General features: G+C 39.7%; 9 protein-coding genes and 1 non-coding gene across 10 annotated transcripts; 5 read left to right on the top strand and 5 right to left on the bottom strand.

Annotated features, from left to right (window-relative positions):
* Nucleotides 1-2,046: 2,046 nt before the first annotated feature.
* On the top strand, nt 2,047-2,128 carry Trnas-uga (transfer RNA serine (anticodon UGA)). Its single transcript has one exon. It is a non-coding gene; the product is annotated as a tRNA-Ser (tRNA).
* Nucleotides 2,129-64,521: 62,393 nt separating this feature from the next.
* LOC134648407 (uncharacterized) lies at nt 64,522-65,141 on the top strand. The gene is made up of 2 exons (XM_063502928.1): nt 64,522-64,901; nt 65,009-65,141. Exons 1-2 carry the CDS (start codon nt 64,525-64,527, stop codon nt 65,022-65,024), a joined length of 393 nt encoding a protein of 130 aa, XP_063358998.1. The 5' UTR covers nt 64,522-64,524; the 3' UTR covers nt 65,025-65,141.
* Nucleotides 65,142-102,205: 37,064 nt separating this feature from the next.
* LOC134647795 (uncharacterized) lies at nt 102,206-120,730 on the bottom strand. The gene is made up of 5 exons (XM_063502119.1): nt 120,454-120,730; nt 111,462-111,638; nt 108,545-108,773; nt 106,626-106,844; nt 102,206-102,336 (listed from the first exon to the last, which is right to left on the bottom strand). Exons 1-5 carry the CDS (start codon nt 120,544-120,546, stop codon nt 102,221-102,223), a joined length of 834 nt encoding a protein of 277 aa, XP_063358189.1. The 5' UTR covers nt 120,547-120,730; the 3' UTR covers nt 102,206-102,220.
* A 163-nt stretch (nt 120,731-120,893) lies between these two features.
* LOC134647788 (importin subunit alpha-4) lies at nt 120,894-130,398 on the top strand. Its single transcript, XM_063502109.1, has 6 exons — nt 120,894-121,141; nt 121,236-121,934; nt 124,485-124,727; nt 125,667-125,939; nt 127,860-128,036; nt 130,278-130,398. Exons 1-6 carry the CDS (start codon nt 121,079-121,081, stop codon nt 130,368-130,370), a joined length of 1,548 nt encoding a protein of 515 aa, XP_063358179.1. The 5' UTR covers nt 120,894-121,078; the 3' UTR covers nt 130,371-130,398.
* A 4,977-nt stretch (nt 130,399-135,375) lies between these two features.
* Nucleotides 135,376-137,556, bottom strand: LOC134648406 (uncharacterized). The gene is made up of 4 exons (XM_063502927.1): nt 137,478-137,556; nt 136,639-136,835; nt 136,056-136,191; nt 135,376-135,459 (listed from the first exon to the last, which is right to left on the bottom strand). Exons 1-4 carry the CDS (start codon nt 137,547-137,549, stop codon nt 135,391-135,393), a joined length of 474 nt encoding a protein of 157 aa, XP_063358997.1. The 5' UTR covers nt 137,550-137,556; the 3' UTR covers nt 135,376-135,390.
* A 16,593-nt stretch (nt 137,557-154,149) lies between these two features.
* LOC134648405 (uncharacterized) lies at nt 154,150-156,330 on the bottom strand. The gene is made up of 4 exons (XM_063502926.1): nt 156,252-156,330; nt 155,413-155,609; nt 154,830-154,965; nt 154,150-154,233 (listed from the first exon to the last, which is right to left on the bottom strand). The coding sequence occupies exons 1-4, from the start codon at nt 156,321-156,323 to the stop codon at nt 154,165-154,167; spliced, it is 474 nt and encodes a 157-aa protein (XP_063358996.1). The 5' UTR covers nt 156,324-156,330; the 3' UTR covers nt 154,150-154,164.
* Nucleotides 156,331-165,302: 8,972 nt separating this feature from the next.
* On the bottom strand, nt 165,303-186,220 carry LOC134647820 (SH2/SH3 adapter protein dreadlocks). Its single transcript, XM_063502147.1, has 9 exons — nt 185,664-186,220; nt 182,349-182,542; nt 179,079-179,229; nt 177,397-177,503; nt 175,607-175,694; nt 173,752-173,942; nt 168,126-168,276; nt 166,266-166,421; nt 165,303-165,401 (listed from the first exon to the last, which is right to left on the bottom strand). Exons 1-9 carry the CDS (start codon nt 185,766-185,768, stop codon nt 165,345-165,347), a joined length of 1,200 nt encoding a protein of 399 aa, XP_063358217.1. The 5' UTR covers nt 185,769-186,220; the 3' UTR covers nt 165,303-165,344.
* A 342-nt stretch (nt 186,221-186,562) lies between these two features.
* LOC134647762 (transcription elongation factor SPT5) lies at nt 186,563-195,972 on the top strand. Its single transcript, XM_063502058.1, has 6 exons — nt 186,563-186,916; nt 187,095-187,173; nt 189,692-189,823; nt 190,431-192,929; nt 193,819-194,001; nt 195,809-195,972. The coding sequence occupies exons 1-6, from the start codon at nt 186,687-186,689 to the stop codon at nt 195,941-195,943; spliced, it is 3,258 nt and encodes a 1,085-aa protein (XP_063358128.1). The 5' UTR covers nt 186,563-186,686; the 3' UTR covers nt 195,944-195,972.
* Nucleotides 195,973-202,400: 6,428 nt separating this feature from the next.
* LOC134647815 (long-chain-fatty-acid--CoA ligase 4) lies at nt 202,401-287,498 on the bottom strand. Its single transcript, XM_063502142.1, has 15 exons — nt 287,333-287,498; nt 265,502-265,540; nt 225,569-225,704; nt 223,362-223,577; nt 221,718-221,895; nt 220,571-220,822; nt 218,155-218,299; nt 216,001-216,074; nt 214,901-215,016; nt 213,424-213,567; nt 211,696-211,874; nt 206,241-206,340; nt 204,996-205,149; nt 204,212-204,392; nt 202,401-202,654 (listed from the first exon to the last, which is right to left on the bottom strand). Exons 2-15 carry the CDS (start codon nt 265,522-265,524, stop codon nt 202,405-202,407), a joined length of 2,148 nt encoding a protein of 715 aa, XP_063358212.1. The 5' UTR covers nt 265,525-265,540; nt 287,333-287,498; the 3' UTR covers nt 202,401-202,404.
* LOC134648206 (uncharacterized protein K02A2.6-like) lies at nt 275,604-281,146 on the top strand. Its single transcript, XM_063502689.1, has 2 exons — nt 275,604-279,619; nt 281,088-281,146. Exons 1-2 carry the CDS (start codon nt 275,728-275,730, stop codon nt 281,144-281,146), a joined length of 3,951 nt encoding a protein of 1,316 aa, XP_063358759.1. The 5' UTR covers nt 275,604-275,727.
* Nucleotides 287,499-288,358: the final 860 nt, after the last annotated feature.

The following is a 288,358-nucleotide window of genomic DNA, read 5'->3' as shown; positions in this document are numbered from 1 at the left end:
CGTAAAACATTATACATAAAAACAAGAAACAACTAATTTAAGTAACTAATTATACTATAAACACCACATTAGGACCCACCCAGCATCAGACGTGTCCTAGGCATGCCACTAGTTTTAAGAGCCAACAGGAGCTAAGATTTAAATATTTTAGGTAAATATACCCGTCTCGCTAACGGAAGCGGCTCCTAAAACTAGTGCGATAAGGACAAGGCGAAAAATCCTGCGTAAAAATCTCAAAAATCGAGGTTTCGTACTCGACTGTTTCCTCCTCCAAAACTTAACCAATCGTAACCAAATTTAGAAATCTAAATGATTATGACATTATCTGTGTCGGACCGTTTTGCTTTTTTGACTAATTGATATCAGTTTTGAATAGCACGCCTCTCATTGCGGCATAGTCAATTAGGCCATTTTGGCCATTTTTGAAGTGCTCTAGCGCCTTAAAAAACAAAAATATCAAAAAAAGCAAAACGGTCCGACACAGATATTGACAATATTAATCTGTGTTGAAGAAATCATTGCTCTAGCTTCAAAACCCACGGAGGAAACAGTCGAGTACGTTTGTATGGAGAAATGACCACTCCTGTTGGCTCTTAAGGCACCCAGGAAAACCTAACAGAAAATTAGAACTAATAAAATATGAATTATAGACCTATCAGTCATTTCTTTAGGTTAAAAATAAAAAGAGCCCGGGGTGGATTTGCAGATTTGAAAAAAAAATCAAGCAAAAGCAAGCTAGTAGACGAAATAAAATGGTGTGAATAATAAAACAATAATGACATGTCGTCATTTTCCTTATGTCTCCATCCAAATATTGCATTAAAGTATAATTATATTTCTTTGAGTGTACATTTGATGAAACAATAAGTTTTAATTACCGCTACAGATTACTTACAACTAAAAGGAGCATATAAGCCCGTAATTTAAGGTTGCAATATATTGGAGCTCTCGTACGTACTGAAGGGGCCCTGATGATAAGTCCGCCGAACGATATCGGCCTGTCAGTTGTTAGGAGCTGTCACCTTTTGCATTTAACTGACAGGCCATTTATCGTTGTAAAATATAATGGTTGACAGATAGAGTAAGACATTACAGGCAACGGGACTTTATTAAACAATCCTTGAAAAAAAAGATTTATTTCAGGCCTTAAAAAACCCATCATCATCTTCCTCGCGTTGTCCCGGCATTTTTGCCACGGCTCATGGGAGCCTGGGGTCCGCTTGGCAACTAATCCCAGTAATTGGCGTGGGCACTAGTTTTTACGAAAGCGACTGCCATCTGACCTTCCAACCCAGAGGGTAAACCAGGCCCTTGTTGGGATTAGTCCGGTTTCCTCACGATGTTTTCCTTCACCGAAAAGCGACTGGTAAATATCAAATTATATTTCGTACATAAGTTCCGAAAAACTCATTGGTACGAGCCAGGGTTTGAACCCGCGACCTCCGGATTGCAAGTCGCATGCTCTTACCGCTAGGCCACCAGCGCTTCAGGCCTTAAAAAACCCATAATTTATTTAAAAAAAAAAAACATAAAATAAAATAAAATTAAAATCACAATTAATCTGTCAGCTCCCACGGCTCATATATGAGCCAGAACGCTTATGGTGACGTCATATCGTGGGATTCGACAGGTTAAGACTTAAAATTAAGATTAACCTTAAAATTAAAAATATTAAAATTATATAAAAATGAATAATCATCACTTTGTTTGGCCAGTGATGATTTTTACCCAGTGTTTTGTCATGGGGCAGTCCAGGCGCTCAGCGAACATGCTCAGGATGGTGTTAGAGCTGCCGCGCACTCTATTCAGCAGAGACGCTACTCGTGTCTCATGTCATGTACGAGGAGTTCTAAGGGTAAACATAAGTGGTTTAAAATTTAATTTTGTGGTCGTCCTACTCGTTGCGTCGTAATCTACAAGCAAAGAACACGTAAATGTGACCACGTCTTCGTAACTATTTTATAAAACGGTATCTATTGTTAGTATGTCTGTGATCATGTATCAATAATATTATATAAGGCGGTATATTTCGGCTAGTAGTCCACAGCTGAGGTGTCCGAGTGGTTAAGGAGTTGGACTTGAAATCCAATGGGTTATACCCGCGCAGGTTCGAATCCTGTCCTCAGCGGTATTTTTGCTTTTATAGATATTTATTTTTCAGAAATATAAATTAAATAAATTAATGGTTCCGCCGTTTTGATAGATTTCTAAAAACTAAATCGACTAAAAAAATTGATTCAATCATCGAACCTGGCGGCCGATTTTTGAAATTCGACCGCTCGATTTCGTGTTTTTCGTTCAGTAATATCTCCACTACTAGGCATGTAAATTCTACTGGTATAATTGAAAACGAGTGGTCAATACCACTAGATTCCCTATATATATCGCTCGTATTTCAAAAATCAGCATTTCGCTGTTTTCCACCAATTTTCGGGTGACGAAATCGAGCGATCGAAATTCAAAAATCGGCCCCCTGCTCACAAAATTTCACGAGAACCTGTTGAGAATTTTGACCTGTGGAGAACATTCTGACATAAGAAATCATTTTTGTCCAAGTTGAAAAAAGGGAGTTTCAGTAATCGAGTTTTCAACTATCGTGAGACATACTAACATTAAGCTAATCACTAAAATCACGTAAGTAAAACCGTAAAATTTGCTTAAAAAGCAGTTTTTTTTTAAGGACAACCGAAAAATTGCTCTGAGGTACATATTTTTGCTACGGAACCCTAAAGAAATCTGCATTATAACGACGAAAGAGCAGACAACTGGGACAGAGTAAGGTGTAAATGCATTTGATTTATGTGGCGGAGGTTAATTTAAAGTTATAATGCTGTTTTCATGCTCGACGACATTATAACAGCGACAGAACAGAATGAACTTAATGCACAAACAGACAGGTCTGTGTTGGAATTTACTAAAAAATAGTAAATATGTATAACGTATGCAGATAAGATTAATTCAATATTATATCTACATATGTATAATCTGTCATTTATGTTTAATTTCAGGTAATTAAATTCCGTTCCAAAAACTAATTTGTGTCAGAAAAATTTAGCTGAAAATCTGTATTTTAGAATCTTGTAGTCTATATTTTTTATAGTTTTCATATGATGTCAAGGTACCTAGGTAGGTACCTACTTAATTAGTACTTGAGCACTATATTTATAGATTAAATTTGTGATTTCGGGTTAAATATTTTTTTATTTTCTCAAAAAGAAATTTACCTTTCACTTATATGAGAAACATTTTTCAATAACATTTGATGAATAGGTACATAAAATTCATATTATTTATACATTGCGTAGATTAAAGTCTTTAAATTTTACAATATTTAATGTTTGCTTCGACAAACATGCATTATTATTATTATAATACGATAATTGAAAGCAATAATAATTATAGATCTATTTCTAAGTAATAATACTATTTCTAAGCATGCAGTATCACTAGAATTAAATTTTCAAAATGTTATACAATAACTGTTCATCAGTCAGATAATGCACATTTAAAATTTTACTTTCATGGTACCTACTGTGCTATGCTATAAGTATGTTAATAAATTATATTTAATTTTAAAAAGTTAAATTTGTTATACAGGTTTTCCTATATTGCCCATTACAATCTTTATTACATTTTTGATAAACTTAATATAAAATTACTTTGTTAACAAGATTAATTATAGTTAAGTATATTTCTAAATTCATAAACTATTTCAGCTCAGTAACGGACGAAACTAATGGTTTACAGTTACACTATTACAATTAATGTAGCTAATAAGCATATAAATTAAAGTTACCAACGATGTTTACAAGAAGTGCAGACTTATGCCATCTTAAACAAAACGACCACTAAAATACAACAAACATCAAAAATATGTATACCATCTTTCATCTTATCACGTAGATAATAAGGTTAAAAAAATGTCTAGATATTTCTTACCATTACTACGTCAAGCTTTTTCGTCGTTAAGGCATTCTTCTTTGGGGAGCAATGTGCCTTCGCGAGCACGATTTATGTACAGCGTATTCACAGAGCCGGTAAGTTTTGATTTGTTGCAATAAACTCACCTCTTACAGGGGAAGGGTGACTACGAGTTCATAGAAAGGCGACTAGTTTCACGGGTTTTTAAGTACATTTGGCATACAATATTGTACATAATACAGGCGAAATTTAAACCGGCCAAGTGCGAGTCGGACTTGCATTCCAAGGGTTACATTAAGTCCAACTCACGCTTGACTACACATTTCTAATAGGTTTTCCTGTCATCTATAGGTAAATAACTATTTTGTGTAATTTTTTCAAAATTTTAGACCCAGGAGTTTCGAAGATAAAGGGGGGGAATGGTCGGACAGACAGACAGACGCACGAGTGATCCTATAAGGGTTCCGTTTTTTCCTTTTCAGGTACGTAGCCCTAAAAATGGTATTCCACATGAACGACTTTTAGTATTTTAACTGCTTTGATAGTATTTGTATACATTCAATTGATTGAATTTAACGTTATTTACTCGTACTTTTGTAGGTCCTTAAATGCCCATTAGACAGAACATTTTTTTAAATAATGATAAAGCAATATAATAGTACTAAATAGTATTAAATTTTCTTAAATACGTATATGCATATTATATTTATTTGTCTCGTTTTTTTTGTATATATTGACATCCTTTGTAATTTATCAAGATGCGTCTGATCGGACATATTTAGCAAACCCCTCTTTGACCAAATCGATGCTAGCCAAAGACATTATGTTCGAATTTGGTTCTCATTTATTAAAAAACAAGTTTCAAAATGTCCTACTACATTCTTACGAAAGACTCACCCTAATCGTATAAATCGGAACATTTTTCTAACTCCTGTAAGTTTTAAAGTTGAGCGCTGACACATGGAGCATTAAAGAAGACAGCGCTTTATTTTACCGAAGTACCGTACCTTAGTACCCGTATTGACGGATCTAGTGTGTAGAGTTCAGAACTTTATGCCGATAGGTTATACGGGAAGTTTTATAAGACCAGGCGAATTCGAACGTGAACCTGTCATCAAACTATATTTGAATCGGATCGCTACGGAGCGAACGATAAAACCACTGCCACAGAATAAATAATAGTACTAAGTACAGAAGACTCACTCTCTAAAAAAACGCGTCTGTTACGATCAGCACAGATATGGCCGCTAGGTGGCGACAAGCCACGCGCGGCTTATGGCTTTCCCCAAAATTGGGGCCGAACGTACTTTTAGCTACCTGTAGCAAAGCGACGAAATCGCGGAGTGAGACACGCCTGCCACTGCCATACAACGGAATCAGTGTTAAACAGATATGTTTCCGTACCAATATAATAACGCAATTTATAATTAAAATAAGCCTATGCATCAAGTTTCCGTACCGGTATCTGGAATGTAGCAGGCCGAATGTAGCGAGGGGTTTGAGTAATATCCGCCATCTTTACGAGTACTGATTCATCATCGTTGTAAATTATGTGTTAGGGCAAATACCGGCCACCATACAAACTTTCATAACTAATTTATGTAGAGACTTTCATTATACATACTACATTATACATGTATACTTTAAGTAATTTCGAAACCTCAAATTGGTGCATTGTTACAGTACCTGAAACTCAAAGAAACAATTTGACATTTTTGGACTAAGTTGTTTTGAAATCTAGGCCAAATAAGTACCTAATAAAGACATTGGCATTATGATATTTATATGACATATCATGAATTTTTAAACGCACTGGTGGCCTAGCGGTAAGAGCGTGCGACTTGCAATCCGGAGGTCGCGGGTTCGAACCTCAGCTCGTACCAATGAGTTTTTCGGAACTTATGTACGAAATATCATTTGATATTTACCAGTCGCTTTTCGGTGAAAGAAAACATCGTGAGGAAACCGGACTAATCCCAATACGGGCCTAGTTTACCCTCTGGGTTGGAAGGTCAGATGGCAGTCGCTTTCGTAAAAACTAGTGCCCACGCCAATAACTGGGATTAGTTGCCAAGCGGACCCCAGGCTCCCATGAGCCGTGGCAAAATGCCGGGACAACGCGAGGAAAAGATTAAGATTTACGCTTTTATGCTCATTGTCGTCAAAAATTCTATGAGGCAGCGTTGTTAAAGGCCCGCAGTAACATTAGGGCCTTCGCGAGCGCCCGATAAACCCACTTATTGATGACCGCGTCAAGCGGGCCGCGCCTGACGCTTTATTTTAACACCACTGTCTTCGTAACGAGTAAATATGTGTGCGGCCCTGATATGAAAGCACCCGTTTTTCAACATTTACAATTTATGATTACCAATATTTCTTATAGGGCGGCTCTTACGGCTCAGATTTTGGTTGGGGTTGAATTTATCAGAACATACGTATCCTTAGATTTGCACTAGATTTTTGGGTCAGAGTTAGAACTTAATTATGTATAAATAAAATAAAGGCAACTAAGGCCCATTTATACATACCTTACAAACTAACATACCTACATAACATACAATAATAAAAACCTTACAAGCTAAGAATTATTTCGTCGACACGGCAGTTTTCTATTGTCTCGCATGTTCCGGTGTAGGATATAAAATATGATACGAGTAATTAACCATTATATTCATTTAAAATTGATCGAGTATTAGACTAACTATTCTCTGTCACCAAATACGAGTACCTATAGAAATAAATATACGAGCGATATTCAGTGAGGCGAGTATCAAAGGAATAGAAAATCAAAATCATAGTTTAAATTGAAATGCGCGTTTAGGGGGAAATTACTCTTAGATGACGCAGGCCGTAATCCGCTTTGGATCATTGATCTTGTAGTAAGTAAAGTAATATTTTCCAGCACCCTAGCTTAACATAGCCACTTTAACAGGCCAAATAAATACTAAACTCCAAATTAAACTCGTATCAACTAAGTTGGGTATAATAGTTTTACGAGCCTACATTTGTTATAACTAAATGCGTTAACTTGTAATGCGGCCCTAAATTAAGCCTAAGTTGCAAATAACAAGTTAATCGCGATCACATCGTAAGTTAAGCGTCTTCAGTTCCGTTCGCGTTAATTGCGTGTTTTAGTGTGCACGACGTACGGAGGGGACACGACACGGTAACGACTCGGACACGGCATAAAAGTCTTCGTATTTACGTTCAAACCTTCAAGAAAAGAGCATAAATACTCCCATCTTAAAGACTGACAACGCAACGTAGCCATGGCCAACGGTAATCGCTTACCCATCAGGCGATTCGTTATCATTTTAATTCATCTTTTTTTTTATGCAGCAATATTGAGCCCTCTAAAATACAAGCAGCAAATAGTGCGGTGTGAAGGCATTTGTTACAGGTTAAAGGATAACTCACGCTAAACCGGGCCTACGCTAATGTGCAAAAGCTACTGTACATAGATAGTCCATTAAGGACATATAAGCATACTCGGTCAGATCTTTAGGTTGAAAATAAATGATAATAGTTTGTTATTAAAGTCAACTTACAACAACAGCATCTTCTCCAAACAGTCTAAATCCTATATTTAATATAAATAGGGACTTACGTTAGCACTTCACATCAGTACAGTTTAGAGTAAGAGTAATTAAAGCCGACTCCGAACCCCGCGCTAAGCTCAAGATAATTGCGCAGATTGTCTCCATTGCCGAAGTTTAAAGAATCGACTACAGGCTGTGTTGCTGTGGGTTGTTGTGGGGAGGCGAGTCGAGAATTAGAGCAAACCACTCAAACTGAAATCTCGATCAGACCCAATTTTAAATATATAGTAAAGTTTCGCGCTCTACGTTTTCTTGAAGTTCAAAAACTACAAAGACAAAAGCATCAAGCACAACCCTTCTTCTCTTCTTCCTAATTAAGAGCTGTGCTCCTGTCAGTGGAGCAATCTCCAACTCGTCCGGTCCTCTGACAACTCCTTAACCTTCTGGTAAGACACGACCTGAACCATCTGATATAAAACGCCATCAGTCAATAAACGGCAAATCATAATTATTATAATTCCAAAAAAAAATACTTTTCAAGGATCAATATCGCCTAATCATTTTCTATAAGCAATCGGAATAACAACCGCAGTTATCTCGATTCGAATTTGGCAAGGGTTGGGTAATTAAAGTTGGTTATCCCGTCGATCCCGGATCCCGATTTTTAAATGACTTCTCGGCGGACTAAGCCCGGTCTGGGGAGTTCGGGGATCTGCGGGTGCTGTGTGCGATTTAGGAGGATCAGAGGCTAAAACTGGGGGTCTGGTAATGATTTTAGTATCTATACTTAATTGGCGGATCGGCGGGTAGTTCTTAAGTGGTAGCCGCACACAAGAGGAAACTTTAGCTAGTTACGAAAATAAGTACTAGCGACCCGCCCCGGCTTCGCACGGGTTAACAAATTTTACATTAGCCCTTCCTCTTGAATTACTCTATCTATTAAAAAAACCGCATCAAAATTAGTTGCGAAGTTTTAAAGATCTAAGCATACATAGGGACAGACAGACAGCGGGAAGCGACATTGTTTTATACTATGTACCTAGTGATGATTCGGCCTTGCAGCCAACGCAGTGCATCCTTGCGAGCTGTGGAATCATGAGGCATGTAGTAAGTGTGCGTGAGGTGAGTACTCAGCATGAGAAAAACTACATTTAAATATCAACAGAATTCTGACAAACAAAATTTTTAACTGAATTATGTTTTCAGAGTTATTGAGATAAAAGGTAATAAAAACCACCGCGATGGTCATTGCTTCCGTCGCACGTTTCGCGCCGCGTGCCATAAATTTTATATCATTCTAATTTCCCTCTTAAAATGAAGAAATCCACAAGACAAAATATTATTATTTGCTATCGTTAATGTAAAATATAATGGAAATAGCATTTTTATGATAAACAGCATCATTATCCATAATTTGTTTTCCTTATTACTTTATGATCCCGTCTAATACAATATTATTTTTGCCATTTTGTTTCTAAATCTATGATTATTATGAGAGAAATGAGTTTTGCAACTATAAAGACAAAAAGCTCATTTCTTGGCGGCATTCCTCTAACAGCGAGATTATATTTAATACACGGCGGCCATTTTGAGTCTGCCATTTTCAATTACCCAACGTGACTAAAGATTACATAACATAAACAGATACGTAACTTAAGTAATAAAATACATAAATACCTATTCAGTTTTATTTTGTTATAGAGTTTAATTTATTTAACATTGTGTGCTTTTTGTAAAAATATTCATTCACAATGCTACATACCAACAAATAATACTAACGTGTGATTAAACAAATATGCAGATATTGCTATTTCGGAATTTAGAAACGTCAGTTTCACATGAAATAATCGTTTTTAGGGTTCCGTACCCAAAGGGTAAAAACGGGACCCTATTACTAAGACTCCGCTGTCCGTCCGTCCGTCTGTCACCAGGCTGTATCTCACGAACCGTGATAGCTAGACAGTTGAAATTTTCACAGATGATGTATTTCTGTTGCCGCTATAACAACAAATACTAAAAACAGAATAAAATAAAGATTTAAGTGGGGCTCCCATACAACAAACGTGATTTTTGACCGAAGTTAAGCAACGTCGGGCGGGGTCAGTACTTGGATGGGTGACCGTTTTATTGCTTGTTTTGCTCTATTTTTTGTTGATGGTGCGGAACCCTCCGTGCGCGAGTCAGACTCGCACTTGGCCGGGTTTTTTTTCTGTGGTAGATCTATAATTATCTTTATATTAAGTAATCTGTGACCAACGGTGAACGTAACAAACCTAAACAAAAACTTAACAAATGGATTTTTCAAGAGAGCGTTTTCGATTTTTTTTACTTTAAATAATTAAACGATATTTTTATTTACCCTTAGAGATTGAACCGAGTTTTTTCTTGTACCTACTTACCAAATTTAGTAACACCTGTAAAAACGACTTAATTTAAGTAAACTGCAATGTAAAATGTTGAAATGCCTTACTTGTTAGAGTCTGTGCGGAAAGAGAAGAGTAGAATAGAATAAATTATTTTATCTTTTAAATATAAGTGCGAGTCTGACAAGGTGACAAGCCCACCGTGGGTTCCGTATAAATTTAACTTTTTTTTTTCAGATTATATACCTATAAGACGATATTACTTGCCAAATTTCATAATTCTAGGTCAACAGAAACCCTATTTAACTTACATTTATAGACGACTATCGCGAAATTTATTTGGTGGTGGTTTGAAAACGTGATGTCTACCCCAAACTTTTTCATACACTTCTCGTCGGATAGCTGCACAAATCTGGGGGCACGGCAGTGCCCCCGCCAAGTCGAGCGCGAAGCAAACACTGCCGTACCATCCTTTACTGGAACCATTTCGCCGCATTTTCAGGCCCCTATTTGAGAACCTCTGGATAAGACCAGAACGCAGAAATTTTCGTCATCCAGTAAGCTATAATCACATACTTAAAATCCAAAATTTCAAGTCTGTAGGTCATTTAGTTCCGAAGTTAAGCGAAAGCAAAGTTTCGCATTTATGACACTCACTCACTCACTCATGATCATCAGAATAGAACTAGTACTTCCCATAAACTCAGAGAGCTGAAATTTGGTACAGAGTTAGGGTTTAATGGCCACATAAAGGGAAAACCTAAAAATATTGCAATATCAGTCACGTTTTAAAGATCTAAGAACTGCATAAGTAAGTTTGTAATCCCATATAAATATATGATATTACAAAGTTACTGTTGCAGTTCCTACTAATAGTAGGTAAAGTAAAGGTACACTACGATCACGATGTGTACGATGTGAGTATAAATGAAGATATGTTTAGTTCTGATATGTGTATACATAGTATGGGTATGAGTACCCGAAAAGAAGGACTGCCTACAAAAAGAGATGAGATCCCATCAAAAACGTTACATGTAAAAAGGTGCAAGTCTCGCAACGCTTTTACTACAAAAAAGTTTTGAGATGTAATGTGAAACCAAGTCGGTTATGTTAATCAATGCCAGGGGGTGTTAAAACCGTATCAATAAGATATCTTTAATTTGTAATACATATAATGACTTGGCAATCGCACATAATGCTTTACTCGTACCGTACTCGTAAATATGTGTAATGCTCAAACTGCAATTAGCGCTAGCGTTATGTTCAATTAGAATTATTTTTAATAGGTGACGATGATCCTTTTGTCATTATGTAGCCGTGCGATGGCCATGTCATTATACGTATTACAAATTAAAGATATCATATTGATACGGTTTTAACACCCCCTGGCACTGATTAACATAACCGACTTGGTTTCACATTACATCTCAAAACTTTTTTGTAGTAAAAGCGTTGCGAGACTTGCACCTTTTTACATGTAATGTTTTTGATGGGTACTGTTTTGACATTTTGCTGGGACATCAGTTAGCCGCGACCACATCGACCAGTGAAACCTGTGTCGAAACATCGGTAAATAAAGGTAATAAAATAAATTTCGCCATAGACCCGTCTATAAATGTGAGTTAATATATATGTGTTCAAAACGAGTTACTAATGTGTTGCAGAATTTTTTTTGACATATATTTGTATTGCATAATGTTACTTGGCAGAAATGTTGTTTGGCAGAATTACCTTTCGCATAGTATCATTTAGCATACAATCACTTCGCAGAGTTTTATAATCCAGAACCATATTTTGGCATACTGTTGATGATCATAATAGTATTTTAAACGAATATTGATTTCGCAGATAAATGTATTGCATACTATTTTGGTGGCATAAAGCTATCAAGTTTAATTAAAGGTGATGTTATAAATGGTTTTAATTGACTTACCTACCAATGTGCTGCAGTACCTAGTATGCTCTAACATAATCTGTTTTTATTGGAGTTGATCTTACTTTTCTGGTAGCCGTTCGTTTTTGTAGGAGGTCGCAGCTCTAACCTAACCTAACCTATTTTTCTGGCAGCCATTCGTTTTTGTAGGAGGTCGCAGCTCTTACCTAACCTAACCTATTTTTCTGACAGCCATTCGTTTTTGTAGGAGGTTGCAGCTCTAACCTAACCTAACTATTTTTCTGACAGCCATTCGTTTTTGTAGGAGGTCGCAATTCTAACATAACCTAACCTTCTATTCAGGCACACGTCCAATTATGTTGGGGTCGCAGTTCTTACTTAACCCACTTTTCTGCTAGCAGAAAAAATCATTACTTATGCCATAATAAGAGTATGTTGCAGGATGATTATGGTACATAAAATTATGCTAAATGAAAGTCGGCAACAGTAATCTTCTGCTTAATGATATGCTGTAAAATGTATTGTATGCGTAGTAAATAGTAATGCCAAGTAATAGTTATGCAAAATTATCATTCGACTAAAAGTGTTTCTGCGATACATGTTATGTGAAATGTATTTCGGACAAACAATATTATGCCAGATGAGGGGAACCCGTTCAAAACGCGAGAGTTTCAAATATTATACCCTATAATGTATTTTTTACGTTACCCCTAGTAGTTTGATTTTTCACAGCTTCAAGGGACTGCCTGGTAGACCTGAGTTTATACTAGGTTTTAATTTCAACTGTATTCTTCCATGCGGTCCCGAGAAAGTGTCTTGTATAAGGGTTTCGTTTTTTTCCTTTTTAGTTACGGAACCCTAAACAGGATTCTTTGAAAAAACGATGCATTGTCACAAGTCAAATACAGCAGCAATATGAATCCATGGTGCACGTTCAGTTCATTATTTCGACAGTTAATGAGTCCTTTTGGCGCTCGACGGACATGCCGCCGTAATTAGTACAAGCCGGGCCAATTATGCCCGATTCCGCCCCGTGCTGGCTTCGTTCCTGTCGCTACACGAGCCTATAGTATCGGAACCAGCGAACTTTACATTAAGATAAGATAAGATAATATTTATTCATTTAAAACATATGGTAATTTGATTGATACAATGGTAATTATAAAATTTATCCTAAGTACATTAATATGAAACGCTGGATGGCCTAGTGATGAAGCGCTGGTGGCCTAGCGGTAAGAGCGTGCGACTTGCAATCCGGAGGTCGCGGGTTCGAACCCCGGCTCGTACCAATGAGTTTTTCGGAACTTATGTACGAAATATCATTTGATATTTACCAGTCGCTTTTCGGTGAAGGAAAACATAGTGAGGAAACCGGACTAATCCCAATACGGGCCTAGTTTACCCTCTGGGTTGGAAGGTCAGATGGCAGTCGCTTTCGTAAAAACTAGTGCCCACGCCAATTACCGGGATTAGTTGCCAAGCGGACCCCAGGCTCCCATGAGCCGCGGCAAAATGCCTGGACAACGCGAGGAAGAAAAAAAAATCCTAAGTACATTCATAGATTCAACTTAAAGGTAAAACTCATGTTAAGAACTTTAATACCGAACAAATGTGTATTTTCTGACGCTAATAATGGAAATTTGATAACATACCTATACTAAGTAAACATTTACCTACTTGTATCTTAGGTATGCACTTTTTGTAGGTCAATGTGTAGGTAAGTGACCAACAAAGGGTTATTTACATATAATAACAATAAACATGGCAATGACAAAGTGCGAAAATGTCGTCATTCATGTCAAAGTATGAACGTTACGAAGTACCGTTTCTTTTGTCTCAAAAAATTTATAACAAATGAAAGTCAACCTGATTAAAGTAGGTAATTAAAAATACTACAAGATTCCAACTTTTCTAGCAATAATTTTGTATGGTGGGCGGTACAAGGTTAAAAAACTATGGAATAGGTATTTTAAACACGTCCGTATATTTTTCGTATGAGAAAATAGTCGACTGCTACTCACTTGGCATCATTAAGGATGACTCACGCTAGACCGGGCTGGGGCCAAGCCGGAGCTTCCGGCGCTTCGTTTTCTATGGAAAGCACCACGTGATCACCGATCAGCTGTCATAGAAAATGACATGTCGTACGCCTCGGCCCGGGTACGGCCCGCTCTAGCGTGAGTCATCCTTTATAAGGCCTTAACCTGGCTTGACTTGACTACGTGTAGTAGAAAAAAAAAAACAACGGGTTGCACTCCGGGAGTGCCGGCAGAAGTGAAAACTCAATTTCTACTGCAAAATGTCTGCAGCACTATGTTTAATTGATCTTAACGCCATCTAGCGTTATTTCGTCGCATTACTTGAAACCCCTAAGCACAACACTGTTAGTACTCGAGTTATATTAATACCGGTTAGAGGGAAACTCACTAGATGGCATTTAAATCAATAAAGAGAAACTCAATGACATGTAACAGTTTTTCGAGCAGGTCACGTGTCCGTCTTACGGTCACGTGATGTGTCGCGAGTTTAACATTTTTTCCCCACCTCAAAAAGTGCACAGCGCTGCTAAAGAAGTTTTCACTTCAATAAAATAAATGAGAATATGGCAATAAAAATGTACAATGAATCGTTATAGGCGGGGCCGCTCACTTTTGGTCTGCAGGCAAAAGGAATTACAATTTGGTGTTCGATGAATTACAAGCTGGACATCATTCACATTTCAACACAGACATATATTCTATAGACGTCAAATATAATCAAGCGTACCAATGTAAACATGTTTATGTTATTTTATGTATCAAAAAGTTGTACACAGATACAAAATGAACTGCTAGGTTTAAAAAAACCAGTAAAATCACTATAGTGTCTGGAGTTTTAAAATGCCGCAAATGTACATACCTAGTACCTATACTTACCTACTTGATTTGTCTCAATGATTAAACTAGAACCTTCTCTAGAGTCATGGTTTGCTGTCCTGAGATACATCTTGGACGCTTTTTTAGAACCAAAATAAAAATTGAGTTGTAAGAAAAACCTATTTATAATTTAATTATGAACATATCTGGTTACTCGTAATAGGTACACATATGTCATTTTCACCAAAATCGTTCGAAGCGAATGCGTGAAACTCATTAAAACGTATTTTCCCAGAACAACACCTCGTTCAAAGGATTTCTCATTTTTGTAAGCCTTTGTCGTAAATTTCGTCGAAATTGTTAAGTCCTTACCGAGAACCCGGCCATGTCAATATAAATAATACCTACACAATTTTGAAACCAATTATTTGAATAATAATATTTTTACACAGTGCATATAATGGTGCTATTTTACCGTACTAGTGCGATAATTAGCACATTACGTAGCTATGTCGAAAATTTAAGGGGCCATATGTATGCTGTCCCCTTGGTCGTGTTTTAATTTATCGCCACTCGTTGCGGATTTCCTATTTTCGCACTTGTATCGTAATAAACTATTAAAACACTGTTCCTAATAAAACATCCAATTCATTTCAATAAAAAAGAAAAACAGCTTCCTCTACATTCCCATGATAGTTAAAACGTAAATAACTACACACATTGTTCATTACACATCCGCTGCACAAAACAAATTAATATCGCTATTGACACAAGCGAAAGAAATTACCAGAGCAAACAAACAACTGAGCAGCGAATTGAAAATTGGACCGACCGAGTAAATAACATAGTTGCAATAATTCAATTTGACACCTAACGCACACATATGATTTATCTGTGGTATAACGTGGTAGATGGACTTTTACATTTTATTACACTTGGTCAGCAATAATTTTCTAACAGGCGTAACCCGGCAAAACAACCTCCGAAGGAAGTTACTTAACTGTCATATACCTAAAGGTTTTAATTGCAATATACAATAATATAATATTATATATCAAGCTACTCGGTATTAATTGGGTGATCTTGTCCACGTCCACGAAATAAATGTAGAAACCCTGGACAGGAACAACTCGGTTAGCTAGAAAGCTTAGGCGAAAGATATTTTTCATATTTTCAGCTATAAATAAAGTACTATTTCAAAATCATATGTACAATTAATGTATAAAAGATGTACATATTTATATGATTTTTTATTATAAATAAACCGCTTAGCAATCAGAAGGATGCTAAATTTTGTTAGAATTTTAGTTAACTTTGTGTAGTTTTTTCCATATAAATACCAGTTGTTAAAAGCAAACTGATAAGCTAAAAATAATAGGGACATTATAAATAGATCGCTGAACCATTTTTTATACATTTCGATCACTATATTTTAATGTCATGCTTAGGGTTTGCACGACGGATCCGAAATGTATGGGAATATCCGCGGATCCGGATCCAGATCCGGATAATTCCATACATTTCGGATCCGGATTGCAAACCCTAGTCATGCTTAACAAATAACACGCTACATTCATACATCGATAATATTAAGAATATTCTGTAAATTTTTAACGCGTATGGAAGTTCTTTATGGGCAAAACTTTGTTTGGGCAAACGGGAAAAAGTCGCTAAAACAAAATTTATTCCATCAAAATATCACGTACAACTTTCGAACGGCCACGTCGGCGAACCGCTAAAATGTGTCGCGGACAATCAAGCGGCAAATTCGGCGCCGCGCGGCAAAACAAATGAATGTATGTAAATGAACGGGTGATTAGTGCGACCATCGAGTTACGGCCGCTCTGATTGTGGCCACGGCACTGCTGTTTACATATAGGTAGGCGACACAGTTAAGAGGGGGTTAACTATGAGTGTTAAAAGGGCAAAGGCCGTGACAAAATTCCTTCATAACCTTAATTGGCTCGATAGAAAAAAAAAAACACAAAAAAGTGTCTAATTTTAATTTCAGTTGTATATCGTTGCATATCATAGCATAAAATATTGTTATAGTTGAAGGATCTGGAGTAAAGTTTTAGACAGAAATATTTATTTATACCTGAGTAATTGAGATAAAAGGTAATTTAAACCTTTCGGTTTTGGTGTCGCACCAATTTTTTTTATTGAAGTGAAAACTTCTTTAGCGGCGCTGGGCACTTTTTGAGGTGGGGAAAAAATTATAAACTCGAGACAGCGTAAGGCGATCACGTGACTAGGGCTTGCAATTCGAATATTCGAATATTCGAATTTGTCGAATATTCGACCTGTTTTGATATTCGAATATTCGGCCGCTCAGGTTTCGAATATTCGAATATTTTTTATTACTATAAAAAAATCTATGTCATCCGCTGTAGTTACAGTTTCTGTGTGTTTTACGGGTATTTACAGTGAATGAGGAACGGTAGGTACCCAAATACGAAGGAAATAATATTTTTACTGTATTCCTCTCGATAGACTTCGTGAATACAGTGAAACCTAACAATTTAAAAGAACACGAAATCAAAAAGTATGTTATTTTTACGGTGCGTAAGTTTTAAGTTAAAGGGTCATTCTGTTTATTCAGTACAAGCGTACGTTAAGCGAATTTTTGAAGTCTAAACCATGCCACTTATCGCAATTCTCAAATTTAATCATACCAAACCTGCCCAACTTGGTAATCTAACCATGCACCTTTAGCTGACGAATAATCCACCCAGTACTCAACTAACTTTTTCCCTTAAATATCAATATTATATAATTAGCCGACCATTAGGAATAATAACTTGCCAAAACAAATAAAGTCAATAAAGATTCAAAATACAATGAAATTAAAGGCCTTTTTACAGGCCTCTGAGTGATTACAAGTTAATTTAAATCGGAAAATAATTACCAACTAAAAAAAATATCTTACCTACCTAAGTGTTTGGATGGTTAAAGTTATATTATTTCACGCAACGACGCATTTATAATAAGTTTTATCTAGAAATATTAAATTGGCGTTTTACTTGTTTTTATAAATGTGGGCATCTTATAAATAGTAGGATGCCAAAGTCTAGTCAATTCAGTGGATTTCTGCCAAATATCCTTAGTTTTAGCAATATGTGAAAAAAGCTTTTGGATAAAACGATAATAAACCGATTTCTCGTTCCTTTTCTTATTTTTTATAATATTCGAATAATTATTCGAATATTCGAATACGTCGTCAGAAAAAGTCGAATATTCGAATATCTGAAAGTTTCGAATATTTGCAAGCCCTACACGTGACCGTAAGGGGCGTAAGGCGATCACGTGACCGTAAGCCCCGAAAGGTGGCCACTCATAATTTAATTGGCATTTAAATCAATAAAGAAAAACTCAATGTTATTTGACATTTATTGATAGCTAATGGGGTGGACTGTATTATGGTGAGATGATGGAAACACGTTATATAATAAATTGTTTTAATTAGTAAATAAAGCACAAAGATGTTGATATTATCACGGTGACAGGCAGACTGACCTGACAATTATAAATCAAAAGGTTTTACAAATAATATATGTTCGAAGGAGGTCGCGCGCCAGCCAGTCGCCAACATTTATGTTGCCGACTCCTTTTCTAGACTCTTTACCTGTGTTCAAATAATTTGACGTTGTCATGGCAGTATGTAAATAAACATGTCAATGAAAAAGTGTGATCTTATTTGAGAATGATAATAATATATAATAAATAAATAGAATACCTCCGCTAAACGTATGTATCGTGTTACCAGGCGTCGGTAACATAGTGAGGTGAGTTTTCACTTCTATCGGCACTCCCGGAGTACAACCGTTGTTGCTTGTTGCTATACTTGCCCCTTCTTCGCTGTCAGTAGTAAACCTTATTGGAATGGCATAAAGCCGCTTCTCCAAACAAACGTACTCCTTTCCTCCCTTGGTACTATTACATTTTTATGGAGACTCAGATACAAGATTTTTTTTTTCAAACCATACCCCTGGTTAACTGTAACTAACACGTTGTACCTAGGGCTTGCAAATATTCGAAACTTTCAGATATTCGAATATTCGACTTTTTCTGACGACGTATTCGAATATTCGAATAATTATTCGAATATTATAAAAAATAAGAAAAGGAACGAGAAATCGGTTTATTATCGTTTTATCCAAAAGCTTTTTTCACATATTGCTAAAACTAAGGATATTTGGCAGAAATCCACTGAATTGACTAGACTTTGGCATCCTACTATTTATAAGATGCCCACATTTATAAAAACAAGTAAAACGCCAATTTAATATTTCTAGATAAAACTTATTATAAATGCGTCGTTGCGTGAAATAATATAACTTTAACCATCCAAACACTTAGGTAGGTAAGATATTTTTTTTAGTTGGTAATTATTTTCCGATTTAAATTAACTTGTAATCACTCAGAGGCCTGTAAAAAGGCCTTTAATTTCATTGTATTTTGAATCTTTATTGACTTTATTTGTTTTGGCAAGTTATTATTCCTAATGGTCGGCTAATTATATAATATTGATATTTAAGGGAAAAAGTTAGTTGAGTACTGGGTGGATTATTCGTCAGCTAAAGGTGCATGGTTAGATTACCAAGTTGGGCAGGTTTGGTATGATTAAATTTGAGAATTGCGATAAGTGGCATGGTTTAGACTTCAAAAATTCGCTTAACGTACGCTTGTACTGAATAAACAGAATGACCCTTTAACTTAAAACTTACGCACCGTAAAAATAACATACTTTTTGATTTCGTGTTCTTTTAAATTGTTAGGTTTCACTGTATTCACGAAGTCTATCGAGAGGAATACAGTAAAAATATTATTTCCTTCGTATTTGGGTACCTACCGTTCCTCATTCACTGTAAATACCCGTAAAACACACAGAAACTGTAACTACAGCGGATGACATAGATTTTTTTATAGTAATAAAAAATATTCGAATATTCGAAACCTGAGCGGCCGAATATTCGAATATCAAAACAGGTCGAATATTCGACAAATTCGAATATTCGAATATTCGAATTGCAAGCCCTAGTTGTACCTAATAAAAATACAAATTGATCTTTACCTTCTAAGACTAAAGGTTCCGTCACACAGGTGCGTTTTACGGGCGGGGCGTGAGCGTGGCGTGAGCGTTTTATATATAAAAGCGGCGCACCCGCGACGAACCCTTAAGTCAGTTTTGAAGTTTTGAATTTGAACCTTTTTAGGGTTCCGTAGCCAAATGGCAAAAAACGGAACCCTTATAGATTCGTCATGTCTGTCTGTCTGTCTGTCTGTCTGTCCGTCTGTCCGTATATGTCACAGTCACTTTTCTCCGAAACTATAAGAACTATACTGTTGAAACTTGGTAAGTAGATGTATTCTGTGAACCGCATTAAGATTTTCACACAAAAATAGAAAAAAAAAACAATAAATTTTTGGGGTTCCCTATACTTAGAACTGAAACTCAAATTTTTTTTTTTCATCAAACCTATACGTGTGGGATATCTATGGATAGGTCTTCAAAAATGATATTGAGGTTTCTAATATCATTTTTTTCTAAACTGAAAAATTGGTTTGAACGAGATCTAGTAAGTAGTTTTTTTTAATACGTCATAAATCGCCTAAATACGGAACCCTTCATGGGCGAGTCCGACTCGCACTTGTTTTATTCTATACTATACAAAATTCGATTTAATTTTGTCATTTTACAGGAACTCGAGACTTATGAGGTTAAAACTACTTAAAATTAACACAATACAATATGTAATTAGTATGATGTAGTTATATTCAAATACAATTGTTGAATAAATAAATAATAATAATAATAAATTTAAACCATAGACCAGGACTCTTTACATTTTTCTACAATAGCCTCCAATGCCTGCTGAAACCGGTTTATGGGTATCTATTTATGTACCCATGAATGGGTTCCAGCAGACGTTCTACATGACATCAAAGCTCTCCAAACGGCCTCTACGTGTTGGATCTATATCCCCACGCACGCCTTATAAATGACCGGGCTTAAAAACCCGAGAGTTTGTAACGGAGATACAAATAATAATAATTAAAGAAGTGTTCATACGCTATTTTGAATGGGTACTTTTTATTTGAAACGTCATGCTATTTCGTTAAAAGAAATATAAATTATCGCCGTTAATAATTATTTCACGATACGTTCATTTCGGAACTCGTAACCTCAATTATCTGACTTCCAGTTTTCCGTGAAAGCATTTAGTAAAAGGCGTATTTTTACTGACATTAATAATTCATTTGGAAATAATTCACCGCCGAGAGCGGCCCTAATTGCTCCAAATGGGTTTTTTATCGATTCTGTTAATTATGGGAGAAATCTTCACTTTGGACATGCTTTTCTTAATAAATGGGCCAATTTTCACCCGACTGCTAGTTGTATAGAATAGAAATCATTTATTCAAACAACACATCAATACAAATAAGTCCATATCCCGCAACGAAGCTAGCAAAACCGTAGCATATGACAGTTTTGTGTCAGGGTTGGCGATTATGATGAACCATTTTGCTTTAACTTTATTGTATGTAAGATTAATAAAATTGATCGAGAACCTTGTTGACCCTCTTCCAATATAACCCGCGGTTTAATTTACTGTCAAATAATATAAATTAACAGGTCAATGTCAATATTAGATGCGTTTCAATATATCTGTTATTTTGTTTATAAAATCACGTTTTTTTCGCATTTCTTCAAATATTAACATGGAATTTTCATTGCTTGAAAATATTGGTGTGTTTAAAAACAAAGAAAAAATTGTTTTTATACTTTAGTTTATACGTAGTAGTGATAACCCTGACGTACAACTGCTACAGATTTGCTAGCTCGGTTGCGAGGTATGCAAATAACACATATAGCAAATGGCAAAGATAAACAAAGCAGTGAAAATAGAGATGTGAAGCCGAAATGGTCTCCACTCAGCATTGCTGGCACGGCTAGCGTGGTCAGCGGTGCTGGTTTGGGGCAATCTCCACATTAGTTTAAATACGGTGTGGATATAGTCATACTTGTAGTAGGACCCCTGTTCGATTCGCCATATCGCGGCGTAGCTAACGTAAGTACATCCATTTTACCTTACATTTTACGGAACCCTACCGTACCCGAAGGGTAAAACTAAAAACGGGACCCTATTACTAAGACTCCGCTGTCCGTCCGTCCGTCCGTCCGTCCGTCACCAGGCTGTATCTCACGAACCGTGATAGCTAGACAGTTGAAATTTTTACAGATGATGTATTTCTGTTGCCGCTATAACAACAAATACTAAAAACAGAATAAAATAAAGATTTAAGTGGGGCTCCCATACAACAAACGTGATTTTTGACCGAAGTTAAGCAACGTCGGGCGGGGTCAGTACTTGGATGGGTGACCGTTTTTTTGCTTGTTTTGCTCTATTTTTTGTTGATGGTGCGGAACCCTCCGTGCGCGAAGCCCGACTCGCACTTGGCCGGTTTTTATTTTGTCGTTTATACTAAACTCCACATGTCTGTCGCCTGTTGTTTATCTCTGCTTGTGTTTCTGTTTTCTTTTTGTATTGTTTTCTTTTATTGAGGTGTGTAATAAGGAGTATTAGGGTGAATCAACTTTTTCTTGTCACTCGTTGCCATGGTTACGTTCTCCTGGGTCACTCTTTAAAACCTGATTTTTAGGCATTTAAATTGACAAAACACGCTTTTTTGTGATACTTATAAACCCTTTCCATTGAGGGTCGTCTACCAGGCGTGTCAGAAGAAGGTGGTGTACAATGTCTTCTAACAAACTATGCTACTATTGTCTCTTGGCTGACCGGACAGAATAACAACAAGAAATAGTTGATCCACCCATTAGTATATATTGTATTGTATTGTCCATGTGGTAGCCAAATAACTTGAGGAAATATCTGTTTTCGGTAAAAGATTATAAATTTGTGTTAAAATAACTTATATAATTTGCGATACAACTTTTATCGCCTGCTGTATATTTAATTAAACAGCCTGCCAGCCATCTGATGCTAACTCATTTATTATGACGATTTTATAAGCCTTAACTAAATGAGGTTGCTTTATAATAAACTAGCGACCCGCCCCGGCTTCGCACGGGTTAACAAATTATACATAAACCTTTCTTTTGAATCACTCTATTTAAAAAAACTGCATCAAATCCGTTGCGTACTTTTAAAGATCTAAGCATACATAGGGACAGACAGACAGCGGGAAGCGACTTTGCTTTATACTATGTAGTGATTATTATTAATAATATTATAGAGTTCATTTGACTACGAGACCTTGATCGACATTCTTTAAAAAAACATTGAACCGTCGAAAAAAATAAGCGTCAGTACATAATTATTAAATCAGAAATTGATGAGCAATTAATTAGCTTAGCAGTCTTCGGCGCTCGACCATTGTCTCGCCGACTAATGGACTGACTAATGGACCTTCCGCGCGATTTGTCGGCATGTTCGCTAGGTTTACCGACCAATGCGCTAACAAAACCATTTCAATACAGTTTGACTATTCGATTGCGCTTGTTGATATACTATTATCATCTACTCTAACACTTAGCCGAAACACTTCACGGGGTCAGACTCTACGAGTCATTTTTTATATTTTCAATATCAGAAACCATGGATTCAGAACAGGATTGAGGTCCGTGGGGTTTACTCAATTTGGAAGAATGCCCTATAACATTTATTTAATTATTGATGCCACAATGCACGTTGCCGATGGCATAAAACCTGTACCGTGTTGTTTTTCTGTTCAGAGAGCAAATGAGTCGAACTTGCAGACTATCTAACTTAAACTAAGACAACAGTAAGTACGGTCACGTTACGTAATTGTTGAGCTATTTAGGGCCACATGCACTATTCACTAACCCGGGGTTAACCGGTTAAACCTGGAGTTAACTTGGTCATTGGTACAATTTGACACTGAGTTAACGATTTAACCGGTTAACCTCGGGTTAATTGGTTGGTGGAAGTGACGCTTAGAGTCCTAGCTAAATTGGTCTTTCAATACTTACGCTAAATAGCTCAATAGTAACGGAGTGTGACTGTATCATTAGCCGTAAAAATGCATGGCGAATTTATCAATGAAATCATTCATAATTTCTTCATGCAATATCACAGCTCACTGTACATGTGGATAAAGATAAAAGACAGTTTATTCAAGTAGGCATATTACAATGCGCTTATGAACGTCAAATAAAGCTACACCGGCTCCAACCCTACACTCTGCCTCGAGAAGATTTAAATCCCCTTCAATCGGAGGATAGCAGAAGAGCTCACATATGGTTATCTAGGCAAGTCGACTCCGCTTTTTATCGTCAGTAATACCCCCTCGAGCTGACGTCTTGGAATCGAAGCCATCACTCGTGTCCGGGAGTCCATTTGTCCGCCAGCTCTGTTTATTTCTCAACAAAGAAAATGGGCCATAAGGACTGGAAAAAGGACATTCCCAGTTAGTAAATAGGTTACATTGAAGGGCACTTTGAGAAGGCCGTTTTATTTTATGCCACGCCTTAAATAGTCTAACTTTTCAGTCCGGTTTCGACCCTTTGGTTCTTTCAACTGTTTTATGATTATGTAAAAAATAGGTTTTTACAAAAAATATTGCTTCAACGAAAACGCCGGTAATCATCTGAAAAATTGCCAGCCTTGCCTATTCTTGGCTTTCAGTACGGATATGATGGTCGTTCTTGTCTACGTGACAGCGTGATAAAACGGTGTCCGTCACTTTCTTTCCCACGGTGTTAAACAGTGACAGTTATTTTATCACGTGGATAAAGATGGATAAAGCTATCCATAATAGGCTGGCAGGTAATTTTACCGCAAACTATTTTTTTTAAAGATTGGAGTAGGTTTTGCCAGTCTCGTGCAGTCTAAACAGCCTCGCTTTTTTCGTCCGAACTTGTCACGATCTGCCATAATGTCCTAGTGCGATACTATAGGAATATACCTATCCAGAACATTCTTTGCGTTTTTTACGTTATCTTATACTTAATTAAAATGCATCAAAACAATCCTAAACGCGTAAATAAGTTAATGCAGGCTACCAGCAGCAGTGAATCTGGATTACCATACTTCGCACTACCTGAGAACTATGCGGGAACAGTTAAAGCGGAGGTACACCGGGCTAGAGGACAGATTATGTAGATTATAATTAGATTTTTTAAATGTAAGTAGGCCGCAACGGCTCTTTAACACGTCAGTAAAACATTTACACTGACATCATACATTGAGATGATAAATACATTTAAGCCCAACTATAAACTAAACATTAAAACGAAAATAATATTAAATAAAACTAAAAAAATATAAACTAAATAAATACATAGCAACATTATAAAAACAACAGTAAATATGTAGGTATAGGTATGTGTTTAACAATACATTAAATTTGGAGATGTAAAAGGTCCCCAATGTTAGAGTAGAGTACTAATACTAATGAGATTTGGAGGTGTAAAGGCTCTCACAGTGTGCCCCCGTCAGACCGTGGAGAAATTTTTGGTTTGTAGTAGGAGGCGTGCGTTCAGACAATAGCTCTGTAGAGTCATGGCGCCTTTTATGCACCTCGCGCTTAGTGTATTATATATATCTTCGTCTAGTACCCACAACACAAGTCTTATTAAGCTTATTGTAGGACTAGCTCGGCTTGTGTAATATTGTCCTATAATGTAATATTTATTTGGCATCCCTGTGTGCTCCCGTCAGACCGTGGAGAAACTTTTGATTTGTAGTGGCAGGCGTGCGTTCAGACAACGGCTCTTTAGAGTTATAGCGTCTTTTATGCACCTTGCGCTTAGTTTATATCATACAATACCATTGTCTAGTACCCTCAACACAAGTCTTATTGAGCTTACTGTGGGACTAGCTCGGTTTGTGTAATATTGTCCTATAATATTTATTCTTATTTATTTGGCATCCCTGTGTGCCCCCGTCAGACCGTGGAGAAACTTTTGATTTGTAGTGGCAGGCGTGCGTTCAGACAACGGCTCTTTAGAGTTATAGCGTCTTTTATGCACCTTGCGCTTAGTTTATATCATACAATAACATTGTCTAGTACCCTCAACACAAGTCTTATTGAGCTTACTGTGGGACTAGCTCGGTTTGTGTAATATTGTCCTATAATATTTATTCTTATTTATTTGGCATCCCTGTGTGCCCCCGTCAGACCGTGGAGAAACTTTTGATTTGTAGTGGCAGGCGTGCGTTCAGACAACGGCTCTTTAGAGTTATAGCGTCTTTTATGCACCTTGCGCTTAGTTTATATCATACAATACCATTGTCTAGTACCCTCAACACAAGTCTTATTGAGCTTACTGTAGGACTAGCTCGGTTTGTGTAATATTGTCCTATAATATTTATCTTTATTTATCTGGCATCCCTGTGTGCCCCCGTCAGACCGTGGAGAAACTTTTGATTTGTAGTGGCAGGCGTGCGTTCAGACAACGGCTCTTTAGAATTATAGCGTCTTTTATGCACCTTGCGCTTAGTTTATATCATACAATACCATTGTCTAGTACCCTCAACACAAGTCTTATTGAGCTAGCTCGGTTTGTGTAATATTGTCCTATAATATTTATTCTTATTTATTTGGCATTCCTGTGTGCCCCCGTCAGACCGTGGAGAAACTTTTGATTTGTAGTGGCAGGCGTGCGTTCAGACAATGGCTCTTTAGAGTTATAGCGTCTTTTATGCACCTTGTGCTGAGTTCATGGTTATCTTGCAGATAAAGTAAATAAAGTACAATCTTATAAGTAAATATTTTTTATCAATACAATATTATACGTCTGCATACAATATTATAATAATTAACAAAATATTATACAAAAGCCAAAATGTAGAACAAATATAAAAGCGGTCCAACCGATCCTAATACTTGAATAAATTGATGTTTATCTTTATCTTACCTTTATATGATAATTAGAATTTTATAACTAAATGACGTGTGAGTTTTCAAATCAATTGATATTTTACGTTTTTGAATGACTTAAACTTAAAATGGGCAAAGAACTCGCATCCAAAAATACATTTTCTAAAGAAAACTCGACGTCAAAGTATCGCCAACTAGAAAGGGGTAAAACTAGAGATGCGACGAATATTCGGCAACTATTCGGTATTTGATATATTCGACCTATCACTCTGCTTTGGATCGAATATTACGTATCATTAATAAATATTACATACCTATTTATTTCACTCCATTTTGCATGGACCAATCAGCGTGAGATCTTCAAGGTCATATCAAAATAAGATCAGAAGATAAAGAGGAAGATCCGGCGCTTCGGCCGAAACCGTTGCCAATTTTTTATTTATTAAACTATAGCAGACGTCTCGCCGATGGCAAGCGATTGCCGTTGCCCATAGACAGCCGCAAAACCAGAGGGGTAAGTGCGTTGCTGGTATTTGTGATGGAAGTCCGGTCTTCTCTTGAAGGTTTGGATGTTGTATCAGTCCAGAAATACCGCAGGCGACAATTCATTCTTTCGGCGGTTCGGCCGAAACCGTAGCCGAATATTTGGTATTCAGTAGGTGTAGGTACTAGCTTCTCTAGTAAAAACCCGTCCTTGAACCGGCAATCGCACGAAATCAGTGTAAATTGGTCCACAAAGGATTGAATAATATCGTGACCCCTTGGGCCCGAGATTTAGTAGTAGTAGTAGTAAACACTTTATTGCACAAAACAAGTACATAACACAGAGATAATCCAGTAAATGTGTACAAAGGCGAACTTATCCCGTTAAGGGATCTCTTCCAGCTAACCTTTAAGTAACTGAGAGATACATTATGAAATGGTAGTCAAACTAAGATAAACTGTACATGACGGCGAGACTTAAAAGAAGTAGCTAACCCTAGAAACATAACTAAATACGATGCGATGCATTAGGTGCAAAGGCATATACATGTATAAATATACGAAACAATTATATATCCATAAAAATATTAATACATACATTTAAATAAATATATATATATATTTAAATACCTACAAATATACTAATATATATAACCGCACAATCCTACCTACGTGTCGTTCAATTGACATTAATATTATTGCCATAACCTCTTTAATTTTGCCTTCAGCGACGCTACAGACTGACACTGCCTCAGCGGAGATGGCAACGCGTTCCATAGCCTCACAGAGTGTATCGTGAATGATTTATTGTAGGACCGGTGTTTGTGGGGAGGAATAGCGAGCGAAAGATCCGCACTAGATCGCAGCCGGTGGTCACTTCCATCCGCCAGAAATCTAAACCGTTCTGCAAGGTAAGCTGGAGAAGAGGGGCAGAACAGCACCTTATAAAGTAGAGATAAGGTGTGCAAGTCTCTACGGCGGCGGATAGGTAACCACTCAAGCTGAGAACGGAACGATGAAACATGGTCAAATTTTCGCAGGCCAAATATAAATCTTATGCAGACGTTCTGCAGGCGCTCCATCTTATTAAGAAGTTCCTCATTAAGGTCCAGGGTCGCAATGTCCCCATAGTCCAAAAGAGGAAGCAAGAGAGAGCGGGCAAGGATAACCTTCGTTCGAAGTGGGAGAAAAGTTTGTAATTTATTATAACGCCGCTCGTTTGCCTGAGCAATGGAAAATTTATTTAAGATTTTTCTTTACATTTTGGTCGGGACGTGGAAAAACTTCTAAAATGTTGAGTGAAATAGAGATTTTTTAGACATATCGCGAAACAATACAATTTATTTTTAATGCACACCTTAATTTAAAAAAAAATACATAAAATCACTTAACAACAGGCGGTCATATCGATAAAAAGAGATCTCTCTCGAAATTAATAACTCCATAATACACATTTCAGTAGGTTTTGCTTATGCAATGAAAGAAATGACGTTTTTCTAGAATCTGGATAAGGTCAACTAGAGAAGAACTTCCGGTAATTCACGTTCAACCGTAATTTTTATTAGGTTTCCTACAATCTGATTCGAAATCGATGAAATTAATGTAACTTAAGATTGAAGAAAAATCTCTTTGGACTAGAAAACTTCCGTGGGTCTCCAACATAATTAAAATATTTCAAAAACGGGTTTCTCACATCATTTAAAGATAGTCTGGCAAACTATTTTGTAAGCAGAAAACGCGAATTGTATGAATTGTATTCAGAATTGTATGGGAGTTCGACATTTCACTCTTACGATAGACGATACGCTCGTAAAGGTATATTCCGCATACCTCTTTACATGAGTGACCGGCTGTTTTAAAATAATATCTGGGAGACCGAGCTTTGCTCGAAAAACATATAAAAGCTCAAAAATGCGCGTTTTCCCAGAGATAAGACCTAGCTAGATCGACTTTTCGCCCCCGAAAACCCCCCTATACCAAATTTCATCGAAATCGTTTGTTAATCGTTTCCGAGATCCCCGAAATATATACCTATATCAAGGACCATAAATGACTGAACTGACATTCTCACACAACAAAGTGTAGCTCCGAAAAAGTTCAAAATTCGGTATTAAAACTAGATGGCGTTGCTTCGTAGCCTGGAAGTGGCAAAAATGTTATCTTCAGCTATATTTTTACGTGTTTTTTTATTTATTTAAGAACAAACGTCATATTGCTTCATTTTAAGACCATAATATCAGTTCAATACACATTTTTTCAAGATTATATTTTTTTATCGTCAATAACGTAGTAACACTCGAATTCAATAGATGGCACTACCTCTGGAACCTTTGATTGCTGAAGGTTGCTCGCGCGTTCGCCACTTTTTGTTACACAAAATAACTAGATGGCGTTGGTGAACTGAAGAAACGTTGATAAAATTACGTGTATAGGTGGTATATAGGCAAGTATAGGTACCTACTTGATACCTACATATTGATACGACCGATATTTTCCACGAACAAAACAGTAACGTAATCGCTCGATTTCGTGTATTTTGTTCAGTAATATCTCCACTACTGGGTATTTAAATTCCATTAATGTCGGCGGCAGATCGTAAAATCGGCCATATCGAGATATTCCTAGGCATATCATGAAACGCCGCCATTTCATGATCTGACTAAGATTAACCCAGGCGTATCACGATCTGCCTTATGAAAGAGGCGGCATATCGGTCAGACCAATGTATTCGTTGATATTCCTAGCTTCATACCGGGCGCATCGTAAAATAATTGCTGAGATATTCCTAGGCATATCATGAAACGCCGCCATTTCATGATCTGACTAAAATTAACTCAGGCATATCACGATCTGTCTTATAAAAGATTCGGCAGATCGATGGGAGCAATGAATTCGTCGAATTCCTAGCTTCATTCATACCGATCGCATCGTAAAGTAATTGCATTTTTTGCCACTGGTGGCGCTGCGTCCGAGTCAGTGTTGCCAGATCGTACCTTTTAATACAAGTTTACGTTCCTTTTGAGCCTTGAGGTTTGCTCGATATGGCTGGTGCATGGTCGCTAGGCAGATCATGAAATGCCGGCGTTTCATGATCTGCCTAGGAATATCACCCATTGAGGTTTGCACGATATGGCTGATGGTCGCGCTAGGCAGATCATGAAATGCCGGCGTTTCATGATCTGCGTAGGAATATCACCCCTTGAGGTTTGCACGATATGGCTGGTCGTCGCTAGGCAGATCATGAAATGCCAGCGTGTCATGATCTGCCTAGGAATATCACCCCTTGAGGTTTGCACGATATGGCTGGTCGTCGCTGGGCAGATCATGAAATGCCGGCGTTTCATGATCTGCCTAGGAATATCACCCCTTGAGGTTTGCACGATATGGCTGGTCGTCGCTAGGCAGATCATGAAATGCCGGCGTTTCATGATCTGCCTAGGAATATCACCCCTTGAGGTTTTCACTATATGGTTGGTCGTCGCTAGGCAGATCATGAAATGCCGGCGTTTCATGATCTGCCTAGGAATATCACCCCTTGAGGTTTGCACGATATGGCTGGTCGTCGCTAGGCAGATCATGAAATGCCGGCGTTTCATGATCTGCCTAGGAATATCACCCCTTGAGGTTTGCACGATATGGCTGGTCGTCGCTAGGCAGATCATGAAATGCCGGCGTTTCATGATCTGCCTAGGAATATCACCCCTTGAGTTTACACGATATGGCTGATGGTCGCGCTAGGCAGATCATGAAATGCCGGCGTTTCATGATATGCCTAGGAATATCACACCCTACTTATTTGATATGCCTAAACGTCGCTAGGCAAATCGTCAAACGTTGATGTTTGAACGATATGGCTGGTAGTCGCTAGTCAGATCATGAAATGGCGGCGTATCATGGTATGCCTAGGAATATCTCGATATGGCCGATTTTACGATCTGCCTCCGACATTAATACAATTGAAAACGAGTGGTCAATACCACTCGATTCCCAATTAATATCGCTCGTATTTCGAAACTTAGCATTTCGCCGTTTTCCACCGATTTTCGAGTGACAAAATCGAGCGATCGAAATCGCCCCCTGGTGGGAACGGGACGTCGCTCTACAAATGCATAGCGCTATCTCGCTTGCACATGTCATTTAAATTCGGAAACCGAACGAAAATTCCGTATGTGTGCGCTATGCTTATGGCTCCTCTACACGATGGGCCAACGCCGGCCACTCCAAGGGACGCAGCCATGCGGTAGAATGAGATAGTAATAAATGCGTCCCTTGGAGTGGCCGGCGTTGGCCCATCGTGTAGAAGAGCCATTACGGAATTACGAATCTGGGCTATAACCGCGAAAATCGAAGTTCGCAAATTGCGGGGATCTTTCTCTTTCACTCTCATTGAGACGTAATTAGAGTGACAGAGAAAAATGCCCGCAATTGACGAACTTCGATTTTCAAAGTTCGCAAATTGCGGGCATCTTTCTCTTTCACTCTAGTTACGCCTTCATTGGAGTAAAAGAGAAAGATCCCCGCAACTTTCAAACTTCGATTTTCGCGGTTATAGCCCTAATCAGGAAACCGATCGTCTGTGGCCAACCTTGTTTACATTTTCATTTCAACTTGCGCAGAATCATTTTAAAATATCCTTTTGATCAAACTTTTGAAACTAAACTGTAATTGCGGTCATTATTTTGGTTTTGAAGATAATTTCTTAATAATAAGGTAAACAAACTTGGAAATATATTTTCATTTGTTAGTAATTATGTAAGTACAAATAAAACAGTTTGAAAAAAATAGCGAAGTCAGATGAAATGAAACGTAGTAATGAAACATCGCACCAAACGGCATCTATTGACTTTCTACTGTATCACTTATAATGTAGCTAAACGCTCGGTGGGTGTTACATTACGCTTGCGCGAACGTAGAAGTTGTAAAGTTACGACTTTTGAATTAAATGACACTCTCAGCGACATCTAGCGACGTAGAGTGATACTAACTAACGGGATACGATGCGTAGTATGAAAAATACGGGTCCAGTCATTTATGGTCCTTGCCTATATAAATAAATAAATAAACATGAATTGCTCGTTTATGACCGGCCGTTTTAAAATATTTCTTTTTGCCCCACTTGGAACCTATTCTACCGTTTAGTGCTTGTTCAGCAAACGTGGACTGCGAATATCCCGTAGATCAAGGCATTGAGCTGTTTGCGGCGCGACATAATACGGCCATTGTACGACCTTTGTGGCCACGAGCATACGACTCCTGCAGCATGGAGGAGATATATTATAATATTTATAACCTATACCTTGTCTCACATTATGTACGGATTAAATAAATATATAAATATATAAATATTATTTCCCTACACAAAAATGAAGTACATTGTATATTATAAAAATCAAGTAGAATAAAAAAAGTAGGTACCTATAGTAAAATGGATGAGATTCAGCGAGACCGCCGATTTGCAGCCCTCAACCAAAAAACTAATTTTCAACTATTTGATAAATACACTAAACTACACACCTAGCCAAATATAACAAATAGTATTCCAAGAAAGTCGATGATTTAGGACCTTAAGAGCTATCGATTTGATCCCCATTTAATTACCTAGATGTTCAGCGAAAAATAATGGTTTCGTAGAAATCAAACCTATTTAACGTCCTCCTAGTCTAGTTGGTAGTGTTCCTGCCTACGAAGCAGAAGGTCCCGGGTTATCAGTTTATCACACATATTTGTTCCCGAGTTATGGAACATCTATTTATTTGTTTAAACTTTATTGCACAAAAGAAAGACCTTAGGTATACCTAGTACAAAAGGCGGACTTAAAACCATATTATCTATGTATGTAAATGAGTATTTTTATGTAATACTTAATATCCTCCCGACTGCGGTTAGGTTCGGTTAGGTTAGTTATAAATTTATACATATTTAAGACACATACGTTCGAAAAATATAACTCTCGTGCTAAATAGAATTTCGAATATCCGTCGATTCGTAGCTCCTTGGCCGGTAAGCGATCGCCCCTTAGCCAGAACTCTTTGCACGTGCATGTATTACGATACGGACCACAATCGCTTTGTACATTTATACCTTTGTGAGCGTCCATTCGGCGCAATATCGGCTAATGGTTAGGATTTACAATGGTTTTATAAAATGTCATAGTCGAAACTGTTCCTTTAATTTGTATAATATGTATAGCTGACAGATCACATCAAAAACAACTAGGACCAAATATATATTTTTTAATATTTTTTTATTTGTGTTATGTAAGCAGCAAGTAGCCATAATAGTTACTCTATATAAATTATCAACTGAAATCTTAGATATAATCTACCGGAGAGCTTGGTTAGTTAATCTTTACAAAGTTTACACAACAAATCTAGATCAAATTCATACTAGTAGTATAATTAGAATAAGCCTGCAAGGCACTCTGAAACTAGCTAAGAATATCCAGGCGCTCCGAGATTTAGGAGTTGCAAAAAACCGGGCACTCGACAAAACTATGGCGGAGTTCATCCCTAGTTGCAGCAGACTGCAGCCGAGGGCGCTCCAAATTGCCGGTCCAATCGCGCCTCAGCGACGATTACCTATAGATAAATCTATTCTCCATACATAAGTATGGAGAATAGATTTATCTATAGGTAACATACAAATGACATATAAATGGTAGACATATAAATGTCGGAGCGAGACACCAGAAAGACGTATTGCAGCATTACAGTTCATAGTTAGACGCCTGTAAAAGTCGATTAGCAATGTTTGGCTACATATTATTTGCTTGTAACGGAATCATAAAGTTACTACCCCCACGCGCCCACCGCCATTAGGACCATCCTTCGCCGACATATATAATAAAGCAAACAAAACCCTTAACATAAACAACCTTAGTAATTTTCAAATAAAAAACAAAATTAAGATTTGGTTAGAATCATTAAACTATGTCTGAAGCAGAAGAGCTATTACGAATCGTGTTCTAGTAGAATCTAAAATAACCAGACACACACGTGCGTAAACACACAGAAACACACACATACTTATCCCAAAAATCACACACACATATAATAGTCACACACGCGCGCGTAGGTACATACACATCTTAGTTTCACATAATTGTTTTTTTTTTCTATAATTTAATTTAAATATTGTTTAAATTGTAAGTAGTAAGTATAAAATGTACAAGCATTGTAACCTTAATATGCTCGTAATCGGGAAGGAACTGGCTCTTGAGACACAGGGAAACCTACTTTGAGAGCCAGGTACCAATGTTATGTAATAACTCAATACAGATTTTATTTTCTTTTTTATTCTATTTAATTCGTTGTAAATATTTCCCCAAGAGACTCTGAAACTTGTTATTCTCGGGAGTTGCAAAAAAACGAGCACTCGAAAGAACTATCGTGGAGTTCATTCCGAGTTGCAGTCAAGGGTACTCCAGATTGCCAGGCCAATCGCGCCTCAGCGACGATTGCTGATGAAAGGTAGACTGCTAAGAGCTAGGTCCAAAAAACATTTGCATGTTTTTACTACCTCTTCTTCTTTTTCTTCTTCCTGCCCTTAATCCCAACTTCATTTGGGGTCGGGCCTTCTTGTGCGTTTGCGCCAGGCCGATCTGTCCTGGGTTGTCAACAATGGGTTATGTTTTATTAACTATTAAAACACAAAAATACACATGGAACATTAAATAAGCTTAAAAATAATAATACAAACTATCTATAAATCAACTTAAAATAAACGCCTTATAAATAAAACACGGCCTCCAAGTCACTGCCGATGGACAGTGTGCCTAGAAGGCTGGCCGCATTGCCACGTTGAATGGCATTGCTAATGCGTTGAGCCTGAAATATTGGCCAGCCCTCTGGACTAGGAATCCTCTAGACGGAGTTTAGAGCAATTATTTCATGAAACCGATACTGCCAAAAATACTGGGGTGCGGGGGACGAGGTGAGCGAATCCCGTGCCGTGATTGGTCCGTTCAAAGACACGAACCAATCACAGCACGGGATTCTGACACTTGACTCGAAGATATTTGTGGCAGAGGGTAGCGTTACTATGCTCAATTGCTCAGTCTAGAGGATGTCTTGTCTGTGTTTAAATATGATTGTTTAGTAAAGAATCTAGTGCATTTTAGACTTATGTTCGTGATTTTTTCCTTCGAACGACGTTTGTTTGATCAGGTTTCGAATCAATGAATTAACTAAAGATGGGCATATCATATTGTTTAGCAACCGTTATTATGTTTATTTCCTGGTCTTAGATACCATTGTAGTCAACTACAATCTCACATCTTTAGATGTGGTCGGATCGTATAATATTACTTTATACAAACGCGTAATGGAATTGGTTTAACCAATATTCTGGTAGATGGCGCTGATACTATATCGGAGAATATCTTACATCGCAATAACGGTTGTTCATCGTGGAATCCATAACATTTTAAACTATTTTGTGTTGTTTGATGAGGATGTGTGTGGAGATCGTTTATCTTGAAAAAATATACATACGTCTGTTTGTAATTAATTAAACTAGGGGTTTAATTTTTGCTTTCGCTTCGAAACAAGAGTGCAAAACTGCACTATCTCTTGAACTATACATCTAGATAACTACATTAGCTTGAGCTCGCGCTTGTAAAATCCCGTTTGCTTATTGCGCTCTTGGTTTTATGGATTCTTTCTCCATTTAGTACTTGGAGCACAATTTCAATTAGGTACCAAGATCGATCATACAATTTGATTAAATGATTACTTAGATTTAACAAAGGTATTTCATAATCATTTGATTATTTTTGAAATGGAATTAATAGACTCTTGCATATTAAGCATTCATTCTAGTAATATACAATATCACTGATTGAAACTTTCACGATACAATACCTACTTTATTCCACTGTTTCTAATTTTTTTTTTAAGTTGGAAAATCACACTATACCCAGTCACATGGTTGATATACTTCAGTGGCCTCTAATAATATAATAAAATAAGGGTGCCAGCTGGTAACTACAGTTGCCAAAACCATGTGAGTGGATAACATGTGTAGCTAGCTACAAGTAGAGTGCAAACTGAACCGCCAGAGCCGTCTTGTTCCCGTCCCTTTTTGGGGTGTAGACATTAAATCTCTTAGCTAGGACTTATATCAGCTGAGTTTAAGCAAGGGAACCATGGTGTCAAACGGCATAGATGTAAGTGCATACTCACTGCATATCACGTATTAGAGAGTACCTATTATTTTGACACAAAATAAAACATCCGCTCAACGAGGTGCAATGATGACCTCACCTTGACTGTTATTCGACTATTATACAGCCGTTTTGCAGTAAGTGACGCGACACGGAAACGCTTCAAGTTTATCGCACCCGGCATGGTGGCGTTTACATTTTAAGACGAAAGGGGGCGACCGCCTCTAAACCAGTTTTCCATACAACCGTATTCCCCATTTTCCTCTCTGGATATTTACATTATAGAAAATATTTTTACACAATTTGATGTATTTTAATCGTAGTTATGCCCGACCGATTGATAATTTTAGATTTTTTTATTATGTAGGTATTATAAGAGTTAGGACCGAGGAACAGGTTTCGTACGAATTTTTAAAAGCTCCTTACTCTAATAATAAAGTAAAAATCATAAATAATCAAATGTTCGGGCCACAGAACAAGTAGAATTGCGATGCGAGCAGGGTACGTGTCGCCGCCGGTTATGAGCAAACGCTCGCATGCTAGTACTCGCCCGCGCTGACCGAAAAACGTAAACATGCCTTTTGCGCCACAATAACATTCAAATTAAGAAGCCAGACATCAAATCTGTCTAAAGGAGGCGTATCCATTCACCAGGCACACAAGTTTTTACTACAGTTGCGCGAGAAATGTGGAAATGTGGAGAGGAACGAGCGGCGACACCGGTTCCGATACTAACTGCGCGCGATAGCCGTTCTAACCTCTTTAATATGTTCTGTGGGTCGGGCATTGGTATGAATAAAATATTTTCCATAATGTCAATATCCAGGGAAGAAAATGAGGACTACGTTTGTATGGAAAATTGATCGTCCATCCTCTTAAGGTGCCCTCAAACGAGCCAACATTGTTCAGAGGAAATACATTTTTAAAGAAATTAGTTGTTTCGAACATGAAACCTTAAATCTAACTTTGACTCAGCCTGTTCGTAGTTAGTTACACGTTTAATTAATGTAAACCAATATTTATTGCTCGAGATCTGTATTGAGTATCACAAGTACCTTATATAGGTACCGTAAACCCACTTTTTTTTAACTTTAGCCCAAACTATGGTACAAAATGAACTCTCATATCTTCGTTCGGGTATGAATCACTAATATTTGAATGTAGTTATATGGAAAAATATTGTTAATCACTACATAGTATAAAACAAAGTCGCTTCCCGCTGTCTGTCTGTCCCTGTGTATGCTTAGATCTTAAAAATTACGCAACGGATTTTGATGCGGTTTTTTTAATAGATAGAGTGATTCAAGAGAAAGTTTTATGTATAATTAGTTAACCCGTGCGAAGCCGGGGCGGGTCGCTATGATAAAATAAAAAACTCACAAAAGACCATTGTATTGATAACTAGCGACCCGCCCCGGCTTCGCACGGGTTAATAAATTATACATAAACCTTCCTCTTGAATCACTCTATTAAAAGAAACCGCATCAAAATCCGTTGCGTAGTTTTAAAGATCTAAGCATACAGACAGACAGACAGACAGGGAAGCGACTTTGTTTTATACTATGTAGTGATGATTAATCACGTTTTGAACTCATGGACCGTAGTTGTAGTACAGTGGACTACGGTTATAGTTTTACGGAAAGTACTTAACTGGTAAAAAAAGTAAACTCCAGTGTAAGTACTCTCCGCGTTCTTGCGGTGAAATGTTTCGACAGTTACGACTAAGCCTGAGAAATGGTCTTCGTTATTGTCGGAGCTTTCCTTGGAATAGTTATTTTATTATACAAGCGGCGGACGAAAATGTACTTGATGGGGAGTACCTAGTCAGCGTGCAAGGACTTGTCTAGTTCGTATATTATTTTACAGTACACATGGGGCTACTTTTCCGCACTAGTGCGTAAAATAGCACTTTTCGTGCGATGTTAAAAGTTTAAAGGGCCATATGTACTGTAAAACGTTGTTCGATACACGTGCGAATAGGTAATTCGCAACTCGTGTCGATTTAAAACACTCCCTTCGGTCGTGTTTTAATTTATCGCCACTCATTTCGAATTTCCTCTTTTTCGCACTAGTATCGAAAATAACTATTTCACCACTCTGGTAAAGGCTCTCTTGGTTGTTCAAAAACTACTATAATGGTGATATTATATACTTTGAGGCCAGTTCAAAACGATGTATATCTTATCTTATGTTATGGTATTCGGGGGCCCTTGCGGATACACTTCTACCCGTAGGGACCTTTTGTGCAACCCCCTAGGAAAGATCCGTCAACTACTCAAGAGCTTTTCCCACCATCTCCATGTGCCGGATGATGGAGCTCATAATAGGTAGCGTTTTAAAGTCCTTTGGTTCTAGGTATCCTAACGATGTCTAATTGATAGGTACCAGTTGTCAGCCAGTGTACGTTTTATTGTTAACATGCTTCAATGTACCTACACTAAGAGACCAATAAACCATTTCAAGCTGAAACTCTTGTTCCCACAGATAAATACAGATGCGGCAATGTCCTGAGTTCTTACATGAATATTGCAACCGCGCACTTCTTGCGTTCGAGTCCATGCCAACAGCCGAAAATTCAGAATGAAAATTTAATCCGCAATGATCGCGCGAACAGCGACGCTACGGTGCGGAATATATTCATACGGCCACTGCAGCGTTGTGGTAATAAGTAAAAACTAACAAAGAACGAGAGAAATATGAGTGGAGGACGCCATTGCCATTAAAACAATAAATGTCGCGGGCAAAAAGGCGAGCGCCAGATTCAGCGCCGCAGTCTATGCCTCGAACACTGTAAAGCGCTGCGCCATTTGGGGGCAGAAAGCATGTTTTATTTGCTTTAACTAATTTTACTACTTTGTAAAGGTTTTAATCACGGATAATCCTCGGTACAAAGTTTTTGGAATATTTGTTAAGTCGGCGTATATAGAATGATATAGAGTACCTAAACTAAAAGTCGCGAGCGTACTCGTATCGTATTTCATGAGATTAACGCGTTATTTTATAAACACTATACTTTCCTTGACTTAAAGTTGATATTTTTTGTGGCTCCATGCCTTCTCAATTACGAATTTACATAAATATACCTGCCTAAATCAGAAATGGTTTTTCACAATGTTGTCAGAATAATTATTATTCCTAATCGAATTCAGTTAAATTTCTGAAAAAAAAATCATTATTATATTAACTTACACTGTACTTGTTGAAAAATCTAATTATATTGATTGCACTGTATTGTTAAGAGGTTTGATAATTATTGGATAAAAATAAATATATAAGAGTCAACTACTTAATATTCTAATACCTTTAAACGAGCAATTCTTGTTTATTTATATATGTCGGAGGCAGATCGTAAAATCGGCCATATCGAAATGTCGGAGGCAGATCGTAAAATCGGCCATATCGTATTCCTAGGCATACCATGAAACGCCGCCATTTCATGATCTGACTAGCGACTACCAGCCATATCGTTCAAACATCAACGTTTGACGATTTGCCTAGCGACGTTTAGGCATATCAAATAGTAGGGTGTGATTTCATGATATGCCTAGGAATATCTCATCAATTATTTTACGAAGCGCCCGGTATGAAGCTAGGAATATCAACGAATACATTGGTCTGACCGATCTGCCGACTCTTTTATAAGGCAGATCGTGATACGCCTGGGTTAATCTTAGTCAGATCATGAAATGGCGTCGTTTCATGATATGCCTAGGAATATCTCGATATGCCCGATTTTACGATCTGCCGCCGACAGAAATATTCCTAGGCATACCATGAAACGCCGCCATTTCATGTTCTAACTAGCGACTACCAGCCATATCGTTCAAACATCAACGTTTGACGATCTGCCTAGCGACGTTTAGGCATATCAAATAGTAGGGTGTGATATTCCTAGGCATATCATGAAACGCCGGCATTTCATGATCTGACTAGTGCGACCATCAGCCATATCGTGGAAACTTAAGGGGTGATATTCCTAGGCAGATCATGAAACGCCGGCATTTCATGATCTGCCTAGCGACGACCAGCCATATCGTGCAAACCTCAAGGGGTGATATTCCTAGACAGATCATGAAACGCCGGCATTTCATGATCTGCCTAGCGACGACCAGCCATATCGTGCAAACCTCAAGGGGTGATATTCCTAGGCAGGTCATGAAACGCCGGCATTTCATGATCTGCCTAGCGCGACCACCAGCCATATCGTGCAAACCTCAATGGGTGATATTCCTAGGCAGATCATGAAACGCCGGCATTTCATGATCTGCCTAGCGTGACCATCAGCCATATCGTGCAAACCTCAAGGCTCAAAAGGAACGTAAACTTGTATTAAAAGGTACGATCTGGCAACACTGGACTCGGACGCAGCGTCATATAGAATGCAGCGCCACCAGTCGCAAAAAAATCAATTATTTTACGATGCGATCGGTATGAATGAAGCTAGGAATTCGACGAATTCATTGCTCCCATCGATCTGCCGAATCTTTTATAAGACAGATCGTGATATGCCTGAGTTTATTTTAGTCAGATCATGAAATGGCGGCGTTTCATGATATGCCTAGGAATATCTTATCAATTATTTTACGATGCGCCCGGTATGAAGCTAGGAATATCAACGAATACATTGGTCTGACCGATCTGCCGCCTCTTTTATAAGGCAGATCGTGATACGCCTGGGTTAATCTTAGTCAGATCATGAAATGGCGGCGTTTCATGATATGCCTAGGAATATCTCGATATGCCCGATTTTACGATCTGCCGCCGACATCTGGGGGCACGGTAGTGCCCCCGCCAAGACGAGCAAAGCGAAGCGCAAGGGCACTACCTACCTTTTCTCGAAGCGCTTCGTCGTTTTTTTTAACCCTCATAACTTGGGTTTGGATTATACCAGATAAACAAAATTCTCGGGATATGATGTCAATAGTGGACTTATTAAACATAAAAAATTTCAATTGCATAGCTCTTATACTTTAGATTTTATTCATATCTAAAAAACCCCGATTTCGTCACTGACTCACTCACTCACTGTTGATCATCAAAACCTCTAGGGTACTTCCTGAAGTCCTAGAACGCTGAAATTTGGTATGTAAGATAGTATTAGTACACAAACAACAAAAAAATTCAAAAACTTGAAATTTTTTGCCCCTAAGGGGGGGAAAAGGGGGGTGGACTTTTGTATGGGAAATCAATAACCGCTGAACCGATTTAGTTAAAATTTGGTATGTAGATAGTTTTTGTAATGGGAAATGGCATAGAATAGTTTTCAACCCCAAAATCGTCCCGTAAGGGTGAAAAGGGGGTGGACAAGGGCGTTAGGGGAAAAAGAGGGTTGAAGTTTGTATGGGGAATCAGTAAAAAGCAGATTGTATAAAAGATGCCACCAGGTACGTATTTCAGGTTTTTTAATAGTAGGTATTTAAATCACATGCGCAACCCTTTAAATTAGGGGATGGAAGCAACTTACAAAAAGAAGTGAAATCCCACCAAAAACATTTTCATGTAAAATGTTGCCAAGACGAAACCATAAGGCTCGCACTGACAAAAAGTTATCAGATCTCTTGTAGAGCCAAGCTTCTAACTCTACAAGCCCTAACTTCACAAACTCTACACCTTAGTCAAAATATATGTGGCTTGGCCGTTTGGTTATTGTATTTAAAAAAATAATGAATAATGAATACATTTTTCACCTTACGTCCATGTGACAGTAGCGAAACGGCCAAGCCACATATTTTGACTAAGGTGTAGAGTTTGTGAAGTTAGGGCTTGTAGAGTTAGAAGCTTGGCTCTACAAGAGATCTGATAACTTTTTGTCAGTGCGAGCCTTATGGTTTCGTCTTGTCAACATTTTACATGAAAATGTTTTTGGTGGGATATATATATTTCGGGGATCTCGGAAACGGCTCTAACGATTTCGATGAAATTTGCTATATCGATCTAGCTAGGTCTTATCTCTGGGAAAACGCGCATTTTCGAGTTTTTATATGTTTTCCGAGCGAAGCTCGGTCACCCAGATATTGTATTATAAACGCAAAAGTAACTCTGCCTGCCTGTTCCCTCTTCACGCTTAAGCCGCTGAACTTATTGATATGAAATTTAATACCTAATATAGTTTGAGGCCCGGGGTTAGAACATAGGCTAGTTTTTATCAATCAACACATTCCACGCATACAAAGTCGCGGGCAGAAGCTAGTCTATGCTAATATAATTACGATGCTACCATGATCGCATCCAGAATACTCTCCAATGAAATATTTTCTATTCGGATCTGCAATTCAAAGATGAGATCGGGAAATTTCAGTAATGCTGGTATCTGGATGGAATGTGGGAGCTTCCGTAGATCCATATTTATGGCTATTACATGCTGGTGCAATGAATCATAATGCTAGTCGGCTTCTATGAACTTTATAGATGCCATATTCAGACGCGAGTCGATGGAAAATCAATTGGAATAATAAATACCTATTACACGTACGAATTAAAATAATTATGTGTTAAGCAGATAAGTCTGCAAACGGCACCACAAAGTTATGAAATAATTCACTGTCTTGGGCGAGACTCGAACTTACGACTCTGGATAACTGAGCTACCGAGACTTCACTAGATGGCATTTAATTTGTCCACATTTCATTTATTTCTACGCATTACGTTACAAATTGGGAGGCAATAAGTCAAGATGCATTCTACATAATTACCAAAGAAATGTTTATATTTAAATAAAAACTAATTTTACTTAAACAACAAAAGTAACCGTCACATTAACCTAGATTTGCGTCGTCTAGCCTTTATATTTAAAATAAAAATCTTCATTCAAGAATAGCTTCCTCTTTCTATTTAAAATAAAAATCGGAATTGAGTTCATTTCAAAAACATTTCTTGCAGTAAAATAGGTAAAATATACAAAGAATTCAGCGCCTGAAAGCGAAGTGTCCTCGTAAGAACAATCCAATTTGGTCCAGGAGTAGCATTCGAACTATTTAAATCTGTTATTGATTTGTTACTTCATCTCAATGCCTCTGATTTAACAATTTATTATTCACTAGCGACCCGCCCCGGCTTCCCACGGGTTAACAAATTATACATAAACCTTCCTCTCGAATCACTCTATCTATTAGAAAAAACCGCATCAAAATTGTTGCGTAGTTTTAAAGATCTAAGCATACATACGGACAGACAGACAGCGGGAAGCGACTTTGTTTTATACTATGTAGTGATAGTGATGATGTCATTAGGTATCTCACGTGGGTGCACCAATAAATCCAAACCAGTTCAAACTCATTAAAAATGTTGAGTCGAAATCGGGCTTACAGGCGAGTGGTATCAAAGTGAGATCAAATTGACATTTTTAAAACACTGATTTTAACTTTCACGATTTAACACAATACCTATTTAAGAAAAAGCGGTCAAGTGCGAGTCGGACTCACCCATGAAGGATTCCGTATTTAGGCGATTTATGACGTATTAAAAAAAACTACTTACTAGAACTCGTTCAAACCAATTTTCGGTGGAAGTTTGCATGGTAATGTACATCATATATTTTTTTTAGTATGTATGTATGTATAAACTCTTTATTGTACAAAACACAAAACATACATTTATGGCACAGGATAGGCAGTACAAAGGCGAACTTATCCCTTTAAGGGATTTCTTCCAGTTAACCTTTGAGTAGATGAGAATTGATGAAGAACGGTAGACAAATATAGCACTGAGTACAATAGACTAGAGGAAAGTCAATAAAATTATAAAAGAGGGCGAAAATAATTAATATAAGATAGAAGTAACAATATTTCAAATATAAAGAATACCTACGTTATATATATCGGAGAAGGATGGTCCTAATGGCGGTGGGCGCGTGGGGGTAGTACCTAGATGTATTACTTCACAGCCAAAATAGTAGGTATGCTACCAACGCATGAAATAAACATTCAGACTCGTTACCCATACTAGTGCCTACTATATTTTAGTACTAAATAATCCAAACGACCAATCACTATTTGGATCAAAAAATGATTTGATTTAAAATAAAAAGATCACATGAAATCGTTTAAATCTTTATTTTACAAAAGTAAGCTTCTAATGGCACATAAGAAATCAAAATAACACTTGGAATAAAACACTTGGCTAAACGGTTAAAGAACGTGAGAATCTATAAGCTTTCAGAATAATCCTTCAGGAACGTAGCGAATTAGGCACGAGGTATGGCTAACGATAACGTCCGATCTCTAGCGCGGTCCGATCAAGAAGAAGGAAGCCAGTTCCAGCGGCGGAGCCAACCGCTCCCGCCTCCAATTCAAGTTGGTAAACCTGCCTGACCAGTCTACCAACATAACAACAAAAATGCCCACTCGTGCCTACGTTCACTCAAGATACATCTCTTGACGTTCCAAAGCCGTCTGTCATCTTAGTTCAACAATACGCCAATAGATGGTGGCGTTATTCACTACGAAACTTTATTATTTCGTTACAAGCAAATAATACGTAGCCAAACATTGCTAATCGACTTTATACAGGCGTCTAACTATGAACTGTAACGCTGCAATTCGTCCTTCTGGTGTCTCGCTCCGACATATATAATAAATATAAATATATTTAGTTTTATCATTCTCTTATTTTAGAAGTTACGGGGGGGGGGGACACATTTTACCACTTTGGAAGTGTCTCTCGCGCAAACTATTCAGTTTAGAAAAAAATGATATTAGAAACCTCAATATCATTTTTGAAGATCTATCCATAGATACCCCACACGTATGGGTTTGATGAAAAAAAATTTTTTGAGTTTCAGTTCGAAGTATGGGGAACCCCCAAAACCAACCCAACCAACCAAGTTACCAAGTTTTAACAGTATAGTTCTTATAGTTTCGGAAAAAAGTGGCTGTGACATACACGGACAGACAGACAGACAGACATGACGAATCCATAAGGGTTCCGTTTTTTGGCATTTGGCTACGGAACCCTAAAAAGCAATATCGCCTACCAAATTTCAGTAGGTAGTTTTCGGCTTATTTATACGATACGTGACTAAGTTCCGTTTTAGTTAATAATCATCAATTTTGTAGTTTCGAATCCGCTTCTACTAGAGAAAGGAAGAAATACCGGTTACCCTCGCTGTATATGGCATTTTGAAACTCAACTAATCAATTCAACTTTGGAGGCAATGGGTGGAACCTAGAGGGGTCATATAATTAAATAGTTGTCTGTATCTAAGACCGAGATGGTTAGTATTTACTTTAAAATAGAATTGGATTTCAAAAGTGTTTCGTTTTATTTTATTTTCGCGAATTTTGACTAAGATGAGTGAGTTTGATAAGATGATGAGAGAGACAGGCCAATTCGAACAATACACTACTAACATCAGAATAACATCTAATTTTGTCATACTAAATGACATCATTCTGATAGTGTATGTTCGAATTGGCATGTATTAATCAAATAATAAGTATCTAAATATATCATAATTCCCGTTGAAAAATATTTAACTCCTAATGGCCTCTACGAACGTCACCGATAATCACATGCGATTTGCTATAATTGCAATACATTGCGGCATTTGATCGATTGATAATCATTTATTTACAAACAAGATATATACAGTGGTATTACTAAAAGAAATTAAAAACTAGCTTAAATCTAAAATAGGCCCTTGAGGCATTGTACCAAGGATGCTGGCGACATTTCCTCGCTGTATCGCAATGCGATATCGATTTAAAATTGACCTATAAGCATAGATTTGGCTCAGTCATTTGTTGTGACAGTGTGTTTTGTCTAATTATTATTCAAAATAAATAAAACATCAATTATCAAAAACATTTTTGTATAAAACCGGACAAATTTTAATGTGTAAACTTGAAACTTAATTAACATTCGTAAGTAAAAAACCATAAAAACAGTGGGAGGGGAATCTACCCGCAATATCGATGTGGACAGTCGCAGCTGACAAAGCTAAGGGAAAGCAAAATATTGCTAATTAAAAGTATCTTTTTGCTATAAAATTAATTAAGGCGCTGTCGCAATTTATTAGTCTTTTGTTCACTCTGCCGATAAGATTGCTCCGTCGCTTCGTTTTATGAGTTTTTAGCGTCAGTATACTTATATGTACATAATATTCTTGCTTTATTTTTACAATTACAGAAAATTTTGAAACGTTACTAGTGACCATTTCATCGACACCTATTAAATTATTTTCAACGAGTTACTTACGTTTTAATTAAGTCGAATAATCGCTCGACGTGTTTCGATAAGTTTTTGAGGATCTTCAACTGGAACACCGACTGGTGCGTCTCTACTGAGGGCCTACCGCGAACCACGTTGGACGTGTTGCCTCCCTGTCAGACTTACGTACGAATTTACAAGTGCGATAGAGAGGCAACACTTCGAACGTGGTTCGCGGTAGGCCCTCTGATCAAGCGCGCGACGCGTACTTCGCGTGTGCCCGTGTGTGCTTAAAATAACTTTAATGGTTTACTAATGAATGGGCCAAAAACGTTTCCCAAAATATCACATCCCAAACTATGTTTCCCAAATTATCATTTCCCAAAAAAATGTTTGGCAAAACAACTTATCGCAATTTTTCAGTTAGCAATAGTCTTTTTTGGCAAGTTATTGTTTAGCAAATATTTACTTGGTCAAGTTTCATTTTACCAAGTATTATTTAGTCAAATGTATCATTAAGCATAACTTACATGTCCCCAAAATATTACATGGCATACAATTTACATACCAATAGAGGCCTGCAGTATTTTTAACCGACTTCCAAATCTCAAAGAAGGAGGTTATCAATTCGGTTGTATGTTTTTTTTTATTTTTTTTATTTTTTTTTTATGTTTGTTACTCCATATCTCCGTCATTACTGGACCGATTTTGAAAATTCTTTTTTTGATTGTATGTATATGCATACAGATTGGTCCCGTTTTGGTCAAAACCCAGTTCTGATGATGGGATCCATGAGGAATCGAGGGAACTCCTCAAATCTTAAAGGCATACATATAGTGATTTTTGTGTTTTTATCAACAAATCAAGCATATACATTCAGAAACGTGACATTTGATGAAGTGGAACTGCTGATGATGATCAGAACAGAACTCTTCAACGACGCATAGTTCACGTTTGGCGATTTGTCCTCTTCGTTATGTTTGTTAAGCAAGTTAAGTTTTTAAGCCACATTTTTGTCAAGCTCGAGTTCTGATGATGGGATCCATGAGGAATCGAGGGAACTCCTCAAATCTTAAAGGCGTGCGTATAGAGATTTTTGTATTTTCATCAGAAAATCAAGCATTTTTATTAAAAACTGTCGCATTAGATGAAATGGAACTGCTGATGATGATCAGAACAGAACTCTTCAACGACCCATAGTTCACGTTTGGCGATTTGTCCTCTTCGTTATGTTTGTTAAGCAAGTTTAGTTTTTAAGCCACATTTCTGTCAAGCTCGAGTTCTGATGATGAGATCCATAAGGAATCGAGGGAACTCCTCAAATCTTAAAGGCATACATATAGTGATTGTTGTGTTTTAATCAACAAATTAAGCATATACATTTAAAAAGTAACATTTGAGGAAGTGTAACTGCTGATGATGACCAGAACGAAACTCTTTAACGACGCATAGCTCGCGTTTGGCGATTTTTCCTTTTCGTTATGTTTGTTAAGCAAGTTAGGTTTTTAAGCCATATTTATGTCAAGCTCAAGTTCTGAACATGGGATCCATGAGAAATCGAGGGAACTCCTCAAATCTTAAAGGCACACGTATAGAATTTTCTGTATTTTCATCATAAAATAAAGCATTAACATTAAAAACTGTCGCATTTGATGAACTGGAACTGCTGATGATGATCAGAACAGAACTCTTCAACGACGCATAGTACATGTTTGGTGATTTCGAATTTCGACTTTACTTGGACTGGGACCCGGACTCGGATCCAGATCCGGCCTCGTACCCGGATCCGGTTCGGACCCGGACCCGGACCTGGACTCGGACTCGGACCTGGACTAGACCCGGACTCGGACACAGACCTTGACCCGGAAAACCACTATGATACCTAAACTAAACAAACTACTATGATTACCTACCATAAAATGTAGGTATAAAGTATGATGAGGCCAAACCCCTCCCGCTCAAACCCCCGTACACCGCACCGCATGCGCCGTTAAGTGGGTTAGGTTAGGTTTGAACTGCTATCCTCACAGAACCGAACAAAAGTGGGTTAGGTTAGGTTAGAACTGCGAGCCTTACAGAAACGAAATGCTACTAGAAAAGTGGGTGATTTTACCTCCTTTTCTACATAGCGCACCATCTACAATAATCTTTCACCGGGCCGCATAGAAGTCGGTTTTTTTTTCTTAAAAATTATTATTTTTGCTTTCATTTGAAATAGTGATGGGTAGGACATCAATTTAAAATGAGTTTGTATGAGTACCTCATTTTCTAAAATGAGGTGTTACAATGTCTTACTTCAAATGAGGTGAGGTACTAGCATATTTTCAGCGTCGACTATTCCATTAATTCCAACGGCGACAAAAATATTTAATGTATATACATATTTATGTATCCATCACTTCCTTTATAAATAAATAAATAGTAACATTTAATTGGAGTGCAATTCTGGAGGTTAAGAATAGAACTTTTAGGAGAAAGATAATTTTAGAATGAAGTAAAATGAATAGAGTGAAGTAAGACATTTTTGCGGTACGAAGTACTGCGACAAATTAACAAAATGAGTGGTACAAATGAGGTGCCTCACGAGTGAGCGACTCAACACTAATTTGAAATACTTTATCCCGACCTTGGTTTTTTTATCATTTTGGTTATGTTTTACGGAAACGCATGTAATTTGTTGAACCATGAATTCTATGCATTTCGCTCTTACTGACATATTAGTGCGAGCGAGATGTAGGTACTATAGAAAGTAAATTACATGGTTACGTACCTATATGTCAGTGTTGACACTGTCAGTGACTCATGGTTCGGGGTACTGAATGGTAACCGTAAAGTTCCAATTTTAAAAGGCACGTATTTAACCGGTCAACTAATTAATCGAATTTGGGTAGTTTAAAAAATAGTTTGGCAACAAAAACGGAGCCTTAAAATATATCAATATGAGTTGTATTTTAATGCCGTTACAGCTTTTGATTATTTTTAGGCAGGTACCAAGTATTTATTTGGCAACTGAATTAATATATTGGAGACCATTTATGAAGTACATTTTAAAAAGAAAACGGCTATCTATTAATTAAAAATTAAGTTCTTTTAAAATATTTTGTTTGGTCATTACACGGTCAACCTAACACGCTCCTCCTCGCTTCGCTCGTCGTCGCACCTATCTGTTGACTCTAGCAGAACACAGTGGTAACTATTGAAATTAGTAATTAAAAATTTAAAGATCTGATGGTATAATGGCCATTAGGTGTTTCATTATTCGAAATTTCGACTATAAGTACCTATACTGACCATTGTTGCGTATTGGTAAATTCATTTGAGGTGTTTTGTGTAAAAAGTGACCAATATTCATTAAATTTAACTGCTTTCGTGTTAAAATACTACCTAGCTGAAACGATATGCTTAGTTATGATTAGTTGATTACTTAGGTGTGAACAACTAGATGACAACTAAATATTATGATCGCTTTACAATATTAGTTGCCAATTTATTATTTTAGACGCCAACCTATCACTTTAAGTGCCCTATAACTTTTTGGGGTGGCTTGATTTTGCTGCCAGTTTTTTTAATAATATGTTGCTTATATTTGAGGCTAATATATATTTTTTGGCGCTAAAATATGAACGCACAACCAAATTATATTATTATATGCCCAATGAAAGTTCCTGTTTAATATTTTAGTTGCCCGGTTAATAATAAGCCATTTTAAAACGTATTTATGTGTGGGTTGTTTCACGTTTGCCGAACTAATACGACAATTGATGTAAATAAATATATTATGATTTTGACATTTTGATGATTAAAAATTTAAAAAACATAGTAATTTTTTTGGTACTGCATTGTGTCTACCTACTATAACTTAATTTATGAAGATTACCCCCAATCTGCATTACACAGAACTGTGATTTTTTGTATTATTTCCATACGAGAAAAAAAGTGTCCCCAAAATTTCATACAAATGCAGCAAAAACGAACGAATGAATTTAGGTTCAAATTTAAATAGTGATACCTATTTGCCAAATTTGCGAAATAACAATTTGAGCAAACATCTTTTTGGAATATAATATCAGTCGATAAAAAACGTTTGCTAAATAAGTCTTTGTCCTAATAACATTTGACAAAGTTAAATCATGCCAAATGATAATTTGACCAAATAAGTTATATGCGAAGTGTAAACTTTGCTAAAGGTTCCTTTGGGAAATGAAACTATTGCGATAAGTTTGTTGGGAAGTGAAATTTGGCGAAATGTATTTGGGCCAAACGGAAGTACACCAACTTTAATATGTTCGAATCTCACGGTAGTTTTACGCACAAAATCAACACCTGTGTGCGTAGACGTGCACGTGCGCGTTGTAATACACAGATTTTTATGAGAGACGGCACACCGCGTGCGTGACGTGTGCGTGCACGGCTCCAACATTTTAGCGCACGAGCACGTGAATTCGATAGGTATTTTGGTACATTGAGGCCTATTAAAATAGTAATTTCGTGCTTGCAGCTTCAAAACAGTACGGTAAACAAAAAAGAAAGGGCTAGAGAAAAGTTAATTCAGAGTTTTATTCTGTAAAAAAGAAACGTGCAAACGCTCTTTAACATATAAAGAATGATAGGCGACTTCTATTCTACTTTACCTCCAAATGATAGAAAATACGTTTACAAAATAAAATAGTTTTATTCTAGAACAGTGTCCAAGACTAGACACATAAAATAAATGCATTTCAATATTGCAGTCTGCTTCGAGTGTTATTGTTTTTCTTGCCGCCGCCCCACTTCCGTATTTGCAGAATTATTAAATTCTTGGAAAACATTTGCGTTCATTTGCATTTTACGATTTATTACGGCCGGTTTTTGTCTTCGAGTTTTTTTATGAATACAAAGTGATGTTTTAATAAAATATGTTACATTGCGGTTGGCGAGAAGTGTTTTACTGTTTTTATGTGCGACACATCGACTATGAGTTGTGTTTCTATTATAAAGGTGTAAATTTTTATTACGTTCTTAGAAAATAAGCATCACCTTTATTTATTTCATACTTTTGGCACATTTCTTTTAGCTTCATAGTTAAGAGTATTTGTTAGATCAATGATAGATGAAATATAAAAATAAATACATAAGAAAATCTTTGGGGGATGAATTGATACGAGTAAATAAACTCTACGACTTTAAGAATCACGTCTATCTTAAAATTATCTCGAAAAGCTTTAAATTCAAATAAAAATCAAGTTCTTTTCTGCATAATCCAAACTTTAAATGTGGCCGCGACACCAATTGAAATAATATATTCTTGGCCACATTAAAATTCACAAAGTAAAGGTCATTAAAAACTCGGAGCGCGAATCAATTAACTTCTTAAAACTCCGTCTTAATGCATTTTCCGTATAAAATTAAAATATTTTATGCAAGCGGCGTGCAGTTAATCCTAGTGATGATTAAAACAGATCCTCGGAATCTGCCCTATCAGCTATCTCGGAGGTTGGAATAAAAATTATCAGATTCGAATTAAAACTTAGGGCGGTCTCGGACTTACATTTAATCCGTAGCGGAAGCGCGCTATATTTATATTTAAATAATTTATTACCACATTGGAATAATTTGTTGAGGACTGGGACAACAATGAAAGAAACAATATTTTTCAAGACGCGTCCTTCGCGCGTAAAACAAACTTTATTTTTTTATTTTATTTATTAGGCACAAAGAACAGATAACATTTATTACATGAAATAATTATTTTCAGTACAGGTTTTGGTTGGAAATGCTACCCAAAGCATGTATGCACATCATGAAATACATATTAGAGCGAAAACTACAACTATACTAAGGCTACAACTATACAACTAACTTAATTACACAATAAAGCAATTTTAGACACAAAACATAAACACATAAAGAAAAGAGGGAAAATAAAGTAAAGAACTTTAGTATAAACACACATTACCTAAAGGAAAATTCAAAGGTGATTAACCAAACTTAACGTAAAGGTGATCAATGGCAAACTTCCATAACCTGCTTCCGAAAGATTGCAAATCTTGAATTGAATATATAAATATGGCTATGCTTAGATACTGTAAAATATCTAATAATATTAACTGCTAGAAAGTCATAACATGCCAACGGAGGACGTTTGTGTTTGGTAGAGTAGAGGACAGAAGTAAAAGCATATTAAGTGTGGCCAGAAATCTAGCAATAAAATTTGTTGATCAACCTCAACTAAAAGAAAATCTTAAAGTTTCTTCACATAAATAGGACCCAAAGGTCATATCATTGGTCATATCATTGTTTATGTACAACTCTGTACTAGAAATTCACAAGAAAGCAAGCACTCTACTTAAGCGTTCGGATTGCCACAATTATAATACGAGGAACAATAGCAAACTAATACTTCCATCACTAAGATTAAAAAAGTGTCAAAAACAGGGAATTTTTATAAAAATAAAGCTATTTAATAAACTACCCACAAATGTCACGGATTTACCTTTTAATTTATTCAAAAAGACAGTCAAGACTTTTTTCCAAAACCATGCCTTCTATTCGATTACTGAATATCTGTCTTTACAAAATATTTTAATTGACGCAAATTGTAAGTAGATTATATTATTATTAAACGTATTTACTTTATATAGTAAATTCATACTCTATTAAGTATAATATTGTGAAATGCTGACTTACCATGTAATGATCATGTTACATTATGGTTAATAAATAAACTAAACTAAACTAAACAAATCAATGGCTCACGATTATCGTTTAAACCCTATAATTATATAGCTAGCATATTGTTAGCGAGCGGAGCTTATCTTTCCGCTACATTTGTCAGCGCCGCTGACGCGACAAAAATGGCGACTAACGCGACTAAACGTGTGAGCGGGTTAAATGTTGCTAATTGATAGTTGATGGCTGTTTGTGGCGACAATGATCACATGTGTTAAATGTGTTGAAGAACACATTACAAACTTAAAATATGGAATGTTTGTCAGAGGGGTCCAAAACGTTCGGGAAAACCGGCTTATTTTCTGTGAACAATGCAAAAGTTAACGATTAGGTTATCTACATTTTGCTAAGACTTGTATCAAACAACTTTAAAGAAGTAGAAGATACTAGAAGATATCAACGTGCCTATAAGGATAAAGAAAGAAAATTGGGCTTTAAAGTCCGTTTATCTCGTGATGTCCACCGGAAAGTCGTGATACTTACTTACACTAAAAAAGTTTTTGACCCAGGGGGTTATAATTTTGGTTTATTTAATGATTAGTGGTGAATATTTTGAAGCTGATTCCGAGGTCTCAGATCAGATTGAAAAACAACATTCGTGAATTTTGTACGAGCCATTTCGAAAAACCGACATATTTTACCGGCCAACCAGTTAGGCATTTTCCTCATAAAATAATCAACGAATGTGAATAAGAATAAGAATAAGAATAAGAATAAGAATAAGAATAAGAATAAGAATTGTTTATTGCCACATACATGAACATAAAATAGAGTTAGAATTACTTACATAATAAAATAAAACAGTTGTTATCATATAAAAAACAAAAGTGAGAAGATCTTTGTATTAGGCAAAGGGTTCCAGTCTCAGCGTGTGCCGGGCCTAGATGGCCGGCGCTGGTTTTCAGACCGGTCCCAGACTAAGGACGGTCGGAGAATAACAGGTAACGATATTTTTACCGTACGTATATTTTTACAATTACCGTAGTAGCCGAAGCAAGCGTTGCTCAGTTTACCATTGCCAATGGAATACGGTCAAAGACGCAAGTTTTAATAAGGCGCCGAGAGCCGGCCGTATTTCAGACGGCGGATATCGGGCGGATCGCGGCGCGGAAGCCATCAGCCGCCATTACCTGGTGGCGCCGCGCTCCATGTACGGTCAGCAGATTCAACCTCAGACTTGTATTCAGACAAAACGGTCGCGCTCTGCTTTATCCTGAATGGAATTACCTTGCCCCGCGGCGGAAAATTGTCGGGAGATGTGATGACAGCAAGTTTAAGAATGTATTATTTTGATTCGGGAATATGAAAGCATTGAAAGCACGCAATTAAAAGTAATCTCAAAAAAAAAAACACGCCCTGTCAGTTTTCTCTTTCTAAATGATGACTCAAGTTAGACCGGTCCGGGGGCCACGCCAGGGCGTCCGACACTTTGTTTTCAGGATTCTAGGTAGATTAGTACGGTGTGATTCCATTTCTGACAGCAGGAATAAGCTGCACGTTTCGCCGCACTCTAAAGTCATTCGGATACCAAACTGTAGCAGCGTTATCATAGTACAGTCACCTCCAATAATATGTTACTCTTCGAAGACCGCAAAAATATGTAATATGCTCTTGTGGCTCTACAAATAAAATCGTGTCAGATATTTTTGCGGCCTTCGTTGTGTAACATAATTAATGCAGGTGACTGTACTAGTACCTTACGTTGGCTGTCGCAATTAAAAGGTTCAATCCGTTACTCAATAACGTTATTCTAATATACGGAGTTGCGACTCCGAGATTTTTTACAAGCATCTAATCCATGTGAAGTACAGTGAGTGTGGTGGGCGGAAATAGAAGTGCATCGGTGCAAGCACGCTGCATCTTTGAGAGAAATATTCCGTGTCTATCGCAGAAATATAATAAGTATCGTCGGCCGCTGACGTCTGCCGGGCGCGGGCGGGGCGCCAATACCAGCGTAATGTCACCTTCAAATAATGTTTCCAACATGTAAAACGAATCCTACCAAAAACATTTCATGTAAATTAACGTTTAGAGTCTGTTCGGAAAGAGAAGAGTCATGGAATGTATTGTGCCCCATACATTCCACGACTCTTCTCTTTCCGCACAGACTCTACTTCAAGCTCGTAAAATGCTCGTAAATCGTATGTATGTAATCAGATGCGTGTAAATCGTATGTAATGTATGCTCATAGCATGTAAAATTAGCTGCCATTGGCTTTTACTGTACAAAAGTTATCAGATATCAGCAAAACACAAGCCCTAATATACCCTACACCTTGGCCTATATCGACCGGGATATGAACCGTGATTACCTTTCGTATTAAATTGTTTTCGAGCTTCTGATATTTCGACGCAGTAACATGCATCTTACACGATACACGGGTAACTGAAGATAGCGGGTGGGTGTGGGTGTAGACCGCGCTAGTACACCTTGGTTTAAAAACTAAGGCCTGGCCGTTTTATACATCCCTACAAGGCAAACATGGCTACTAATATATTAAACACACCCAGAGAGAGAGAGAGAGAGAGAGAGAGATGCTCGCTCTAGTCTAGGCGGATTATAGGACACCGTGATACAGAATATCAAGCCGCTCAACCGCGTACCACCGCCGAAGGGCTATGCCACAACCACAATGCCCGTGTGTTTTGCCTTAGTAGTTTTTACCCCAGGGGCCTTACCATGATATCCTTAATGCGATTCTTTTTAGGGCCTAAACTGAATCACTGAGCGGATAACTTATGATCTCCTTATTGCGATTCTGTTTAGGACCCTGTTTTATGTACTTGTGTCGTAAAACTATTACTTTTAAACACTCACCAACTGTTAACCTATGGTAGTCCACATAAGTCATAACTTTTGTTTTTAAATCAGTGTATGAGACCCAATTGTAAACAATCACATCACATCAACAATACACTCATTGGGTTGTAATATTTTACTAGTTAAAACTAGTAGATATGTCTGCGAGCGATACTCCAAATTTTATATTAAAAAAAATTATATTTTAATCGTCTTTCGGTAGATGTCGCTATACGCCACACCACAGGCGTGTATGCATAAGGGAAGGAATGGAAAGATTTGTCAGGTCCTGGTAGGCTTCCGTAGCTCAATTGGTTAAGAGCAACACACGGATTGTGGAGGATGCGGGTTCAAGTCCTGCCGGAAGCGTAACTTTTTCCATTTTTTCCTTTAATATAAAATTTAAACCTTACCTTACCAACTCATTGTACCATATTTTAAGCAAATAAAGAATATTATTATTATTATTATTTATTAAAAAAAGTGTATGACCCATCCGCTATCAGTGAGACCCCATACACGGCACAGACAAACTGAACATTGTTGTATTGTGTGCAGATACTCGGTCTCGCAACAGGCGATGGTTTTATAAGAGGCTTTATTCGCGCCATTCTTGGCCTCCGGCAATGCGGAGATTACCACTAATAATCAGATGTGTATATTTTATATTATTTGAGGCATCCTAATGAACGATATATTATATGCGCCTAAGGGTCTTATTTTCTTAACTCTTTAATAGGTTTATGATTCTTTTCCGCCGATCCACCGCAGCGGGGAAAATTTCATTTATATTTTTGTACTAAAAACATCTTTAGCCATTAGGTACAATTTATGTAACAAAAGAAAAAAACGACATATCTAATTATTAGGTAAGGCCTTAAATGAAGGATATTACATATAATGTAATATACCTAATATAAAAGAATCGTTCGCTATCTAAATTCTTCAAGAAGCGGGTATTTAGGGTTCTTAAGGGTCGGCAACGCTTAACCCTTAAACAGGCCTGACGCATTTTTTACTTTTGATTACTGATTCGGGTAGATATTAGCGTTAAAAGAAAACTAACTTCTGGGTTTTTTTTATTATCATTTATTCAATAAAAAAACCCGAGGTCCCATTCTGGTGTATTTCCTAGTGTATCATAAATTGATCTATTCTTGGAAAGAGGTAACCTGTTTTATAGCTTGGTGTGAAGGCGGAGTGATGCAACAGCAGTGTGATTTATATTTTACGACCACATCTTGTGGACTATCCAAAAAAATATACGTATCTAATATCTAAACAAGTTATAAGAAAAATGTTAAACAAATTGCCACAGTGGGTTCATCATATTAATAACATGGTATGTGATGTCATGACTTCGCCTGCGTAATTATTTCTGTGATAAAAACTATCCTATTTATCCCCATATCTTATCATTGCATCCACATAGCATGTAGTGGAATGTGCTTGTTATTTTCTTCGTAATTTTGTGAACCACATTTATGTATTATTTAAATGGGGGGTTATGACTGGGTTTTCCACTTCACAAATAAGACTCAAGGCCAGAAAAAGTTAGTTCACACGAAAATATCGTGTGGTCAAGACTTTATCGCCGGTGATTCGCGAATGTTATTGACAACTGTTATCTTTTGAGTATATACTTAAAACACTTTAATTACATACCTATGTAGCTAAATTGTCTACTTATAAGACTTAAATAGTTTTATACTTATTCTCAGTAACTCTGAGGTCAAGTCTCAACCAAAGACAGTAAATTTTCCACTTTTAAATTTATTCAGTAACTCTTGCATGAATGTCTTGACCATACCTAATATTTCTAAATACTGCAGTTTTGTTAGCAACCTGGTCCTTCGAGCCGGACTCGCTGCAGTAAAAAGATTGTAATATAAAGAGCTCCCTACTTTTTGGAGCGTTTATAATACACGGTGCTAAAAGGATAATATTCGCAAAAAGTTCGCCGGCGCCGTTATAGCCGCGTAACGGCCGGCTAGGAAAAAGTACAGAATGGAGGCTGGAGGTACACTGGAACATACTCGTACAGGCCAATTCGAACGTATACACTAACATAAGAATGTTATTAGAAACATGTTATTTAGTTATAGTGAGTCTCGCTAGTTCCAATATAATTAATTTATGTACAGTAGACAAATAAGAGCGAAATTTAATGCATGATAATTGAATGATATCAGGATGTCATTCTGATATCAGCGTACGTTATAATTGGCCTGATCGACAGCTGGTGGACATTATCTTGTAGAATTTAGTTACATTTCATGTTGAAATTATCAATTTAATGTTACTTTGTAGTCGCGCACCTTGTGTTGTCTATTTAAGCTATGAAATTGATATAATTCTCTCGCTCAGGCTGGTTGTTCCACGTGAATTCATCGAGAACCGTGTCATTTCGCGGCACGCTCGCACTTATTACACACTTTTTAGGGTTCTACATCAAAAGGAAACCGTTATAGGATCACTCGTGCGTCTGTCTGTCTGTCCGTCCGCCCCCCCATTTATCTCCGAAACTACTAGGTCTACATTTTTTTTATATACTTACACAAAATAGGTCTTTACCTACTAGATGACAGGAAAACCTATTAGAAATGTGCAGTCAGCGTGAGTCGGACTTAATGTACAGAACCCTTGGAACGCGAGTCCGACTCGCACTTTTTTTTTCTGAACATAAATGTATAGAATAACAATACTGCTTCCTGTGTGCCCGGGCTGGTGCGAGCGCCCTAATTACTAGCCATTTATAACCGCGCGGACCGTCCGAGCGATTTTTATATTTTTTACGGCCACACGTAATATTTTCGCAGACAGAGTTCCAACCCCGCTCAAGTTGAAATTTTTAATTGTCATTTGCGTAGAACAAACCTTTTTGGGGAGGTTTTTTTAGTTTGCTGAAAGGATTTTGATATGCTTACAATAAGGTTTATAGCTCTTTGTTGTGTTTTTAGTTTTGCTGGATCTTTCTTTTTTTGTGCTTGTAACAAATGTGTATGCTACAATATATCATATTAAAGAGAATGTTTTAACGTTTAAAATGTGCTACAAAATATTTCTAGTGTAGTTTTTATACTAACATGAATATGTACTTATAGTTAAAAATGCCCAAAATTTGTTAAATCTATCTAAAGAAGCAGATAGGTAAGTATGTAGTGTTTTTTATGATTTTAAATGAATGTTAATTTTAATAACTAAAGGATAATAGTAAATTGTAATTGTACACATTGTAAAGTATGATTGCTTACTAAATGCTTAAAATACCTACAAGTGTTGGTATGCCATTTGACGACTCCGCTCCCCCAAATGTAATTAATTATGTATGGAATAAATTGTATGACAAGTTTTAAAATAAAATAAAAGGAACTATAAACTATTTATTTTGTAGGTATATAACAAACAGTCATGTCCAAATAACAGAGCATGTCTGTATTCAACTCACTGATTTCCACAACTTTGATTTGAATCACGCATGCTCAAGCTCCACTCAATTTTAAAATTAATCTCGAGTATGCTAATCTAAGATAGTATCTGTGCGGAAAGAGAAGAGTCGTAGAATGTATGGCCCAATACATTCCACGACTCTTCTCTTTCCGAACAGACTCTATAGAACTATTTAATTACACGATTTCCAGCTTCCGCACAGTGTCTTAGAACAGTTGAACTGATATAGAGTATTCTTCGAGTTTGGAAAGGACAGCATGAACGAAAAACAAGAAGACAGATAGCGCTTTTACAAAGCATGTTCCTTCAATATTCAGGTTATTGCCAGATGGCAGCAAAAATTACTGTCTTGACCAGAGGCCATGAGTTCTAGTCTCACCTAAGACAGTAATTTTTCCACTTTTAAATTTGTTCTAAGCTTAATCGTTTTGATGTCAGGTGCACGTTCGAATGGGGTTGGCAACTGTCAAAGGTTTGCATAGCTTGCCCCCTTTTTTATGAGATTTGGCTTAAAGGGCTGGCATCCCCCCCCTCACTCCTACCATAAGTACATACCCAGACAGATCCAGAAGGCCGGATGTGATTAACTGCCGGAAGCAGAGCAATGCTCTTCCGGCTCCGTGTCACCGCTACCCGCGATTCGTGGGGTTAATTAAAAGCTTATTTTTCTAAGCTTTTTGAGTGACTTTTCAGTAAAGCAAAGCGCTTTATTTAGAGATTATCTCTATGGCTAATTCTAAATTAATCTCATTTTTTACAGGTATCTTACATAGATATAACTTTTAGTACAGTCAGCATCAAAAGAAGCGTATCAGACTATGTGTCAGAAGTATCTACCATTTTTTTAAGCTTAACGTTGTATAACATCACACATTAAAGAGACAGTACTAGAGTATGTACGGCGGACACTACGTTGCCTATCAACAAAAGGGTGTATTCGTTTGAAAGAACACGACAGATACGCCATTCTGTGTTTAGGTACAAGAAGAAATCCGCATTAGTAATGTACAGTCGACGGCAACTACACGCGAAGGGTTGTTCCTCTTGTGACTCGGGTTTGTTTTAATAGGGCGAGTATTACTGCAATGTTTTGCCGCCAGAGTACAGCACTAGTGACTTAAGTATACCATAGAGTAACTTATAGGTACATACTGTACCTTAAATTGCTTTTTGACAAGTTTTCACAGACAATCAAATATGACATTGATACATCAAGGCGGTTTGTTTACAAAGGGTCTACCGGGAAACGCGAAATCGAAACTCGGCTAGCTGCCTCTTTATCGCTCGAATATGCAAGATGTGATAGAGAGGTTAGATAACAAAATTTCGACTCTCTCGTTTGCAGTAGACCCTTAGATTGTGACTTACTGTGGGAGTGGAGCCGCCTACGCAGAGTTTCGCGTAATATTCCCTATGTATAAGTCTGACAGTTAAGACGTTCTTTTACAATCGTCATCAGATTAATTGGAGGGGATAAGCAGCTCACAAATATCTGAACATGCACTGAACTGCATGCAGGTCGAGATAGGTTATAAAGGCTTTTGCAGATATTTGTGATCACCTTGGCCGCTCGAATATATCTGAAGGCGACTGAAACACAAACACGGATACAGTTTACGAGCGTGCTGATACTATAATAATTATTTACTTTTTAAGTTTTTTTATTCTATTTTAATTATTCTATAATTCACCACCATGGAATACCTAGCTATACTAACATGAAAATTACATCTTTTTGATATCAGCTACACCTGTCCACGGCCGATCCGAAATATTGCAGCGCCGGAGCCGTCACATTTCTGCCCCGGCCGCTAAACAACCGCTTTCTTAAAGAATAACGATAGTTATTCTTTAAGATATTATAAACTTATAAGTAAGTATGAAGTGGTCACAAGAAGTGCAAACCTCTCGACAGCTACACCTGTCCACGGCCGCCCCGAATTATTGCCGGCGCCGTCACATTCCTGCCCCGGCCGCTAAACGACCGCTTTCTTAACGAATAACTAGGTAGCGTAATAAGTATGGACCTCTTGTTTACTTTTTAATATTCCCAGTTTGTTTTCAAAAATGGCTTCCAATATTCTAGACAAAATGGGTGACGTTCGCCGCCGACACGACCATTGAAACTGACAGATACAGCGCCGGCAACAATGATGCCGCAACAGTTATGGTGCTGCAGATGACATCCCAACGTCACCTTAATTAACCCCTCGTATGCTGCCTGTCAAATTTGATCATTAAAAAAGTGACCTTGATATTTACAACAATAGATTAAAATTCCCACGCACAGACCCCTGTCTAAGCATACGAGGGGTTAAGTATACTCGTATTTTATTTTTATATTATTAAAATGGAGTTTAAAATTCGTTTCTTAGCATATTACAAGTCTTTATAGCAAATAGCCTCGGCATACACAATATACAATACAAAAGAACATTCCATTTTAACTTAAATATCAACGTAAATGTCAACATAGCGATAACGACGACTTCAACAAAACTATTTGTACGACCCTTCCCAGAATTCTAAAATAAAAGAACTATTGTTACAACTGAGATGAACGAACAGCCCAATTCGAACGCACACACACATCAGAATGATATATGAACCATGTTATTTAGTTATCGTGCTTCTCGCCCGCGCCAATACATGTACGGCGAAATGCACGATAACTAGATGACATCAGTTAGATGTCAGCGTATGTTCGGATTGGCCCAAGAATCGCTCGCTCCAACTTTGAGTGACAACTCAGCGGTTCCGTTCAAAACTATTACAGCTTTCGAGTCAATAAACTGCGAACCGCTTTTCATTTACATTCGGCCGATGTCCAACGTAGTGCGAACTATAAATCGGTCCTGCGACTCTATCCCAGCATCTCCACCAACTCTCTTAGAACACACATCGCTGCGTACGCTTCACATTACTGCTCCGACTTAAGCTAAAACTTACGTCACTTGAACTAAAAGAGTAATGAATGTGTTCGTAAATTGGCGAGGGAAGTTTTCATGTTAAATTCGCGTTTTAAGGGAACTATAAATTCGACCCTTTGAGTTTATCGCTGATCAGAAAGAAACAATATGAAGAGAGAATCCGCCTCCACAGACCGCCCCGTATAGATTTGTAGAAATTGCCGTTGGATATAAATGCATTGGTAAATAATGTTTATTTGATTTCGAATGAAATGTACTAAAAGGCAATAAAAGTGTAAGCAAAAACATTTTATTAGTTTGTTAGTAATTATTAGTTTGGTTTATAAGTTTTGCGATCCCTATTAGATTATTGACTAAGCGACAACAACGGTTTCCATTTCAGTTTGGACTAAAATATTGTCCTGAACAGGTCACATTTTTTCACAAGAATCAAAATGGCGGAGCGGACGTTTGCGAGGTCTACAGCTCACAGAGCCACTAATTATTAAAACTTAAAACGTTTAGAAGTAAGACACAAAGTTGTCAAATTTTCTGCTTATTTCCCACTAAGCCATTATAAATCGTATTACTGGGTCCTAGAGTTTTGATTTCATTCGCCAGTGCTCGACCCTGATTTAGATATTAATTCCAATGCCTTTTCAGATAAGGAACAATGAATGCGGTCGGATTTTAATTCATGTCTCAAATGCATAGGTATCCTGTTCTTCTATCCTTTGAACCGGGCTAAGGAGCCATTATTATAATAGCACCAGTTTAGTGTGCGTGTGGTCCAATTTTATACCGGTCATGTCACAAGAGATTGTCGAATAGAGGCACACATAAATCTACGTACACACGCAACCGTAAGGGACCCGGTCCTGAATCTCGGTACCGGATGATTTAGGGACAGACTTTCTTTTTACTTTTTATCTTTCTGGCACATTTGCCGCGTCCTCGGCTGACTTTGAAAATAGGTACATAAAGGGCTTATGTGGATGAATAAAGTTTAAGTCTTAAGATCTTTATGTTTTGAGTGGGGACACCATTAAATTATTTTATGAAAACTGTGAGTTTTTTCTGGCCTATTGTGTTTTCTACTGGGCAAAGGTCTTCTGTCATATTTTAAAAAGTATGACTGTATTTTACCCTACTCTCACCAGATATGAGAAATTATGAGAACTTTACATATTCATACCTTGTTTTGAGAGCACTGCACTAAATGACATTTTTATGTAGGTATTAAAAGTTAAATAATTATTAAATATAACGTTCATTCATAGCAGTCACATATATATATACATTCACTTAGAAATGTCTAAGATATGTATCATACCTATATTTCTAAAAGGATGTATTAATGGTCTGCCGCAAAAGATAACGCACTGATAATGATGTGACCCAAGTTCCGTTATAACAAGTAAATTAAGTATTCATACAGTTCATCAGAATATGTACCTATTAAAAATGTACAACACAAAGTAAAGGATTCTGTACCAAAAAGTTAGAATATACCACTTTATTCAGTTTTAAAAATTGATATTTGCAAGTAGTTGGATGGATCTGTGTAAAGAATGTATGAAGTTCTGTGAGGCGATGGATAAGCGTGAATTATTTTATTAGTTTTTCTTTATGACATTTTGTTCTGTTTTTCCTTTCTAGACTGTATCATGTAACTTGTTTGTATAAATACTGTCTATTATAAATTTCACAGCGTATTAGTCCGCTGTAATGTTGTGTAAATTTTATGAATTAATAAAATAAGATAAAATAAAATAAAAATAAAATAATGATGAGGAAAACTGCTTTTTTGGATAATCTACTTGACCGATTATAACCTATTATTATCTACTATACCTTTATAATACTAAATATTTTCTTAGTAGTTATACAAATGAACTACTTTATAGAATTGCATCCTCAAGAACTAACCAGTCGTATGGCATTATTACAAAATTTTGCATGAAAAATATGTTTGTTTCATCGGGGTTCTTCTTGCTACAGAACCCTACCATGTTCACCGCAATCCTTATCACAATATCATGTATAAATAGCTCGATTCCCAGCGTCAGTTGGTGGTGAATGAAAATGACAGCAAATCTAATCCGATCCGTAGGGCACCAGTTCGTTTCTTTGAGTTTTATAAAAAGGGTTAGTAAAACTCATAAAATAAAATTACGAACACTCATTGATCAATATCATTGAAACAAAATAAACAATAAAACTAATTTCAGATTAGATTTATTTTAGATGTTCATATGAAAGAAAAACCTTAAAAAATTATAGCCACGAAGCGCACCTTCCGAGCGTGCCCGCTCGACGCCAACGTCGCCCACCGTACATAAGTTAATGGTGGTCGGCGTCAGATGAGCATCGAGCCTACGTTTCATGACCCTCAGGTAACAACCTCTGATTTTCCAGCCAGCAACATGTTCGCGATGCTGCTGGCGCTGAGCGCGCTGGCATCAGGCGCGCGCGGAGACTGCGACGCCTGCATCTCGGGCCGCTGCCACTCCCGCAGACCCATCCTCGTGGGGTTCCCCGTCACTGGCCAGATGGCCATCGACCCAGTGGATAATGTGCTCTACCTACAGCTTAACTCAAACCAGAACATTGCTATCTTCCTGGACGATCTGCAGCACCGACTGCTTAACATGATGAGCACAGCAGGAATGGACTTCGACCAATCGTCGCAGACTTTGTATATGGGCACAGAAGATGGAACATTCTATGCCTACAATCTAGCTAGAAATACAACAGTGGGTGTGCTACAGATAAACGAAGGTATGCGCCCTAATATTATTAAGTGTTTTACTGACAATAAACTGGTTTATATTGAAGTGTACGCAAATAATACTAGTGCATTTCATTTTGTTACAACGAACATATTTGATTGGCATTTTACTTTTTCAGTAAATTACTCAATTAGTGACTTTATCATTGATGGCAGTCTTATATATTTCATTTCTAATAGTTCCCTGTATGTATGTGATAATCAAGTTTATTCTGGAACTTACCCACCCCAGCCACCCAGAGAAATAATACGTAAGAAGGACATATCAATATCTTCAACATATAACCACGATGGTTATAACCAATGGATATACATTGGATCTGCAACTGAAAAACTTATATATAAGCTGAATAAAAATACGGAAGAACTAACTATACACGCTGGTTATAAATCGGGTGCAATACACGATTTTGTGATCGGGAAGGATGATCTTATAGTTTTCCGCGATGTGGACGGCGGTGTCGTACAATGGGTGCCATCTCAAGGTCGTAGTTGCGTCGTTGAACCACCGCATGAGAATTTCTTCGTCAGAGAGACGACGTGTTTTTTGTGATCGAAATCTCTTAATATATTTACGTTTTTTTATAATACTTAAGTATGTAAAAATGATTAATAAAACGAGTGTAAAAATACGTCTTTCATTTTAATTAAAGTGACCAATTCAAATTTTGATTAAGAAAACACGTTCTCGCGTTCACAATTTGGCACTAGTAGTGCGCCGTACGGCAACATGGAGTCCGCAATCAAAATTACTAAGTAAAACAAAATTATATCTAAGTTAATGATGTTAGTATCCAGTGCGTCTCGCGGCAATACATGTACGAGCGAAATACACGCGCAAATGATAACAAAATGACATCATTCTGATATCGGCATGTAAATACGATTGCTCGACTTGGCGGGGGCACGGCAGTGCCCCCAGATTTGGCCTCATGAACACAATATTATAACAGTACATATTATACCCTTAAGCAAATCACTGAACTAAAATTAAGTTTTCGAACATGAAAGACAAGCGAAGCGAGTCATGTAGAGCTTTTCTTGCTAACTTCAAGATAGTAAATTAGTTTTGGTCCTTCGAGCCGGATCGTTCCGAAATTGGGTATCCACTATGTGAGGTGCATAAAGTTTAAATAATGCATCGACGTTACGACCCCAGTAGCCATAAAGCTAAGTATACTAGTTGCAACAATGTACTGCAACATTGTGCAACTGTTGAACAACATAATCTTGTTAATGTTGCTCCTTGCGCGGGTTGGGATTGAACAGTGGCGTTCTCGAGGGACTACCCTGCGAAGTTTAGGCTGTCAAAAGCCACATTTACCACTTTTTGAAGACTGTTAAACCTACATGCATGGTCATACCTACATGGTTAACCCAGCCTCATCAACTATGAAAAAAACAACGGGTTGCACTCCCCTGAGTGCCGGCAGAAGTGAAAACTCAATGACTAGTGCAAAATGCACTATGTATAATTGAGGTTAACGCCATCTAGCGTTAGCGTTAATTACTTGAAATTCCTAAGCACATCACTGTTAGTACTCGAGTTATATTAATACCAGTTAGAGCGAAACTCACTAGATGGCATTTAAATCAATAAAGAAAAAGTCAATGACATTACATGTAACAGTTTTTCATGTAATGTCATTGAGTTTTTCTTTATTGATTTAAATGCCATCTAAATGAGTGGCCATCTAAATCTTACGGTCACGTGATCGTCTTACGCTGTCTCGAGTTTAACATTTTTTCCCCACCTCAAAAAGTGCACAGCGCCGCTAAAAAAGTTTTCACTTCAATAAATTATTACCACTTCTCAAAACAATAAGAAATTTCGTATATTTACGTAATAACTTTAAAACCCCAAAATTTATACTTTATTAATCGTCAGCAGATAATTCAATGCAGCTACTGAGACCGTAATATTTTAAAATAAGTCAGTTATGATAATGATGCTCAAGCTAAACGCTAACCAGAGCAGGGCTGTGTACCCCGTTAATATACCGCCGGCCAGCCAATGAATTATTTAAACTTGGTGACAACCCTAGCTGCAGAGAACTGTGCGAAAAACGACCTTAGCCAGTCGTGATACGGGTGAGCGTTTCCACACTGCAATGGTTTTGCAAGAAGTGAGGTTGCGCCAAGATATATATCTTTTAGACGCAATAAATGTTAAGCAAAATCTGCAGATTTCGTGTAAGCCTTGTGTGATTATTCAAGGTGGCAGCGAGATGAAAAATGCAAACACATTTTATACAAAGTAAAGATTATGCTTACACTTGAACATTGGTATTTTTTCAAATCCTTATTAGCTTTTTTTTAATATGATATAGGGTTCAAACGAGCAAACGAATCGTCTGACAAGCTATTACCGTCGCCCAACTACAACACCAGAGTTGCTAGTGCGTTGTCGGCGGTTAAGATGGAAGTACGCTTTATTTTTGAAGATATGAAGATCGTATCGACGCAGAAATATCGCGAGCGACAGTTCATTCCACTAGATTTGGAACAACATATTATGGTTTTGATAGGACCTTGACAACCGTCTTGGTGATTGACGCGTATATGATGACTAACGCTAGACCGGACCAGGCCGGGCCGGAGTTTCCGGCGCTTCGTTATCTATAGAAATCAGAAATATTTATTGTGTAAACTGTGTAGGTACAAGAGGTACATTTTTTGATGAGTAGGTACCCATCAACAACAAGCACCACGTCCTAAAAAATGACATGTCGGACGCCTCGGCCCGTGCCCGGCCCGGTCGGTCTAGAGTAGACATCTTTATTACTCTGTCTGTATGATATCTAATTTCAGTTTATAATTTAAACTAGTAGAACCCAAAAAGATCATAATCTGTGAAAATCAGGTATTAAATATTTTTTTTGAAAACGTTGATAAAGTAAGGTTAACAAATTATACATAAACCGTCATCTTGAAACACTCTATCTATTAAAAAAAACCGCATCAAAATCCGTTGCGTAGTTTTAAAGATCTAAGCATACATACAGACAGACAGACAGACAGCGGGAAGCGACTTTGTTTTATACTATGTAGTGATGTATTGATTTGTTTTTTTAACCTTTTCGACGCCGTGTCAAACACAAAAGCTGACACGCTGACGCCACGTCACCGAAGTGTCAAAACTGAAATTGAACTTTATGCATATTCACGTAGGTCTATGTTGCTCTGTGGTCTGTGACCGATTAATCGGTCTTTGGCGTTGAACCTACGGTGGGGATATATCGGGCATTGGCGTCCAAAAGGTTAAGTAGTGTGACTACTTAAAAAACAATATGATTGAAATATCATTCTAATGTCAATGTATGTATTGGCCTGAATATCTGGGAGACCGAGCTTTGCTCGGAAAACATATAAAAACTCTAAAATGCGCATTTTCCCAGAGAGAAGACCTAGCTAGATCGATTTTTCGCCCCCAAAAACCCCCATATAGTAAATTTCATTAAAATCGTTAGAGCCGTTTCCGAGATCCCCGAAATATATAAATAAATAAATAAATATGCAAGAATTGCTCGTTTAAAGGTATAAGATAAGATAAGATAGAAAATCTAGGTACCTAACAAAAACACACATTCCTCCGTTGGAGTCGAAGGAAGCATTGACATTTCCAATATATTGAGTTAGCTGTTTATGCGGACAGTCGGGCGCACAAGTACCTATAATATATCTGGAACTCATAACAACCGTATATCACACTCGAAAACTCATCGAATTGTTTACCGTAATCCTTGCAATTAAATAAAATCTAACTGGTTTGTTACCGTTGTTTGCGTAATGGGCAAATCCCAGTTTGACCCGGGGGCAAAAACACACTAGTGCTAGTGTTTAATTAAATATCGACTTATATGACTAATTAAATATTTTAAAAAATAACGAAACCTGTTGCGGATATCATCATTCCAGTATGATTGGGATGAATGAAGCATTTTCTGATTTGCATTTGTAGCCACCGGACGAAGCCTGCTTTGCGGATTTCTTACATATAAATTAGATTATTTTTTAATTTTTGTAAAAGCTTTTTATTTATTTATTTTTATTTTATTTTTTAAATTTAAAATTATATATGGATATAAAACATATCTAAATCTATTAAATACTGATATGAAGTAATTTTTTATAATAATAACAAATGTAACTCCTCCTTGAACTAAACATTATTTATTAAAAGCGTCAGCACTTTCATCACCCTAAAAAATTAAATGTTGTTGTGCGTATCAGGCACTGTATAGTAATAGTAAACATTAATGTTTTACGATTTTAATCCAATTAAAGTTATTTTATTTCTTACTAAATTGAATAACAACCATAGCCATCAAAAAATTGGTTACTTGAAAATAACTTTGTAAAGCCAAATATAAATAAATTATAACAGCCGATAAATATTTCTAATTTTACGGCTTACACGCGTGGTAGTACATAATGTTATCTAAGTCTAAGATAAGTTATGTCTCTGCGACTGTACTGTACCGGTTTTATTAAAGTTGAGTGCTTGGTTGACGTATTCAATAAATTATACGTAAGATATTTGGATATTCTTATATGAAAGTATTATTGTGTTACCTGCTGGTATTTTTCTAACGCCAGAATTTATAGGTTTTTTTTGTTTAAACGTAAGTATTAATTGTATGTTAGATAGCTACCTATATGATAATCAAATAAAATATTTCAATCGTGAGTATATCTAATAATTGTAAAACGTATTCAAATCAAAACATTTATTAAATTAAAAATTTATTTAAACCGAAAATTTCTACTGAAAACATTGCAAAAGTATGTTCTGCATCCTCTTAGAAACATCGATGATCAGCCGAAATGTATGAAAGAGTATAAATAATTATTTTAAAAAAACTAATAAAACAAAATACATATTTTTTCTGAATCTCGGTATCTCATTCCCATCCCATTGTTTAACATAACCTAGTAGTATTATGGAAAAAAGTAACAACATCCTCCTATATGTGTGTCCTATATGTGTTTTAGTTATCTAATGCACTTTTTACTCACGGCACTAGTACTCATGGTTGAATGCCCCTAAAAAGGAAAATAATCCGAGAACTAAACGGCCGAGTCCCTTGCAGGCGGCATCTCTGCTGTTTGACTACAGTTATTTTATTACTACTACAGATAAGGTTAGTAAGATAATACACTCATAATACTGATTTAAACTTTCACGATTTTTACACATTATTAAATTGTACAACGGGACTTAATCGCGTATCTATCGCGCACTAGTGCGCAAAACGTTCAAGCGGATAAACAAGACCAAGTGCGGGTAGTTCGCAAAACTCGCGCGGTTAGAAGATGCTGATGTCAACTTAAGCCAGTCTTCTCCGAGATCACGGGGACAACGCCGTCCTCGAAACGTCGGAGGTAAATCTTAAAACTTAGATACGCGATTAAGTCCCGTTGTACAATTTAATAATACACTTATATTACAAGACAATATAATAAAGCAATTTAGTACGAGTATGTAGGTACCCAAAATCCTAAAACATACTAATGGGATGTTTCAAATTCATTCACTTTAAAAGACACTGCACCTACTTAATATTTCTGGTTTAAGCCATTGGCTGACTGGTAGAGAATGCCTTAAGGCATTAAGTCCGCCATTTATACCTTCATGTATATTGTGCAATAAAGATTAAAATAAATACATATTTATGATAATGATATTAGAGGTACTTCTAGCTCAGGTCCGGGTTCGGTTAGTCTAAGGTTAGTGTAAGTGAGAGTCTTCTAGATAATATTTTAAAATATGTTGTGGATTTTAAAATCTGACTACTACATCGAGTGAACATTCTGTATTTCTAAGCTAATACACTCGAATGATAAAATTAGCATAGAAACGGTAACCCGTGTTAATTCAGGCTTCCCATGCTGATTGCGTTTGGAATCTTTTCGGGTCTAGTTTATTTGTCAGTGCGTCTCTAAAGATAGTTACACCAGTTTGAACCTTAGTCTCCGGACATATAGTTGCAAAATGTTTGTTTATGGATGCGACTGGTTGGACGATCTTCAATAAAGCGGAGTTACGATTTTGGGTACTAGTTGTCGTTTGTTCTGTTCTTTTTAACAAGCTTTTTGTTTTCGCTTTGTTTATCTATCGTGAGCTTTTACTCGAATTGGTATTTTTAATAAAGAGCTATTGAAATTTAATAAAAAGTGGTATTCGTAACTCGTTTTCAAGTAAATAAATAGTGCCTATCTCGTTAGTTTTTTTGCTTTGTCGACGTGTGTTTGGCATTTTATACAGGTTTTTTCCGCACAAATACTCTATAATTATATACATTCGATTACCGTAGGCTCAAAGGGCGTAAGGGACAAAATGGCGAAAATGAGTTATGAACGCAGTTACGGTAGTCGCAAATAAAATCAATCTATATTATCCGTATAATACATAACTTAATTCAAAATATTAAAAATCGAACACTACTTTTCGAGTAAGTTCAAAAGCAAATAATACTAACAATTTTTTGAGTGATCCTTCGCCTTTGATTTCGAGCACTCAACATTGAAAAAGCCCTTTCCATATCATTTTTTAATCGACCGACAAAATAAGGGTAGAGGGAGAGTGTTTTTGAGTGAATGACTGTTTATTTGGCAGTCGCCGGTCATTTAGCGGTAAGGCGTGCGGAAATTATGAGCTTGGATCACTTATCTAAGCACCATTTCATCTTGATCATTAGATTAAGATGTATTATTAAGTTTATGGTCCCGGGTTCGAATCCCGGTAAGGGCATTTATTTGTGTGATGAGCACAGATATTTGTTCCTGAGTCATGGTTGTTTTCTATGTATTTAAGTATTTGTATATTATATTATATATGTCGTTGTCTGAGTACCCACAAGACAAGCCTTCTTGGGCTTACCGTGGGGCTTAGTCAATTTGTGTGGAAATGTCCTATAATATTTATTTTAGTTATTTATTATTTCCACAAAAACATTTTTTCATACTAGTTTCAGGAATAGGATATTCGCTCACCACCACACCAATATAGATAAAAAAAACCGGCTAAGTGCGAGTCGGACTCGCGCACGGAGGGTTCCGCACCATCAACAAAAAATAGAGCAAAACAAGCAAAAAAACGGTCACCCATCCAAGTACTGACCCCGCCCGACGTTGCTTAACTTCGGTCAAAAATCAGGTTTGTTGTATGGGAGCCCCACTTAAATCTTTATTTTATTCTGTTTTTAGTATTTGTTGTTATAGCGGCAACAGAAATACATCATCAAAATTTCAACTGTCTAGCTATCACGGTTTGTGAGATACAGCCTGGTGACAGACGGACGGACGGACGGACGGACGGACGGACAGCGGAGTCTTAGTAATAGGGTCCCGTTTTTACCCTTTGGGTACGGAACCCTAAAAACACACTAGTTTAACATTTAGTCTATATTTGTAATATTGTTAATAAGTAAAAAACTAGGGTAAATTATACTGACGTCACGCCCAACCCACATCCCCGAACCTAAGATGAATTCAGCCCAAAAGTTCAACGGACAAAAATAGGGGTCTATGACCGAATTTATTTTTACATTTATTGCATTTTTATAATAATAATATATCTGATCACCGAAGAGGAGAATTTTTCGAATGATCCTTCGCATTTGATTACGAGCACTTGAAAGTTAAAAAAACCCATTCAATATTTATTTTTTAGTCGACTGACAAAAGAACTATACAGACAAAATTTTTTTATACAAGATTAAATTCTATTTAATCCTGGTCACGGCACCATTATAAATCAAAACACTTTATCATCATTCAGTATGGAGCATCACCGTTATTTCATGTTTATAATAAGTAACTAGGGTGAATTATACTGACGTCAGGCCCAACCCAAATCCCCAATCCCCTAAGATAGTCCTTCCTCACAACAATTCAAAGTAAGCTGCGGTGACTCAACAAAAATAGGGGCCAATGACTTCAAAACATTAAATAGTTTACCCTAATCGCAACTATTTTAAATCTTGTACAATAGATCTGATCACCAAAGAGGATCTTCCAAATATAAATCGAGCCGTTATTATCCTCTCCGTCCATCTTTCCCAGGAATCAATCAACTTAACGCGGCTACAGATTATATAATGGACAAGGGAATTTGACAAAATATTTCAGGGAATTTTATCGCGTGATTAATGGAGGAAATTATTAATTTGATAATACGGTGATTTGCGTGAAAGTATTTGAAGGACGTTGTCCCAAGAAAATTAGAAAGCCTTATATAAAACGGAGTTTTCGCAGATTCCGATAATATCAAGGACGTTTTACGTTCAATAAAATTACTTTCTTTAAGATAATGGTTTTTTTGTATTAACTGGTGTCAAAACTTTTCTATTTTGGATAAAGTTTAAAGCCTTTTAAAGCCAAAAGGTAATTTGCAATGTATACATTTAATTGTTTAAAGTAACACCTACAGTGCCATAATTCTTAAAGACACAAAAGAAAAACACAACGGCACGAAATGAAAAGCATAATACCTATCTATTCTACTACCCACGAACGCAAACCCAAATCAACAAGAGATACGCCCAAACTAGTTGGGCTCAAACGAACAAAATACTAAATATAGTTTCATTATAGTTCACAATAGTCGTTCAATCATCTCGGAAAAACCGAATGTTCCCGACACAATAATTACGGCGTGGGTTGGTTCTATTGTCCGCGGAACTCTAATTTATTCTCATGAATGGAACCCCTTATAATATGCTCATTAAGCAGGGCTGCCAAAACTGTTTGGTATTTTTTTGCTTTATGCGCGTTTACGTTTGGCATTATATCAACAAATATAGGTTTGGATCGATGATATGTTCTATATTTTGACCAATATACTAAAAGCTGTGCCTGATTAAGTGGTTTCTAAATCGTTATTTATAATTATTGGTTATTAGAATCTTACTAAGAAAAATAGGATTACCAAAACTCAGTCAAAATAAGTACATAATCCTTAAAATTTATCGCAAACGCGTAAATACATAGATTGATTAGAAGTGGTCAGAAGTTTAAGCAAAATCAAAGTATTAAGATAGAGAAGAGAGAGAAAAAATAAAATCATACCCTTGGTCGTTCGGCCAAAATAGGCTTATACATTAAGGTACATTGTTTAGTATATCATCTAATATCTCATAATACACATCCCTAAATCTGGTCGCTTCTCGTGCAAACCGATGCATTACCTGAGATGCCTCTCTAATGTAACCTTTGTTCACTCCATTGTACGGGACACTCAATTTAAATGCGTATTAGGCTTTCAAAGGGTGTAATGGGTACGTATGTAATTGGGTTTGGGTCTTAATGAAATTTTATGGGACAGATAAAAACTAGGGAGCGTGTATGTTTTAGGCGCCATTGTGGAAATGTTCCGGAAACAAATGGGTTCGGTGATTGTTTTTAACGTGCTTATATTATATAGGTAGGTAGTGGAAAAGATTCATTGATTATGTAAGATGTGTAAAGTATAAGGCAAACTCGTGCTTTGAATTTTATAAATGAAGTAAATGGCGCTTTGTGGCTCCGTTTATTATGCGCTAACTCAAAAGTTGACGTTTGACAATTCAGTGATGGGAGTGAGAGTTGGAGAGTCTGCCCAGTGAAGTAAATTAATAATATACCTGTGCTCTTAATACAAATATAGGTAAATGCCCTTACCGGGATTCGAACCCAAGACCATCGGCTTCATAGCCAGCGTCACTACTAACTAAAGGCTAGACCGCTCGCCAAAATTTAAAACTTTAACTTGACAAATATCAGTTTACCTACGCCAATAAGCAGAATGTGTCCTGTGCGTTGTAGAATTTGCCATCTTCTGTCCTAATTAGAAAACTTGAACTCTAACTCCAATAAACACGGGGCTCTTGTGCTGCCCTCTACAGTTCGTGCAGACTGTGCCGTGCCAGGCCGGAATAAGTTATAAAACAGGCGAGTATCGTCCAACAGTCCAGCGCCGCGTATAAATTATCTTTATGTTTCCTGTCGTGATACGTTGTCTAAACAAATAAACTACAGCTTAGGATCGCCAGCGTTTTGATTGTGCAGAACTAGTTTTTGTGTTTTAGGTATGAGTATGAGCATATTTTTCAACTAACTAGGTAATGGAAAAATATAAAATGTTGATGATTTCCGCGCTGAGCTAACTGATATTCGTTTAAAGAGAACGCTAATCGAAACTTAAATAATATATGTAAATAAATGATCGTGTTTATTGTACCTTGTTGTCACCTTGGCTACGGTCCCGGGGATTTTTGTGTGTTTATAACTTGAACTTGATGCACATTTTGAGTTACTACCAGTAATACCACATTATGGCTAGTGGAACTGACTTTTAAGTGATGATTTTGAATGATAAATTTAAATATTTCATAGTGATAACTGGATTTCAATAACAAAACTTCCGTGAGACAAAGACATATTAAATATATTAAAAACGTAGTGAAACATGTCGAGCGTTTTTCGAGTTAAAATACGTGAGTGACCCGTTTTTAATATATTTAATATAACTGGATTTCATTTGAAATGTTTAGTATTTTCTCTCTTGTGTTGATGTGGTGAAAATATTAGTGTTTTACTTGGTAGCTAAGTTTGCGAGCGGTCGCATTGTTCACAAGCTTAATTTTCGAACCATTCGAGGGTGGCAGATAAGTACTTTTGGCGCGTTGTTTCATTCATCCGCCACGACTGATGCCGACTGTACTATTGGCATGTGAAGACATGATTTTAATATCGGGACATAATGTGGGGAAATGGTTGTTAGTCTGACCGCTATACCACGAACACAGTAAAGCTATGCTTGTTAGTTTTGACACACGTTTGATTAGAAATCTGGTGTAGCGGCACTTACAAGTGTGCTGGAGTTCATTCTTTATTCTTTTATTATAAGTATAGTAAGTATAATATCTATGTACTTCTTTTATTTAGTTATTTATTTTATTTATTTATTTAACCAACTTACATTTACAGCATATTATTCTCTTTATTATCGGGCTGTATACACATACGATTATCATAGGCATGTAGTATAAGGTATATCCAGTACAAATTAAGCTCAGTCTATTCTGCCTCTATTCATCGGATGCTGAACACAAGTTTCTATGAAATAGGATATTTTCTTTGTGCTTCCACGAGTATACTCGGTTGAGCTTTAATATAAAATTATACTGTCAGTATAAAATATAGCCAAATTGCAGACTTTGCAATACCAGGTTTGAGAATCTTGCCGATATTTTGAATTTATAATAGAAATGTTACTTGAATGCATATTGAAAACATTTCAAAGGCTATTTAAAAGAAATACAGACAGACAGACTGTATATAGACAGACTTTAACTAGAGTAGGTAATGCATATAAATTTGTTACTGTCATTATTTTGTTCTCTTTTTATTAAAAGTGTCTTAACTAGTCCAACTTTCCTATTTCATACCAATGATGATACTAGCATCTACCCGCGACTTCATTTGCGTAGAATGATGATTGATGATTGATAATCCTATCCTGAAGTCGATTTAGCTGTTTAAGCGTGAAGACTGGAAAGGTACTCAATAAAAATATATTCCATAGTTTTAACATTCAGGGAGGAAAATGGTGACTTGTACGAAGAAGCGGTCGTCCACTATCGACACACACGGGAGATAGTTACTGTTATTAGTGTCCACATTAAAATTCATAAAACTGCTCAAAACTGTGGGATTTAAAAAACATCGCCACCCATAACAAGACCCAACTCCAGCGTCCAAGGAGAGCTGATAGAAATTCATAGTTCACCAAGTGGTTATAAGCGACCGAATATCATACATAGTCCAGTAGGTGGCGTGGAGTTGACATGCGTCCAAAGCATATGGTGTTTCAAAGAGAAGTTGCATTGTTGATACAAATCCCTGAGTACAAAAAAACCTATAGAACAGACCAGGACTCAAACGTGTATTCTTGGCTTAATGAGTTATTAGCGTAGCCGTACCTATAAGTTTTAACCTTTTGATCCCTATTTTTTCATATTCAAAACTTTCATGTACCTACACATTGTACACGCCAACATCATTGACAGTGCACTCTGCATGGATATTGTCATCCAAGATACTAAGGAAAGAACAAATAAGTCCTCTATAAGTTTACGCTTGGCAAATAGAGACTTTGGGTGTGCTCCATAATGCCACAAACGAAAACGCACTTTATTTTATAATCAATTGTAAACCTTAATAACGTCAGGTTAAGGTATATAGTCACGTGTTCGTTGGTACATGTGAAAAAGAACTCAAATGCAGTCAAATGCGAAGGATAGATACGACGTTTCGTAACAGTTTAATAGTAACATTTTAAAAAGGCGTAACACTGGAGAGACTCAATGGCACATAAGACATTCTTCTTATATTGCGGTATAACCATTACGGTCCCCGGGAGGAAAATATGGATAGCCACGACTGGTCTAGAAATTTAGGTTGTAGAAGACGTTCAAAGTAGTTTAAATATTGAGAAGACGACTTCATTATGCACGTATGTCTGCCGCCAACACAATGGACACTGGAATGATAATGGATGGAATCATTTTAACTAATAAGATAAACGTACTAGTGCCGACATGCTAATGCCCAATAGATGACGCCCTGCTGTCACCTCTATTGACAATGACTTAAGTTTCAATATGACATGTACTGGGACTGCGTCGAGCACCAGTAAGTTAACCTTACTCACTTTCAAACAATAAATAATTTTGAACATATTTGTGATGTTCCTTCTATGCGGAACGAAATTTGATCAACGCTTTCACCCTCTAACTAACGCGTAAGTGCGTCCCGTAGACTTCTCGAGAATGGCCCTAAATATCACTTAAAAAAAAAACATTTTAAACAATATGTGCATAGTGCGTACTAAGTGGGACCCAGGGATACCACAGTTGGCCGTTAAGGGGAAGCTGAAGGTAGACGGAAAAGGGGAAAGCGGGATGACTTAGAGGCTGATTCAGATTTAGCTTTTTGTTACATTTTTGGTCTTGTTTTGATACTATCTTGTATCATGTACATGCACACCAAATTATTAAGACGATCGCCAAGATAATATCAAAACAAAATCAAGATCACAAATTGTTAATTACTCCTGAAACTGGAAATATTCATTCATAACCAGGGGTCGGACAAAAAGTGCGGATGACGTCAAACCACTTATAGGATGATTTCAAATAGTATTTTTGATTTTCATAAACAATTATCACTTATCATTTATCAACCTCTTTATTAAACGATATCGCCACTTGAAATGAGTAAGTACGTTTTTGACTGACACATTGTCAATCAGATGAACAATAAATTGACTTCGTTATTGTTTAGCTATTGTATCTTCACGATTATATTTAGCTAAAATTTAGCTATAAAAGTATAATAACATCAAATTATCTTTTTTTATTTTTACTAATCTTACCTACTGTTCTCACTTTTGACTATTAAACCTATTTATCTGAGGATCCCACAGACTTGTTCTAAGTGTTCTAACTAATTTCAAATAATTATACCTTATGGTAACAAGTTTCGTTAAATTTATTTTATTCACTACATCACCCTACCACCTGTATTATTAATTCCATGGATTTATTTACGATTATTTTGTTACTTCATTAATACTACTTTGTTACTACATGTCACACGGAAGTTTAAATACAAACTCAAACATCATCCTGTGTGCAAGATTACGTCATTTTTACGTCATCCGCACTTTTTGTCCGACCCCTGTTCATAACATACCTATTACAACTTATTTGCTATACAGTAATAATATTCTAAATTTGAAGTATTACTATTAAAAAAGACAGAAAAGTTCGATTATCTCGAAAACCACGAAACTTTTACTAGACCTATAAATGCATTTTCTGGACCAGCCTAAGGTGCCCTGTTGGTGGTTAGATGGTTATCGATTAATTACTGGGCACCCTGTATAAGTATTTTATTGTGAAGCAGAAAATGTTAATAAATTTCATTTTCTTTGAGTGTTTAGATAACTTATTTTATTCATGCCACGCTTGTAAGAGCTTTTACTTAATATACCTAATAAAAATGTAAAGAAAATATTTTCTGCAAAGCAATAAAGATTAAGTACGACAAAATCCTTTAAATACACACCTACTCGAACTAAACAAATCTCCACTTGATTTAAATAAATAAATAAAATAAAATAAATATTATAAGGACATTCTTACACAAATTGACTAAAACTTTATGGGAAATAACGGGACCCCGTTTCGGTACCTAAGTACCTACCATGCCAACAAATCAAATTAAGATTTATCAAACCTGAATTGCCACTGCATATCTTTAAATGCCGCAAATTCTCACTCCTTAAACATTACTCAAATTAATGTCTAAATTCTTCTTAGCGTATGCAAATCTCTCCACACATACAATTTCAAAATCCCTAACTATATTAAACTCGGGATGAATATTAGGGAACTCGGATAACCTGCCTCCCTGTGAGGCGATAGGATTTACATATTTTCTCCCCCATCGCGGCATTTTAATATCATCTACATTTCATAACATACCTACATACTTTCTTAGCGTTTTTACTTTCGACGATGGATTACGGGTTAGATGCGTCACTTTAATTATTAAGGAACACATTTTTATTTATTTATGTAGGAGGTAAATGAGCAGACAAATGGCATGATGGTAAGCAATATCCGTCGCTCATGGACACTTCCAACACCAGGGGGATATTTTTTTACGTGGTACCGGTTCCTCGAGAAACTGCCTGCCTTTCACAGATAAGCATATTTATTTAAACTTTATTGCACACAAAATTAAAAGTACAAACGGCGGACTTAAATGGCCCGAAACCACTGGGCCGAAAAGAGACGACATATTTTGGAATGAACTGTCGTCAGCGGTATTTTCGGACTGATACAACCCAAGAAACAGCAAGAAATTGCAAATAGCCTTCAAGAAAAGCTTGCAATCCCTCTAGTGTTGCAGGTGTCCATGGGCAACGGTAATTGCTTACCAGCAGGCGATTTGTATGCTCGTTTACCTCCTATATCATAAATAAATCCGACCAAGAGCATGGTGGCCATGCTCAGTGTAGGGTTCCGTAGTTACCCTTCCGTCACAATATATACCGCATCTATGCTATTAATATCATCTCTGCTCCCAGCGCCATGCAAGTAAAGTAAGTTAATGGCAGAAGGAAAAATAATTCAAGATTTTAAGAAAGTTCCCTCGGCCGTGTGGGGACTTCGTTTACTTTGCGGGACTTTATAGTTACGAAGTTTCTGACTGGCTTTTCAGACGGTTCCGCGACATGTCGGGTGAAATATTTTTTGTCTGTATTGGAATCTGAGTTATTAGGGTTCTATCAACAAGGAAGTTTTATCTGATTTGTCCGTCCGTGATTTAAGTTCAGTATGTAATTACTTAAGGCTAGAAATGATCGATGTTACCAAAGTAAAATCTTAATAATCTTTTTTCTTTTTAGGGCTTTTTCCGACGGTATACAAACGCGAGTAGGTTCCTATGCGAGTTAGTTTCAATGCGGACTATTGAGGTTACATCCAATTCAGCCGACCGATTAAATACCGTAATGTAACTAAACTTGCATTACAAGTTCTCGCACCGTCTAAGTGAGCCCTAACCTCAATACATCATAGTTCAAACTCGAAACAGCAAGTCATAGTTCAAAGTTATCCATTCAGTCACAAGTGTTTGTTCATACTGTTCATTTCATTTAATAAAAAACGCATTTTGTGACATTACAATGAATGTAAGGAAAGCGCAAAAACATTTCGATTTTGTTTTTTTTTTCTGTATATTTCCGTAAATGTGATTTCCATTACCGATGTAAAATATATTGTAAACAACCTCATTTAGATTAACCGTCGGTGTCAAATCACAACAAACCAAGTCTATTATAAAAGATTCACGATTCAGCAAATGCTCGCACAAACGTCCTGTATAAGCAAATAATGACAATATTCTTCCGGAACTATTATCTCAGAATCGGGCATAATGTTTGCGGACGCCCTAAGTAAATATGTTCGGGTTTTGGGTCAATCCAGCGAGAACGGTTTTTGGAATTCAGCAATGAAAGTAAATAAAAATTCAATGTTAGTATAAAGGGCCTAATTCAGAAACAAAATACATCCCTATAAATAATAATGATTATTGTAAATGCGAAAGTTATTCTGTCTCTCTATTGTCTGTTCACGTATCCGCTGGACCGACGTAAATTAAATTCTGTGTATGGAGATAGTTTGAGACCAGTGGAAGGATGTAGGATAATACTGAACAATTTTATAATATATATTTCTGTATTTGATAAATCTGCATAGCAAAAAAAAACTTTTAACCCGACTTTAACTTTTCAAATGATAAGGCGAATTTCGTGCCAAATGACGCTCTCTAACATCTGGTACTGACTTCAAACATGACAACTGCTAGCGCATATAAAAGGGATAATATTTTGTAAAAAAAAAATTAATCTGTTTTTTTTTATTCAAGTTAACATTTACTGTCACGTTGGTTTTTAATTCTTGTAAGTTACAGAAACAAGATAGGTATTCTTTACATCTAAGTAATTCTTCAAAACAAAATCACAAAACAAAGTCTGCATTTTATTATTCAATTCTACTTCAATTGTGTCCTCACGTAATAAAGAATGAAAAACGCGACCAGACATTTATTATAGACCACTATACTCCTCCGCACTGTAATCCGAAAAACCACAAATAAACGTCGACCGCGAAAAATATGGCTTCCGCGGTCTGTAGTGACGCGCGGAGACAATAGATGGAGCTGGCGGGCAAAACTGGCGCAGTCACGGACCTAGGGAAAAAAGTTGCTCCATTCATAGAAAATAATGGTAAATAAATACCGTTTTAAGTAATAGTATTTTATAAATTTTATTTAACAAACTTTCATTCTACAATGAAGCTTATTTTACGCTCATTTCCTAATTGTGTTTTAATCAATATGATATTAATGTGCGCGAAACCACTAGTCATGACTGCTCATATTATACCAATAACAAATCGAGTTCAGATTTTGCACATTACAAAAGCTTTCTCACTGAATTGCTGATGGAATGTCTACTGACTGGTTATGGATTCGAACTGGTCTTGGATTGGCACGCATCTCTCGCACGACTTTTCATTTCGTATGCACCAATCAGCGTACTTCACGGTCGCATCAAAATCAATTAAAAGCCATAACAAATGGTTAATCTGACTTACTCAAGCACATAAAAAATAAATTAAAAAATCTTACTCAAGGTATCTCATCAAAATGTAATTCCCGAAAACGCCAGGTAGCCAAACATTGGACGCGCCAACGTTCATTTCGCTACTTTGTACCAAAGAGCGGGTGACGTGTGTTTTGGACACTAATTAAAGTGTGGTATTGATAGTAGTTTCTCCGAATCCAAGGTTCGGACCGATGTGTGTACAGAAATCAAAGAACGCATTTCAATTTACTTGAATTTACCAAATGAGTAGCTAAAGCCTCTAAAACTTCATACAATTTTTTTTAACCAACGCAATGAAGCGAATAAACCGTTTTTGATTAAATATTAGATAAAATTTTAGAAACAGCGCTAGAAGACCTGCTTTCCAATTTAAGAAAACCCACATTCAAAATTGTTTTTATACGCTTCATTCCCGTATCATTCAATCTGATGGTGATGATTTTCTTTTAGAATTTATTGATATTTTCACTTTTTTTATACTTGTTATAACTTTTTTACAGAATTAATTACGTCTTATAGTATTTTTTTATATAATTTCATCTCATTTTGATGTTTACCGTTCGAAAGGCGAGGTGGATGGAACCAATGCAATAATACATCGCATTTTGTGTATAAGCACCACACATTATACCTATATTATCTTTAAACCTACTCGTAACCTTAGGCAACCTTAGTCACCATCAGCAACACAACTTCACTAAGTATACGGCTCTGGTATACCTACAGTAAGGTGAAGTTATTCCCGTTGAGCTCCTTCCAAATCGAGATGAACCGTAGTCACTGAACCCTCTCTTTAGATCTTAGAGTCATTCGAAGGCGCACTGTACTGATTTGATACGAGAAAGATAGGATAAAGATTGGGTGGTCTTTGATTTTGGCATTTTACAATGCGCTTATGAATGTAAAAAAAAAATTACCAACGGTTCTAACCCTACACCTCTAACCCGAGCAAACCAGGAATTTCTCCAGACTTTTTTGTCAAAACAGGATACATTTTATAATTGAGCAGTAATTGAGCTAATAAAAAAAACATACGTCATACTACTACGGATTCATGACATACGTGAAGTACAGTAGAACCTCGATAACTCGAACTTCGATAAAGCGAAAACACGAAAATAAAATGCCATTTTCTTCCCTTCAAAGATCAAACCTCCATAACTTGAAATATTTGACCGCATTGAAACGAACTAATCGACGATTCACAGTTAGCCAGTATAATTTTTACTTCTATAACTGGACAATATAATAGACGTAGATAAAATATATATAGAATACTCTTTATTAGCACACCTCAGTAAAAAGATACAAAAGAAAAGAACAATTGGAACTCGAAATAAAAAAATAAATTTACTTTAAGCGATTACAAGTAGGTTTATATGTAATTACATCCTAATGTGAATTTTTCATGCGGTTTACTTAAGTAAATCTAAACCTCATTAAAACTAAGAAAAACCTATGAGTATCTCTAAGTCGATGCCCTCTATAAAAACCTCGTTAACAAGAACTTATTGGCGTTTCCCTTAACATTCGTGCTACCGAGGTTCCACTGTACTATACAGTAGAATCATGCTCAGGCTTGTCAAGCGCGTGGAGTAGCACTTTTTGCGATCTTTGGCGAAGTTCGTAAAGTTCCCCGAATACCCGAGTTCGATCAACTTCAGCCGGACTTCGGTCCCCGAGCATAAACGTCTAGGAAGACCTCTCGAGGGTATACCGGAGGAATTGTCCGCAAACTACATGTGTTCCGTTGTTCATAAAATTAGTTTTTATCTATAATTAGAAATATATCTTCACAGTAATAATTCAATTCAATTCAATTCTTTATTTTCATTAACATAATACATATGATACAACAACAATAACAGAAATATTTGCTGGCTATGGATAAGGTCTTGGTGGCTCAGATGGCAGAGCGCTGGAGTATCGATCCAGAGGCCGTGAGTTCAAGTCTCACCCAAGACAGTAATTTTTCCACTTTTAAATTTATTCTAAGGTTAACAACAATATGATGTCTGCAGCGGCTTTCAAGTTACCCGTAGGGGTAGAGTCAAAGACAAAGTAATTAAGTACGACTCACGCTTGACTGCACATTTCTAATAGGTTTTCCTGACATCTATAGGTAAAGAACTATTTTGTGTATATTTTTCAAAATTTTAGACACAGTAGTTTCGGAGATAAGGGGGAATGGTCATTTTTTGCCTATTTTCTTGAATAACTGCTAAACTATTTATCCTAAGATAACTGAAAAAAAAATTTGAGTTACTCACAATGAGCTCTTTCATTTGATATGTAACAAGATATAGTTTGAAAAAGTTTATTTTTTATGTTTCCCATTTACCCCCCAAAAGTGGCTCCCATGTTTAAAATTCATTTGTTTGCGTTACATGTCCGTCTTTGAGTCACAAACTTGCATATGTGTACCAATTTTCACCTTAATTGGTCCAGTAGTTTCGTAGAAAACATTAAAAGAAAAACCGTAGGGGTAGTGTCAAAGACTAAGTAATTAAGTACGACTCGCGCTTGACTGCACATTTCTAATAGGTTTTCCTGTCATCTATAGGTAAAGAACTATTTTGTGTATTTTTTTCAAAATTTTAGACCCAGTCGTTTCGGAGATAAGGGGGGGAATGGTCATTTTTTGTCTATTTTTTTAAATAACCGCTAAACTATTTATCATAAAATTATAAAAAAAATACATTTGAGATTCTTACAATGAGCTCTTTCATTTGATATGTAACACGATATAGTTAGAAAAACTTTATTTTTTAATTTTCTCATTTACAAAAATGGCCTCCATATTTAAAATTCATTTATTTACGTTACACGTCCATCTTTGGGTCACAAACTTACATATGTGTACCAAATTTCAACTTAATTGGTCCAGTAGTTTCGGAGAAAATAGGCTGTGACAGACGGACGGACGGACAGACAGACAGACAGACAGACAGACGAGTGATCCTATTAGGGTTCCGTTTTTTCCTTTTGAGGTACGGAACCCTAAAAAAAACTTGCGTTTCTGTATCAAAGCCGAAAAGGATATTTTGAAGATGTTTTGTTTCAGTTAAACTATTGGCATTGCACGGGTTAACTAATTATACACAAACCTTCATCAAGAATCACTCTATTGATAGGTGAAAACCGCATGAAAATCCGTTCAGAAAATTTTGAGTTTATCGCGAACATACAAACACACAAACAGACGGACGCGGCTGGGGTTTTTATTTTACAAGCTGGTGTACCTACTTATTTTTTTTCGCAAATTTTTCTGCCCTGTACATAAATAATACAACACAGTCTATATTATTAGCTCTATAGTGGTGTGCCGCAAATCATCGTAACCTGCGGCCAACAGTTTTATAGTCGCGATAAACATGGCGGTTCAAGAGCCGCGGGAATCGAACCCCACATATATGGCGCGGTGTCTTGTTAGATTTTACTTATGAGTTGTGGTTGTTGTATATCGACAGTGGACATTTCAAATGTCGTAAGGAACATATTGTCGTAAGTACAATATTATAAATACCTACCATTCCTACCAATATACCATTGGCCTCCGTATTTTTTTTTCTCTTTCGATGTGTCATTAAAGCAGGCGTTTTGTAATAAGTTGAAATAATGAAGTTATAACATGGTAATAGTTAGTCGTACCTTACCAAAGTTTAAAATTTCATGTTGATGCAACCTTGACGATCGCTCATGCTGATTGGTGTATGTGAAATAAACAAAAAGTCTTGCGTAACATGCGCGCCAATCACCAAGATGATCGTCAAGGTCGTATAGCAACCAGTTCAACCTTTTCCACGCCGTGTTAAACACAAAAGCTGTCACTCAGACGCCACATCATTGAAGTGTCAAAACTGAAGTTGAACTTTATGTACATGCACGTAGGTCTATGTTGCTCTGTGGTCTGTGACCGATTAGTCAGTCTTTGGCGTTGAACCTACGGTGCGGATATATCGGTCATTGGCGTCCAAAAGGTTAAAACCATAACAAATTATTATTAAACCAACTTTAATTTTATGGTGGCAGTGCTACGGTTAAGTATGCTGCTACGAAAGGGTACTACGCCGTAGAACTTGTAGAACTCTCGTAGCATCAACATTGTAGTTTTATCATCATGATAAATTATCTGTTGCAATATTTTATTACTCTATTACTTTGTATATGATAAAATCTTGATAAGTATGCTGAAGGCTGCATTAATATGTAAGCCATGAAGTGCAAGACGTTTTACGAGCGGCATTAATTATTCTAAAATCTTGTAAAAGTGGTATCTGGAGGCTTATTCTGATTTTAATAACTAGATGCCAATTAAAACGTTCATTTAGACGTCGTAATTGGCCCGATGACATTACACTCAGTGCATCACGCTCACGCTTAAATATAACAATACAATATTTCATTGATACAATGCGCGTTTCTTTGAGAGTCAAAGCAATATCAGATTTTTAAAATTTGAATGATGTTTTTGTAGCCTATAATTACCATTACATTTATTTCCGTATTTAATTTTTTATTAAGGTTTCTATAGATGATGAAAGTACCTACTTATCTTATCTTATACTATTTAAAACGTAACAAAGATAAGAGCCTTGGTAGGGAGTACCATTTTGTATCATTTGGAGTTGAAACTCTAGGTCCATGGGGTCCCAGCGCGCATAAGTTGTTCGCAGAAATCGCGAAGCGTCTGGTTGACGTAACTGGTGACCGAAGAGCTGGCGGCTACCTCGCACAACGTATCAGCATTGCGATACAGCGAGGAAATGTCGCCAGCATCCTTGGTATTGTTCTAAAATAGACCCTTGAGGCCAATGCCAAGATTTAAGCTATTTTAGATTTAAGCTAGTTTTTAATTTATTTTAATAATACCACTGTATATATTTTGTTTGTAAATAAATGATTATTATCTTATACCTTTAAACGAGAAATTCTTGTATATATATTTCGGCGATCTCGCAAACGGCTCTAATGATTTCGATGTTTCGAAACGAAAAATTGATCTAGCTAGGTTTTATCTTTAACGCGCATTTTTGAGTTTTTATATGTTTTTCGAGCAAATCTCGGTCTTCCAGATATTTAGGTACTTACTAAGTAATATAAGTCATTTAATTAAGTCAAATAAAATAAGTAAAAATCCAAATGCCAGCTTAGATGTTTATCTATCTGTCTAGACAGAAAGAAACAAATAGCGTAGGCTTTATAACTGTAAATAGTAATTTATAAGTTATTATTAGGATAGGACTAGGATAAACTAACATAAATATAAGTAGATATTACTGTACAGTGTGTGGCCTACAATACGGGTGAAAAATTAAAACGTAGATTCTACTCCTCAAACTAGACAATGTTTGTTCAACGACTTTTAAAAATAACTTGTGGTTTGTATTTTAAAACACTTTAAAATTTATTCGAACACGCAATGTATTACGAAATTGATTATGCCTGTACGGTGACAAGACTGACGGGCAATGTCAATTAGACGGAATTTAAAGTACATTGAAAATATTATTTAGTTTATTTGAAAAAGGGACAATTTTAAGACTACATAATTTCAAAAAGTTGTTGAACAAAAGTTTTATTGTTTGAGGAGTAGAATCTACGTTTTAATTATTCACCCGTGTTGTACGCCACACACTGTATACTTATAACTAACAAGTATGGACTGTAATTTTGGTTTGAAATAAATATTGATTGATTGATTGATAACAAATAACCACTCAAAGTTAAAGATGCAATTAGATTTGATACGAATTTGTATAACCCGATTATTTAATTAATATTATCTTACACAAAATTACCTAGTACCAATATAAATTATTTTACACTACCTAATCTATACGAATTAAGGTTTACCTAGTCGCATATTACTCAGACGACAACATAATATATTTTTAGGTAGACAGATATTACCTAAGTAAAAACATCCATAACACAGGAAAAGGTGCATCACACAAATAAATGTCCCGACACGGATTCGAGCCCAGAACTACAGAATAAATAATAGTACTAGGTACAGAACAGTCACTCTCTAACAAAACGCGTCTATACGACTAACATGACCGCTAGGTGGCGTAAGCGCAAGCAGGCGTCCGCTCCTTAGCGGTGCGCGGCAACTACTATGGCTAGACACCAAAATTGGTGTGGGCCGCATGTACTTGTAGGTACTTGTAGCGACGCCACGAAATCGCGGAGTGAGCCACGCCTGCCAGAACCTACAGCCTCGTATCAATTTTATATTTTACTAGCGACCCGCCCCGGCTTCGCACGGGGTAGCATTAATTACATATAAACCTTCCTCTTGAATCACTCTATCTATTAAAAACCGCATCATAATCCGTTGCGTAGTTTTAAAGATCTAAGCATATATAGGGACAGACAGCGGGAAGCGACTTTGTTTTATACTACGTAGTGATGTAATACCTAAATGTATATGACGAGACAAAACTAAGCGTAATAGGCATAACATTCAAATAAAATGTTTCAAATGTATTACGTACTTAGGTGACGTGCGCGTGCAATTTCACGGTCCTGTGACTCCAGTCTTGGAATGGCATATCAAGGTGACGTTGCGCCAAACATTTAATTTAGCGGAGGTTATGCGTGTATATTTACGTTTGTGAGGTTTGGGTTTTTTCTAACGGTCGGCCTTGGTAGTTTAGGTTATGAAAACCCTAACCCACCAGAATTGTAAGAACTCTTTATATATTTTTTGTTAATTTGACGTGGTCTAAGGTCTATTAAATTAATAAATAAATATTAGAGGACATTTTTACACAAATTGACTAAGCCCCACGATAAGCTCTAGGCTCGTGTTTTGGGTACTCAGACAACGATATATATAATATACAAATACTTAAATACATAGAAAACAACCATGACTCAGGAACAAATATCTGTGCTCATCGCACAAATAAATGTCCTTACTGGGATTCGAACCCAGGACAGGATTTCTATTAAATATATTAAACCGGGTCACCAGGACGAAAATACTCCTCGTTATGGAGCGAAATATGTCGAGCAATCATCGACTTTATAAACGTGTTCAACCCGGTTTAATATATTGAATATACATATTGAAATTATAACGTAACTTATAGGGTAAGTTTTAATATTTTATAGGTAAGTAAGTTTTTTTAATTATATTTTTGATATTTTCGTTTTTAGATAAAACTTATTTAAGAGTATAAATAATTAGTAACATTTTCCGTACACCTTTGCCCTACTTTACAAAATTTATCCTCAATATGTAATTTTCCAAAAGCATTTTGCATAATTTTCCATTGTACATTTCCTAGGACCAGCAACAGCATAAAATACTTTATTGGAAACACGGCGGGCTCCATCTTGCCGCTATACCCAGGGGTCCAAAATTTAATTATTATAATCAAGGCCGTTGTACCGAAAGATTAAAAGTAAATCAGTCAAGTCCAGGCACTAATTAGGAAAAATGTTTATTATAATTGGAATTAGGAAGTTTGGGTACTTTGAGGAGGAGGAAGTACGAACTTCAAAAATGTGATCGTCGCTCGTGAAGACCTATTTGAATTTCACTAAACGAACTCATTAGGATCTCATTTTGACATCAGTCCGTACAACTCATATTGAAGTAGTATACTTAGCAAACAGGGAGCCGATTCTTATTTAGCAACTTGTACGGTTTTCATCTTATTTTGATACGACCTTAAATCTTCAAGCTACTTATATTATTTGAATTGTCGCGCATGCTAATTGGTGCATGCGAAATGAAGTGAAAGTCGTTCGTGGGATACTCGCCAATCACCAAGACGATCGTTAATGTCGCATCAAAACCAGTTTAAAACCATAACGGTGTTTAATAAAATGTGTGAAGTTCATTGTCGCATTACTGCCGTGATTAAAACGATTAATCCGTTACTCATTTTATCGAGAAATTTGACGGTAATAGCACCCGCGTCAAATCCGCAGCAGTAATAACGCAACACTACTGTTGCGGCCTTGATGTGGGCAATAGACATCTGTTAGATATCTTTTAGACATCGCCAAGATACGATAACGATATGTTTAAGATCTAACCTGTCAAATTTGACATTTGCGCGATTCTGGAGATACTCTTGAACGATTTCCACAAGATATGGCTTAGAGATCCAATTCACATCTAATAGATATCTAACTCTATCTAACGTAAAAGTGACATTGGTTGCTCGAATTGCGCTGCTAAAGAGAACTAGTTGAAATCTAAACTATAACGTATCTAGAATGGATCTAGTACGTGTCGTCTCTTGTGAATATCTTGAAGTTCGAATACGGCAGTTTATCTGTCAAATTGCTTGATAAAAATGGGTGACGTTCGCCACGAAATTACTGCCGGGATTGTGACATTCAAACCGTCACTAATTTTATCAAAGATATTGACTGAGACCACGGTGGCATCAACGCCGCAACAGTAATGCAGCTCACATCCGAATTTAAGTTCTTTTCGTTCCTGTACTCTTAGATTGGTTGCTCTAACCTGTAACCATAATTTAAATAAAAATAATGCTAATCTTTCTCTTCAATCTACTATACTCCACCCTCTACTATGAACCGCTGAAAACCCACAACATATTATACGAGAAAACAAAAACCTTGAAAAACAACGTCCCACATAATGCGTCATCAGGGGCTCATGATCATAATTATCATTAAAATTAATTATGTAATAAAACCGTATTTTTATGTTACAATTTTGATAAATGCCGCCATTAGTCCGGGTCCGGAAGGCTTGTAAGGGTCCGGTTTTTTCCGGACGGCCGTTACACGGATGTCCGGATGACAGACATTATACTGATGACAAATCTTGAGGTGCTGCAAGCGTCGAGTTTTGACACGGGAAATGGATATAATTACGTACGATTACGTAAAAGGAAGAAATAGAACGGTTTTCATGGATCCAAGATTCAATTCATTAATATATAGTAAGCCGTTTTAATAAGTCTGAAACACAAACACAAATATGGACCGACGTGCAGGCCCCATTACCAATTCTGCAATGCATAAAATTAAATACTTAAGTACATACATAATTTAAATCTGACTCCAAATTAAAAATTCTAAAACCCCTACCGTGAAATAAAACTTTCTTTTTGATGTGAAAGATGTCCAAATGTTGTCATTTTTTAACCGACTTCCAAATCTAAAAGGAGGAGGTTATCAATTCGGTTGTATGTTTTTTTTTTTTTTTTTTTATGTTTGTTACTCCATATCTCCGTCATTACTGGACCGATTTTGAAAATTATTTTTTTGATTGTATGTATATGCATACAGATTGGTCCCGTTTTTGTCAAAACCCAGTTCTGATGATGGGATCCATGAGGAATCGAGGGAACTCCTCAAATCTTAAAGGCACACATATAGTGATTTTTGTATTTTTATCAACAAATCAAGCATATACATTCAAAAAAGTGACATTTGATGAAGTGGAACTGCTGATGATGATCAGAACGGAACTCTTCAACGATCCATAGCACACGTCTGACGATTTGTCCTCTTCGTTATGTTTGTTAAGCAAGTTAAGTTTTAAAGCTACATTTTTGTCAAGCTCGAGTGCTGATGATGGGATCCATGAGGAATCGAGTGAACTCCTCAAATCTTAAAGGCATGCGTATAGAAAGTTTTGTATTTTCATCAACAAATCAAGCATATACATAAAAAAAGTGACATTTGATGAAGTGGAACTGCTGATGATGATCAGAACAGAACTCTTCAACGACGCATAGTTCACGTTAGGCGATTTGTCCTCTTCGTTATGTTTGTTAAGCAAGTTAAGTTTTTAAGCTACATTTTTGTCAAGCTCGAGTGCTGATGATGGGATCCACGAGGAATCGAGGGAACTCCTCCAATCTTAAAGGCATGCGTATAGAGATTTTTGTATTTTCATCAGAAAATCGAGCATTTTCATTAAAAACTGTCGCATTTGATGAAGTGGAACTGCTGATGATGATCATAACGGAACTCTTCAACGACGCATAGCTCGCATTTGGCGATTTGTCCTTTTCGTTATGTTTGTTAAGCAAGTTAGGCTTTTAGGCACATTTATGTCAATCTCAAGTCCTGAACATGGTATCCATGAGGAATCGAGGGAACTTCTCAAATCTTAAAGGCATCCGTATAGAATTTTATATATTTTCATCAGAAAATCAAGCATTTACATTAAAAACTGTGGCATTTGATGAAGTGGAACTGCTGATGATGATCAGAACAGAACTCCTCAACGACTCACATCAACCACTATGATTACCATAAAATGTATACATATTACCAAATAAAGTATAAGCACCGTTAAGTGGGTTAGGCTAGTAGTTAGAGAAGTCGGTTTTTTTCTATTAAAGATTATTTATCATTTGATTCCGGACTCTGTACCGTAGGTAGGTCTCGCTGGCGCCAATAAACGTACTAAAAAGAACGAACGAAATGCACGCTCGAATGACATTATTTCGATATATTTGTATTCATACTTACATTAGAGTAAACGTTTTCTTCGCTGCGTACTAAATTAAGATTTAAGTTATCATACCGAAGACATTTAAGATTATCTTAGCACCAGAAACGATGAAAACGCTATCGATTAGTCGTAAACTGTGAATCGCGTTATAAAACCGTGATGTAATAAAGTACCCTGCGGAAAGATTAGCCTTTCAAAGCAAGTCGTATGGAAATAACATAGCCCTGGACAAAACTAAGTCAGATATTTTGTGCATCAAATCGAGAGGCTATTATTATAGTGTATATTCTATCAGTCTCAAACTGACAACTTTACGGAGGGGGCACTTAATGTATGTATAAGTAATAGGTATCTGACCGGGAGGCCAACTGGAAAGTTATAATACATCAAAACGATATCTAAATGGTAAGTTACGTAAGAATCGAATGTAGTTAAATAGTGCGTTTGAAGTTTAAGTTGCAGTACCCTTACAGGATTCATAGCTGATCAGAATTCCTATGTATCACCATGTACCTATGAAGGCAATAAATGACTAAGTGACTGGATGGCATTCTCCCATGCGTCTCGCTCGCTCCAATACACGTAAGGACAAGTACGAGCGAAATGCATTGCGCAAATAATAAAAAACAATAATAACAATCGCAAGGGGCGTGTTACCGACTGGAAGGAACTTATATTTTGACATCAAAAAGGCCAATAAGACCCTCTTTGCTCTCGAAAAGCAATCGTAATATCACTCCCGAAATGTCCCGAACTATACATAATTACGGAAGGTCAGGTGACCCTAGTATTTGGATGCAGTGATGTCCAAAATCGGACGGGTTGTAGGTAGAGCGTCAAAGGCGGATGGCGCTTTGTCGAAGTGAGTGGGAAATGGGAAGCGAAATTACTGATTTATTTTTATACTAGCTTTTGCCCGCGACTTTGTCTGCGTGGATGATGATGATGATTGATAAAAACTGCCCTATTCTTCGACCCAAACTATTCCCATTTGTAAGTACATATATCAAATCTAATTCTGTTTATAATGCTGAACAATTAATGGTATCAATCGACCGTTATTAGCTATTCCACGTCGCTGAGCTCTAAGCTGCTTAATAGCAATGGTACTAAGGTTTCCTACTAATAGTATTATTACCAGCCGAATTAATTACACATGCAACATCACTACTGTGTTAACGTTATTATGGTTTTAGATACGTATTTTTACCGACTTCATAATTAAAAGCGGCGGTGGGTACGTGGACTGACGTCCGATTGTCTCGAACCAATGAGTTTTTCGGAACTTATACATGTACCTACGAAATATTATTTTGATATTTACCACTAGTGAAAGAAAACATCGTATGATGAATTTGACCCAGGAACAATTGACAGTCACCTAATAATTTTTCTTTTAATCTTCTCGTAGATTGTTCTGTATTTGTAAAATACAGTGCGTACTTGACGAACTTCACGTGTGTTCCCGTTGAAAGGACGGCCATTCAGCAGCTCACAAAGCGACGGCATGAATGCCGCTGCACGCTGGAGATTCAAAAATGGAATTGTGGGACGGAACGGACGTATTTTGGCGGGCACCGGGCGTTTCGTGCGACACAATACCTTACATTTTGTATGGACTTATTTCAGTTTATTGCACAAAGCTTCTATAGAATGTGTTGGTAAAATATGAAGCTTCAATGTTTTTAATTAATAAGACCCTATGTTGTTCTTGCGACGTCGCGACGTTACCTATTGACAACAGGAGTAGCTACACTGCATCAGCTCTATACCATATCTATAGGTACCTACCTAAATATGGTAGAAGCGTAATTGTTAATTGAATATTGCGAAAGCAAGTTTCAAAATTCGATAATTTATTCGGAGCTCAGAGGTCGATTCTAACTTAACATTTGTTATGGTTTTGACACGATCTTGACGATCGACTTGGTGATTGGCGCGCATCTCACACAGAGTTTAAACACATTTCGCATGCACAAATAAGAATGAGCGATCTTCAAGGTTGTATGTATCATAATAAGATCAAAACCATGAGAAATTGTTAAATCTGAATCTGTTTTGGACTGTAACGAAATTGTGACAATTAATAATACACCTACGTTCGATATTAAACTACCTACCTACCTACCTACGTACCTACTATATACTACCTACTACGTTGTTAACTTTTGGGTACAGAAAAGATAAATCTGCACTTAAATCTGTGTCAGACCATTCTAGCTTTTTGCCTCAAATCCGGGAAAACTACTTTTTCTAACAATGAAATCTAGCTAGAGCTAGACCCATTTTTAGGGTTCCGTAGCCAAATGGCAAAAAACGGAACCCTTATAGATTCGTCATGTCTGTCTGTCTGTCCGTCTGTCTGTCCGTCCGTATGTCACAGCCACTTTTCTCCGAAACTATAAGAACTATACTATTGAAACTTGGTAAGTAGATGTATTCTGTGAACCGCATTAAGATTTTCACATAAAAGTAGAAAAAAAATCAATAATTTTTTGGGGTTCCCCATACTTCGAACTGAAACTCAAAAATTTTTTTTTCATCAAACCCATACGTGTGGGGTATCTATGGATAGGTCTTCAAAAATGATATTGAGGTTTCTAATATCATTTTTTTCTAAACTGAATAGTTTGCGCGAGAGACACTTCCAAAGTGGTAAAATGTGTGTGTGTGTCCCCCTGTAACTTCTAAAATAAGAGAATGATAAAATTAAAAAAAATATATGATGTACATTACCATGTAAACTTCCACCGAAAATTGGTTTGAACGAGATCTAGTAAGTAGTTTTTTTTTAATACGTCATAAATCGCCTAAATACGGAACCCTTCATGGGCGAGTCCGACTCGCACTTGGCCGCTTTTTATACTTTTACCACCCACTTCGACCAAATTTTAACAAGCGAACTATATAACTAGAAAAGTCAATAGTTCATAGTTATAACTAATAGTCATAACTATGTAGTTATGACTATGCAGTTCCATAGTCATAACTAGCCAAACTATTGTATAGCTATGGTTTAAGAGGGGGTGTAAAGCCAGGAAATTAGAAGGGGACGAAAGATATGGAACGGGGCGCGAAACAGGCGGCGGAAGAAATCGCCATCGCGCACATTTATATTTCAATTACATATTCTGAAAATATAGGTACTTCTGTTTAAAATTTATCTTAGCACCAGAACCGACCTTAACCTATCACTAGCTTACATACTTTACACTATAAAATGATTGTGAAAATTAGACATGTTTTCATGATTTATTTGTTTTAGTAAAGGTTTTCTTGGAGTCTGCCCTTCCAAATATAATTTAGTTTCCGTGTGAATTTTTCATGGCATTTAATTGCCCTTGTTGAAATTATGTAAAAATTCAATATACATTTGCTCAATCAGAATCAGGTCCCGAAAACACCAGCAATAATTACTCGTCTTAAGCCTCATATCAGCGAAGAATGTGTACTTAAACTGGGTAAACACTAGTTAATCCGCTCCAATTTCCATATTTCAACAATTAAGTAACGTATCCATTATTATTAATCCATAATTACGATTCGCCGGTGCTCTTCGCTTTGTTTGCGTTCCATGTTCCTTGTTTATTGTCAATATTAGCTGATATCGGCGGCGCGGCGCGTTCCTATATATCGCGTCGGCGGCATTAAGATATGCAAATGTTATTAGGAGAGTACGCCAGCATTATCTTTTAACTTGTATTGCGATAGCATTTCCCTTTATACCCGCCATTGTATCCGACTCGTGATAGTACTAAGAGCTAATTGAGTTTGATTGTTGTTTTATCCTGGCTCGTTTAAACTTGGCGTGACATAGCATTACATTTAATTACGTCTTACTTTTATCGCGATCTCGTTTAGTGGGTAACTTTAGGGGTGCGAAATCTAATCAAACTTTAGATTATTATATTTATTCTCGTCAATACCTTGCAGTCGGACGTTGAATATTAAGAAGTGATTTAGATTCCTCGATCGAGATGCGATCGTCGTCAAAGAAGCTGGCCCGAATCTGATTAGATATGGTAATCCATACGCATCCGCGCCCGACTCCGATTTGATATCTGCGTGAATTATGTAAATGTCGACACCTAAACTAAATGATTTTCTGCTGGAATTGAGACTTAAGGAAAAGGAATGCATTATATCTGAAAATTGTGCAGCTGTGTCTGTAAGCGTATTCAATTAAGTGACATTTGATGATGTGGAACTGCTGATGATGATCAGAAAGGAACTCTTCAACGACGCAAAGCCTGCCTTTGGCGATTTGTCCTTTTCGTTATGTTTGTTAGGCAAGTTAGGTTTTTAGGCACATTTATGTCAATCTCAAGTTCTGAATATAGGATCCATGAGGAATCGAGGGAATTCCTCAAATCTTAAAGTATACATTTTTTTGTATTTTCATCGTAAAATCAACCATTTACATTAAAAACTGTCGCATTTGATGAAGTTGAACTGGTGATGATGATCAGAACAGAACTCTTCAACGACGCATAGTACACGTTTTGAGATTTTGAATTTCCCAATAAAGTATAAGCGCCGTTACTTTGGGTTAGGTTAGTAGGTAGAGATGTCGGTTTTTTCTATTAAAGATTATTCCTAAGTTGAACTTCTCTTCGCTTTTGCTCGGTCAATTATAATAATGTATTTATCTCCAGCCTCCGTCTGCTACTGGATTTTTCTTATTTTTCTGGACCCAAAAGTTAAGATCACTGGCGATACAAGTGCCCATCATTTTGATACTGCGGAAAACTAGGTTTAGACCGTTTTGGGCGATGTATCTTACCTTATCTTATTATCATCATCTTCCTCGTGTTGTCCCGGCATTTTTCCACGGCTCATGGGAGCCTGGGGTCCGCTTGGCAACTAATCCCAGTAATTGGCGTGGGCACTAGTTTTTACGAAAGCGACTGCCATCTGACCTTCCAACCCAGAGGGTAAACTAGGCCCGTATTGGGATTAGTCCAGTTTCCTCACGATGTTTTCCTTCACCGAAAAGCGACTGGTAAATATCAAATGATATTTCGTACATAAGTTCCGAAAAACTCATTGGTACGAGCCGGGGTTCGAACCCGCGACCTCCGGATTGCAAGTCGCACCTTATCTTATTATATTAAGGAGTTTCGAGGGCCCTTGCAGATCCACTTTAACCCATAGACATTTTTTGTGCAATCGCCCCCTCAATAGCAACCTTTTGCTCAGGAGCTTTTTCGACCACCCCCATAATATTTGTCGGCTGATGGAGCTCATCAAGGATTATTCCCACCACTAGTTTTAACTAGTGGGAATAACCCGAGCTCAAGGGCAGCGCTATGTATTCCTTCGGTGCCAGATAGCCGGCTCCAAAGTCCATCATTCTTCATTACAGCAATGACGAATTTATAAGTATACGGTAGGATCATTGACCCGGCGCCGAATAGGATAATTTCAATAATGTTACCTATACTTATTTTCATTTCATACACCTGTTTATACATTTTTATTCCCGCAATGACATAATGTTTTATGTAAACGTACTTTTATACCTAGACTAGACTTTTTATACCGAGTTGTGGATACGGGGAGGAGTTAAAATAAAACACACGGCTATTTTTATTTATTTTATTAGTAAGAATGCACATTGCACAGCTTATGACCTAAAAATAACACCACTGACATTTGCAATATTTATTCAGGCAAAATTCAGTTCAGAACGAAATATCCGACATGAGAACCAAAATCTAATACAGGGTGCCCGAGTAGGTCAACGTGGTATGGTACGATGAACGGAAGTCTATCACAAATAACTATACTCTAATAAAAATAGGCGAGTGGAAACATCCCTAGTTATATAATGTACGTCAATAATTATGCTATTGTTGGTATACCTATAATAATTATTAATAATTGAGTCGTTAGCGTGAAAGGGGCTAAATCCGGTTCGCTTGCAGCGCCACCTATCGTTGCCCTCAGGAACTACAACGGCTGAAAGCTTCACATCAAGCAACATACGCAAAACTCACGCCTCTAGGTGGCGGTAGTAGCCAACGATTTAGACCGTGTCCACACTAACCAATACGCTTTCAAATCCAACCAGTATCTCGCTTCTTAAGTTACGCGCTTAAAATAAAAATGAACACCGCAAAATGGATTTAGAATTTAAAAATTCATTGTTTCTCGACCTTAAATACTTCATTTACTATGACTACATAATGAGGTGTTTAAGGTCAACGGGAACATTTTTTGTTAAATATTTCGCCCCTGCTTTTGAACTTACAAATCGAAATATGTAAACGCATGTTCCATCGTAAATCCGAACACGTTGTAAAATACCCAGCAGTGGCCAAGTACTGGTGGGTATTGAAATGATGTTCAGACAAAGAAATAAAAACAAAAAAAGGAACCCTCACATAGAACACTTGGTGGTCGAGAACTATCACTAACTACTTTATGTTCTTATTTATTTAAAAAAAATTAATTATGACATATTAATATCAAGCGACGTCCAATTTGACGCTCTTAAACATAGATATATTATATTAAACGGAAGACTAATTCGCAAAAGCAATAACATCAAATTAACTCACGAAACTCCAAAGATCTTTGGAATCAGCAATGAAAAGAAAAGAAAAACTAGTGCTTTTGTACATGCACATGAAAATAAGAACACTAAAGTTGTGAAGTTCAAATGGACCACTAAATATTTAATGTCGTTCCAAATAATAGTTCCCGTACAAGAACACAAAGTTAATATCCCATGGCCCGAGACAAGAACCACGAAATATCAAGTCCGTGTTCCGAACACTGGACGCGATTGGTATATTTCTACACGAAAACTGCGAAGGCTTGAAACCATGTCCTCCTGATGAACAATCTAAAAGACCTCGTAGTTCATTGAAATATCGCTAATGGCGCCCAGTTTCGGGTAAGCGGACGTAATTCAACCGTTCAAATTTGATGTTATGCATAGTACTTGCCTTCAAACGTATGAACCACGGGCGCGAACTAATATACCGAAGCTAAACGATCATGCATACAATAGAAATCCTTGCCTTTAGAAATTTCTCACTGCCGTGTGATCTTGTATCCTAGATGGTTTAAACTCCGCTCTGAATTTTTGTCAAATCTGAACCCACTTTGTCGTCCAAGCTCCTTAAAAGCCCATGATTTTAGAAGCGATTATACTCATTGCGTTTAAAAGTCAAATACATTTAGCGTGCTCGTAACACTATGGCACATTTACCATTGAACTTAACTAATCTTACAACTATTGCATTATATATTGTTTATCTTTATATCTCGACTATACCGTGAGCTATGAGATGTATATCTATCACACAGTTAATATGAATCTTTGGCTATATTCCGTGATGTGTTCTTAAAACTAAAGTCGTGTCGAAGTACTTTGGAAATATAAGTGCTTATCGATTTTATAATTTAAATTGGACTATTTCTAAATAATTCATTTATTTCGTCAGAATATGGTTTGAAGATGAAAATGGAATGTTGATCCTCAAAAGAGGAGAAATACTTTCTTTCGATCTTCAATCCATCTTCTAAGGTAGACTTACATAGCTAGAATCGGAATGTGACGTCAGTGGAATCCAACACGACTCATACCGATTAGAGTACCCCATCAAATACAACCATCTTAATGTTAAGTTTACATTATTGATCAGAATCTGTGATCATCCTCTAACTAAACCGTTACTACGCAATGCTGCATATTTAATAAACATGCCAGTTTGTGACCGAATTCATTGGGTCTTTCTAAGATGATAACATTTAGAACATCTTACGTTATACATATTTGTTTGCCCTATCCTAATTCCCGAGAGATTTTGTGCTTCGTTCCTAAACTTGTCATTTCCACCCAGATTTAAACTTTGTTTCAGCATAGTCAAATTTCAATAACTGATAACTAATCTTAATTTCACAAATCCGTAGTATCCTTTCTGTGTGTTAAATGGACCAGTGTGCGATGTTGTTAAACCACACAAAAAGGACACACTGAATGTGAATGTTTTTCTTCAAAAATATTTTTATGTCGCAACCTTCCCTTTTAATTTTACAACAGGAAATATTGGAATTACTTAATTGGAAGACGGAGATTTTAAAACTTGTATCTTCTTTTAAACCTTTTTCTCAATTGAAAACATCTTGTGTATTTTCCCGATATTGTTAAGCGCTTCTCAAATACAACCTTGTAGATACCAAGTAAGTAGCATTTGCTATTTGCAGTAAGTTCATCAATTTCTGGTGAAGATGACGGAGATTAGACGTGTCATTCGACGCTAGATATTTGCCAAGTCTGATTTAGGAGTCACACGTCTAATTTCCCACAGCAACAGACAGAATACTGATTTGAACTACAATTAACTGACCATCTGTAGATCTTATGTCTTTGTAATAAGATTAACGATTCGTCAGCCAACTGTGTAGACGATGGAACTTTATATTTCATAGATAAACAGAATAAGTGGATTGGAAAAGCTGCTGTATATTTGACACCTTTGTCATCTAACTGATTCATAATGTTCATTCAACAATTACCTATTTATTATTAAAAATATAAGTTGACCGTCATACTTCTGAGATACTTGTTTACTTTAAATCTCCTTTCCTCTCTCGAAATTCTGAACAGAAAGTTTATGATTTCTCTAAGTCCATTGTTATCTCCGTCTCGGACACAGTTATAGTTTTTTAATGAGAAACCAAACCAAATTTTTGCTTAATTTTCCAACTTTGCTCACCTTCTTTTCTAAATCAAATCTCTTTTATACCCCGACAGGAAAACTGGGTGTTTCATACAATGCCAAGACCCCTTTTAATGTATTTGAATTTCTTAAATCTTACAGGATGAACTGGTTTGGAAATGGGAATGAGTAACAAACCAGCAACATCCTTAACTGACTATATCTTTCACTACTGAAATCTGATCATAATTAGTAAACTTCTATCTGTATACATACTGTTAAGATTCATCAAGCCTTAAAGATTCTAGTTGTGTAGTTAAGAGCTTGGCTCTGTTGTTAACTTTAATCCTAGCAGCTAGATCCTTTAGGTTTAGATTAATACTCAAATGTAACTTGCCAGAATCGACTTTTGTAAACACCTCGCCACTGATTTCTGTAACCAACCCTACTTTTTGCTATTTCAGTATTTCTCTCCCATCTAAAATGACAATTCAATTGTTTAATGACTACCCAATCATTATGCGTACCTTTATTGATAGATCTGTTGGAAAAGTTGTCACCATCAAATTGTAATTCTAGAATAGTATAGTCGGACCAAGCTAACTCTGCACCCATATTTTCATTTGAAAGTGTATAATTGTTTAAACCTTCTTCTTCTTCAGGCCTTATTTCCATCTTTATTTGGGGCCAGCTCTTCTAATCTTTAGTCTCCAGACTGGTCTTTTCTGGGTCGTCTCTGGGTCCGTATTGGAGTTTTTGAGATCTTTCTTTATGACGGACGTAGGACGTCCATCTAAATCTAGATCTCCCTAAACCGAATATTTTCCTAGAAATACGCATTTGCTGATACTTGCTAAGTTTTAGTGGAGTAAGCTCAGTCCGACTCTGAGCATGAAAAATGAACTGATAAACTGTTTCGATTCGTGTGAACTTACATTCCTGTCGGACTCCGCTGACGCCGCAGGGGAGTTTAGTTCTCCTTCTCGTTCTGGATGAGGTGGTTGAGGTTCTCGATCTTGATTTCGTGGATGTGGCGGCCCGAGAACTGGACGTAGTCGGCCGGTGGCTCCACGGAGCGTTTGCGGACTGGAATCACAAAACAGATACAGTACAGAAATCAATCTACATACAAAGTGCGCTCGAGCAACGCACACATAGACACTGCTCACGGACACGATATCTCGGACCGGTTGGGACCAGTGCGAGCGCGAGTGCCGTCCGCTTGAGAGACGCGTCTGTTAACTTTTTTGTGCAATAATGGAGAAACAAAAATAAAGTTATTACAACTGTTCAGTGGACGGTTGTTTAAATTCAACATTAAACGGTGAATTGTCGTTTTTTAAGCTACCAGTGGTTTACGAGAGGTAAGTTGGTATCTGCTTGTATTTCGATGGTTCGTTTTAACGTTAAACAGACAGTTAGGTAGGTAGGTAAGCACCCCGCCCGGCCACTACTAGATACGAGTGCCACTACCACGATAGTTTTTTGTGCATAAGTCATAGTTGACAACCCTAGAGCGACCGCCGAGCGTAGGTATGAAAAGTGAAGTACATACATGTGATTGACTTCTGTACTGTATCTGTTTTGTGCTGGAATGTTACAATGATTGGTTTAGAACTTGAACTTTTGACTGTATTCATTTTAAGACATTTCTATACATATGTAAATAGATACACCTAGTTTTCCGTCTGGGCTCGCCCTGCGGGAGTTCAGCCCTTAAACTTAAGACGATTGGAAGGCCCAATGCCCTTGAGCGTCAGGGCGGAGCTAAGCGCTCTGTACCCGCACCACCCGCTTACCCCGCTCGCTGCGATCGTACGTGAATTTTGTATCGCTGCACCGCCACGAGGTTCAAAGAATAAGATACAGCCCAGAGGCGTGCAGTTGGCGCTATACTCGTATACCTTTTGTTTGCAGCCGTGCGATTGCCAAGTCATTATATGTATTACAAATTAAAGATAAATATTTTATAGTTTTAACACCCCCTGGCACTGATTAAAATAACCGACTTGGTTTCACATTACATCTCAAAACATTTTTGTAGTAGAAGCGTTGCGAGACTTGCACCTTTTTACATGTAATGTTTTTGATGGGATCTCATCTCTTTTTGTAGACAGTCCTTCTTTTCGGGTACTCATACTATGTATACACATATCATAAAGAAACACATCTTTATTCATACTCACATCGTACATCGTAGTGTACCTTTACTTTACTACCTACTATTTGTAGGAACTGCAACAGTAACTTTGTAATAGCAAATATTTATATGGGATTACAAACTTACTTATGCAGTTCTTAGATCTTTAAAACGTGACTGATATTGCAATATTTTTAGGTTTTAAAATTAAATTTAAAAACTACTTATATTTAAAATTTGAAGCTTGTGGATATACTAGAAGTACCTTAGAATTATGATGATCGTAGATGAGTGAGTGAGTGAGTGAGTGTGTCAGTGTCGAAAATAAGGAACTTTGACGTACAATAATTCTTAAACTACTAGTTCAAATTGAATGTTTTTTAAGAATATATCTTAAGCATGTTTAGCCCTATATATTACTGAAAATTCAGGGTTTTAGCTTCAGCCAGCACAAAATTACAGGACGTCGAAAATGGCCTGAATCGCTTCGAGAAAAGGATGGTACGGCCTCTTTTTTTGCTCGACTTGGCGGGGGCACTGCCGTGCCCCCAGATTTACTTAATAAACTAACATCATTTTAATGGGTAACAATCCTAAAAATGTAATGGTTTCTGAATCAAACTATATAGTATATACCTACAACATAAATTGCCAATGTTGATAAATTTTTTTTAGAAATTGAACTTTATTAATAACGTTAAATTTTAATGGCAATATGTCGGCGCATGTTCGAAAACATTTTTTATATATTTCAAATGAAGCTTTCTCAAACATAAGTGGAAATATTGTCATTACGTTCGTAATAATAGGCTGCGAAACACCGTGTTGCGCGCGCTAAAGCGCGTCACAAGCAAATCAACATTCTGCAGTTATTTAATCTTTGGCCACAATTACTCCAATTTTATTGCACCTCTGCTCAGAACAAGCATGCAGAATACAAGGAAGGCACGGAGCGACGAGCGACACAGCCTCCTCGTCTCAAAGCTAGCACACGACTGCCGGCCACGCCTTTTTCGAGCTACATACGCACAAAATGTTGAAAAATATTCGATTTCTTAAAAAAAAATATATTTATTAACATTATTCTACGTTGCATTTGTAGTATCTGTTAAAACAATTATTCTAGTTTAAAAATAACTTTAATAGAATAAACCGTTTACTAGAAATAGGCAAAGTTAGACGCAAAACGGCCTGTCGTAATGTTCCTTTTTTGGAAAAACTATAAGTCATAGGGAACAAGTCAAACGTTAGAAATGTTGTACATAAAACGTAAAATCATATATATTTTTTTCATATTTTTTTGTTGAACCGTTAAGAAGATATAGACTCTATAATGTTAAGAGTTTTCGGCCAAAAACGGCGTCTAGCGCCAGCGAACCTCGCAAGTATCGGCCCTATACGAGAAGTTCAGCCTTCAGCCTGACCCATTGGTCTTGACCAAATACTAACTCCTTCATTCATAAACGTACTACAAGCCTCAATTAGCTAATAATTGTTATCTTAATCTGTCATTCTGACTTGTATTTGTAAGGAAAGGATAAAACATAATCCCATCAAAAACATTACATGTAAAAAGGTGCGCTTTTACTACAAAAAAGTTTTGAGATGTAATGTGAAACCAAGTCGGTTATTTTAATCAGTGCCAGGGGGGTGTTAAAACCGTATCAATAAGATATCTTTAATTTGTAATGCGTATAATGACTTGGCAATTTAACTAGGCTTGTAGCGAGTTTATGAATAATGGGGAGGAACTCGTCTTTGATAGGTAAAGTGAGGCGGTGGTGTTATTTGAGCAGGGGAGCGTGGTACGTACTGGTGGTCTCGGAGCTCTGCAGACGGTAGACGGGCTTGGCGCGAGGCTTGTAGCGAGTTTATGAATAATGGGGAGGAACTCGTCTTTGATAGGTAAAGTGAGGCGGTGGTGTTATTTGAGCAGGGGAGCGTGGTACGTACTGGTGGTCTCGGAGCTCTGCAGACGGTAGACGGGCTTGGCGCGAGGCTTGTAGCGAGTTTATGAATAATGGGGAGGAACTCGTCTTTGATAGGTAAAGTGAGGCGGTGGTGTTATTTGAGCAGGGGAGCGTGGTACGTACTGGTGGTCTCGGAGCTCTGCCAGACGGTAGACGGGCTTGGCGCGAGGCTTGTAGCGAGTTTATGAATAATGGGGAGGAACTCGTCTTTGATAGGTAAAGTGAGGCGGTGGTGTTATTTGAGCAGGGGAGCGTGGTACGTACCAGGGATGTTGCGGATGCCGATTTTTTGACATTCGCGGATGCGGATGCGGATGCGGATTTTTAAAGGCTCACATCCGCGGATGCGGATGCGGATGTCAAGATAGGTACATAAAAAACGTCAAATATTACATTTTAGTAATTTATATTTAAAAAACCGACCAAGTGCGAGTTGGACTCGCATTCCAAGGGTTCCGTACATTAAGTCCCACTCACGCTTGACTGCTAATTTCTAATAGGTTTTTTTGGCTAATTACCAAATTACCTAGCAGTCTAGCACTTACGCCGATGCTAAGACGTTCCTGTACCGAACTGTTCCACATCCGCATCCGCATTAAATCCGCATCGATTTTATGCGGATGCGGATGCGGATGCGGATGTTGAAAATAATGCGGAAGTTCCGCGGTTGCGGATGCGGATATTCGCAACATCCCTGGTACGTACTGGTGGTCTCGGAGCTCTGCAGACGGTAGACGGGCTTGGCGCGAGGCTTGTAGCGAGTTTATGAATAATGGGGAGGAACTCGTCTTTGATAGGTAAAGTGAGGCGGTGGTGTTATTTGAGCAGGGGAGCGTGGTACGTACTGGTGGTCTCGGAGCTCTGCAGACGGTAGACGGGCTTGGCGCGAGGCTTGTAGCGAGTTTATGAATAATGGGGAGGAACTCGTCTTTGATAGGTAAAGTGAGGCGGTGGTGTTATTTGAGCAGGGGAGCGTGGTACGTACTGGTGGTCTCGGAGCTCTGCAGACGGTAGACGGGCTTGGCGCGAGGCTTGTAGCGAGTTTATGAATAATGGGGAGGAACTCGTCTTTGATAGGTAAAGTGAGGCGGTGGTGTTATTTGAGCAGGGGAGCGTGGTACGTACTGGTGGTCTCGGAGCTCTGCAGACGGTAGACGGGCTTGGCGCGAGGCTTGTAGCGAGTTTATGAATAATGGGGAGGAACTCGTCTTTGATAGGTAAAGTGAGGCGGTGGTGTTATTTGAGCAGGGGAGCGTGGTACGTACTGGTGGTCTCGGAGCTCTGCAGACGGTAGACGGGCTTGCCGCGGCACAGCTCGGGCAGGGCGCGGCGCGGCAGCGCGGGCAGCAGCGCGCGCAGCGTGGAGCGCACGCGCGTCACGTCGAAGTCGCCGCCCTGCTGGATGCTCAGCACGAAGGCCTCCGGAGCGAGCACCAGCTGGGGGTCCAGCTCCATCGTGAAACAGCGGTCGGTGTCCACTATGCCTGGAAAATATTACTTTTCTTAGATTAATTAAGCGGTGGTGGCCGAGTGGATATGACGCCTGACTTTCTTGACTGTTAGATTTTTTGACTATTCCGCTTATAATTTTGTTTTTGACGATGCAAAATGCTGATTCAGCCATTAACTAGGTAGGTATAATTTATAATTTGTATATATTTTGATGATGCATGAAATTAAAAATTATTGTAAATATACAATGACATAACTACCATTAGGTAATCGCACTTTTGCATGTTCTAATTTAATTTTTATTTTATTTTATTCTCTTTATTTATTTATCATCTTAAGTTAGGTTAATTTATAATATGGATATAAAAATAAAATACAAAAACACTTACAAAAACAATACAAAATACTTATAAACATATTATAAAAAAAACCTTATTTTATTATTATTATCTTTTTTTTTTTAGTTCAGTATTAAGTAGTAATGTATTAATTTTCCAAATTGTAATGTATTAATTCTTATTTAGACATTGACGATGCAAAAGCGATCCAATGGATCCTACTTGAATAAAGTTATTTTTATCTTTATCTTTCAATCCGGAGGTCGCGGGTTCAAATCCTGGCTCGTACCAATGAGTTTTTCGGAACTTATGTACGAAATATCATTTGATATTTACCACTAGCTTTTCGGTGAAGGAAAACATCGTGAGGAAACCTGCATACATCTGCGAAGAAATTCAAAGGTGTATGTGAAGTCCCCAATCCGCATTGGGCTAGCGTGGGGACTATAGCCCGAGCCCTCTCGCGCATGAGAGGAGGCCTGTGCCCAGCAGTGGGACGTATAAAGGCTGAATTATTTTAGATTTGCTTCAGAGTCCGATCAATTATACAAGCGATAGAACACACTTAAGCATATGAAAAGCTCTCCTGATATGAGGCCTCTCGGTAGACCTTTATTAGGAGCTTCCGAAGGTCTTGGGCCCGCTGCATCGGTTCGCTTATTAAGACACCTTTACCTTTGGGTATTAAAGCTCTATCCTCTCGCTTCTCGGCCTTTGGACTCGCGAACAAGCGGACCTTGCTCGATCGCTTCGAGATTTGGACCTTCGGCGTTCACAGGATTTCAAAGGTCACCACACCACTGGGCGCTTTTTAAAAAACTTTTACCAACTTTACCAAGAGGAAATATTAGTGGTAATTTTTCCATACTAAACTTCTCGAAATTTTTCCCAAAGAAGGAAGAATGGATAGAAATACAGAGAAATGAAGGAAGAACAGAAAGACAGATTATAAAAAAAAAAATATATATATATTATTAGTGTCAAAAAACAAGTTACTAAGTGGGTTTTGAAGTCCCTGACTTCTGACCTAGATAAAGACCTGTGTTACAGAAGTCAGTGTCCTCTCCTAGACAATAGAAACTATATAAGGAACATCGAACCTAGTATGACTTATTTACTACATTTCCCATTTTGTTTTTGATTTTATATTTAAAGCAATTAATTATAGGGCTTGTTTTGATGCCAGAAAACAATGCCATTCTAATATGAGTGCACAGCAATTACATTATATATATATATATATATATATATATATATATATATTATACATATATATATATATATATATATATAGATATATTGTGTGTGTGTGTGTGTGTGTGTGTGTGTGTATGTGTGTGTGAGTATTCTAATGTAGGATGCTTTCAGTTTATGATCATAAAGTTAGGAGCTACCAGTGAAGTTAGCGCCAAAGTCGTGAATGAAGCTGGTCTGCCGTCCATTATCGAACACGGTGATCTTCTCCACCTCGTCGCCGATGTCCAGCTCCTCGCGCAGGAAGTTGGCGACCTCGTTGGCGGTTGAGTCGTCGGGCGCGAATACTTGCACGTCCGGGTCCGGGGAGGACGACCAGCGGATCGGGAGCATGCGGTAGTTCTGCTCGATCAGGGCCGACTCCGGCAACTGGAAATTTATTTTTCACCTCAGCAGCTCGAACAAGGGTACTTTGCTACTTAAAAACAGTGAGCAAAATCGCATTTTGCTCACTGAGTGAGACAAAATGAGCGAAATGCGATTTTGCTCACTGTTTTTAAGTAGCAAAGTACCCTTGTTCGAGATGCTGAGGTGAAAATTTAATTGTTGGTATATCTTAAGAAAACATGAGTGAATAGAGGTAAGTGATGAAGAAGGAATACATTTTTCGGGTTCTCTAATATGTTCTCACTGCTGAGGTGAAAAGTTTTGTGAACTACACGAGATCAAAGTTATTTACATCTCGTGCGCTTTTGAGTCCCTTACTACGCTCAAGATTCTAAATTAGATTCACTCGCTACGCTCGTGAATCTATTATAGAATCTTTCGCTTGCACGGGACTCAAAATAAGCACTCGAAGAAATATCAAACTTTGATCTCTTGTTGTACAAATAACTATACTTTTACCAAAATTGTTGTTTCATCCGATCCGTAAATTTATTTATCCGATCGCTCTCTAAACTTGTGTCACATATATTGTAACTAGCCCTAGCACAGGCCCCGGTCTTTTTGGGCTGTTACTGCACACTATGTCTTTAAACGCTGGCTTCAATTAAAATGTATAATTAGATATAGTGAAAAGTTTGCTGTACATATTTAATGAATAAACGAAATACTATACTATTACTATTATCAATTCCAGTCAGTGTGCATCAACATCATTACCATGGTCGTTCCGATAATCTTTTAAATATTTGCTCCTATTATATATGTACATACCTACAATCCAATATTTTTCCTATAAGTAGTGGTTTCTAATATGTGGTTTGTCATTTTGTATTATAATATTTGATTTCGAACCGTAATCCTATCTGTGTAAAAGCGTTTTTATTACATGAATGCCGGCAAATAAGTATATTATCACTCGTAAAGGGATACAATTAAGTATTTTACTATTTTTCAATTATTACGACTATTTATTAATATTCTTTACGACTGTTTGTATTTTACCTCGTTTATAAACAGCTTGCGATACTGTCGATATATTTCACATGCACGATTTCCTGTTTATATTACCTACTATTCTTGGTTTGTAGATAGGTACTAAACTGTTCGACTTTGGTATGACCTCGTCTGGCTGTCTGGATACGACGGATTGCAGATTTTATTATGTACAAGGTACTACAGGTACATTTAGAAGGAATCTTAAAGCATGTTCTCAAATGCTATTTCAATGTTAGTAATAACTATATACGAAATGTTTACTTTAGATAATTAAGGTACACACTAATATAGATACAATATGTAATTATGTGCATTTTGATTATACTTAGAACACATAAAATTGGACAATACTTTAAATAACAAGAACAATAATCAAGGTTCGTTAATTAGAAATATCCATTATGTTATATATGTAGTAGTAAGCAGCTTATTGTACCTACACTATGCGATCTCTTTCAGCTTTCTCGAAATTGATAAGCCAGTATGAAAGGTCGTTGCTACCTCTATCGGCATCTGTATTGTTGTTTAAACGTACCTGCTTGGTATCAATAGGGATGGAGCAGAAGCCCTGGTAGCGCGGCTGCGCCTGCAGGTAGCGCCTGAACAGGTACATCCCTGAGTAGATCCCACCACGGAGTAATCACCATCAGCCCCACACTCACGGTGTCCCAGCGCGTGTTCAATACTACCTCTATCTGTATCTATAGTGTTGTTTACACGTAGGTACGTGCTTAGTAGCAATAAGGATGGAGCAGAAGCCCTGGTAGCACGGCTGCGGCTGCAGGCAGCACCGGAACAGGTACATCCCCGAGTATACCCCACCACGGAGTTATTACCATCAGCCCCACGCTCACGTTGTCCCAGCGCGAGTTCAATACTACCTCTATCTGTATCTATAGTGTTGTTTACACGTAGGTACGTGCTTAGTAGCAATAAGGATGGAGCAGAAGCCCTGGTAGCACGGCTGCGGCTGCAGGCAGCACCGGAACAGGTACATCCCCGAGTATACCCCACCACGGAGTTATTACCATCAGCCCCACGCTCACGTTGTCCCAGCGCGAGTTCAATACTACCTCTATCTGTATCTATAGTGTTGTTTACACGTAGGTACGTGCTTAGTAGCAATAAGGATGGAGCAGAAGCCCTGGTAGCACGGCTGCGGCTGCAGGCAGCACCGGAACAGGTACATCCCCGAGTATACCCCACCACGGAGTTATTACCATCAGCCCCACACTCACGGTGTCCCAGCGCGTGTTCAATACTACCTCTATCTGTATCTATAGTGTTGTTTACACGTACCTGCTTGGTATCAATAGGGATGGAGCAGAAGCCCTGGTAGCGCGGCTGCGGCTGCAGGCAGCGCCTGAACCGGTACATCCCCGAGTATACCCCACCACGGAGTTATTACCATCAGCCCCACGCTCACGTTGTCCCAGCGCGAGTTCAATACTACCTCTATCTGGATCTATAGTGTTGTTTACACGTACCTGCTTGGTATCAATAGGGATGGAGTAGAAGCCCTGGTAGCGCGGCTGCGGCTGCAGGCAGCGCCGGAACAGGTACATTCCCGAGTAGATCCCACCACGGAGCTATTACCATCAGCCCCACGCTCACGGTGTCCCAGCGCGAGTTGTATACTACCTCTATCTGTATCTATAGTGATGTTAAACGTACCTGCTTGGTATCAATAGGGATGGAGCAGAAGCCCTGGTAGCGCGGCTGCGGCTGCAGGCAGCGCCGGAACAGGTACATCCCCGAGTAGATCCCCACCACGGACAGGAGGATCACCAGCAGCCCCACGCTCACGCCGCCGCATGGCGTCGGCTTAGGGGTGTAGGTCTCCACCTTCTCCTGTAAAATATAAATAAATTCATTTATTTGCGACCAACTAGGATCAACTAACTAGGATTATATAACATTTAATTAAAACTATTTTTTAGCGTTTTGAACACACGTTAAATCATATTTATAGCGGGTCTATCATAGAATCTAATACATTTAAACGAGCAATTCTTGTTTATTTATTTATTTATTTATATATATATTTCGGGGATCTCGGAAATGGCTCTAACGATTTCGATGAAATTTGCTATAAGGGTTTTCGGGGGCGAAAAATCGATCTAGCTAGGTCTTATCTCTGGGAAAACGCGCATTTTCGAGTTTTTATATGTTTTCCGAGCGAAGCTCGGTCACCCAGATATTAGTATATTATGTTATATTACTGGGGTGTATCGCCATGTCGACGTTTAGTGCCTAATTACCTATTTTATATGAGGTCCATTTTAAATTGGCTAATAATAATGAATAAATTTAATTCCCTACACACCCAAGTCAAAGAAGGAGTCCAAGACTAAATTAAACAGAACTCTGTCGTTTTAATGTCATCGTGTTTAACCTTTGTTTAACTGTTTACTCGACGGTGTTTATTTATAAGTCATAATTTTTTAGAAGCTTCAGTTAACAAACAACCAGAACATGCAATAACAAAAGGGCACACACTATGATTCCCAATTGATTAATAGTTTGGTAAACAAATACAAATCAAAGCATCCTGCGTAGTCCCTAGGTAAACGAAATGTAAAAGGTCATGGCATGACCTATATTTCGCGCAACGCCCCGGCCGGGGCCTTTGCTAGACCTAACTGCAGGTACAAAATTACTGGTTACCCCAGGGTACCATTATAGGACCATTTCTATTTCTTTTTTATTGTAAATGAAAAATGATTAATAGAAGTTTTAATTCGGAACTATTTTTAGCTTATTTACGTCTGAAATTTTTATAGGCGAATAATTCCCCTCAGCAATTTAATTTACCTACATATCAATTGAGTAGGACCATTATGCCTATATTAACTGCAATCACCAGTGGCCGGAATTGGTAGTGCCATTTCACGGGACTTCGGTGCGTAAGTTTAGTATGGATATACCTTTTCACCCCGGGATTTCATATTACCTACTTCAATTAGCTTCATGCATGTTTTTTTTATAATTATTTAAATCGTTTTAACACCGGAAAAAATTAAAATACTTTTATAAACCTTCCCATTATTTTATTAAACAATATTTAAAATGTTGAACATTTTTGAGCGGTTGAAATGCTCATAATTTTTGGCGTGAATTCGACGCGCGTGATGACGTCACGCGGCTCTTTTGCATGCAACTGACTTGGTTGGTCTTAAGCCCTTGCTACACGGTCGCCGACAAGCCCCCAGACCGCGTGGCCTTGGTCCGTCCCGGACCGTGTAGACAGTTGTTTCCAACAAAATTTCGTTTGACCTCCGGACGCCCTTGGCATGCGAGCGCGCGCCAGCGACCGCGGTCTGAGCGGTCGGTCCGGAACCGTGTAGCCGCCCGTCGCCAACCGCACTAGGCCATTTCGCTTGGAGGACGCGCCGAGTGCGCTCGTGTGGTTAATAGCCATGCCATGGGTACTCAGTAGCAATAATTCATCAAATACTTTCCTCTTCATTCTTAGAAAGTTATGTATGTCCCAGTAGCGTAGTCCAGCAAATTCATTAAGTTGAAATGACTCAACAAATGCCGTTTTCTGAGCCAGCGTTTCATTCATATACCCTTTTCTTTTTTTACAAGCTTTTTATTAACTTGCAATATACCTAATGTAAGTATGTAAATATGTTTGTACGGGTCAAATCTTGCAAGTTAAATTAGACCCACTTTCTAGTTTCCGATGGAGCTGAAAATTTGCATACATATGTCGGGTGACAATGCATTATTATGGTACCATAGAGCTGATCTGATGATGGAGACAGGAGGTGGCCATAGCAACCCTGTGATAGAACAACGCGACCTAATTGTGTTTGGGGTTTTTAGAATTGTCTCGACGAGTATTAGTTGCCTGTGGAAAGAAAAGTACAGTCAGCGATAAAAGCTTGTACCAAAAATGAAATTTTTGACAAAAACTTATTTTTTTGTCATTGCACTAGTATGAGTAGGTTATGAAATTTGGCGCACCGGCCAATAAGTTTTGCCGCCCCAGAAGTCAAGGAAGAAAAAACCTTAGGGCCATACACCACTGAGTAAGTGAGTAGGTACTAATGCCACGCCAACTTTCTGAAAGGTTACGGGCCATTTTGTGCGCTTGCAATACGTGTTGTCCGTCCGCGAGTTGAACACACTATGGTCTGCCACCGTCTAGCCAGACAACTCAGACGGACCCACATACCAAGGACAGACCAAGGTCAGACGGTTAGTAGGCTTGTCGGCGACCGTGTAGCAAGGGCTTTAACAATTTGTTGAAACGAGTGACGTCACGTGACGTTTCGACCAATGGCGTTGCGTTTCGCTCACTAGCTTCACGCGGGCAAAGTTTTGTACTTTTTATTTATTATTTTAGGCAATTAAATGATAATTTAATAACGTAAATGCATTTGTAACATGATATAACGGTAACAAACATCGTAATAAAAAATATTTCGTTTAAATATAAACTTCATGCATGAGGCCTATTAAAGACATGCCAAGAAATATTTTTGAAATCCCGAGTCTTATCCATGTTAAGTACAATGTTTGAGGTCATTCACCCCAAATGGCACTACCTATTCCGATCATTGGCAATCACCAATCAGTTAAATGAATCCAATTCATCCATGAACAATTCAAAAAAGTATCATTAAAGCAGTCAAACTCAAGTTGAATTTGACCTATGTCAATAGTTGAACGCAACAGTCAGAACTTTTGATAATTCAATTAATTTATTTAGTTACATTAAAAGGCTTATAGGGCCAGTTGCACCGACCACAATTGAGGAACTGATCAACATCATTCAGCAGTGGACTATGAAATTTCCCATACGATACAATTTTGCGATCGGTTTAACGATGACAGACGGTTTGGTGCAACCGACCCTTACAGACCTTACAGTAGGTCTTAGAGGATATAACCAAGTTATATTCTCCAAGCAGTAGGTACAATACAATACAACGCTTACACTAATCAAGTAAATAATAATAACGATTAATTGTAATGTAAGGAAACAAAGCAGCGGTAGTTAGTTTAGTGGGCATTTTCCGCAAATCGATAACCACGCATTGTGTGTATAAGTGCTAATTAAATAGATTACAATAAGGCGATTAATTATATATTGATGTAAGATTTTCTATGCTTTTGATGTTTGTTTGATTAATTACAAACGGTCGTAGGTATAGTTAGCAATGTACAAGTTGCAGAAAAATCTCTAAAATGCAGGAACATTCACAGAAGTTTCTGGAAATCTACACGAGAATTTAAAGCAATAACTTTCCATTTAGAAAGATTGTCGTGGGAATTTTTCAAAACAATATTAATTAGACAGGCAGAAGGAATATATAATAAAGCCTAGGTCTTGACATGTTTACATTTTTGAGAAATTTTCCAAAATTTGGGACTATTGGAAACTTCTCCTTGGTACAATGTTACGTATAGTGGAATATACCACTTAATAATTATAATTATGGACCCTCTTGGTAGCAAAAATTCAAGGGTCCTCAAACTAAACTAACTGTAGGTATACTACTTGTACTTAGACACTTAATTTAGAAAGTAAACAATGTCCGCGAATGGGAATACGTCGTCGTGGGCGCCCTGTGTCAACACGCATTGGTTTAATGGCAGTGACGGATCGTTCATAGAACTTGATTCCCACCGGCTTGACTAACTTTCAGCTAGTTAAGTACTTATAGTTAAAGGAAAGCAAAATTACTCCGGTTTCCCTACCGGTAATTTAAGAAAAGAGGGGACGACCGTTTCTAAAAACGTCCCCATTTTCCTCCCTGGATTAACATTATGGAAAATATATTTACGCGATTTGATGTAGGTATATGATTCTAACTTTTATAATAAAAAAAAATCGAAAAAAGTCAAAATGAAGCGGCATATTATCTATGGTCATACAATAAATTACATGTGTAGAAATATTTTTCACGATGTCAATATCCAGGAAGGAAGATGGGCACTACGTTTGTATGAAGAAGCGGTCCTCCACTAATTCCACTATCCTCTTAACGCTCCGCTAGTTCCGCTATTGTTGCGTAGCGTCGTTTGTAAACACAATTAAGTTAAGTAGGTAAAGTGTCAGTTTTTAACACGAGTAAGTTGAGGTGGAGTAGCATTATTATACTTAGGTGAGGGTGGGGAGGGTCGATCCCTAGGGGACACTTGGTAAACTTCATTTTTAATCAAACCAAACGAGATACATTTTTTTGCACTGGTAACACTCATTCATTCGTTTCTAACTTCACGTTCTGTCATGGCACTGTATCGGAAAAGTCAGTGGTTCAAAAATGGCGGACGGTGAAAGATTTTCTGCGTACTATATTCAATTTTCGGTAAGCTTTAACTGGATTTATTTTATAATATGAGATGGAAATGATGTTAGTGAGTGTGCTTATTTTATTTGTTGTTTATTGAACTGATGATTAACTTGGATTACATTGATATACGCGAACACACGTTTCGAGTACGGCACGTTTTATAATCTTACTATGTATGGGGAGACTTTGTCTTTTTCTTCAGGGGAGATATGATTCCGGAATCATGTCACCCCCAAAGCGATCAAGTATACATTGTAATAAATTTACTTACAAAATGATTCATAGAGCTATCATAAATATTTTCTTTTCTTTAGTAAATCATGCCGCAAAAGTACGACCAGAGAAACACTGATTTAAACTTTCAAGATTTTTGACTCATTATTGTTTATTAAAACGGGATTTAATGGCGTATAATTCAGTTTTTAATTATATAACCGACTCCGAACTCCGAAAACGGAATTATCCCCGTGGCCTTTGAAAAGACTAACTAAAGTTGACATCAACATTTTACGAACTACCCGCACATGGTCTTGTTTATCAAGTTAAACGTTTTACACACAGGGGATGTTACTCGGTCGACAAACAACACTTATAACGATATTTGGTTTTCAACCGGCGATATTTGTTTTTATGGATGAAATGCTATTTCAATGGCTTTCCGACCTTATGTACTATAGAACCGACGGTCCATAGAAAGGATTTTAGGATTATGCAGCTCAAACACCGTCCTCGAAACGTGAGCAGTAAATTTCTAAACTTATTTATTATAGTAAACAATAACGACCAGAGATGGGTAAAAAATTTAAAATTGTTGTAGGTATCTGACGCTAAAAATACCTTCATAATAACTTTAAAAAATTTAGCTTGTTACAAGAAATTTTATGTTAATAACATAGATTTTTGTTTTTTTTTAACTTTTTTTTTGGTTCAAAAATTGATTCCCTATTTTATGTTGTTTTGTGGATAATACGATTACGTTGTTTTTTAAAAGTACAAGATTATGGATTAATATGTGTTTGATATCTTCATATATTAATTTTCTGTAGATAAAGTGAATAAATTAATGTAGATACTACCCTCGAAATATGACATTGCCGCTTAAAATCTTTTTACCAAGTGTCCCCAAATCTGGAAGACTTGATCCCTTCGGCTTAGACATCTGATTACCGGAAATACAACTTCAAAGCATGGAAGATGCAATATATATATGTTTGCTGTGTATTTTACAAATTATAGATGCATTGCTAATAGCGATCAGAGTTATATAATCAATGAGAATCTGGTATGGGGAGACATGGTAAAAATCTGTTTACCATGTGTCCCAAGAACCAGGGTCACTTGATCCCCCTAGGATCAAGGCTCCCGACCAGGGGTAAACAAGTCTCCCTTACATAGGGGACACATAGTAAAAGTCAACAGTATGGGTTTTCATTAAATAATGGTCTAATTTATCGCACAAATCTGTTCTTATTCAAACTATTAATGAAGAGATAAATTCTGAATCGTATGGTCTATAAAGTTTTTCAATACTACAAATAGTTAAGAAAATGTATGCTAAAAACAAAAGGGGTGATCAACCCTCCCCAGTTTCCCCTACTTATACTTTTTGAGTAGCATAGAGTAATTATAGTCTGAATTAATATTAAGCAGACACGTCTGCAAACGATGCCATAAAGCTTAAAAATTAATTACAAATTGAAAAACAAAAATACATAATAATAATTTTGTTAATAGTTTTCTAAACAGCTCAGAAAAAAGATACCTATGTATTATTTTTTTATTAATTCATAAAATTTACACAGCATTACAGCGGACTAATACGCTATGAAATTTATAATAGACAGTATTATACAAACAAGGTACATGATACAGTCTAGAAAGGAAAAACAGAACAAAATGTCAGAAATCAAAACTAATAAAAGACAGAAGATTCACGTTTATCCATCGCCTCACAGAACTTCATACATTCTTTACACAGATCCATCCAACTACTTGCAAATACATCACATTCCGGTGCTGATGCGAGGAGCGCGTTAATATATTGTAGGGCGCGGACAAGTGGTGATTTGCCATGGGACGTAGTGCGTGTTTTAGGCACAGCTAATAGGTGACGACTACGTGGTCGAAAATTAAATTGGGCCTTAGCCATAGATGGAACGAACAGGCGTACGAGCTGTGCAACCAGTTCAGGGCAGTCCGAGTTCCCCCGTAAGACATTACATGCAGTAGTCAAAAGCGCGTAGTTACGCCTTACCTCTAAGGAATTAAATCCTAAAACGCCAAGCAGGAACTTTGATGGGTACAAATATGGATAATAACCGTGAATCTTTTTACATAAGAACCGCAGAAAGGCTTTCTGGATTTTTTCCAGAAGCAAGACGTACTTGTCCTCATGCGGGTTCCAAATGACCGATGCGGCTTCAAGTTTACTCCGGACTAACGCAGTATACACTAATTTAATAGCCCTGACGTCATCGAAGTCTTGCGTATTCCGAACTACAAACCCTAACCTCCGATAGCAATTCTTAGCCAACGCTTTCATATGCTCATGAAAGTTGAGCTGCGTGTCGAGGATGACACCCAAGTCGCGTATAGACTCGACACGACTTATGGGATCAGGACCTAGCAGATATTGAGCGAATATGGGACTATTGGCACGGCTAAAAGTCATCACGGAGCACTTTGATTTGTTGAAAAGGAGCTTGTTGTTAATGCTCCACTGATGAAGGCGATCAATATCCTCCTGCAAAGACGCGCAGTCGGATAACTGCTGCACCCCATAAATGAGCTTTAGGTCGTCAGCATATAATAAACATTTGGCATGCTTAGGGACTGCAGCCAGGTCAGTTATCATTAACCCAAAGAGAAACGGACCTAAAATCGAACCCTGACTGACTCCGGAACGTGTGTGGTAGGGTTTCGATACGAAGCATCCGTGCTGCACGTACTGCTGTCGATCGCGCAGATAACTGGCGAATAACCGGAGCAGCTTCGGTGAGAAGCCAACGCTACATAGCTTGCTCAACAGTATATCGTTATCCACGCGATCAAAAGCCTTCTTATAGTCAAAGTACAGCACGTCAACTTGTATTCCCTTATCTAAATGCTCAGAGACGGAGTCAACCAGAGTTAATAGATTCGTTTCGACAGATCGCTTAGGCCTGAAACCGTGCTGAGAATCGCAAAGGTAAGGTTTTACTTGAGAAGCGAGGAGTCTATTTACGATTGACTCAAACACTTTTGCAATTGAAGATAGAATGGCTATAGGGCGGTAATTCTCGACCTCGGACGTTTCACTCGATTTTGGGATGGGACGTACTCGTGTAATCTTCCATTGACACGGATACTCTCCAGAACTAAGAACCAAGTTGAAAATGTGAAGTAATGGCCCAGTTAGCCATTCCATACACCCCTTAATAACAAATGCAGGGATGCCATCAGGGCCAGGGGAACTACGAGGTTTTAAATGAGCTATACCAATTTTTAGATCAGCAAGGGATATCCCATATAAATTTATATAGTTTGAATTACGTGTTGGGTCGTTACGGATGATGTTTTCATAGTCGAGGAGAGGTTCAGACGGAAGAAAAACGCCTGAAAAAAAGTTTGAGAAGGCCTGGGCTGCTTCAACCCCTTCGTGCATCTTTCCCTCATGATTCACCTGCGGTTCAAATCCTCCTTTGGATTTTAGGCTGCTCACGTGTTGCCAAAATGCCCTAGGTTCAGAAGTTATCTTGCTTTGGATATGACGGACATAATTCTCATAGGCTACTGTGGTTATGTATGTATTATGTAGGTATAACCAGATAAACAACATCTCTCTTAAGTATTATTAATTTATGCATACAGCTGGTGTAGCCTTTCCCTGTCCATAAATCTTCTTATCATACCTATTACCTACAATCCAATTTGTTTTTATAGCCGACTCAGAGTTAGCAACTCAATATCATTATTTATTAGCATTTCATCGCATCGAACGAGGGTCCGACCGGCGCAAATCATATTAAGTTGATATGTGAGTATGACCCACTTGATTCCAATTAAGAGATCAGCAATAAAACTACGAGCAATCCGCAACTATACGCAAAAGGTATAGGTAACGATTCGATTTACATATATCTGCAAAAAGAAAGTACAGTATGCGCCAGCCCGGGATCGCTTTCAATCGATTTTGGCCCCTATTGTTGTCTCTCATGGTCCACGAGATCGCATAGGTACACCTATCACGCAGTACATATGCTGCTCTTTACGTCCTTAATTGTATTATTATTCCTTCCTAGCAGGTCTACAAAGAATGTCCATAATATAGGAATATAAAGAAAGGGGCAAAAATCTAAAATATTAATCAAAATACTCACCTCCTCCACTAAAATAGTTTCGTCGGGCACGGGACATTTTGTCATGTCCTTCTTTATTTGGATGAAAGCATTCGGCTTCGTTAATATAGTCATGATGAATGGCGTATATTTCCCGTTTTATAGATTTAAATAAATTCAGCAAATATTTTCTATTTGTAACTACGTATATTTCAAACCCGTCGCGCACCCAAACTGCGCGGGGGAAAAAGGAGGAAAATTCGCCCTCCCGCCCACTGCATACATCAATAACTATAATGTTGCCACAAGTAAAAATAGTCACCTAAAATCCCTTGCACACACGCGCACTGCCGCAAACACAACAAGGCAACCGAACGTAAACCGGTAAACGCTGTACATCCCTATGTAAAAAAAACTACTAATCCGTTGCGTCTATGACATTAGTCTATCTTGTCTACGCGTTCACAAAGAAAGAAAAAAAGGATAGAGATCCGAGGGGCGACGGAGTTGTACATTTTTCCGTGTTAAATAGGTTAATGAATCAGCAACGTATAAAGTGCCGTTAAAACATGTTTGTTTAGTTCCCTGTAGCTTTATTTTAAGTTAGTTCTTTATTTCATTGTGTAATAACCACGTTCTAAGCGCTCTGTGCACGAGCACAATTAAAATGGCGGCTGACCCAACGAAAAACCGCATGCAAGTTTTTAAGAACACAGGCAAAGATGTCGACGTAAGTATTTACCAATTTCTTTATCGCATAAAACCCTTCAAACAAATAAAGGAATCGTTAATAACAGTTGCTAATTTAATTTGTACGTTTGCAGGAAATGCGCAGGCGGAGAAACGAAGTGACAGTCGAGCTTAGGAAGAATAAAAGAGAGGAAACCCTTCAAAAGCGGCGAAATGTGCCCATCGGTGACTCGACGGACGAGGACGAGATCGAGAGGACGTTGGCGTCGACAGACTTGAAGGAGCTGGTGATGAACGCGGCAAATGGCGAAAACCCCGAAGTACAGCTGGCGGCCGTGCAGCAGTGCCGCAAGCTGCTCTCGTCAGACAAGAACCCGCCGATCGACGAGCTCATCGCCACCGGCATCCTGCCCGTGCTCGTGCTGTGCCTGTCGCGCGCCGACAACCCGACGCTGCAGTTCGAGGCGGCCTGGGCGCTCACCAACATCGCCTCCGGCACCTCCGCGCAGACTAACAAAGTCGTCCACGCGGGCGCCGTGCCCTGCTTCCTCCAACTCCTGATGTCCCCACACGAGAATGTCTGTGAACAAGCTGTATGGGCGCTGGGAAACATCATTGGTGATGGTCCAGTACTCCGAGACTTTGTTATCGACTTAGGAATGGTGCAGCCTCTCCTGAGCTTTATCAAGCCTGATATCCCTATTTCGTTCCTGCGCAACGTCACCTGGGTGATTGTGAACCTGTGTAGGAGTAAGGACCCACCGCCACCAGTCAAGACCATCCAAGAAATCCTCCCCGCGCTCAACATACTTATCATGCACAGTGACATTAATGTAAGTATTATAAACAAAATTATTATTATTCATTATTCAGAGCCCACTGTGTCCCACTGCTGGGCAAAGGCCTCCCCCCTTTTCCTCCACTCGTCTCTAATAGAGGGGGGGGTTTAGACAATTAACCTGCTGCGCTTGTCCAATGCGTGTTGGCAGGTAAGCAGTGAGCCTACTAACTCGGCTCGTGGACGCCGCCGTTGATGGACTAAATCCATTCTTCCGCCGCCGCCCTAAGTCAATATCCTGCTTTAATATTGACTGCCCAACTAGGCCCTTGCATGCCCTAGTTGGCGTTACACACCATGTCAAAAAGGTGTGCGACAGTTTAACGTCGTATCGAGGATGCACAAAAACTATTGTTTTGCAAATAGACAACAAAACATTGGATTTTGCATTGACATGTTAAGTTTAAATACAAGCAATTTTGTAAACACTGAAAGGGAAAAATTGCGAGGAATTGGCACATGTTGCACCATTGTTTTATTTTCATACAAAGGTGCTAAGTATTTTGCAAGAGGTGATTACATTCTTGATTGATTTAATTGTGGGATGAGTCACTATCTCAAATGACACTCATTCATTTGTTTACCAGTTTTACTAATCCTTGGTTCTTAGAATAGATTTAGTTCGGATAATTAGTTGTCAAACCTTGATTCCTAAAATATAATTAGTTGAGACACTTATTTGTACATTTTTAAAGGCATAATTTTGATTCTTTAATGTACATATGATGATTGTTGTTAATAGTGATTTAGTTCATAACCATAATAGTCATATTACAAAATCAAATAATTTCATATAGGTAGGTTGTTGTTGTCACGGATACCCAGCATTTTTTTTTTTGTAGAAAATGTGGAAGTTAAAAAACTTGTTTTGATGCAATTCCGGGACAAAATAAAATGACTGTTTTTTATCGAAGTTTTAAATAAATGTAGGTGGAGGGTAGAGTCTGGCTAATGAAAGTTGAGCCTGAGGTTTATTTAAAACTTTTTATATAGCAACTTTTTTTCCTATCAAATAAGCTGTCAGTTTCAAGCTGTCATTTAATTTCACAGTAATTTTATTGCCAGATGCGGTTTTTATTGAAATTCCCGCGTTATCTCAGGCTCAACTTTCATTAGCCAGACTCTAGTTTCACATTATTGACAATGTTAGTTTAAAAGAATACATATTAAGTACAAAGGTCAATCGTGCAACAATATTTTTGTAACAGAAGTAAAAAGTATAAGGAAGGCTGATTACCTTAAACTACTGATGAAAGTTGTTATTATAACTGCCAACCTAGGACCTAGCTATAGCATAACATGTTTTAAAATATAATTAACCCCAATGAAATAAGGAATTTATAAGTTTGTCTGGCAACAGATTTGATTTTCCTACTTTTAGAAGGTATTTTACAAACAAACTCCAGAGGTTGTCTAAAGCACATCCCATACATATTACAAGTTGTTATGCAATGGGTTTCACTTGAATGACCTTGGTTCGGCCAACTAGTTGGCCTGACTTGACCTTAGTTAATCATAACAATAATTTAAAAGGAACTGCCATTTTCACTACTAATTTAAAATTATCGCATTTTTTTTAATTCTCCTAAATTCCAAATCCATTTAATTAAATTATTGATAAAGAATTGGGGTCAATGAAAATGAATGTTTTGAACTGTTTCATGAAGTTAGTCATTTTCTTTGAATACTGACTTGCTTTGATATTGTTACAAATTGTGTAATAGATCCTGTAACCATCTTACAACCACTTTAGAAGTCATTGATTCAAATAGCTAAATGTTAATATTCCATTAGTGTAATTTAGTGTGTTATTATTATTTAGAACACAATGAATATTTCAACAAACTGGATTGAACCAGTACTTGTTTCTATGCCATAATCAGCCAGGTTCGCACAGAGCGAGCATACGCGCGAAGACATTGCCTCGCGCGTGTGCTCGCCCTGTGTGGACCCGGCTAATGACAGTTAAATGACACTCTTTATTTTATTTTAATTGAATTAAAACCAAATTAGCAAGTTTGAGTGCAATTTGTGGTTTTGGAACACGTTTTAGGACATTTGAGAGTGATCTCAAATGAGCAAAAGCTCTCTGAAGTGACTATTTGTACAATAGAGACAAATTGCTTGCACCAAAGAAAATAAAACATTGTTGTGGCTGTGCATTTCTGCACCCATCAACATAACATGATGATTGCTTGTATACTAGGGTAGCCAACATGCTTGTCTCACTGTTTAGCGAGAGTTGCAAGTGCCCTTAGCTGTGCCATCCTCTTACTACATATTCATATTTGTCATTGCAGGTATAAAAAATAAAATCCTCCTGAGTACAGTTGTGCTGTTCTCGAAATTTACTATTGTTGGAAATATTCTCTGTACAGTCGCCATCAAATAAATCTGAGCGGCCGAGGTGCTCAAAAATAACTGAATGCGCCTCTATTGTCAAGGCGTTACAGTGCTTGTTCAGTTATTTTGGAGCATCTCGGGCGCTCGAATATTTCTGATGTCTGTATAAAATGTTTATAATTTGTACGATCCCTTGTTCCAGGTTCTAGTAGACACAGTATGGGCAATCAGCTACCTAACAGACGGCGGTAACGAGCAGATCCAGATGGTGATCGAGTCTGGCATCGTGCCCAAGCTGATCCCGCTCCTGTCCCACAAGGAGGTGAAAGTGCAGACCGCTGCGCTGCGGGCTGTGGGCAACATTGTGACGGGCACGGACGAGCAGACGCAGGTGGTGCTGAACTGTGACGCGCTGTCACACTTCCCTGCTCTACTCTCACACCAGGTAACATTCTAGGTTCTGTTTTAGTGAATACAATATACGCCTTATTGCACACCTCATTACAGAAAACAATACAAACACAAAAAAAATAACACATTACACACATTTTCAAGTTCAACTATAAAAAATAAAATAAAACAGCCCTTTATTCGTTGTAAAATTTTTACAAAAAAAAATTTGAAAATAAACTAAAACTTATAATATGTGTTTTACTCTAATATCTAATATGCACTTTTTCACCGAGTCTGTGTTTTATCACTGATTTCTTTTTATTTCAAGTTCAACTATTTACATTTAAGACACAAAAAAAACAAGAGTTGATTTTAGACACAATTTATTCCATTCTGTTACATCTGCAGATATATTACAAGAAATAGTTGTAGAAGACACAAGCCTGTTGCTATCTCTATTACACGTGCCTAATTATATTCCTATCCCACCCATAAATCTAAGAAATAAATGCCTACTATAAAATAAATAAAAAATAAAATAAATAAATATTATAGGACATTATTACACAAATTGACTAAGCCCCACGGTAAGCTCAAGAAAGCTTGTGTTGTGGGTACTCAGAAAACGATATATATAATATACAAATACTTAAATACATAGAAAACAACCATGACTCAGGAACAAATATCTGTGCTCATCACACAAATAAATGCCCTTACTGGGATTCGAACCCAGGACCGCGGCTTCACAGGCAGGGTCACTACCGACTAGGCCAGACCGGTCGTCAAACCCTACTATGACCTTGTAACTTATTATTCCGGAAGCTACTTGAAGGTCTATCCATTCATTATTGTTTTCCACCATCTTGAAATGATTAGGACTTGTCCTACCTATACTGACAATTTTTATTTATTTGCAACTGCACTCTCACCTCGTATTTCACGAAACCCAACAGTAAAATAAAAATAAAACAAACTTCTTTGTCCGCAGAAAGAAAAGATTTGCAAAGAGGCAGTATGGTTCCTGTCTAACATCACAGCGGGGAACAAGAAACAAGTCCAAGCGGTGATCGACGCTGGTCTCCTGCCCAAGATCATCGAGAACCTGAGCAAGGGAGAGTTTCAGACGCAGAAGGAGGCGGCCTGGGCCGTGTCCAACCTGAGCATCAGCGGGACCAAGGAGCAGGTGGCTACGCTGATACAGTGCGGGGTCATACCGCCTTTCTGCAATCTGCTCAGTTGCAAGGACACGCAAGTTATTAATGTAAGTTTTTCTACTCCCGTACTTTTATTTGTCATTTAAAGGGTCGTGCACACACCTTTAAACCCCTACCTTATAGTTGTCAATACAAGTCTTTAGTCTATTCCCCAAAAAAGAATTTGTGCATACACGCAGTATCTTTTTGGCGATTTTACAATACTTCGTGTAATGACCACTTAAAAAATATTGAATGAAATACAGTGTTGCCAACCTTATTTTAAATGTCATCTCTGACAAATAAGTGAACCATAGACATGTTTTTTTTTTTTAATTTCATTCATTCATTGATTCTTTTCCCGCCCGTACCCCCCATTTTTGCTACCTCTTGAATTAAAAATATTTGTTAATGTACAATTTTATTTCAAAGTAAGTGCTTGGTCGTAGAAAAAGTATTGTATGCAACGTTGTTTAACTGAGTCAAAAAATACTCGTGGCGTCTATATTAACAATTTTCGGCTTCGCCTCAAATTGTTACTCACGCCACTCGCCTTTTTTGACCTTTCTTAAACAACGGTTGCATAAAATACTATTACGTGTTACAGCAAAATTTAAACCAATATTACGCTTTAACTTACGTAAAGCCTGATCAGGAATATAATGATCACGCGCCATGTTGACTGGAACGAATTTTTTCATACTATACTGAACTGTCACCCTATACATGAGAATAACAGCACCCTCATGATAATGATCTTGACGGCTTGGAGTTTCTATGAAGAATACTTACATATCGTCGGGTGACAAGTAAAAGTCACTAAATACTATCAAAAAATTAAAGTAACAATGCACTTTATTACACTTGTAACACGGTTTATTGTCCAATAATTTCAATGATGTTAGTTAGTGACTTTTACTTGTCACCCGACGATATACATTACTATACTACACTCGTATTGACAAAAGACAAGCTAAAATTAGTAAAACATGTTTATTCTAAGAACTTGTTTAAACAGACGTCAGATATATTCTCAAACAAGAGTATGACTCATTGTTTGAAAACATTACTTACGCTATAATTTTAAATAAAAACCACTGTCAATACATTCACCTTGTTAAAAGCAAACATGCTTTTATTGTTGTTCTGATATATTTTTAACCCCTGACGCATTTAAAGTGGTTTCTTTGTTATCAATAAACCTTATTAAATTATACAACGGGACTTAATCGCATATCTAAGTTTTAAGATTTACCTCCGACGTTTCGAGGACGGCGTTGTCCCCGTGGTCTCGGAGAATGTGTAAAAATCGTGAAAGTTTAAATCAGTGTTATCAATAAACCTGTCTGACAAGATAACTTTAACCGGCACCGGTCAAAGGGCTCGATACAAGATATGCTTAAATACGAGTTACACTAAACGCTCTAACAGACGGGCGTACCGGACCTCCACATTGGTCCGGTCCGAGGCCTGTTCGGTCGTGTGGAAGGTGGTCCGCCGCACGTCCGTCAAGGACGCAGCTATAAGTGAGAGCGAGAAATACTTGCTGACCGGACCGAGTTCACGGTCCGGTACGCCCGTCTGTAACAGCTTTAATTGCCACAGCGAGGGTGTTAATGTTAATGAAAATTGTGTTTAGTGGAAATATGTCTGTGTATGTCGCCGCTATACTTACTCAACCTCGTATCTGCAACACTCATTTGATGGCAAAAACACCCGTATTCCGAATGTAAGAAAAGCGACATTTCCATCAAATGATTATTGCAGATGAGGTTGAGTAAGTAAAGCGACGATATGTGTGTGCTAAAAGCTAAACTAAGCTACCTATCTATACAATAGAGTTGCTATATGCATGCGTCGTGAGGGACAGAATACGCAATGGGTTATCCCACATCTGTTTGTCCATATTAATTTATCATTTGACTTAACATGTTAGAAAGAGAATAGTTAGGTATGTCTTAGTTTAAATGTAATTTTTTTCTCCATAGGTGGTGCTTGACGGGCTCAGCAACATGCTGAAGATGGCTGGCGAGGGCGCTGTGGAAGTGGCCAACCTTATCGAGGAGTGCGGAGGCCTGGACCGCATCGAAGCCCTACAGAGTCACGAGAAAAACGAGATCTACAAGATGGCCTATGATATCATTGAGCAATACTTTGCTGACGAGGTAAGTTATTCCATTATTTGTAATATCGTCTCTGGTGAGCAGTGGAAGGGGTCAACCCACTGACAATCCAACCTCTAGACTGAGCTTAGGCCAATTCTTTCATGAAACCGATGCTGCCAAAAATACGGGGGTGCGAGGTGAGCGAATCCCGTGCCGTGATTAGTCCGTTCAAAGACACGGACCAATCACGGCACGGGATTGACTCGAAGATGGAGTAACGCTACCGTATGTGTGGCAGAGGGGGTAGCGCGACTATGTTATGTCTAGAGGTTGGATTGTCTGTGGGTCAACCTCATTGAGGAGTGTGGAGGCCTGGACCGCATCGAAGCCCTATAGAGCCACGAGAAGAATGAGATCAAGATGGTCTATGATATCGTCAAGTAATACTTTGCTGACCAGGTAAGTAACTTTAAATCGGTAAATCCTAAATTACGATATATGGATGTTATGAATATTCGAAATTAGGCAGAAGTTTTATGTATGTGTGTTTATATAGTTGTTATGATAACGTGATCGTTGAAAGTATAGTTAGTGATAAAAAAAAATTGTCATGAAAGTTATTTTTCTCAAAAATGGACGGCAAAGTCGACGTTGCCGGTTAAAAATAGGTCGTGAAGTGCGTAGTTTATAGTCAGTTGAAATGGCCATATCAAATGAAGGCATAGGTCCATTAAACAGCCAAACAGATGATCAGTGCTTATTATTATAATGTTGGTACCGCGACTATTTAGGTGTCTCGAATAGGTTGGCGTATTTACAGCAGAAAAATACACTTCTATTTTTTTAAAGGCGGCAAAGCAAATCTTTTTAATGATTTTACTTTTATCTGTGAAAATTAGAACGTCGCTTCTGTAAAATATTTCTATTTCCTGCACCATTTTTGAGAAAAGCACTATATATGACTCGGCTGGCAGGCTACTTGCCGGCTTCGGATTCAATTAAACGGACTCCCAAGGTCGTCCGTTAACGAATCCTCAGCCAGCGGGTAGCTACTTCCGAACCGAGTAGCGGAAACAGGGCGGCCAACTTTTGCGCTACAAAGATGTGCTGAAGCGTCACATGTGGAGATGTGACATTGAACCTGGGAGACTTCGGCACAAGATCGGCCGAAGTGGCGGCATATAGTGAGTACAAAAGTGCGAGCCTTTGAAGAACAGAGGCGAGTGGAACTCGACGCGAAGCGTGACGAGTTAAAGGCCCGACTAGACATGGGCGAAATGTGTCAGTAGAGGGAAAAGATTGATATATATCTTTTTATCATTGGGATATGTATCACTCTTTTATATCTTTATATCCGTGTGTAACAGTCGTCCCGCTCGCAACATCGGCACTTGCTGACTTTGAGTCATGAGAGAGAGAGAGTAGTTAATTATAATGACGCGTCCGAATCCGTCCGAACGACCGCTGTCGCTCGTTCGTGTTACTTCGGTCGATGCGCGACCGAGACTTCGCTTATCGCTTTCATAAATCGTCGCCGAGGGAGTGAGAGGTACGGATATACTGATACATTCGGATTCGTAAAGACAAGAAGAGTGATTCATGAAACGAGAAAGATATATATCTTTTTTATCTATCACTCCGGAGTTACCCATGTCTAGGCCCGACCACCTGCGGTCATAAACTACAATTTTGTCGGAGGGGTGCTGACCTGCGGTGAGTGTGGACGTACATTCGCCGCAAAAATAGGCTACGTCGGCCACCTGAGAGCTCACGATCGTCGCTCTCAATAGCCAGTGAATATCCAGTCGCCGAGGCCGAAATCGGCTAGGACAGGATGGTGATGATGACTTCCGAACCTCGACAATAATGTAGTATTGTTTAAAATACTTAAAACTAGTAGAAGAATCATATATGTAGGTAAAAAAACCAAAAGTGTACAGCTAAGATGTGCGAGCAGCCGCGATACCTTCATACTCGTACGCGCCCCGGCCCCGCGCCCCGCGCTTCCGGCCGGTTGGTAACGACACTTTCTTGTAACTCATAAGGCCCTGGTACTTGCTCTGCGCTTTCGATTGGTCAATTTCATTATAGTTGACTAAACTGTATCGAAATGAATATTATAGTTGACTCAACGGTATCGAAATGAATATTATAGTTGACTAAGCTGTATCGAATAAATATTATAGTTGAGTTGGGGTCCCATAGTAAAAACAGTATGCGATTTCACTTTGTTATACGAAGTCTTAATTCAAGCATTGCAGTCGACGAGTAGTAAAATAACAGTTTTATTTGTGATTCCAGGAGGAGGACGCGACGCTGGTGCCGGCGGCGGCGGACGGCGGGTTCACGTTCGACCCGGCGCAGGCCGGCGCGCACGACGGCTTCCACTTCTAGGCGTCCCCGCCCCGCGCCTCCCCGACGCGGCGGCCACGCCCGCCCGCTCACACGCGTAAAGCTTTGGATTCCTCCGAAAACGGTGCCGTCATATTACGGCCGCTATATAGCGTTGACTGACGTCACTAGAACGTTGTCTATGTAAACAAGATGGCGCGGTTTCCTAGGCGGCGTTACGTTACGTTGATTGTCAACGTGACGTAAGATGACGGTGTCGATAGTTTCGTGAACGTTTTATTAGATAGCGGTGACGCCATTTTGAATAAATCACACGAGATTTGAATAAATGATTCCGTACTACGATTATTTTCCTATTCTGATGATATTGCATCCTCCAAGTCAATTATAGATGATCGAGCAAATCTTGTCAGTAGGAAAAGGCGCGAAATTAAAATTTTCTATGGGACGTTATCCCATCGCGCCTACATTTTTCAAATTTGCCGCTTTGACCTTGGTGGATGACGGTGTGTTATGACGCCGTGGTACTTTCCACATGTCGCCACCGTAAAGACGGCCGTCTTTTGCTGCCGCTATATGACGGCCGTCATATGACGGCACCGTTTTCGGAGGAATCCAAAGCTTCAGTGCGAGTGACTCACATGTGATACCAGACACAGAACATTATTAGAGGTTAGAATGGCTATCGCGCGCAGTTAGTATCGGAACCGGTGTCGCCGCTCGTTCAGACACATTTACTAACACTCGCGCAACGGTAGTAAAAACTTGTGTGCCTGGTGAATGGATACGCCTCCTTTAGATAGGGTTGCCAGATGGTCGGGATTCGGCGGGATTCTCCCGATTTTTAGCATGTGTTCCCGATTCCCGACAAAGTGAAAATTGTCCCGAAAAACAGCATCACGTTATAAAACAATAATTTCAAGTTCTGAACTGTCGTCGAGCGAACCAGCGACCCGCGTCAAACCCGCAAAATTGGGCAGAGCAGCTGAGAAGTAGTGCCAATAATGTAAAATATCGTTGTTTTTAATTCAATTAATTAAATTTGAATGGTTTTTTTCCCGACTTAAGGCCCAAAATCCCGAAAAATTTATATTTTTTCCCGATAATAGCGCCTTTCGATCTGGCAACCCTACCTTTAGACAGATTTGATGTCTGGCTTCTTAATCTGAAGGTTATTGTGGCGCAAAAAGGCATGTTTACTTCATTTTCGGTCAGCGCGGGCGAGTAGCATGCGAGCGTTTGCTCAAAACCGGCGGCGACACGTACCCTGCTCGCATCGCCATTCTAACTTGTTCTGTGATACCAGATGTAGCTTGGTCAGAGATTCATGCAGGCATACTGCTGTGATGTAAATAACCGGCATCAAAAAGTGACGACATCCTTATTTCTATGGTAACAAAGGTTACAATATATTTGGCCACTTTGGCTGTCATTATCTATTTGATGATGTCTTTGGATTAAAACTGTTTTTTAAATTATTTTGACGCCGTCACGTAACAATCACAACAGCGTATTTATTTTAATCCCGAAGCGTCATTAGATTTCAGTTTACGAGCTCCGTACTCGACTAAAATCCATGAATCTCATGTGATACAAGCTACACCTTGACGCGCATGTGACTCACAAACGGTTGTGACTTTTTTTTGTAATCGTAACTTGAATCTTATAATAACGTTTTATGAAATGGGGGCCGAAGTCAAACGGTTACAAAAAAGTCATACACGAGTCGTAATAAGACTAAATGCTTGTATATAAGTCTAGGAATGACGTTTTGATTTAATCCCTAAGCCTTTGCTTTATGGCACGATTGAAGAATGAAAGTAATGCTCTCTCAGTCCCACATATAGCGGCGTCCCTTTCGGTAACAATCGTGTTATTTAGCACGCTTAAACAACTAAAAACCCTAAGTAATCGTGAACGTATCATTAGTTCGAATTTTAAAACAACTTCCCTGTTGATATTAAATATTTGTGATTTGTATAGGTTATGAATATGTATAAATTTTCATCATGACTCCAACTTAGCTCAGTAAGTCTAGTTTTCCTTTTGGGTTGGAAGGTCAAATGACAGTCGCTTCCTTAAAAACTAGTTCCTACGCCAAAAACTTAAAATTAGGTACCTAATCCTGATTAGAACGGAATAAGCCTTAAAGGCCGGCAACGCACATACAACCCCTCTGGTGTTGCGGGTGTCCATCGGCGACGTTAATCGCTTACCATCAAACTTCATCCGCTCGTTTGCCTCTTGTATAAAAATAGCATAGGATGGTAAGAGTTTAGTAAAAAAAATGTATACATAGTTATAACTTATACACATGTGATTCAAAAGTAAATTATTTTTTGTAGTTTATGTATTTAGCAGGGAGGTTGTTTAGGTGGTTGTGCCTTCGTCCATTGTCGCAGGCAGCCATTATAGCGTTTCATGGACGGTGGTAGCAGTTTGATGCCCTAATATTTTATATAAATAACGTTTAGTACAGTCAGCCATAACTATTTAATGTGGCTAAAATTTGATATGGAATTTCGATGTTTTTGTTGTTTGGATGTATATTTTGTGGTGGCTAACTGTACAATAAAAGAAAATTCAAAATAGAATATTTCCAGTTTACTAGTTAACGAAGTATCCGTTACTTTTTGAAACATTATGTTTCCAATATTTTTTTATGTTTATAACATAATATTTTTTTAGGTAAAATATATTATCAATATTTTTTGTGATTTGAAAAAAGGGTGTCAGACAAACTATCACAGCATCTTATGCCAAAATGACCCAACGATATACTTGCATAATATTATATGTCGGACCACAGACAATAATAAAAGTCGGAAAGATGCTTTTTCTACTATATGACGCTTAAGACGTCATGAATTATTTTTTAAATTTCGTTTTATTGTCTGTGGTCAATGGTGTAAGTATATCTTGAACTATTGCACTCGTTCGTATTTATTTCGCCTTTCGGGCGGCGGGGCTAGCTGTAAGTAAACTAAGCGACTTCACGACCGCTCGGCGGCGCAAAAAGGCCCTAGCACCGACATTGTATAAACTAGGTAAACTAGTGTTGTACCTATGCACACCATAGATATCTTGTAAAATAGAGTTAAACCCAGATAAGTCTTCACCTTCAGCGATTTTGATAACCCAGACTGCAAGTGTTATAGACGTCAAACTTCTATGAAACTATGGCGTATAAATAACACTCGCACAGTCTGTGCTGTCGTTGCAGAATTATCTTGGTCTAACATTAATGAAATCTCGCAGCAAGTAGGTGTTGCCACACATAAAAATAAGGATACGTTTCAGTAGACGTTCAGGATTTTATTTTACACACGGACAAGACATCCTCTAGACTGAGCATAGTGTCGCTACCCCCTCTGCCACTTATACGGTAGTTTTACTCCATCTACGAGTCAATCCCGTGCCGTGATTGGTCCGTGTCTTTGAACGGACCAATCACGGCACGGGATTCGCTCACCTCGTCCCCCCGCACCCCCGTATTTTTGGCAGCGTCGGTTTCATGAAATAATTGCTCTAAACTCCGTCTAGAGGATTCCTAGTCTATGATTTTACAAGATATAAATGGTGTTTACATGTACAACGCTTGCTATAATTGATGTAAAGTTGAATCGGCTGCCCGCGGTGCTGCGGCTTCGTTGTGATAACTCTAATGTGATGATCTATTGTTTTTTTGTCAACTTGTTTTTATCGATTTCGTAATTTGATGGACAAACACGAAAACGGGTCGTACAGAGTCTATTCTGTGACTGAAAATTAACTGAAAAAAAAGACGCTCTTATGGCTCTAATAAAAATAAGATTGTGTTAAATATTTTTGGGCGCTATGTTGCGGCAAAAAAAAATTCAGTGCACTTAATTTTCGGTAACGGAAGAGACATTTCGGTTTTCTACGTCTGTATGACTCAAATAGCTTTAATGGAAGCGTCGTGAGTTACTAGCGTATGCATCGACAGCTTTTGATATAACATAGTATTTATGTTTCATTTTAACTCAGAACGTAAGAGCGTAGGCTCTATGAAATTATGTTCAGTATGACATTGAGCCCATTTGTATCTATATCAATAAATTCTGTCCAATTTAATGCTTGTTTTATTTTTATTTCAATAGTGTCACATTAATCAGCACGACAGAAACTATTTTTTTGAGTTGAGGCTCATTAGAGATAAATACTTAGCGGCGTGCCAAAAATTCTCACTAGGCAAGCCGAAGTTTATGTGGCTCGCTGCTTCTTTGGAATTTCTAGAATAAAGGCTCAGATGTCTCTAAATAGGCAAGCCGATGGGAATCGAGTTCTATGGACGCTCCACCACTGGTCATTTCCTAAGAAAAGTATTCAGCACAATAAAAGCGTCCAGGAACAGAAAGTTGAATTCCTAAAATGTTGAAATCCTGAAATGTTGACTTTCCCAGAATGTAGATTTTTTTTAGTTTCGCAAAATGTTGAATTCTTATAATGTTGAAATATTAAAAAGTTGAATTCTCAAAATGTATACTTTTCCGCAAGGTTTTCCAAGAACCATTTCCTCCTGAACTTAACTAGACGGAGATAGATTGATTTAGTCTGATATCCGTGAAAACATTATACTTTGGGGAAAAAAGCGTAGGTAGGTTAGGTTAGGTTTGTTAGGTAGCTTCAGGTGCCCGAAGGGCAAACCGCCTAAAAATAGGAACATTTTGAGATTTAGCATTTTAAGAATTCAACATTTTGGGAATCCAACATTTCGATAATTCAACATTATGAGAATTCAACTTTCTGTTCCTGGAGGAATAAAGGGTATGTATCACGAAAATATTTTTAGACAGTATATCAGTTTATTGTTTTGTTTATGATACAAAATTTGATTCACACGTGATACACACATCACAAATAGGTATAAACAGCAACACTACATCGGTGGACCTTATTACAAAAGGCATAAAGTTCACCAATGTACAGTTAACAGTGTGGCCGATACAATGTCACGCAGGTACAAACCTTGCTATATAAATGGTGTACCAAAAAAGTTACATTATATTGAATAATTCTATTATTTATATTAATAAATCAGTCAGATAGAAGGCAGGGTAGAGGAAGAGGAGCGTGTGCCGTACACTTTATTCAGCTGGAGCACGGTTTTCTGTAACAAATAGATTATATTACTTGTATGAGAAATGAATTTAATCACATATGATGTCGTTTTTTTCGGTATGAAAAATAATTAACATGCCGCGACAGTCGACTGGCTACTCTTAAACCTTAATGTTATTGTTTAAAGCACGCTTAGGAATAGGTATATTAACTGAAGGCGAAGTAGTGGCCTCAAATTTTGCAACTGATAGCACTGTCCATTCTAGCAGTGTTAGGAAAGGGACACATTTTTTTTTGATGACATGATACTGTTATTTAGACTCATAAAACATACTTGAAACCATAGAGAAAAAAATACATAGAGTGCTCACTCCATACATCAGTTTTACTACCAAAAAGACTTAGCATCTAGCATCGAGTAGCGGAACTATCAGTACTGCTACTTGACAATAGATGTAGCACCGACCGGAAAGTCTTATGCCGTTGAGATTGAGATAAGACTTTCCGGTCGGTGCTACATCTATTGTCAAGTGGCATTACTGATAGTTCCGCTACTCGATGCTAGATGTAGACACTGAAATTAATAGTCTGAACTGATGTATGGAGTGAGCACTCTTGGCTTACTATATTTCTCTATGAACGTACCCTCTTCTGGTAGCAGGCGAAGCATTTAACATGCCCCGTATATGAACAATCTTCGGACACCTGCGAGCAGGCCCGCGCCGCCACGCGCCCGCTCAGCGCATCTTCTTCGTAGAATATGCCCACTTTGTGACGAAAACTGGCGATAAATTGATGATTATGAGAATTTTTAAATAATTTAGTAATCAAGTCGGGAACTCATACTGAAAAGTATGCGATTGTAGTTTGGTAGGTATACGAAGTCTTAATCAAGCCAAGTTGGCTGCGATTTTAATAGCACAGACTGTGTAAGCTCTTAGGAATTGGCTTAAGCCTATAATGCATGTTATCTCATAAGTTAGTGTTAAGCATATTGCTATACCCTTACAGGGTTCATGTGGAACTACTAAATAGTTTTAAGATCTGTATACTAATATGAGTGCAATAAACAATTCTGATTCTGTGTAAGTGTAATTTTAACACTTGCAGTCTGTGCTATCAAAATCGCTGCAGACTTAACTTGGTCTAACTCTAGTCGTAGTACTAGTCGATGAGTAGAAAATAAGTATACCACTAGCTTTCATAGGTAATAAGTAGGTACACCTACTTGGGCAGTGGCGTCTCCCAGCAGTTGTCGAGCCGCTTAGTCCTCATGATGGAAGAGAGCCGCTGCAGCAGGCTATAGTTGTCTCGCTCTATCTTGCGGGCTCGGTCGGCCTCTCGTTGGTACTTCTTCAGCTTGACGGCGACGTGGGCGCGCGGGGGCGGGGGGCGGTCGTCTATAGCGGGAAGCGCTGAGCGGACCTTGGCAATACAAGAATTTTTGACCTAGGACATCTAGGTTTATTGTCTATTATACTCTCGCACCAGGGTATTAACAGTTGTAGGTAGCACACGAGACCAAAGTTATTGGCTTTTTGAACCTCTCGCTACGCTCAAAACTCTAATTTAGAATTACTTAGTCGATGATGATTCAACTATGGATATTTACGCTCTAAAGCAAAAAATTAAAACTCTTAATTCAAAGTCCAATTTTACTACGACTAATGTAATCATTCGGAGCAAATCCACCGATAAGAGTAACTTCGCCTATTCTGACCGTAAATAAAGAGTTGGAAGTCCTACCATGATCAACATTTCCCTCTTCTTACTGGGGAAGTGCGGTCATGGTGAAAGTGCTTCTAAAAATGTTTACGGTTTACTCGTATGGTTATTTAGGTGATTACGATATAGGTATTCCGACTACATTAAATTTACAACGGTTGTATCTAGGGCTAGGATAAGCGTAAAATCTATGATATCTGCTCTAGAAAGATTTCATACTCGTGTAAATGGGTTCACGATGGGTCTTCATTGGTTCAGGTACCTTAACAGGTTCGAATTCTTAGGTACTAACTTACCTTAATAAAAGTAAAATCTATAGGTATCTGCGAATGAGTAACTTACCTTTGATCTATGGTCCTGGAACCTTCTTTCCTCCCAAGGCTGAACGTACAGTTTTTCCCGACGTGACAACATAGCGAACTTGTAGAATTGAACTTGTGTGTTGTGAACTGTTTTCAAATGAAAGTAGGCGTTGTTGAATCAATTATAGTTGCTAAGTTAACAGTGACCTATTTTATTTGTGTGTGTACCTCATGTACAGTCATCTAACTCATCTACGTTAAATAAGTTAATATCTTGCAAAATGGGATATCATTATTTGTAGTGTTAAAAGAACACGTAATTATTGAACAGTAATACTATCGCCTACACCCTACACTGTTAACTGTACATCGGTGGACCTTATGCCTTTTGTAATAAGGTCCACCAATGTATGTTCTTGATGTAAGTTCTTTCTAATTTCAGAATTGAAATTGTTTGGCTAGGTGATTGCCGTTAAAAAACAACTTTATTACGCCGGAATGATACAATTTTCTACATTTTATGTTAGTCGACTGTACATTCCTCCTTCACAACTCCTTGTTGCCACAACAAACAGTATCAGTAAGTGTAATAGTGCCAACTTGTACTCACTAAAATGATCAAAATGGTCTATAACTAAATTGGCCAGGAAATATTTTTATATTATAGTCTAGTCTAGACGTTAGAGCAGCCGTACTCTAAGTGTGTTCCGCGGAACCCTAGGGTTCCGCGACACCCCTGCAGGGGTTCCGCAAGAATTTAGAACACTATGCTTTAGTCGCCTCGAAAAATTTTACTATGCCGCCACCGTATTGTAGGGTTCCATCAAGTATTTCGCTTTCCAAAAGGGTTCCGTCAAAAAAAAGATTGAGAACCGCTGCGTTAGAGTGACACCTCGGCAAAAAAACGGGGCCGTTACTTCAGTGCCCAGAGGGTAAGGGCTCATTTAGACGGTGCGAGAACTCGCATGCGAGTTTCATTACATTGCGTCATTTGATCGGTCGGCTGAATTGTTGCAACCTCAATTGGTCCGCAATGTAACTAAAATCGTATACGAGTTCGCGCGCCGTCTAAATGAGCCCTAGCGATACGACCGGTGGCCGACGTTAGGACAGGATACCTAATTTTCAACCCTACGCTTATATGCATAGGTCGCATTTTCGTCTGAGGGAGGGTCATGAAATAAAAACCATTTTGCAAATTAATAAATAAATTATATAGTTAAATATTATACACTGCACTTACAATGGTATCATATCATCGTTACGGGAATATACACGAAAACGTACAAACACATGGTTACAAATTAAATTACACTTTGAGCAATACAAAAATAAAAAAAACTCAATCACTCTAAAACTCTAACCTTATTTTAATACAGTTAGCTTCATTCCGGTGGAGGTACTTTGGTACCAAAACGACCATAATCTTTACAATTTTCAAAACAAAAATGCGCCTTATTACATTATTATTAAGGTACAAATTTGTTTTGAAATGTACGTCGAATATGTCAGTTTATTTTAGTGTAAGCTTAGGAATGTAAGTTTGCGTAATTCCTCTACTATTGGCAATGTTCAAGTAAAGCTTCCTTTTTTAAACCGTGCCACACCAGATATTAAACCGTCGGTATTTTGATCTACGAACCGCGCGGTTTAAAGTCGAGTGTGAAACTAAGGATACGTTAGTGCTATCTAATGTCAAATGTATTTTAGTAAATATGACTGACACTCGTTTCTGTGACCCGTAAGTGTTTGTGCCGAACGATATCGAAATAGGAAGACTAATGCAGTTTAGAATTTTTTTGCAACCATCCTTTTATACACGCATTTGTCAATTCTATCATGATGATGATGATGGTACGGCCGATTTCGGCCATGGCGACCACTTCGACTCCTAGATAGTTGAGGGCACGTGAGGACCAGCCACCTTCTATCATATGTTTATATTGTTTATACGCCATAGCCACATGATAAGCTCCATATAATTATGATGCATGAAGGAAAAGGCGTAGCCATCTGTTAAAATTACCAGATCGAAGTCAAACTAAATTTTGTTAATCATTAATACGTTAATAGGTTTTGAACCTTTATTAAATTTTAAGCGTTACTTTAAGTAGATAATTTCTTGCCAAAGTTTACAGCTTTTTAAATGCGTCTTTCGGAATTGATGATCCGTTTAGTGGTTTGACATTCCTATAAAAACATTTAGATTTCAAACCAATTCTGTCGATATATGTTTTCGTTTGACGTATAGCGGTATACGGTTAACGTAAGACTTGGGGTGTTTATTAAATATCCTGGTCAATAATAGGGTATCATATAAAATATGTACAACACTACATTTGTCATTCTACGTTACCGAGTACAAAAGTACAATACATCAAAAAGATCTAGTCAGACATTTGGCATATAATTTGAGTTTTGGACAAAATCAATATCGCCACCATAAAAACTGCAATTAAATGAGTAATATACATACATGTCGTTAACACACATAACCATGAATGACATCTAAATATGTATTGGTTCCTAAATCATTATTATATCAATCTTAAAAATGGGTAATACAAGTTAATTGCCGTACTTTAACTCAAGTAATATGCCAAACTCACAATCGTAATCAAAAATCGGAAGGATGTTTTCCAACACAAAAGCTGTCTTTATTCTAACTCATAGAATTCATGAAGGTACATGTTACTGTGGAGTCTCACATAAATACTGTTGATATTCAAATCAGCATCGGCATCATGGTTGCATTTTTATCACCTGTCATGCCATGCGTCACTTTCGCACTTACATATCTGTTAGAACGTGACAGGCATGGTGACAAATGATAAAGAGCCGACCATCTTAACCATACTGGACATGTAGAAAATAAATGCTTGTATAAAATACTGGAAGCGAACGGAAAACACCCTCTCAGCACATTCAGTGCGTGTCGCATAGAGATCGTTCTATACAGGCCGCGTAGCCAACATGCCAATCGCTTGCGCTCCGTAGCGATCGAAACGCAACTGTCACTGTCGCACTAATATGGAAGAGTGATAGAGACACAAAGCGATTCGATGGAGAAGCGCAAGCGATTCGATGGCGAAGCGCAAGCGATCGTCACCTTGGCTAGGCCGCCAGTTCTAGCTTAGTCTACATACAAAACCCTACTATTGTTGCACTTCGCTAAGAAAAATGTTGTATAAAAATAATCTATTTCAGTTGAAAGTAAAGTGTCAGTACAAAATGTAATCGCTGCCAATATGAAGACAGGGGGTGTAAAACGAATACTGGAGCATGATTAAAATAAGGTGGGAACCAGTTTGGTTTTACTTTTTCTTATTATTTATATATATTTTTTAGGTTCATCGCGCTTAGAATTTCTAGTATTTTCAAAAGCCTGATGCTATAAAATCAGTAAAAAATGGCCAACATTTTGGAAACATATCATATTTCTCACCCCGTGCAAAATAAACTATGTTCCTTTTACACCACCTTTTTTTTTCTTTAAGGGTACATTTGGATACCAATGAAGTAATTTTCATTCGCAACTACCGAATAAGATGTTTCTTAATATTTTTAACGATAGAACTATCCGAATGTACCCTAAAGATGTACATTTTATTAGAGCTTTTTCTTGGACGATACACATTACTGTAGGTAGTTGCTAGAAATAGTTAGAATTTAAATAAAACTGCACATGCCCACAATACGAACATAAAATTGAAACAAAGAATGTGAAATATTTTCAAAATTGTACACTTGACACACGGGCACACGATATTACAGATTTTTCCGAGGTACCATCGTCCACTGTTATAGGTGAACCAGGATCTATTGAGGGTGCGCCATATTGCGGAATTTCACTGGAACTAATTTTTTCATACTACACTGAATTGTCACCCTATACATGAGAATAACAGCGCCCTCTTGACAATTATCATATATTACTGGTCAGGCTATAACTCGCAATTCGTAAACCTTATCGAAAAGAGACAAGGTTTATAATGGACAGTCAAGAGTGTTTCTAGTACAAATGTAGAGAATAATCCTTTGCCATCGTATTTTCACGGAAACGCACGAACGTGTTATGCTATTTCAGTCAGTCTCAGTTCAAAAAATACTGAGGTTAACTGAAATAGCATGACATATACGAACCGAGGAAATACGATGGCAAAGGATTGTTTACTACTACTGTACGGTCAATATCCAAAACTGTATACAAACTACATCCACACTATAAGTACTCATAAAATCAGTTCAAAATACATGTCGATGTGATATATTGCGTTAAAATTAAAATATCTACAAAATTAACATAAATATATTTAAAAGAACAACACAACAGCTGCCGTCGTTCATTTCACACATAAATATACGGGAATCGTATACAACTGTTTTTATTTTTAGGGGAATTCATGGGGGCAAATGCATATACATAATAGAAATACAACTAATAAGTAAAGGTTAGATACACTCCCACCGTTTCTGGTCTAATCCTGAGAGGCAAAATTCGCCATAAATATCTATAATTAAAGTTATTTTTCTAGAGTAGTTACATTTGCCCTAATGTTTACAAAATTGCTTAAGTATTACTTTTTATCCCTAGGATTTTTAAGTCTTAAATTATATTTTTTGTTCTTTTTCCCGACTATAATATTTTCATTTAGTATTTTATTTTAAACCTTAAAGCAATGAGATTAGGTCTACTATTAATTAACAACATAGACATATACGATTCCCGCATGATCGTATACTAAGGAGGTCTACACATTGCTCCGATGTGAGCGAGACACCACCGTATACGTGGTGCTGTCTCGCTCACACGCCGTGTGATAACCGAGTAAATAAAAGGTAATGTATAATCTGATAATTATAAATGTTATAATGTAAAGCGAAGCGCTGATTGTGATGCCGGCGTTATGACTAGTGAGAGTCACATCAGCGGAAATCTGAGATTCCAATCCAACAGACGCAGTTCAAACGACATCCTTTATTTTTTCTATAAGAAGACAGTGGCAAAAACCCGTGATGCTCAGCGGAGCTCTCAATTAAAAAAAAACTTTTGTAAAAAAAAAGATTGGTTCCTCAGGGCATCAATGGAAATGCTGTCTAGTTTTGTTCTAAGTGCTTTACGTTTATCTGAGTTATGAAGAAGTTAATCATATTGCATACGTGTCGTCGTGTATTAATTTTGTCCGTTTATGGTGTTATGAATAACTATTTTTTTTTTATAAGACCGATACCTACCTACTAAAAATTATAGTTCGCTGGAGCCAATTTGTCCAACCGATCCGTCATTTTAGTACAAAATTGGCACAAAACCAGGATGATTGGGTAAATTGTCAATGAACTATTATTTTAGTATCTGGGCTGGGATATAAAATCAGAACTTACACTAATGCTGCATTTCAAATAAATAACTATAGCTATTCTGAGACAATCTCACATAAATCGACCACAGTAACCTCAATAAGGCTATGTTGTGGGCACTAGACGATTTTAATAAAAAAAATATAAATGTCTGTTTGAACTGCGGCCGTCTCCCTCGCACTGGGACCTAATTCGTTGTCAAAAGACTATATATTTGCGGAAACAATCTACGCGTTCCTAATCAGACTTTATTCTACGCAAAACAAATTTCAATGAGACGAAATAATATAGTGATTTCTCTAGCCACTAGCCAGCGCCATGTACGCATCACAAAATAATATATCGTCTCATTGTCTTTCGTTTTAACAGAGACTTAATATTTGTGAAATTAAAGAAAAACGCGACCATGTGTATTGAACGAATGTCGTAGCCCCTTGTTTATCTAATATAATGTAGATTCGAAATAAATTAGTATTTACTCATCATTAGGTTGTTCTTTCATTTTGGAACCTTACATGGCGACCGCGACAGGATATGTCACTCCGTTATACGTGAGTATGGCAAATTAGCCATTAACATGTCATTCTCAGGTTTATCTTACCATCGAAGCATAGATACTTAATTGTTTTACTACACAAAACCATATACTATCAGCTGATTTGTATATAACCCTCCTCACACGCCCAGCCCGTCAATATGCGTCTAGATTTCAAAAGAACTAAGAAAATCGTTGTAAAATTATTCACGTCATGTTTTTCTTTAACTTTGCAACTGTCTAGTCTCCGGTATTAGGTATTACTCGGGCACTATGCCCTTTTATAAAAAAGTACAAAATTCCCCGACCCGCGACCTCCCTGAATGACTTACATATAACTTACGTGGCCAAACATCACAACGTATATGCGTACTGGTGTGTATAAAATGTGTTTGGATCGACAATTGCAAAAAGGGAAGTTTTTATCAACCATTTATAGACCAAAAAGTTTACAAATGGTCATAAGTTATGATAAAGTACCTACTTAAAATCTCTATTAGTCAACTACAAATTATTGTTTGACTACTGTATATAAGTAGATCTAAATAATAATTATACACACTCAGAATCCAGTCATTTTATAAAAAAAGAATCTACGGCGTTTTGGCAGATCCTACCTATATTATTTACGAATATATATATAATCTATTTAATATTGATCTTAAAAACATGTAAACTAAAAAACAACATGACCATGTACCATTTTATCTATGAAATCATTTGCTTAACGACTAAGTCACGTGATTTTTCATTTACATTCTTCTAAGATCTTGGAAGTCAAAATATAATTAAATTATTTACACATCAAAACTTGACCAAACCGCCCTTTTTGCAATCACTCATATATTAATTTGTATGAAGCATTTAAACTATGACGCACACACGTCTCACGTATCTACACATGAACTATAAAAACATTTTACATTACTCTACTCGTAACTTACCTAAACAATATGATATAGAAAATGCTTTTATGCTAGTAGAGATGCAATAAAGAAGCCAATTTTTGGTTTATTATTAATATTTTGGCGTTGCATCAACGCCGTATTAAACTAGACAAGTGGCCGGTTTCGTTCTCCTACAATGAACTTCATTTACAGAACAAGAGATCTAAGTTTTTTTTTTTACCTAAATTCCGAGCCTAAGTAACACAGAACAAGTTAGAATGGCGATGCGAGCAGGGTACGTGTCGCCGCGGGGTTTTGAGCAAACGCTCGCATGCTACTCGCCCGCGCTCACCGAAAATGAAGTAAACATGCCTTTTTGCGCCACAATAACGTTCAGATTAAGAAGCCAGACATCAAATCTGTCTAAAGGAGGCGTATCCATTCACCACGCACACAAGGCGCTAGCTAGTTTTTACTACCGTTGCGCGAGTGTTAGTAAATGTGGAGAGGAACGAGCGGCGGCACCGGTTCCGATACTAACCGCGCGCGATAGCCATTCTAACCTCTTTAATATGTTCTGTGCTAAGTAACATAACACACCATATAATGGCACGAAGTCTGGTCGACTCATATGAACCCTGTGACTCATATGACGCACGCGGACGCAATATCGCGTCCAAATTACAGTCAAATCTATATTTTAAATTAAATAAGTAAGTTCGTTTTTGGCTGGCAAATGATTAGATGAGGGAATAAAACGAGACAACGATTGACATATGAAATAGTTTTTAGACGAGTCTAGTCGATAGAGAACTATTTTCGAGAGTCGAGTTAAAGTAACTCTGAAGGCTTTCCAGTGACAGAATGAGGAAGTGCCAACATAAGAGTGAAATTCCTATGAACAAATCATACCTATAGTGGCAACGCCACACTTTGTGACTTCAGTCTTGAGTTAGCACAGACAGACTGTAGTTGTTTAAAAAAATATATTTTTATTATAGGACACTATACAATTTTAGGCCTTAAAAGGTTTAGAGACAGTAATAATATGTTTTTCTTGTAGGATTCGAAATCGGCACTTCGAGTATATTTACTTAAGGGGTTCGATATTTCATTAGTATAAAAACCCTATAAACTTGTACTATATGAAACAAAGATAAGTTACTAATGAAACATTGGCCCTGTTTCGACTAACTTTATAAGGCCAAAGGCCGAATAATAATTGCATCTCTTGTTTTCGTATGCCAAAGAAAAGAGATGCAACGTTGTGGTTGGCAAAAATGAAATGCGTTTTAAAGCTTGGCGCGGGCAACATGGCGCCCACATTTAGTGCGTTTTTTTTGTCCTAAATGTTTCATTGAAAACAATGAAATACTATTCGCAATTTGACGTCATGTTAACCGTTCAAGGTAGGTATATTTAAACTTAACAGGGCCTTATTATTCAACATTTATATCTGTTACTTGGTCAGATTTAATTTTAATGGAATTTTTATGGCCTTTGACTATCAAACTGAATGTTTTTGATTGGTAGACATTTTGTAGCAAGTATAAGTATAAATACTAAAGTCATATTTTTAAAACCAAGTCAGAATGACTAATAATATTTGGTACAAGGCCCTGTCAAGGTTAATTTTTAAGTACAGTATACTGGAATGAATATTGTTTACAAATTGACTTTAAATGAAATGAGGAATATTAATAAAGAAAGCGTTGAAAGTCAGTAATTTCATTACGGTATCTAAAGTTAATTATAGTATTCGCCTCGCTAGGTTCCGCCATTTTAGTTTATTGTTTCGCTTTTTGATTAGGGCTGTTTTAAAGCGTTGTTTTATTTAGATTTACTAATATCATAAGATATGAATAAATAAATACTCTCGGATTAGTTGTACGCGACACATACAAGTATAGCTATCAATAAACACAAAAGTTTTAAATTAGTTTATTGTATCTTATTGTTTTTATTGGTAATCGTATAAAACAGTCGTTTACTTGTAATTTAAATACGGATACGATATTCGTAACATTTCCATTACAAAGATGGATTTATTAGTCGAATGATTTCGATCGCTCATAATAAGAAAACGCAGAATTTGGTGTTCGCTTTATGGGTATTAAAATGATATCATTCTATCTGATCAAGTGATCACTATTAGTGATTAAGATATCAAGCTTGATTATTGTTAAGTGTAAAGTAATCTAACAGAACGGTAAGTAATAGATTATTTCTACGGGACTGAAAGTCGCGTAAATAAATAAAATGGCGGCTACCAGTGTAGAGTGGCGTGCGTCACGGTGGTGACGGTGGTGACGGTGGTGACGGTGGTGGCGGTGACGGTGGTGGCGGTGACCACTCAGCAGGGCGGGTCGGCGCGGGGCAGCGGGCGCACCAGGTACAACTTCTCGCCCGCCTGCAACCACAACCGATATCATTCCGGACCGACTTACCTTTCCACGCAATGTCTAAATGACGACAACGCAACTATATAATATGTAGTGCATATATTATATGCAACTCGCGTGTCTGTGCTATCGTAAACCTTACCGAAAAATACGAACATTAATATTACACTGTATCCTGCGCCTGTAGCCATTGTAAAGTGGTAATTTACCACTTTCCATGTTGTGTAATAACACAATAGTTTACTGCGGTCGGACACCGTTATCCTCTCAACCTTCATTGTAACATAACACCGATTTAAACTTTCACGATTTTTACACATTATTAAATTGTACACCGGGACTTAATCGCGTATCTAAGTATCGGGACGAGGGTTTCAAGATCTCATCCACATGGAATCCAGTCATTAGTAAATGTAAATCGACAGTCGATAAATCAAACATCGTTAGTGTTGTGTGTCGACAGAGTGACATCCCTAGTGCGCAAAACGTTCAAGCTGATAAACAAGACCAAGTGCGGGTAGTTCGAAAAACTCGCGCGGTTAAACGATGCTGATGTCAACTTAAGCCGGTCTTCTCCGAGACCACGGGGACAACGCCGTCCTCGAAACGTCGGAGGTAAATCTTAAAACTTAGATACGCGATTAAGTCCCGGTGTATAATTCATCATAACATTATACCATCTTTAACAGTCAAAGAGTTAAAGCTGCATACGCGCTTGCGACACAAACCATCTTAACACGTTCACTGTCCCGTGCCCCACATATGAGTCACGGCAAGCCTCTATTAAAAGGCCATAAGGTTGACAGTTAACAGTTAGGACAGTGAACGTGTTAACAATGGGTGAAAATGATGAATTAAAATAATGAATGTACCTTGTTGGTGTAGATGGGCGCCCGCTGGTAATGCGCGACCAGCTGGTCGAGCGTGGGGAACTTGCGCTGCCCGATGCAGTACAGCGAGCCGGACACGTGCACGCGGAAGTGCTTGTTGCGGCCCGGCGCTTTTAGGGACACGGAGAAATCGCCCACCTGGAAACATTTTACATTGGATAATCTAATGACGCTATATTTGGCTATATTCAGGCTTTTTAAAATTGAAGGGCCAAAGTTTTAGCCCATAAATGTTTGGACCTAAAGCAGATATAAGACTAACGTTAGTCTCGGAGTCCCGGATGAGGAAGTCGCCGTCGTGGCCGTGCTGGTTGAGCAGCGTGTCGCACTGCGTGCGCGTGATGGCGCCGTAGTACCAGGCGCGGCCCTGTGCGACCGGCCTCCGTCGCTTCACTGCTAATGTTAACAATATTGACTAACGTTAGTCTCGGAGTCCCGGATGAGGAAGTCGCCGTCGTGGCCGTGCTGGTTGAGCAGCGTGTCGCACTGCGTGCGCGTGATGGCGCCGTAGTACCAGGCGCGGCCCTGTGCGACCGGCCTCCGTCGCTTCACTGCTAATGTTAACAATATTGACTAACGTTAGTCTCGGAGTCCCGGATGAGGAAGTCGCCGTCGTGGCCGTGCTGGTTGAGCAGCGTGTCGCACTGCGTGCGCGTGATGGCGCCGTAGTACCAGGCGCGGCCCTGTGCGACCGGCCTCCGTCGCTTCACTGCTAATGTTAACAATATTGACTAACGTTAGTCTCGGAGTCCCGGATGAGGAAGTCGCCGTCGTGGCCGTGCTGGTTGAGCAGCGTGTCGCACTGCGTGCGCGTGATGGCGCCGTAGTACCAGGCGCGGCCCTGTGCGACCGGCCTCCGTCGCTTCACTGCTAATGTTAACAATATTGACTAACGTTAGTCTCGGAGTCCCGGATGAGGAAGTCGCCGTCGTGGCCGTGCTGGTTGAGCAGCGTGTCGCACTGCGTGCGCGTGATGGCGCCGTAGTACCAGGCGCGGCCCTGTGCGACCGGCCTCCGTCGCTTCACTGCTAATGTTAACAATATTGACTAACGTTAGTCTCGGAGTCCCGGATGAGGAAGTCGCCGTCGTGGCCGTGCTGGTTGAGCAGCGTGTCGCACTGCGTGCGCGTGATGGCGCCGTAGTACCAGGCGCGGCCCTGTGCGACCGGCCTCCGTCGCTTCACTGCTAATGTTAACAATATTGACTAACGTTAGTCTCGGAGTCCCGGATGAGGAAGTCGCCGTCGTGGCCGTGCTGGTTGAGCAGCGTGTCGCACTGCGTGCGCGTGATGGCGCCGTAGTACCAGGCGCGGCCCTGTGCGACCGGCCTCCGTCGCTTCACTGCTAATGTTAACAATATTGACTAACGTTAGTCTCGGAGTCCCGGATGAGGAAGTCGCCGTCGTGGCCGTGCTGGTTGAGCAGCGTGTCGCACTGCGTGCGCGTGATGGCGCCGTAGTACCAGGCGCGGCCCTGGGCGCCCGTCCCGGCTGCCGCTCGACCGCCTTCCGTCGCTTCACTGAAAATGACAATTTTCATTCAATTACCGTGAAATTTTACAGAATCTTTACAAATCCTGTCACCTGACAATATCACAATGAGAAAGTACCTCGGTCTGTGGTATGGAGATAGATCGAGCCCCGGGAAGACATGGATAGTTTTTATCCCGGAAATCAGCTCTAGAGGGGGGCTTACCTACTATGGAAATACCTATTCCACACAAAAGGCGCGCCCTTCCTTCCTTCATTTGGGCTTTAGAGATCCCTTTTAGGGATAAGTTCGCCTCTGTAGGTACATACAATTTTTATTTTTGTTTTGTCCGTTTTATGTACACCTGTTTATGTGCATTAAACTGTCATACATACATATAATTTTAATTTTTAACAAGCAGAAATGTTTGCGAACGATGCTATTAAGCTTAGAATAAATTTAAAAGTGAAAAAATTACTGTCTCGGGTGAGACTCGAACTCACGGCTTTTGGATCTCGAGTTCAAGTCTCACCCGAAACAGTCATTTTTCCATTTTTGAATGTATTGCAATCTCTCCAGCAATTAAACAGGCTTCAAGCTATAATTCATTTGTACGAAAGATAAAAGCAAAACTTGAAATATACGCTTTGTATTCGATTGATGAGTTTTTTGGTTGTATCAAATTCAATGAATAAAGACATATATGATAAGTGAATAAGAAATCTATTATAAAAAAATATGTAATATGAATTATTTATAACAGAATGTACCTAGATTTAATAATGTTTAAAAATTTGACGTGTAAAATGTATATTTTATGAATAAAACATTGAATTGAATTGAATATTCTAAGCTACATTATACAGTCGGTTAATATACAGTGTATATATAGTGACCTGTAGGGCATGGCGAGGTAGTCCGCGAGCTCCTGCAGGTAGTTGCGCGGCACGAGCCCCTGGCGGCCGCGCGAGTCGCGCGCGCGGAACCACTCCGGGTCGGAGGGGGGTCTCTCCACGATCTCCAGCCGGTCGCCCTTCTCGAACGACAGCTCCTGCTCGTTGTATATATAGTGACCTGTAGGGCATGGCGAGGTAGTCCGAGAGCTCCTGCAGGTAGTTGCGCGGCACGAGCCCCTGGCGGCCGCGCGAGTCGCGCGCGCGGAACCACTCCGGGTCGGAGGGGGGTCTCTCCACGATCTCCAGCCGGTCGCCCTTCTCGAACGACAGCTCCTGCTCGTTGTATATATAGTGACCTGTAGGGCATGGCGAGGTAGTCCGAGAGCTCCTGCAGGTAGTTGCGCGGCACGAGCCCCTGGCGGCCGCGCGAGTCGCGCGCGCGGAACCACTCCGGGTCGGAGGGGGGTCTCTCCACGATCTCCAGCCGGTCGCCCTTCTCGAACGACAGCTCCTGCTCGTTGTATATATAGTGACCTGTAGGGCATGGCGAGGTAGTCCGAGAGCTCCTGCAGGTAGTTGCGCGGCACGAGCCCCTGGCGGCCGCGCGAGTCGCGCGCGCGGAACCACTCCGGGTCGGAGGGGGGTCTCTCCACGATCTCCAGCCGGTCGCCCTTCTCGAACGACAGCTCCTGCTCGTTGTATATATAGTGACCTGTAGGGCATGGCGAGGTAGTCCGAGAGCTCCTGCAGGTAGTTGCGCGGCACGAGCCCCTGGCGGCCGCGCGAGTCGCGCGCGCGGAACCACTCCGGGTCGGAGGGGGGTCTCTCCACGATCTCCAGCCGGTCGCCCTTCTCGAACGACAGCTCCTGCTCGTTGTATATATAGTGACCTGTAGGGCATGGCGAGGTAGTCCGAGAGCTCCTGCAGGTAGTTGCGCGGCACGAGCCCCTGGCGGCCGCGCGAGTCGCGCGCGCGGAACCACTCCGGGTCGGAGGGGGGTCTCTCCACGATCTCCAGCCGGTCGCCCTTCTCGAACGACAGCTCCTGCTCGTTGTATATATAGTGACCTGTAGGGCATGGCGAGGTAGTCCGAGAGCTCCTGCAGGTAGTTGCGCGGCACGAGCCCCTGGCGGCCGCGCGAGTCGCGCGCGCGGAACCACTCCGGGTCGGAGGGGGGTCTCTCCACGATCTCCAGCCGGTCGCCCTTCTCGAACGACAGCTCCTGCTCGTTGTATATATAGTGACCTGTAGGGCATGGCGAGGTAGTCCGAGAGCTCCTGCAGGTAGTTGCGCGGCACGAGCCCCTGGCGGCCGCGCGAGTCGCGCGCGCGGAACCACTCCGGGTCGGAGGGGGGTCTCTCCACGATCTCCAGCCGGTCGCCCTTCTCGAACGACAACCCCTCTGGTGTTGCGGGTGTCCATCGGCGACGTTAATCGCTTACCATCAAACTTCATCCGCTCGTTTGCCTCTTGTATAAAAATAGCATAGGATGGTAAGAGTTTAGTAAAAAAAATGTATACATAGTTATAACTTATACACATGTGATTCAAAAGTAAATTATTTTTTGTAGTTTATGTATTTAGCAGGGAGGTTGTTTAGGTGGTTGTGCCTTCGTCCATTGTCGCAGGCAGCCATTATAGCGTTTCATGGACGGTGGTAGCAGTTTGATGCCCTAATATTTTATATAAATAACGTTTAGTACAGTCAGCCATAACTATTTAATGTGGCTAAAATTTGATATGGAATTTCGATGTTTTTGTTGTTTGGATGTATATTTTGTGGTGGCTAACTGTACAATAAAAGAAAATTCAAAATAGAATATTTCCAGTTTACTAGTTAACGAAGTATCCGTTACTTTTTGAAACATTATGTTTCCAATATTTTTTTATGTTTAGAACATAATATTTTTTTAGGTAAAATATATTATCAATATTTTTTGTGATTTGAAAAAAGGGTGTCAGACAAACTATCACAGCATCTTATGCCAAAATGACCCAACGATATACTTGCATAATATTATATGTCGGACCACAGACAATAATAAAAGTCGGAAAGATGCTTTTTCTACTATATGACGCTTAAGACGTCATGAATTATTTTTTAAATTTCGTTTTATTGTCTGTGGTCAATGGTGTAAGTATATCTTGAACTATTGCACTCGTTCGTATTTATTTCGCCTTTCGGGCGGCGGGGCTAGCTGTAAGTAAACTAAGCGACTTCACGACCGCTCGGCGGCGCAAAAAGGCCCTAGCACCGACATTGTATAAACTAGGTAAACTAGTGTTGTACCTATGCACACCATAGATATCTTGTAAAATAGAGTTAAACCCAGATAAGTCTTCACCTTCAGCGATTTTGATAACCCAGACTGCAAGTGTTATAGACGTCAAACTTCTATGAAACTATGGCGTATAAATAACACTCGCACAGTCTGTGCTGTCGTTGCAGAATTATCTTGGTCTAACATTAATGAAATCTCGCAGCAAGTAGGTGTTGCCACACATAAAAATAAGGATACGTTTCAGTAGACGTTCAGGATTTTATTTTACACACGGACAAGACATCCTCTAGACTGAGCATAGTGTCGCTACCCCCTCTGCCACTTATACGGTAGTTTTACTCCATCTACGAGTCAATCCCGTGCCGTGATTGGTCCGTGTCTTTGAACGGACCAATCACGGCACGGGATTCGCTCACCTCGTCCCCCCGCACCCCCGTATTTTTGGCAGCGTCGGTTTCATGAAATAATTGCTCTAAACTCCGTCTAGAGGATTCCTAGTCTATGATTTTACAAGATATAAATGGTGTTTACATGTACAACGCTTGCTATAATTGATGTAAAGTTGAATCGGCTGCCCGCGGTGCTGCGGCTTCGTTGTGATAACTCTAATGTGATGATCTATTGTTTTTTTGTCAACTTGTTTTTATCGATTTCGTAATTTGATGGACAAACACGAAAACGGGTCGTACAGAGTCTTTTCTGTGACTGAAAATTAACTGAAAAAAAAGACGCTCTTATGGCTCTAATAAAAATAAGATTGTGTTAAATATTTTTGGGCGCTATGTTGCGGCAAAAAAAAATTCAGTGCACTTAATTTTCGGTAACGGAAGAGACATTTCGGTTTTCTACGTCTGTATGACTCAAATAGCTTTAATGGAAGCGTCGTGAGTTACTAGCGTATGCATCGACAGCTTTTGATATAACATAGTATTTATGTTTCATTTTAACTCAGAACGTAAGAGCGTAGGCTCTATGAAATTATGTTCAGTATGACATTGAGCCCATTTGTATCTATATCAATAAATTCTGTCCAATTTAATGCTTGTTTTATTTTTATTTCAATAGTGTCACATTAATCAGCACGACAGAAACTATTTTTTTGAGTTGAGGCTCATTAGAGATAAATACTTAGCGGCGTGCCAAAAATTCTCACTAGGCAAGCCGAAGTTTATGTGGCTCGCTGCTTCTTTGGAATTTCTAGAATAAAGGCTCAGATGTCTCTAAATAGGCAAGCCGATGGGAATCGAGTTCTATGGACGCTCCACCACTGGTCATTTCCTAAGAAAAGTATTCAGCACAATAAAAGCGTCCAGGAACAGAAAGTTGAATTCCTAAAATGTTGAAATCCTGAAATGTTGACTTTCCCAGAATGTAGATTTTTTTTAGTTTCGCAAAATGTTGAATTCTTATAATGTTGAAATATTAAAAAGTTGAATTCTCAAAATGTATACTTTTCCGCAAGGTTTTCCAAGAACCATTTCCTCCTGAACTTAACTAGACGGAGATAGATTGATTTAGTCTGATATCCGTGAAAACATTATACTTTGGGGAAAAAAGCGTAGGTAGGTTAGGTTAGGTTTGTTAGGTAGCTTCAGGTGCCCGAAGGGCAAACCGCCTAAAAATAGGAACATTTTGAGATTTAGCATTTTAAGAATTCAACATTTTGGGAATCCAACATTTCGATAATTCAACATTATGAGAATTCAACTTTCTGTTCCTGGAGGAATAAAGGGTATGTATCACGAAAATATTTTTAGACAGTATATCAGTTTATTGTTTTGTTTATGATACAAAATTTGATTCACACGTGATACACACATCACAAATAGGTATAAACAGCAACACTACATCGGTGGACCTTATTACAAAAGGCATAAAGTTCACCAATGTACAGTTAACAGTGTGGCCGATACAATGTCACGCAGGTACAAACCTTGCTATATAAATGGTGTACCAAAAAAGTTACATTATATTGAATAATTCTATTATTTATATTAATAAATCAGTCAGATAGAAGGCAGGGTAGAGGAAGAGGAGCGTGTGCCGTACACTTTATTCAGCTGGAGCACGGTTTTCTGTAACAAATAGATTATATTACTTGTATGAGAAATGAATTTAATCACATATGATGTCGTTTTTTTCGGTATGAAAAATAATTAACATGCCGCGACAGTCGACTGGCTACTCTTAAACCTTAATGTTATTGTTTAAAGCACGCTTAGGAATAGGTATATTAACTGAAGGCGAAGTAGTGGCCTCAAATTTTGCAACTGATAGCACTGTCCATTCTAGCAGTGTTAGGAAAGGGACACATTTTTTTTTGATGACATGATACTGTTATTTAGACTCATAAAACATACTTGAAACCATAGATAAAAAAATACATAGAGTGCTCACTCCATACATCAGTTTTACTACCAAAAAGACTTAGCATCTAGCATCGAGTAGCGGAACTATCAGTACTGCTACTTGACAATAGATGTAGCACCGACCGGAAAGTCTTATGCCGTTGAGATTGAGATAAGACTTTCCGGTCGGTGCTACATCTATTGTCAAGTGGCATTACTGATAGTTCCGCTACTCGATGCTAGATGTAGACACTGAAATTAATAGTCTGAACTGATGTATGGAGTGAGCACTCTTGGCTTACTATATTTCTCTATGAACGTACCCTCTTCTGGTAGCAGGCGAAGCATTTAACATGCCCCGTATATGAACAATCTTCGGACACCTGCGAGCAGGCCCGCGCCGCCACGCGCCCGCTCAGCGCATCTTCTTCGTAGAATATGCCCACTTTGTGACGAAAACTGGCGATAAATTGATGATTATGAGAATTTTTAAATAATTTAGTAATCAAGTCGGGAACTCATACTGAAAAGTATGCGATTGTAGTTTGGTAGGTATACGAAGTCTTAATCAAGCCAAGTTGGCTGCGATTTTAATAGCACAGACTGTGTAAGCTCTTAGGAATTGGCTTAAGCCTATAATGCATGTTATCTCATAAGTTAGTGTTAAGCATATTGCTATACCCTTACAGGGTTCATGTGGAACTACTAAATAGTTTTAAGATCTGTATACTAATATGAGTGCAATAAACAATTCTGATTCTGTGTAAGTGTAATTTTAACACTTGCAGTCTGTGCTATCAAAATCGCTGCAGACTTAACTTGGTCTAACTCTAGTCGTAGTACTAGTCGATGAGTAGAAAATAAGTATACCACTAGCTTTCATAGGTAATAAGTAGGTACACCTACTTGGGCAGTGGCGTCTCCCAGCAGTTGTCGAGCCGCTTAGTCCTCATGATGGAAGAGAGCCGCTGCAGCAGGCTATAGTTGTCTCGCTCTATCTTGCGGGCTCGGTCGGCCTCTCGTTGGTACTTCTTCAGCTTGACGGCGACGTGGGCGCGCGGGGGCGGGGGGCGGTCGTCTATAGCGGGAAGCGCTGAGCGGACCTTGGCAATACAAGAATTTTTGACCTAGGACATCTAGGTTTATTGTCTATTATACTCTCGCACCAGGGTATTAACAGTTGTAGGTAGCACACGAGACCAAAGTTATTGGCTTTTTGAACCTCTCGCTACGCTCAAAACTCTAATTTAGAATTACTTAGTCGATGATGATTCAACTATGGATATTTACGCTCTAAAGCAAAAAATTAAAACTCTTAATTCAAAGTCCAATTTTACTACGACTAATGTAATCATTCGGAGCAAATCCACCGATAAGAGTAACTTCGCCTATTCTGACCGTAAATAAAGAGTTGGAAGTCCTACCATGATCAACATTTCCCTCTTCTTACTGGGGAAGTGCGGTCATGGTGAAAGTGCTTCTAAAAATGTTTACGGTTTACTCGTATGGTTATTTAGGTGATTACGATATAGGTATTCCGACTACATTAAATTTACAACGGTTGTATCTAGGGCTAGGATAAGCGTAAAATCTATGATATCTGCTCTAGAAAGATTTCATACTCGTGTAAATGGGTTCACGATGGGTCTTCATTGGTTCAGGTACCTTAACAGGTTCGAATTCTTAGGTACTAACTTACCTTAATAAAAGTAAAATCTATAGGTATCTGCGAATGAGTAACTTACCTTTGATCTATGGTCCTGGAACCTTCTTTCCTCCCAAGGCTGAACGTACAGTTTTTCCCGACGTGACAACATAGCGAACTTGTAGAATTGAACTTGTGTGTTGTGAACTGTTTTCAAATGAAAGTAGGCGTTGTTGAATCAATTATAGTTGCTAAGTTAACAGTGACCTATTTTATTTGTGTGTGTACCTCATGTACAGTCATCTAACTCATCTACGTTAAATAAGTTAATATCTTGCAAAATGGGATATCATTATTTGTAGTGTTAAAAGAACACGTAATTATTGAACAGTAATACTATCGCCTACACCCTACACTGTTAACTGTACATCGGTGGACCTTATGCCTTTTGTAATAAGGTCCACCAATGTATGTTCTTGATGTAAGTTCTTTCTAATTTCAGAATTGAAATTGTTTGGCTAGGTGATTGCCGTTAAAAAACAACTTTATTACGCCGGAATGATACAATTTTCTACATTTTATGTTAGTCGACTGTACATTCCTCCTTCACAACTCCTTGTTGCCACAACAAACAGTATCAGTAAGTGTAATAGTGCCAACTTGTACTCACTAAAATGATCAAAATGGTCTATAACTAAATTGGCCAGGAAATATTTTTATATTATAGTCTAGTCTAGACGTTAGAGCAGCCGTACTCTAAGTGTGTTCCGCGGAACCCTAGGGTTCCGCGACACCCCTGCAGGGGTTCCGCAAGAATTTAGAACACTATGCTTTAGTCGCCTCGAAAAATTTTACTATGCCGCCACCGTATTGTAGGGTTCCATCAAGTATTTCGCTTTCCAAAAGGGTTCCGTCAAAAAAAAGATTGAGAACCGCTGCGTTAGAGTGACACCTCGGCAAAAAAACGGGGCCGTTACTTCAGTGCCCAGAGGGTAAGGGCTCATTTAGACGGTGCGAGAACTCGCATGCGAGTTTCATTACATTGCGTCATTTGATCGGTCGGCTGAATTGTTGCAACCTCAATTGGTCCGCAATGTAACTAAAATCGTATACGAGTTCGCGCGCCGTCTAAATGAGCCCTAGCGATACGACCGGTGGCCGACGTTAGGACAGGATACCTAATTTTCAACCCTACGCTTATATGCATAGGTCGCATTTTCGTCTGAGGGAGGGTCATGAAATAAAAACCATTTTGCAAATTAATAAATAAATTATATAGTTAAATATTATACACTGCACTTACAATGGTATCATATCATCGTTACGGGAATATACACGAAAACGTACAAACACATGGTTACAAATTAAATTACACTTTGAGCAATACAAAAATAAAAAAAACTCAATCACTCTAAAACTCTAACCTTATTTTAATACAGTTAGCTTCATTCCGGTGGAGGTACTTTGGTACCAAAACGACCATAATCTTTACAATTTTCAAAACAAAAATGCGCCTTATTACATTATTATTAAGGTACAAATTTGTTTTGAAATGTACGTCGAATATGTCAGTTTATTTTAGTGTAAGCTTAGGAATGTAAGTTTGCGTAATTCCTCTACTATTGGCAATGTTCAAGTAAAGCTTCCTTTTTTAAACCGTGCCACACCAGATATTAAACCGTCGGTATTTTGATCTACGAACCGCGCGGTTTAAAGTCGAGTGTGAAACTAAGGATACGTTAGTGCTATCTAATGTCAAATGTATTTTAGTAAATATGACTGACACTCGTTTCTGTGACCCGTAAGTGTTTGTGCCGAACGATATCGAAATAGGAAGACTAATGCAGTTTAGAATTTTTTTGCAACCATCCTTTTATACACGCATTTGTCAATTCTATCATGATGATGATGATGGTACGGCCGATTTCGGCCATGGCGACCACTTCGACTCCTAGATAGTTGAGGGCACGTGAGGACCAGCCACCTTCTATCATATGTTTATATTGTTTATACGCCATAGCCACATGATAAGCTCCATATAATTATGATGCATGAAGGAAAAGGCGTAGCCATCTGTTAAAATTACCAGATCGAAGTCAAACTAAATTTTGTTAATCATTAATACGTTAATAGGTTTTGAACCTTTATTAAATTTTAAGCGTTACTTTAAGTAGATAATTTCTTGCCAAAGTTTACAGCTTTTTAAATGCGTCTTTCGGAATTGATGATCCGTTTAGTGGTTTGACATTCCTATAAAAACATTTAGATTTCAAACCAATTCTGTCGATATATGTTTTCGTTTGACGTATAGCGGTATACGGTTAACGTAAGACTTGGGGTGTTTATTAAATATCCTGGTCAATAATAGGGTATCATATAAAATATGTACAACACTACATTTGTCATTCTACGTTACCGAGTACAAAAGTACAATACATCAAAAAGATCTAGTCAGACATTTGGCATATAATTTGAGTTTTGGACAAAATCAATATCGCCACCATAAAAACTGCAATTAAATGAGTAATATACATACATGTCGTTAACACACATAACCATGAATGACATCTAAATATGTATTGGTTCCTAAATCATTATTATATCAATCTTAAAAATGGGTAATACAAGTTAATTGCCGTACTTTAACTCAAGTAATATGCCAAACTCACAATCGTAATCAAAAATCGGAAGGATGTTTTCCAACACAAAAGCTGTCTTTATTCTAACTCATAGAATTCATGAAGGTACATGTTACTGTGGAGTCTCACATAAATACTGTTGATATTCAAATCAGCATCGGCATCATGGTTGCATTTTTATCACCTGTCATGCCATGCGTCACTTTCGCACTTACATATCTGTTAGAACGTGACAGGCATGGTGACAAATGATAAAGAGCCGACCATCTTAACCATACTGGACATGTAGAAAATAAATGCTTGTATAAAATACTGGAAGCGAACGGAAAACACCCTCTCAGCACATTCAGTGCGTGTCGCATAGAGATCGTTCTATACAGGCCGCGTAGCCAACATGCCAATCGCTTGCGCTCCGTAGCGATCGAAACGCAACTGTCACTGTCGCACTAATATGGAAGAGTGATAGAGACACAAAGCGATTCGATGGAGAAGCGCAAGCGATTCGATGGCGAAGCGCAAGCGATCGTCACCTTGGCTAGGCCGCCAGTTCTAGCTTAGTCTACATACAAAACCCTACTATTGTTGCACTTCGCTAAGAAAAATGTTGTATAAAAATAATCTATTTCAGTTGAAAGTAAAGTGTCAGTACAAAATGTAATCGCTGCCAATATGAAGACAGGGGGTGTAAAACGAATACTGGAGCATGATTAAAATAAGGTGGGAACCAGTTTGGTTTTACTTTTTCTTATTATTTATATATATTTTTTAGGTTCATCGCGCTTAGAATTTCTAGTATTTTCAAAAGCCTGATGCTATAAAATCAGTAAAAAATGGCCAACATTTTGGAAACATATCATATTTCTCACCCCGTGCAAAATAAACTATGTTCCTTTTACACCACCTTTTTTTTTCTTTAAGGGTACATTTGGATACCAATGAAGTAATTTTCATTCGCAACTACCGAATAAGATGTTTCTTAATATTTTTAACGATAGAACTATCCGAATGTACCCTAAAGATGTACATTTTATTAGAGCTTTTTCTTGGACGATACACATTACTGTAGGTAGTTGCTAGAAATAGTTAGAATTTAAATAAAACTGCACATGCCCACAATACGAACATAAAATTGAAACAAAGAATGTGAAATATTTTCAAAATTGTACACTTGACACACGGGCACACGATATTACAGATTTTTCCGAGGTACCATCGTCCACTGTTATAGGTGAACCAGGATCTATTGAGGGTGCGCCATATTGCGGAATTTCACTGGAACTAATTTTTTCATACTACACTGAATTGTCACCCTATACATGAGAATAACAGCGCCCTCTTGACAATTATCATATATTACTGGTCAGGCTATAACTCGCAATTCGTAAACCTTATCGAAAAGAGACAAGGTTTATAATGGACAGTCAAGAGTGTTTCTAGTACAAATGTAGAGAATAATCCTTTGCCATCGTATTTTCACGGAAACGCACGAACGTGTTATGCTATTTCAGTCAGTCTCAGTTCAAAAAATACTGAGGTTAACTGAAATAGCATGACATATACGAACCGAGGAAATACGATGGCAAAGGATTGTTTACTACTACTGTACGGTCAATATCCAAAACTGTATACAAACTACATCCACACTATAAGTACTCATAAAATCAGTTCAAAATACATGTCGATGTGATATATTGCGTTAAAATTAAAATATCTACAAAATTAACATAAATATATTTAAAAGAACAACACAACAGCTGCCGTCGTTCATTTCACACATAAATATACGGGAATCGTATACAACTGTTTTTATTTTTAGGGGAATTCATGGGGGCAAATGCATATACATAATAGAAATACAACTAATAAGTAAAGGTTAGATACACTCCCACCGTTTCTGGTCTAATCCTGAGAGGCAAAATTCGCCATAAATATCTATAATTAAAGTTATTTTTCTAGAGTAGTTACATTTGCCCTAATGTTTACAAAATTGCTTAAGTATTACTTTTTATCCCTAGGATTTTTAAGTCTTAAATTATATTTTTTGTTCTTTTTCCCGACTATAATATTTTCATTTAGTATTTTATTTTAAACCTTAAAGCAATGAGATTAGGTCTACTATTAATTAACAACATAGACATATACGATTCCCGCATGATCGTATACTAAGGAGGTCTACACATTGCTCCGATGTGAGCGAGACACCACCGTATACGTGGTGCTGTCTCGCTCACACGCCGTGTGATAACCGAGTAAATAAAAGGTAATGTATAATCTGATAATTATAAATGTTATAATGTAAAGCGAAGCGCTGATTGTGATGCCGGCGTTATGACTAGTGAGAGTCACATCAGCGGAAATCTGAGATTCCAATCCAACAGACGCAGTTCAAACGACATCCTTTATTTTTTCTATAAGAAGACAGTGGCAAAAACCCGTGATGCTCAGCGGAGCTCTCAATTAAAAAAAAACTTTTGTAAAAAAAAAGATTGGTTCCTCAGGGCATCAATGGAAATGCTGTCTAGTTTTGTTCTAAGTGCTTTACGTTTATCTGAGTTATGAAGAAGTTAATCATATTGCATACGTGTCGTCGTGTATTAATTTTGTCCGTTTATGGTGTTATGAATAACTATTTTTTTTTTATAAGACCGATACCTACCTACTAAAAATTATAGTTCGCTGGAGCCAATTTGTCCAACCGATCCGTCATTTTAGTACAAAATTGGCACAAAACCAGGATGATTGGGTAAATTGTCAATGAACTATTATTTTAGTATCTGGGCTGGGATATAAAATCAGAACTTACACTAATGCTGCATTTCAAATAAATAACTATAGCTATTCTGAGACAATCTCACATAAATCGACCACAGTAACCTCAATAAGGCTATGTTGTGGGCACTAGACGATTTTAATAAAAAAAATATAAATGTCTGTTTGAACTGCGGCCGTCTCCCTCGCACTGGGACCTAATTCGTTGTCAAAAGACTATATATTTGCGGAAACAATCTACGCGTTCCTAATCAGACTTTATTCTACGCAAAACAAATTTCAATGAGACGAAATAATATAGTGATTTCTCTAGCCACTAGCCAGCGCCATGTACGCATCACAAAATAATATATCGTCTCATTGTCTTTCGTTTTAACAGAGACTTAATATTTGTGAAATTAAAGAAAAACGCGACCATGTGTATTGAACGAATGTCGTAGCCCCTTGTTTATCTAATATAATGTAGATTCGAAATAAATTAGTATTTACTCATCATTAGGTTGTTCTTTCATTTTGGAACCTTACATGGCGACCGCGACAGGATATGTCACTCCGTTATACGTGAGTATGGCAAATTAGCCATTAACATGTCATTCTCAGGTTTATCTTACCATCGAAGCATAGATACTTAATTGTTTTACTACACAAAACCATATACTATCAGCTGATTTGTATATAACCCTCCTCACACGCCCAGCCCGTCAATATGCGTCTAGATTTCAAAAGAACTAAGAAAATCGTTGTAAAATTATTCACGTCATGTTTTTCTTTAACTTTGCAACTGTCTAGTCTCCGGTATTAGGTATTACTCGGGCACTATGCCCTTTTATAAAAAAGTACAAAATTCCCCGACCCGCGACCTCCCTGAATGACTTACATATAACTTACGTGGCCAAACATCACAACGTATATGCGTACTGGTGTGTATAAAATGTGTTTGGATCGACAATTGCAAAAAGGGAAGTTTTTATCAACCATTTATAGACCAAAAAGTTTACAAATGGTCATAAGTTATGATAAAGTACCTACTTAAAATCTCTATTAGTCAACTACAAATTATTGTTTGACTACTGTATATAAGTAGATCTAAATAATAATTATACACACTCAGAATCCAGTCATTTTATAAAAAAAGAATCTACGGCGTTTTGGCAGATCCTACCTATATTATTTACGAATATATATATAATCTATTTAATATTGATCTTAAAAACATGTAAACTAAAAAACAACATGACCATGTACCATTTTATCTATGAAATCATTTGCTTAACGACTAAGTCACGTGATTTTTCATTTACATTCTTCTAAGATCTTGGAAGTCAAAATATAATTAAATTATTTACACATCAAAACTTGACCAAACCGCCCTTTTTGCAATCACTCATATATTAATTTGTATGAAGCATTTAAACTATGACGCACACACGTCTCACGTATCTACACATGAACTATAAAAACATTTTACATTACTCTACTCGTAACTTACCTAAACAATATGATATAGAAAATGCTTTTATGCTAGTAGAGATGCAATAAAGAAGCCAATTTTTGGTTTATTATTAATATTTTGGCGTTGCATCAACGCCGTATTAAACTAGACAAGTGGCCGGTTTCGTTCTCCTACAATGAACTTCATTTACAGAACAAGAGATCTAAGTTTTTTTTTTTACCTAAATTCCGAGCCTAAGTAACACAGAACAAGTTAGAATGGCGATGCGAGCAGGGTACGTGTCGCCGCGGGGTTTTGAGCAAACGCTCGCATGCTACTCGCCCGCGCTCACCGAAAATGAAGTAAACATGCCTTTTTGCGCCACAATAACGTTCAGATTAAGAAGCCAGACATCAAATCTGTCTAAAGGAGGCGTATCCATTCACCACGCACACAAGGCGCTAGCTAGTTTTTACTACCGTTGCGCGAGTGTTAGTAAATGTGGAGAGGAACGAGCGGCGGCACCGGTTCCGATACTAACCGCGCGCGATAGCCATTCTAACCTCTTTAATATGTTCTGTGCTAAGTAACATAACACACCATATAATGGCACGAAGTCTGGTCGACTCATATGAACCCTGTGACTCATATGACGCACGCGGACGCAATATCGCGTCCAAATTACAGTCAAATCTATATTTTAAATTAAATAAGTAAGTTCGTTTTTGGCTGGCAAATGATTAGATGAGGGAATAAAACGAGACAACGATTGACATATGAAATAGTTTTTAGACGAGTCTAGTCGATAGAGAACTATTTTCGAGAGTCGAGTTAAAGTAACTCTGAAGGCTTTCCAGTGACAGAATGAGGAAGTGCCAACATAAGAGTGAAATTCCTATGAACAAATCATACCTATAGTGGCAACGCCACACTTTGTGACTTCAGTCTTGAGTTAGCACAGACAGACTGTAGTTGTTTAAAAAAATATATTTTTATTATAGGACACTATACAATTTTAGGCCTTAAAAGGTTTAGAGACAGTAATAATATGTTTTTCTTGTAGGATTCGAAATCGGCACTTCGAGTATATTTACTTAAGGGGTTCGATATTTCATTAGTATAAAAACCCTATAAACTTGTACTATATGAAACAAAGATAAGTTACTAATGAAACATTGGCCCTGTTTCGACTAACTTTATAAGGCCAAAGGCCGAATAATAATTGCATCTCTTGTTTTCGTATGCCAAAGAAAAGAGATGCAACGTTGTGGTTGGCAAAAATGAAATGCGTTTTAAAGCTTGGCGCGGGCAACATGGCGCCCACATTTAGTGCGTTTTTTTTGTCCTAAATGTTTCATTGAAAACAATGAAATACTATTCGCAATTTGACGTCATGTTAACCGTTCAAGGTAGGTATATTTAAACTTAACAGGGCCTTATTATTCAACATTTATATCTGTTACTTGGTCAGATTTAATTTTAATGGAATTTTTATGGCCTTTGACTATCAAACTGAATGTTTTTGATTGGTAGACATTTTGTAGCAAGTATAAGTATAAATACTAAAGTCATATTTTTAAAACCAAGTCAGAATGACTAATAATATTTGGTACAAGGCCCTGTCAAGGTTAATTTTTAAGTACAGTATACTGGAATGAATATTGTTTACAAATTGACTTTAAATGAAATGAGGAATATTAATAAAGAAAGCGTTGAAAGTCAGTAATTTCATTACGGTATCTAAAGTTAATTATAGTATTCGCCTCGCTAGGTTCCGCCATTTTAGTTTATTGTTTCGCTTTTTGATTAGGGCTGTTTTAAAGCGTTGTTTTATTTAGATTTACTAATATCATAAGATATGAATAAATAAATACTCTCGGATTAGTTGTACGCGACACATACAAGTATAGCTATCAATAAACACAAAAGTTTTAAATTAGTTTATTGTATCTTATTGTTTTTATTGGTAATCGTATAAAACAGTCGTTTACTTGTAATTTAAATACGGATACGATATTCGTAACATTTCCATTACAAAGATGGATTTATTAGTCGAATGATTTCGATCGCTCATAATAAGAAAACGCAGAATTTGGTGTTCGCTTTATGGGTATTAAAATGATATCATTCTATCTGATCAAGTGATCACTATTAGTGATTAAGATATCAAGCTTGATTATTGTTAAGTGTAAAGTAATCTAACAGAACGGTAAGTAATAGATTATTTCTACGGGACTGAAAGTCGCGTAAATAAATAAAATGGCGGCTACCAGTGTAGAGTGGCGTGCGTCACGGTGGTGACGGTGGTGACGGTGGTGACGGTGGTGGCGGTGACGGTGGTGGCGGTGACCACTCAGCAGGGCGGGTCGGCGCGGGGCAGCGGGCGCACCAGGTACAACTTCTCGCCCGCCTGCAACCACAACCGATATCATTCCGGACCGACTTACCTTTCCACGCAATGTCTAAATGACGACAACGCAACTATATAATATGTAGTGCATATATTATATGCAACTCGCGTGTCTGTGCTATCGTAAACCTTACCGAAAAATACGAACATTAATATTACACTGTATCCTGCGCCTGTAGCCATTGTAAAGTGGTAATTTACCACTTTCCATGTTGTGTAATAACACAATAGTTTACTGCGGTCGGACACCGTTATCCTCTCAACCTTCATTGTAACATAACACCGATTTAAACTTTCACGATTTTTACACATTATTAAATTGTACACCGGGACTTAATCGCGTATCTAAGTATCGGGACGAGGGTTTCAAGATCTCATCCACATGGAATCCAGTCATTAGTAAATGTAAATCGACAGTCGATAAATCAAACATCGTTAGTGTTGTGTGTCGACAGAGTGACATCCCTAGTGCGCAAAACGTTCAAGCTGATAAACAAGACCAAGTGCGGGTAGTTCGAAAAACTCGCGCGGTTAAACGATGCTGATGTCAACTTAAGCCGGTCTTCTCCGAGACCACGGGGACAACGCCGTCCTCGAAACGTCGGAGGTAAATCTTAAAACTTAGATACGCGATTAAGTCCCGGTGTATAATTCATCATAACATTATACCATCTTTAACAGTCAAAGAGTTAAAGCTGCATACGCGCTTGCGACACAAACCATCTTAACACGTTCACTGTCCCGTGCCCCACATATGAGTCACGGCAAGCCTCTATTAAAAGGCCATAAGGTTGACAGTTAACAGTTAGGACAGTGAACGTGTTAACAATGGGTGAAAATGATGAATTAAAATAATGAATGTACCTTGTTGGTGTAGATGGGCGCCCGCTGGTAATGCGCGACCAGCTGGTCGAGCGTGGGGAACTTGCGCTGCCCGATGCAGTACAGCGAGCCGGACACGTGCACGCGGAAGTGCTTGTTGCGGCCCGGCGCTTTTAGGGACACGGAGAAATCGCCCACCTGGAAACATTTTACATTGGATAATCTAATGACGCTATATTTGGCTATATTCAGGCTTTTTAAAATTGAAGGGCCAAAGTTTTAGCCCATAAATGTTTGGACCTAAAGCAGATATAAGACTAACGTTAGTCTCGGAGTCCCGGATGAGGAAGTCGCCGTCGTGGCCGTGCTGGTTGAGCAGCGTGTCGCACTGCGTGCGCGTGATGGCGCCGTAGTACCAGGCGCGGCCCTGTGCGACCGGCCTCCGTCGCTTCACTGCTAATGTTAACAATATTGACTAACGTTAGTCTCGGAGTCCCGGATGAGGAAGTCGCCGTCGTGGCCGTGCTGGTTGAGCAGCGTGTCGCACTGCGTGCGCGTGATGGCGCCGTAGTACCAGGCGCGGCCCTGTGCGACCGGCCTCCGTCGCTTCACTGCTAATGTTAACAATATTGACTAACGTTAGTCTCGGAGTCCCGGATGAGGAAGTCGCCGTCGTGGCCGTGCTGGTTGAGCAGCGTGTCGCACTGCGTGCGCGTGATGGCGCCGTAGTACCAGGCGCGGCCCTGTGCGACCGGCCTCCGTCGCTTCACTGCTAATGTTAACAATATTGACTAACGTTAGTCTCGGAGTCCCGGATGAGGAAGTCGCCGTCGTGGCCGTGCTGGTTGAGCAGCGTGTCGCACTGCGTGCGCGTGATGGCGCCGTAGTACCAGGCGCGGCCCTGTGCGACCGGCCTCCGTCGCTTCACTGCTAATGTTAACAATATTGACTAACGTTAGTCTCGGAGTCCCGGATGAGGAAGTCGCCGTCGTGGCCGTGCTGGTTGAGCAGCGTGTCGCACTGCGTGCGCGTGATGGCGCCGTAGTACCAGGCGCGGCCCTGTGCGACCGGCCTCCGTCGCTTCACTGCTAATGTTAACAATATTGACTAACGTTAGTCTCGGAGTCCCGGATGAGGAAGTCGCCGTCGTGGCCGTGCTGGTTGAGCAGCGTGTCGCACTGCGTGCGCGTGATGGCGCCGTAGTACCAGGCGCGGCCCTGTGCGACCGGCCTCCGTCGCTTCACTGCTAATGTTAACAATATTGACTAACGTTAGTCTCGGAGTCCCGGATGAGGAAGTCGCCGTCGTGGCCGTGCTGGTTGAGCAGCGTGTCGCACTGCGTGCGCGTGATGGCGCCGTAGTACCAGGCGCGGCCCTGTGCGACCGGCCTCCGTCGCTTCACTGCTAATGTTAACAATATTGACTAACGTTAGTCTCGGAGTCCCGGATGAGGAAGTCGCCGTCGTGGCCGTGCTGGTTGAGCAGCGTGTCGCACTGCGTGCGCGTGATGGCGCCGTAGTACCAGGCGCGGCCCTGTGCGACCGGCCTCCGTCGCTTCACTGCTAATGTTAACAATATTGACTAACGTTAGTCTCGGAGTCCCGGATGAGGAAGTCGCCGTCGTGGCCGTGCTGGTTGAGCAGCGTGTCGCACTGCGTGCGCGTGATGGCGCCGTAGTACCAGGCGCGGCCCTGTGCGACCGGCCTCCGTCGCTTCACTGCTAATGTTAACAATATTGACTAACGTTAGTCTCGGAGTCCCGGATGAGGAAGTCGCCGTCGTGGCCGTGCTGGTTGAGCAGCGTGTCGCACTGCGTGCGCGTGATGGCGCCGTAGTACCAGGCGCGGCCCTGTGCGACCGGCCTCCGTCGCTTCACTGCTAATGTTAACAATATTGACTAACGTTAGTCTCGGAGTCCCGGATGAGGAAGTCGCCGTCGTGGCCGTGCTGGTTGAGCAGCGTGTCGCACTGCGTGCGCGTGATGGCGCCGTAGTACCAGGCGCGGCCCTGGGCGCCCGTCCCGGCTGCCGCTCGACCGCCTTCCGTCGCTTCACTGAAAATGACAATTTTCATTCAATTACCGTGAAATTTTACAGAATCTTTACAAATCCTGTCACCTGACAATATCACAATGAGAAAGTACCTCGGTCTGTGGTATGGAGATAGATCGAGCCCCGGGAAGACATGGATAGTTTTTATCCCGGAAATCAGCTCTAGAGGGGGGCTTACCTACTATGGAAATACCTATTCCACACAAAAGGCGCGCCCTTCCTTCCTTCATTTGGGCTTTAGAGATCCCTTTTAGGGATAAGTTCGCCTCTGTAGGTACATACAATTTTTATTTTTGTTTTGTCCGTTTTATGTACACCTGTTTATGTGCATTAAACTGTCATACATACATATAATTTTAATTTTTAACAAGCAGAAATGTTTGCGAACGATGCTATTAAGCTTAGAATAAATTTAAAAGTGAAAAAATTACTGTCTCGGGTGAGACTCGAACTCACGGCTTTTGGATCTCGAGTTCAAGTCTCACCCGAAACAGTCATTTTTCCATTTTTGAATGTATTGCAATCTCTCCAGCAATTAAACAGGCTTCAAGCTATAATTCATTTGTACGAAAGATAAAAGCAAAACTTGAAATATACGCTTTGTATTCGATTGATGAGTTTTTTGGTTGTATCAAATTCAATGAATAAAGACATATATGATAAGTGAATAAGAAATCTATTATAAAAAAATATGTAATATGAATTATTTATAACAGAATGTACCTAGATTTAATAATGTTTAAAAATTTGACGTGTAAAATGTATATTTTATGAATAAAACATTGAATTGAATTGAATATTCTAAGCTACATTATACAGTCGGTTAATATACAGTGTATATATAGTGACCTGTAGGGCATGGCGAGGTAGTCCGCGAGCTCCTGCAGGTAGTTGCGCGGCACGAGCCCCTGGCGGCCGCGCGAGTCGCGCGCGCGGAACCACTCCGGGTCGGAGGGGGGTCTCTCCACGATCTCCAGCCGGTCGCCCTTCTCGAACGACAGCTCCTGCTCGTTGTATATATAGTGACCTGTAGGGCATGGCGAGGTAGTCCGAGAGCTCCTGCAGGTAGTTGCGCGGCACGAGCCCCTGGCGGCCGCGCGAGTCGCGCGCGCGGAACCACTCCGGGTCGGAGGGGGGTCTCTCCACGATCTCCAGCCGGTCGCCCTTCTCGAACGACAGCTCCTGCTCGTTGTATATATAGTGACCTGTAGGGCATGGCGAGGTAGTCCGAGAGCTCCTGCAGGTAGTTGCGCGGCACGAGCCCCTGGCGGCCGCGCGAGTCGCGCGCGCGGAACCACTCCGGGTCGGAGGGGGGTCTCTCCACGATCTCCAGCCGGTCGCCCTTCTCGAACGACAGCTCCTGCTCGTTGTATATATAGTGACCTGTAGGGCATGGCGAGGTAGTCCGAGAGCTCCTGCAGGTAGTTGCGCGGCACGAGCCCCTGGCGGCCGCGCGAGTCGCGCGCGCGGAACCACTCCGGGTCGGAGGGGGGTCTCTCCACGATCTCCAGCCGGTCGCCCTTCTCGAACGACAGCTCCTGCTCGTTGTATATATAGTGACCTGTAGGGCATGGCGAGGTAGTCCGAGAGCTCCTGCAGGTAGTTGCGCGGCACGAGCCCCTGGCGGCCGCGCGAGTCGCGCGCGCGGAACCACTCCGGGTCGGAGGGGGGTCTCTCCACGATCTCCAGCCGGTCGCCCTTCTCGAACGACAGCTCCTGCTCGTTGTATATATAGTGACCTGTAGGGCATGGCGAGGTAGTCCGAGAGCTCCTGCAGGTAGTTGCGCGGCACGAGCCCCTGGCGGCCGCGCGAGTCGCGCGCGCGGAACCACTCCGGGTCGGAGGGGGGTCTCTCCACGATCTCCAGCCGGTCGCCCTTCTCGAACGACAGCTCCTGCTCGTTGTATATATAGTGACCTGTAGGGCATGGCGAGGTAGTCCGAGAGCTCCTGCAGGTAGTTGCGCGGCACGAGCCCCTGGCGGCCGCGCGAGTCGCGCGCGCGGAACCACTCCGGGTCGGAGGGGGGTCTCTCCACGATCTCCAGCCGGTCGCCCTTCTCGAACGACAGCTCCTGCTCGTTGTATATATAGTGACCTGTAGGGCATGGCGAGGTAGTCCGAGAGCTCCTGCAGGTAGTTGCGCGGCACGAGCCCCTGGCGGCCGCGCGAGTCGCGCGCGCGGAACCACTCCGGGTCGGAGGGGGGTCTCTCCACGATCTCCAGCCGGTCGCCCTTCTCGAACGACAGCTCCTGCTCGTTGTATATATAGTGACCTGTAGGGCATGGCGAGGTAGTCCGAGAGCTCCTGCAGGTAGTTGCGCGGCACGAGCCCCTGGCGGCCGCGCGAGTCGCGCGCGCGGAACCACTCCGGGTCGGAGGGGGGTCTCTCCACGATCTCCAGCCGGTCGCCCTTCTCGAACGACAGCTCCTGCTCGTTGTATATATAGTGACCTGTAGGGCATGGCGAGGTAGTCCGAGAGCTCCTGCAGGTAGTTGCGCGGCACGAGCCCCTGGCGGCCGCGCGAGTCGCGCGCGCGGAACCACTCCGGGTCGGAGGGGGGTCTCTCCACGATCTCCAGCCGGTCGCCCTTCTCGAACGACAGCTCCTGCTCGTTGTATATATAGTGACCTGTAGGGCATGGCGAGGTAGTCCGAGAGCTCCTGCAGGTAGTTGCGCGGCACGAGCCCCTGGCGGCCGCGCGAGTCGCGCGCGCGGAACCACTCCGGGTCGGAGGGGGGTCTCTCCACGATCTCCAGCCGGTCGCCCTTCTCGAACGACAGCTCCTGCTCGTTGTATATATAGTGACCTGTAGGGCATGGCGAGGTAGTCCGAGAGCTCCTGCAGGTAGTTGCGCGGCACGAGCCCCTGGCGGCCGCGCGAGTCGCGCGCGCGGAACCACTCCGGGTCGGAGGGGGGTCTCTCCACGATCTCCAGCCGGTCGCCCTTCTCGAACGACAGCTCCTGCTCGTTGTATATATAGTGACCTGTAGGGCATGGCGAGGTAGTCCGAGAGCTCCTGCAGGTAGTTGCGCGGCACGAGCCCCTGGCGGCCGCGCGAGTCGCGCGCGCGGAACCACTCCGGGTCGGAGGGGGGTCTCTCCACGATCTCCAGCCGGTCGCCCTTCTCGAACGACAGCTCCTGCTCGTTGTATATATAGTGACCTGTAGGGCATGGCGAGGTAGTCCGAGAGCTCCTGCAGGTAGTTGCGCGGCACGAGCCCCTGGCGGCCGCGCGAGTCGCGCGCGCGGAACCACTCCGGGTCGGAGGGGGGTCTCTCCACGATCTCCAGCCGGTCGCCCTTCTCGAACGACAGCTCCTGCTCGTTGTATATATAGTGACCTGTAGGGCATGGCGAGGTAGTCCGAGAGCTCCTGCAGGTAGTTGCGCGGCACGAGCCCCTGGCGGCCGCGCGAGTCGCGCGCGCGGAACCACTCCGGGTCGGAGGGGGGTCTCTCCACGATCTCCAGCCGGTCGCCCTTCTCGAACGACAGCTCCTGCTCGTTGTATATATAGTGACCTGTAGGGCATGGCGAGGTAGTCCGAGAGCTCCTGCAGGTAGTTGCGCGGCACGAGCCCCTGGCGGCCGCGCGAGTCGCGCGCGCGGAACCACTCCGGGTCGGAGGGGGGTCTCTCCACGATCTCCAGCCGGTCGCCCTTCTCGAACGACAGCTCCTGCTCGTTGTATATATAGTGACCTGTAGGGCATGGCGAGGTAGTCCGAGAGCTCCTGCAGGTAGTTGCGCGGCACGAGCCCCTGGCGGCCGCGCGAGTCGCGCGCGCGGAACCACTCCGGGTCGGAGGGGGGTCTCTCCACGATCTCCAGCCGGTCGCCCTTCTCGAACGACAGCTCCTGCTCGTTGTATATATAGTGACCTGTAGGGCATGGCGAGGTAGTCCGAGAGCTCCTGCAGGTAGTTGCGCGGCACGAGCCCCTGGCGGCCGCGCGAGTCGCGCGCGCGGAACCACTCCGGGTCGGAGGGGGGTCTCTCCACGATCTCCAGCCGGTCGCCCTTCTCGAACGACAGCTCCTGCTCGTTGTATATATAGTGACCTGTAGGGCATGGCGAGGTAGTCCGAGAGCTCCTGCAGGTAGTTGCGCGGCACGAGCCCCTGGCGGCCGCGCGAGTCGCGCGCGCGGAACCACTCCGGGTCGGAGGGGGGTCTCTCCACGATCTCCAGCCGGTCGCCCTTCTCGAACGACAGCTCCTGCTCGTTGTATATATAGTGACCTGTAGGGCATGGCGAGGTAGTCCGAGAGCTCCTGCAGGTAGTTGCGCGGCACGAGCCCCTGGCGGCCGCGCGAGTCGCGCGCGCGGAACCACTCCGGGTCGGAGGGGGGTCTCTCCACGATCTCCAGCCGGTCGCCCTTCTCGAACGACAGCTCCTGCTCGTTGTATATATAGTGACCTGTAGGGCATGGCGAGGTAGTCCGAGAGCTCCTGCAGGTAGTTGCGCGGCACGAGCCCCTGGCGGCCGCGCGAGTCGCGCGCGCGGAACCACTCCGGGTCGGAGGGGGGTCTCTCCACGATCTCCAGCCGGTCGCCCTTCTCGAACGACAGCTCCTGCTCGTTGTATATATAGTGACCTGTAGGGCATGGCGAGGTAGTCCGAGAGCTCCTGCAGGTAGTTGCGCGGCACGAGCCCCTGGCGGCCGCGCGAGTCGCGCGCGCGGAACCACTCCGGGTCGGAGGGGGGTCTCTCCACGATCTCCAGCCGGTCGCCCTTCTCGAACGACAGCTCCTGCTCGTTGTATATATAGTGACCTGTAGGGCATGGCGAGGTAGTCCGAGAGCTCCTGCAGGTAGTTGCGCGGCACGAGCCCCTGGCGGCCGCGCGAGTCGCGCGCGCGGAACCACTCCGGGTCGGAGGGGGGTCTCTCCACGATCTCCAGCCGGTCGCCCTTCTCGAACGACAGCTCCTGCTCGTTGTATATATAGTGACCTGTAGGGCATGGCGAGGTAGTCCGAGAGCTCCTGCAGGTAGTTGCGCGGCACGAGCCCCTGGCGGCCGCGCGAGTCGCGCGCGCGGAACCACTCCGGGTCGGAGGGGGGTCTCTCCACGATCTCCAGCCGGTCGCCCTTCTCGAACGACAGCTCCTGCTCGTTGTATATATAGTGACCTGTAGGGCATGGCGAGGTAGTCCGAGAGCTCCTGCAGGTAGTTGCGCGGCACGAGCCCCTGGCGGCCGCGCGAGTCGCGCGCGCGGAACCACTCCGGGTCGGAGGGGGGTCTCTCCACGATCTCCAGCCGGTCGCCCTTCTCGAACGACAGCTCCTGCTCGTTGTATATATAGTGACCTGTAGGGCATGGCGAGGTAGTCCGAGAGCTCCTGCAGGTAGTTGCGCGGCACGAGCCCCTGGCGGCCGCGCGAGTCGCGCGCGCGGAACCACTCCGGGTCGGAGGGGGGTCTCTCCACGATCTCCAGCCGGTCGCCCTTCTCGAACGACAGCTCCTGCTCGTTGTATATATAGTGACCTGTAGGGCATGGCGAGGTAGTCCGAGAGCTCCTGCAGGTAGTTGCGCGGCACGAGCCCCTGGCGGCCGCGCGAGTCGCGCGCGCGGAACCACTCCGGGTCGGAGGGGGGTCTCTCCACGATCTCCAGCCGGTCGCCCTTCTCGAACGACAGCTCCTGCTCGTTGCTCGACGTGAACGAGTACAGCGCCACCTGGGGAACGAACACATTTTATTTACTTTAGGTTATTCTTGTGTGGATTGACGAGAAAGGATCGGATTAAGAATGAGTATACAGTGTGGAAAGATAAGTCGAGCCCTGGAGGCAAACTACCTTAAATCCTTAAGCTGGCTCATTTTACTTAAAGGAGACATTCCTTTATTTTTAAAAAGAAACAAAACTGCATTCAAATATTTTCTAAAATTCGCTTGCCTCGCCCGGGGATCGAACCGACTAAAAATTCCAAAAAATAAAAACTCGCAATTTTATTCTACTAGTCGATACAGTTAATGTTAATGATATCATTTCTCCAAGAAACATTAGGTCTTAAACTCGTCTGTCGTACAAAATATCCATAAAATAATATTTAGTGCTCAAGATTTTTTTAGACAAGCCAAATTGAAGAAAAAAAGAAAAATACTTTGAATGCAGTTTTGTTTCTTTTAAAAAATAAAGGAATGTCTCCATTAAGTAAAATGAGCCAGCTTAAGGATTTAAGGTAGTTTCCCTCCAGGGCCCGACTTATCTTTCCACACTGTATAAGAGGAAGTTTGAAAGTAGCACCGGTAACGGAAAAGATGAGAAGTAGTAGGTTAGCACGGTATGAGCATGTAATGAGGAGGGATGAATGTCATATACGCAAAAGAATGTTAGGGATGAACGTTGATGGACAGAAAGCGGATGCAAGACCCAAAAAACGATGGATGAATTGTGTGAAAGAGGATATGAGAAAGAAAGGAGCGAGTGCTGAAGTGACGCAAGACAGAGGAGAATGGAAGAAAAACCGGCCAAGTGCGAGTCGGACTCGCGCACGGAGGGTTCCGCACCATCAACAAAAAATAGAGCAAAACAAGCAAAAAAACTGTCACCCATCCAAGTACTGACCCCGCCCGACGTTGCTTAACTTCGGTCAAAAATCACGTTTGTTGTATGGGAGCCCCACTTAAATCTTTATTTTATTCTGTTTTTAGTATTTGTTGTTATAGCGGCAACAGAAATACATCATCTGTGAAAATTTCAACTGTCTAGCTATCACGGTTCGTGAGATACAGCCTGGTGACAGACGGACGGACGGACGGACGGACAGCGGAGTCTTAGTAATAGGGTCCCGTTTTTACCCTTTGGGTACGGAACCCTAAAAAACATGTATTGCCGACCCCACATAACGTGGGATAAGGGCAGGAGAAAGCAGAAGAGGTCATTCTTGGAAAAATGGAACCTGGAGTTGTGATGCATTATGCGTATCACCAAAATCAGAAATTCTTCAAAGTTTATGTTTATGTTTAACACTTTAGATCCCAAACATTTGTTACTTTAGCCAGCGGTCGGCAACCTTTTAGCAGCCAAGGGCCACATAGTAGTTAACGAAGGTGACGCGGGCCGCACTTTGTTAATATTTATGACTTTATCAGACATTGTCGTTTGTCAATATTACATACAAAATAGCCAGGGAGGCTCGCGAGCCGCTTATTGCCGACCGCTGCTTTAGACCCATATATGGCAGAAATATTTTCGCTCTATAAATTGATTTAAAACAAACAAAATAGATTCGCTTTATTGGTATTGGTACTACAGCAATTAAGCAAACCTTTATCTTGCACTAAAAAGTAATTAAAAAGTTATGTATAAATGGAAATGATCTAAAAGTGTGTACTTACAACAATATCTAGAACGTTCTCCGCCATAGCGTACGTGTGGACCGGATCTTCCGCGTCACCCTCTTCGCTCGTGTAGTTCGAAGGAAACCTATGGTATGTAATAATAAAGGAGCTGTAATTAAAATACACAGGAAATTTATCAGGATAATGGTGATAAAACTGATAAAACTGATAAATGACATTAGTTAGTGTGGCTATTTCCTTGTAGGAATGTGCTAATCAAACAACACTTTTTTACATATTTCCGACAAAATAAAGTCAATGAGGGGTCAAAAAAGGCGAGCGGCGTGGGTAACAATTTGAGGCGAAGCCGAAAATTGTTAATAAAGACGCCACGAGTATTTTTTGACTCAGTTAAACAACGTTGCATACAATACTTTTTCTTCGACCAAGCACTTACTTTGAAAAAAAAAATTGTAAATTTAACAAATATTTTTCATTCAACAAAAATAATACTTTAAACAAGTGGATAGTATAGGACATATATGTAGGTAAACAAACCAAACCCGGCCACCGCGCCCCGCGCCCCACGGCCGGTTGGTCAGCGACACCTTCTTGTAACTCATGAGGCCCTGGTACTTGCTCTTAGTTATAGTGTGTCAAAGGACTGTCTTATTTCAAACATAGACAGAGATAATCATACTCTTCATCATCTTCATCTTTGTCTTACACTAGTACTAGCACCCAAAAGGAAAGGATAAATATAGTTTTTTTTGTTCCTATTTACTGACAAATTGGTTTGACCAACTATAAATTACAATTTTGGATAGTTTTTTTTTCTCGATTTTTGCCAACCGCGCCCCGCGCCCCACGGCCGGTTGGTCAGCGACACCTTCTTGTAACTCATGAGGCCCTGGTACTTGCTCTTAGTTAAATTACAATTTTGGATAGTTTTTTTCTCGATTTTGGCCACAGTAGCCTATGGAGACTAACAAGCAACGCTAAGCGGTGTTCGTAGTCTATGGATCTTGCTATATTACGGGTGTCACATGAGCGTTTCTGACTTCTGAAGCAATTTTATTGTTTCTACTATAGAACCTAATGAATATTTTGTAAATTGGGAGCAATGCACTTAGTACTCATCTGTCAGAGATCTTCTTCTTTATTGGCAGGTTGGCAACAATGTATTTCATACAATATTTTTTAAGTGGTAAAAAGATACTGCGTGTATGCACAAATGCTTTTTTGGGGAATAGACTAAAGACTTGTCTTGACAACTATAACATAGGGGTTTAAAGGTGTGTGTACCTTTTAAATGACAAATAAAGGTACGGGAGTAGAAAAAATGATTAAATAATAAATAAAGCTAGAGTACCTTTCTAATCCTTTCACACACGAACTGAAATACAACTAGGAAACAAATCAAATTGATAACTGTTGTTTACAGTTTATTTAAATTTATCACATTGGTATTGGAGCCCCATGTTATTCAGCAAGAAGTGTCAATATCAAGTTTAAGTTTTCGATTTAAACCACCAGACACTTAATTACTTCACCAACTTGACAATTTCATTCTCACCCGATACCGACTTTTTTCTCTAAGTTCTGGTTTGATAACTACAATGTCCACAAAACATTCATACTAATATTAATGAACTGTCACTGTCAGAGTGGTGACACAGGGGGTAAATGGCAGACTCGTGTGCACGGTCCCTTTTTTTATACCACATAGGTGGCAAACAAGCATACGGGCCGCCTGATGGTAAGCAGTCACCGTAGCCTATGGACGCCTGCAACTCCAGAGGTGTTACATGCGCGTTGCCGACCCTAAGATTAAAATGATCACTGACCATCCAGTGTGCCCCTGGTACTGCCCCCGCCACCAGCCATCGTTGCTTTTCTCCAGAATCAGGATCCTGGTGCCTTTGGTGAGCGACAGCTCATCAGGTTGTTGCGCCTGAAAAAAAGAGTAGAATATTAAGTAAGTAGTAGTTATAGTTTGTAGCTTTCTAATAGACCCCGAAGGCTAATCCTATTGTCTATTGTTAAGAAAAACCGCTCGTGCCACGTGCCACAACCACCTGCATAAAAAATCGGTACTTCGGTTACTGAGTGCCGGCGAGTCGGACGCTACAGAACCAGTCTAAAATGTGTCATCGAGATGCGTAACAAAGGCGCGTTATCGGAGAGCGCACCTACACTGGTTTTTTGAGCGTTGGACTAGCTCGCGCTCAGGTGCCAAATAGAATAATGAAGACCCTTTTTTGCAGGTAAGTAGCACGTGCGGTTTTACTGAACAATAGAAAATAAGATAAGCCTTCGGGCTCTACTAGAAAGCTACAAACTATAGTTAAATAGAGTATTTAGTAAGGAGTTTTGGCCGGTGGATGTCAAGTTCCGGCGGTTCCGCAGCTGGGTCCCTGACACTGGTTGCGAAATATGTATATCGCAGCCATATCGTGATTTGGTGTTTTTAGATATATTATTTTTATAACATGTATGCTATTTTTCAAGTTTGAAGTTCGGCAGACGAAAGGTAAGCCTGTAGCATAACAGCGTGTTGAGGCGAGTCAAGGGGCTTCCACGAAAAGTTTATGAATGGGCACTTTAAATCAGCGCTGCGGCTTAATATCGTAGCATTACGCTGATTGGGGGAGTCCTTTTTTAACTTTATCTCCTATGTATTCTATGTAATTAACTGGTTTGGTTTCACGGAAATAATAGTAGATTGTACAACAAGGGCATAAAGTGACCCATTTTTAGCCGAGGCAATTTTTTGGTCTGAGCGAAGCGAAGACCAAAATAGTAGACGAGGGTAAAAATGAACATTTATGCCCTTGTTGTACACTCTGCTTTTCACTTCGATTGCGGGGAAAATATACATACAAAAATATCCAATATTTTAGGTTCATCTCCATCTTCCTCGCGTTGTCCCGGCATTTTGCCACGGCTCATGGGAGCCTGGGGTCCGCTTGGCAACTAATCCCAGTAATTGGCGTGGGCACTAGTTTTTACGAAAGCGACTACCATCTGACCTTCCAACCAAGAGGGTAAACTAGGCCCGTATTGGGATTAGTCCGGTTTCCTCACGATGTTTTCCTTCACCGAAAAGCGACTGGTAAATATCAAATGATATTTCGTACATAAGTTCCGAAAAACTCATTGGTACGAGCCAGGGTTCGAACCTGCGACCTCCGGATTGCAAGTCGCACGCTGTTACCGCTAGGCCACCAGCGCTTTTTTTTTATCCAATATTTTAGGTTATTTTCCCGTATTTATTCAAGACTAAAGAAAATTTTATTCGGACCGGTCGGGGGCGCGAGGCACGCCGGGCGGGGGCGCGCCGGCAAGGCTGGCAGTTTGTATGGCAGATTTTGGACTTTATTGCTAGGTCAATAAGGGTCGCAATAGATGATTTTACTTTACGCTCTAGAACATAATAAGCAACTTTATGTCGTCTACGCACGACATAAAGGTGCACTTTTTGAGCATGAGAAGTGAAAATGTACTTTCTTTTCTTTCTTTGACTTACTTGATAGTTGTACTTGACGACGGCGGTCCCTAATGCCTCCGTGGGTTCTGCGACGCGCCTCGCCCCGGGCGACTCGGTGCCGCCGCGGACTGGGGAGTTGTTAGAGGGAAGCGTCTTGGAACCAGAGCCTTTTTTCACTTTCTTCTTAATACTGAAACAAAAATTATACAAATAAATACATATTATGGGACAGTCTTACATAATATAGTAGTATACCCGCCGAGTTTCTTGCGCAGATAGTTTTGACATACACAAACGTGTTATAATATACCTTAATTTGATGCATACACCATAATATTTATCTTTATTTTTTACATCCATAATTCAGGAAAAAAAACGTGTTATCCGTGCTCATCACTACATAGTATAAAACAAAGTCGCTTCCCGCTGTCTGTCTGTCCCTATGTGTGCTTAGATGTTTAAAACTACGCAACGTATTTTGATGCGGTTTTAATAGATAGAGTGATTCAAGAGGAAGGATTATGTATAATTTGTTAACCCGTGCGAAGCCGGGGCGGGTCGCTAGTCATACTTATAAATCCCCTTACCAGGATCGAATGCATAAGTTAGTTGGTTTTCCAAGTACTTAACATATTGGTAATTAAGTTATTTGGTTGAATATTTTTTCCTTATAGTTGTACCACATCTGATTCATGTCATAAACAGCTGATGACGCCAGATTTTTGTTATTGTCTGTTATGACACTTATGACAGATGAGCAACCACATGAGCAACTATTAGACTTCCCAAAGCGTAGTAAAATTGTACCTACGAGGGGCGTTCAAAATATTCTCGGTATTGATATCTTACGACCTCTTCTAAAATTTCTTTCGTTACTGGCCGCTAAGGTTTATTCATTGACATTAAAAAAAAGTATAATTCGAACCGAGATAGTCTTTTGTTTTTCTGCAATTGCTGAACAAACATGAACATCCTGTGCGAATTGACAATGTTAACTAAATTAGAACATCGATGCGTGATAAAATTCTTGACAAAACAGGGTAAAAATCAAAAAACCATAAAAGAGGAAATGGATTGTGTTTACCGTGAGTCTGCTCCTTCTTTATCTACCATTCAAAAGTGGTCAAGCGAGTTTAAACGCGGAAGGGAGAGTATTGAAGATGACCCTAGACCTGGCCGGCCTGTAGTAGCTACTTCACAAGAAAATATTGATAAAGTGGAAAAACTTATATTGGAAGATGGTCGAGTGAAGGTAAAATCTATAGCACAAGTAACCAATCTCTCTATTGGTACCGTACATGATATTATACATGACCATCTTAATATGTCAAAAGTAAGTGCAAGATGGGTTCCGCGAATGCTGACTCGGCTTCAAAAAGACATGCGTGTAGCTTGTTGTTCCGATTTTATTGACCTGTGCGGTGAAAATCCTGATGAGGTGCTGCAAAGAATAGTTACTGGAGATGAAACCTGGGTTCATCATTATGACCCAGAGAGTAAACAAGAGTCCATGCAGTGGCACATTAAGGGTTCAGCTCATCCCAAGAAGTTCAAGGTCATCCCTTCAGCTGGCAAGGTCATGGCCACGATATTTTGGGATTGTGAAGGAGTATTACTAATCGATTATAAAGAAAAAGGTGTAAATATCACAGGACAGTACTACGCTAACATTCTACGTCAATTAAAGGATGTAATTAAAGAAAAGAGGCGAGGAAAGTTAACCAAAGGTATTCTGCTTCTGCATGACAACGCCCCCGTCCATACTGCTCATATTGCCAAGGCAGCTATTGTTGAATGTGGGTTTAAAACTGTTACTCACCCACCGTATAGTCCGGACTTAGCCCCCAGCGACTTCTTTTTGCTCCCCAATCTTAAAAAGGATCTGCGTGGAAATAAATTTTCTGACGATGAAGCATTGAAGGCGGCAGTGGAGGAGCATTTTTACACGAAAGATAAAAAATATTTTTACGAGGGAATAAAAAAATAATTGATCGATCTTTTAAGTGTATGAACATAGGGGGGGAGTATATTGAAAAATAAAAATATCAAACTTTTCGTACTTGTTTGTTTTCATTCTCATACCGAGAATATTTTGAACACCCCTCGTACATGGTATCAAAAAGTGTATGAACCACTTGAATAATTACCGTGTTATTAGTTATGCTAATTATGCTACAAAATGATGATTTTTAGGGTTCCGTAGCCAAATGGCAAAAAACGGAACCCTTATAGATTCGTCATGTCTGTCTGTCTGTCTGTCTGTCCGTCTGTCCGTCTGTCCGTCTGTCTGTCCGTCCGTATGTCACAGCCACTTTTCTCCGAAACTATAAGAACTATACTGTTGAAACTTGGTAAGTAGATGTATTCTGTGAACCGCATTAAGATTTTCACACAAAAATAGAAAAAAAAACAATAAATTTTTGGGGTTCCCCATACTTCGAACTGAAACTCAAAAATTTTTTTTTTCATCAAACTCATACGTGTGGGGTATCTATGGATAGGTCTTCAAAAATGATATTGAGGTTTCTAATATCATTTTTTTCTAAACTGAATAGTTTGCGCGAGAGACACTTCCAAAGTGGTAAAATGTGTGTGTGTCCCCCCCTGTAACTTCTAAAATAAGAGAATGATAAAACTAAAAAAAATATATGATGTACATTACCATGTAAACTTCCACCGAAAATTGGTTTGAACGAGATCTAGCAAGTAGTTTTTTTTTAATACGTCATAAATCGCCTAAATACGGAACCCTTCATGGGCGAGTCCGACTCGCACTTGGCCGCTTTTTTTGTATTGTTATATTTGGGTATCATGCTGCCCTAACTACTTGAACTGCCCTAACTAATTAAACAAATTGCGAGCGTTCATGATGAGCTATTAGCATTTGAGCGGTATTTAAATATTTTATCTCATACTGACCGAATCCTTCGGCTTATATTGTGCTACTATAAAATGAGATCAAATGTAAAGTTTGAGTTCGACAGCCACCACTCTAGTGTCGAGTGTAGTGTAGTGTCTAGTGTCGATCTCGAACATGTATTTGTTACCATTTGCGAAAAAATGTTCCTCTACAAATATAAGCAATATTTAACAATAACAATTTATTTAACAATACATAACAAGGCAGAACATAAAAAAATATACAGGTTATTTTAAGGTGATGCTCACTGGCCACTTAAATCGCTCTACGTGTCTCTGGTAGGCGTGTCTCATTAACTCTGAACGAAACTCCTGATGAAGACGCTGATAGTTCTTTATTTAACCAAAAGGCGGACTTAATACTTAATGCCATGAGGATTTGTCAGTTACCTGTCAAAGAGCGAAGGCTTCTCCTTCTTGACATAGTTGCTAGGTACGTAGCCCGACTGGGAGCGCGCATTCTGTACACGCCACCAGTGTTTCGAGTCGTCGAGCAGAAGGTAGCGCTCGTTCTTGCGGAGATCGAGCTCTTGGGCGCCCTGCGCTGCGTAGTCGTATTTCGCGACCACGTAGCACACGTCCTCCTGAAAGAATATCACTATTTAGCAGTTTTGTATAAATAATGTTTAGATCTAAACTCATAAAAATACAGAACAACGAAGTTTCCCCACGGCCCTAAGTATCTACTCCAAAAATCCAGCATTATTTGTAAGGTTTAGGCACCGCTTATTAACAGAATCAGCACTAATCATGACCCATTATCGTTACACTTCTACAAAGTATTTTCGCTTCATATCGAGAAAACAATGCTATCGTTTACGAAGGAGCGCTAGGAGCGTAGTTTAGCAGTGAAGGAACTGACAGGCGACGTACCGGCGTGGTATAAAACCGTATGGTTTTCAGGAAATAGCATATTAAGATTTAACAAAACCGTAACATACCAAATAACAGTTTCCTCTGCCTAGATTATTACATGAACAACAACACTGAAACACCATTTTTATAATTGATCAGATTATAAAATAGTTTTTAACACTATCCATAGCTTCCCGTACGGCAAATCAACTATATTTTAACACTTCAGGACAGATACTGCGTCACATTTCCTCTGGCTCTGTTAATTAGTAACATTAGTTAACATGCCAGTGCGGTGTCTATGTGCGCAACCAATTATGTAGGGATGTTTATAAAGACAACATAATATGGTGTTGTAAACGACTTTGTAAACATTGCCATTGCGTTGTGAGGTTTTAATAAAGTGTTATAAAATTGATGTTTGTTGTTGGCTTTGCCAAATATTGAATGCAAAGTCTGATCACACTATGTCATAAAAAAATTACACCACATTAACAAAAATCAGGAAGGTTCATTACAATGATTGATTACCGAAAATGTTTTTGAATTACATCTTACTTTTGACACCAGGTTGACCTGATTATAACTTATTTATTGCTGTTAATTTTTTTTTTGCAGTTTATTGCTCTTTACTTTTATTCCAACTCACTTCGTAGTTCATTGGTGCAACGTTTCACTTAATTACTGTAGCAACTATATCAACTCGATACCAAATAACGAAGTGAATTGCGCCTTTAGATGAACAGACGCTAGTGTATGTTAAGCGCGTAACTTGATCAAACTACGATATTTAATTTACGTAAAAGTTGTTATGCAGCTTTATCGAATTTAATTAACTTTAAGAAGTCACAAGACCTAGATTTCAGTATTTTGCTTAAAAACTTATTAATATTCATGTGTATCGAACCTTACCAATTACATGCTAGTACTAAGCTTGGCTACTGTCAAAGGTTTTTATATGTAAATGGCGCCAGCATAGTTTTTACCTGTCTCTAGTTTTGTTTATTATTTTTAATAACACTATAACAATAATTTGACATTTATAGGATTGGCTGGTAAAACCTATGTGCTATGGCGCCATCTGTAAAATACTTCAGCTGAACAACTCATTGTTAGATATATCACCAGCCCCAGCATATTACCTATAATTATAATGTAAATGGGCTTTGCCAGTTTCAGTGTGTGACGTTTTATAGCCAGAATGCTAGCATGCTGGTGATGGCCTTCCTTTAAGCCAAATACCATAGAGCAAAACTAGAAACCGGGGAGACTTATGCTGGCACCATCTATAAAAACCATTGACAGTTGCCAATCCCATTAGAAGTTCTCACTATTCAGATTTAAAATTGTGCAGAATTAAAATTGGTAGACTACAAACATATTTGTATGTCCTTGAATGTCCCTCTCAGCTAGAATGGCAATAAAACACTACCTAGTCCTTCTAATTTACTATTTTAATTAACTGACTGACTCATATAATTACAAAATGTCTACATTCTTGCCACATTTGTAATGTAATGTGGTCCCATCACAATTAAAAGTAAACTAGTCAATCAGACATAGGTAGTATGATCACTAAAGGATTATTTACCTAATTAGTTTTAGTTTAGAAATAATTTATTGTAAGTACTGCATAAATAAATGTTTACTTGCATGTTTAATTATGACTTGCAAGGTTAGATATTATCACGTAATTCAGACTTGAAACAAATCCTTATACAAACAAATGTGTAAATGGCAATGTAATATAAGATTTGCAATAGGATACAATCAGCAGCAGAGCAGAAGGCCAAGAGTTCTAAATGATCCACCTAGTTTTATTCCTTATAGTATTGCTACTATAGCGGTACAACCTTGCGGTTGTGATCATACATTTTTCCTCAAATGGCCTGCTTCGCTATTTATCAGCTCTTTCTTTCTTCTTCCCCACATTATCCCGCCATTTGCCACGGCTCATGGGAGCCTGGGGTCCTCTTGACAAATAAGCTTAGCTATTTATCAGGAAACAAACATTTCATATATATATATTTTTTTTAATAAATAAATATTATAGGACATTCTTACACAGATTGACTAAGTCCCACAATAAGCTCAAGAAGGCTTGTGTTGTGGGTACTCAGACAACAATATATATAATATACAAATACATAAATACATAGAAAACACCCAAGACTCAGGAACAAATATCTGTGCTCATCGCACAATAAATGCCCTTACTGGGATTCAAACCCAGGACCGCGGCTTCACAGGCAGGGTCACTACACACTAGGCCAGACCAGTCGTCAAATATGTTCAAAGCAAAGGAAATCTCAGCAAATCTCATCTAAAAAGAAGGGCAGAGGTATAAAGTCCTACCTTTAGGACTACATCTGAACCCTATTAGTCCATGGGAAGAAGACTGTGCCCAGTGAAAAGACCATTTCCTTTGTCATGGAATAGAACAGGGGTATGATTCTTATAAGAATGCATAAATGCTTCAGTATATTTTATCCTTGGTTTTACCAGCTATTATAGCTTCAATATAATATGACTTTCAATAGATTTATATGAGTCAAAGAAATACTGTAGGGATTCCCAGATTCAGATTTTATGATTCAACCTTGTTGATTTAGACTTCAGAATCAAGAATCTATAAAGCAGTCTAGAATCAATTTGATCTATTCTTTCAAAGCCAAACTATTTTTAGGATAATCTGGTTCCATGACCATCAACTTCCTGATTGTCAAGGGAACTGGTACAGACTTGTTGCTGGCTACAAAGATACCTTCGACTTAAGTATTTATGTGGTGCAGTGACACACTGAGGTCAGTGACTACTGCAGGGTGATGTTCAGCAAAGAGTGGTAGTTACCTGAGCGTTTTTCCCATGTCTCGGGTTGGCCATGGCGTGCGGCGCCGGCAGCGGCTTGCTCGCCCACACCGAGTCTGCGGCGCGCGCGGTTCGCGTCTCCAACATCTGAGTCCCTGGCGAGCCCTGCTGCTAGCGCTCCTTCCCTTCACTGATGCATCTCCGCCTCCGCCGCCACTACACCGACCATTACCACTGCACAACACCGCACGCGATCGATCGTCCGCTTGAATACGCCGCAAAAACAAACTATTGTTTATTGTAGGACGTGCGAAACCGATCGAAAGCTGTCGGCCGATGAACGCACAGGTGACATACACCAAGAGGGTTTAAGCTGTTTTGCGACACGAGTTTATATTTAGGTTGAATTTAATGATTGCCCCGTTAGTCTATACTTTAATTCTAAGTAGAATTTTCTTATAAAACGATAAATTAAAGAATTTATCGTGAAAATTCCACATCAGTCGGTGGGGCAACGATGGATGAATCAATAGACAAGAAAAGTTTTTTATCGCAATTTTTCTCAAGAACCATTGACAAAATGCAGCACTTGTGTTTTATTTTAGAAAGTTGATTGACTCGTGTAATTTAAAGAGTAGCGCACACGAGCAACTTTGTCTCCGCAACTTTATGTTTTGTCTCTGTCGCACTCAAGTGTCGAAGTCAAGTGCGACAGAGACAAAACACAAGGTTGCGGAGACAAAGTTGCTCGTGCTTGTATACCCTAATTTAATTTAATTATATTTTGAGATAACGTTTGATTGTGAGTCCTATTAGTTATTTTATTGTTTTTCTTTATCTTATTTTCAGCTAATCTTATTTTTCATGGAAGAACAAGAATTTCATAACAAGGCGGTTTTGTTGTAGACCTGAACGATCTAAGACCGCTGTCATTAACTTCAACCATTTTACATTTTATTTGGCTGTGTTGTGTCGTGAGGTATAGACGCGTAACATTGTGGTGCAGTGAAGTGAATTTTCCCAAATAATTACATGGCTTCAAGTCAGTGATAGTTTGAAATCGTCATGTCTGATTCGGAGGGCAGTAATTACTCCGGGAGCGGTTCGGAGGCGGGTAGCGTGGTGTCGAACCGTTCCAGGCGGAGTGCCGCGTCGAATAGGTCTGCGAAGTCTCGCTCGGTGTCCCGTTCTCGGTCCCGCTCGGGGAGCCGCACACCGAGCCGGAGCCCTAGCCGCTCGCGCTCTCGCTCCCGCTCCCGGTCGCCTTCGCGTTCACGATCGCGCTCACGATCAAGGTAAAGCCATAATTTTAGTAGCCGTGTATCTTCCTAATACGTCCCACATTTGTAAATGTAATTCTGTCCTCTTTTTATTTGTGCTGCAACGCTACTTGCCACGCAGTGACGTAAATTTACAATCTGTTACACACCAAAGTTTATATTAAATTACCTAATTATAATGTTTATGCTACAGGAGTAGGTCTGCCGGGTCTGGAGGCAGCCGTAACCGAGACAACGAGGCCAAGGAGGCTTCCGGTGATGAAGAAGTTGAGGTCAGTTTTAGAAACTCTTCTATAAGAATGTTTGCATAAAGTTTGTCACTCAGTTCAGGTATCTGGGGCACTAGGTCACCGAGGACCTATCTGACGACCTTGATGTGGAGCGGGAGCATAGGGCATTGGCGGTGAGAAGCAACATGGCTCGCAGAGGTGGCTCGCAGGTTTGCACGTTGCACGAGGACCGTCAAAATAACTCTTTTTAGAGCATTTTGTCAGTCTTTTTATACGTGCAGCCTGTGGGTCAAGTGTACGCAGAGATCTCTCAATGCCTTACGCAGGGTGTTGTTGGGGTTGCCTTGATCTTGCAGCTCGTCGGGGATGTTTGCTGAAGCTCGCGTGGATGGCTTCCAAGCCATAATGCGCAAGAGAGTGGCATCCCTGATGTGCCGTGTTAGGGACAGCCCCAGCAGCCTTCTGAACACTGTTATTGACAATTTACAGTGTCCAATAGTGCTCAAATGGAACGATATGCACATGGACCATAATAGAGGTGCTGTTAGGCTAATTTAGTTATTTCAGTTATTTAAGAAATAGTTTTAGTTTAATTTAATTTGATTTATGGATCTTGTTATCTGAATTTAATATATATAAATAAAAAAATAAAAAATACAGTGGTGGCACTGTTGATAAATATTAAGGTATGAAGGGAGCCATTTTATCAATGGCTCTTGTATACAGTGCACTTGTGTGGGTTATGTCGTTATGTGCATAGTGTAAAGTTGTAAACAATTGTATAAAGAAGCTAAAGTTCTAGTAGGATCCAATTCATTAACATGCCCTTGATGCTTGCACAAGTGGCTTATCCCAATTACGTGTACCTATGATGTAGTTACAAGCATGCACAAATAACTGACATTACATATGCTAGCTTTGCTAACTATGGCAGGGGAAGATAGCTAAGAAGGATACACTCTGAAATCATGATTGTTTGGTTAAAACAATAAAATAAAAATAAACCATTTTTTGGTGGTTTACTAAGCCTTTTGTACTTTGATACTTTATGATTATTATAAAACAAATCTAACGTAACTTGACAAGATTTTAAGCCAACTAAGAGAATAGTTTCTCTATATTGTATATTTTCAACAACTAATACCTTGTAATTTCGACAACTGGTCTGGCCTAGTCGTGTTAAGCCGCGGTCCTGGGTTCGAATCCTAGTAAGGGCATTTATTTGTGTGATTAACACACCGAGTTCCAGATACCGCTTTATATAGGATTTGTCGACTTTAAAAAAGCTTTCGACTCGATTACCCATACATCTATATGGCAGGCACTAGAGAATCAAGACATACCAGAAGTCTACATACAGGTCATAAAAAAGATCTATGAAAAAAGTACAGCCAGAGTAAAACCAGATAAAATAGGAAGACAGATCCAGATCAACAGAGGGGTAAGACAGGGAGACCCAATGTCACCAAAGCTGTTCATAGCGGTCTTAGAAGAAATATTCAAAAATCTAAACTGGGAAGAAAGACAAAAAGGCATCAAGATAAACAACAAATATTTATCAAATCTCCGATCCTGGTAATATTAGCATACAGTGCAACTGAGCTCAGTATATTACTACAAGAATTAAATACACAAAGTCAACAAGTAGGTTTAGAAATGAATGAAGAAAAAACTAAAGTTATGACCAACTCAAAAAAAGTGACTATACAGATAGAGAATACATCACTGGAATATGTTGACGAGTATATATACCTTGGAAAACAGGTATCTTTCACAGACTGCACAAACAAAGAAATAACAAGAAGAATTGGACAGACATGGAAGAAGTACTGGTCCATGAAGGATATATTTAAGAAGAAACTACCAATGAAACTTAAAAAACTAGCCTTCGACTCATGCATTCTACCCTGTCTTACATATGGCAGTCAAACATGGTCACTCACAGGAGATATCATCAAACGAATTCAAGTATGTCAACGGTCAATAGAGAGAAGTGTCCTTAACATAAAATTATCAAACAGAGTTAGAAACACAGAGATAAGAAGAAGAACAAGATTTATAGACGCGGCAATACATATACTGAAACAAAAATACAATTGGGCAGGGCACATCGCCAGGATGAAAAACAACAGATGGACAAAAGTAGCAACAAATTGGAATCCAAAAATTGGTAAAAGAAAAAAGGGCAAACCAAAAACAAGATGGGAAAAAGACCTAATAGAAACAATAGGAAAAGACTGGAAAGAAAGGGCAATAGATAGACAAGAATGGAAGAAAATGTTGGACAAATACTTAAATATATTAGAAAAAGGCGATTCGGAAGAGGCCTAGGTCAAAAAGACCTTACGAACATGCATGTAGAAATATATATACACATATAATGGTTAAATGAAATGTTAACAGTTCGTATAAGAAAGGCTTTAATAATTAATAAAAAAAAAACAGATATTTGTTTCTGAGTCTTGGTCTGAGTACCCACAACATAAGCCTTCTTGAGCTTACTGTGGGACTTAGTTAATCTGTGTAAGAATGTCCTATAATATTTATTTATTTATTCTAGGATGAGGAAGAGCCAGAAGGCGAGGACCTGGTGGACTCGGAAGAGTATGACGAAGATGAAGAGGAGGCGCGGCACAGGAAGAAACGGAAGAAGGACAGCCGATATGGAGGATTCATCATTGATGAGGCTGAGGTAACTTTCTGCTGTTCTTGCTGTAACCAATCTCTAATATAAGGGTTGGCTGCATTTGGGCAACTTATATAGTACATCATCATCATCATAATTACTTAGATCCATCATGATACTTAGATACTTGAAAAGTGGTCGAATGATTCATCCGCAGATGAATTATTCGCGAATGAATCATCCGCGGATGAATTATTCGCGAATGAATCATCCGCGAATAAAAAAATCGTGAATTATTGTTTATTCGAATGATTATTCCGATAAAAGTTTATTCGAATGATGGCCATCTCTGCTAAGGAACAGCTGTGCCTCTTAACACAGGTATTTGTTACTTAAAAAGAGGCACCAACACTTACAACTGTATAAGTAATTCTTAAAACGAATAAACATTTTTTCATTTTTCATTTTTTTCATCATATCCACCATCTTAGTCCCATCATCTTATCACAACAAAATAAATAATTGCCATTTAGTTGTGCCAATGAAGTTATTCGCAAATATATTTATTGCAATAAACACTAGAGTCTACAAACTTTAAAAATCATACTAAGGAATTTCAATTGATTGCCGAGTGGCCAAGCAAGACAATCCATAAACCTTTCTCTCTTTGTAGGTAGATGACGAAGTTGAAGAAGATGATGAATGGGAGGAAGGGGCCCAGGAGATGGGCATCGTCGGCAACGAGGTGGACGAGATGGGGCCCACGGCCCGGGAGATAGAAGGCCGGCGCCGCGGCACCAACCTCTGGGACACGCAGAAGGCCGAGAAAATAGAGGAGTACTTCCGCAACAAGTATGCTGATGAATCCGTTGCGTTGAGACACTTCGGGGAAGGCGGCGAGGAAATGTCCGATGAAATCACACAGCAAACTCTCTTGCCAGGCATTAAAGACCCCAATCTGTGGATGGTCAAATGCAGAATCGGTGAGGAAAAGGCTACAGTGCTGCTTTTAATGAGAAAGTTCATCGCATATCAGTTTTCTGAAGAACCGTTCCAAATCAAATCCGTTGTTGCTCCAGAAGGCGTGAAAGGGTATATTTATATTGAGGCGTATAAGCAAACTCATGTGAAAGCGCTTATTAATAATGTGGGGACGCTTAGGATGGGTATTTGGAAGCAGGACATGGTTCCCATTAAGGAAATGACAGATGTTTTGAGAGTAGTGAAAGAACAGTCCGGATTGAAATCCAAGCAATGGGTGAGGTTGAAGAGAGGTTTATACAAAGATGACATAGCGCAGGTGGACTATGTGGATCTGGCTCAGAACCAAGTGCATCTGAAACTGCTCCCTAGAATAGACTACACTAGATTAAGAGGTGCTTTAAGAACAGTTCAGAGCGAGAGTGAAGCAGCAAAACGTAAAAAGAAGAAACGCCCCGCTGCTAAACCATTCGACCCAGAGGCCATTAGAGCTATCGGCGGCGAAGTCACGTCTGACGGTGATTTCTTACTCTTTGAAGGCAACAGATACTCAAGAAAAGGCTTCCTGTATAAAAACTTTACGATGTCAGCCATATTGGCTGAAGGTGTTAAGCCGACTTTGATGGAATTGGAAAGGTTTGAGGAGCAGCCCGAAGGAATAGACATCGAGCTTGCAGCGCCAGCCAAAGATGATCCGACAAGTCTGCACTCTTTCTCAATGGGTGACAATGTCGAAGTGTGCTCCGGTGATCTGGCTAACCTGCAGGCCAGGATTATAGCTATAGATGGCTCTATGATCACCGTCATGCCTAAACACGACGCTTTAAAAGACCCGCTCGTCTTCAAACCTAATGAGTTAAGGAAGTACTTCAAGCAGGGTGACCATGTAAAGGTTTTAGCTGGTCGATACGAAGGCGACACTGGTCTTATCGTCAGAGTCGAGCCTCATAGAGTTGTATTAGTCTCGGATTTGACCATGCATGAGCTGGAAGTGTTACCGAGAGATCTCCAGCTTTGCTCCGATATGGCGACCGGTGTAGATTCCCTTGGACAGTTCCAATGGGGTGATATGGTCCAGTTAGATCCACAGACTGTCGGTGTTATAGTTAGACTCGAAAAGGAGAATTTCCATGTCCTAGGCATGCAAGGAAAAGTGATCGAATGTAAGCCTCAGGCTTTGCAGAAACGCCGCGAGAATCGCTTCACAAAAGCGTTAGATTCCGAGCAGAATACGATACAGAAGAAAGATATAGTGAAAGTTATCGACGGACCACACGCAGGTCGCAACGGAGAGATAAAACATTTGTACAGAAACTTCGCCTTTCTGCAGTCGAGAATGTACTTAGATAACGGCGGTATATTCGTGTGTAAGACTCGACATCTTCAGCTAGCGGGCGGTAACAAAAATCCATCGGCGACCAACCAATTATCGCTCGGCTTTATGTCTCCTCGTATTCAATCTCCGATGCACCCGTCGGGCCGAGGCGGGGCTACGCCTAGAGGCCGAGGTCGCGGCGCGGGCCGAGGCGGAGGCGTCACTAGAGACAGAGAACTCATCGGACAGACTATCAAAATCACCGGAGGACCTTACAAAGGCAACGTCGGTATCGTTAAGGATGCCACAGGCAGCACGGCCCGAGTCGAACTCCACTCCGCTTGTCAAACCATCTCCGTCGACCGGAGTCACATCGCGAACGTCGGAGCACCCTCCAAAGACGGATCCTCGTCCTTCTACAGCCGTACGCCCGGGCGCACGCCGACGGCCGCCGGCGCAGCCACGCCCACGTACCGCGACACCGGCCTCAAAACCCCCATGCACGGCTCCCAAACCCCTATATACGACGTCGGCAACCGTACGCCTCACTACGGCTCGGCCACGCCGTCCCACGACGGGTCCCGGACGCCCGCTCACGGCGCGTGGGACCCCGCGGCGGCCGCGACCCCGGCCCGGACCGACTTCGACTACGGCCTCGACGAGTCTCCGGCCTCGTACCCCGCCCCGTACGCGGGGCCGTTCACGCCGCAGACGCCGGGCACGATGTACGGCTCGGACCACAGCTACAGCCCGTACCAGCCGTCGCCGTCGCCGGCGGGGTACGCGGCCGGGTACTTGGGTACGCCGTCGCCGGCCGGGTACTCGCCGAGGAGCCCGTTCGCCGGGGAGGCGGCGGGAGACTGGCATACTACGGAGGTGAGTTAGATCTAAAATTTTGGTACGACGAAGATGTATTATCTCATTAAGATTTTCTGCGTGTTAAAAATCCTCCCTCCTGATCTTGTTGACCTGGATTAGTTTCGCCGTGAAGATTATTTATTCAATGATCGAATTTGACTTTTCCCCATAAGAGTCACAGGCTATATCTATATAGCTGGTCAACCTTGTCAGTAAATAGGAACCAAAGAAACTATACTCATCCTTTTCTTTTGGGTGCTAGTACTAGTGTAAGACAAAGATAGTATGAATCTCTCTGTCTATGTTTGAAATGGAACAGTCCTTTGACACACTATAGCAGCAGAATATGCATATGCCATTTAAAAAGTGCATTTATTGTCTATGTCTAATGATGGTAATGGTGATTCTTCACTGACACTTTTTTACCGGTTTTCAACCCAGAAAGAACCGGTAATCCTTGTCCTCTTTGCTCGTCACTATTAAAAAGTAAAAATTAATAATAAAAATGGCGGGAGATGCAAGACAAAACTTTATTAATTTTTTAATTATATTCAATTTTTTTATTTACTAAAACGGGACATAATTAATTGTTTAGTTGTTTACTAAGTTCTAATAATTAAATTCCTTTTTCTCCTTGCGCCAATTTTACATGTCTCTGTTTGGCCCGATGGTTGACTGGTAGAGAATGCCATTAGGCATTAAGTCCGCCATTTGTACATTATTTTTGTGTATTGTGCAATAAAGTTTAAATAAATAAATAATCGCATATTTATATAGTTTTAAAATTTAAAGTTTTTGTGGATAATAATGTGTAAAAACAGTGAAAGTTTTAATTAATGTGGTTCAATATCAATTCCCTGTTCTATAAAAAAGAGACTTGCATGTTTAACCAACCTTTTATTCGCAGGTGGAAGTCCGAATCCGCGGCTCGGAAGACGACGGTCTGGCCGGTCTCGCGGGACAGACCGGCGTGGTCCGCGGTCTCTCCGGGGCTATGTGCGCGGTCTACTTGCCAAGGGAAGACCGCGTTGTCAACGTGCCCGGGGCTTTGCTAGAGCCAGTTGTACCCGCATCAGGAGAAAGAGTCAAGGTAGGCTGACACGACATGTAAATGTCATGACGACATGAAATGACATGTAAAATACTAAATTTAATTATTTCATTTCATTTTCATTTATTTGTTGTAAAATCATGTACATAAAATTAGAAAGGTGTTAAATAATAAAAATAATGTCGGTCCATGACACCCTGCTAGGTCTCATTAATTAATATCTGAATGGGTTGGTCTCGGACTGTCTAGAAGACAAAATGACTAGTGTAATATTTTGCCTATATCCCTTTTAGTCTACATCGCAAACGGTCTAGAACACAAAATGACTACAATTATTTAGACCTTTATTTACCTACATTTCGTCGGTCTATCTTTACGTTAGCGATGTCGACGAAGCCCCGCTGCCGCGGGGCTCCTATTTCTGTGCGGTTTGGCCTTCGGCCATTTGAAGATACCTAACGAACCTAACCTACCTATATGTGGTCATTTTGTGTTCTAGACCGTTTGCGATGTAGACTAAAAGAGATATAGGCAAAATATTACACTAGTCATTTTGTATTCTAGACAGTCCGAGATCAAAGCATCATGCTTAGGCTATGAAGGCTAAAAATATTTCACCACTTCGAAAATTCCATGCGATCGCATATTTTTGAAAAAAGGGCAAAATGATTTTGACACTTTTATTTTACCAACCCACAAAGTTCGTAGCACCCCTCCAGGAAACAGGCGTGATTATATGTATGTATGTACAAAATTCGTCATAATATTGCATACCTTATCGCCCTTAAGCTTTGGATTCCTCCGAAAACGGTGCCGTCATATAGCGGTCGCAAAAGACGGCCGTCTTTACGGTGGCGACATGTGGAAAGTACCACGGCGTCATAACACACCGTCATCCACCAAGGTCAAAGCGGCAAATTTGAAAAGTGTAGGCGCGAAGGGATAACGTCCCATAGAAAATTTGAATTTCGCGCCTTTTTCTACTGACAAGATTTGCTTGACCATCTATAATTTACTTGGAGGATGAAATATCATCAGAAGAGGAAAATAATCGTAGTACGGAATCATTTATTCAAATCTCGTGTCATTTATTCAAAATGGCGTCACCGCTATCTAATAAAACGTTCACGAAACTATCGACACCGTCATGGCGGCTGTCTTCCAAATGCCGGCACCGCTTTTTTACGTTACGTTGACAATCAACGCCGTCTAGGAAACCGCGCCATCTTATTTACATAAACAACGTTCTAGTGACGTCATTCACCTCTATATCTTGACGACCGGTCTGGCCTAGTGGGTAGTGACCCTGCCTGCTAAGCCGATGGTCCTGGGTTCGAATCCCGGTAAGGGCATTTATTTGTGTGATGAACACTAATATTTGTTCCGGAGTCATGGATGTTTTCTATGTATATAAGTATGTATTTATCTATATATGTATGTATATCGTCGCCTAGTACCCATAGTACAAGCTTTGCTTAGTTTGGGGCTAGGTTGATCTGTGTAAGATGTCCCCCAATATTTATTTATTTATTATTTATTTATATAGCGGCCGTCATATGACGGCACCGTTTTCGGAGGAATCCAAAGCTTTACTGGCCAACAAGCCTCCAACACTCGGGTAGCAATCTAGATGTCAACTCTATCTAGGGCTATAACATAGGTGTATCTTATAACACTATGGTGTACATTTTCTCAAAGGTTAGCTGGAAGAGATCCCTTTTAGGGATAAGTTCGCCTTTGTACATAACATTCTTATTTTTGTTTTGTTTTTGTCCGTTTTATGTAAACCTGTTTATGTGCAATAAAGTGACATACATACATACATACATACTATGTAACATCACAGGTGGTGGCCGGCGAAGAGCGCGAAGCCGTCGGACAGCTCATCAGTATCGAGAACCAGGAAGGGGTCGTCAAGTTCGGCACCGACGACATCAAGATCATGCAGCTCCGCCATCTCTGCAAGATGAGCACCGCGTAAACACCCTGTATAACGTCAGAGTGACACCCTGTATACTCTGTCGACGACATCAAGATCATGCAGCTCCGCCATCTCTGCAAGATGAGCACCGCGTAAACACCCTGTATAACGTCAGAGTGACACCCTGTATACTCTGTCGACGACATCAAGATCATGCAGCTCCGCCATCTCTGCAAGATGAGCACCGCGTAAACACCCTGTATAACGTCAGAGTGACACCCTGTATCACAGACAAGACATCCTCTAGACTGAGCATAGTAACGCTACCCCCTCTGCCACTCATACGGTAGTTTTACTCCATCTTCGAGTCAATCCCGTGCCGTGATTGGTCCGTGTCTGTGAACGGACCAATCACGGCACGGGATTCGCTCACCTCGTCCCCCCGCACCCCCGTATTTTTGGCAGCATCGGTTTCATGAAATAATTGCTCTAAACTCAGTCTAGAGGATTCCTAGTCTATGCCCTGTATACTCTGTCGAGGACTCACATAGGTACTGTATCCCGATTCCCAACATACGCCCTGTATGAATGATCGAATGCAGCCTATATAATATTAGCGACTTGATACAATTGAGAAGACACCTTGTATGATTACTCCAGGGGATTTAACCCTTCGAACGTTTGATATTGCCGCAATTAGGGAATGCAAATCGGTTATTTTTTGTATGGAAATAACCGCGGTTTCGGTTAATAACCGATTATTTCCATACAAAAAATAACCGAAATTAACCGATTTGCATTCCCTAGCCGCAATGCACGAAGGTTGACAGTTGACGTCTATGTCGGTCAACGGGTTAATAGGTCACCTTATATTAAATATGCCGATGAAGAAGTAGATAGCACTAACTGGGGCCCGTTTATCAAAAGCTTGTAACTTGTAATACAAGTGGAAGTCCCTTTCTAACAAAAGCTGTGAAAAATTGACATCCGCTTGTATTACAAGTTACAAGCTTTTGAGAAACGGGCCTCTGGTGTGAAAACACCCTGTATACTATGTTGATTGAACTATTGCAGACATGAATATGCTTTTGAAAGTTCTTTATACTCTCGTGTAAGGATTTTGTTTTGTTACGAGCTGTCTTAATTTGTTAGTTACAGTACAGAAGGTATCCAGCTATAGAAAGTGCTGATTATGTCTAATGAACTTTTATGAAATAAGTAATTATACAATAGTACATTACGATACAAGTGCGATAAATAGGAAATTCGCAACGAGTGGCGAAAAATTCGACACTATTTGCGAATTAGGTACCTATTCGCACATGTATCGTACAACGTTTTACAGTACATGATGGCCCTTTAAATTTTCGACATAGTTGCGTAATGTGCTAATTATCGCGGTAAACGATAAAGTAGCACCATATGTACTGTAATTTATTATTATTTCATTTCCATTATTCTTCTCATCTTTAGTAGTTAATCTATTGATAGACCGTTCCAATGGGTATAATTTTTGCTGACGTCAAATCAGTTTACACATATTGTTAAATACGAATACTTCTTGAACCAAGATGTCATTCGGCACAAGGTAAATTATCTGTACGTGGTGTTTTTCGAAACCCATATTTTGCGAGGTGAATAATATACAGGTCATACTGAGTAACTTTTACTATAAAAGGACCAATCCCTAAATCGCAAAAAAAATCGTTTGTTTCATTAATTTTATCTGCAGATGTTGATGTGTTATGGGAGAGCCGATTTTTTTTTATTTCGGGATTGGTCCCATAACAAAAGTTGCTCAGTATGACATATATATGTCACCGTAAAATTGTAAACACCCGTCAGTTCATAATCTCGCTAGTTAAATTATAAACTGACGGTAGGGAGATTATAAACTAACCTAACCTACGTTAGATTGTAAACTAAAGCTTTGGATTCCTCCGAAAACGGTGCCGTCATATTACGGCCGCTATATAACGTTGACTGACGTCACTAGAACGTTGTCTATGTAAACAAGATGGCGCGGTTTCCTAGACGGCGTTACGTTACGTTGATTGTCAACGTAACGTAAGATGACGGCCGTCATGACGGTGTCGATAGTTTCGTGAACGTTTTATTAGATAGCGGTGACGCCATTTTGAATAAATGACACGAGATTTGAATAAATGATTCCGTACTACGATTATTTTCATCCTCCAAGTAAATTATAGATGATCGAGCAAATCTTGTCAGTAGGAAAAGGCGCGAAATTCAAATTTTCTATGGGACGTTATCCCATCGCGCCTACATTTTTCAAATTTGCCGCTTTGACCTTGGTGGATGATGGTGTGTTATGACGCCGTGGTACTTTCCACATGTCGCCACCGTAAAGAGGGCCGTCTTTTGCGGCCGCTATATGACGGCACCGTTTTCGGAGGAATCCAAAGCTTTACGGGTTCACAATCTTACGGTATCATATATACCTCACAAGTTTGAGTTGAAAACATCCCGTTTACATACATATAGTAATGCGCCGGAATTATGAGATGAGACCATACCAGTGTTAGACAAAGACCTTCCATAGTCCGATTATAATTTATCATCGTGGGACATGACATCGTTATTGTTCTATAGTTCGTTTTTTTAGCATTAGAAAGAAGGTACCTAAGCGATCTTGACATGTCTTTTAATTGAAAAACGCTTTTTAAAAATTAGTAACTATTACTTATATAAAGAAGAAGAATATAAATGATCGTATTGGGTTCATAATTGTTACATATTAGCCATTATTTATTTTTAAAACGTGTGTTTCAATAAAAAGACACATCAAGATTGTTTACGTTATTTCTAATGCTAAAAAAACGAACTATAAGCTTAAACTTCTGCGTAGAAGTTATGAAATTAAGATGTTATTTATTTACTAAATAAATGATAGACATCAATCGTTGTTTTAAATCAAGCCATCCTTTCTGTTACCTACATTGGCTATATCTCAGCATTTACTATCAATGTTAAGCCGGACCAGGAATATAATTATGATCCCTCGCCATGTTGCGGAATTTCACTGGAACTAATTTTTTCATACTATACTGAACTGTCACGCTATACGTGAGAATAACGGCGCCCTCTTGACAATGATCATTATTACTGGTCAGGCTTAAGTAGGGACCTCAATTTCAAAAAATTACACTAGTATTGGATCTGTTTCATTTGGGAAAGACTAAAAGGGAGAAAAAAAAACCAGAAAGTAATGATTTTATTAACATTTATTGTTTTCAATTGTATTTTAAGAATTTCAAACAAAATGCAGTCACATAAACTGAGCAATAACTTGCTAATACCATTTTGTTATTCAAAACGATTACATACATCGAAAAATATGATGCTACCTATTATAGTAACAATCATGTTCACATTAAATACATCGATGGAATATGCGTACACTAGGCAACATGTACCTATTCTATGCACGGGTATACATTGATTTTTAAATTCCATTATACGAAATACCAAACTGGGGTGAGTAAATGCTCAGCAAAATGCGCTCGGAAATAAAATGCATAATAGCCATGATAAATATAAAACTAAGTAACAATTTTAAGGGCGGACGCCCACGATCCTAAGTCATAAAACAATTTGGCTAAAATAACGCAACTGAGCTACACTAATGCATTACATGCTACATCCCAACTAATCGAAACTATTATTGCAAAATTATTATTAAAGTTTTCAACAGCAGCAAAACATTCCCGCCCCTAGTACTATAACAATTAACTTACTCTAATTTCAGTATTTATTAAGAGTCGATTCGGAGCGCAGTCTAATCATGTTCTTATATGCACTCTTTTGCGTTCAAAATTGTTCGTGGCAATTGTACAATTGGGCTTATAAACTATTTCTTGTTTTTCTGTCCCATCTGCCATGGCAGTAGCAATTTGTTAGCTCTTGTACCAATCTTAGCGTGCTTGGTAGAGAAGGCTTATAAATTATAATATATAAGATACCACAAAAATGCATGTTTGGTTAATTTAAATTCCATAAAACCAGGATTTAAAGAGTGAACCGTAACCATGGTAACAAGTGACACGCAGAAAGTTGATTTATCCAATTACAAAAGCCAATTATATAATTGCCACGACTACATAACTTGTTGAATACGTATTAGACCGAATGACCGAACTCCAAACATTCACACACACTCAACATGATTCAGATCTGAATATGACATGAGGGTCTTAAATATACATAAATCTCATGAAATCTCTGAACATGGTTGCGATGTACTATACAATATATCGAGACCATTCACGCATGTTGCATTGCTACCGTTAAAACTATTTCGACATAAATATGTACAACACTTATATCAAAATTATTATTATATAGAAACTTAGAGCCGAAGGAAGATTCCTGCGAATGTTTGTTACAGTTTGGTGCTGTGGGTTCAAATGCGCGATTCCTATTTTAAAACAAAATCGCATCGTTGGTAAATCTATCTGTCTATATGGGGACCAAATTGACATAAAAATGCTAGGACTTTTACTGGAAAATATCTATAATTATCAAAGAAATATCTAATATAAAATAGATCCCCGATTATAAACAGTATTTACTACGATGCTATTTCGTTATTTACACACTGTATTTGGCATAAAATATTTAAAACGTTTACATATGTAAAAACAGATAATGTGATGTGCACGATATACAAATAATTCTATAAAAATTGAGGCCTAGTCGGTCCGCTAAGCTACCTATTTTCATAAATAATTTACAAAATACAAAACTACATTGAAGAAATCTGTACAGTTCCTAACGGTCCCGAGGGCCGTTTACCACGTGAGTAATTTAACGTTCCCGATTGAAATAAATAAATACAACAGCGGTCGCCTCACAGAGGCGCTTCCGTATCCTTTATAATCTTTATTATAACATCTATGTACAGAAATCGCCGACTATGGGCACGAAACCTCGTACGGCTACTGATCTCTACGATAGGCAAGCTTTGTTTCAAAAACTCTGTAGAATTGACATTTTAAAAGTTCTTGAGTTTACCTAACACTGGAATGGCTGGTGTCATATCGTAATATATTAGATGGTTCGGTTCAGGTTTACGGTATTTTGACGCTGTAAGCTCATGGTTATGACATGAGAATCAATAAGGTCTTCTATCGTTCATAAAATTGTCTTCAACAATAGAATCAGTATGATACATATGGATTTTATGAAACAAGCCATTTTTGCCTAATAGATATCAGTAGCGATACATTTGTTATGACAAAGAAGTTGTTAAATGATGGTTTCGAATTGCCAAAATAGCGCGGACCTGCCGCGTGGCTACTTGTAGATATCCGGTACTGCAGAAAATTACCGGTAATTTATCGGTACCGGTACCAAACCGGTACATTGCTGCGAGTACCGTGTTCTCGCAAGGAATTAATTAGTTTGACACGAAACTAGTTTTATAAGCAAATCATCTACTTACACGTCTTTATATTGCAATATTTCATATTGAAATGTGAGCAGATGACCCGATTCAATATCTAAGTAACATACAGCTACGTCTAGTGTTCTTTAGACAGTATTAATTAGAGAATAAACTATTGATTTCAAAGACCTAGGATGTCAGCGGAACACTAGATTTAGCATCAAAACGGCGATCGTGAAGTTAAACCTAGTTTAAGTATTTTTCTCACAAATTTAAGTTAAATAGTAGAATTGGCCGTTTACCTACTGACGTATATGTAGTGTGTGCTAAGCCACGCACACTCTTACGTAGCCTTATTATATATACGCTAGCACTTAGGAACATTATCCAGAATAAAGACATACTTATAACCGATTGGTTGTCTTAATTAACGTCCCACACCACATGGCGATCCTGGCAGGGTCGCCATGTGATGTGGGACGTTGAATGAAACAACTTGCTTGGAGTATCGATCTATAATGTCTTCAATAACGTCATGTAAAAGCTTATATAGGGCTAAACTAAGGGAGTGTGAGTGTACGCGTAGCGCACCCACTACATATATAAAATATGAAAAGATTATACCAATGAATCGAGGATGATATTAAATTATATGGATATTACGGTACAATCATCCACATCATTAACTATCATTGATACCAAAATACCAAGTATGAAACGTCCCGATCAATGTCACGGCGACGACTAATTTCTCCAGCAACAACACGTAATTCACCATCGGCAGGGTGTTCATCCACACACCCTAGAACCTAAATGGTCGCGTACTGTGCGGTTTAAGAGGAATTTCCTCCCGCGGACGCTCCGGCTGTGGAATGAGCTCCCTTCCGAGGTTTTCCCGAGGGTCTACCATATGGGGTTCTTCAAAAAAGGAGTGTACAGGTTTTTAAAAAAAGGTCGGCAACGCGCATGTAACACCTCTGGAGTTGCAGGCGTCCATAGGGTACGGTGACTGCTTACCATCAGGCGGCCCGTAACCGCGTATGCTTGTTTGCCAAAAAAAAAAAAACGTAAACTAGGTTTAGCCCCGGCGCCTCTAGGGTTCCTCTAGCGTCGCTCACGAGGCGTACATGCGCTTGATGTCCTCCTTGTACCTGTCCTGGATGTCCTTCCGCTTGATCTTGAAGGCGGCGGTGACCAGCCCCATGTCTGGCGACCACACCTCGCTGCAGAGCTTGACGGCGGTGGGCACCTCGAAGCGCTCGAGGCCGCACTTCTTGGCGTGCTCAGTAAGCTCCTTCACCACCAGCTTCTCCACGAGGGGGTTCTTGCACAGTTTGTCGAACTCCGTCTCTGGGACGCCGGCCCTGGGATAAATGTTTTAGCGTTAGAAGTGTTTTAGATGGATACGAATATTAAAGTTTAAAAATATAAGTTCCTAGCTACAGTGAAACCTGGTTAATTGGCACCTGGATAAATGCAAAACCTCAATAATTGCAACCAAAGATCCGGTCCCGGTCCCTTGAGACCAAAAGGCCTCTATAATTGAAATTTTTGAACCTCTATAATTGCAATTTAGATTTTAGTGCTTTTCGTAATTTTACCTCTGTAATTGACCACATCACAACTAAGACCTCTATTATTGGAACGAATCTATAAGTAAGACCTCTGTAATTGATATAATGTAGACTTGTAGAGAGCAGAAACAATATTTTAATAGCAATGATAATTTTATTTTAAATGTTACCCATAATTTAATTTATTTATTGGGTAGGTATCTATCACAGACTGTAGTTGGTGAAATAGTTTTGATTAAATCAAAAACATAATATGCTTTTTACATTCCAATAAAACTTTCTTCTACAATTCAAGAGATTCTTTAAAAAACCCAAATGGTTATAAGCAGTAATTAATGTAGTGTAAAAGTGCAAGTTATTTAATATACAGACAAGAAACCCAGAATCAACTTTCAATGGTTATTTGCACCTCCATAAAAGCAATTTGTCAGAACGCAACCTCTATTAATGAAAACATCTATAATTGACACAACGATTTTTTGAACGTCATTAATTGGCACGACCTGCTTAAATGAAAAACCTGGTTAATTGACAAAAAATTGCCGGTCCCTTGAGATTGCAATTATCCAGGTTTCACTGTATAAACCTTTCCGGTTCTAAAAACTAACAAAGGAAATAACATTCTTTGCAATTCATTTTAAATACATGATCATACTAAAATTCGTCAATTATGTGTAGATGCACTTAATTAGGGGAAAAACACCCTCCGACTGGTTATCGAACAAAATGTATATTGGGATAAGGTTTAGAGTCTGTTCGGAAAGAGAAGAGTCGTGGAATGTATTGGGCCCCATACATTCCACGACTCTTCTCTTTCCGCACAGACTATCCAATATAACTTTATGAAAGTAAAAATTGTCTGATTGACTGAACGGACAAGTAGTCTCCGTTTCAACTCAAGAAAAACCGCCTTAGTATATCCGGCTGTTCTCCTCTACATCGCATTTCTCATTCGATTGTAGTAAAATTTTAGGAATAGGTCCAATATTCATATAAATTATTTTTTCGTTTCCGGCATAGAGAAAAAAATACATAGAGTGCTCACTCCATACATCAGTTCAGACTATTAATTTCAGTGTCTACATCTAGCATCGAGTAGCGGAACTATCAGTACTGCTACTTGACAATAGATGTAGCCACCGACCGGAAAGTCTTATGCTGTTGAGATAAGACTTTCCGGTCGGTGCTACATCTATTGTCAAGTAGCAGTACTGATAGTTCCGCTACTCGATGCTAGATGTAGACACTGAAATTAATAGTCTGAACTGATGTATGGAGTGAGCACTCTATGTATTTTTTTCTCTATGTTTCCGGTTCTGGATGTTTTTTGGAAATGACGAAACCTACCTGGCGGCCAGTTCGGCAAGGTGCTGAGGATGAGGCACCAATAGCGCCACAGTGTGATTCTTAGAGCTGTCCCCGTACACGCATATGTTCTCGACGATGGGGCAGGTCTTGAGCTCGGCCTCCACTTTGCCTAGAGACACGTATTCGCCGGCTTGAAGCTTCACCAGGTCTTTCTTACGATCTGGAGGTAATAGACAGATAATATTAGGTATTAGGTTATATATTAAACTTATGCAAAAAGAATAGAATAGAAATATAATTAAGTAACTTTGCAGGTATTTAGTTATTGAATAATAACTTCACTTCCACATGTAAGCTCTATGATTAGATCAGCTCAAGTAATACCAAATGAGTATACTTTCTTACATAGTTTTTTATCGGTGATCGGTTTTATGACGGTGAAATGATCGGAAAAATATAATAACACTGTTAACACAAACTATTATTTCTGCCAGCATACATTTTAGCTTGGAACATCCGTTGATTGAAGTACCTACGAATTGCAAAAGTAATTGTTCACTTTTGAATGGAAAATGTCAAGTGAAGTGAAGTGGCGCTCTCTTGTGTCAGAGGCCAAGATCCTTTTTGGGTCACTGAGCCAATGAAGTAAGTATTGTTCACTTTTGATAAAAGATGACAATAACCTTTTGACCGGCAAAGACGTCATCAGAACCTTCGTGCATTCCGACGAGGTTCAAAATGACGCGCCGCACAAGATAGGTTTGGAGTTCAAAGTGGGTTAAAGAAAGGGTGAAGGGGTAGTTTAAAATATCAAAAAACTAACCGATGATCTTAATGCAGCCATCGTGGTGCAGTTCCCCAATGTCCCCGGAGCGGAACCAGCGGCGGCCATCGACCTCAAAGAATTCTTCCCGAGTCTTTTCCGGATTACGGTAGTAGCCTTCAGCAACGCTGCCCCCACCAATGACAATCTCACCCTGAAAAAACAAACATTCAATTTTTAGGAAACGAGTTTGAATATTTGTAACCAGCTTTTGCCCGCAACTTTGTCTGCGTGGAATAAGTAATTAGGGTAGGTAATATTTTTTTATATTTTTTAACCAATCTGCCTTTTATTGATTTCTTATACAAACTTCCTTAGTTTAGAGAACTATATAACGTGTAGTTAAAAAATAATTGCAATAATTAAATTTGAGCATATGCTTACATCAATCATCAGGCTATTATTTCACTTCCACCATCCACCCCGCTTTTCACCCAGGGTCCCGTTGTTTACCATAAAGTTTTAAGTCATAATGTATTGTTTGTCATATTATCATTAGTCATAAAACTGAAACCGTTAACATTTCAGGATTTTCGTTAGGTTATCCTATAGATAGGTTAGGTTAGGTTTGTTTTATGGCAATCCTGAAAAGTGACGCGTTTCTGAACCAAATTAATTATGACTAACGAAAATGCGGGCAAACAATACATTATGGCTTAAAACTATTTGGGAAACAATAGAGACCCTTTTCACCCTCTCAAGGGATAATGTCCGGGATAAAAACTATCCTATCTCCTTCCCCGGTACTCTAACGATCTCTTTACCAAAATTTCAACTAAATCGGATCAGCGGTTTAAGCGTGAAGGGTAACAGACGGATAGATACATATTCGCATTTATAGTATGGATGGATTGGAAGCGCTGGTGGCCTAGCGGTAAGAGCGTGCGACTTGCAATCCGGAGGTCGCGGGTTCGAACCCCGGCTCGTACCAATGAGTTTTTCGGAACTTATGTACGAAATATCATTTGATATTTACCAGTCGCTTTTCGGTGAAGGAAAACATCGTGAGGAAACCGGACTAATCCTAATACGGGCCTAGTTTACCCTCTGGGTTGGAAGGTCAGATGGCAGTCGCTTTCGTAAAACTAGTGCCCACGCCAATTACTGGGATTAGTTGCCAAGCGGACCCCAGGCTCCCATGAGCCGTGGCAAAATGCCGGGACAACGCGAGGAAGATGAGTATGGAAGGATTGTAAGTCAGGGAAGCTATTGTGATGGACATAATGTGATGGTAACTTGATATACCTGCGGGAAAGGCTTGTTGGTGACGCGGTAGTTTCCCTCTTCCCAGTTGACGAGCCGGATGTCCGTGCCGGTGGTAGGCGCGCCCACGCGGCCCGAGGATCTGAATTAAAAAAAAATGTTATAGATAAAACCTTGCGTTTTACAAATAAAATACGTGTGATATGGAGTACTAACCTCTTAATGGATGTAATAAAAAATATTTGTTTGTAAATGAACTTTAATAGCTGTCAATAGAATAGGGATGATGACACATGTTGAATTTTATAACAAAATCTAGTAAGATAGATAGCAAACGAGCAATTTATCACAATAATGTGGATATTAAAATAAAATATTGAAAAATTACAAAAATACAAGACCTGAAAGTTTCAAAATTTAAGTTTTTTTTTACTTCCAAAAACGATAAAAGTAAGGGTACCATTCGATTCCTTACATTGTACTGTACAGCAAGTATATACATAAACGCAATATTTCACCGACAAAAACGCAATTTTCTTGTTTTGTCCATACTACAAGATGGGCTCCCAGAGACCTTGACGTCACGTTCCCTTGCCGTTTTGTATAGGGCGATTCGCGAGTGAAGTGCAACTGTCGGCCTTTGACTACAATTTCTGACTTTTGTGTTACTTTAATGCAATGGGTCCCATATAGACATTTGATCCTAAAAACAAACCCGATCGATTGATACCATAAATGAAAATTAGTCATGTAGCCTATTGGATATCATATCAGTCATAATTTTTTTTGTTTATTTTTGAACTCTAATAGCTGATAATGGAGTTGAATATTATATTCGCCATAAAAAATATTTCTTTAAATTTGAACGTTAATAGTTTTCAATAGAGTTGAATATCATATCCGCTATATATGGCATTGTATTGGTAAAGGGTTAAAATGGTCAGAAAATATAGCACAGTAAGAATAATGCGCCTTTCAGTTTAATAACAATTCAAAAATGTCATCAAGAAACGGTCTAGCAGTCCAAAAGTTCAGCGGACGCGATATCGCGTCAGCAGAAACGTTACTTGTAAGCGAAATCATAGAGAATGAGACGTTAAATGCTCCTTGGACTTACGAAGTTTTTGATAGGTCATGGCCGGGACTCAAGTGAACCTAAATCATTCAAAAACAAACTAATGATTTAGTAATATTTTAGTTGAGTAAACTGTCGCATAATGAATATAAGAGTCTAGCATGGTATAATAATATACTCCGCCTGGTACTCTCTTCCGAGATTCGCGAATGACCTAACTGTCATTTGCCTACGTCATCATGCTGTTTACAGGTTCTCAAACTTTAAAATGTGGGAGAATTTTAACTAACGGTTAAAACTATTTTAACGGCATTAATTTTAAGTTATTCATGTAGAAACATAGTAAAATAAAACAAATCTATACTGCACTTTTCACTCCTACTCTTACAGTTCCGAATAGAGCAGCCAACCATTTTCGTAACAAAACATTAATTACCAAGCTTACGACGTGAAAAGTTTGGAAAACACTGCGATTGCTGACACTGAGCGAGAAGGAAATAACAATTAACACGCGTTCGACAAGGATGACGGTCAGGGACAAAATGGCGGATTGTCAAATGTGACAGCGCTATCCTGTGTTGCCAGTAGTGTAAACAGAATTACCCGAACGTCTGAAATTTCTTTCGTGAATCGGAAGACATTGCTAACGAATAATTAATAATTACGTGTTATTGTAAAATTTAAGATAAAATACATATAAATGAAAATTATAAAGAAATATTTTAACTTATTAACCATAGATATAATGTACCCATGTAATATGTTATGTTGAAATAAAGTGGCAATGTTATTGTGACGTAGGCAAGTGACACTCTGGGAAGAGAAGACCATGTTTTATTAGACCATGGAGTCTAGTAAGCAGTAGTTATGTAGGTGTCTCGGTTACCGGTCGTGCGCGTCGGCGACGGTGGCGCACGAGGTGGTCTCGGTGAGGCCGTAGCCGGTGACCACGTCGCAGCACACGCACACGCGCACCTGCGCGTGCGTGTGAACAGTAGCTAGTATGTAGGTGTCTCGGTTACCGGTCGTGCGCGTCGGCGACGGTGGCGCACGAGGTGGTCTCGGTGAGGCCGTAGCCGGTGACCACGTCGCAGCACACGCACACGCGCACCTGCGCGTGCGTGTGAACAGTAGCTAGTATGTAGGTGTCTCGGTTACCGGTCGTGCGCGTCGGCGACGGTGGCGCACGAGGTGGTCTCGGTGAGGCCGTAGCCGGTGACCACGTCGCAGCACACGCACACGCGCACCTGCGCGTGCGTGTGAACAGTAGCTAGTATGTAGGTGTCTCGGTTACCGGTCGTGCGCGTCGGCGACGGTGGCGCACGAGGTGGTCTCGGTGAGGCCGTAGCCGGTGACCACGTCGCAGCACACGCACACGCGCACCTGCGCGTGCGTGTGAACAGTAGCTAGTATGTAGGTGTCTCGGTTACCGGTCGTGCGCGTCGGCGACGGTGGCGCACGAGGTGGTCTCGGTGAGGCCGTAGCCGGTGACCACGTCGCAGCACACGCACACGCGCACCTGCGCGTGCGTGTGAACAGTAGCTAGTATGTAGGTGTCTCGGTTACCGGTCGTGCGCGTCGGCGACGGTGGCGCACGAGGTGGTCTCGGTGAGGCCGTAGCCGGTGACCACGTCGCAGCACACGCACACGCGCACCTGCGCGTGCGTGTGAACAGTAGCTAGTATGTAGGTGTCTCGGTTACCGGTCGTGCGCGTCGGCGACGGTGGCGCACGAGGTGGTCTCGGTGAGGCCGTAGCCGGTGACCACGTCGCAGCACACGCACACGCGCACCTGCGCGTGCGTGTGAACAGTAGCTAGTATGTAGGTGTCTCGGTTACCGGTCGTGCGCGTCGGCGACGGTGGCGCACGAGGTGGTCTCGGTGAGGCCGTAGCCGGTGACCACGTCGCAGCACACGCACACGCGCACCTGCGCGTGCGTGTGAACAGTAGCTAGTATGTAGGTGTCTCGGTTACCGGTCGTGCGCGTCGGCGACGGTGGCGCACGAGGTGGTCTCGGTGAGGCCGTAGCCGGTGACCACGTCGCAGCACACGCACACGCGCACCTGCGCGTGCGTGTGAACAGTAGCTAGTATGTAGGTGTCTCGGTTACCGGTCGTGCGCGTCGGCGACGGTGGCGCACGAGGTGGTCTCGGTGAGGCCGTAGCCGGTGACCACGTCGCAGCACACGCACACGCGCACCTGCGCGTGCGTGTGAACAGTAGCTAGTATGTAGGTGTCTCGGTTACCGGTCGTGCGCGTCGGCGACGGTGGCGCACGAGGTGGTCTCGGTGAGGCCGTAGCCGGTGACCACGTCGCAGCACACGCACACGCGCACCTGCGCGTGCGTGTGAACAGTAGCTAGTATGTAGGTGTCTCGGTTACCGGTCGTGCGCGTCGGCGACGGTGGCGCACGAGGTGGTCTCGGTGAGGCCGTAGCCGGTGACCACGTCGCAGCACACGCACACGCGCACCTGCGCGTGCGTGTGAACAGTAGCTAGTATGTAGGTGTCTCGGTTACCGGTCGTGCGCGTCGGCGACGGTGGCGCACGAGGTGGTCTCGGTGAGGCCGTAGCCGGTGACCACGTCGCAGCACACGCACACGCGCACCTGCGCGTGCGTGTGAACAGTAGCTAGTATGTAGGTGTCTCGGTTACCGGTCGTGCGCGTCGGCGACGGTGGCGCACGAGGTGGTCTCGGTGAGGCCGTAGCCGGTGACCACGTCGCAGCACACGCACACGCGCACCTGCGCGTGCGTGTGAACAGTAGCTAGTATGTAGGTGTCTCGGTTACCGGTCGTGCGCGTCGGCGACGGTGGCGCACGAGGTGGTCTCGGTGAGGCCGTAGCCGGTGACCACGTCGCAGCACACGCACACGCGCACCTGCGCGTGCGTGTGAACAGTAGCTAGTATGTAGGTGTCTCGGTTACCGGTCGTGCGCGTCGGCGACGGTGGCGCACGAGGTGGTCTCGGTGAGGCCGTAGCCGGTGACCACGTCGCAGCACACGCACACGCGCACCTGCGCGTGCGTGTGAACAGTAGCTAGTATGTAGGTGTCTCGGTTACCGGTCGTGCGCGTCGGCGACGGTGGCGCACGAGGTGGTCTCGGTGAGGCCGTAGCCGGTGACCACGTCGCAGCACACGCACACGCGCACCTGCGCGTGCGTGTGAACAGTAGCTAGTATGTAGGTGTCTCGGTTACCGGTCGTGCGCGTCGGCGACGGTGGCGCACGAGGTGGTCTCGGTGAGGCCGTAGCCGGTGACCACGTCGCAGCACACGCACACGCGCACCTGCGCGTGCGTGTGAACAGTAGCTAGTATGTAGGTGTCTCGGTTACCGGTCGTGCGCGTCGGCGACGGTGGCGCACGAGGTGGTCTCGGTGAGGCCGTAGCCGGTGACCACGTCGCAGCACACGCACACGCGCACCTGCGCGTGCGTGTGAACAGTAGCTAGTATGTAGGTGTCTCGGTTACCGGTCGTGCGCGTCGGCGACGGTGGCGCACGAGGTGGTCTCGGTGAGGCCGTAGCCGGTGACCACGTCGCAGCACACGCACACGCGCACCTGCGCGTGCGTGTGAACAGTAGCTAGTATGTAGGTGTCTCGGTTACCGGTCGTGCGCGTCGGCGACGGTGGCGCACGAGGTGGTCTCGGTGAGGCCGTAGCCGGTGACCACGTCGCAGCACACGCACACGCGCACCTGCGCGTGCGTGTGAACAGTAGCTAGTATGTAGGTGTCTCGGTTACCGGTCGTGCGCGTCGGCGACGGTGGCGCACGAGGTGGTCTCGGTGAGGCCGTAGCCGGTGACCACGTCGCAGCACACGCACACGCGCACCTGCGCGTGCGTGTGAACAGTAGCTAGTATGTAGGTGTCTCGGTTACCGGTCGTGCGCGTCGGCGACGGTGGCGCACGAGGTGGTCTCGGTGAGGCCGTAGCCGGTGACCACGTCGCAGCACACGCACACGCGCACCTGCGCGTGCGTGTGAACAGTAGCTAGTATGTAGGTGTCTCGGTTACCGGTCGTGCGCGTCGGCGACGGTGGCGCACGAGGTGGTCTCGGTGAGGCCGTAGCCGGTGACCACGTCGCAGCACACGCACACGCGCACCTGCGCGTGCGTGTGAACAGTAGCTAGTATGTAGGTGTCTCGGTTACCGGTCGTGCGCGTCGGCGACGGTGGCGCACGAGGTGGTCTCGGTGAGGCCGTAGCCGGTGACCACGTCGCAGCACACGCACACGCGCACCTGCGCGTGCGTGTGAACAGTAGCTAGTATGTAGGTGTCTCGGTTACCGGTCGTGCGCGTCGGCGACGGTGGCGCACGAGGTGGTCTCGGTGAGGCCGTAGCCGGTGACCACGTCGCAGCACACGCACACGCGCACCTGCGCGTGCGTGTGAACAGTAGCTAGTATGTAGGTGTCTCGGTTACCGGTCGTGCGCGTCGGCGACGGTGGCGCACGAGGTGGTCTCGGTGAGGCCGTAGCCGGTGACCACGTCGCAGCACACGCACACGCGCACCTGCGCGTGCGTGTCGGGCGACAGCGGCGCGCCGCCCGAGATCATCACGCGCATGCGCCCGCCCAGCAGCGCCGACACCCGGGAGAACATCTGCAACCACAGGGAACGTTCAGAGCGCCTACCGCGAACCACGTTCGACGTGTTGCCTCTCTGTCGCACTTGTAAACTCGTACGTAAGTGTGACAGGGAGGCAACACGTCGAGCGTGGTTCGCGGTAGGCCCTCTGACACGGCGCAATCTGTAACGTTTCACCGCTGAACGCGTCACCCGACACGCGTGGCTCCGGCTAGTGTCAGTAGGAACTCGAGTCCTTCGAGTCTTTTGAAGAACTCGGCTCGTTTTTACGCTTTTAAACTTCCGAGTCGAGTCCTTTGTTGAGTCTTTATTAACCCGTGGAGCGCCCTAACAAGACACGTGTGCTAGTAACTAGTGTAGGAGTTCCATACTACGGTAATTTTGGGGCGCTCCAGGGGTTAAGAGCGACTCAAAAGCACTCGAACCACCAAACTTCTTCAACAATTTTAAAGGTTTTTCTTAAATAACAGTATGGAAATTAGGCATTACCTATATATTGTATATTTTGTGTACCTAACCCGCGGAATTTTACATAAACACGATGCATTTCGAAATTATTTGTAAAAAAAATCGAGATTTCTCTCAAAAGGACTCAAGTCTCTACAAAAGACTCGAATCTCTAAAAAGTTGAAAAGAACTCGATTTTAAACTTAATTATAAGAGTCTAAAAAACCGAGTAGACTCTTTAAGCAGAAGACTCAAACTACTCGAATACCAACACTAGCTCCAGCCCAATATCAACCTTCGTGCATTCCAACAAGGTTCACGATGACGCGCCGCGCACTATAGAAGACGAGAGATGCAAACCGTTAAATGTTCGAAGAGGTGCAGTAAGTATATTAGTTGTACGCAATGAAAATCGAAGGAGTATATGTGTGCTTAAATGAACGTCTCTCGGCTGACATGGTTGGAGATATAGTATTCTTTATATGTACCAGTTTATTAAATTATACAACGGGACTTAATCGCGTATCTAAGTTTGATGATGATGATGATGAATTAAAAAAAAGAAGTCATTTATTGTCGCAAAACACAGTAACAAAATAAAACAAACAAGGAAAAAGAAAAAAAAAAAAAAAAAGGTATTTTAAGGTGTTTGGTGATGAGTTGTTAAACGTTCAAGCGGATAAACAAGACCAAGTGCGGGTAGTTCGAAAAACTCGCGCGGTTAGACGATGCTGATGTCAACTTAAGCCAGTCTTCTCCGAGACCACGGGGACAACGCCGTCCTCGAAACGTCGGAGGTAAATCTTAAAACTTAGATACGCGATTAAGTCCCGTTGTATAATTTAATAATGTGTAAAAATCGCTTGGAGGATATAATCAAACGGAGACGCCATGTCTGTAATTTTCTGTACAAAACAGTCTGCCGATTTTTGCGGGGGAGGGGAACGTCAAATGTATGCGTAACGTAAAAATAGCCATGACAGATAAACGTCAGTCCATACATTGTGTATGACCGTTGGCCGCCTATTTTCGACAGAGGGGAAAGCCTGTTAATGGCTACTCCGTTTAGTTGTATCCTCCAAGAAAAATCGTGAAAGTTTAAATGAGTGTTATGTACCAGTTTGTTAAGCAGAGGCGTGTCGTATCCGCGCCGCATCCACGTGAGCTTGTAGGCGTAGGCCCACTTGAAGGCGGCCGCCGCCATGGCTCCGGAGCGGGTCACTTTGTCCGTGATGCCTTTGCTGATGCGGTCCATGATTAGCTGCAACAACACGTATGTCAATCAAATAAACGTTTGAAAATGTTGATCACGTTTACGGTTTTATTATTTCGTTGAAAACTCTTTTTACAAGCTTTTATTTAGTTTCACCTGCAATGTCCCGTTGTCTGTCGGTCTGTAATCAAATCTTGCAAGTTAAATTTGACTTCCCGGTTTCCGATGAAGCTGAAAATTTGCATACGTGTGTAAGTCGGGTGACCATGCAATATTATGGTACCATGGAGCTGATCTGATGATGGAGACAGGAGGTAGTCATAGGAACTCTGTGATAAAACAACGGAACCTAATTGTGTTTGGGGTTTTTAGAATTGTCTCGATGAGTATTAGTTGTCTGTGGAAAAAAAGTACAGTCAGCGATAAAAGCTTGTACCAAAAATGAAATATTTGCCAAAAACTTATTCGTTTTTCAGTTAAAACTTTATAACGTATCCTGTGTAAAAATTATCATAAAAACTAATCGTTTGACATTTTATTTACGGTGGAACATGCGATATAAACATAACCACATACATAGACTGCTAAAACCATATGCGTTCTCGTTGTCGAGTCAAAATGTCACGGCGATTTTAAGTGGAAACCCATTTTACCCACCACCGGCCTTACTTTTATCGTATGTTACCGCCGAGGCTATCCCATGTTCTAAAAGCGGCCAAGTGCGAGTCGGACTCGCCCATGAAGGGTTCCGTATTTAGGCGATTTATGACGTATAAAAAAAAAACTACTTACTAGATCTCGTTCAAACCAATTTTCGGTGGAAGTTTACATGGTAATGTACATCATATATTTTTTTTAGTTTTATCATTCTCTTATTTTAGAAGTTACAGGGGGGGGGGACACACATTTTACCACTTTGGAAGTGTCTCTCGCGCAAACTATTCAGTTTAGAAAAAAATGATATTAGAAACCTCAATATCATTTTTGAAGACCTATCCATAGATACCCCACACGTATGGGTTTGATGAAAAAAAAAAATTTGAGTTTCAGTTCGAAGTATGGGGAACCCCAAAAATTTATTGTTTTTTTTCTATTTTTGTGTGAAAATCTTAATGCGGTTCACAGAATACATCTACTTACCAAGTTTCAACAGTATAGTTCTTATAGTTTCGGAGAAAAGTGGCTGTGACATACGGACGGACAGACAGACGGACAGACAGAGAGACAGACATGACGAATCTATAAGGGTTCCGTTTTTTGCCATTTGACTACGGAACCCTAAAAAGTGTGTAGGTGCGAGAGTGATGTACACTAGACGATAAAAACGCAAGCATATTATGTCTTAAATAGATAGTTATTAGTAAAAAAATTATTTACTCACAGGAACAGTGGTCATGCAGGTAGGCTGGAGCACAGTGGCATCTCCCTTCGTGCCCTTCATGATCTTGCTCGACGAGTCCAACATGGTCAGAGGAGTCGAGTAACCGATCGGGACGCCTGAAAATAACGAAGCATTAAATAAAAGCATCACTGATTTGACATGTTGCAGTACCGGCGTATGCAGAACCGGCGCCATGCTAAAGATATGGAATATGTTCCGAATTACGCTCACAGCGCTCACGATCGGACCGCTTCACGCTCATAGCGCTTAAACTTTGGATTCCTCCGAAAACGGTGCCGTCATATGACGGCCGTCATTACGCAACAGAGGGCCGTCTTTACGGTGGCGACATGTGGAAAGTACCACGGCGTCATAACACACCGTCATCCACCAAGGTCAAAGCGGCAAATTTGAAAAATGTAGGCGCGATGGGATAACGTCCCATAGAAAATTTTAATTTCGCGCCTTTTCCTACTGACAAGATTTGCTTGATCATCTATAGTTTACTTGGAGGATGAAATATCATCAGAAGAGGAAAATAATCGTAGTACGGAATCATTTATTCAAATCTCGTGTCATTTATTCAAAATGGCGTCACCGCTATCTAATAAAACGTTCACGAAACTATCGACACCGTCATGACGGCCGTCATCTTACGTTGCGTTGACAATCAACGTAACGTAACGCCGTCTAGGAAACCGCGCCATCTTGTTTACATAGACAACGTTCTAGTGACGTCAGTCAACGCTATATAGCGGCCGTAATATGACGGCACCGTTTTGGAGGAATCCAAAGCTTTAAGCACCTTGAGCGCAAACGTCAAGGTGACGTTTGACAATAACAGGATAGGCGCGAAAATAAATTCAGTTATGCTTTGGTTTCCTCCGATAGCGGTGCCGTCATATAGCGGCCGTCTCCATACAAATACTACGACACCCATATTTAGCCGTATTATTTAGTATGGAGACGGCCGCTATATGACGGCACCGCTATCGGAGGAAACCAAAGCTTTAGCTAACTGATTCGGAGCGGCAGCCAGCACTGTAAACGTTGTGAGCGTGGTTCGGAACATAGCCATGGTAAGGCAAAACTCCACTCACCGGCGATGATGCAAAGACTCTCGGCGAGCAGTTCGAACACGTGCGCGAGCGGCAGGAAACCCATCAGCACGTCACTATAAAACAATACAAATATTTATAAAAAATACAAACCACATTTTATTAAAGTATACCTACATAGAAAGGCAAAGTGTCTTTCGTGGTCGTCGTTTTACACGAATTACATATACAGGATGTAACAAAAATAGTGGGGATCCGTTTAAGGGCATATTCGATATCGTGTTCTAAATAAATAAGTAATAAATAAATATTATAGGACATTTTTACACAAATTGACTAAGCCCCACGGTAAGCTCAAGAAGGCTTGTGTTGTGGGTACTCAGACAACGATAGATATAATATACAAATACTTAAATACATAGAAAACAACCATGACTCAGGAACAAATATCTGTGCTCATCACACAAATAAATGCCCTTACTGGGATTCGAACCCAGGACCGCGGCTCCACAGGCAGGGTCACTACCCACTAGGCCAGAACGGTCGTCAAAAAAAAACCCTCTAATTTTACTAATTATTTTATTTTTTGACTAGTTTGAGGTGGTATGTTGTACGCCAATTCGAGTTGCGTAAACATCGTTCAAGAATTTTTGTGATGTTATTTTCATATAATCTGTCTAGCATCGGATTTTTCTATGAATCTATAATCATTTCGGAATGCTAGCCAGGGGGCCGATTTTTGAATTTCGATCGCTCGATTTCGTCACTCGAAAATCGGTGGAAAACGGCGAAATGCTAATTTTTGAAATACGAGCGATCGAAATTTGGAATCTATTGGTATTGACCACTCGATTTCAATTCTATTACTAGAATTTAAATGCTTAGTAGTGGATATATTAATTAACTAAATACACGAAATCGAGTGGTCGAAATTCAAAAATCGGCCCCCAGTAGCTGTCATAAATGGGTACGGCATCAACAAAAGCCTTGCAACAGATGACGCCTTTAGGCACCACTGTGACAGAGCAAGCAATACCTGTCGTAGATCAAACAACACCCAATAGATGAAGCCTTTAGGCACCACTGTGACAGAGCAAGCAATACCTGTCGTAGATAGGCACGGCGTCGACGAAGGACTTGAGAGTGGAAAGCATGTTGCGGTGCGACAGGATGACGCCTTTAGGCACCACTGTGACAGAGCAAGCAATACCTGTCGTAGATCAAACAACACCCAATAGATGAAGCCTTTAGGCACCACTGTGACAGAGCAAGCAATACCTGTCGTAGATAGGCACGGCGTCGACGAAGGACTTGAGAGTGGAAAGCATGTTGCGGTGCGACAGGATGACGCCTTTAGGCACCACTGTGACAGAGCAAGCAATACCTGTCGTAGATAGGCACGGCGTCGACGAAGGACTTGAGAGTGGACAGCATGTTGCGGTGCGACAGGATGACGCCTTTAGGCACCACTGTGACAGAGCAAGCAATACCTGTCGTAGATCAAACAACACCCAACAGATGACGCCTTTAGGCACCACTGTGACAGAGCAAGCAATACCTGTCGTAGATAGGCACGGCGTCGACGAAGGACTTGAAAGTGGACAGCATGTTGCGGTGCGACAGGATGACGCCCTTAAGCTTTGGATTCCTCCGAAAACGGTGCCGTCATATTACGGCCGCTATATAGCGTTGACTGACGTCACTAGAACGTTGTCTATGTAAACAAGATGGCGCGGTTTCCTAGACGGCGTTACGTTACGTTGATTGTCAACGTAACGTAAGATGACGGCCGTCATGACCTTGTCGATAGTTTCGTGAACGTTTTATTAGATAGCGGTGACGCCATTTTGAATAAATGACACGAGATTTGAATAAATGATTCCGTACTACGATTATTTTCCTCTTCTGATGATATTTCATCCTCCAAGTAAATTATAGATGATCAATCTTGTCAGTAGGAAAAGGCGCGAAATTCAAATTTTCTATGGGACGTTATCCCATCGCGCCTACATTTTTCAAATTTGCCGCTTTGACCTTGGTAGATGACGGTGTGTTATGACGCCGTGGTACTTTCCACATGTCGCCACCGTAAAGACGGCCGTCTTTTGCTGCCGCTATATGACGGCCGTCATATGACGGCACCGTTTTCGGAGGAATCCAAAGCTTTAGGCACCACTGTGACAGAGCAAGCAATACCTGTCGTAGATAGGCACGGCGTCGACGAAGGACTTGAGAGTGGACAGCATGTTGCGGTGCGACAGGATGACGCCTTTAGGCACCCCGGTCGAACCCGACGTGTACATGATGATGGCCGTGTCCGCGGCCGACGGCGGGACCGACTCTGTCGACAAAATTACAGTGTTATCAATGCAACTAGCGATGTGACGAGTCCACTTTTTTTCAATTCGAATCATTCGAATTGATACGGCCGCTGATTCGAATTCAAAATCAAGTTAACTCGACTCGACGATTCGCGTGGTTCGCGACAAGGTCACAGGCACAGGCGCGGAACGAGTTGAGACGGCGAGTTACGCGGCAGTTGTTGTAAAAAGAACCTTCAGAGCACGGAATTAAGGTTTATTTTTGAATGGCCATACTAGTAGTGAACTCGAGTTGGTATACTTGGAATAGCGAATCAAGCGGCAGTTGTTGTAAAAAGAAACTTCGGGTTACGGAATTAAGGTTTATTTTTGAATGATCATAGTACCAACTCGAGTTGAGATGGCGAATCGAGCGGCAGTTGTTGTAAAAAGAGCCTTCGGGCTACGATATTAAGGTTTATTTTTGAATGGCCTTAGTAGCAGTGTGATAGCGTTGGCTCGGCGAGTTGGCGATTTCGCCGAGTTAGCTAGTGGTCGAGTTGATTCGAATTGCCAATAGTCTTGATTCGAATTAACTCATCTGTAGACTGATTCGAATTATTCGAATCAGATAACTCGACTCGCCCATCGCTAAATGCAACGAGCAACATACACTTCATTCTATAATCCAATTACAAGAATGTGCCGCCAATATAACGATTTAACAGCCGGTGATCATCGCGGTAGGGGCATTGATATTTTTGACTCTCACATCGCTAGGTTTAGGAAGTGCTTGGCTAGCGTCCTCTTCTCCCACTAAACTGATGACATCTGCCTTAATCCTCTAAGTTTGTTTCATTTGTGATGTTTAATAGTCTTTATATGTAAAGTTCGTTACTCGTTATATTGTAATGTTTAGATAGTTTTTTCTTCTCTGATATTTTTCACTGTAGCTAATATCACATAATATGGTGTTAATTAGTTTGTAATATTTCCGCTAAATTGTAAAACATGCTGTGTACACTTGTTTTGGATCTCGTGCTAGATTTAAGCCATAATGTACAATTGTATTACCCATGATATTGTACGATGTCTGTTTAGTGTACCTAATAAAGTAAAATAATAAATAATACGGCTACAAACACCATGGATTCAGTACAGCAAGGCCTATATATAAATAGTATTTGGTAGGTATCCTTGAGATTGACTATTAGTGAAAATGACCAGATCTGAAACCAGTAGAATTTAGCCTTGGTTTCATGAACATTAACGCCATTAACGCCAAAACCGTTAATTAGCCTGTAACGTCGATGGTAGACGATTCGCTGCAATTAACAGTGTGAACAGTACACAGTTAAACCACTTTATCTTTCAGCATTTTCTGAATATAGGTACATTGAGAACCTCAAAAGAAAATAATTAAATTGTTTGTGGAATTTTCCTTTCTCCAGCACATTTTTGTATCCAACAATCCTGGTTCCCACCTTGTATCCCTTAATATCAGTTCATCTGAGCTGATCTTCCATGTAGATTATTGTAGATAATTGTGTCAACCAGGGGTGCCTTAGCCAGCATCTATTAGAAACCTTTATAAAAAAGAAATTGCCATAGATAAGAGAAAAAGAATAGATATATTTAGAATTTAGATAGTTTTTTCTTCTCTGATATTTTTCACTGTAGCTATAATATGGTGTTAATTAGTTTGTAATATTTCCGCTAAATTGTAAAACATGCTGTGTACACTTGTTTTGGATCTCGTGCTACATTTAAGCCATAATGTACAATTGTATTACCCATGATATTGTACGATGTCTGTTTAGTGTACCTAATAAAGTAAAATAATAAATAATACGGCTACAAACACCATGGATTCAGTACAGCAAGGCCTATATATAAATAGTATTTGGTAAGTATCCTTGAGGATGGGATTGACTATTAGTGAAAATTACCAAATCTGAAACCAGTAGAATTTAGCCTTGGTTTCATGAACATTGGCCTGTAACGTCGATGGTAGACGATTCGCTGCAATTAACAGTGTGAACAGAACACAGTTCAACCGCTTTATCTTTCAGCATTTTCTGAATATACATTGAGAACCTCAAAAGCAAATAATTAAATTATTTGGAGAAATTTTCCTTTCTCCAGCACATTTTTGTATCCAACAATCCTGGTTCCCACCTTGTTCCCCTTAATATCAGTTCGTCTAAGCTGATCTTCCATGTAGATAATGGTGTCAACCAGGGGTGCCTTAGCCAGCATCTTTTAAAAACCTTTTCAAAGGAAAAACTGCCATAGATAAGAGAAAAACTCACCAATCTTGGAGAATTTTCCCTTTTCCAGAACATCCTTATATGCCACGATCCTAATGCCTTCTTTGTATCCCTTAGTATCCGTAGACTTGAGCTGGTCTTCCATGTAGATGATGGTGTCAACCAGGGGTGTTTTAGCCAGAATTTTCTTGAACTTGGGGAGCAGTTCGTGTGTGGTGATGACGGTGGAGACTTCTGTCTCGTTGATGCCGTGCGCAATGGCGTCATCACCAAGGGTCGCGTAGATGGTTACAACTGTAGAAAAAAATGAAATAAACATCATTGGATTATGAAGCATTTTGCCAGAAAACTGGTCAGAGCGTTCATCAGGCTCAATTGTGAATTAATCTACGTTTTATTGTCGACCTTAGGACGTTGATTATAATATTCACGCCTGAAACAAAGTTTTTAACGTATTATTTTCTGAACAACGCAATAGAATAATATTTATTTATTATCCTTAATGTGACAGAGATTCGCACAGCGGAACAACTTTTCATGGGTTTTTAAAGCAATTTCTAATTATAAACACGGTACGAGTACATGTCGTTCGGACATCTACAGCCTCATTTGCGGATCTGGAGAAATAAGCGCTTAACCCAGCTGTCCGAGTCCAGCCGCGAATAAATTCTGTTTCCTAAAGTTTATATATGTCACCGTAAAATTGTAAACACTCGTCATATTATAATCTCGCTAGTTACATTATAAACTGACGGTAGGGAGATTATAATCTAACCTAACCTAACCTACGTTAGATTATAAACTAACGGGTTCACAATCTTACGTTGTCATACAGGGTGCTTCCTGTAACAGGAGCAATAAATTAAACTAAAGGCTGTACTCCTCAAACTGACCAACATTTGTTCAGCAACTTTTGAAAATAACTCATGTTTTGATTTTTATTACACTTTAAAGTTTATTCTAAGACGCAATGTATTGCAAATTTTGTTATGTTTAAAGCATGACAAGCAACGTCAAACACACTGATGTCAGCGTACATTGAAGGCAATATTTATTTTGTATGAAAAACAGGAAGTCTAAAGGATTCATAATTTTTAAAAGTTGCTGAACAAATATTGGTCAGTTTGAGGAGTACAAGCCTTTAGTTTAATTTATTGCTCCTGTTACAGGAAGCATCCTGTATACATACCGGGAATGCTCTGTTTGAAGCAGCCGTGTGCAGCGACCATCCACTCGGCGCGGGTCTCGGCGAACATGACGACGTTGCGGCGCGGCGCGCAGCCGAGCTCGCGCAGCCCGGCCGCGAACAAGCCCGCCTCGGCCTCCACGTCGGCGTACGACCGCCACGTGTAGATGCCCATCTTGAACTGAAAATATATACATACGTGATTAGTAAATGAAAAGCTATGTCTGCCAATGTTGTTCTATCTTGATTGCCCAAGAAATTAATAGTTTTTGTTTTAATCCATTGGATAATAATTAGAAAAAGATAAAGAGTTTTGCGATGTTACCGGACAATTCCTAAAATAATACGATTACAATTCTTCTCTACTTATAAGTACATATATGTAGCAGCTTACCACGGATATGTATCATCTACCCTTAATTACGGCCTGCTACTGTGGGGTAATTCTGTTGACGTCCATAGGGCATTTGTGATCCAGAAATATTGTATACGAGCATTGGGTGGCGTTAAATTTGATGACACGTGCAGACCCCTTTTCCAAAAGTTTCATATTCTCCCCCTAGCCTGTATGTATATTTTGAAAGTATGTCTTTTCACAATAAAGCACCCGGAGTACTTTATAAAGCGCGAGGAAATGTTCGCAAGAGAACTCCGGGCTCAGTACCAACATCTACTATACCAGCCAGCCTGTACGTCTGATATTTGTAGGAGAAATGCATTTAATATGTGTGTTGTAATATTCAACAACCTCCCTAAAAAGCTCAGAAAGTTAAATGGGAAAGTATTTAAAGTAAAATTGACTGAATGGCTACATGAACATTGTTTTTATAGTGTTAAGGATTATTTAAAATTTAAATTATAATGTTTAAAATGACTATTGCCGATTTGTATTTGATATATGTAATTAACTTTTACTTTTGACTAATTCTACCATAATACTTTTATACTTTAATTTTATTTTCAATGACATTGATTTATTATTATTTTGTTTTAATGATTGCATGTCATAAATTAGTGATTTAGTACCTTAATGTACAATTTTGTAAATATTTTGCATGTTGATGTAGTGTCGACTGAATACTGTGTCTAACTATTTTAGTATAAGATCTGATTGTTACGTATTCAAGCAAATAAATATATTCTATTTTATTCTATTCTATTCACGTGTGATCGATCCGTCGGAGCGTGGGAATTCTCTCCCGAGTCTCTTGCGGGGCTTCGCATCTCGCAATCCGCTTTGTCGGTTACTGTACTCTAATCCCGAGTGGAGAGCACTGGTTGATTGGTTTACTGTGTAACATAACACTGTAAAGCCTGAGCAATGTGAGAGGGTTGAAAATTAGGACACGTTTTTAATGTTAATCTATCCATAGTGTGATATGTGACACTTAGACATGAGTCAAAATGTCACGGCGCCCTCCATGCCCTCCATGGTGAGCACATTGTCGCGCACCATGCGGAGGTGGAGCTCGGTGACTCACCTTCTTGAAGACCCGTCCGTTAGGCTGTGGTTCGTCCTCTTCGCCCAGCACCGTCCTGGTCCCTAGTGCGGGTTTCTCCGCCCAGCGCGAGGCGGCGGCGCGCAGCATGCCCTCCATGGTGAGCACATTGTCGCGCACCATGCGGAGGTGGAGCTCGGTGACTCACCTTCTTGAAGACCCGTCCGTTAGGCTGTGGTTCGTCCTCTTCGCCCAGCACCGTCCTGGTCCCTAGTGCGGGTTTGTCCGCCCAGCGCGAGGCGGCGGCGCGGAGCATGCCCTCCATGGTGAGCACATTGTCGCGCACCATGCGGAGGTGGAGCTCGGTGGGCTCAGCGACGGAGCGGACGGTCACGCTGTCGTTGCTGCTTTGGATTATGCGGGCCTAGAAGGTAAATATAAATCGTTAAAATCATTAATGACAACAGTTTATGAGAACGATCGATGTTCGATGCGACGATCGGTCTTGTATATAAAGTCTTCAGAATGGGTTCTATACCTCAGTATCTCTAACTCGCTCAAAACAAGCTGGAGGGGGACAAGATCATCTTAGTACAAGTTGTACTGTTTCTAAACATACTAACTATTAATCAAAAGATTAAACTAACAAAGACATCAGCCCGAATCATCTAGCGTTGCGAAATTTGCAACTTTAGTCACGCCATAATTTTTACTAATCCTTTTCTATTTACTACATGACCGCGAAAAATGGATCCGATCCATGAATTTATTTGTAAATGCATCGAGAACGAGAGTCCCTGAATCCGTAATCTGAACCGCTGAAAAGGTCAAAGGGCAAAATGCAGGATAACTGCGCCACGTGTACACCCACAGATGCAAAATACTCAAGTTATAAGCTACAGGACCAGTATCCTATAGAACGCGACACAATAAAGGATCTGTGACAAAGGGCTTCGGAGAAATGAGTGCAGGACGGATTACATTTTCTCTTTGAAAATAGACGTGCAATATTGAAAGGCTCTGAACAGTCTTACGTTTAAATTTTATTGTTTTGAATGGATAATCCAAGCTTAGATAACCTAGTTTGCTAGAGTGGTGGGAAATACAGCACATGTGGTTTAGTATCGGATGTAGGCGGTTTACGCTTGGGCACACTTAATTAATGCTGATACGGTTAAGTGACAGTTTTAATTGGTCATCTGATTACAATGAACAGTGCGAATGATCGTTTAGTTTATCTTGGTGTAGGGGAAGTTTATTTTCAATGAAATAAATTAAATCATTTTACTTCAAAGAACAATATGATCTTATTAACTAAAAGAATATATTTTGGGTTTGATTGAAATTGATCACTGACGTGAAATTTTTGAAAAACGTTGCTGATAATCGAAGAACTTTCTATGCTTCCGGTTCACAATCACAATAATACTGCTTAATCGGCTTGATAAATATGGCATGCCAGATCACATTTATACAGAAATTAGGTGCGGATTCGAGATTAGATTACTATTGTGTGCAACGCGGGCCAAATCCAAGTCTAGACAGTTCGGCTTTCAATAGAGCAACGCAATATCAAGGATTGTGTGCGAGGGCTTTGAGACTAAATACCTAATCCTTGAGGAGAATTGGCACATAGTGACTACTGTTAGTGTACCTAATATTATAATATACCTACTAAATGCGAGTTATAAAAGTCAATATGTATTAACGTTTTTATCGTCAGCATTAGGTATACTTGTTATCTACATTCTTTCGCATTTCGAATTATCGAATTTTTAATTACCTAATTAAGATAACCGATTTTGGCATTAAGGTGTATTTATTATATTATAAACTAGCTTTAAGGCTCAGTTTCATTGGTCGATATGGCCCTCAGGCGGGCTACGGAAGATTTCCGTATTTAAAGCATACCGTAGGGCCCACTTTCGGGGGACTGTTTTCATTGGTCGATGGGGCCCGTAAGCGGTGTGCAGGAGATTTCCAAAACTCATGCCATTATGAGTTTCACTAGGCTTAAAGCTGCTTCCCGCCGGCGGAAAGTTATCCGCATGCATACTGCATTGACTAAGCTATCGACTTATGAGCTTCACTAGTCGCTAAACCGCCTGCGACAGCATGAGTCCCCACATGCTATCTATCGACTGAGTTATTGACCAATACTCCTGAGCCTTTAATTCCATAAGGGCTCATTTAGACGATGCGAGAACTCACATGCTAGTTTCATTACATTGCGGATTTTGATCGGTCGGTTAAATTGGACGTAACCAACAGTCCGCAATGTAACTAAAATCGCATGCGAGTTCGCGCGCCATCTTAATCAGCTCTAACTCAGCTACATAACCACCGCATGAGATACTGGTAAAGCTACTAAAAGCTACTAGCTACATAACTAATAAAAGTGTGGACAAAGTTTACCTTGATCCGGCGGGACAGCGCCCTCTTGCGCCAGGGCCGCTGCAGCACGAGGTGCACGGGGAACGTGAGTACGTCGAACACGAGCGCCACCGCTCGGATCGCCTTCAGCGCCGCGGAGACCCACCATGACTCCGGCCTGCAACAAATATTAACTATTAGTGTAGGCGTCAATAGAATAGAATTTATAGAATATACATATTATTATTCGTAAACACTAAAACAAAATAAAAGTAAGAAGAACAAGAAGAAAGTGCCACGAAATTAGTCTCATCTCAGCATGTTGCTGGCGACTTCCAGCACTGATCTTCCGATGAGACCACCGAGTGAGAAAAATCACGGCAGCAGCAATAGTCGTTAAATCAAGTTAGAGGGTCAACAAGAGGCTTGAGAACTTCTACCTAAAATTGTCAAGTTATCCACTCGCTCGTCAAAATCGAATGCCAATAAGAGTTAGTTTCTTATACTCGTATCGGTTAGAGGGTTTGAAAAGGTTTGAAACATTTAAACAAATTTTGAATATGATATTCAAACGTCATTGATATCGACATCTTAAATCTAACCAAAACTACCAAGCATTTTGTTATGAATTACGACTTTATGTCGTCATATCATCCTCCATGATAAGCACAAACCAACTAGGTAGGTATTGCAATTTGCAACACAAATGGCAATTTCGCTTGCCATTTCCTATCATCGGAGCCACATCAAACATTAACTGAACTACCTATAATGAAACCAAATACAGTGAAACCATCAAAGCAAATAGGTAGGTCAAACAGTGATTTAGGTTTGAATTTGTCACCTATTCCCAATTGATGTTAGTATGCAAATCATTTTGATGGAATAGCGTTAAATGAAAGATTATTTTTTGTCAAGTAAACAGATGTTGTTTTGAAATGGGTAAATGAGGACTAAATTCCCTTCGAGCCGCTTTCTTCGATATGCCTATTGTTTGTAAATTGGGAGTTGCGAAATGAACGCAGCAAGCAACAAACAACAACAGCTAAATTTGCTAACAGGGGAGACAATGTCGCGCGTTACATAACTGTACTTGTAACAACATACTTAACGGATCGTAGTTAGAGTATCTAATACCTTTAAACGAGCAATTCTTGTTATATATATATATTTCGGGGATCTCGGAAACGGCTCTAACGATTTCGATGAAATTTGCTATATGGGGGTTTTTGGGGGCGAAAAATCGATCTAGCTAGGTCTTATCTCTGGGAAAACGCGCATTTTCGAGTTTTTTTATGTTTTCCGAGCGAAGCTCGGTCACCCAGATATTAATATATAAATAAGGATATCATTGCGATAAGATTTACGAATAGACAGTTAACAGGTATGACGACGATAAAGCACGGACACGTGTATTAATAGTTCCAGACAAAATAAATATCATATGTTCAGTTTTCTTGCTTGAGTTCCTGCTGAGATTTAATACTTTAAATGGACACAAAACATTTTGTGAAGTTATCACAAGTTTATGAAGTTTTTGTCGAATTTTACATGTGTGTCACACTCACATTAAGCTAATTTTACGGCTATCGTTAACGCTACCCATGCACTGTTATAGTTCGTTTTTTTAGTATTAGAAAAAGACTACGCGATCTCGACGTGTCTTTTAATTGAAAAACGCTTTTTTTATCAGTAACTTTTACTTATGAAAGCAAAAAATGTAAATAATCGTATATGATTCATTATTGTTACATATTTGCAGTGACATGTTTTTTAAAAGTGTTTTTTAATAAAAAGACACGTCATGATTGTTTACGTTTTTTCTAATGCTAAAAAAACGAACAATAGTGCTCGAAAATAGAGCTCTTCGAAAAATATGTCGCGCGAGTGACTAAAAATGCGTGGTTTGAACTTTTTTTGCTTTCAAATAAGACTTTTGGCGTGACAAAGTGCTTGTCCATCGAAACCTGTCATACTACCTAAGGCAGATTTGGTTCATAGAATTTTAACGCTTCAATCTCAGAGCTGCATACAAATATGCTCAGAATGCTCTAGTGGCGCATAGATAACATATCCCGGAGCTCATGTCGAACGTACCAAATCCGCAATACAGTTAGAATTATTTTTGGGTGAATTAAATTTTTAGTGTCATTCGTTAATCGTTGCCATGGTTTTTTTCCCATCGACAACTCTTAACCTCTTGTCTGCGGATGGATAGGTGATCATGACCGAATTTTTAGAATTTTGAGAATTAGTTAATGTAGTGAATATGTTTTCCTCCCCTCATAGACGTATAATATCTACAACTAGTTAAAGTTAGCATGGTCATTTACATTAATAACTACAAGGAACCACGCGATAATTACTATTTTATTTGTATGATTTAGCGGGTTCCTGATATTTCGGCACTAAAATGATCATGTTCACAAAGTTAACTATAGCTATGAAGTATCTACACTACGTCGCATTCCTAACGTAGCTTCCTAGGGGAATCTAAAGGCTATCCATATCATTAAGTTAATTGTAAAAGCCTTAAACGCCAATCTAGTGCCATAGAAGGGCCTAATCGCAGTTGCGGAAAAACAGCATTCAATGAAAGGGATCAAGGCACACAGGTAGTTTTATACTTATTTCCAACTCAAGTGAACGTCATTTTAATTTCCTACGTTATGGAACCTGTTCTGGTCAATTTCGGCACTTAGGAGGAAAATTGATATTAAATTGTGTTTATACACTAGACTAGTTAACCCGGCCGTAGTAGGTATATAGGTATGTTAAAAACGGGTTTAAAAAACATAAGATTGATTGATTGCGAGTGATTCTGTTTTTATCAATAGAAGTAAAACCAAACATACCAGTTTCAGAATAATGGTGGTTAGACTAGTTACTTATACGCGTTAAAATAGTAATTTAGAATCAATTTAAAAGTGGAATAATTACTGTCTTGGGTGAGACTTGAACCCACGGCCTCTGGATCAGTTCAAGTCTCACCCAAGACAGTAATTTTTCCACTTTTAAATTTATTCTAAGCTTAATAGCATCGGTCACAGACGAAACGCTTGTAAAAAAATAAAATAGTAATTTGCTCGTAAATCCTTGAACAAAAAACCCAACGAATTGCTAACAACTTTTAGTGTTCCAGCGTTCCAACATTCTAAATCACGCACGCAATCGCCGACAACTTTTAATTCCTGACTAAAATGACCACCCTAGGCACCATATAACGTCATCTTTTTGTATTTTATCCTTAATTAGAATTTTTTGGACTGGGACTGAAATTGAGGATTTCTTATAATCTGGTCAGGGAACATTCGCGTGGATTTTGCAGACAATTGGCCGCGATTCGCACGGGGTCATTGCCACGCCGAGGCCGCGGGGCCGGAAACCGTAGCTTCCTTGGGTTCGCCGCGAATTTAGAGGCCGCCTGATGTAAGATAAGTCGAATACTTTGTTTTTCAAGTGTACCTTGCAGCGTACAAATCAGTATAAACCGTCAGGTGTTTCTGAGTCATCTGTTTAGTGCGTTTTATTGGTTTCTCATTTGTGACCTTAATAATTACGGAAAATAAATACCTACCGATATACCGATTTGCCGCGAATTTATAGGTCGCGCCTGGTGTAAGATTAAGTCGAATAGTTTGTTTTTAAGTGTACCTTGCAGTGTAAACATACACGGTCAGGATGTTTGTGGGTCATTTTTTGCATCATTCACAGCTCCTTTTGTTTTTTTACTACGGACTTAATAAATGGCGATAACGCGACAACAATGCGATGAACCAAACGAACCTGATGTTTTATGATAAAAATAAAATACTTGATACTTTATGATAAATGTGTTTTGTATTTATTTGTATGTTTGTTGTATTTTAACGAATAAATGAATGTCAAAAAAGACGCAAACGCAACTTTTAATCACGGTAACTTCATAATAAGAAATACCTAACAGCCGACTTAAGCCCATCTTTGCATATTAAACATGGTTGGTTCCATTTTATTTGGAGCCTGGAGCGCTCACTATTGAGTGAAAAACATTGTACTAAAATAATTAAGACCCCATGCATTCTCTTACCTTCACCTATAGAATGTGTATGCGTAATCAGAAGATACTCCCACATAACCTACCTGATGAATAGGTACTCCATAAATAGCTTGGTCGTCGATCAGAATATACATGTTGCAAAATGGCGCGGTTTTGGAATGAGATGCAATGCCAATTCACAACATTCAGGATCGAGCATAAATATCTATACTCGCCGGTAATAAACGGTACAACACGATAAAATAACCAAAGGATATCACGCACTGGACTGACCTTATGCTGCAGCAATGGCGGAATCCTCTCGATGCGACTGGTTCTTCTTTTACGTTCAGCACCTTTTCTTCTTTCACACGCCGGCCGGCGGTACGTTAAACAGTCTTAGGCCTTTTGTCACGCACGATATATCACTAAAACACTTAGTTTTGGAGGCTTAAAACATATAAAGCGATTTTAAATCGATAGCGGTCGATACGCATGCCGCGGCGTCTCGCTAGTTCTCTTTTTCGCCAACAGAGGCGCTGCTGAGGCGTTGTCCTTAGCGTGTCGTCCGAGCAGTTTCGGACGATCCTATTGGCTAAAATGTCAATATTGTATCGTTGTGAAGTGCGTTTTGACTTTGCATCGATAAACGGTAGAAGCGCGCGGAATTTTGATTAATTACTTAAAAACTAAACGTTAAGAACGGAACATTCCGCCCACCAAAATACCAATGGGATTTTCCCGAAAGAAAAAGAAAACGTTACTTAACTATTGGTAAAACTACGATTTACGAAACTAATCTTAAAACTAGGGAATGCTGATAATGGGAGCGATTATTCGGATGGAAGAGGACATAGTTTGACCAGGGGCCTTTTAACTAAGTTATCCTTCGCGGTTCGCACGGTAGCCACCCGAACTACTCCGTCAGGTCCGTTATGGAGAGAGACAACTCGTCCCAACGGCCAATGAAGAGGAGGTCGGTTCTCGTCTTTGATAAGTACGATTGAATTTACGGTTAACGGTGTTGAGTCTTTGGTCCATTTTGCCCGCAGAGTTAAGGCGTGTAGGTACTCATTTTACCAGCGTTTCCAGAACTGCTGTTGGAACGCTTGGATGAGCTGCCATCGGTTTAGTCGATTAAGTTTAACGTCCGTATAGTCAGCGTCTGGGACTGCTGTCAGGGGTTCTAATGTCAGGAAGTGACCGGGTGTGAGGACGTTCAGATCGTTAGGGTCGGAACTTAAAGGACACAAAGGCCTCGAGTTCATAATCGATTCAATTTGGGTGAAACATGTCGATAATTGTTCGAAGGTTAAGACCTGGTCGCCAACGATGCGATATAAATGTGTCTTGGCGGCCTTAATCTGGATCTCCCATATCCCTCCAAAGTGTGGAGCGGACGGGGGGTTGCGTTTGAAAGTGATACGTTCTGCGTGCGAGGCTCGTTCGATACATTCCGCTAGTTGTGAGCTCGCGCCGACAAAGTTAGTACCACAATCCGAATGTATGACGTTACAACGGCCACGGCGGGAAACGAAACGACGTAAGGCTGCGATGAAGCCGTCGGTTGATAGCGTTGACACTACCTCCAAGTGCACGGCCTTTGTGCTTAGGCACACAAACAGGCATAAGTAAGCCTTGTCGATTTTCGCACCGCGATGGGATCCGAGTTTGATGCGAAATGGACCACCGAAATCAACGCCGACTACAGAGAACGGCTTAGCCTGATTGACTCGAAAGTCAGGAAGGTCGCTCATGAACGGTTGCAGAGGCTGCGGATGAAGACGATAGCAACGGATGCATTTCGAAAGCTGGTGTCGTATCGCTCGCCTAGCCGCGAGGATCCAGAATTGTTGCAGGACTAAATAATGAGTCGTATTTAGACCAGGGTGAAAGGTTTTCCGATGGACGGATTCGATTACGCGTGTCGTAAGTACACACTTTCTAGGCAATAACGCAGGGTGCTTATGTTCGAATTCTAAGCCGGAGCGCGCAAGTCGTCCGCCCACCCTGAGAATGCCTTGGTCGTCTAGGAACGGATTTAGTTTGCGAAGACTACGAGGTAGCTGTTTTCGCAACCTAAGTTTCGATATGACATCGGAAAAATGACGATCTTGGAAATGCTTGACGATTTCTAGTAGCGCGCGATGGCGCTCGATGTCCGTTATGAGCAAGCTTTCAGATCGTGAAGCGGTGCTACGCGCGTTGGTACAAAACCTACGCACGTAAGCTAGAATGCGACAGACTTTGTCCAACGACGAATATCTCTCTAACAGCTGATCGATTATTGACGTTTGCTTGATAGGTTCGGTTTGGCTTGTTACGAGAGTTACACGACGCTGTTCGGAAAGTACGACGTTATCGGTGTTGCGATCTTTCGATAGATCTGTTGGCCATTCAGACGGTGAGTGAGAGAGCCACTCTGGGCCCGCCCACCATAGCGTATTGGTGAGAAGTTCCCGAGGCATCTGCCCTCGTGAACAGATATCTGCGGGATTCGTTCCAGAGGGAACGTGTCTCCAGCAAGCGGTAGGAACGATGTCCTGCACGTGGCTAACACGATTTGCGACGAATGTCACCCAACGAGAGGACGGAGCGCGTAACCAAGCCAATGTAACGGTTGAGTCGCACCAAAGGTAAGTTTCTTCGACAGGCAGCCGCAGCGTGTCCTTGACGAACTTGATGAGATCTGCAAGCAGCACTGCTGCGCACAATTCTAATCTGGGCAAAGATTGTTTCCGGAGAGGACAAACTCTCGCCTTTGCGCAAACGAGGTGGACGCGAACGGAGCCATCAGACTCGGTGACACGTAGATATACGACGGCGCCATACGCTACCTCAGAACTGTCACAAAATCCGTGCAACTGATACGATTGAACACCTTCGATGGTGAATTTGCGAGGGATTTCAGATCTCTAACTTGAGGAAGTTGCTGAGAGAAATTGCTCCATTGGGACACAATTTCCGGAGGAGGAGTTTCATCCCACGAAGAGCCGAGAATCCAAAGTTTTTGGATCAAGGCTTTGGCTTGGATTGTCAATGGGGACAAGAAACCCAAAGGGTCGAAGATTCTGGCGACCTCACTTAGAATCGTTCGTTTGGTACACGGTTGATTCGAAGGTTGGACGTTAAAAACGAACGAGTCTGAAGCGGGTTCCCATTTAAGGCCAAGGACCTTAACGGTGGTGTCTTCGGCTTCGGTAAATGCGATGGCGTCCGAGAGACACATTTCCGAAGGCAAATCCCTTAGAAGTTCGGGTCGGTTGCTTACCCATTTTCGTAGCTCGAAAGCGCCGAGCTTGAAGAGTGCGATAACCTGTGACTTGATGTCACAAGCGTCATCCAGCGAAGAACTTCCGGTAACGACGTCATCGACGTAAATAGCAGAAGTTAGAACGGTTTTGGCCTTCGGGTGCTTATGACCTTCATCGTTGGCCAATTGCTGGATCGTTCGGCAAGCAAGAAACGGAGCCGAGGAGACCCCGTACGTTACGGTGTTCAACACGTATTCCTGAAGAGGCTCATCTGGGTGAGCTCGCCAGAGAATACGCTGGTAATCCCGGTGATGCGGAGCAACGGTAATTTGACGGTACATTTGGCGCACGTCGGCCATAAAGACCACTTCGTGCTCCCGGTAATGAAGAAGAATCTCCGCAATGTTGGATTGTAACTTTGGGCCTGTTAATAGCGAGTCGTTAAGCGATTTGGAATGCGCATCTCTAGCTGAAGCGTCAAAAACAACGCGAAGCTTCGTTGTGGCGCTCTCAGGGCGCAGAATGCAGTGATGCGGCACATAAAACTTGCCTTGACCCATGTGCTTAGCAGGCACCAAAGTCATGTGACCACTTTCGATGTAGTCGGTCATGAAATCAACATATTGTTGTTTCAAGTCTGGATCACGAGAAAGGCGCTTTTCGATAGCATGGAAGCGTCGTAACGCTATCTCCCGAGAGCCTTCAAACACAGGCTCAGCGTTATCTTTGAAGGGGAGACAGACGATGTACCTACCAGTCTCGTCACGGTAATGCTCGTTTGTGAAACTATTTTCACAGAGCTGTTCATCTGGGGTTAATCGGGAAGAATGTGGAACGGTATCGATTTCCCAGAAGCGTTGAACGATATTGTTTAAGCTGTCATCCATATTAGGTGTAGGTACACTTAATAAAGACGACGATGCTAGTCGGATTCTTCCGACAATCAGCCATCCGAAGACAGAGTTGAGAGCACGCGGTTTATTGACGCAGCGTTTCAAACGTTGGTCGAGAAGTGACTCAGCAAAGACATCGGCAGCGAGCAAGACATCAATTGGACCAGGAATATCAAAACCAGGATCAGCTAACGGTAATGTTTTGAGTTCTTCCCATCCACTCGTATTGAGTCTTCCGATTGGTTGTTCATCACAAATGTGCGGTGAAACAAACATTTCCAGGCGAAAATGTACGGTATCCTTGGCACCTATATCGCATGTGACCTTGCCAGTCACTGTTGCGGGTGCACCTCCTAGGCCGCAGGGCCCCTCACTAGTCGGTGTAGGCTCCAACTTTAGCCGTTGAGCCGCTTGTGTAGTGAGAAGATTGTTTTGACTTCCGGCGTCCAATAACGCCCGGAATGTCTGAAACTCGCCTGAAGCATCACGAATTTGGACGAGCGCGGTTGCCAGTAGCACGGTCGTATTCGAAGGTGAATTGGACGGAGTCAACGATTCTTTAGCCAGTAAGACGACTGAGCTTGATTTTTCACCAGAAGGTTCAGGATTGCTGGCAGCTTGCTCTCGGTGCAACAGAGTGTGGTGCTTCCGCTTGCATTTCTGACAAGAGAATATCGATGTGCATCGTCGCACTGAATGAGACGCGTTAAGACAGTTGTAGCACCATTTCCTCTCCGTGGTAATAGCCATTCGTTCATCCACCGATTTAGCTATAAAGTCCTTGCAGGCTGATATGTTGTGCTCTTCTCTTCACCACAGAAGGAACATTTTCGGACAACTTTCGGAGTTCCCGAAACTTTCGGTTTCACCTCTTGTTTGTCACCACCCTTTGGAAGAGGGTTCACGGTAGGAGAGAGGAGTGTATGCGTGACGCTATGTCGCTTCGGTTTCTGTAAAGTTCCCGTTGCCTCTTTAGAAGTATTCGCGTTTTTAGAAGTAACGGCGGTAAAGTGCGTATCGCGCAATAAAGCTTCGCTTTTCGCGTGTAAAAATGCCCTAATTTGCTTGTACTGCGGCATCTCCACGTTAGTGTGTTTCTCCTCAAACTCGCGTCGCAGCTTTGTATCTAACTTGGCTAGAATATTATAACACAGGACAAAGTCCCAATGTTCGGTCGGTAACTTCAACTGTTTTAAAATAGTTAGATTTTCATCGATTGTATCTAGCGCATGTCGAAAATCTTGAGCGCTAGTCGTTTTAAAACTGACATCTAAAATGTCACGCCAACACGTAAAAGCTAAGTCGCGTTTGTCCTCGTAACGGGACTTGAGAGCCTCGTATGCACTTGAATAATGTTCACTTGCCACAGGAAACGTTCTGATTAACGATAAAGCGTCACCGCGTAAAACGGACACTAAATAATGAAATTTCTCAATTTCACTCAAAAGGGTCGATTCGTGAATAAGCGCATTGTAAGTCGCGATGAACTCGGGCCATTCCTTAATAGTACCCGAAAAGGTCGGTAGCGAAATTTTTGGAAGTCGCATATTACTACTATGCGAACCCGGTGTTATGTCCTGTCTCGAAATACCCGGTTGTTGAGACGAACACGGTGAAAATTTACGCTGTAAGGCCACTACGTTAAAATACGCTTCGTCGAATCGTTCCTGAATCTCGTTCTCACTGTCGTCGACCTCATCATCCCCTAATAAATCCGAAATGATAAGATGAGACTCTTGAAAACTATCAGCGATGTTTTTTATCTCCTGACAATATGAAAGAAATAATTCAACTTGTGAATCATCGGTATTGGCTAAGGTCCCTATTTCCAAAGCCTTCGCTATACGGTTATACGCTATAGTTCGTTTACGTCGTAAACTCGGTAAGTTGTTGACAGTGTAAGTTGTATCGTATAAGCATTTTTATATTCTGTGATACTTTTATATTATATAGTATTATTCCAAGCTTATCAACGTAACGGTTTAATAAAACAATATGGCCATACAGTGAACCAACATAAAGTGCTTGTAATATTAGTTCTAATGACAGTTATTGAAAGCCCGCCAAATCTATACTTTGAGCGATATATGTTATCTGTGACTCTTAGCTTTTGCCTGTAAACTTGTAGAGAATTACGGCAAGATGAGAAACCAGCTTTGTACAACGAATATTAATTATAAACCTGTCAAGAAGAACATCGTCTTTACATTTTTAAGCAGTATACGAATCCCCAGAGCGAGGCCCACAGGGTGAGCTAACAATTCAGAAGCAGGGATAAGCTGCTCCAGCTTGCTTTAAAACCGACGCCCGCCAGTTGGAAAAGACGCTATTTCTATAAATTGGGAGCCAATGGTCAGAGAATTCCACTTATTTTCATCTGTTTTGGCAGTCAGAAGAGTGATTGATTAGCTACTAACAATCTGAGAGTTGGAGAAAGTGATATCCGAATAAGGAAAACTAACCTATTTGAACAAACTTTACACTAAGATAACATTGCGAGATTTGTTTTTGTGTCGTGAATTAACACCAATAGCTGTTATACTCAAGTGATTAATAATATGTGTTTGGCTTTTCGTGAGCATATTGATTGTTAATGGGAATAATTTTCAAGGAAAATCTGGTTCATAATTGTTACCTATGAATTTCACACTGAATTACTGGCTGTAAATATCATGCTATATGTGTAGGTACTTGATTTGTTTTTATATTGTCCGTTTTAACAGTAAAAGTGAAGTATGGAAAGATTCCATGGTTGTAGTATGTACAAGGTGTGATAGAAGTAAGAAAGTGAATTGCTAGTACCTACTGGTACACCATAAAGAGAAGTGAGTAAGTAGGTCTCTTGATAAGGCGCACACATAAAAATAAGTGGAGGGATTGTTGTAACATTCATCTCATTCACATAGATATATAGGATAAGCCAGCCATCAGTTATTTTCACTTGGCCGGAATGGACATTTAAATTAAAAATAGCTCTTCTCATTAATTAATAAATGATTGCGACAAAGAATAAATGATTGCGATGAATAAGTGATTATTATGATTATAATGATTATGGAGAACTTTTGACAAACATGTTGAAACTGGGATAGGACAGCTCTTAGAGAATTATTATTATGATATAATGGCATTAGGTAATAAGTGTGAGATATCCAGTAATAAAGCTGTTTCAGGTAACAGGTAGGAAAAAAAAATAGATACCTAACCATTTTGAGTCAGTTTATATCACCAGAGTACAATACTAGGCACAGGTTGATTTTGATAGCCTGAGCACATGAGAGAAACTGATGCTTGAAATTTATACATGGAGCCAGTTAGGGTCTTATGGAAGTAAAGTATACGCTACAAATTATTAAAATACTGACCGTTGACTAGTATCTTAGGATGATTTGAGAATATATAAACTTTGTTTGACATTTAAAGTAGTAACTGGTTGTATTGCCATATGCAGCATAGTCATCAAACATTCATACCTAGAGATGCGCAATGACATAATCTTATGTTCGGTACTAGCTAAGGTAGAATTTAGAGAGGAAGATACTCCTATTATTCAACAAGCTGTTAAGACATACAAGAAAACTTCTGTGTGAGAGAAGTATACTAGTATGCATACATAGTGATTCAGAGTGAAAGTAAAGGGTAAACATGTTTACTATCAAAGCAAGATATATATTTTTAAGATGTTATTAAATGGAAAAATAATAATGATGATACTTGTGAAAAGTTGTGATCAATTTGAGGTTTATTAATTATAAAGTGGTATTCATAGTTGTTGTAAAATGAAATGCTAAGCAAGTTAATACTAGTGATAATAATTTGAAATACAAGAGAGTCAAGAGAATGAAAAACTTAAATTTTGCATGTTACTGTTTAAGATGATAAAGATGTTGTTTTATCTTTCTGTTGAAATTGTGATGAGATCACTACAAGAGTAACAGTATGAGTAATATGAATATATTGAAATTGTGAAAGATATATTCAATACAACTTGTTGGAGTGAAACAGAGAAATTTGTGATATTATTAAGAGATATGTAGGTACTTATCCATGATCATTTTCTGAAAGCGAGTCAGATAATTTTGTGACCAAGAAAAATATTTTATAATAATTTGTAAGAGTGAATTTATAAATATATTTGTCTAAAAATAATAGAGTGATTTAGTACAAAAGACATGCAATTATTAAAGTTGAGTGAGCTATATTATATGGTACATACATTAACAGTGAGGCATTGCAGATGAAGAGCTGCAATGATGTAATAAATGAATAACAGTGAGTCAATAATATGTAAATCCATGTATTTTTGTATTAAGTGAGCAACAGTGAGTCAATGACATGTTAGTCATGTATTGATGTAACAAGTAATAGTGAGCCAATGATATATTTAAATCCATGTATTTTTGTATTAAGTGAGCAACAGTGAGTCAATGACATGTTAGTCCATGTACTGATGTAACAAGTAATAGTGAGTCAATTATATATGTGAATTCATGTATTTTAATAAGAAATGAGTAGCTGACGTGAGTCCATATATTGATATAGTAAATGAGTAACAGTGAATCACTGACATGTAAATCCATGTATTGATGTATTGAGTCAATGACATGTTGGTCCATGTATTGATGTAACAAGTAATAGTGAGCCAATGATATATGTGAATCCATGTATTTTAGTATGAAATGAGTAACAGTGAGTAACTGACGTGAGTCCATATATTGATATATATTGATATAGTAAATGAGTAACAGTGAATCGCTGACATGTAAATCCATGTATTGATGTATTGAGTCAATGACATGTAAGTCCATGTATTGATGTATTAAGTGAGTAACAGTGAGTCAATGTAATGATGTATTAAGTGATTAACAGTGAGTCAATGATATATGTGAAGCCATGTATTTTTGTATTAAATGAGTAACAGTGAGTAACTGACATGAGTCCATGTATTGATAAGTATAGTTAATGAGTACCAGTGAATCACTGACATGTAAGTCCATGTATTGATGTATTAAGTGAGTCAATGACGTGAATCCATGTATTGATGTATTAAGTGATTAACAGTGAATCAATGATGTAAATCCATGTATTAAATGAGTAATAGTGAGTCTATGTAATGATGTATTAAGTGATTAACAGCGAGTCAATGACATGTAAATCCATGTATTGAAGTATTAAGTGAGTCAATGACATGTGAATCCATGTATTGATGTATTAAGTGAGTAACAGTGAATCAATGATGTATTGATGTATTAAATGAGTAACAGTGAGTCCATGTCATGATGCATTAAGTGATTAACAGTGAGTCAATGACATGTGAATCCATGTATTGATGTATTAAGTATCAGTGAGTCAATGACATGAGAACCCATATATTGATGTATTAAGAGAATACCAGTGAGTTAATGATGTAAATCCATGTATTAAATAAGTAACAGTGAGTCAATAACATGTGAATGCGTGTATTGATGTAACAGTGAGTCAATAACATGTGAAAGCGTTATTGATGTAACAGTGAGTCAATGACATGTAAATGCATGCATTGATGTAGTTTGTAAGAAACAGTGAGTCAATAACATGTGAAGGCATGTATTGATGTAGTTAATAAGAGTGAGTCGTTGCAGGCATTGGAGGAATGCCTGTAATGATGCAGTTCATAAGTTGAGTAATATTGATTATTTTGTCTATTGTTCTGTTGTGCATTATGTGTAATGTGGATTATTTATGTTTAACTCTTTAAAACGCAGAGACGCGTTGTACCCAGGATTGGCCGAATATAAGCATTTCTATATTCTGTGATACTTTTATATTATATAGTATTATTCCAAGCTTATCAACGTAACGGTTTAATAAAACAATATGGCCATACAGTGAACCAACATAAAGTGCTTGTAATATTAGTTCTAATGACAGTTATTGAAAGCCCGCCAAATCTATACTTTGAGCGATATATGTTATCTGTGACTCTTAGCTTTTGCCTGTAAACTTGTAGAGAATTACGGCAAGATGAGAAACCAGCTTTGTACAACGAATATTAATTATAAACCTGTCAAGAAGAACATCGTCTTTACATTTTTAAGCAGTATACGAATCCCCAGAGCGAGGCCCACAGGGTGAGCTAACAATCGGTACCTTTTTTACCTACACTGGATTTAGATTTACGCCTTTTTAGGTAAGACATTGTTTAAGGTTAGAAAACAATGTTTACTAAATACGCAATAATATACGCTAAAACAACAAGCTCGTATTTAAAAACACTATACGTTATCAGTGATAGCATAATAAAAAACAGCGTCGATGTTTGTATAACGCGGCAACTATTAAAACCGGCACCCCGAGTTCGCGGAATTAATGTAGTAAAATTAATCAATTTAGTCAATTTATACGAAAATGAACTCAAAAGGCACTCGGTACGGTTATCGATAATCGGTAAAGTCGATAGAAAATAAAATGAAAGAAAGTCCAGTATAAAAATGTTATAACACGAAATTAATTTGAGAAATCCGGAACTACTAAAGTGAATACCTAATTAAACGTTTACAATACCTATCTTCCTTCAACGTTATTAATACGATAAGTTGGATTTCCAAAATATAATGACAATTTCCAATACGGTAAGTCAAGCGGTAAGAAATAAGAAAATTAGTCGAGTTATAAGAATTCCGAACACCTGTGTACTAAACACGCTCAAGACCCGAGTCGCCGTATGCTACGCCTCGGACGAGGGGTCAAGTTATGTGGTTCTTTGAACAAAGGGAGAAGACCAACGAAACGCGTGATTGAACTACGTACAAAACTCCGTAAGACGGAGGTCTCGTTACACTGGGAAGTTAATTCTCAGAATACCCGTAGGTAGGAAATATTGTACCTAAGTTGTAGTTTTCGTTACAAAATTATAGGATTAGGTACTTAACAATTCGGTTATAAATGATTCGGTATATTTCGATAGTTTTAGTGAAATGATTAAGCAGTTTTAAATTCGGTAGACGCTGGAGTAAGCGAGACAACATGAACCAAAGACTATGATTTTAACTTCGTAATTACGCGATAGATTGACGTTGCAATTCGTTTACACGGTAGGAAAGGATATTAAACGAGTATTAACGACAATGTTAGAAGGTTACGAAGTGAAATTGGTACTTGGTAGGCCGAGTGTGAATAGAGGTCAAAAGGTCGTTCCCTGGTTTCGGCACCAACATATGTTGCAAAATGGCGCGGTTTTGGAATGAGATGCAATGCCAATTCACAACATTCAGGATCGAGCATAAATATCTATACTCGCCGGTAATAAACGGTACAACACGATAAAATAACCAAAGGATATCACGCACTGGACTGACCTTATGCTGCAGCAATGGCGGAATCCTCTCGATGCGACTGGTTCTTCTTTTACGTTCAGCACCTTTTCTTCTTTCACACGCCGGCCGGCGGTACGTTAAACAGTCTTAGGCCTTTTGTCACGCACGATATATCACTAAAACACTTAGTTTTGGAGGCTTAAAACATAAAGCGATTTTAAATCGATAGCGGTCGATACGCATCCCGCGGCGTCTCGCTAGTTCTCTTTTTCGCCAACAGAGGCGCTGCTGAGGCGTTGTCCTTAGCGTGTCGTCCGAGCAGTTTCGGACGATCCTATTGGCTAAAATGTCAATATTGTATCGTTGTGAAGTGCGTTTTGGCTTTGCATCGATAAACGGTAGAAGCGCGCGGAATTTTGATTAATTTGTAATGTGGTGAATGTCCACTTTTAGTGTTTAGCAGTAACGCTTTGGTTTACTGCGACATAAACGCATATTGCTTGTGTCAGCGCAACCTAACGTGTATAAAACAATAGGCATTTAGAGAATAAACGTTCAGAATGTTCTTATACTAGCACGCATAAGGTGTTTGACTTCCACTAACTCCTCACCCGACTCTGCTCGTCAATATACTTGCCATAGAAGGAACCTATAATATCTGATGGCGACCCAGACCAGTGAACCAACAAGGAACTAACACTCAAGAAAGAAGGAAAAATCAAGCAAGAAAAAAAAAGAAGAACCACTTTTTCAACACCAATCCACGCAGTCAGAACCAACCAGCTTATCAAGAATCAAGAAACATCCTGAGAAGAACCAACCAACATCAAAAAGCGGAAACCGCGTTAAGAAAAGGAATTAAGAAGAGCGAAGAGCGCTGTCCAGGGTATCCCGGCTCGCAAATCAAGAGGTGTCCAGGTAACCCTGACTGATAACTCCCGGCCCATTTCAAGAGGAGTCCAGGGTTATCCCGGCCCACTAACATCGTCGTAAGCAGAGCCAGCCATACGAAGCGTCAAGCGAGCGCCACATGCAGGTGCCAGCTCGCCAGGCCACGCCAGCAGCAGCAAGAATGCCGGTCGCGAACTCGCACCGGACCGGACGAAGACGAAGCCGAGGACGGCCAGCCACGCAGCAATAGGATGTAAATCCTACATGTAATTTATCATTTTAATTACTTTTCTCTAAAAGCCAGCATTTATTTTTCCAATTCAGTAGCAGTCATATTTAAATCATTCATAATTATTAAAGGTTGTCGCTAAACTCAATTTCGTTTCGAGCATAAATAATTTTCATAAGAAGTCATAATATAATATTAAATATTAACGGTGTCGAATAGTGTCCTCAATCATGTATGTTGCAATTTGCAGCGCGTGCCACGCGTTGTGCGCACGTCGACAGAAAACTTAACTAGGCCGCGAGACTTTGCCGCGAGTTAGAATATTTTAATAAGCGATGAATGAAATTTGATACATCGCATAACGATTAAATAATTAACAACTCAATTCAATAAAATTATTTAATTGTTTCTTAGTAATGATTGATACTTTAGCTACGTGTCGGACTGATCACCTGATATACAGCGAAAGTTTGATTTATTACATCATTTTTTTTAATTTTCGAAGTAAATAATAATGTTTATTTTATAGAAAGCTTACAGTACGGTACAAGTTTGAGAAGTTTTAAGGAGTTTTTAGGCACATTTATTTATAAAATGTGACCTCATAGCTAGAGAGCACTAGTCCTTCGTACTTGATCATAGTGTGATATACAGTATCCTCCGTGAAAGTTGTAGGAGACTTATTGTCTTAATGTATTTGTGTCTCTAGGTACAGGCAGAGCCGTACAGCCTGGCCTGATATGCCATTTTATAGAGTTGATAAAGGGTGACCATGCCCTAGGTGTTTATTGAAGAATTGCTATGGATAGCATTGATAGGTGAAGGGTGCGCACAGAGGCGCAACCCAGTTATGTCCTTGATCATAGTCGACCTTATAGGTGTCCGTGAAAGGCTTAACATTTAATACGGCATTAGTTTATTTTATTATCAGAATTATGGGAGATACCGTAACTATAAACAGCGAGAGTGAATATTTTAAAGTTGAATACTAATTGTTTCTAAATGTTTTAAAGTTGAATAGTAAATGTTTTAAAGATGAAGAGTAGGTAAATGTTTTTAAAGAAGGAGATTTATATTTTAGGAGAAAAGGAAGTAAATTAATATTTTAACGTTTGAGAGATGACAACATTTTAAGTGATGATATTTTCTTATTAGCACAACGATTTTTTTTCTTTTCCTTAATAGGACTACGACACTTACGACACATAAGAACCTAGCCAAATAAAAATTGTTTGCATTATACCTATATAATTTGTTAATATTTTTTTGTATTGATTTCAGAAAAAATTGTAAACAAGTAACACGCGTTTAAATTTTTTCTTCTGCCACCCCGGCGGTGAGAGGAACTTTCGGGGGAGGTGTAATGTGGTGAATGTCCACTTTTAGTGTTTAGCAGTAACGCTTTGGTTTACTGCGACATAAACGCATATTGCTTGTGTCAGCGCAACCTAACGTGTATAAAACAATAGGCATTTAGAGAATAAACGTTCAGAATGTTCTTATACTAGCACGCATAAGGTGTTTGACTTCCACTAACTCCTCACCCGACTCTGCTCGTCAATATACTTGCCATAGAAGGAACCTATAATATCTGAAATTACTTAAAAACTAAACGTTAAGAACGGAACAATACACCTACGGTGCCTACGAGTGATAACCAGCAAGTATAAACGTAGGGCTACAAGTATTTTAAATATAGTTATAATATGTCCATCGCGTCCGAGATAGGTCAGTGTCACAGCGGCGGGGAGTCCGGATGCATCCTGCCGCGACCGTGACCCACAAGCGGCCGCATCGCGCTTGCGTACTGAACAACACTGACAACGCTCTGATCAGTTGTAAATCTTATGTATTTGCAATAAGGTTTACATATGTCAGTGTGTGGATGTAAACGAACAGTGTACGTGAGCGCTAAGGTTGGGAGTATTTGTTGAGGGTTGGGGGTTCAGGTTAGAATAGCTGCAGAGCCTGCAGATGGGTAGAGAATGGGTTGTGAACGGATAAGCTGCAGGGCTCAAAATCAGGGGCACCATGATAGATGCACCAGTGACATTAACCATGTTTCTTAAATATGAGAGAACGATCAAAGACGTAGAAAAACCAAAGAATCTTCAGTTGCTAAGGAAGCCCGGGAGGACTAAAATCAAACATTTGTAAGAGTCTCAAGAAACACAACAACACAGTTTATAAGTCAGAGATAAATTGGGAAAACTTCCATGAACCTTATCTCAATTAAAGTTGGCTTTTCTTATCAAGGCCCATAACATAAATCATCAGGACAATAAGAGAGGAACTGAAAGAATTCCAGAGTAGGTACATTTGTCGGCTTCAGCCAGCCCTGCAGCTTTGTTATGCGTATACACGAACTTTTTGTATGTTCTCCATTTAGATGTTCGCATGCATACCTATGCAGCTTGCGGGAGCGTTGCCAACTCGCTTTGTCATATCAATAAAAGCTTACCCTGTATGGTGACACATTGGACAATAAGGCTTGTATATTGCAGGTTCCAGATTCTTAAATAATGACAAAGACACTATGATGGCGACTAACGTCGTTCATGCTTGTATTAAATTGAAAGTATGGGACAGAATTACCATAAATTAAACAAGCATTTATTAAACAAGCAATATTGAGTCCAAAATCTAAATCTAAACGATACTATTAAGAGAACAGCATCGGGCGCTAAGTTCTGCTACTGCCATGGGGTTAGGACAAGAGTAGAAGTGGCAAAATAAACAAGAATGATTATTTTACCATCATCATTCATCATCATCATTTTTTTTTATTGTTTAGATTTTGTGTCCAAAATTTTAAGAGTTAAATAAATAAATAAATATTATAGGACATTCTTACACAAATTGACTAAGTCCCACGGTAAGCTCAAGAAGGCTTGTGTTGTGGGTACTCAGACAACGATATATATAACATACAAATACATAAATACATAGAAAACACCCAAGACTCAGGAACAAATATCTGTGTTAATCACACAAATAAATGCCCTTACTAGGATTCGAACCCAGGACCGCGGCTTAACAGGCAGGGTCACTACCCACTAGGCCAGACCGGTCGTCACAACCCATTCAGTTATATGTTTTTAGGGTTCCGTAGCCAAATGGCAAAAAACGGAACCCTTATAGATTCGTCATGTCTGTCTGTCTGTCTGTCTGTCTGTCTGTCCGTCTGTCTGTCCGTCCGTATGTCACAGCCACTTTTCTCCGAAACTATAAGAACTATACTGTTGAAACTTGGTAAGTAGATGTATTCTGTGAACCGCATTAAGATTTTCACACAAAAATAGAAAAAAAACAATACATTTTTGGGGTTTCCCATACTTCGAACTGAAACTCAAATAATTTTTTTTTCATCAAACCCATACGTGTGGGGTATCTATGGATAGGTCTTCAAAAATGATATTGAGGTTTCTAATATCATTTTTTTCTAAACTGAATAGTTTGCGCGAGAGACACTTCCAAAGTGGTAAAATGTGTGTGTCCCCCCCCCTGTAACTTCTAAAATAAGAGAATGATAAAACTAAAAAAAACATATGATGTACATTACCATGTAAACTTCCACCGAAAATTGGTTTGAACGAGATCTAGTAAGTAGTTTTTTTTTATACGTCATAAATCGCCTAAATACGGAACCCTTCATGGGCGAGTCCGACTCGCACTTGGCCGCTTTTTTAGTTGTCTTTCACCTTTTAGTGTTTGTTCCTCTCTCATTTTCTCAAAGGTTAGCTGGTAGAGATCTCTATTAGGGATAAGTTCATATACTTACATCTTTTACTCTGTTGTTAATGTTTCGTGTAAACTTGTTTATGTGCAATAAAGTAACATACATACATACATACATTATCATTTACCCTTTAAAGCATCGATCAAGCTAGGGTCTATGATAGTATTAACACGTTGCTGCTGGAAATGGGTCGTTTTGGCCCGATGCACTATAACAAATTGCCACATTGGAAGTGTTGATGAAGTAAATTATGATGATTTGGTTTAACGGCTCCACTAATCTCATCGAGAGTCCAACGAGAATTGCATCTGGCTTAGATCCAAGTAGCTCAAGTCACGGTCAAAAAAGTTGTCGCAAATGGAAATGCAATTTCGTTCAGCGCCTCCATTTAACGTTGCGATCCCATAAATAACAATTCAAATTTTGCAAAATGTTACTCAGCTACTAACAGATAAATCAAGTATTCTTTATATAATTTTGTTACTGTCTCTCGTATTTGTTTCTTATACTAAGAACAGTAGTAACTCGATTAGCTATTTCTACGTTCTGAGCATTCGTTTTCATGATCCATCAAATTTGATGAATTATCATGCTGCTTTGAGCCGTGTCGTATAAAATTTCTTAGTGAAAGACGAATAACAAATCACATTTACCGCCTAACGTAACAAGGTAAAACCCGAGTCCCGTGCGACAACATCAAGCTCGATTTACTCTATTACATGACAGCAAGCGTAATTCCGAAAGGTCAAATGGTCTCATTATCACCATTAATTTGCGCAAATGGACATCGCCGGAGCAATTTCACCGGAACGTAATAAACGCTGCCCAAACTCTTGTAAATCTCCACACTTCAACCAGAAAACGAGTAGATTTTCCTAATAGTCCGTGATTTAGTTACATTCTGTCTTCAGATTTTGGATGGGAATAAGTAAAACTAATTACATTTGGCTAGACTGGCTCGTCATGATACTTATGAATTTAATTAAATTCTTTAGCAGGTGTTAAAGTTAAGTTATGGAGCCACGGCACCTGCTGGCGTTATGAGAATTTTTCTTTTGTATTTTTAGAAAATGTAGAGTACCTGGAGCTAGGATATTAACATGCTCAGGTGCAGGTACCCCACAGGCAAATTTAAATGGTATACGAGTATCTGATTCGTATTACGTTCCGCAATGCTCATAACATAATTATTACTTTGCGTGTGTATAGTATATCGAACGATATTTCGTTCATTTTCGGACTGACTCGCACAACATAATTAATTGATTAGGTACTGTTATCATACATATTTCATTAGCAGGTGTCTAGTTGCTATCCGAGGTTATCATTGACATAGGTATTGTCAATATCACACTAATAATCAATTTCTCAAGTAAAAGTTCTTACTTAAAAATAAGGACGTTTACTGACTGCATGCCCTTGCTATATCTATTCTTAGCTAGTAGAGCCTTATTAATTATTATACTTTTTATTATTTTTGCTGCGCGTCAAAAATATAATAATATGCGATATGTATACGCCATTTACAACACATTATTCATATGCATGACAACGTTGTCCACATCATTATTTCTGACCTTCCCCGTCAACTATATTGCAAAATAAAGTAGCGGTCGCAAAACAACATAGTTTCGTCCATAGGAATGGCGTGTACTGCAATCACAATTATTTACAATGATATCGTGTCGCCATTACACGGTCGGATGTTGCGATGTAGATGCGAGACTGTTATTGTATAGTTTTGACATGTTAACCTGCGCTATTGTCATGACTACCTAGTCAACATAAAACGTTATATTTTAAGGATGCGCTGACTAAAATAACCATTGAGGATTTATTTTTCTGCTAATTATTTCATAATCGTGCTCGTGCTTGATACTAGGGAGGTTCTGGAATGGGCCACGTGTATATGCGTACTGCCATGATGTGCGGACGAAAAACCGACACCGTGGCCATCCCATAGCCATCCCGCCGCGCCATAAGCCATCCGACACCACTGCGCTCTCCACACGCTGGCCCATCTTAGTAGGCCGGTATGGTGGGCCACCATGGTGGCCCATAGTGTAGAGGAGCCATTAGAAAACGAGTACAGATATGTTAAAAGTTCTGTTCAGCAAGAAACTGCGTATACACCTGCAATTTACCAGTTATGGCGATAACATGCGACTATAATGGGCAGATGTCGTCATAATGGCATAGCACGCAAAAAAGCCGGTTGGGGAAACATGGCGGAAACATAGGCAAGGCAAGGTGGATAGTGGCATAAGAAAAAACGGGCATACGCCATGGATGTGTATTACAGTTGTCACTTGATTAACTGGTGTTAAAGGTAATTTTAGTAAGGTATGTTACTCTACACACATATACTAAGATCCAGACCGAAAGTACTGAACATTGAGCTGTACACCAATTCAGATATTTAAAGCAAAATAAGACCAGACAAGATCGAACACACTGACGACAAGGAATGATTCAACTAAGTCAGACATACGTGTAAAACATTTACCGACCCATCAGGTCCTTATATCGTATCACGCAATCTGAATGAATGAATCGTATGATTTTCAATGATAACGCACAATAAGTTATAAAAATCATGAAGTAAGTTAAGTAAGTAATTAGCTGAAACGATAAACTCACCTACTCTGTTAAGAGCGACATTACCTACAAGGAAGTCTTACTTATAGATTTATCCTAAGATCCTAACACGAGGAAGCTTAATCCACTCAACCTTCCTAGGAATAGGAATCGATTTGAAAAGCTGAGAACTTATTGAAAGCTGCACTAGAGAGCCGCCCACTCAACACTATGGACATCTACGTCACAAACTGAAAAGGCCTGTTAAAATTCTGCTGAATTACTGGTAGTATTTATTTATAGAAAGCTTTTTAGCTGAATCGGTTTATTGCTCTTTTTTTAATTTGATCAAGGCCTCTTATTAGCCTGGAGAGTTATATTAATAAGCTACTTATAGAGTCAAGACTGCTTTTTGAGGTCCTTTTTTTGGTGTTATTTTAAAAAAACTTTTGGATCACTGTTCAAAATACGGTTTTATACGATTTATCTTCACGAACATATATCATCTACTGAAAGGTTACAATTAGGTATTTTTTCTAATAACTGAGCCAACCACTATACCGTGTCTGTTTCTTGAATATTGTGATTTGCTAATTCAAAGAATTCCAGAAATGAACATGATGATGATTCTCTTGTGCCTGAGAATTTCTCGAATTTCATCCGGACCCTGTTTTCTCTTGAGAAATTATAAATAAGGTGTTTTATTTATAATTTATCAAGAGAGAACAGCACAGAACAAGTAGAATGGCGATGCGAGCGACAGCACAGAACAAGTAGAATGGCGATGCGAGCGGGGTACGTGTCGCCGCCGGTTATGAGCAAACGCTCGCATGCTAGTACTCGCCCGCGCTGACCGAATAACGTAAACATGCCTTTTGCGCCACAATAACGTTCAGATTAAGAAGCCAGACATCAAATCTGTCTAAAGGAGGCGTATCCATTCACCAGGAACACAAGTTTCTACTACCGTTGCGCGAGAAATGTGGAAATGTGGAGAGGAACGAGCGGCGACACCGGTTCCGATACTAACTGCGCGCGATAGCCGTTCTAACCTCTTTAATAATGTTCTGTGGAGAACAGAATCTGAACAATAAGGATGTTACCTATTTTAGTTACCTATGCGGAAGTGTAAAGGCGTCAGTCATGCCATATCAGCAGATGCGTTTACGTAATAGAAGTAATAGACCATTAACGCAAGAGACCTTATCCTTTTGTACATCTGTACAGAAACTCTAGCTATGAGCAATTCGTTACGCCTCTTGCACAATCACGTACGCTCGTAGGCCCTACGTTAGTCAAGAAGGCAATCCTGACAACGTAGTATCATTTATACAAAATTTTAGTATTTATATTGAATTTTTACACGTTGTAAACGGATTTTTTTTATAGTGATATAGCCGAGGCCAAATAGGAACAAAACTTTAAACCGAAATATATTTTAAGAGTACCTAATTGAGATAAAAAGTAAAAACCCGAACGACGACCATAACTATCGGAAGTTTTACGTATCCATTCCACATCTTTTGATACCGTCTAGATTCCTGGATTTACCTAACCAGAAACGGTCGGTGTGTGTCTGGCTGTCTGGTACCGAGTCTTTGTTACCTATTAGTCCTATTACCTTATGGCTTAAGTAATAAGATCCCGTATCTAATAATCAGTCAATTAGCACGTCAAGTGGCACAAACAAGCGGGTCGCATGAAATCTTATACCATTATCAGAAACCTTGAGCGGCGCCTTGGCGGGCGGACTTCGGACCGATTTATCTATTCACTATTTCTATACGCATGTAAATATAAAACTTGCGAAAAAATATGTCCGCAATTTTTGGGTGTCAAACCCGCAATATTCTTGAAAATTTTAGCAACAGATCGCGTTGCAGTAAAACAGAAAACAGCGAAAATTTCAGGACTGAAAGATATTTACACATTTAATGCCAAATAATTTTTAAACTGGACTTAATTCTTGTTTTTATCGTGTCACAATTAAGCCGAACGAGGAAATTACACTATCGGTCGAGTAAACTGGTACATCATTATTCATTACCATTAAACCAGTGAGGTGAATCGAAAATAACCTTGAAACAGACAGATAAACATGATTGACATAGGTGAGTAGGTATACTATAAACATCAAACAGGTAAAAAAGAGGTTTACTCGAAATTGACCGCAGATTATTTATATGAATGATTTGTCCTTTTCATATATAAATCTGTTTCATATCTGCTGACGTTTTCACTGCTTTCAGGTCTTAAATATGCCAAAGATAACAAGCCATAGCCAATATCATTATTGACGCTTTCATGATCTAAGTATTATATTATTACCAATAGGTACATAGTCGGTGTTAACCCTTTAAATTTTCGTAATGTGCTAATTATCGCACTAGTGCGGTAAAATAGCACCATTATGTACTGTAAAAAGTGTTATTGTCCAATTAATAAAGTGAACGAGAGTCACGCTTTCGTTTAATGAAAGATAAGGAATAGTTTACGATCATTGAGCTGCTGTAAAATATTACAGTGTATGAGTGTAGTGTTTCGGATTAAGATTGTCATTAGGGTTCCGTAAATAGACATTGTAGGGCACGAGATGCAGACTTTTAGTACTTATTAATTTCGATCAAATTTATGTCATTTTCAATTGAAGCAGAGTTGCATCTAGCTGTTTGTTTTCGTGTAATATTTAAACAAAGTAAAATCAAAGTTGTTTGCTTACAGTTACACTATAAGATTTTCAGTAAAATGAATCCCAGTTTTTTGGCTCCTCTCGGCGATGGGCCATCGCCGGCCGCAGCATGCGGTAGAATGAGATAGCAATATCACTTGCTCCCTCTAACGCATAAATGCGTCCCTTGGAGTGGCCGGCGCTGGCCCATCGTGTAGAGGAGCCATTTGAAGTGAGAACTTCTGTCGCTGGGCACTTTTTGAGGTGGGGAAAAAATGATAAACTCGAGACAGCGTAAGGCGATCACGTGACCGTAAGGTTTAGATGGCATTTAAATCAATAAAGAAAAACTCAATGACATTACATGAAAAAGGTTCTAATCCTTTACGGGCTGAAATACGAGGATCTCACAGTTACATTCTAACATTTCTAACTTTATATCACTCAAATATAATTCAATAAAGCTACATCTTGATGAAATCGCTAATAATAGTGAACTCTACTGGTGATTAAAACTCAAAATATAATGACCAAATATATTTAGATGCGAGGTCTGCAAGGTAACTTTACAATTTATATTCGAATTTTAAACAATTAACGCTACAAGTTTGAATTTCGAATTTTAAACAAGCTCACTGACCAGCAATTTCGGAACTAAAGTTTTTCAATAGAAAGGAGGATGGAGCAATTATACATAGTGCTGCAGACATTCTGGACTAGTCATTGAGTTTTCACTTCTGTCGGCACTCCCGGAGTGCAACCCGTTGTTTTTTTAATTTACATTTTGTCCTGCGAGTAAAATATTGGTGGAATCTATAATTATATTTTTCTTTAAACAACGCATATTATATTATATCAGTCACGAAATCCGCGTCGGTATCTAAGATACCGCTATCAAAATGGGGTAAAAAAAGTCATTAGCCTTTGTATGTACCATAAATCATAAATCACATTTTAAATATTGTGGAGTGCAAATTCCACCTTGTTTTGATATAATAAATAGGTAGGTATTTCAGTTACTGTTAACAAATGTAGAGGCGGGATTTCGCTTTTGTTTTCTTTTTCCGAGAAAAAGCACCGGGGAATATCGCTTGGAAACATTTTTAAATCAGACGTCGCCGGCAGACTCGCTCGTGTCCGTGGTTAAATCCCTCCTTTTTAGGGTTCCGTACCCAAAGGGTAAAAACGGGACCCTATTACTAAGACTCCGCTGTCCGTCCGTCCGTCCGTCCGTCCGTCCGTCCGTCTGTCACCAGGCTGTATCTCACGAACCGTGATAGCTAGACAGTTGAAATTTTCACAGATGGTGTATTTCTGTTGCCGCTATAACAACAAATACTAAAAACAGAATAAAATAAAGATTTAAGTGAGGCTCCCATACAACAAACGTGATTTTTGACCGAAGTTAAGCAACGTCGGGCGGGGTCAGTACTTGGATGGGTGACCGTTTTTTTGCTTGTTTTGCTCAATTTTTTGTTGATGGTGCGGAACCCTCCGTGCGCGAGTCCGACTCGCACTTGGCCGGTTTTCCTAACGATATGTATGGTCAAGGAATTTAATTTCCACACCATTTCGTACCTTGTCACAGTGACAATGGCATGAGGTCCCAAGCTACTTTTGTATTGATTGTCACTGTGACAAGGTACGAAATGGTGCGGAAATTAAAATCTTTGACGTAATGGTACAGTTGACGATGGCGTCAACACTGACAATTGACGGATTGTAAACCTTATTGAATTGAAATAAGGTGTACCAATGATCAGTTGTATTGCTGTTAGTACCGTAGTAGCAGACTATATTTATAATTTACAGATAACTAATACCTAGTTCATTTTGATTGCAAGTTAGATGAGGGCAGAGCCCATACCATGAGTCACTGACAGTGTCAAAACTGACATTTACGCTATCGAGAACGTAATTTACTTTCTATACATCTCGTTTGCACAAATATGCGAGTACGAGCGAGATGTATAGAAAGTAAATGTGAAAGTAAATTACGTTCTCGACGGCGTTTATGTCAGTGCCAAACTGTTGGTAGCCGTACAGTACATATAGTTGCGAATACCCTTAGAAAACATCTCTGTCCAGCAACACCTTAATAAGTTTTGTTTTATTTCCATTAATCGGAATGACTTGTCAATGTTTACAAGCGACTACTAATATTAATCACTATTAGGCGAAAGGATTAGTTTCTCATACAATTTATGTCACTGTGTCAATTTAGTTCAGTATTAATTGTACATATTATCATTAAGAGCAATGAAACAATTTCTGGTTTAATCGTTTTGACATTCTTTGTTATTTATTTAGGTTGAAATCTTGTTTATTTTGGTGGAACAAGTGTTTTGATTTGATCCTCTGTCATAATTTGTTATTTAAGTTAAGTATTTTAGTACAAAATTGGCGAATATAACCGTCTACTTAATCATAAAAACACAACTTAGCCGGCCTCGTTTTAACTTAGAGCTGACTTCTACAAGAAGTTTCTAGACTAAAGTAATTGAGTCAAAGGTTAAAACATATTAATCGAATTTAAACTGTGACTGCGCGAGTGACTTAAAACAAGTGAGTCTAAACCGTAAAATTATTCAATGTTAAAACATATTGTAGAAACTACTAGAAATTTTCTCCTAAAGGGCAATAACCAACTTTGAGTGTAATCAAAAAGCCCTTACGACGTTGGCTGAAAGTGCACTATTCCCTAAATCGTCGGCATTAGGCTAGTTTCTGGTCCATCGGCCCAGCGGTGAAAGTAGGCAAACGCTTCGCATGACAGCTTCTGTTACATCATGTGAGTAACAATTGGTATAATAGTAATGAAATGTAATGAGGATAAGTTTTTTTACACGTTCCTAGTCTACTGGCATAGTAACAGCAAAACATACTAGTTAAGTTAACGTACTGAAGCGATCGCTTGAACCTTGGAGGATACAACTAAACGGAGTAGCCATTAACAGGCTTTCCCCTCTGTCGAAAATAGGCGGCCAACGGTCATACATAATGTATGGACTGACGTTTATCTGACATGGCTATTTTTACGTTACGCATACATTTGACGTTCCCCTCCCCCGCAAAAATCGGCAGACTGTTTTGTACAGAAAATTACAGACATGGCGTCTCCGTTTGATTATATCCTCCAAGGCTTGAACAGGTCTCTACAGAAGACTAAGGTCAAAATATCCGAAATGTAACTTGGCATTTTGAAAAACTTCCATAAACTGAATCGACAAAAAAAACTATTTAAACATCCAACCTACTTACAAAATTTTACGAGAATCGGTTGAGGATTGCGACCTGTAGAGGAGTAAGTATCTACATCCGGACATACGAAAGTATTTTTGGCCAAGCTGATGAAAGGAGTAAGTGCGATGATAACACACGACACGATAGATGTTAAAAGAACAACCATCAGATGCGTAGTTCATGTAATAAGTAAGTACTTAGGAGTAGATAATACCATTACCGAAACCAAAATTAAGGCTTGCATTATTAAACACATTCGGCAGAAGGTAATCCCTATTTTTGGTGATTGCCTGTGGCTTCATAAAGAATGTAAAATATTTATTACTTTAAAATATATGCACTAACTGCACCGTTCGGCACACTAAATAATCAATTTTTCGAACAAAAATGTTCCAAAGTGCAAAAGAGAATAATTCATAATTTACGGCAGTCTCATTACGATGCAATTAAAAGTGCATAAAAAGTAACCTCTCAAGGTGAATCGGTAGTGTCAGTTACACTCATAAATGAACATTGATAGACATTATACCCTTGATATAAGATATACGAATAGTCAACTGTGTCCACTTAGTAAGGCAAATAGGCAATATCGTATCAGGATGTGATAGACGATACATAGTTAACCTTTATTGATAGTGGGTCGAAGAAAATAAGACGGGCAAAGTCTGAAGCGGTAATCGGAAGTAAAGTGACTATGAAAACTTTATCTACATTCAAATTACCTAGATGTTAGTAAGCAACTACTTGCCCCATGCACCTTTACCGCTAACACCAGTTTTGACATTGACATATTCGCTCACGTCTACGTAACTTTCCTTTTATGCAACTGCGTACTCGCGTATTAGTGCAAGCGAGATGTATAGAAAGTAATTTACGTAGTCGTGAGCGAATATGTCAATGTCAAAACTGTACGGTTACCATCAGTTTGTCACTGACATAAACGCCGTCGAGAACGTAATTTACTTTCTATATATCTCGCTCGCACTCGCATATTAGTGCAAACGGGATGTATAGAAAGTAAATTACGTTCTCGACGGCGTTTATGTCAGTGACAAACTGATGGTAATAGTACTGGTGGTAGCCATACTACCATACCCGCCAAACCTATACATACCTACTTATGTATCTTCTAGCTAGTCTATAAGGTTACTTACCTTTTTTAGACTCTGTGCGGAAAGAGAAGTCGTGGAATGTATGGGGCCCAATACATTACACGACTCTTCTCTTTCCGCACAGACTCTACTATAGTTCGTTTTTTTAGCATTAGAAATAAGGTAAACAATCTTGATGTGTCTTTTAATTGAAAAACACATTTTAAAAATAAGTTACGGTAAATATGTAACAATTATGAATCTAATACGATCTTTTATAGTCTGTCTGCTTTCATAAGTAATAGTTATTGATTTTTAAAAGGTGTTTTTCAATTAAAAGACATGTCATAATCGCTTACCATCTTTCAAGTTCTTTCTAATGCTAAAAAAACGAACTATAATATTGTAATCACAATTACCTATGACTATTTCGCGTTGTTTCGCGTTGTTGTGTAGCCTATTTATCCATTAATGGCGTTATTCATAAACGGCCGCTAACTTAATCAGTTGACGATCGTCGTTTGTCCCTATATGTCGTTATGCCATAGAGAGGGACAAACGACGATCATCAGCTGATTAACTTAGCAGACGTTTATGAATAAGGCCGTAAATGTACGTGTGTCATAAAATGCTGGACCGCCCTAGGGATAAACTGACGCCAAGAGTAATTTGTCCAAAAACCGTAAATAAATGGGCTAGCATTTAGAAAACGTCTCTAGAGAACTTTTCTGTTTATATTAGGACGACTCTATGCATACATACATACATAATAAATCAGTGATTCTACATCGTTTGAGTTACTTCCTTTTAATATAAACATAAAAAGCCAGATACCACATCAATATGATTAGGAAGGCGTTAGGTCTTTAATGTTTCCAGTAGGGTATCTATTGATAAAGATGGTAAAGAAGTCGAAACTTTAAGTTGAAAATTAAAAGCTGCACACTAAGGATTGTTGGCACAATAACTACATAGATATCGACTATCGTAGAAAAATCTATCTCTAAAACTTTCATTTTATTATATCCTCCTAAGGCCCGCCGTAACACTTTTACTTCGATGTAATCTAAACAATTTTTATTTAGAACAAAAGTGTTATTGACATTGTACTTATTGTATACTAAATTGGTAAAAAATCAGGATGATTGTGTAGTAAAATGGCATTTCAAACTGATATTATATGATCTAGCAATTAATTCAGTGATATACTCAATCATAATCACTCACCCGTATCGTTTAACAGAAATCATCCTATGCGCACAAAGTATGAAACACGACTGACTATGATTATTATAACGTAGGGCTAGTGTATTTATCTAATACGCGATACGTTATCAGATAAGTTGTGAGACGGATTTCAAGACGGACCCGGCTAGATGTTACGAAATGTGGTATTGATATGGTAGATTACAGTAAATCCGTGTTAGTTATTTACATATCGGTCAAACACCTGACGGCTACGGATCAACTCGTAAAAGAAAATAATAGCAAGTCACACAAAAAAATACATTTTATTTACTATTATACTCCGAATGTACCATTAATTTTATATTTTGTATTGGTTAAATAATTGAATAAGATAATACTATATATTTTATAAGATAGTTTTGGTTTTACATGCTTTACAAGAATACGATTCCCACCGATCGGCTGGAATCGGGCTGCGCCGCGCCGGAGCGCATTTTCAATGTGCACTGTGCCTATACATCATGTATTGGCACTGGCAGAAGCGATGGAGTGGAGTGAGTGGAGCTTGCGGCCGTACAAAATTACAAATGTGAAATGCGCTGCGACTCCGCCCGTTCGGTGGGTGGCTATGACTACAATGTTATTGGTTCGTTAAGTACCTAAAATCCAAAGTCGAATCAAACCGCAAGAAATTTTGCGGTGAGGACTTTTGTAACTATTTCCTTATAACATGTCAAAACAGACTACAGACTATTACAGAATTAAGGATAGAAAATAGTTAAACTGAAGATTTTCCGCAGCAAGGCCAACATTAAGACGAGGCTTCATGGAAAATATCGGAAAATTGCTATTAGGAGAGCTGTTTCCCACTGACGTCCAGTTTTTTGCGGGTACAGTTTTCGGCAGGATCCCGTTTTAGTAGTATACGTGCTAATATAGTAACGTTCACACGAGCGTTCTGTTTGCGGGATACTGCACGCATACTACAGAAAACTGGATCCTGCAGAAAACCGTACCCGCAAAAAACTGTACGTCAGTGTACGTCAGAGCTAGCTCTTTCCCACTGACGTACAGTTTTTTGCGGGTACGGTTTTCTGCACTCTTACATACAATTTCTCGTTCCAGTAAGTGTCCTAACTACTCTAATAATCCGGGTAACGGAGTTTTTGTATATCTTACCCCACACAAGGCTAGGCTTAGATATAGGCTAATCAGTCTATTATTAAAGATTGTAAACGGGCTGTCTGTATGTAAAGAGTTAATGACCTATTCTGAATAAAATTGTCTGAATATCGCTTATTGCCTGTGCGAGGTTTATCTGTATATTATTTATTGTGTGCCTGTGTCCTTATTATATTTCCACTGTATGATAGGTTCTATGATAGGTAAATTCGAATAAAAATAAAAATGGGTCACATCCCATTACTAACTACCCGTTCTAATTGCTCTTCGATGTGGTACAACATTCACAAGGACTTAAAAAAAACCTGGATAAGATAATTCAAGATAGTATTGAGTTAGTAACCAATCAAATCATGACACTCACTCTGTTGGCAACATGCAATGTGCGTCAACTGCAATCAATTATGCACAAACTTTAACCTTCACTATCGCGAATTTAATTTTTAAAGTAAAAATAATGCAAAATATCAATTATATGATTATGTTCCGTCGAGGAACAGATTAGTATTAATTAATTTCTATGCATATTTAGATAGGTATTTTTTCTTACATACAAAGCAACACAATTAGGATAGAATATATTTTCATGTATGTTAGCGAGATGTTTTTGAGTTGGCAACTACATTTATCTCAAAGCCCTTACTTCCGGCGCGACCTATGACCGCGCCACCTAGCGAAGATAAAAAAAAAACTTCTCTTGCCGTTGAATCGAAATGGCTGCGATCGCTCCGCGCTCCGGTTAAAATAATTTATATCTCGAGTTCTGTCGCTGCAATTTAAGTGAAAATCAACCAGAAAGTACTCAGTGACCCAGTGCCCCTCATGGATATATGCAGCTGTCGATAAAAGCAGAGGATTTCCAAATCACCATACATAGACCACCACGCGGTCCGCCAAGGCGCTTCTGGATTTATGTAAGTTTGACCTCTCAATATATATCGCCGCTACATAGTTTTTTGATCCGTTCGATCCGGATCTTTCTTTCTCTGGTTGTGTTGCTTTTGTAATTTGCGGTATTTCGTACCCAGTTTTTCATTTAGACACGTTTGTAGTTCAATTTAGTATTGTCATTTCCGCCATCTTTGTCTCGCAAAATGGTCCCAAACCCTACAGACGGCAATGCTGAAGCCGACACATCGTGTATTACACAAGACATATTCGAACGAGATCTAATTCTCGACGAATTAAAGAGAACATTACAGTTCGCAGCGACAAATACAGATCAATTCCGTTCACGAACTACAGATTTAACAGTGCATCAGCGAAAGTTTACTAAGATTCAAACTAAAATCGAAAAAGCGTTAATTAAATTGCAAAGCTTCAACAAAGAAGCCAATATTAAGATTCGTAACGATTTTAACGACTTGTATTACGCGATAGTTACGCATTTAAATAATCTAAAGGAGGTAGACGTAGAAAGGCGTCGCGCCAGCCGCGTACTTACCCCCAACGATACGCTTAGCAACGATCGTCGAAATTTACCCAAATTATCGCTTCCCGAATATCACGGTGAACCGACTGGTTGGCCTGCCTTTTTCGATTTATTTCAATCGCTGGTACACAATAACAATGCCTACACGGATGCGGAGAAGTTTAGGTATTTGCTCCTTTCCGTTAAAAACGAGCCACATAATTTAATTAAATCAATTCCCATAACGGAAAGTAATTATGCAATTGCGCTCGATATTCTAAAGTCTCGTTATGACAATAAACGCATTATCGCATCACAACATCTGGATAAGTTGTTCGATATAGATATTTGTTCCGCGCGATCAGCTGTTGCTATGAGAAATTTACTAAATGTTTATCATGAAAACATAAAGGCTCTGGAAGTAATGGACTTTCCAGTTAAGGAATGGGACTTCGTTCTGTTAAATTTATTGTTACGTAAGATTCCCGTTAATACCCGAAAAGAATATGAACGTTCCTTAACCAACCCGGGCGAAATACCTAAAGTTCAAGGCCTAATTGCTTTCCTCGAACGCGAACTTTCCGCGGAACAGATGATTTCAGTTTCCAATACACAGTCCACTCGAAACAATTCCTTAAGTAGTAAAAATAACCCAAATTTAAATTCAAATCAAATAACACCCAAGCGTGTTTTTGCAACAAGTACGGCGTCAGCCCAAAGTCGACCTTACAACGATACAAATAAGGTTCGATCTTGCTTGAAGTGTAAAGGAATGCACTCACTTAATAAATGTTTGGAGTTTCTAGACTTATCAATCAAAGATAGATTTGCATTTGTTCAAACAAATAATGTATGTTACAATTGTTTATGCCCCGGGCACGACTTAAGGAATTGTAAATCAAGTTTTAAGTGTCGTAAGTGCAATAAAAGACACCATACGTTAATTCATTTAGAATCAAACATTCCGCGACCGGCTATCAATGAAGCTGCGGAATCAGTTGCCGTCTCGCTCGCTCTTACGGAGCAGCCCGGCCCTAGCAGCCCGTCTGCAGTTCACGGCGTAAACGAACAGAGTTTAGGTAATGTAGGTAAACGGCCTAGCACGGTTCTATTGTCAACAGCGTTGGTTGACCTTTATTACGAAGGCAATAAAATTGCTACTATTCGCTGTATGATAGATGGGGGTTCACAAGCAGCTCTAATTACAGAATCGTGTATGCAACGACTTAATTTACCGCGACATCACGATAGCGAGCCTTTGGTCGGTGTCGGCGACTTGCCGCTGGAACCTAGGGGTACCTTCGTGTGCTCAATTTCGCCTAAGGGCAAACAAAGTCCGATTATTCCGTTAGAGGCTTCTATTCTGGCGAAGTTAACCCGCCAAATGCCTAGTGTACCACTAGCACCTCTCGCTGATTGGCCTCATTTGCAGGGCCTCGCTTTGGCCGACCCTGAATTTCATAAACCTCAGCCGGTTGATATGATACTAGGCGAGGATATCTTCATGGATATTGTTCGCGATGGCATTGTCAGGGGTAAACCTGGAACGCCCACCGCAATTAATAGTGTGTTTGGTTATTTGCTAGGAGGTAAAGTGAACTTTACTTCCAATGTTTCGATTCCACGCCATACTTGTTTTACGTCGTTCGACAACGACAATCTTCAGAAGTTTTGGGAGCTGGAGTCAGTACCAGAGTTGCGGAGTTACACTCCCGAAGAAAAGCTATGCGAATCCTTTTTTCAAAAGACGCATAAGCGCGACGACACAGGGCGATACGTAGTCGCTCTGCCATTCAAGCCCGACGCACCGCCGCTCGGCGAGTCTCGGCAAATTGCTCTAGCACGATTCCATAAATTGGAATACCGTCTAGAACGTAACCCCCAGTTGAAGGCGGATTATCACGCGTGCCTCCAGGAGTACGTGGATCTCAACCACATGGAGCTCGCGGACGATAACCCCCCCACTGGCGCGAGTTATTACCTACCCCACCATTCTGTGTCAAAAATTTCCGAAACTACACGCACACGCGTAGTATATGATGCTGGGTGTCGCACGACAAGTGGACACTCCTTGAACGACACTTTGTTAACGGGTCCTAAGTTACACTTAGACATCGTTGACGTTCTTCTAAAGTTCAGAGTGCATAACATTGCATTTTGTTCCGACATCAAACAGATGTATCGCAATATTCTTGTGCGTGAAAGTGATAGGGACTTTCAGCGCATCCTTTGGCGTCAATCGCCCGAGGAGCCTCTGCGCGACTATAGGCTTCGTACCGTCACATTCGGTGTAAGTAGTTCCCCCTATCTCGCATTACGCACAATCAAACAGCTAGCTCATGATGAAGCTGAGCGTTTCCCACTCGCCTCACCAGTCTTACTAAATGACGTCTTTGTCGACGATGTGGTGACCGGTGCAGATACCATAGCCGAGGCCCTCGCTCTGCAGCAGGAGCTGATAGGTATTTGTGCCACGGCCGGGTTCGAATTACGTAAATGGCAAAGTAACTCGCCCGCTATTCTCGCTGGTACGCGATCCCCAGATTCTCATGGTGAGCGGCGCGATAATGTTCATTTTGCCGAAATGGAAAATGACAAAGGGGTCAAAGTCCTTGGACTTCAATGGAATCCGGGATCAGACTCATTTAGTTTCAAAGTACAAAGTACTTCTAAGGCCTGTACGAAGCGGGCAATTCTCTCGGAAATTGCAAAAATTTACGACCCACTCGGGTTATTATCTCCGGTAACATTGTTTGCCAAACATCTAATTCAATTGCTATGGTTAGCAAAGGTTCCCTGGGACGCCGAAGTCCCTATCGATATAGTTAACTCATGGACGAGTTTTGTTAGCGAGCTCCCGCTCTTATCTCAAATTTCATTTCCTCGTCATATTTTTAATATTGACGACTTCGATTCAATCGAAATTCACGGATTTGCAGACGCAAGCCAAATTGCATATGCCGCATGTGTTTATATACGTCTTACGGACAATACCGGTAAGGTTCAAACTTATTTAGTCATAGCTCGAACCCGCGTAGCACCTCTTCGGATTTGCCTTACTATCCCGAAAATGGAATTAATGGGATGCGTGATCCTGTCAAAATTGATAGAACGAGTAATGCGTATTTACGGTGATCGCATTCGCCCCGATCAAGTGTACGCGTGGTCAGATAGTTCCGTCGCGCTCGCGTGGCTTAAGTCACCCCCGCACGAATGGAAAACGTTTGTCTCTAACCGCACCAGTGAGATTTTGTCCCGTGTTCCGGCGAGCTGCTGGCGTCACGTCCCGTCAGCTGACAACAGCGCTGACCCGGCGTCGCGCGGTCTGCTGCCCGCCGCGCTCGTACAAAATGACTTGTGGCTCCATGGTCCTACATGGCTCCAACAAAGTCACGACTCCTGGCCTATACAAAAACCGGTAGTAAACACAACTGAGGAAAAACGCAATAAAAATGAATCGACAAATGTTAATTGTGCATGTGTGTCCGCACTACCTACTTCCCCGGACGATGATACTCTTATTACGCGATTTTCGTCGCTAGGTAAATTAGTTCGCGTCACGGCATTGATATTTCGTTTCTATAATAAATGTAGAAAACATAAGCAAACGCTCCCGGAGTACATCACCGTACCAGAGTACTACTTTGCATTAAAGCGACTCATATTGATTACGCAACAACAAGTGTTCGACGACGACATTAAAAATATTTCGTCAAATAAATCCCCTTCCTTACGTTTGCGGCGTCTCGCGCCTATTATAGATAGTGAGGGATTATTACGCGTCGGCGGACGCATTCATAAATCGTTTTTACCTTATGAATCAAAACATCAATTAATTTTACCGAAACGACATCCTCTTACAAATCTTATCATTGACGATGTTCATATACACGAATTGCATGCCGGTCCGCAGTGCGTGCAAAACTCGCTCTTACAGCGATATTGGATCATTTCGGGTCGCGATATTGTGCGTCTGCGCGTGCATCGGTGTATTCCATGTTTCCGCGCACGACCTACTCGCGTGCAACCTCGCATGGGCATGCTTCCCTCGGTTCGCTTGCGCCCCGCGCGCGTATTTAGTAAAACTTCGTGCGATTTTTGTGGGCCATTCTACGTTCGCGCTAATAAAGTTCGTAATGCAAAAATAATAAAATGTTATGTTGCGGTTTTCGTATGTATGAGTGTTAAAGCTGTACATCTTGAGTTAGTTTCCGAACTTTCTACGGAAGGTTTTTTAGCCGCGTTGCGTCGTTTCACGTCCCGCCGAGGATATTGTACAGACATATATACCGATTGCGGACGTAACTTTGTTGGTTGTAATAATTACCTTAAAGAATTATACGCGTTCTTACGTAACGATTCGGTCATGAGCGCTCTCAACCAACAAACCTTAGAACAAGGATTAACTTGGCATTTTCAGCCACCGTATGCTAGCCATTTCGGTGGACTATTCGAAGCGGCTGTGAAGAGTTTCAAAACCCATTTATACCGCGTAATTGGTACACAAACGCAAACATATGATTCTATGCACACGCTGACCTGTCAAATTGAAGCGGTACTGAACAGTCGGCCGCTGTGCGTGCTAAGTTCGGACTCTTCTGATCCGTTGCCCCTTACGCCGGCTCATTTCTTAATCGGAGAGCCCTTAACGGCCCTACCGGACGTTTCCTTGATTGACGAAAACCCTAGTCGTCTTACGCGTTGGCGCTGGGTACAGCAAGCTGTCCAGCATTTCTGGCATCGATGGAGTCGCGAATATCTCCATCAACTGCAACAGAGTACAAAGTGGCTTCAAGATCGCGGTCCCGCCATCCGTGAAGGCACTGTTGTTGTAGTATGCGATGACCACTTGCCGCCGTTACAGTGGAAACTCGCACGCGTTCATGCTGTCCATCCGGGCACTGATCAAGTTATTCGCGTCGTAACTTTAAAAAGTGGGAACACGTTGTTCAAACGACCCGTAGTTAAGGTCTGTCCTTTACCTTTAGAATAATTCCTACTATCGTTACGACTCTTAATGTTAGCATTTAAGTTAGGTATAGGTTTCTTATCTTTCTAAACTTTCGTAACGTTACTTTTAAAAGTCACTACGTGCTTTTAAGGTGAGCGGCATGTTCCGTCGAGGAACAGATTAGTATTAATTAATTTCTATGCATATTTAGATAGGTATTTTTTCTTACATACAAAGCAACACAATTAGGATAGAATATATTTTCATGTATGTTAGCGAGATGTTTTTGAGTTGGCAACTACATTTATCTCAAAGCCCTTACTTCCGGCGCGACCTATGACCGCGCCACCTAGCGAAGATAAAAAAAAAACTTCTCTTGCCGTTGAATCGAAATGGCTGCGATCGCTCCGCGCTCCGGTTAAAATAATTTATATCTCGAGTTCTGTCGCTGCAATTTAAGTGAAAATCAATCAGAAAGTACTCAGTGACCCAGTGCCCCTCATGGATATATGCAGCTGTCGATAAAAGCAGAGGATTTCCAAATCACCATACATAGACCACCACGCGGTCCGCCAAGGCGCTTCTGGATTTATGTAAGTTTGACCTCTCAATATATATCGCCGCTACAGATTATTACAATGAATGGCACTACACTTATATGATAGTGTCCAGTCATCCCGTTCGTCGCCACAGGTATCCATTTCCACGAGTAGGTAGATATCTGTGGGGAGTGTGGGAGAGGTGACGTATAACGTCCCCATTAAGAGCCAACAGGAGCTGAGATTTAAATATTTTAGGTAAATATACCCGTCTCGCTAACGGAAGCGGCTCCTGAAACTAGTGCGATAAGGACAAGGCGAAAAATCCTGCGTAAAAATCTCAAAAATCGAGGTTTCGTACTCGACTGTTTCCTCCTCCAAAACTTAACCAATCGTAACCAAATTTGGAAATCTAAATGATTATAAAATTATCTGTGTCGGACCGTTTTGCTTTTTTGGTTAATTGATATCAGTTTTTAATACCACGCCTCTCATTGCGGCATAGTCGATTAGGCCATTTTGGCCATTTTTGAAGGGCTCTAGCGCCATAAAAAACAAAAATATCAAAAAAAGCAAAACGGTCCGACACAGATATTGACAATATTAATCTGTGTTAAAAAAATCATTGCTCTAGCTTCAAAACCCACGGAGGAAACAGTCGAGTACGTTTGTATGGAGAAATGACCACTCCTGTTGGCTCTTAAAAAGCTTTCAAGCGGCGGAACCCGGCAGAGCTTGTTGTTGTTGTTGACCTATCTCATAAACAGTTGATGTAAACATGTATAGTGACTGATGTAGGTACTTACACTTCGTTTTCGTCTATAAACATTTCTGTCTGCTTTGACCTGTAACAAAAGAAAATCGTTAAGTTAATAAATAACATTGATAAGATAAGATACTTATTCTTCAGCCCTAGTAGCACGCTCGCTTTTATCGTTTGTCACCATGCCTGTCACGTTCTAACAAGTATGTAAGTGCAAAAGTGACGGGCATAGTGATAGTGGATAAAAATGGAACCGTGCTTAGCCCGCAGGAAAAGATTGTTAAACACTGACATATCTTATGTACACAGTTTACAATTAATAAATACTTTACTTTTGTCCCCTGAATTATTTCGTTTATTTTTATGGATTTTTGTGTATTTTGATATTCTAAATTTTTTGTACTTAAACCTGGAGTTACCATGGTTACCAGAACTTTTTGGCACTGGGTTAACGGTTTAAGCGCTCAACCGCGGGTTATTGGGATGGTGCAAATCATCATTTCATCTGACGAGTAAAAGATTTGACACACTTTATCAAGCGACATTCGCATGCGATGTTTACTATCACCTATCGACCTTGACTGACCCGACCGAACCCGAACCAAAGATTAACAAGCTGGTTCTATTTGTATTCAATTACGTAACGGCAACATCATGGCATAAAAACTGATAGCGAACAGGAAGCTTGTTATTGGAAAACTCTAATTGGAACATCGGGTTTTATTTTTTGAGAAATAACAGATGTAACTTTATTCATGTTGACTTATTCATGTGAAAGTGTTGTGAAAACAAAACACTAAATTCGGTTAGGTATAACACAGACTGAAATAGAATAAACGAATGATATAATTTTGTCATTTGAGCTACTTCAGTGACTGACAGGACGGGAAAGACAAATTCTGCCAGTTTACTTTTCAAGTAGACTCTTAAACCCAAAAGGAAAGACCAATAGATATGCGATATGCCAGTAAGTATAACTTAAAAAAAAACCGGTTGGTCTGATAAAAGCAATACCAGCAGCAGCAGCAGCAGTAAGCAGTTCCGTCAGTTGCACTCGTTAGTCATATCTCCAGATGTTGTTTTAAATGCATTAGTCATCATTTATATTCTACGTTGACTGACTAAACTGAAAACGTGCTGAAATTGCAAACGCAAATTCGGTCATTGCCTCAGTGAAACCGGTTAGCTAAATATTCGGTCTAAAAAAGTTTCTATGAAAAACAGTGAACCACACCTGCGACGCGCCTCCCACTATATTTAACTGGCGGAGTGGACAGCTAACTCGAACGTTATTCTGCCTACGACAGTTACCTATGCTAAACACAATGCATTTGTAGAATTGCAGTTGCATATTTTAATGACGTTGCTTAATAAATGGATCATACAGATATTACAGATAGATATTTTGGACATTGTCTGCTTTTTTGGTATATATATATACTATCAAGTATAAAGTTAAGGCCGCCTGGCGGCCTTACACCTGTAAGTTTTACTTACGTAAATAGGGACAAAGCTGTTTGTTAGAATGAGATAACGATATTCATCTCTCATTCTGTGGTATAGCTGTGTCCATGGTATAATAATATACTCCGCCTGGTACTCTCTTCCGAGATTCGCGAATGACCTAACTGTCACTTGCCTACGTCATCATGCTGTTTACAGGTTCTCAAACTTTAAAATGTGGGAGAATTTTAACCAACGGTGAAAATTATTTTAACGGCATTAATTTTAAGTTATTCATGTAGAAACATAGTAAAATAAAACAAATCTATACTGCCCTTTTCACCCCTACTCTTACAGTTCCGAATAGAACAGCCAACCATTTTCGTAACAAAACATTAATTACCAAGCTTACGACGTGAAAAGTTTGGAAAACACTGCGACTGCTGACACTGAGCGAGAAGGAAATAACAATTAACACGCGTTCGACAAGGAAGACGGTCAGGGACAAAATGGCGGATTGTCAACTGTGACAGCGCTATCCTGTGTTGCCAGTAGTGTAAACAGAATTATCCGAACGTCTGAAATTTCTTTCGTGAATCGGAAGATATTGCTAACGAATAATGAAAAATGACGTGTTATTGTAAAATTTAAGATAAAATACAAATAAATGAAAAATATAAAATTATAAAGAAATATTTTAACTTATTAACCATAGATATAATGTACCCATGTAACATGTTATGTTGAAATAAAGTGGCAATGTTATTGTGACGTAGGCAAGTGACACTCTGGGAAGAGAAGACCATGTTTTATTAGACCATGGCTGTGTCCCTACTTACGTAAGTCAAACTTACAGGTGTAAAGGCGACCTAACTCACTAGAGTAGGTACACAACGAAGGCAGCAAAAATATCACACGATCTTATTTGTAGAGCCATAAGAGGGTTTCTCATATTTTTGCGGACTTCTAGGAGTAACATATTATTGCAGGTAAATGTACGATAGAAAAACTGCTTTGGGAGTTGGGAGTGAATCTTAAAAAGCTTAAAGGTAGAAAATCTATTTCTTACACTTAAGCCAAAACGGAGGAATGACACGGATAGATATATATTCTTTGCATATGCACCATTATAAGTATGCTAACAAATAAGCAAACTAAATAACATATACTAAACCGTGGATTTAGCATTTTTAGTAATATGCCTGTTACACATAATACATTAAATTAAATTAATTATATTGTTTTCGATAAACACGATCATGGAGTTGGTAACATTAAAGATAGGATGTTTCAATGTCAAGAGAACCGGGTCAACATCAGACCTGACATTGCCTGATAAAGTATGGTACCACACTGTTAATTGACAATACATCAACCTTAATTCAAAGACATTAAGGTCCAACTATTAGTAGTATGTATATTTACATTTAACGAATGTATGTAGGATCTGTCGCGCAAACATTATCGCGCTATGAATGAGTTAAGTCATTAATATTAATGAAGGAAAACTCACTTCATTCTGGTTATTACTTTTCACTAACAATGTAGCCTTACTACGCAGTAAAGAGACGATTTGTGATACTTCGGTAGAACAAATGCGAATTCTATAGTAGTATAACAATGTGCAATTTTCCATGGGTATTAGAACAATGCAAGTAAAAGATGATTAAAGATATTTATCAAGAAGATCTACTGGAGATCTATTTGAACTGATCTCATCATATTGAGAACAAAAGAAACACTTCCAAGTTCCATAGATAAAATAAAACGAAAATCGTTGTTTTCCTTCAACAAGTAATCACCAAGCACCTGGTAAATATCGAGGATTTCCGAGGTTCGAACTTTGGTTTGGGAGGACAGGAACTGATCGGCATTAAGTTGGTAAGACAAATTTAGAATCCAAAATTATTTATGAATTAACTACAAGTGATCAAGGCAACTAATTGAGACACAACATTAAGACGGAATTGAGACAACCTCCGCACGGTCGTGGTGTTAATTCCATTAAAACTGGGAAGACGGACCTCAATTATGCTTGGAATGCTTCGTGTAAATTAAAAGATTCGTATGAATTTCAAGTACTAACAGAAACATCCTTAACTGACCATCTGATCGTTGCAATATTTGCAACAAGGCATACGCATTGACGGTTAAGTGTCGGGCAAAAAAAGAACCATAAAAACATGTCACTTTTAAATGCCCCATGTAAAAATGTATGACGGGACATCGATATTTGAAATGAAAATTGTCTGTGTCCCTGACGTTGCTGTTAAGAGAGCTATAAAATATAAATGGCAATGATGGTATAGACATCTTCCAATATAGATTTTAGCGGTTGACGTCACGGGATCGGTGTCTGTTTGTCTTTCACATTCGTTTAAATTATCATGGCTGCTTCTGCAACTGAGAAATCGAGGTTGTACGAGTACCTTAACAGAAGACAGTAAGGTACATTCTTCATTTGGTAGCCCGGACGGCCTGCGATTAGGTACCGATCCAGTTTTGAATTCTTGTCAGGTAAACCTGATCGACAAGTATCGGGCACTTGAAGGTTTCTGGCACTGACAGTTCAAACCCGACATCGTATGACTAATTATGTTTTATCTGTATCAAAACTGTTGTGTTATATAAACAACACATTTTAATAGACGGAAGTAGTAAAAGATTAGGTTTTCCTAGTACATCTTCGAATGATCGGTCAACAGATGAGTAAGCAAGGGGTCAGTAGGTCAACGTGTGAATTTAATACAGCGTTCCGAACAGGAATAATTACTGGTAGATAGGTAAAATAGTTGAAATCTATGAAGATATTAAATACAGAAGAAGTGACGATTTTAAGAATTAGGGCGGTTTTAGACTAGCGTATTTTTCGATCGTTTCGGCGCGCTCCTATAAAACGCTTTCAGACAGAGCACCCACATCATATCATGGTTCATAGTGTGAAGCGAGCGTTATGGGTCCTGTCGGATCCGGATGGATCCTTTATTGTCTAAAACAATAAATTGCATCCCCGAGAAAAATACCCAAGTGGAATTTCTATGAGATGAGTTTTAAATTAAAACTTTTAATCTCGCCGGTTATTTTACTGTGCTGAGTTAGAAAATACTTAACCCCCAGGATTTACCTTATGAACGATTTAAAATCAGGATTTCAAGGTTTAACTTAAGCGACAAAAAACCAAACTAAAATTCCAAAAAAGACTTACTTCATCGTTTACGCCACTGACACTAAGATTGTGTTTATTCGCTGGAGGTACAGACGATCTGCCGTGCGCACGCGCTGCCAGCACAATACTGGGGAATGATGCCGCACGTGATCGTGAAGGTCCCATCTTAGTGCGAGGTGCAGACGAGAGGAAATCAAGAGATGATTAGCTTTGAGACGTAAGCAACGAATCAGGACAAGATGGATCTCAAAAACGGGCACCGGAAGAGATAGTAAAGGTCCCATATAGTGCGAGGTGGTTCATGTAAGTTATAGTTGAGGAACTGGGTGACCAACAGCGTCACGTCACATTAACCTTAGCGTGAAAAACGAGTTACTCAATATAAGTTAAGTACAAAAGGTATGCACTAAGCGACAAGCGGAATAATTCAACTTCAGTTAGAAATGTTTGCAATTCGAACAGAACGGAGTTTGAACTGAGAGCGTTCCGAACGAAACGACGGAACGTTCAGTTTCTTTTGTTCATTTCAACTTTAGCAATTCGTTTTTGCAAACACAAAGCTCTTTGTTGAGTTGTTAGAATGATGATCAAAATGGTTTACCAGTGTTCCTTAAGTATTTTCTCAAACATGTTCGGAAATGCCCGCATTTTTATTTTTTCGTTAATCGAACACGTAAGGTGTTAAAATTTTATCTTTTCATGTTGAAGTTATCGCCGCCTCCTAAGCGTGACGCAGTGAACCATAATGGAAGAATCAAGGATTATGCATGAAAACAACTATGACGAATACAACATACGCTGAATAAAAGCGCAACAGTAAATATGTATAATCATTCATGTTTCCAAACATGTCGGTTGTCAGGATTCCAAAACAATGTTACTTATTCCTAAAGACAACAGCTCGCATTCGTATACTATGCCTATCAATTCACAACAAGCCCACAATGGCGGCTCAAAGTTCAGCAGGCAATTGTAGTGAGGACGCGGACAAGAATGGCCTCAGGCACGAAAACATGGACTTTGACCATCACGGGACGGTGTGACACTGGAACCATTCATGGAAAGCGACTCGGGCTTTTTATTAGTTAGACCAGTGTACGTCTGACCTACGATTTTGTATAAATAGTCTTGTTTCTCCTCATGAGATTTAGGCCACACGGGGAACAGTTTTATAAGCCAAACGGTAGGATCCAAAGTAACATTTTGAAAGTGAGACAAAGGGGTAATATCTTTGTTTTGTTTAGTGATAATAATTGTAACTCAGTTAAATTTAAGGGCTCAAAGTACCTATACTATACCTACCTATACCTTTTCAGCGGAAGGATAACGACTGGTCAAAAGGCCTAGCCAATATGATAAGAAGACAAACGACGATCGATTAGAAAAAAAATATCGGGGTAACAGGTGCAACGAAGTCACGTATTAATCATTCTCAAACATATAATTTCACTTCCCATTAGAATTTTCTATTAACGATTTTAACTTGATTAGGCCCCCTGAAATGGTCGAAATAAGAAACAAGTGCAAGTCACTGATTTAAACTTTCACGATTTTTACACATTATTGAATTGCCCACCGGATCTTCTCCGACACCACGGGGACAACGCCGTCCTCGAAACGTCGGAGGTAAATCTTAAAACTAAGATACGCGATGAGGTCCCGTTGTGCAATTTAATAAAGTGCAAGTCGTTTTGTGAATGAAGATCGAGCGCTGTTGACAACGGTGGTATTACTGGCGTTTAGGTCAGGTTGGGATTACTTTGGACTTTGTTGACGGCCCATTCATCGTTTGTACCGCCGCTCGTGTTGATTTTGATTGATGAGACAGCATTACGTCAACATTTTATAGGAGTAGGTGTTTGTGCTAACCGAATGTTGTATAGTACCTACCTAAAGTGAATGGACTTGTTTTTAGATTCCAAATATCAATTCGATGCGGTAGATGATTTACCGGAACAGAATATATTATAATCTGGAATTCTTGACGACTTGATTACTACACATGGCACGTAAATGTTCACGATAGGTGTGAGTTAATTAAGTTTTAATATTCTATTCTATAAGTTATGTGGCCAGAGTTGAGTTGAGGTCGAGCTCAACCATACGATGAGGATGATCTCGGGCTGCATCATGCCAACGCCTACTTACTGGTTACCAGCTCTAAGCAGCACTACACCACCAGGAATTCGCAGACAAAAATGCCTATCAAGGGAGATCACCAAAATGTCTGGAAACTTATTGCTGCCTATCCATCAAGACCTGGACAACCTCAAAAATAGCCGACTCAATTCCCGAAATCCACCAGCCAAAACTTTCCATACACATAACCTGGCATGGAATGATAGTCAAGCGTGGGAAAAAGAATGGGAATCCCAGCAGCATAATGTAGACAACTCCATCTTTGAGTTTACCACACAGGAACGGCCCAAAGGATTTAACGAAAGCCGACAAATATGGTGTGCACTGAACCGTCTAAGGACTGGTATCGGCAACTGTGCTTACCTCTGGCACAAATGGGGGTTGGAGCGAGTCGGCGGCGTGCGAGTGTGGAGACCCAGAACAGACCATACATCATATGGTATTTCAGTGCCCTGTTACCAGATATAATGGTCCAGTTGAGGATTTTAGAAACCTGACAGTAAACGCGAGTTTGTACCTACGGAATTGTACATTTTGATGTTAAGTGTTGTTTTAATAACTGTGTGTACCTATTGCAATACGATAAATAAATAAGTAGGTACTTTATTTATTACAAATTATTTTGATTATACCGCCGAGATTGTTTTAGTTAGGATGCAGGGCGTGCCGAAGAAATAAGTGTACATTTGCTCAATAATAGACAAGATGCGTTCATCTCATGACTCTCATGAGACTATGGACATGGACTTTGCTATGTTTGGATCCAAAACAAACACACATCGACGCTATCGTAAATTTGCTCACCGCTTCAGTGAGGAACAATAAAATAACCAAAAGGATTACAACACTAGTTCACCCACCGGTGACTAACAGAGTCAATACACTCCTTTGTCTCCTGAACTTGCAGTACTAAATACAACTAATACATAGTGCTGTAACAATGTGAGGAACTGTGTCACAGGCATACACAAATGCACTGAGCGGGAAAACATTGTAATGAATGATAGAGCGTGTACATAGTCACCAAATATATTGGAACAGGGAAGGTGCTCTCAAATATATAAACACTATATAGTCACAGATACAAATATCTTTATCTCTAGTAAGTCAGTAATACTTGGTGCCGTAACAATGCGTGGAACTGAGTCACGGGCGGGTGATCTTTATAATGATATTGTACGTGTACAGTCACAATCAAATATATTGAACCGGACCAGGGGCGGCTGGTAGCTATGTATTATGGGTGTTCACTCACAATAAAAAACAAAAACTAAACCTACACATTCAATTAACCGTCGCAAAGTACCTAGATGTCGGTTTCCGTCCACCCGGTCATTGAACTCTCTCATAGATTTTCGGTATTACGAATATCAGGACGACCGATAGACGCCAACTGCAGTTCATTTTACAAATGGATATGTTTTTATTTCAATTTTATGAAAAGATGTGCTAAATTGTTAATAACACACCTATTTCGCTCCAAACAAACTCACCGCACAGCCGTCGCTCGCGCCCGCGCCAAACACAAAACATATACTTAGATAACACGAAAAACAAAATAAGCTAGTTACTTTTATCACATTCACACAACACAACCACGGTGTTTTTGCATATTGATCTGATTTATAAAATATATAAGTTTTTGTTTTTGACTAACATTGCTACGAAAGTTCAAGGTCGTCCATAATTTAACTCGAGTCGATTTTGTAAACTTTTTCACATTCTCACGTTAAATTCATTAATTTTTAAACACCTCACAACAAACAGATTATGTGCTTTAACTGTTTAAACTCTTGTTTCATTATTTAGAATGAAAAAAAGCCAAAATTGCATTCCCGCACATAATTTAAAATTGACTAAGGTCTGTCAACTGTCAACTGTATACAAACTTTTTACATCAATAATATTAAGCCGCATATCACATAAAATTGAAGATAGTCAACCAATAGAGCAAGCCGGATTCCGTGTAGGATATTCAACCATGGACCATGTCCATACATTGGAACAAATATACGAGAAATACAAAGAGTTTAAAAGGCCCCTGTACGTAGCCTTTGTAGACTACACAAAAGCTTTCGACAGTATAACACATAGCTCGATCTGGAGTGCGCTGAAAGACTGTGGAGTGAACAAAACATACATAAACATCATAAAAAATGTCTACAAACAAAGTATCAGCAGAGTAAGACTGGAAACGACAGGAGAAGAAATACCTATAAGGAAAGGAGTGAGGCAAGGGGACCCACTATCACCAAAGATCTTTATAGCTGTATTAGAAGGCATTTTTAAAAGAATAAACTGGAAAGACGAAGGACTCTGGATACATGGCAAGAGCCTCAGTCATCTCAGATTCGCAGATGATATTGTTATCTTTGCGGAATCAGCCACAAAACTAGAACAAATGATGCAGACTCTTGCAGATGAAAGTAAGAGAGTCGGTTTGTACATGAACACAGGGAAAACCAAAGTGATGACCAACAGCCAAACCAAGCCAATTGAGATTACGGGAAACCAAGTAGAATATGTAAACGACTATGTCTACCTCGGCAAACAAGTTTCGTTCAACACAAACAACAATGAAAATGAAGTAGAAAGAAGGATAAACTGTGCGTGGCGGAAATACTGGGCACAGAAAGAGGTATTAAAAGGAGACTATCCCCCAAACCTAAAAAAGGTCATTATGGACACTTGCATATTGCCCAGTTTGACATATGGTTGCCAAACATGGACCTTCACAGGCAAAATTCGAAACAAAATCACAACATGTCAACATGCAATGGAGAGGAGCATGCTAAAACTCAGAAAGATACAAAAAGTCAGAAACGAGGAAATAAGAAAGAGAACGAAAATTATAGATGCGCTAAAACAAGCCCTACAACTTAAGTGGAAATGGGCTGGCCATTTGTCCCGATACTTGGACGGAAGGTGGACCTTAAGAGTAACAAAATGGCCAGGACCAAGGGGAAAAAGAGGCCGAGGAAAACCACAAAAACGATGGGCAGACGACATCATACAGATAGCTGGAAAGAACTGGATGGAAACAGCAAAAAATAGAGAGAAATGGAAGGGTACTGAGGAGGCTTTTACCCAGCAGGGATCAGTGCAATCAAAAGTGCAACCAATTTAAAAAAAAAAAAAAAAAAAAAAAAAAAAAAAAAAAAAAACCAAATGATATTCAAAGCACTGAGAAATAAAGCTATAATAAAAAATAAAAAAGGTCTGTTTAGTTAGAAACACGTGACAACATCAACATGGCGCGCGGGATGCGCGCGCAAGGTCAACCGGGCTCGGAGCGCCGCACCGATTTTGCCTCTTCCCTCATAGAAAATCTTTCGTTTCACGTGCGGACCTGTGGTGAAACTTCTTGTTGCATATGTGTGCGTGAGGCTGCGTCCTCACGCTGTTACTTGTTTTAAATATATGTGAGTGCGCTAACGGCCGTCTGTGGTTTTACTCGCCCTTCCCGTATTTATCAGTGGCAACTCGCGTGCGCAATCTACCCGTCTCGCAAAAAATAAAACATGGCAAATGCTAATATCGGTATTTTAACTATTTTTGATCACGCTGGCCAAAGTTGGAAGAGCTACAAAGGCAGGATTCAACAATTTTTTTTGGCTAATGATCTGGACGAGACGACAGATGCTACGGGGAAGAAGAGAAAAGCCATTCTTTTAAGCGCACTCAGCGAAGGCACGTATAAATTAATTGAGGATTTAGCGTTGCCGAAGCAATTGGAAAGCGTGCCATTCGAGGACATTTTGACACTCTTGGACGGACATTTTACACCGACACGGGTGGGCTTCGGGGAGCGTCATAAGTTCTACTCCGCGTCACAGCAGGTAGGCGAGTCTCACACGCAATGGGCGGCGAGGCTCCGTGGTCTAACTGCACACTGTGACTTCGTGAATGTGGAAGAGGCACTGCGTGACCGGTTCCTGATAGGCATGTTGCCAGGTCGGGAGAAGGAAAAGCTTTATGCCCAAAACTTAAAAGATTTGACGCTCGCTAAAGCAGTCCAGTTGGCAGAAACTATTCGGTGTGCCAGCGCGGGGGCTGTGGCGTCGGGTTCCGAACCCGGTGCTGATCAGCTGTTGAAGATATCGAAGAACCCGAAGAAAACCGAAGGTGTCGCGAAGGTTCCGTGCACGGTTTGCGGTTACACAAATCATAAGACTGCAGAGTGTCGTTTTACAAATTTCGTGTGCAAAAAGTGTCATGTAAAGGGACATTTGCGTAGAATGTGTAAAGTGAAATACGTTAATATGGGACCAGAGGATGAGGGCGATGACGACGACGGTAAGATTTATTTTATTCGTTCATTTCGCGGAGAGCCTATGGTCGAAACCGTTACTATTCGTAAAAAAGAATTTAAATTTGAAATTGACACTGGCAGTGCCGTCACGGTTGTACCGCAAAATACATACAATAAGAGTTTTAGTGACATTCCCTTAAGATCCACGAACAAAAGGTTGCACGGTTATTCTGGGGAACGTATTCGGTGTATAGGAATGATTCCGTTACCCATTTCATATGCGGGGAGCACGCATTCGATAAATGCATATGTAGTCTGTGATGAGGGCCCCGCACTACTAGGAAGAGATTTCACTTCTACATTTAATTTACAATTAACCCCTGTGCATTATTGTAGTGACGAAACTATAGTTAAAAGGTTGCAAAAAGAGTATCCTCAACTTTTCTCGGATGAACTTGGGTGTTACAATAAAACTAAAATTAAATTAACCTTAAAGGAAAACTCCAAACCGGTTTTTATTAAAGCGCGGCCGATCGCGTTCGCGTTGCGAGATAAGATCGATAAGGAGATAGATAGGCTAGTCAATCTAGGCGTTCTCGTTCCGGTCGAACACTCCGAATATGCCTCCCCAATTGTTCCCGTATTAAAACGAAACGGAACCGTTAGACTATGTGTAGATTACTCGGTGAGTATAAATAAACAGCTAGTCGTTGAGCAATACCCGCTACCTACCGCAAATGAGTTATTTTCCAAACTTTGTGGTGGCAAACAATTTTCTAAACTCGATTTATCGATGGCATATAATCAGTTTATGCTCGACGAGCCCTCACAAAAAATAACGTGTATAAATACACACCGAGGCCTTTATAAATATACAAGGTTAGTGTTCGGTCTGTCCTCGGCACCAGCGATTTTCCAGCGTGCTATGGAGGGGCTACTAGCGGGCATGGATGGCGTGTTGTGTTTATTGGACGACGTGCTCATCACGGGCAGTGATGAAAAACAGCACCTAGAACGGTTGCACGCAGTTCTTAAGCGGTTGCAATCAGCAGGGTTAACCCTACAAAGGGAAAAGTGCGTGTTTTTTCAGAACGAAGTTTCATACTTAGGGTATGTCATAAATAAAAACGGGTTAAAAAAATCATCGGACAAAGTAGAAGCGATGGTAAATGCACCAAAACCTAAAAATGTTAATGAGTTACAGTCTTTCTTAGGGCTCGTGAACTATTACCGGAATTTCGTACCGGAAGCATCAACAATCCTGAGTCCGTTGTACGACTTATTAAAAAAAGGTATAAAGTGGCATTGGGCTAGCGAGCATGACAACGCGTTTGAAACAATTAAAAGTGTCTTAGCGTCAGATCAGGTACTTGCGCATTTCAATCCTAATGCGAAGGTCATCTTAACAGTTGATGCATCCCCTACCGGGCTATCTGCCATTTTATCACAAATCGAATCAGATGGCACCGAAAGACCGGTTTCGTTTGCCTCGCGCAGCCTTAACGCGGCCGAAAAACGTTACTCGCAGTTACAGAAGGAAGCCACTAGTATCGTGTTTGGTATACGTCGATATCACCAGTACCTGTACGGAAGGTCGGTACCCTTCGTTTTACGTACAGACCACAAGCCCTTAACCAGCATTTTTCATCCCGAGCGTGGCATTCCCGAAGTATCTGCGAATAGATTGCAGAGATACGCAATGTTTCTAAGTGGCTATAATTACGTCATAGAATACGTACGCAGCGCTGATAACAGCGCGGACTACTTGTCGCGGGCTTGCCTGCCGCCGCCGCGGGGGGGCGGGGAAGATGCAACTCGGGTCAACCCGCGCGATGATTGGGATCGAGCTGCATACATTTGTTTTGTCACGGATGGTAATTTGCCTATTTCTGTTAATGAGCTCCGTAATGAAACTAGTAAAGACATTGTGCTCCAACAGGTAATTAAGTATACCGTAAATGGCTGGCCTCATAAAATTAACGATAATAAAATAAAACCATTTTTTTTATGTCGCACACAACTATCAATTGAGAACGGGTGTGTTATGAGGGGCCATAAAGTAGTTATACCGGAAAGGTTGCGGGGGAAAGTGTTGTCTGAATTACATACCTCTCACTTAGGTATCGTTAAAACTAAAGCGGAGGCACGTTCAAGGTTATGGTTTCCCGGTATAGATGAGACGATAGAAAAAATGATAGGTTCGTGCGACGTTTGCATTCAATTACGCCCATCTCCGGCGCGGGTGCCATTAGCACATTGGGACCTACCCCCCACGGTATTTTTTAGGCTCCACATTGATTTTCTGGGTCCCATAAATAACCACACATATTTAATCGTTGTGGATGCATATTCCAAATGGGTGGAGGTCTATGATATGGGAAGCTCGACATCATCAATTTCGGTCATATATAAATTATGTGATTTTTTTTCAAGGTTCGGATTACCTGCGGTAATCGTAAGTGATAACGGTGCATCTTTTTGTTCGCACGAATTTACCGCCTTTTGTAACTTAAACGGTATACAACACATGACGTCACCGGCATACCACCCGGCCAGTAATGGCCAGGCGGAAAGTATGGTCAAAGTTATTAAAAAAGGAATCAAATCGAGTTTACTAACAGGTCGTAATGTACGGGATAGTAAGGTTAAACTATTACAGTACTTGTTCAATTACAGGAACTCCGTTCATTCTACCACCGGCTCTTCACCAACTGAACTAGTGTATGGTCGCAAACTAAAAACGCGTTTAGATTTACTGCACCCGGTTACGCCAACGCCCTCATCCTTATCGGTCACCCTTGCTAATGTTGTCAAAAATAAACAGTGTTCGCAGAATAACAAGTTGAATAGGAAGAACAATGAAACCTTTACAACCGGTGAACGCGTTCTATACAAAAAATTCACTAATAAAAACAAGTTCACTTGGTCGAAAGGTGTAGTTGAAAGAAGACTAGGTAAAGTTTTATACTTAATAAAAGACATTACTTCTTCAGTGTTTATTAAAAAACATAAAAATCATATACTTAAGTACAAAGGTACAGAAAGTAACTGGGACTATTGTGACGCACTGGATTGTGACTTACCTGAGACATCCTTACCCTCTGCACTTCAAACGCCGCCGCCGCCACCGCCGCCGCCGCAAACGCTGCCGCCGCCGCCGCCGCCGCAAACGCTGCCGCCGCCGCCGCCGCCGCAAACGCTGCCGCCGCCACCGCCGCCGCCGCAAATGCCGCCGCCGCCGCCGCAATCGCTGCCGCCGCCGTCGCCGCCGCCGCCGCCGCCACCGCCACCAACAACTCCACTGCCGTCGCCATTGCCGACGACAACCCATGAACCACCGCTGGGTCCATCACTCACGCGGACTATGGCCCCATCATCGGAAGACCCCGCAGAGGGGGAAAGTAAGGCAAAGAGCGAAGTGAGAAATGAGGCGATAAGCTCAGATGACGAGGAGGAATTCCATGAAGCGGAAGCAGAAGGCCAGACGCCAGATTTGCCAGATGTGGCAAGCAATGCGCCAATAGTCCCCAAAAAAATATTACGCAAGCGTACAAATGTTAGTTTTAAGAAGTATTTTTAAAAGAATTGTTTTAGATTAGTTATGTAACTAGGGGGAGGAAGTGTTGCATATGTGTGCGTGAGGCTGCGTCCTCACGCTGTTACTTGTTTTAAATATATGTGAGTGCGCTAACGGCCGTCTGTGGTTTTACTCGCCCTTCCCGTATTTATCACTTCTCTTTCGCTCTTATTGAATTTCCTATTGATCGAATGTACTAAATCTTTTTCCATAGGAGCGCAACTGTGTCACAGGCAGTTGCAGATGCATATTGCTCGGTCTGCTCGGGTGAAATTTATAATAAAATGACAATGAAATTCTCTATGCATAGATAGACGAAGTTGTGTTTTCCTAATCCTTGGTTGAACTATTATGGGCGCTGAATGCGTAAAGTGATCTTTCACCGCCCTGGAGCGGGACGATAAATGTATGGTTAGTGAGGCGGTTACCAGAATGAAACCCTTTCCTGTGTGCGAAGTAAGATGCTTTAATTCTAATTTTTACTTTCTACCAACTTCTAGTCTGCTATTCAGTTAAAATCAAGATCAAATTTTCATGCCCGCAGTAATTTACTTATTTTCAAATGTTCCGTGAAATTAAACTTTCACTTCAGTATAAGAAATCATCAAATCAGTCATAATGGTAAGTAAAATCTTGTCAGTGACAAGAAAAGACAAACAAAAACCCTCAAAAACCCGATAAGCCATTCAGAAGCCGGTTATACCTATTTTTGGGTCTATGGTTGATTTCTTATCGAGTTCTTTAAGCATGGAACCCTAACACACTCATTACCAGCGGTCCTGTGGCTCGGAGCAATAAACCTGCAGATAATGAGGCCGCACGCCGCACGCTCCTCAACCCTGCGGTCGTTTCAATGTCAAGGTCGCTTCCGAGCTACTTACACGGTTATCACACCACTCCTGTGTGAGCTAGACAGCGCTATACACGTATAGCTTACTCAGGCCGATTTTGTCTTTGTGATTCCCGACATTTTGAAAACCCCTGTCTTAGTGGATCAGACATAATCATAGGGTTTTTGGTTTATGCCATTACGCTCTGCTATACATATTCAGCAAACGTGGAAAACCACCCATCGGGCGTCCCAGATACCGTTGGAGTGACGAAGCCCTAGTCCGCCCTAGGAGCACCCAACTGGCGTGAAGTGGCGCAGAATAGGGCAGAGTGACGTTTTCTTGTGTCAGAGGCCATGATTCTTTTTGGGTCACTGAGCCAGTGACGTCATTAAAAATGTTTTCAGCAGCAAAAGTGGTCATTAAGCTATGCAGAAGGAGTAGCAAAGCAGGCGAGCTGTTCAAAATAATTTGTATACATCTTTTACTATTATTCAACAAGAGACTCATCCAAATTTATAAGATAAGTCTTGTCAAGTTAGCTGCTGCCCGCATTTTACTGAAAAATTTGGTCCATAAATATTCCCTTGCCAAATCCACTATAGAGATAAGATGGAATAAATGTACTAAAAGAAACATGTATTGTCCAGCTTTGGGCTAGGGCTTCCAAATACCGGACTTCTCACAATACCGGTATTAATACCGAAACTGTCTTCATCAATACCGGGATCCCGGGATCCCGGTATTGGATATGAATCGCTTAAAAGAATACAGTTTTATTAAAAAGGGGAATTAAAAAGGCTCACTGGAATACCAGATATGTCCTAAAAGCTATAACAACAATAAACAATCAATGCCGCCATCTGCAATAATTTTATTTCACACTCAAGGTTGGCAATAATTTTATCCAATTTATTGACTTCACCTCACCAGTTACATTTGTAGTCCAACTTAACCAACCAGACAACATTTTTTCAAATTTCCGTCAAAATTGGTTTGCCATTATTACAGTTACCCTTGCTCTTTCGTTTTATTTTTTGATAAAATTATAACAACTAATTATGTTCATGTTAATGTCACTATCATCATATTCATCACTCACATAACTTCAGGATTCATCCACCACCAACCACCAAATATTTATATGACGCATTAGGCAACGATCTTGTTTCAATAATAAAATGCGGGCTAGAGACCAGTTAGAGTTAGGCCAAGTAAAGTCTGCAACGATTTTGATAGCATACGCAATTACGCAGTATACAGTGCAAGTGTTATGTGTACGTCATAATTTCATAGAAGTTTGACGTTTAATATAACACTTGCACTGCGCGTGCTATCAAAATCGTTGCAGACTTTTCTTGGTCTAACTCTAGATGCGTCTGGCGTTTAGTAAGCTTTTTGATACAGCCGAATATAATGGGTTTAAAGGGTTTATACTGCGCATTTCCCTCATTTTTAAAATACCGGGATCCCGGTATTGCCTTTAAAAATACCGGTATTGAAAAATGCGTTTAAAAAGACGGGATCCCGGGATCCCGAAATACCGGGATCCCGGTATTGGAAGCCCTACTTTGGGCCTTATTCATTCGCTATTAAGGTTTATGCATCATCAGTAAACAGTGTAAAATTGTAGATGGTATAGACAGATGGCCGTGAAATCGAATTTTGTTTTATTATCTGTAGCATGGAGGGTAAATATAAATATGGCGATTGACTTCCGTCGATCCTGTATTATCCGGGCAATATCCGGAATAAATACAGAAGTCATAATAGGTATGGCTTTAGTTTGCTATTTATTAAATGTGCTCGAGGCTCCACACGCGTGGGATTCGATGTGTCATAACCAGACATATCGTAAAAAACCAGACATGTTTCGGTGCATCGTTGTTGAATCAAAGGAATTGCTAAAAACAATTTATATTTATATGAAGTACGTTCCTGCCTTTTATGAATTTTGGTTAAATAATACTCAAAATATCGTGTAACAAACAAGAAAAAGTGACCCCTCCCCTCATTGACCTGTTCTCTCGGTCCAGAATGGAATTGTAAAATTCTTTTTTTTGGAAGCCAGATAAGGCAACACTGAACACTGAACAGACATGTGTTGTTTTCGATAGTGTTCCCAGCAACGCCATTATCAGGGTGCAGAGGCTAATTAGGCTTTATCTTTGTCTAAACGCCTGCGCTGATAAACTTTAAGGTTATCGACGGACACCGGTCTTTCATGCCTGTCTTTTGAGGTTCTTTCAAGAACATAAGCGTCAAATGCTTCACCCGCATGCGAGCAAATACTAAATAATGGACCTTACTAATGCTATACCCCACAACTTGATAAGCTGGTAAAACAGTTGCGCGGTGGCTTTCTGGAATGTACTTATGTTTGCTAGTTTGGACCTACATATTGTGGCATACTATTGCATGATGGAGGCAGTTCATGGTTTTACATATGGATTAATTAAGGCCCCCACCACCTATCAGCTCTGCGACAATGCGACATACGTGCCGCCCAGGCCCATTTCAGAGTAGCAATCCGCCGACCGATGTCTAAACAATAATCATCATCATCATAATAACAATAAACACTATGTATAAACATCAATAAGTCTCAAATGAAGTCATACTTTATCTTTCGAAGTTGATTGAAAAATAATTTATATTTTCACGCAAAAAGCGAATTTTTACCGTTTAGCGTTGCCCTGCAGTTTAACTGTAGACAAGAGGACTATTAGGTATTTACTTGAAGTGTCGAATTTTTTTATACAGGTGTGTTATAATAATGGTTATTAAATGAACAAGTGTAGTTCAATGAACGCTGAGCAAAACAGATGGGATACGCCTGAATGGACTAATACGAAATGTTTAGCCAAGAATAGCGGCGTTGTGATGTGTGCATCGTAAAAACAACCGTGCGACGAATAAATAAGAATCCTTTGCAAAGTTTTAAGAGTAGTTTTCCATGCTAAAGAAAGAAGTTCAACAGAAATTAGTAAGTATACCACCAACTAAATCAATTTTAGTATTAATGAGATGAAGACTAACCCATACATTACATGCCCATTGGGTCGTTTTCGACCCACTGGAAAACACTCGCTAGGAGAGAAACATGTAACCTTTAATTAGATCTCAGATCAGAAAACTAGAGGGGACATTATGTGGGTTAAGTAACTTAAGTACAACACGAAATCTCGTAAAAAAAGTTAAGGACAATTTACTGTCCTGCTACATTAGTAAAGTTTAGTTATCTGTACGTGTCTGTACAAACAACCTTAAAACGAACAACATAAAATCATGCAAAAACGTGAATAGGTAAATAATCAACATCTCAAGATTAAAGTTCTCCAAGGGCACAATAATCACAACAACCTTAATATTGACACAGGCGATAACTCCGTAAGTTCCCAGAAGGTATATATCACAGCTATTTGTATTGATCTGTATCTCTGGTCCTGTTTATGACGGAATGTTCTTGACGACTAGTCGGAAAATTTTTGGTTCTCGTGAATTCTTTGGGGGCATTCCAGTGGTGTCAACTTGGTTCCAGTAGTGTCGTTATTTAATAACACTTCTGACAAAGTTAAGAAGCCGATATTTGGCATGATAATGACTGGTAACTTAGCTTTGAATTCAACGGTAAATACAGATTTCTACGCGTGCGTCCTCGACAAAGTAGACTTTTGTGGAATGCCCCTTTGTATATTTTGGTAACGTTAAAGAATCCGCAAAATTTTGAACAAAATGAGAATGTTACGAAGTTCCTCTTTCGTAATTCGGTTATTTCGCTCAATGTTTTGGCAGGAATATCAAGGCACCGAATAAAAGGTAACCGAATTACTGAGACTGCCTTATTACAAGTAACAACTCGGTGGGTCGTCTAATTTGTTAGGCCGTAAGGAGCTGGAGATACTTCAGACTTTGATTTAATACGAGTGTGTTCTCGTTACAATGATACACTAACAAAAGGAAACAAAAGATTTCTTGAACATGTAGTGTATGTAGTTACAATAGATGTAAATTATTATTAGTATGTCTGTCATTTACATAATCTCGGGACCATGGGGTCCCGGACATTTGATAGGCGTGCGTGGGGCCGAAGCCAACACGTAGAGCCCCCTTGTAAATAGACAATTTACTCTGTGATGTGACACTAACCGACGATTATCCCTGTATGCGCTATAGTAGTGCACCCAAGGACAAGCCCCGGTTAGTGTAGGACTATTGCAAGAAAAGGAATAAAAAGAATTGGGTTATTGGGTTGAGATGCTAATGGACTGGTAACTGGGACTATGGAAAAGACTATGGCACCTGCCCTGATCATATGTTCAAAACACGAAAAAAATGGACAGGTGGTGACTCGCCAACTCACTACATGGGTCCCGAAAACGGTCGCTCGCACGGAGCGACACGGGGACAACATTGCATGAGCGGCTCAGGGTGTGGAGAGGTATACACCGCTTTCTACCCAGTGGCTGTAAACAGCCACTGTGCCAACTCGCGCTAACGTAAATTTCACTTCCACCCTGCGAGCATATAGCTCTGAGTGCTCTGACACCCCACTCTGGACGGCCGGTTAAGGCAAGCCAGAGGTGAGAGTCCTGCGGCCCCTGCTCAGTGTTCACTCCGGCCGGCCAATGAAGGCAAGCCGGAGAGAGGGGCCTGACCGACTCTCGGAGGTATGGGACTCAAGGGACGTCACTTCCCATTCAGCTCGCCACAAGCTGCCCTGGGGGCTTATTATACCTTTAAACGAGCAATTCTTGTAAATTTATTTATTTATTTATATCTATATATATATCGGGGATCTCGGGAACGGCTCTAACGATTTCGATGAAATTTGCTATATGAAATTTGGGGGCGAAAAATCGATCTAGCTAGGTTTTATCTCTGGGAAAACGCGTATTTTCGAGTTTTTATATGTTTTCCGAGCAAAGCTCGGTCTCCCAGATATTTATTATTATTAGACGTAAAGTAAACGAAACTGAGAGATTAAATCGCGTAGAAAAACGAACAAATAACGATTTTCCTCGTGCCAAAGGCGCCAAAATATAGATTCCAGATGAGATGGAGATATGATAAAGATTGAGATGATTAGGTATGATGACCTGCGTATTTATTTACAACCTACCTGTTTCATTTTCATTTATTGAAGTGCATAATAAATAATAATTATAATAAGGGATTAGTAAATTATTTTTTGTATTTATAGGTACTAAGCAAACACGTCTGCAAACGAAATTATAACTGAAGTTTTATATAATAATAAAAGAAAAATGGAACAAATGAATGCTTCTTTCAATAAAAAGGGTACTTGGAATTGTATCCTAAAGGACGTGGTCTTGAGTATACTGTTCTATTCAATATCCTTTCCGGTGATCTTTTTAATGAGTTTATTTGAACAGAAATTAAAAAGGATCAAGCTCTCAATTACCTAATTCCTTTCAAGAGTCCGCAGGGGATCTTTACAAACTTCTCTCTAAGCTCTAAGCGAAGAAACTTTTAAATAAATCAGCCTAATTTAAACCTTATATTTATGTACACCTACCTATATTTTCTTTATTTTTACCTAGCAGTTCACCGGCGACAGTTTGTAAATGCGTGGCAAAGCGTTTAACATGAACACGCGAATACGTAAGTAACAATGTATACAAATTTATGAACGTCTTGTTTTCTAATTCGCAGCCGTTGTAAGTTATTGACCGGAGCGTGACGCAACACTAATGATGAATAGAGGCCGAATGTAAACAAAAACTTAACGAAAGAACGACTATCCGGCTAGTAAAGTTTTTGGAAATATTTTACATTGACCAGCATAATTAAACTAAACGAGTTAAGTGTTTAAAATTATCTGTATACAACTTCTTAGTTGGGTAAGACAAGAGCTAATGTAAACACTTTGTTCCCTTAGTGTATGTTCCGAACTTGAGGGTAATCTCCCGACGTGGAAGTAAAATGTAAGAAGAAGAAGAAGAAGTGTAACAGAGTTGGTACCTAAAATTTGTTTGTATTTTCTTGTATTGATTAATATAATTTTGTAAGGAAAAAAGGAGGTAAATTTTCAGGTCTCCATAAAAGTTCACAGGGTAACATTATTACTGAAAGGTTTAGGAACTACTTTTGCTGTTGACAATAGGTGAAAATAATCTTCATTGCAAATCGCGGACGTTCAAAATTAAGGTACTTAGACAAATAGCGGTCTTATTGCTAAAAAGCGATTTCAAGCGAAAAATTATTTATGTTTTTAAATAACTGAATTGAAGTAGGTCACACATAAATAGTTTTTTCGCTGATGCGTTGTATTGTTGTAGTATTTCGTTGCGAAATTTGACGCGCACGCAAAAGTGAAACAAAAGTTAAATTATCTTTGACCAAAAAGAGATAGACGCAAAAAACGGCGCTGGCAGTCTCCAAGTTAAACTTTGTACCGCTCACGTGGTCGGCAATGGACATTGTATTGAAAAGAAAAGACTCACCTAAACAAGTTCCAATAAGCTTACAATTAAAACTATCACTATGGTATCACAGCCACTGTTTTGGGGGCAAGATGGTGTAATTTTGGTTAACACGCCACGTGTCTGGTCGGTGCGGCGTGCGTTCGGAAACTGAGCTATGCCGGGCGAGAGTTCTCATTGTTTATGGAGCGTAGGAGTGGAACGTTGCTTACACTAACCAGTTAACCCTGACCTGCTTCTTTTAGAATTATGCGTAATGCTCTCCAAACAATTATACTGGTTTACATAAACGCCGTGTTGGGAAGCGATTGGAAGATCTCCCACAACGCGAGAGAAACCTGCTGCAAAAGCCGTAACTCTCCAATAAAACCATACCAAATAAGCCCTTTTGATTTCCAGGTCTGGCGGTGTCTGTACCACGTCTAGGGCTACCACGTCAGCGATAAACAAACGCGCTTCATCCGCGGCATTAATAAGTTACAAGTGCATTTTTTGTTGACAGCCCTGTAAGCATTGGAGCAGAAATAGCTGTACTGGTAGATACTGCTAATGAATTATTTGAACTTATTATAAAGGGATAGAGTTCATAATAGTATATTTTAAGTTTTCCGAAGATGGGAGAATGTGGAGCAATTCAAATTCAGCAGCACATGTGATTCATCAACTTTGGGATAGGTCACGTAATTGAAGACACACCTTTATGACGTATGAAGCCAACCGACATTATTGTATGTACATTTTAACAATACATTTAAAAATGTATAATCACAAACAAATATGATTAATGTCCGAGTGACTCATTCATTGCTTTGTTGTAGATATGTACCTAATTGCGGATTTTTTAAGAAAGTTAAACCTGTTTCCGAGAAAGAAAAGGTTTCTGAATTTAATTTAACTATGCATTATTAAGTATATTTAAAAATTTGAATCTCAAGAATAAAATTAGAGCTAATCAACAAGCAACAGTTAGTTTGCCCAGTCCAGAGGCTGCGGACATAATGTATTAAATTAAATTAAATAAGCCTTTAATCCATATAAGAGACACTT

The sequence above is a fragment of the Cydia amplana genome, chromosome 5, assembly GCF_948474715.1.
Source record: "Cydia amplana chromosome 5, ilCydAmpl1.1, whole genome shotgun sequence".
NCBI classification, from domain to species: Eukaryota; Metazoa; Arthropoda; class Insecta; order Lepidoptera; family Tortricidae; genus Cydia; species Cydia amplana.
This window is presented reverse-complemented; position numbering and strand designations above follow the sequence as displayed.

Excerpts from the sequence above, each read along its gene's own strand:
- LOC134647820 (XM_063502147.1), bottom strand. The coding sequence starts at position 185,768 with ATGTTGGAGACGCGAACCGCGCGCGCCGCAGACTCGGTGTGGGCGAGC. Across the intron at positions 175,695-177,396 it reads TACCAGGGGCACACTGGATG|GTTTCCTTCGAACTACACGA; the intron begins GTCAGTGATCAT and ends TACATACCATAG. Across the intron at positions 166,422-168,125 it reads TCCGGGACTCCGAGACTAAC|GTGGGCGATTTCTCCGTGTC; the intron begins GTTAGTCAATAT and ends AAATGTTTCCAG.
- LOC134647788 (XM_063502109.1), top strand. The coding sequence starts at position 121,079 with ATGGCGGCTGACCCAACGAAAAACCGCATGCAAGTTTTTAAGAACACA. Across the intron at positions 121,142-121,235 it reads ACACAGGCAAAGATGTCGAC|GAAATGCGCAGGCGGAGAAA; the intron begins GTAAGTATTTAC and ends GTACGTTTGCAG. Across the intron at positions 124,728-125,666 it reads CTGCTCTACTCTCACACCAG|AAAGAAAAGATTTGCAAAGA; the intron begins GTAACATTCTAG and ends CTTTGTCCGCAG.
- LOC134648206 (XM_063502689.1), top strand. The coding sequence starts at position 275,728 with ATGGCAAATGCTAATATCGGTATTTTAACTATTTTTGATCACGCTGGC. Across the intron at positions 279,620-281,087 it reads AACGCTGCCGCCGCCGCCGC|CAAACGTGGAAAACCACCCA; the intron begins CGCCGCAAACGC and ends ATACATATTCAG.
- LOC134648405 (XM_063502926.1), bottom strand. The coding sequence starts at position 156,323 with ATGTTGTCACGTCGGGAAAAACTGTACGTTCAGCCTTGGGAGGAAAGA. Across the intron at positions 155,610-156,251 it reads TCCAGGACCATAGATCAAAG|GTCCGCTCAGCGCTTCCCGC; the intron begins GTAAGTTACTCA and ends TGTATTGCCAAG. Across the intron at positions 154,966-155,412 it reads TGGGAGACGCCACTGCCCAA|TTTTCGTCACAAAGTGGGCA; the intron begins GTAGGTGTACCT and ends ATTTATCGCCAG.
- LOC134647762 (XM_063502058.1), top strand. The coding sequence starts at position 186,687 with ATGTCTGATTCGGAGGGCAGTAATTACTCCGGGAGCGGTTCGGAGGCG. Across the intron at positions 186,917-187,094 it reads CGATCGCGCTCACGATCAAG|GAGTAGGTCTGCCGGGTCTG; the intron begins GTAAAGCCATAA and ends TTTATGCTACAG. Across the intron at positions 192,930-193,818 it reads GAGACTGGCATACTACGGAG|GTGGAAGTCCGAATCCGCGG; the intron begins GTGAGTTAGATC and ends TTTTATTCGCAG.
- LOC134648407 (XM_063502928.1), top strand. The coding sequence starts at position 64,525 with ATGTTCGCGATGCTGCTGGCGCTGAGCGCGCTGGCATCAGGCGCGCGC.
- LOC134647795 (XM_063502119.1), bottom strand. The coding sequence starts at position 120,546 with ATGACTATATTAACGAAGCCGAATGCTTTCATCCAAATAAAGAAGGAC. Across the intron at positions 106,845-108,544 it reads CTTTGGCGCTAACTTCACTG|GCATAGTGGACACCGACCGC; the intron begins GTAGCTCCTAAC and ends AATATTTTCCAG. Across the intron at positions 102,337-106,625 it reads GCAGAGCTCCGAGACCACCA|TCCGCAAACGCTCCGTGGAG; the intron begins GTACGTACCACG and ends TTGTGATTCCAG.
- LOC134648406 (XM_063502927.1), bottom strand. The coding sequence starts at position 137,549 with ATGTTGTCACGTCGGGAAAAACTGTACGTTCAGCCTTGGGAGGAAAGA. Across the intron at positions 136,192-136,638 it reads TGGGAGACGCCACTGCCCAA|TTTTCGTCACAAAGTGGGCA; the intron begins GTAGGTGTACCT and ends ATTTATCGCCAG. Across the intron at positions 135,460-136,055 it reads TCGCCTGCTACCAGAAGAGG|AAAACCGTGCTCCAGCTGAA; the intron begins GTACGTTCATAG and ends TATTTGTTACAG.
- LOC134647815 (XM_063502142.1), bottom strand. The coding sequence starts at position 265,524 with ATGTTTATAGACGAAAACGAAGT. Across the intron at positions 218,300-220,570 it reads GGGAAAATTCTCCAAGATTG|AGTCGGTCCCGCCGTCGGCC; the intron begins GTGAGTTTTTCT and ends TTTTGTCGACAG. Across the intron at positions 206,341-211,695 it reads GTCGCCGACGCGCACGACCG|ATCCTCGGGCCGCGTGGGCG; the intron begins GTAACCGAGACA and ends TTTTTAATTCAG.